The sequence below is a fragment of the Acomys russatus genome, chromosome 29 (assembly GCF_903995435.1).
Source record: "Acomys russatus chromosome 29, mAcoRus1.1, whole genome shotgun sequence".
Classification (NCBI taxonomy): Eukaryota; Metazoa; Chordata; class Mammalia; order Rodentia; family Muridae; genus Acomys; species Acomys russatus.
The window spans coordinates 14,933,902-15,216,196 of NC_067165.1; the positions used below are offsets into that span (position 1 = coordinate 14,933,902).

At 47.7% G+C, this 282,295-nt stretch overlaps 11 protein-coding genes and 1 non-coding gene across 17 annotated transcripts; 4 read left to right on the top strand and 8 right to left on the bottom strand.

The window, feature by feature from the left end:
- Window positions 1–3,676: 3,676 nt before the first annotated feature.
- On the bottom strand, window positions 3,677–15,497 carry Tmem269 (transmembrane protein 269). The gene is made up of 6 exons (XM_051171901.1): window positions 15,430–15,497; window positions 12,787–12,916; window positions 9,557–9,654; window positions 8,680–8,823; window positions 7,923–8,126; window positions 3,677–4,176 (listed from the first exon to the last, which is right to left on the bottom strand). The coding sequence occupies exons 2-6, from the start codon at window positions 12,903–12,905 to the stop codon at window positions 4,040–4,042; spliced, it is 702 nt and encodes a 233-aa protein (XP_051027858.1). The 5' UTR covers window positions 12,906–12,916; window positions 15,430–15,497; the 3' UTR covers window positions 3,677–4,039.
- An 8,950-nt stretch (window positions 15,498–24,447) lies between these two features.
- Window positions 24,448–29,543, bottom strand: C29H1orf50 (chromosome 29 C1orf50 homolog). The gene is made up of 5 exons (XM_051171752.1): window positions 29,427–29,543; window positions 29,193–29,308; window positions 26,745–26,831; window positions 25,572–25,703; window positions 24,448–25,065 (listed from the first exon to the last, which is right to left on the bottom strand). Exons 1-5 carry the CDS (start codon window positions 29,503–29,505, stop codon window positions 24,877–24,879), a joined length of 603 nt encoding a protein of 200 aa, XP_051027709.1. The 5' UTR covers window positions 29,506–29,543; the 3' UTR covers window positions 24,448–24,876.
- Window positions 29,544–29,781: 238 nt separating this feature from the next.
- On the top strand, window positions 29,782–46,489 carry P3h1 (prolyl 3-hydroxylase 1). Its single transcript, XM_051171594.1, has 15 exons — window positions 29,782–30,274; window positions 32,306–32,458; window positions 34,240–34,429; window positions 34,921–35,052; window positions 36,094–36,233; window positions 38,818–38,907; window positions 39,188–39,240; window positions 39,407–39,528; window positions 41,939–42,066; window positions 42,243–42,338; window positions 43,161–43,311; window positions 44,719–44,836; window positions 45,208–45,283; window positions 45,530–45,670; window positions 46,025–46,489. The coding sequence occupies exons 1-15, from the start codon at window positions 29,801–29,803 to the stop codon at window positions 46,178–46,180; spliced, it is 2,220 nt and encodes a 739-aa protein (XP_051027551.1). The 5' UTR covers window positions 29,782–29,800; the 3' UTR covers window positions 46,181–46,489.
- Window positions 46,490–54,385: 7,896 nt separating this feature from the next.
- Cldn19 (claudin 19) lies at window positions 54,386–60,207 on the top strand. Its single transcript, XM_051171767.1, has 5 exons — window positions 54,386–54,844; window positions 56,144–56,308; window positions 56,417–56,501; window positions 58,175–58,327; window positions 59,090–60,207. Exons 1-5 carry the CDS (start codon window positions 54,622–54,624, stop codon window positions 59,136–59,138), a joined length of 675 nt encoding a protein of 224 aa, XP_051027724.1. The 5' UTR covers window positions 54,386–54,621; the 3' UTR covers window positions 59,139–60,207.
- Window positions 60,208–71,434: 11,227 nt separating this feature from the next.
- Window positions 71,435–91,542, bottom strand: Ybx1 (Y-box binding protein 1). Of its 2 annotated transcripts, XM_051171034.1 has the most exons (8): window positions 91,228–91,540; window positions 90,758–90,821; window positions 79,502–79,535; window positions 77,325–77,414; window positions 76,657–76,959; window positions 75,787–75,869; window positions 72,445–72,710; window positions 71,435–71,829 (listed from the first exon to the last, which is right to left on the bottom strand). In XM_051171034.1, the coding sequence occupies exons 1-7, from the start codon at window positions 91,385–91,387 to the stop codon at window positions 72,476–72,478; spliced, it is 969 nt and encodes a 322-aa protein (XP_051026991.1). In that variant the 5' UTR covers window positions 91,388–91,540; the 3' UTR covers window positions 71,435–71,829; window positions 72,445–72,475. The 2 variants fall into 2 exon arrangements, with proteins under 2 accessions (XP_051026991.1, XP_051026992.1); XM_051171035.1 differs by lacking the exons at window positions 71,435–71,829; window positions 72,445–72,710 and adding an exon at window positions 74,769–74,837 and having other exon boundaries at window positions 91,228–91,542.
- Window positions 91,543–96,549: 5,007 nt separating this feature from the next.
- Window positions 96,550–117,376, bottom strand: Ppih (peptidylprolyl isomerase H). Its single transcript, XM_051171424.1, has 10 exons — window positions 117,283–117,376; window positions 117,038–117,102; window positions 116,697–116,720; window positions 116,402–116,446; window positions 115,132–115,174; window positions 112,749–112,841; window positions 107,830–107,917; window positions 106,846–106,886; window positions 106,133–106,222; window positions 96,550–96,699 (listed from the first exon to the last, which is right to left on the bottom strand). Exons 1-9 carry the CDS (start codon window positions 117,346–117,348, stop codon window positions 106,154–106,156), a joined length of 534 nt encoding a protein of 177 aa, XP_051027381.1. The 5' UTR covers window positions 117,349–117,376; the 3' UTR covers window positions 96,550–96,699; window positions 106,133–106,153.
- A 1,533-nt stretch (window positions 117,377–118,909) lies between these two features.
- On the bottom strand, window positions 118,910–196,472 carry Ccdc30 (coiled-coil domain containing 30). Its single transcript, XM_051171857.1, has 15 exons — window positions 196,314–196,472; window positions 188,776–188,966; window positions 187,042–187,195; window positions 178,463–178,534; window positions 174,913–175,028; window positions 146,314–146,493; window positions 144,162–144,371; window positions 141,195–141,349; window positions 138,113–138,257; window positions 132,517–132,629; window positions 127,459–127,600; window positions 125,747–125,883; window positions 125,200–125,314; window positions 119,597–119,664; window positions 118,910–119,254 (listed from the first exon to the last, which is right to left on the bottom strand). Exons 2-15 carry the CDS (start codon window positions 188,938–188,940, stop codon window positions 119,065–119,067), a joined length of 1,962 nt encoding a protein of 653 aa, XP_051027814.1. The 5' UTR covers window positions 188,941–188,966; window positions 196,314–196,472; the 3' UTR covers window positions 118,910–119,064.
- LOC127211903 (coiled-coil domain-containing protein 30-like) lies at window positions 146,533–165,287 on the bottom strand. The gene is made up of 6 exons (XM_051172010.1): window positions 165,181–165,287; window positions 163,403–163,528; window positions 161,863–161,997; window positions 158,820–158,983; window positions 153,264–153,526; window positions 146,533–146,657 (listed from the first exon to the last, which is right to left on the bottom strand). Exons 1-6 carry the CDS (start codon window positions 165,220–165,222, stop codon window positions 146,533–146,535), a joined length of 855 nt encoding a protein of 284 aa, XP_051027967.1. The 5' UTR covers window positions 165,223–165,287.
- On the top strand, window positions 166,492–166,598 carry LOC127212125 (U6 spliceosomal RNA). The gene has a single exon (XR_007833508.1). It is a non-coding gene; the product is annotated as a U6 spliceosomal RNA (small nuclear RNA).
- A 3,209-nt stretch (window positions 196,473–199,681) lies between the features above and the next one.
- Window positions 199,682–203,597, bottom strand: Ppcs (phosphopantothenoylcysteine synthetase). Of its 4 annotated transcripts, none has more exons than XM_051171851.1 (3): window positions 202,969–203,597; window positions 202,693–202,796; window positions 199,682–200,104 (listed from the first exon to the last, which is right to left on the bottom strand). In XM_051171851.1, exons 1-3 carry the CDS (start codon window positions 203,474–203,476, stop codon window positions 199,745–199,747), a joined length of 972 nt encoding a protein of 323 aa, XP_051027808.1. In that variant the 5' UTR covers window positions 203,477–203,597; the 3' UTR covers window positions 199,682–199,744. The 4 variants fall into 4 exon arrangements, with proteins under 4 accessions (XP_051027808.1, XP_051027809.1, XP_051027810.1 ...); XM_051171852.1 differs by having other exon boundaries at window positions 203,434–203,592; XM_051171853.1 differs by having other exon boundaries at window positions 202,934–203,082.
- Window positions 203,598–203,789: 192 nt separating this feature from the next.
- On the top strand, window positions 203,790–238,535 carry Zmynd12 (zinc finger MYND-type containing 12). The gene is made up of 8 exons (XM_051171859.1): window positions 203,790–204,086; window positions 218,779–218,920; window positions 223,328–223,499; window positions 229,544–229,713; window positions 231,926–232,048; window positions 233,726–233,837; window positions 235,746–235,891; window positions 238,247–238,535. The coding sequence occupies exons 1-8, from the start codon at window positions 203,977–203,979 to the stop codon at window positions 238,370–238,372; spliced, it is 1,101 nt and encodes a 366-aa protein (XP_051027816.1). The 5' UTR covers window positions 203,790–203,976; the 3' UTR covers window positions 238,373–238,535.
- Window positions 238,536–250,470: 11,935 nt separating this feature from the next.
- Window positions 250,471–274,457, bottom strand: Rimkla (ribosomal modification protein rimK like family member A). Of its 2 annotated transcripts, XM_051171850.1 has the most exons (6): window positions 274,243–274,382; window positions 263,710–263,770; window positions 260,310–260,540; window positions 257,061–257,147; window positions 252,603–252,806; window positions 250,471–250,957 (listed from the first exon to the last, which is right to left on the bottom strand). In XM_051171850.1, the coding sequence occupies exons 2-6, from the start codon at window positions 263,756–263,758 to the stop codon at window positions 250,500–250,502; spliced, it is 1,029 nt and encodes a 342-aa protein (XP_051027807.1). In that variant the 5' UTR covers window positions 263,759–263,770; window positions 274,243–274,382; the 3' UTR covers window positions 250,471–250,499. The 2 variants fall into 2 exon arrangements, with proteins under 2 accessions (XP_051027807.1, XP_051027806.1); XM_051171849.1 differs by lacking the exon at window positions 263,710–263,770 and having other exon boundaries at window positions 274,243–274,457.
- Between the last annotated feature and the right edge of the window lie 7,838 nt (window positions 274,458–282,295).

Below are 282,295 nucleotides of genomic sequence, written 5' to 3' on the forward strand. Positions count from 1 at the left end.
GAATGCAGGGGTTGGTGCGTTTGGTAAGTGTGGGGTTCTTTGGGGAGCAGGAAAGGGCGATGAGAGTGAAAGCGCAGGCGATGGAGGCTTGAGGGGAATGGGTCTGAAATAGTCTAGTTCCCAGAGGATGGAAACTGACGTGGCCAGGGGCATGCTGGGCGACAGCTGGGTGGCAGTGAGGCTTCACTGGGGACAGACACCCGACAGCAAGCGGCGCTGACCACATGTTTGCCAGCCCTGGGTGACTTCTGGGCGAGGCCCAGAAGATGGAGAGTTGCAGTTAAATGGGCCAGGGCTTTGCTCAGCAGCTAAAGTGGAGGCAAAGGAGTGTGGGGGGTTCTAGGTCCTAGGGCACAGGTTATAGTGACTGGCCTGGCTTTAAGCTGTGTGAAAAGGTAATCCCAGCACTTGGGAGGCTGAGGCCAACCTGGGCCTCAGACTGATCCTGACTCAGAGTAAATGAGAACTGGCAGAGGGTAAGCGACTTTGAAAGGCATCTAAGGCAACTGGGTTAGCGTTTCTGTGGTTGAATGTGAGCTTCCGGAAGTATAAGGGAAGCAATGATTAGAGAGTAGAAGGCCGGGGACAGACCAGAGAGAGGCTGCTCTTACAGGTGATGACAGCCCGGGGAATTACTATGGAAGGCCGAAGTAGGACGGACGGCCAGAGATCTCTGGAGTCAATTGCTGAAGAACTGGCAAGCCAGAATACTGGGACAGTCATCTTCAAGAACCATCCAATAATCAGCACTCGGGAGGCAGAAGCAGGCAGATCTGTGTAAGTTCGAGGCCAGCCTTGCCTACAAAGTGGGTCCAGGACAGCCAAAGTCACACAGAGAAACCCTGTCTTGAAAAAACAAAACCAAACAAACAAACAGAAAAAAACCAGCCATGTCAGGATTTGTCAGGTGACCCTGGGCAAGTCACTTGGCTTCTAGTACCACAGTCTTCATGTCTTGAGGATATTACTGTTTCTGCTTCTCCTGACTCAGACGCTAAGAACTGCATCGCATGTGCTGGGCAAACTGCACAGCTATGCGGTAACTCGGACCCGAAACCCTATACACATTAAAAGGCGCCCTTACTCTTTAGTCAATGAAACATTAGAAGCTGTGGCAGCAACAAGGTAATCTATGCACTGGGAGCCGCCCTCTGTTAGTGCTGTTCTGTGTGACAATGGACAGGGAGCACTGTAGACCTTTCCACCTCTCTTCCACCACCCCCCCTTTCTTTTCTTCCCTTCCCTCCCTTTCAAAAAAGCAGGAAGCATATCCCCTCCTACGTGAGCAGATAGTAGGGAAAAAATAAAAGGACATGCAGCCTCCAGTGTTGTAGGACCTGCTGACCACAAGTGTCCAGTTACACACGGGTAAGTGTGACCCTTTGCTCCCATTTAAACTACTAGCTAGGGCTGAGGGATGACTGCAGGGGGCCAACAGCAGCCCTGGGAGGGCAGCCCGGATACTTTCTGGTTTCCATCTTGGGGCCTAGAGTCAGGTTTGTGAAGGGAATGTTCAGACTGGGCCTTTAGGCACCAAACACCCATCTCCCAGCGGCCTCCTTTAGGGGTAGAGGCATAGAGTTCTCTGCCTCAGGTGTGCTTCCGGAGTGTAAGCATGCCAACACGAGGGCAGCAGGGTTATTGCAATGCTGAGCAAGTGCTGGGAGTAAGGGTGTGTGCTACCATGCGTGGCTAAAATGAAGTCTTTTTTTTTTTTTTTTTAAGTATTTTAAAGTTTGAAGTTGTTAAATTATTCCTTTTATCCATCCTTCATAATATGGATCCAATTAAATGATGAATTCAAGAATCCAAGAGGGAAAAATTGGTCAAAAAAATCAGCTTGGGGCTGCAGAGATGGCTCAGCAGTTAAAAGCACTGACTGTTTGTTCTTCCAAAGGTCCCCAGTTCAGTTCCCAGTATGCACATAACAGTTCACAACATTAACTCCAATATCTGATGGCCCGGCACAGTCTACAGGTAGGCAAAACATTAATCACATGAAATAGAACTAAATAAGTCAACAAAAGGATCACACACACATATCCACAAACTATCTTTACTTATGAAGCCGGACAACCCGGAGGATAATAAGTGGTGTTTGTGATAATAAAGTTGAACATGGCTCCCTAAAAACAAAACAAAAACCTAGAGAAAATTACATAGCACTTTATCCCACTGGAATATGCCTCAGCATTAGCAAAGAATTAAGCTCACAGTTGTAGACCTGAGTTTTCCAAAATTGTGGTTTTCATATGAAATCCCACATTTAAAAAAATGCATGTATGCTGGGCGTGGTGGTGCACGCCTTTAATCCCAGCACTCGGGAGGCAGAGGCAGGCGGATCTCTATGAGTTCAAGGCTATCCTGGCTGGCCTACAAAGCTAGTCTAGGACAGCCAAGGCTACACAGAGAAACCCTGTCTCAAAAAGCCAAAAAAAAAAAAAAAAAGCATGTATGAGCCCAGAGAGGTCAAAAAGGGTACAAGATCCCCAAAGCTGGGGTGCACCGACATGTTGATGCCAGAAACAATCTAGGTCCTCTGCAAAAGGAGCCCAGGCTCTTAACTGCTGAGCTGTCTTTCCAGCCCCTGAGAAGTACATTCCTCTATCCCTGCCCCAGGACCAGGATGTTTCCTCTAAGAGACAGGCACATTCCAGTTCTTACGTCAGGAGAACCCAGTGGAGCCACCGTAGCTTGTGTGCTGCCCTTCCGTGCTACAAATGAGATGGCTTTGTAAGGACTAAACCCTGCCCTTGGGGCCACACCTTGAAAAGCAGGATTCCTCATGGGACCCCACTCAGGCGTGGAGCAGTGCTTTGGGAACAGAAGCGCCACCTTCTGGGTTTAGACAGAAAACTGTCGAGACTCCCTGCCTTGATTCCTGTGCTGAAAGTGCTTTCACGTCATCCTTGCCTCTGTGCTTACGTGAAAGCCCAGGAAGAGTCTCATACACTGCTTTCCAGGAAATAAGGATGCTGAATGGTGAGCTGGCAACCGAGCCCTGAGCTGTGCCACAAACACCTCTCTTAAAACTTAAAATGCAGAGCCGGGCAGTGGTGGCACACACCTTTAATCCCAGCACTCAGGAGGCAGAGGCTGGTGGATCGCTATGAGTTCGAGGCCAGCCTGGTCTACAAAGCAAGTCCAGGACAGTCAAGGCTACACAGAGAAACCCTGTCTCAAAGAAAACAAAAACAAAAAAAACCTTCAAAGGCTGACATGTTGCAGAGGAGCTCAGGTGCCATCATGGGGGAGGTGGCAGAATTATCCAACAGTCCTTTGGATGTCCCACCTAAAGACAGACTCCAGAGTGATACTGGGGCTCCCTGGTTCTTCTCCATAAGTCACAACTTTATATGATATAACAGTGTGCAGTATTTCTGTCTTGTTTGTGTTTTAAAAGGCAAGATTGGAGTTTACTGTTTGAGAACTTAGAAAATATACATAATGAGATCCTAGAAGCCATATTCTTGGACTTTCTGTTGGTAGACAGCAATTGTTGGACTAGCTGGACCACAGCCTGTAAGCCACTCTGATAAATCACATATACATATACACATATATGAGATTTATTAGAGTGGATTGCAGGCCTACAGATACACATTTATTATATAAATACTATATTAATATAGAGGTATATAGATGATAGAAATTACAGAGAGAGAGAGACAGATAGATGATTGATAGAGATTCGTCCTATCCCCTCTGCTCCTGACTAATACACCAGTTGATACAATCAATCAATATTTTTGAGATAGAGTCTCATGTGTCCAAGGCTGGGTTTGAGTTTCAGCCCAAAACTTACCTTGGAAACAAAAGTCTATCCTACATTACTGATTCAAGTATTACCCAAAAGGTAGTCTGAACCCTTAATAAGGAGAAAGAAGCAAAGGCTTATGGGCCCACTGTGGGTCGATATGATACAAGGCAAGAGAGGACGTGCACCAAGCATATGATAATACAGGCACCAGAAGAGCTTTAGTTAGGGTAAGCAGGTCTTGGTCCAGCTTGCTAAGCGTAGCGCCCTCAGAGGGTGAAGCTATGGTTTCCCCGTGCAAGAGCTTAATACACATTCCTTCCCCCACAGGGCATCTGGGAAGAAGATGTAGGAAAGTGACCAAGTCAGGCAGTAAAAGGCGGTGAGCGAGAACGGGGAGAAAACCAGCATGATGATACCTGTCAAGAGAAAAGCAGATACTCAGCTTCACGTGGGGCCGCACATGCTCCTCCTACCCAACGCTGTCCCTCACAGGCCACTCACCGAGCTGAGGAAACAGCCACAAGAGAGGCAGGAGCCTCGTGTTTAAGTTCAGTTTAGTAAGTGTATGTAAGTCCCCAGTTGGAAGCTAATGCAATCTCAGGTCCATTCTGGTATCTCTGACTAGAAGCCAAGTCCTGGCCAAGACTGAATTCAGAGACCAGAGCCTTTTCAATGGAAAACAACAAAACTACAAAAAACCCCAAAAAAACAAAAACAAAAACCTCCCTAATTGTGAGTTTATCATGTCTAAGACTGCTTACAGAGTGGCCTTAGCTCCCCCACCAATGACTGAGTGGTCACAGTGCCTCACTGTGCCCAGACTGTGCAAGTCCACAGTCTGTGATGACACCTCTCTCTAGTTTGGTATTTGGTCCCTGCTGGGCAGAGGGTGCCCATGTGAGTCTCTGATGACCGTCCCTGGAAGACAGTGCTTCTTGTGAGTGACCACAGCTCAGGGCCTGAGGACGTAAGTGTGACTCTCTCACGCACCTGGAGAGGACTCTGGGGAGCTAGCATTTCCCTCTGTTGATTTCGAACTACATCCTTGGTTGGTTGGTTTGCTTTTTGTTTGGGGTTTGGTTGGTTTGGGTTTTTTGTTTTGTTTTGTTAGTTTTTCAAGAAAGTTTCTCTATAGCCCTGGCTGTGCTGGAACTAGCTGTGTAGACCAGGCTAGACTAGAACTCAAAGATCTGCCCGCCTCTGCCTCCTGAGTGCTGGGATTAAAGGCGTGTGCCACCACACTCAGTCATATGCTTGTGTTCTAACCAGTCTTAGCTATGAATACAACAACGCGCTGAGACCTGAGGCCCCTCCTAGCAAATCACTGACCTCGATGTAGTCTCAGGTACTCCCAAGGTAGCCTGAATTTCAGATGAACACTGTCAGGCACAGGGACTCCAAAGTCAGTGGCACATCTACTCAGTACTAGGTACTCTACTGGGTGCCATCTACTCAGTACTGGGTACTCTGCTAGGTACCACAAGTTGTTTCACAACACACCCATGACTTAGATTACATCTATTTTCTCATAGAAGACAGAGGGGAAGTAGCCTGCACAAAGGCCTGATTCAAGTCCAAGTCGGCCTGACCTTTAAAAACAAGACATTCTGCCTCAGTTAACAAGAATATAGGGCATCAATAGTCTCATGCCAGGATCTCATGTAGCCCAGGCTGGCCTCAAACTTACTATGTAGCTGAGGATGACTTTGAACTTCTGATCCTTCTGCCACCACCCCCCCTCTGCCCCCGAGTGCTGAGGTCGCAGGTGTGCACCACCACAGTGTGTGCAGTACTAAAGATCAGCCCCCAGGGATCTACCAACTGTGGAACATCCCCAGCCTGACCACTATGTGTTCTGTGAGAGCCTGTTAGATCACGACAGGTGGCCTAACAAAAGGTCACTTCTGGGGAAAAGAATGAGTTAAGGAGATGTGTTAGAGTTTTGGAATACTGCAACTGAAGACTAGTCAGTGATCTGCTGAGGCGAGGAGGTGATGCTTAAAGCCAGAAGTATCCTAAAAAATAGAGGGCCATGGGCCAGCTTCTCAAAGCCTGGAGCTCTGCAGGGAAGAGGTTGTGGTCTAAGGTGACCCGCTGCTCCCCAGGCAAGCAGGCCACCAACACTATCACCTTTGAAGTGTGCACAATCCTGGCATTATCTGGGGTCAGTCGATGAGGTGCAGTTTCCTCCTTGACTCATACAGCAAAGAAACCCTGGGGTCTCATGCTAAGTGTGTGGTTTATTTTGAGCAAAGGGATCAACTGTAGGAGCAATGACTTCTGAGAGAAACACTTGCTATGGGTTAGGAGAGGGGAGGTGGAAAAGATGGAGCCAGGGATTGCCACTTACAGGCCAGAAGCCTACCAAAGAATCACCTCATGTCTTCATTCAATCCTAATGAACCAGCCAGGCGTGGTGGCTCACACCTTTAATCCCAGCACTCGGGAGGCAGAGGCAGGTGGATCATTGTGAGTTTGAGGCCAGCCTGGTGAGTCCAGGACATCCAAGGCTACGCAGAGAAATCCTGCCTCAAAAAACAAACAAACAAAAATCCTAGTGAACCTGCAAGCAAGGAACTTGGGGCTATAATTATACATGATGAAAACTGAGCTCAAAATGGTGAACTATTAGCCCAAGTTTATATAGCAGTCGTGTGCAGAAGTCAGAGCTTCACTGAGGTACACTTAGCTGCAGACCCAGACTCTCCTCCCACTCTGCCTCTGCCATTTGGGCACAGGAGAGCCAGCTCCCAGAACTTGGGCATGGATGTTGTACTAATGCCACCTAAGATATAAATCTGAAACAGACTGTGACAACCCACAGTGGATTCACAGCAAAGTTATAATGGAGGAACCTCCAGTCCCCAGGGATGCTTGTCTTGTTCATGTGCACACATTATAAAAGAAAACCTAATCCTCCTGGAAGGAAGCCCTACCTCAGGGCGAACTCTGGGACCTCTCCCAAGGCTGGAACCTCCACTCAGTTGTTCACGCTTGAACTCCTCCCTGCCTCCCCCCACCTGTATCAAGTCCAGCGCCAACACCTCTCAAACCCAGTTGCTTCTCTTCATCCATCACACCGCCATCTCCCATCTGAACCCTCCTGGTACTCTGTTGTCTGTTCTCCACACTGCAGACCAAGCGATGCCTGGAAGCTGCTGCCCTGACCATACCACTCCTGCCTGGGTTCCACCCAAGGCATCTCATCTGCCTTTAGGATCAGATCTGAAATCCTGCCCAGTCTGCCCATCAGATCTGAAATCCTGCCCAGTCTGCCCATCAGATCTGAAATCCTGCCCAGTCTGCCCATCAGATCTCAAATCCTGCCCAGTCTGCCCATCAGATCTCAAATCCTGCCCAGTCTGCCCACTCTGCCCACTTCATTTGCCTAAGCTTTTGCCACTGGCTTTCCACACAAGTTCAGCCACATTGCTCCACTAATACTCCCAACACCTTCTCGGCCTCCAGTCACCACAAAGCTGTATCCTCGGCCTGAACCACCCTTCCTGCTCATCTCTCAGAGCTCACGTAAACATCCCTCCTTTAGGAGTATTTGCTCCTCTCACATCATCACAGTCTAAGTGAGTCATGGTCGGAGAGTACCCTGTGCCTTCCAGGGCGTCAGAGCCATTTGTAGTTCTTATTTATTTTTGTCACAGAGCTTCACTCTATGGCTCAGGCTTGCCTGGAACTCACTGTATTTTGAACTTGCAATGATCCTCCAGCCTCAGCATTCTAAGAAGCAGGATTATATACATAAGCCATATACCCAGCTTTGTTTGCAATTATTTCTGCCATTTTTATTTATTAGTTTGTTTTGGTTTTGAGTAACCAAAAGTAGACAAGGGCTATCTCTATTTTACCAGACTGACTCCCAGTACCTGGCACACGTGCTCCCTAACATCTACTGAACTCATTAACAGTAGGTAGATATCTACTGAGCACAGCCTAATTCTATGCACTGGAAACCAGAGCATGAAGAAAACAATCCTCTGTGCAGGTGAGCACATTTAGTGTCTTTGGACATTGAAAACACAGCAACTATGTACTGTTGGATAACAACAAATTCGATGGTGAAAAGTACCTGACAGCAAAGCCCATGGGCAACGCTACGGTGAGACGCAGTGTGGCCATACACATGGTGGCAGGTACTTCAACTCACCTCCCAGGTAAACTCCTTTTTTCCAGTTCTCCGACTGCAGGATTTCGTCATGTGGGTAGCAGCTCTGGTCGATCATGAACAGAATCATGAGGGAAGCCATGCAACAGAGAACGAAAGTGTTGCCCTTGGTCAGAAGGCAGGTGGAGGCCAAAACACAGGAGGCGTAGGGGCAGGGCAGGCCCTTGTATGCAGAGGGAGCTCCTCCTAAGGAAAGACCATGGCACCAGCTGCTTCCTGGCCCTAAGGAAACCTGTCACTTTGGGTCTCCTCTCTCCCTGAGCTGTCACATTCCCTTTGCCCAGGGGTGTGGAGGTATCTGGTTGTCCACAGCGGATGTTGTGTAGGTTTGAGTTCGTGTTGGTTTCTGGGGCACAGTGGGTACCCAGAGTAGACCAGGAGTGCCCATGCCCTAAAGGGTCCTTGGAAGGCCAGTCTGAGCTCAGTGGTGGGACTGTACCCCCTTTCTGTGTGGTCTTAGGAAGGCATCTGCTTTCACTCTAGCACAGTTTCTCTTGTTTGGGGGAACTGGCATGAAGCAATGCTCCATGCAAAGATATTACAAGAGAGACATAGCTGCTGCCGAAGGAAGGCCGTCTCCCAGCCCAGGCCTCTGCCAGTACAGCCCTCAACCTCCAACAGCGCAGGGATCCTGAGGAAGAAGAGGAGTCCCTGGGTGAGCCCTGGCTTCTGACTCCCAGCGGCTTCTCCTGCCCCTTGATCCCTGCCACAGTCCTAAGATGAACTGAGTTCCACTCACCAGTTTGACAAAAACACAGGCGGAAAGAAGTGGTTAGCACATAGATGATGGCCAGGAACCCATTCAGAGGCCCGTCCACGCCGAGGAGCAGAGCCGAGGCCAGGCCAAAGGTGGTGAAGACAGCCAAGTCGTTCAGCTCCAGTCCTGCTTCAGAGGCCAAGGGTAATCCGTAAGCACGTGTCCTGCACCCGAGCCCAGCCTGGAGCAGTGACTGTTGGGGTGCTAGGGTCTAGGAGAGCAGCAGCTGCTCCCCAAAGGTGGCCTGTGGAGCAAACCCCAGCTCTGCTTCTGCTGGTCCTCGTCACTCAACATGCAAGACTCAGCACGCACGTTCACAGGCCTCGGGACCTTTTTCAGGCAAAAGCTTCTATGGAAACATTTCAAAGTATCCCGAACCAGCTGCTTTGCCTGGGGTTGTTTCTCATCTCCTCACGGACCCTCCCCATCCTCTCCACTTCACTATTGAAGCTATAGAGAACACTCTTCACTTAGAATGAAGGCGATCCCAATGAACACGTGGTAAGCAAGACATCGCCTGAGGGAGTGAAAGTGAGCCAGAGCTCCTGACACTCGAGATGATCACAGTAGTGCACGACAGAGTAGAAGCACAAGAACAAAATCTTTAGCAAAATGGCATAAATCAAAAGGAGAGCAAAGGGAATTAAAACGGAGAGGCGAGGAAGACGGGAACTAAACACTGGGACGAGGACCAGATGCGGTAGAGAACCAGCCCTGGCTGCAGACAGCCTGACTCCCGCAGGGGCAAGGCTGCTTCTGCTATCCCCTTGGGCGTGCGAGCAGTGGGGAGTAACTGAGGTAGCCTGAGATGGATGCTCCGCACGCTAGGGATTAGAGGGGGCCTGAGGTCTAGACTCACCCACTTTGTGGCAGATGTGGAGGTATCTGGTCATTGTCCCTATTGCCATGTCTAACAGGAAGCTGATCAGAAGCATCCAGGAAGCACAGTGGGATTTCCTAGAGCGCAGGCCAGCAGGGGAACTTCTTGTAGTATCCGCTGGACAGGTCCCCCACTCGATACCCACTCTTCACAAATTCCTACACCCACACACACAAGCACACCCAAGTGCACTCTCTGCAGTCACATCCCTTCTGGTATAAACTGCTTTAATTGTTTTAGACACACCCTCATATGTGACTTTATTCCTCCCAAACTCCCAACACATGCCAACGTCCCTTCTAGCTCTTAAGGCCCAGATATATTTGGTAGAACAGGTTCCTTCCTAGTTCCGGGTGCAGCCTCTACCACCATCTCACTGTGACTTTTCAGATAAATTGCTTCTTGTTCCTCTAGGTCTTTTTCTCCTACTTGTGAAGTGAAGAATTTATTCTAAGTGATTTGCTCTTATTTCTTCTCTTCCCCCTCCCTCTCTCCTTTCCTTTCTTTTATTCAGTGGGGTTTGAATAAGAATGTCCCCCAGCTGGCGATGATGGCACACGCCTTTAGTCCCAGCACTCAGGAGGGAGAGGCAGGCAGGGATCTTCGTGAGTTCGAAGCCAGCCTGGTCTACAAAGTGAATCCAGGACAGCCAAAGCTACACAGAGAAACCCTGTCTCGAAAACAAACAAACAAAAAGAATGGCCCCCATAAGCTCCTGTGTCCAAATACTTGGTCCCCAGTTGGTGAAAATGTTTGGGAAGGATTAGGAGGTGTGGCCTTGCTGGACAAGGTTGTCACAAGGACAAACTCTGAGGTTTCAAAAGACTTCTGCCATTGCCAGTGTTCCCCCCTCCCTCTCCAGCTTTCAGATCAAGATGTAAGTTCTCAGCTATTTCTCCTGCATGCCTTTGCTCTGCAGTCATGAACTCTGTGCCTATAAAACTGTAAGCCCAACTAAACGCTTTCTTTTATGTTTTCTTTGTCGTGGAGTTTTAGCACAGCAATATTAAAAGTAATTAAGACACCTGCTCCCCAGGATCTGTCCACCCAATTTTTTGAGACAGGGACTCTCCCTGGACCTGGGGCTCACTGGATTGGCAAGGCTGGATGGTCAGTGAGCCCCATAGATACTCCTCCTCTGCCTCCCTGAGTGCACAATACCTCAGCTTTCTTATGAGAACTGAACTCAAACCTTCACAATTGTGCCACAAACCCTTTACCAACTGAGCTATCTCCCCAGGCCCTGGCCTTGGGCTCGGAGCCTCCTGCCTCCACCTCCTAATGTCTGGGATTGCCTGCTTATGCCACCATACCTGGCTAAATTCTAACCTCCCTACTTTAGCCATGACTTCTAATCCTATGAAACCTTAATCCCAACTAAATGTGTTCTTTTTCCACCCCCAGTACTAGAGACTGAAGCTTGGGTCTCCTACAATGTAGGCAAGCACTCAGTTCAGAGTTTGTACATTCTTTCTGTTTCTGAGCTTAGTTTAATTCCATTTGACCTGAGATTGCCTTCTTTATGACTTCTAGTCTTTTATATGCCCAGAATGCAGTTTGTTTTAGTGACATCTCCAAGACAGCCTGAGAATAACATGCCTTCTGCTGTTCTTGGGCGAAGCATCCACAGGTGTCAATGACATCCTGACACTGGATGGTGCTGCCCAGCGTAACACGCTTGCTGACTTTCTGCGGATTAGCGCTAGGTGTTGGCAGCTCCAACTGTGGTATGGATCCACCAGTGTCTCCCCAAGTTCTCTGGAGTTTGATGTGTGGTAAGAATCTGTCAGTGCCTCCCACAGTTTCTCGAATTTGATACTGGCTCTACTCTAAGTGATTTCCCAGAGTTCCTCTGGCCCCACATTCTCCATTGCACCTTGTCCATCATGTGCTCCCAGGGTCCTCTGTGAGCAGACACACAGTCCAAAGCAAACCTGGCCACAGAGGCCACTGCCAGCTCTGCACTGGATTACAATGCTTAGATGGCCCAGCAGAAACAGAGAGCCTGATGTCCCCAAATGGCTCCAGCACTTGTGCAGACCACACCAGAGGACCAAAAGGGGCCTGAGGCTACATGAAAATAACAGACCCTATAATTGTAGCATAAAACTACCCTCCCAAAGCATTTGTTTAACTGAGTTTTTCCTGCCATAGATGTGCATTCTCCCACTTCGTTAGACTCTAAAACTCCATATTTATGGATAAGAAACAGATACAGAAAGAAGCCTTATGTTGGTCATGGAGAAGCAAGCACACCAGGAGGTGTCACAAAGGGTTTTCTTTAAAAAGCTGACTTGGGGGCTGGAGAGATGGCTCAGAGGTTAAGAGCACTACCTGCTCTTCCAAAGGTCCTGAGTTTCAATTCCCAGCAACCACACGGTGGCTCACAACCATCTATAATGTGATCTGATGCTCTTTTCTAACCTGCAGGTGTGCAGACAGAGCACTGTATACATACATACATACACACATACATACATTAAAATAAAAAGTAGATTTGCCAAAGGCCTTGAAATAGAACCCAACTTATAGTTACATAACTTGTTTCAGCTTTCTTGGTGGCACATGTACGTGTGACAGGATTTCCAAAACAGTGCTCATGTCTGAGAGTCAGACAAATCGTATGTCCTGATTCAAGAACCAGAAAATATAAGCAAAGCCAAGTGGGATGGCTCACACCTACAGTCCCAGCACTTGGAGGCTGCAGCGGAAGGCTCATAAGTTCAAGGACAGTCTAAGCTACATAATGAATTCAAGACCTGGGCTACAGGGTGGGAAAGAGAAGGTGAGAGGGAGGGAAGGGGAGGGGAAGGGAAGAAGAGGAGAAGAGAGGGAAGGAGGGAGAGGGAGAAAGAGACAGAGAGATAGACAGATACAGAGACAGAGAGGCTATGGGTAGTACTGTGCATCTTTTTTTCCCTCCTACAAGCCATTCTGACTTGCCATAGCTAAAGGAATAAGAAAAATTATAGCACAAATTCCTCCTGCTACACAGAGACTAAGGCTCAAATATAAGCTAGCTGAAGTCACATATCAGATTGTAGCAACATGGAGGTCAGTGTCCTGGTCCCTGACTTTGAGGCCACTATACTCTCCCCATCCCTGAATTGGTCCTTTGCCACAATGGCTAGGTCTCTGGAGCCTGGCCCTGCTTCCTCATGCCATAGGCTCCGGCTTTAGGCTAAGAGCAGGCTGTGCCCCCCACCTACCTGCTGAAGCTGCAGAAGATGGAGAAGAGCCCCAGGACCATGTGGGCCAGGGACAGGGCATTAATAAAATCTTTCCAGGAAAATTCAGCCGTCTGAGAAATGGTCTGCTCAGGGTCCATGATGATTTGACCTGTGGCCCAGGAGAGAGATGCACATGGCTCCCAAGCTCAAGGGGTCTCCAAAGAGGCTCCCAGAGACCCCATCCCAGATCTGCACCTTCCCCACGCTCTGTCTCACCCACTAGATTGAGAAGACAAGTCAGCAAGGAGACACTAGAGTTAAAGACAAGGTTCGGGAAAGTTTAGCAGTGGGGCAGATGACCTCGCATGGCCACCCCGTTCGCCTTCCCCTGGCCACACAGCACAGACACCCTCTCAAGAGCCTTGATGCCTCAAAGGCCTCTATCTGAGAGACGGAGCCTTGTCATAGACTAATGGCTCACTCCCTCAGGGACCTCAGGGAATACCACAACACTGTCCCATCTCCAACAGAGAAGGAAATCAACCTCACAGAATGGGTGTGACAACACCCAGTGGTTCCCCCAGCACCTTCTGCTGTGTTCCCACCCGTGGGCTGGGCCAGCTCAGAGAGTGTACTCTTTCCTCCCCCGTTTTATGAATGAGGAAACCCAAGTTTGGCAGATTGGAGACATCTGTTCAAAGTCGCCCACTAAGTGAACAGAACCAAATGCCAGCTGCTTGGTCCTCAATCTGCTGCTGTTCCTGCCGCGAGTTGAGACCCGGCAAGAGGAGGCAGGGGCTAGGACTAAGGAGTTCACTGAGCTGGCCTTACCAGACAGCCTCTGCATGCTGGGACAGCCATGTCCAGGCCTTTGACCATCCATGACATCTCTCACAACAGGAGGGAACCAGCTGGTCTACCCACCTTCACAAGCAGTCTTGACTCTGTTTTCATACCATGTCCAAACAAATGTGCTCCTTACACATAACTGTCTGCATCCTCTCTGAGACAGACAATCCCCACGAATAGGGGTAAAGACACCACATCAGCCACACATGTAACCCTGCCCTTGAGTGATGTGAGTAAATTCTCATTCTCATGCCCACTTTCTCTTTAAACCCTTCATTCATGTTGAGGCTCAGGCTTGGCCTCCAGACAGCCCCGACATGGCAGTGCACATCTTTAATCCCAGCACCTGGGAGGCAGAAGCAGGTGGAACTCTGTGAGTTCAAGGCCAGCCTGGTCTACATAGTGAACATCCAGGACAGCCAGAGCTATATAGTAAAACCCTGTCTCAAAAACAAAAATAACCAACAAAAAATTTTTTGGAAAGGATTGAGTCAAAGTATGTTCTTTTCAAGAAACCCTGCCGCCAACATGTCCAAGGCTGGAAGACTGTACTTGGGTTGGGCACTGGAGTACCCCAAGGCATCACTGCAGGGCTTGCTGTTCCCATAGGCAGTTCGCCTAAAGAATCAGTAGCAGTGTGACCAAAGCCATCAGGATTAACACCTAAGATAGGAGATAATGAAAGCCTAGGAAAGCTGGGATGGAAGAGGAGAAGAGCTGGCTTCACCATCCCATTCCATGAACCCACACGCCATCTCACCTGTGTCAAGGTGGCCAGTGGGACGGGATACCTCAGCTCCTGACCAGGTACCTGCTCACCTGCCAACCCATCTACCATCTCCTAGAAGAACAGCATCCCTGAGTCTCTGCCTCTCAGCACAGATCAGCAGGTGCCCAGTCTCCCAATAATCAGATGCTACCTCATCAAAGATGGTTTAGTCTTAATGATTAATCACCCACTACACTGTCTACCTGTTCACAAAGCACGTGGACACTGGGCTTCCCAGGGGCCCTGTGAGCTCAGTCGGGCAAGGGTTATCATCCCTGCTTGTGCATCCCAAGCAAGGCAAGCAACCAAGAGGGGAGCCTCGGAAGAGGTCACTCTGAAGTTACAGAATGAGACTCGACTCTGCCTTGAGTATTTCTTTCCTCTGTACTCTGCCATCTACCAACAAACAGGCCAGGATGTTGCCCCGGGCTCTATGCTTAGTTTGAGAGAATCCTCGTTGCCTTCAAAGAATGTCCAGCCAGTCTACCTCGGTAGAACAGTGGTTCTCAACCTGTGGGTTTCAAGCCCTTTGGGACTGAATGATCTTCACAGGGGTCGCACATCAGTGATCCTGTATACAGCTCATTACAGCAGCAACATTACAGTTAATGGAGTAGCAAGGAAAATTATTTTATGGCTGGGGGTCCTCACTCCTGCAGATGCTTGTTTAGGGGTCAGTTTGATGCTTGGTACTGTCGACACAGAGATTACCGAAGTGATTGATCTCTCAAGGAGCAGTCCCGCAGAGGATGCAACCCAGCACGGAAGAAAGAGGCGTGGCCATGTGAGCACGAGAGCGGCTGGGTTGGCTTGCCTCGGGAGGCTTTCCAGAGGAGGCGTAGAGCTGAAGCTGGCTCGTGCTCTGCCCTGAAGAAGCCATATGCCGGCTTCTCGAATCCAGGCCCACAGCAGCCCTACCTAGCTCTCCAGCTCGCACGCCCTCAGGGCCCTCCTTGGGTCTCGGATTGGCTCTTCCTGAGGAGCAGAGTTTGTAAGTGCCTGTCTTGGAAGGCTTCTTTGTGCTCCCCGAGTAACACCTGGCATTCTCTACGGGCTTCACCTACCTTGTCTTCCTTTTTTCCTAGAAGGGACACAACTTGACTGCAGACTGGGGTCCCCTGTGCCAAGTATGAGGCCTGACAATAAAAGTACCCAATGTTAGTTGTACAGTTGACCAGTCAGGTCCTCTCGAGCGCTGCCTCTAATATACCCAGAATGCAGCCCTCTTCACTGAAGCCTCTGAAAAGTCTTTTTTTTTTTTTTTTTTTTTTTTGGTGAAACCCGCTTCAGCACAGCAGGCCACAGCCCAATCCTTATCTTTCATTCACTCCGTCTTTCCAGATACCTCCCTGTATGGTAAATAGAAAAAGATTCATGTGCTACCCTCGGAAGATACAGTCTCAATGAAATACTCAGGAGCTTAAGATACATGTGACCTAGGGCATGTCCCAGTGGCCCTGGGCATACCAGGAAGCAAAATCTAAGCCTAGGGCAAAGGAGAATTTCACCCACGTGGTGACATTCAACAGGGTCTCTAAGGATGGGAGTGTGGTGGGGAAGGTTGCTAAAGAGAATTAAAAATACAGTAAGGTCCTGGCTTCCAAGACACGGGTGATTGGAGGTGAAGTTGGTAAGGTCGGAGCTGGGGCTCTCCCCGAGGTGACTGGGGGGAGGGGAGCCGTCGAGGGGGAGGGTCAGACCGACCTGTGCTATTTGGGAGCGAAATGGACTCGGGGAGAAACTGAGGAACGGAAAGTGATGGCGAGTGTGAGAACACCCCGCCCTCCGGAAGCGCAGAGCTACATGACTGGATTTCTAGAAAGAGGACTGAGTGATGATGAGGGCTCCCTCACCAGGCAGCACGAGTGGCCGGTGAGGATGGAGGTTCACTTTGCAACCGTGGTGTCTCTTGTCGGTCCTCATCGCGCACACTGCTGCCCCTTCCCCGGAGGCCAGAGGCCATCTCCTGCCTCTTGAGAACAGGACGCACCACTGGTCTCTCGCCAGCCTCCCAGGGGTTGTCCAGGTAACCCGGTTAAACCCAAGTCTGTCAGATGACGAGGGGAGGGGCTGGCTGGCAGAAATGAACCTGTCTCTCTTTCCTGCCGCGCCTGCTCCGTGTCAGTAGGGAATGCTTACCTGGGGACCAGACATTCCTGGATGGGGTTGGGCCCACCCCGCACCCCTCACCCCCCCTTTCCCGCTGCTGTTGAGGCCGAGGGTCCAGCCCAAGCCAGGGTGTATTTATGGGGGTCCAGCCTCCTAACCTGGCTCTTAGCTCACAATTCAGAGGACAGGGGAGGGGCTGCAGAGCAATTGAACAGAGGCACCACGGTTTCAATTTACAATTCTTGAGTGGGCGGCGAGGGGCGGGGCCTAGAGGATTCTCCCTTTTCCCTCCCCTTGAACCTGGGCTCAGTACAGAGGCCCCGTTGTTGGGTCCCTGGGGCTACAGATGGGTTAGGAGTGAGTTGAAGACTGTAAAAGCAGGCTAGGGTCCACATCGTGAAGAGTCTCATGGATATCAGCTCCAAGCAGGTATGACCTTGGCGGTGTAAACATATAGTAATATTTCTCAGGGGGATGAGGACTTGAGGACTTGGGACCCAAAAATAAAGAAAATATTTTTAGGTCAGATTCTTTCCGAAAGGTGGTTCTGAAGGCAGTCACTAGGAAGTAGTAAGACGGAAGCTATGTCAGGAAATAGAGAGGCAGTCAGTGTGAGAGGAATTTCCAAGAGTGTGAGGGAGGTCGTGAGCAAGGAAGAAAGCTTTCCAGACAGGTTCTGGATGCAGCAGTTGGATGGATAGTGTGCTGTGGAAAGAAACTTTTTGGGGTGTTCGAAACAGATTTTTCTTTGTATCCCTGGCTGTCCTGAAACTTGCTCTGTAGACCAGGCCTACCTCAAACTCGAGATCCATCTGTCTCTGACACCCCAAGTGCTGCAATTAAAGATGTAGGTAGGCCACCACATGGGACAGTAAAAATAAAAAAAAATTTTTTCCTTTTCCATTTTTGTTTTTAAGACACTGTCTCATGCCGGGCAGTGGTGGTGCATGCCTTTAATCCCAGCCCTTGGGAGGCAGAGGCAGGTGGATCACTGTGAGTTCCTGGCCAGCCTGGTCTACAAAGTGAGTCCAGGACAATCAAGGCTACATAGAGAAACCCTGTCTCAAAAAACCAAAACCAAACAAAAACTGTCTCACACTGTAGACTAGGCTGGCTCAAACTGTGTAGCTGAGGGTAGCCTTGAATCACGGGATCCTCCTGCCTCAGTCTCCCAACTACTGAGATTACAGGTGTGAGGCACCCACAGCCTTGGACTGAAGCAGTGCTGAGTAGTTCTCTAAGGTAGGGTCCACCTCTGCCTGTCCCACATCCACACCTCACTAAGCCTAAATTGCAGCAACAAGCATAACCAGGGCCTAGAGAATATGCAATAGGGTGGGGCTGAGAGGCCATGTGACACCACAATCAGCAAGGGAGGGCAGCTAGCAGGAGCCGAGGCCATATGGCAGACACTGGGCCGGAGGCTGTACGCAAGTGTCTCCCTGGACTTTGTCCTGGCCCTGCCACTGTATCCAATCTTGTTCTTCTCAAGGAAATGGTGGGTCAAATAGCTCATTTACTGTCAACTCCACCATTAGCCATCAGTGGACCTGGGTTGGGGATATGGCTTTATTGTAAACACCTGCTCAGGATGTTCAAAGGCCCTAGATTTATTTCCCAGTGCCTGGCATTAAAATAAGAATTTATGCCAGGTGGTGGTGGTGCCACACACCTTTAATCCCAGTACTCAGGAGGCAGAGGCAGGTGGATCTCTATGAGTTCGAGGCCAGCTTGGTTTACAGAACAAGTTCCAGAAAGCCAAGGCTACACAGGAAAACAGGGTGGGGGGATGGGGTGGGCAACTTACAGAGCTGAGCCCTGAGAAGAATCTGACACTAAAGTCAGACCTGGGTGTCTGAAAACCAAAAGAACTGGCTGGGGCCAAGAGTGCTACAAGTGCAGCCAATGCCACGCCCCTGCTACTGTCTTTGTGGAGAGTCACAGTCATGGGATGCTCTGAAACAGGCGTTAGGATGAAACCGGTGTTAAAGCATGGTGCTGGCTGACTCCGTAGGGACCCACTAGGAAGCCACTGCCTTAGGCTAAAGACATGGGTGGCTTGGACCAAGAGGCAAGGGTGGAAGTGATGAGAGGGGTCAGATATGGGACTAATTTTGAAGGCAGAGCTGACTGGCACGGGAGAATATGGAATGCAGGAGAAATGAAATCAAGGATGGCTTAATTTTTTTTGGCTTTTTGTTTTTTGTTTTTGTTTTTAAACTAAATAACAGCCAGGGGTGGTGGCTCATGCCTTTAATCCCAGCACTCAGGAGGCAGAGGCAGGTGGATCGATGTGAGTTCAAGACCAGCCTGATCTACAAAGTGAGTCCAGGACAGCCAAGGCTACAGAGAAACCTTGTCTCAAAAAAACCAAATAAATAAATAAATAAAAGCGAGATAGGTGATCATGGGCATGCAGAGGAGGTGAAAGGTTTTGGGGGTACATTCTGTTACTTTAGACACATGAGTTTGTAATGATTGAGTCAAGTAGAGCTGTCAAGCACAGAAGCAGGCCAACCGTGCATGAACCTGAATACAGAGCAGAGCTAGGAATACGTGAGAGTTGGTAGTTCAGGGCACTAAAGCCCTGGGGATGGGTTAGAGCATGCAGGAGGGAGAGGCCCCAGAGGAGGGGTAGGTTCAGGAAAGGTGAAGGAGATGAGGCTAGGACACTGTCACAACCAAGATGAGGACAAGCGCTTTCGAGTAGCGAGTGACCCACTGAATCATCTGCTTACGACCAACCGTACCAGGCTCCTGGTGGCCCCTTCCTCCCGGCCAGCTGTGGAAACAAGCCTTACCTTGGGCACACAAGTTTGCACACGGGCTTCAACGGCGGAGACACGGGTTCTCTTGCTTAAGGCAGACACGGGTTCTCTTGCTTAAGGCAGTGTAATGTCAGGGCAGCTAACTTCCCTGCCTTGGCCAACCTCCTCTATATGCCAGTCGCTGCACACTAAGTGCGCAGCCCCCACAGTAGCTCACATCCTCACCTTGTTTCATGGATTTGACTTTTGGAGGCTGAGTGTGTGCACACATTCTCAGAAAGGCTGTTCACCTTGTTTTTTTTTTTTTTAAACAGGGTCTCTGGGGCCTGGGGCTCACCAACTAGTCTAGGCTAGCCGGTGAACTCCACCCTGACAACACTGAGATTACAAACATGTGCAACCATGCCCAGATTTTTTAATATGGATGCTGAGGATCAAAATCAGGTCCTGTTTATGCAACAAGTATTTTCTGCCTATCTCCCCAGCCGCTTAACTCTCTTTTCAATTTTTTTGAGACACAGTCTCCCTTACTATCACCCAAGCTGGTCTGAACTAGCATCCAGACACCTGCCAAGCTCTCCAGGTGCTGGAGTCCAGGTGTGCACTAGAGACTCGCACCCACACTGACCACATTCACTCTGTAGGTCCCCTCTGTAGAACTACCTGCTAAGACGAGACTGAGGGAACATGAGTGGTTAACATGACTGAAGTAGTTATGGCTGGACTCACAGCAAACCCAGCCTTGTTTAAAACTGGTCACTGCTATCTAGATAGCCACAAGCCACTTTCTAAACTGGAAATCCTCCCTCTCAGACCTCATGGGTGGCGGGCCACATGAACATTAAAATCATATAAAGGGAACAGTGATAGAATAAAAGTTCCCTAGTCAGTATCAGCTCTTCACCTATGGCCCTAACACCATCCATGTTTGGGGACCAACTAGTAACTTGGGAAGGTAAGAACACAAGAAAGGCCTCCTTCCAGACCCCGTGAGCCTGGGCAGAACCAGCAAGGTAGCTTCCTGAAGCAAATATAGATCACTAATTATGTTAGAAAAGAGCAGAATGTCTGTAACCAGGCCCAGACCTTAGTAGGCCTGAGACCTTAGCACAGCTGACTCCGCGGGGGAGGTACCATTCAGGCTATAAACCTCAGCCCGCAGACAGCACCACCTGCCACAACTAAAACAAAGGCCTAATCCTTCAAAGTCCATAGTTCTGGGGAAAATCTCTAAATGTACTAACCTTGCTTTTTGGCTTTTGTAGATCTGCTTCTGGCTAACTGTTCTTATTAACTCAAGTATGTCAGCCCAGGACATCCTTTTGTACTTAAAAGCTCACCCTGAGAAAGGCTCAGTGCTACACTGCGGTCCCAAACACCAAATCACCAGCCAGCTAATAAAGATTTTCTATTGGTTTAAATCCATGTCTGAGCAGTCTAATCTGGTGAAAACCAGCAACAATGTCTTTCTCTTCCATATTTTGTTGAGTGTATCAACACGCTTGAGGCAGAAATTCAAGAACTGCTTCAGATTTCCTCCTCTCACTCATCTCCTCACATTTTATTAGCTGACAAGCAGGGTGACAGGTCTATATCAAACTTGCAAATGCTACCCACCATCAACTCAGATGGTACCCACTGTAAGCCACAGCACTGCTACACAGCTGTTACTGTTACACAAAGGGAAAAAGGGAACAACAGAACCAGCAGGGCACTAGAGAGAGGACTCAGCCATGCAGATGCCTTGCTGCCCTGGCAGAGAATAATCTGTCACCTCTGGCCTCTATAGCCACCTGCACATGTGCACATACTAACCTCCCAAGAAATCAAAGTGACCAGCCAATGACTTTTAGGAACACTCAGATTCCAGAGCTACCAACACAGAGGAAGTCCACTGTGCAATGACACAATCTGGCACCTCACCCTCCAGTGCTGCTAGCTCAGTCAAGACCCTCCTGGCCTGCTGCTGGATGAGGGATGGAAACTGCTCACATCCAGCCCTGCTTTTTGAAGGCAACTAGTACAGCCTTTCCTTGCGCTCCCATTGCCCCTGCCAGGGCTCACTTCAGCTGTGGACTTCCACGTGGGTCAGGTTGCTCCCAACACCCCTCATGTTATTTTTTTCAGTTGCATTTCTTCTCCTCTGTCATCGATCTCTTTAGCTATTAGAATTTTCTAGTCCGAACAGTCTTACCACACTCTTTGTGGAGACCAGGATTCCTTTGCTTGATGAGGTTAAAAGCATATCCAATTAATTCCACCCAAAAAGAACTCTCCTTGATCCTCCCCAAAACAAGCTTTCTGTACATGGAGCCTTCAACATCTTCCTGTATTCTAGAATGTCCTTCCCATACCTGCACTAAGTCCTTAAACCACACGGTAACATTAACCTGATTCTTCCCCAGCAGACTGTGTACTTCTTTGAAACAGGGCCCAGCAGCCAATCAGTGGTGGCTCACATTTTTAATCCCAGCACTCAGGAGGCAGGAGGCAAGCAGATCTCTGCGAGTTCACGGCAAGCCTAGTCTATAGAGCAAGTTCCAGGACAGCCAGGGATACAAAGGGAAACCCTGTCTCCAAAAAACCAGATAGACAGATGGATGGACGGACAGGCAGACAGATAGATTTTAAAATGCACACACCCATACACACCAAAGAAGGAAAAGAAACAGGGCCCTGTCCTACCTTGAGATTATCCTCTAGAACCTGGAAAAGAGAAAGCACTTACTGCCCAGGAAATTGCCAGGGCAGAGGGATGGGTGGTCAATGAACAGCATTTGCTACATATACTCAAAGGGTCCTGATGCCCAGTTCTGAGTTGTGTTTCCAGAACCACCAGGCATTATCAATCAATAGCCATTCCTCAGCCAGGAAATCAGATTAACCAGGGAAGAGCACTGGCACTACCTGGTGGCCAGTGCAGGAAGTACATCTTCTTAGGAAGTTTCTGCCCAGGCAAAAGCTCACTGTTGGAAACAGTGGGGCCAATCTACATTTCCAGTGGCTCAGCCTGATGACTGCGTGCCAAAGGAAGTGAGAAAGACAGAGGGGGCGGGACTGCAGCCAATGGTGAATGTCAAGCCCAGGTCTGTGGTATCAACACCATCCAATCACAACAATCACCTTTGGATACTTCTACCCCAAACTGGTTACTTTTTGTCTCAAATGAACACTGCAACAGGGTGTGGTGATGCACACCGCCTTTAATCCCAGCACTCAGGGAGGCAGAGGCAGGCCTAGTCTACAAAGAGAGTCCAGGACAGCGAAGGCCACACAAAGAAACCCTGTCTCAGGGGTGTGGATGGGGGAGCACTGCAGCAGACAGACTGATCTAAGATATCTGCTTAGGAACACTGTCATCTCTGCCTTTTGGTCTTGTGTAATTCCTTCCCATACATGTGGATTGGCCTAGAGACTGGCTTCTAAGCAGAATCCAGCAAAGGTGATGTCATTTCTGCCATGGGACTTCCATTCTGCTAGTGAGCTCCCATCGTTTCTCTGTGATGGAGACTGTTTCTGTTGCTGGGCATCTGTGATAAGAAGCTGTGGGGACCTCTACTGTATTAGCAGCTGTCAGCCCAGCAATCTCCAAGAAAGCAAAATTCTGGCAGAATCAAGTGAGCTTGGAAGCAGATAGTAAGGCCCAAGAACTTAACCCTAGGCAACCCTGGCTGCACGCTTGTGGCTGAAGACCTAGTGAAACTGCTGCCACCCAACCATGAACAGATGAGTGTCACTTTAAGCCACTAACCCTGTGGCAATGTGTTTACCTCCCAACAAAGCACGCTCAGAATCCATCAGTACCACACAGGTCAGAGCCTCCTGAAGACCGGGGCTGTGTGCTGCTGCAGTCAGCATCTTCTGGAGTCCCAGTCTGTCTTCCAGCCAGGCAGCTTCCCAGCGAGGGGCTTCTTGCAGCTCACACAAGACATGCCTGTGTGAACTGAACGACCGAGTACCGGCATGTTCCTTGTTAGATCTCCGCTTCTTGTGCTAGGCATGGACTTTTCTAGTTCACAAGGTTCGTAAGGAAAGCCATGAACACTGGGACACGGTGCATACCCAAACTTGGGCTTGTGGGCTCACACACACATTCCTCGTGTGCTTTACAGCACACTATGCAGCACTAAGGAGCAGTTGTTCCAAATGTGCTGTAAATTGAACTCAGCTAAACAGACAGAAATTGAGGTCAAGTCCAAATAAAAGCCCAGTCAGCAGTGTTAGCCAAAAAAGGCCCCATTCGGTACTCTCTGCTTACCTGCAGTACTGAAGATGGAACCAGAGCCTCCTGCATGCTGTGTAAACACTCCCTTTCACTTCATGATTTATTCAGTAAGCAATAAAAACGAGTTCCAACTGGAGCTAGCTTGTTAGGTGTGATGCTCGTGCCTGTAAACCCACCACTAGGGAGGCTGAGGCAGGGGTTATCACATTAAGGCTAGCCTGTGCTCATCAGTTTCAGGGTAACCTGGGCTATAGAGACCCTTTAAGTAATCTCAGTCAACTCATAACCTGAGGACAGGTCAGTCATTTTTTTTCTTTTTTTCTTTCTTTCTTTCCTTCCCCTTGATTTTTCGAGACAGGGTTTCTCTGTTACACAGAGTCCTGGATGTCCTGGACTCCCTTTGTAGACCAGGCTGGCCTCGAACTCACAGAGATCCACCTGCCTCTGCCTCCCAAGTGCTGGGATTAAAGGTGTACGCCACTGCACCTGGTTCTCGCCACCTCTTCTTGAGAAGGTTTACATATTTTTAAATGTATGCTTATGTGTGTGGCTCATGGAATCAGAGAGCATGAGATCTGGAGCTGCCTGACATGGTGCTAGAAACGGAACTCAGGCCTTCCAGCAGAGCAGCAGCAACCTGGGCTGCTGACCCTCTCTCCAGCCCTTCTACACTGTTTTTTTGTTTTGTTTTGGTTTTGTTTTGTTTGTTTGTTTGTTTGTTTTTTTAATGCCATTTGATGGGTCTGTCCTGCCGTGATGCTGAGCTTAGGCTGTCCTTTCAGAGGCTTCAGAATGGACTCGCAGCTACCACTGCCGCCTTCACCGCTTCCAGTTCTCAACTTCTGCAAGGTCTGGATGACTCCCAAAGCCTCGCCTCCTGGCTGCTGCTCCTGCAGTCTCCAGGCACTAGGCTGGAGGGGCAACCCAGGACACTATCTGGGCTGAAACCAGAGTCAACACTCTCACCCAGCCGTGCCAGGTTTTTGTTTGTTGGCTTTTCAATCCTCCTTGGGCAGCACTGGGGTTCCCAGGTCAACTTCAAATTGGCACAGCACCACCTCTGAAGACAGCTTCAATACCAGCCTGACAGAAAAGTGGTTCTTCCTGGAAAAGCACCCACCAACTTGACAGCAAGATGACTCCTCTTTCTCCAGTGTTTTGACTTAAGGGAGGAGCAGCCAATCCTCTGGAACCACTCAACTGGGCATCAGTGGACCCAAGGATATCCCACAGGTGTGATTCCTTACCATCCCAACCAGCAGCAGCAGCTACTCTCACCAAGGTCATCTTCAAGTACCATCATTCACCAGACCACCCACAGGCCTTACCCTCCCTCCCAGGAAGAAGATGCGGACAAGGAGGGGGCAGCAGTAGGCCTTTGTCTTGGTGGCTGCTGGTCAGAGCCATACTCAGTGACTCAGTCCCTGGAAGGCGGGTTCAGTGCTTGGGGGCAAGGCCATGGCGGGCTGGCTCAGCAGCTTGTCCATCACACTGATTTTAGCATCTTGCTTCTCAATGTCTTCATACGGAGTCCAGGACATGTCATGTTGCAGCTTGTAGGCACCAAGGAAGTCATGGGGACAGCCTGTTCCCCATTCCTAGAGGACAAAGGAGCAAGTCTGCATCAGGGTGAGAGGTGAACAAGGTTCTTTTCCTACTCAGGCCACGACTTCTTTTTGTGCTTTTACCTCAGACTATTCAAACCATTATTTGCGGTTAAAGTACCCATCAGAACTAATGACTATCACTCAAGCACACACAACTCTTCATCATTATTGGGCTCTCAAGACCTCATTTTCTAGGAAACCACTGGCCAGTCTGCATGCTTAATATTTCCGTATAAACATACCCAGAATTTCTCAAAGGCTGAAGTTTTCTTGGGGTTAAGAACTAGTGTCCTGGGGGCTGGAGAGATGGGTCAGAGGTTAAGAGCACTGGCTGCTCTTCCAGAGATCCTGAGTTCAATTCCTAGCATCCACATGGTGGCTCACAACCATCTATAAGATCTGGTGCCTTTTTCTGGCCTGCTGGCTCACATGCAGGCAGAATATTGTATAAATACCAAATTTTTTTAAAAAATGAAAAAAAGAACAAGAGTTCTTACCTCTGGAGAAATAATGGAAAAGTACTGCTGGCCACTTTCTCGCTGGTAAAGATAGTAAATGTTGCCAGGTTTTTTCACCATATTACAAGCCACGTGGTGCAAGTCAGCATCTCTGCGAGCGTCTTCCAGCACCTGCCGGTCACACAGGTGTGACAAATGATGAGTCAGAGGGTGTCAGGCCTCACCCACATCACTCTAACCAAAGCCTGCAGAAGGCTTGCGATCTGGCTCCCCAGCAGCAATTAGTCATTGCTGGGGGTCTGCATGGCTCTGAAGATGTGAAGATTACACAGGCTGCTAAACTGGGAAAAGTCATTAGAGGGATAAGAGTTTTAAATGACTGTGGCTGGCTTGGGGGATTCCAAAGTTGCTCTTTTCCTGGGTCAAGTGCACTTCTTTTATAAAAGAAACCCTTTCTGCCTTAAAAACCTGTATCTTACTAACCTTTCTCCTGGCTAGGAAACAAACAAAACCCACTTCGGCTTAACCTCTGTCATGGTTCAGATGTCATGTGTCTCCTAAAGGATTCTAGGAGCTTGGCCACCAGTGACATAAGAGCGTTTTTGGTGGAGGCCGAGTCGGCCAGGCTCTGCCTAGGAGGGAGATTTGGAGAAAGCAACATGGAGACTTGAGCCCAGGGTGCAATGTGAAAGCCTGAGCGAACACCTGGGCTTCCTCCTCCCACACATGATCTGCTCTGACTATGCAAGCCAGAGCCAGGCAGTTCTCCCCAGAGCTTGAACCTCTAAACCTGTGGGCAAAATAAACTTTACAGCTGCCCCAGGTAGTTCATCATAGCAACAAAACAAAATAAACTAAGAAAACCTCTTGGGCATACTGCTTGCATTTTATCCAAAATATCTACATGCTCAGAATGTATTTAAAAACAAAGGCAAGCCAGGTGTGGTGTAATCCCAGCACTTTGGAGGCCAAAGCAGGTGGATCTCTGTGAGGTCAAGGTCAGCCTGGTCTATAAAAAAAGTCCAGGACAGCAAGGCTACACAGAAAAACCCTGTCTCAAAAAACCAAAAATAAACAAATATAAATACATACATACATACATACAAAGGCAGCCCCATGATTACAAGCAACTTCAGCCAATCCTCCCTAGCAAAGGAAAGGAAAGGAAAGCTGGCCTAACCCGCACTGGCCTTGACTGTGCATCTTTCTCACCTTCCTAGCTTGTTCTTGCAAATGCTGGATTTGCTCGGCGATGACTGTCAGCTTGTTGGTAGCATTTGCTCGGATGAATTCATCAGCCTAAGGGAGAGAAAAAGCAAGGAGACACTCCGTGGTCTCACGGACCCACAATTTGAGGAATTATGCCAACAGCTCTGCTTCCACTTCAAGTGTTGTCCCTACTCCATTGCCATGTAAACGCCTATCCACCCCAAGGCCCGGAGACACCCAGGCTTTAATGACCCCACACCCAGTAAATCCTTCATCTCCACTCCTGTTCACTCTCAACGCAATCACATAGGCCTCGGTGCTTGCACACCCTCGTCTCCTGCCACCAAACATATGCCTCCCTCCACCTACTGCATCGCTCCCTTTGCTCTCTGCATGACTAAATTCTCCCATTTCTCGGGCCCCTCGATTTGTGTGTTTTCCCATTGTGGGCCCGGGCTTGCCTCAAGCTTGCACTTTTCCCGCCTCCTCTTCCCACGTATGAAGATCACTGGTATGCACCACCACATCTAACCCATTTGTTTTTTAGTTTGTTTGTTTGTTTTTCTTCCCCAGACAGGGTTTCTCTGTGTAGCCTTGGCTGTCCTGGACTCGCTTTGTAGACCAGGCTGGCCTCGAAATCACAGCGATCCGCCTGCTTCTGCCTCCCGAGTGCTGGGAGCAAAGGCGTGCGCCACCACCGCCCAGCTCAGTATGTTTTTAAAGTGTGTTTTCTTCAGCGTCTCAAAGATGGATTTTGGAGGCAACGGAATAATATATGCTTTATATTTCAAGAGGCTGTGGTATAAAAGACACAAGGCTGAGTTCCTTCTTTCTTCGGCTGAGTGAGTCCATGACAGTTACCCAGTAACTCAAAGTGTTGTCTGCTCAAGATTTTGTGCCTGCTTGCTTCTCTCCAATAGCAAGCTGATTACACACACCATATTCTCCTCTATTTTGCTCTTATTGCTCAAAAAAAAAAAAATAAAATAAAATAAAAATAAATTTTAAATTAAGGTTTTAATTAAAAGGACTTTCCTAAATATTTGCATGTTTCTTAAATAAAACAGCAGGCAACTTTTATGTGAGGAATTTGGACACGTTAATCATTAATTTTCTTGATCGAAACAAGCTTTTGAGCACGGTCATTACCCAATAAGCTGGTTGATACAAGAGGGAGGAGACACTACAAGCTTTTAAAGCAGCCAGACTCAGATACTGAAGAGGATTCTACAGGGGAAGTCTTGCTAAGAGGTGGGAAGGAGCCTGGAGTCTCCCTTAGGCCTAACGGCTCGCCCACCTCAGGCCTCTCATTTACACACCCTGAGCTCAAGAGAGAAGCAATTTGTCCAAAGCTAATGTGCCCAAACTTCTACTGCTTTTTTCCTTATTCTGAATATCTTGATGAAACTGTCCCCGGTTTTGTTTTGATTTTTTTTGTTTCTGAGACAGGGTTTCTCTGTGTAGCCTTAGCTGTCCTGGACTGACTTTGTAGACTGGGCTGGCCTCGAACTCACAGAGGTCTATCTGCTTCTGCCTCCAGTGTTGGGATTACAGGCCTGTGCCACCATGCCCAGCAGTTTTTTGTTTTCAAGACAGGGTTTCTATGTGTAGCCTTGGCTGCCCTGGACTCACTTTGTAGACCAGGCTGGCCTCGAACTCACAGCGATCTGCCTGCTTCTGACACCCAAGTGCTGGGATTAAAGGCTTGCATAACCATGGCCTGCTTGTTTTGATTTTTAAAAAATATTTATTTATTTAATTTGTACAGTATTCTGCCTGCATGTGTGCCTGCGCCCCTCCCCCAGAAGAGGGGACCAGCTCTCATTATAGATGGTTGTGAGCTACCATGTGGCTGCTGGGAATTGAACTCAGGACCTTTGGAAGAACAGACAGTGCTCTTAACTTCTGAGCCATCTCTCCAGCCCTTGTTTTGATTTTTTTTTTTTAATAGGAATTTTATCCTGTGCCTTTTCCATGTTTCAGTGTTACTGGAAATCAAATTCAGGGCTTGGAAAATGGTGTAACACTAAACTACACCCCTAGTACCATTTTTGTTTTGTTTTTTAAAAGAATATATATCTAAATTCCACAAGCTCTTAGGTAACAGAAAAAGACCTGATGGGAAGCAGCATAAAATAAGCGACTACAGAAGAATTTGGGTTAGAAGCCTAGCATGGTGGCTCACACCATTAATCCCAGCACTCGGAGGTGGGGAAGGCAGATGGAACTGAGAGTTCGAGGCCAGCCTAGTCTGTATGGTGAGTTCCATGATAGCCAAGACTAATGTAGGAAGAAATCTGTCTCAACAACAACAAAAAGGAATTGGGGACAGAGCGATCTTCTTCGTGTGCGAAATGGAATGGTGACTTGCCAGGCTGTCCTAGGGTGCAGATGAAATGTGAGGTCCGAGGCCAAAGACACAGGGTAAAGTACGGAGATGGTATTCCTCACCTTCTGCACCTGCTCGGCGAGCGCCACGAGGTCTAAGGGGTCCCCGACCCGGTGGGTGTGGTAGGGGCTCACCAGAGCCAGGCCGCCGGGGGTCGGGGTGAGCTCCACCAGGGCTCCTGCGACACACACACCCCGGAAGACAGGCGTAAGTTGTAGCCCTCAGCCTCCCGCGAGGCAGCAAGAACGAGCCGCCCGGATGCGACCTCTTTTCCCGGCCAACTCAGTCCCACCTACCTCCAGGACCCGAGGCTCCCTGGGCCCCCAGATTCTCCGCGCCTCTTTCAAACCGGCTGGGGTCCGCAGGCTCCGCCATAACAGCACCTTAACCCCACCGCCCGCGGAGGAGCTCGGTTAGAAGCGCAAGCGCAGAACAGCCTATGGGCGGAGCTTTCTCATTCACAGGCTAATGAACGGTAAGTCTGAGTTCAGAGGCGGGGCCTTATGAAGAGCGGTGTTCGGATTGGTTGAAGGCAAGAGGCGGTACAAACTTCCGGGCCATGAGCTCCTGGGCTTGGGGCGTGGCTCGCCTCTGGGCGTGGCTTTTGCGGAGGCGGGACTCTGGCCTTGCCCCCAGGCGAGCAGTCCCGTTAAGTGGAGGAGCAAGGCCAATGGCGGTGAACGTGAGGGGGCTGCTGGCCGTGATGCTAGCGATCGCCGCAGCCGCAGCCTCGCGGGCCACGGCGGAGTCTGAGCTGGGATGGGACGTGGCAGCCCCTGACTTGCTTTACGCAGAGGGGACAGCGGCCTACGCGCGCGGGGACTGGCCCGGAGTGGTTCTGAACATGGAGCTGGCGCTGCGCTCGCGGGCCGCCCTGCGCGCCCTCCGCCTGCGCTGCCGCACACGATGCTCCACCGAGCTGCCGTGGACGCTGGACCTGGATCTCGGCCAGTCCCCCAGCCTGAGCCAGGACCCGGGCGCCGCCGCCCTGCAGGACCTGCGCTTCTTTGGATCCCTCCTGCGCCGTGCCGCCTGCTTGCGCCGCTGCCTCGGGCCGCCCTCTGCCCACTTGTTGAGCGAGGAGCTGGATCTAGAGTTCAACAAGCGGAGTCCCTACAACTACCTGCAGGTCGCCTACTTCAAGGTGCGGCCGGGAGCGACCTGGGGAACTCGGGGAGCCGAGCAGGGACGAGTCGGCAGGGAGGAAAGGGGCCTCTTGGCCAGGGAGCTCTAGGAAAACTCAGGGAGCTTCACCCGGTTCTTATATGTAGATGCTAATTCTAAAGGTCCAGCCAGTCGTGACAGCCCGAATCAAGAGGCCCCTGAACTTTTCTTTAGGGAAGGCCTCTTAGAAAGAACCGTGCGGTCGCTTCGGTATCCCAGCCCTACTTCATTGCAAGTATCCAAGTGAGAAGCTAGGCGCTCCTACAGCATCTTCCTTCCGGCTCGTTCTCCAATCATGCTTTTCCTGATGCCTAACCCAACAGCAGCGCTTTTTCAGGACGTGGGATTGCCACGTCGCCAGCAGGGGTTGCCTGGCTCCTCCTCGTGGAGGACCCTCTGGCTAGTATGTCTCTCTTTTATTTTATTTTTTTGAAGAAAATGACTGCCTTTTAGGATGCCACAGCACTTTAAGGCCAAGCCAAAAATAAAAGGGGCTTGGAACAACAGGCTTGGCTTATCTGCGGGTGATGGCTGGCAGCTGTATTTCAGGGACTCTGTTAAAGTTTATTACCTCATTTGCCCCACACAGTATCCTTTGAGCAGATGATATTAGTACCATTTTGGGGGGATGGGCTGCACATAAAGACTGAGTACCTACAACAACAGTTTGGCAGACCTTCAGGTGTACCTAAAGAGAGACTTAGAGGCTCTTGGGGACCTCAGATTTGTGCTCGTTTCCTCCATGCCTTCTGTTTATTGGGAAGAGTGCTTAGCCTTACAAGCCCAGAATGAGTTAGGTCATGTCACTGAAAGCACTACTTACAATTCATTGACGTTGCGTGGTGGCGCATGCGGGAGGCAGACGTAGGCGGATCTCTGTAAGTCGGAGGCCAGCCTGGTCTACAAAGAGTCCAGACCAACCATGGCTACACAGAGAAACCCTGTCTCAGAAAAAAAAAAAATGCATTGGCATTTATTAAACCCCCTACTCCATTCCAATTCTTCCACAAGTGTTCAAAGTGTTACCTTGTGTTACTGCTGGGAGTCACTGTGAAGGTTGCATAGATAGGCTTGTGGGAGCACAAAGGAGGGAAACTCTAGCTTTGCAGCAGTTAAATTAGGCCTGAGGAAGAAGTGACATTGAAGACTGGTTATTCCCCCAGAGAGGGAAAGTAGAGCTAGAGTGTGATATAATTTGGGCCATGGAGTTGTCCACTGCATGACTCCCGTGTGGAGATGTGAGGGCAGAACAGCAGCAGTGACTACAGAGTTTAGTGAGGCTGGATTCAGAAGAAACTTCCCGCACATGGCAGGCAACCATCATCGGAAGCCAGAAGGATAGGTAGAAGGAGAAACTGGTGGGTAAAAATTGGGAGCCCCATGCCTTAGTCCACCGGAGGAAGCTAGGTGCAGGTGCCAAGGGGTAAAAAGGCCAGGGGGCAGGTGCATAACATGGAAGGCAGAAGCAATGCTGGAAGAGTGGGGAGAACAGGCTGGGCGTGGTGGTACAGCCATCCAACCCCAGCCTTGGGTTCTCACCGCAGTGTAATTTTTTAAAATATATTTTACTAATTTGTTCATATTACATCTCAATTGTTATCCCATCCCTTGTATCCTCCCATTCCTCCCTCCCTCCTATTTTCCCCTTACTCCCCTCCCCTATGGCAGTGACTGAGGGGGACCTCCTCCCCTGTATATGCTCATAGGGTCGCTGTGTGATTGTTAACTGCTCTTGCTGCCCTATTCCCAAGTCTTCCGAAGCTTTACCTCTTTAGCTCAGTGCCTATATTTCAATTAGTTTTTTTCTTTGTTCTCTTGTTTGTTTTCTTCTGTTTTGAGACAACGTCTCACCTGTAATCCCCAGCACTTGGGATCTGAGGCAGGAGGATTGAAGGTTTGAGATTGACCTATATGGTGAAACCCCGTGTCAGGACACACACGGACACAAACCAACCAAGCAAGCAATGAACACCCCACAGAGTCTGGACTCGTTCTTTTGCGTCCTCCATAGATCAACAAGCTGGAGAAAGCTGTGGCCGCAGCGCACACCTTCTTTGTGGGCAACCCTGAGCATGTGGAGATGCAGCAGAACCTCAACTACTACCAAACCATGTCAGGCGTCAGGGAGGAAGACTTCAAGGACCTCGAGGCCAAGCCCCACATGGTGAAAAGACATCCTCCATACGTTGTATACGTGTGTGTGTGTGTGTGTGTGTGTGTGTCTGTGTGTCTGTGTCCGTGTGTGTCTGTGTGTGTGTGCGCGTCTGTGTGTGTGTCTGTGTCCGTGTGTGTGCGCCTCTGTGTGTGTGTCTGTGTGTATATGTGTGTGTCTGTGTGTCTGTGTGTGTGTGTCTGTGTCCGTGTGTCCATGTGTGTGCATCTGTGTGTGTGTCTGTGTCCGTGTGTCCATGTGTGTGCATCTGTGTGTGTGTCTGTGTGTATATGTGTGTATGTGTGTGTGCGTCTGTGTATATGTGTGTGTATGTGTGTGTGTCTGTGTCTGTGTGTGTGTGTCTGTGTGTGTGTGTGTGTGTGTGTATAAGTGAGCTGCTATGTAGTCCAGGTGCTATGTAGTCCAGCCTGGCCCCAAATCTTCCATATTTTTTATTTACTTATTTACTTACTTAGTTACTTATTTTTTGTTTGTTTGCTTTTTGTTTTTTGAAACGGGATTTCTCTGTGTAGCCCTGGCTGTTTTGGACTCACTTTATAGACCAGGCTGGCCTCAAACTTACAGAGACTCGCCTGCCTCTGCCTCCTGAGTGCTAGGATTACAGGTGAATAGACCACTGCGCCTAGCTCCCACATTTAATTCCTTTTTTTTTTTTTTTTAAGATTTATTTATTATTTATACAGTATTCTGCCCGCATGTGCACCTGCCCACCACCAGAAGGCACCGGATCTCATTATAGATGGTCATGAGCCACCATGTGGTTGCTGGGAATTGAACTCGGGACCTTTGGTTTTGTGTTTTGTTTTTTTCAAGACAAGGTTTCTCTGTGTGGCCTTGGCTGTCCTGGACTCACTTTGTAGACCAGGCTGGCCTTGAACTCACAGAGATCTACCTGCCTCTGCCTCTCGAGTACTGGGATTAAAGGCGTGCACCCCACGCCAAACTTGGGACCTTTGGAAGAGCAGGCAGTGCTTTTAACCTCTGAGCCATCTCTCCAGCCCGCATATTTAATTCTTTAACCTAATTTAGTACCATATTCTACATGTATTTTTAGCACCTTTTTGACTTAACATTTGAATAGCATTTTCATAAAGAAGTTATGTTCTTGACCATTTTAATAGTTTATAAATCAGAACATTGGAGAGCCTGGTTAAGAGCACTGGCTGCTTCCAATTCCCAGCACCACATGGTGGCTCACAACCATCTGTAATAGGACCTGATATCCTCTTCTGTCTGATGCCCTTTTCTGTCATGAAGATATACATGCGAATAGAGCACTATATACAAATTTTTTTTAAAAAAATTTTTTTTAAGTTAAGCAGCCAGGCATGATGGCACATGCCTTTAATCCCAGTAGGGGAGGCGGATTGCTGTGAGTTCGAGGCCAGCCTGGTCTACAGAGTGAGTCCAGGACAGCCACTGTAGCCAGGCGGTGGCGATGCACAACACCTCTGATCCCAGCACTGAGGCAGCAGAAACAGGCTGATCTCTGTGATTCGAGGCCAGCCTGGTCTACAGAGAGAGAGAGTTCCAGGACAGCCAGGACTAAAATAGAGAAGCCCTATCTTGGAAAACCAAAACTAAAAAGAGCTAAGCATTGTGAATTCAACGGGTATTGGGAAGCCCGTTTGCTCACGGCCTTCATTCTGTAGCGGTACTTCCTCCTTGCTATCCATAGCTTACGAGTAGGAATTAGGACCTCTGTGACAGTGGCTGAGACAAGGTGAGGAGTTCCTCTGGAGCCTGTTTTGAGTACATCTTCCTTCCAGTAGCATGAGTTTCGGCTAGGCGTGCGGCTCTACTCCGAGGAAAAGCCGCAGGAAGCTGTGCCCCACCTGGAGGCTGCGGTGCAAGACTACTTTGTGGCAGACGAGGAGTGCCGTGCCCTCTGCGAAGGGCCCTATGACTACGATGGCTACAACTACCTAGACTACAGTGCTGACCTCTTCCAGGCCATCACAGGTATGTGCCCTTCAGAGCCTGACTTGACCGAGCCTCGTAGGCCTTTAAGGTCAAAGTCCTGATGATGCACACAAACACCACCATCTGCAGCCCCATCCTCAAATACGTTAAGTCTGGAACTCCGACTAAAAATTGCCTTTCGGGAGCTGGGGAGGTGGCTCAGCGCATAAGGTGCCACATGAAAGCCAAGTGTAGCGGCGTGCACCGGTAATCCCGGTGCTAGTGCTTAATGGCCAGACAGTCCCAGCATATGGATGAGCTCTAGGGTAAGAGGCCCTGTCTCAAAAAAGAAAGAAAGTGAAGAGCAGTGGAGGAAGACACCTGACATCACCTGAGATTTCTGCACGCATGCATTCACACACCCTGCACCTGCACGCATATATGCACATACGCACCACACAGAGAGTCCTTTCTGCTTCAATTTGCCCGCCTCAGCCAGCATTTGAATCCTAAAGACTGACCTAATTATTCCTCGTCTTTATTCTTTTCAGATCACTACGTCCAGGTCCTCGGCTGTAAGCAGAGCTGTGTCACCGAGCTGGCTTCCCACCCAAGCCGAGAGAAGCCTTTTGAAGACTTCCTCCCTTCACACTATAATTACCTACAGTTTACCTACTATAACAGTAAGGCCTGCTGTCCTGCTCTTCTCTGATGCGTCACCAAAGAAGCGTAGCCAGGGCAGGCAGGGCTTGCAGCCGCTCTCCTTCTTCAGTGTGCCTGGCTTCTGTGACTATGGGAGGCGACATGCTCCGTGGTTCCTGGGTATTTTGTCACAAGCCACTGGTCCAGGTAGCTGGTTTTAGCTGCCCAAAAGCTCAATACAGAGAGCTCCAAGGCTTTTCACTTTTGTCCCTTTTTGTACATTTGTAATCTTTTTTTTTTTTTTTAATTTTAACTTTTTCATTTATTTATTGTTTGGTTTTTCTTTTCTTTTTCCTTGTTTTTTTGAGACAGGGTTTCTCTGTGTAGCCTTGCCTGTCCTGGGCTCACTTTGTAGACCAGTCTGGCCTCGAACTCCCAGAGATCCACCTGCCTCTGCCTCCCGAGTGCTGGGATTAAAGGCATGCACCACCACTGCCTGGCTATTTTTTTGGTTTTTCAAGACAGGGTTTCTCTATGTAGCCCTGACTGTCCTGGAACTCACTCTGTAGACCAGGCTGGCCTTGAACTCACAGATATCCACCTGCCTCTGCCTCCTGAGTGCTGGGATTAAAGGCATGTGCCACCATCGCCCGGCTTGTTATCTAATTTTGCATTTGAATTAAAATCGGTAGCCGAAGTAAGGATGCACTGATGTTGAAGCCAGCTCACAGGACATGGTCAGCCCTCCCTCCCAGGGCAGACGACTGAAAATATTTAGAAAACAAACCCCAGCCCATCAGATGAGCAGCTGCTGACCGGGTACCTGCTGCCTACCAACCATTATAGCACGTCCCAGAGTTCATGATGTTCGTACGTGTATGGCTGAGTTGAAGAGACCCATCTGCCAGAGGCCATGCGCTATCGTAATTGTCCTCTTCTAAAAAAGTCGCGTTGTATAGCAAAGTACAACTTTGCCCTGTCGTCAGTGGCCTCAAGGCTTCTCTGAAACCCAGTGCTAAGTGTCAGCCGGTACCCAGGCTTACACCCTTTCCTCATAGCCATTTTCTTTTCTTCCCTTGCAGTTGGGAACTATACACAGGCTATTGAATGCGCCAAGACCTACCTCCTCTTCTTCCCCAACGATGAGGTGATGAGCCAGAATCTGGCTTATTATACAGCCATGCTTGGAGAAGAGGAGGCCAGCTCCATCAGCCCCCGGCAGGTGAGAGGCTTGCTTCAGTTAGGCAGCGTCCAGCAGAGTGCAATCAGAAGGCAGAAGAGTGCTGCTGGTGCCAAGTGGGACGGGGCAGGGCAGGGTGGGGCGGGGCGGGGTGGGGCGGGCGGGCCTTGGAGCCTCACAGCATCCTCTGCATTTGGACATGCATCCTTCGCACTGGCACACAGAGATTTCCTTGCTCCGACTGATACCCAACCTGGATGCTGGATGCCATGGGCTCATAGTCAGTGCTGTTTCCCTCATAATGGATTTGGTTTGCCCACGCTTGCTTTCTGTTTCTGTACCTTCCTCCATGTCATTGTCACTCAGCATCTGGGGGCAAAGGGGGTTTTGAGACAGGGTTTCTCTGTGTAACCTTGGCTGGCCTGGGCTCACTTTGTAGACCAGACTGGCTTTGAACTCAGTGATTCACCTGCCTCTGCCTCCTAGAGTGCTGGGATTACAGGTCTGTGCCACCACGCCCAGCTTAGTAGTTTTTCTTTTCACTTCACATCTCTAAAATAAGGAGAAAACCTAGGTAGCACAGACTTGCCCTCTATGGGGGAAGCCACTGTTCCTCCCAGGTAGCTCTAGAATTGAGACTCCAGAGAAATTAATGCTATTGTCAGCCCTTCCCGGTTAAGACTGGTTCTCTTGGAGTTCCCCTTCTTGGCCACTAGGTGGTGTCCATCTAGCTTGAAGAAGGCCCTTCCAGTCTTTGTCTTGCTTGGTGAATGTGATTTTCCTTCCTTGTGATTCTATTAATGAGCCTGGGGGAGGGAAGGAAAATACTCCTTGTAGGCATGTTTAGCTAGAACTCTGCTCCCGGGAAGGGAGTAACTACTACTGAGCCCCAGCCCCGGCACGCTGCCGTGCTGGCCAGTCAGCCTTCCTCTTCTGTAATCTGCAGAGCTATCCTTTGAGGTAGGCGCTCTACCTGCTGTCCACGAGAGCACGCACATAGAATAACTTGTGCAGGGGATGCCACCACTGGTTGTTGGTGGTGACTACTCTGCTGTCTGCTTTGTCCCTGTGTCGCTCCCAGCACATGGCTGGCACCCGGTAAGCTCAGTGAGTCATTGTAGGCTAAACAAGTGACGACAGCAGCAGGGTCTGGTCCCTGCATGCTGGTTGACTTGTTGCTCAGAGTTAAATGAGATAGAACACATGGCTTAGCATCTGGCGTTCAGAGGAGGAAGCTCATAATTTCAACTCCTTCAGATAAAATGGCTACTTCCTCTTGGGTGGTTAGAGGAGCCAACAGGGCAGACTGCGTTAACATGGGCCTCACCTTTCTTACTGTCTCCTTTTCTCTTCCTTCTGCTGCTTGGATCCTAGTAGGGGACGTGGGGAAAGATGTGATCCCGAAAGGGAGTCAGTTCCTAGCCCTGGGTAAGCCCTACCCCCCTCCCCCCCACAAGCACACATGGCATGGCAGAGTGCCAAGCTTAGCTATTCTGCATCTCCTGCTTCCGGGAGGGATAGGGTCTGATTGTTCTGAGGGGTAGCAGCTGGCCAAGGAGAAAGCACATGGGGCCTGAGGACCCAAAAACCTGAGTGTGAGTGTAGCATCACTCTCAGCCCCACTGCTCCTAAAAGCCTTCACCTTTAAGATGAAGACAGCAGTCTCAGCCCATGAGCTCCTAGTCAGGAAGCAAGGCAGAAGGATCACAGGCTCAAGGCTAGCCTAGGCTACATAGTGAGACCTGGTCTCAGAACAAAAATGGCAGGCAAGATGGCTCAGCGGGTAAAACACGTTTGCTGCTGAGCCTCGCGGCCTACACTTGATCTCTAGACCCACATGGTGCAAGGAGAGAACTGACAAGTTGTCCTCTGACCTCCACACCTATGCCACAACACGCACTTGCATGCACACATAGTAAATAAATAGAATTTTTTAAAATCTAAGTAAGAAAAGGGTATTTGCCACACAAGCTTGTGACCTGAGGTTCAATCTACAGAACCCACAAAAAGATGGATAGAAACAAGAGTCGACACAAAGTAAATAAATAAAATGTAGCAAGAGGAAAAGTGAAAAGGGGGCTGAGGATACAGCTCAGTCCGTAGAGAGCTTGCCTAGCCTGCTTGATGCTCTGGGTTTAATGCCCAGAACTGCAAAAGCAAAACCACAAAACCACAGACCCCCTCGTGCTGAGAAGCCTATGTGCCATTCTGAGGATCATCGGAGCTTCCGGAGGCCCACTGGGGTCGTCGTCATCTTCTTCTCCTCCTCCTCCTCCTCCTCCTCCTTCTTCTTCTTTTTTCTTTTTTGGTTTTTCAAGACAGGGTTTTCCAGTGTAGCCTTGGCTGTCCTAGACTCACTCTGTAGACCAGGCTGGCCTCAAACTCACAGAAATCCACCTGCTTCTGCCTCCCAAGTGCTGGGATTAAAGGCCTGTGCCACCACGCCCGGCTCCACTGGGGTCTTCTTGAGCACAGAAGAGAGACCTTTGGCCCAAACCAGCCAGCACATAACCTGTGGTGTGGGGAGGGCAGCTCCGTCCCATAGGGAAATGTAAGATGCCGGGGGGGGGGGGGGGGGGGGGCTAAAGGGTGGGCCTGAGTCCTGGGAGAGTCTTTGTTCCCTTAGAACGCACAGGAGTACCGACAGCGGAGCCTGCTGGAGAAAGAACTGCTTTTCTTCGCCTATGACATTTTCGGAATTCCCTTTGTGGATCCGGTGAGCCAGAGCAGGAGCTGGAAGGGAGGAGGGGAGGGAGGCGCTGAGGGGAGGGAGTACGGGCTGCACAGCCCTGTGGGGAGAGACTGTGCAGGGCTGAGCCAAGCATGGGTGTGTGGATGGTGGGGGGTGGGGGTGGTCCTGAGCCACCAAAGGTAACTTAGGTTCCAAGAACCCCACCTCATCGCAGGCAGTGCGACAGTGCACTCCCGGAAGTCCTATGCCACACGCTGAGAGCTGGAAGATTAAGTCACCTCCTTGTTCTCCTGACCTACCTTAGGACTCATGGACGCCAGAAGAGGTGGTTCCCAAGAGGCTGCAAGAGAAACAGAAGTGAGAGCTTCCATGCTTGGATCCCGCTGACAAAGCGCTTGAGGCTTCCTGAGCCCAGGCAGATGGGGAACTCCTGGCTGGGAGTGGGCAGGTCCAGTCTGGGAAGTTGGGGTGGGAACCAGGGCTGGCCCCACCACCACAGTCTCCAGCGCCACCATGCTTATAGGTCAGAACGCGAAACTGCAGTGCGCATCTCCCAGGAGATAGGCAACCTTATGAAGGAGATCGAGACCCTGGTCGAGGAGAAGACCAAGGAGTCGCTGGATGTAAGCAGACTGACACGGGAAGGTGAGCCAGCAGCAGTTGGCATGCCTGTGGCGTAGTGGGCAGCCAGGTGGGTCTCCCCAGGTTCACCAGGCAGCGGCACCCATGGGAGGCTTTGTTCGGCCCATCATATACCAGTTTCTGCTTGTGCAGCAGGTGCTAGGACTTCCTCCACACCCAACACACCAAGATTGTCACCCAGACAGCCCTGCGAATGGGCCTTTGGCTAAAAAGTAAGATTGCTGTGTTGGGGCTGGAGAGATGGCTCAGAGGTTAAGAGCACTGGCTGTTCTTCCAAAGGTCCTGAGTTCAATTCCCAGCAACTACATGGTGGCTCACAACCATCTTTAATGAGATCTGGTGCCCTCTTCTGGCATGCAGGCACACATGGGGGCAGCGTACTATATAAGTAATAAATAATATAAAATCTTAAAAAAAAAAAAAAAGATTGCTGTGTCACAGTTAGACTAGCGTAGTCACAGTAAGTATAGGTAGCAGGAACCTTCCAGTCTGTTCCATTTGCTGTGCTCCCAGCCCACAGTGATGGCTGCTCTCTCTGTGCTCCTTCTCCTCTCCTGCCTTCCCCTTTTCTGTTGCCCAAACACCTCCTGTCTATTCTCCTCCTTTCCCACACACAGACACCAGGCCTACCCTCCACACACCCGGACCATGCGTGCATCGTCAGTATTTAAACATCCTCTGTATGTGGAGATGCCGCATGCCTCTATATCAAAGAGATGGGCCATTTCTGGTCCCCTGAGCCTGCATTGGCCCACAGGCCGTTGCTCATGCTTGTCCCCATCATCATCTCTTAGGCCCTTAGAGCCACCGCCCCAGGGCCACCCTTACAAATCCTCCTGTAACCTCCCTCCTCCTGTGACTCTGTAAGGACGCTGTGGAATGTCTAGCATTTGGCTGTTGTCTCACCGTGGGGAATTGGCACCATCTTTGGGTGTTAGGCTCCCCCTGTTACATCACTCACAAGATCTCAGCAGGCAGATGGGTTGAGCCAGTCCCTAGTGCGGCCCGAACAGACACCTTACAACTACAAGTGAAACGTTGGCCTTTGCCGTCGCTAGACTGACCAGGGGCGTCTAACAGGTTAGCGTGTGACAAGTCTGTCGAGCACTGCTTTGTTTTCAGAAGCTGCATACTGTTTTTCTTGCTTCTCTTCATGCCTGAGAGATAGGTTAGGCAGATTGCAAGATTGCTCGTGCACATGGTCTGATGATGAAGGTACCAGGGGCAACATTTTTGCGCATGTACTATAAGCTATGTACTGTACTAAGAGTTGAACTTGCCTTATTTGTTGTTCTTATTTTTCTGTTGTCAGACTTAATTGGTAGATGCTGTTACCAGTAACATTAAAAATCAAGGTTGAATGTGATAGTTCACCCCTTTAATCCCAGCAGAGGCCAGTAGAGCTCTTGAGTTTGGAGCTAACCTGGTCTACATAGTCTCAAAAGAAAGAAACAATGGATCTGAAGAGATGGCTCAACAGTAAGAATACTGGCTGCTCTTCTAGAAGACCTGGGTTCGACTTCCGGTACCCACAAGATGGCTCATACTATCTGTAACTTAGTCCCAGGCTATCTGATTTCTTCTTCAGACCTCCTTGGGCACCAGGCACACACATGGTACACAGATATACATGCAGGCAAAACACCCATACACAGGTTGGAGTGATGGCTCAACGGTTTAGAGCACTGTCTGCTATTCCAGAGGCCCGGAGTTCAATTCCCAGCAACTGTATGGTGGCTCACAACATCTATAATGTGATCTGATGCCCTCTTCTGGCCTGCAGGTGTGCACACAGATAGAGCACTCATGTTAAATAAAGAAAGAAATATTTTTTTAAAACCCATACACATAAAATAAAATTTTTTATTGTCATTATTAGTTAGTTAGTTAGCTAGTTAAGTTTTTGGCTTGGTTTGGTTTTTGTTTATTTGTTTGGCTGGGTTTTTTGTTAGTTTTTGGTTTGTTTTTTGATTTTTTTGAGACAGGGTTTCTTTGTGTAGCTCTGGCCGTCCTGGAACTAACTCTGTAGACCAGGCTGGCCTCAAACTCACAGAGATCAGCCTGCCTCTGCCTCTCGAGTGCTGGGATTAAAGGTGTGTGCCACCACCAACTAAAATAAAATAGTCTTTAAAACATTAACCTTAGAGTGGTTCAGTCATTTGCTAAGGTCACACAGTAAGCAGGGGATTCAGGATCAAGCCAGTTCTTTGATTCTGAGTTCATGTTTTAAGAACCCATGTGGCTGTTCACTCAGGAGGCCCAAGAGCCCACAGCTGTTTGGTGGCAGAGTGAGGCCTAGGATTTGGACTCCAGGTTCTGACTGAGGAGGCCTTTCTCTGGGATGCCTGACTGTTACAAGGAGGCCTTGGGCTGAGCTGCTGCAGGCTCAATCGCTCGTGTCCTTGACTTGCAGGTGGCCCCTTGCTGTATGAAGGCGTCAGTCTCACCATGAACTCCAAGGCCTTGAACGGGTCCCAGCGGGTGGTGATGGATGGTGTGATCTCTGACGCTGAGTGCCAGGAGCTGCAGAGACTGACCAACGTAAGGGAGCTTCATCTGTGCACCTGCTCCCCGCCCTGTGTGCCAACTGCCTCTTAGGTGCAACGGTCCCTGTTGCTCTCGGTTGACATCTCTCAACACGCACACACATGCACACACACACTCACACAGCTGCCCTGACAGATTTCTAACTTCGCCTTGCCTTTTGGGCCCGTTAGGCAGCAGCGACTTCAGGAGATGGCTACCGAGGTCAGACCTCCCCACACACCCCAAATGAGAAGTTCTATGGTGTCACTGTCCTCAAAGCTCTCAAGGTAAAATCCATCCTGGCTCTCTAGAGCACAGAGCACGGGAGGAGTTGGGGGTGAGGCTAGACAGGGGGAGGCGTCTCGCTGCTGACACTGCAGCCACCAGTGAGCGAGGATAAGCTGTGCTGAGGCCGTTTCCTTGTAAATCTTGGCTCTCAGACCAGGTGCAATAAAAAAAATCTCCAGACGTGTGGGCTGGCTGTGACTCGGGGCTGATCCCAGAGGGCTGTGTTCCTGAGCAGGGTACATGAAAACTGTGAAGGAGAAAGGAGAGGCGACTGTCGGGCGTGGGGAACAGAGAGATTGCTCCTTCAGTGGTGGGATGGGAAATGCTCTCAGTTTGCAGCCTTGTACCTCAGTGTCCTGGCAGGCCTATAGAGGAAAGCCAGGGCAGCTGACCACCAGTGCTCTTTTTGGTTTTGGTTTTTTGTTTGGTGGGTTGGTTGGGTTTTTTGTTTTTGTTTTGTTTGTTTGTTTGTTTGTTTGTTGGGGGGGTTGTTTTGTTTTTTTGTTTTGGTTTTTGAGACAGAGTCTCTCTGTGTTAGCCTTAGCTGTCCTGAACTCACTTTGTAGACCAGGCTGGCCTCAAACTCACAGCGATCCTCCTGCCTCTGCCTCCCGAGTGCTGGGATTAAAGGTGTGCACCACCACGGCCGGCTTGGTTGGTTTTTTTGAGACAGGGTTTCTCTGTGTAGCCTTGGCTGTCCTGGACTAGCTTTGTAGACCAGGCTAGCCTTGAACTCACAGAGGTCCACCTGCCTCTGCCTCCCCATGCTGACATTAAAGGTGTGTGCCACCATGCCGGCTCACCACCAGTGTTCTTTGCAGCTCGGGCAGGAAGGGAAAGTTCCTCTGCAGAGTGCCCACATGTACTACAACGTGACAGAGAAGGTTCGGAGGGTCATAGAGTCCTACTTCCGCCTGGACACGCCCCTCTACTTCTCCTACTCCCACCTGGTGTGCCGCACTGCAATAGAAGGTGGGCTTCGTCACCCCTGCAGCTTCTCAGGACTAGGCTATGCCCTGGCACTGTCCTAGACACCGAGGACACAGAGAAGACCAGGGCATGGTCCCCTCGGGCTGGCTGGGAAACCGGTGCGAGTACGTTGGCTGCAGCCCAGCTTGCTGAATCTGACAGTGGCGTAGGAGACAACCCAGTCAGCTTCCCAGCGATCAGGAAGCCTTGTAGGAGAGGTGATGGGAACTTTGCGGGGTGAATGTGTCGTCTGTGGAGTGTGGGGTAGCAGGAATCCTTGCAGGCTAGAGAGACCAGTTCTAAAGGAATACAAGCGCGGAGAGAACTAAGAGCATCACCAGTGTACAGAGAGGCAGGTTCTAGAATTTGCATTGTACCCTTTCCCTTGATCCTGCACTGTGCTTGCTGCAAGCCCTCTCTCAGTAACTGTTAGATACTGGTCCTGTGTAGACGCGAAGTCAGAGAGCTACAAGGCCTTGTTCCTTCTTCCTCATATCCCCTTTGCTTTCAAACTCCTAAGCCAGAGCGAGGCACAGCCAGGCTGCAGGGGTGACATTTTTGTGGCCTGGAGCCATCTCTGTCCTGCTGTAGCATTCAGAAGACTCTGGCTCTGACACTCCTTGGAAGGTGGCAGGTACTGGAAGGCTTCTCTCTCCCTCGGGGTGTTAAAAGCTCTAAGAAAGTCTGGACACACCAAAGGAATGTGTCAGGCACTTGACTGTGTGCCACAGAGCCTGGAGGTGGAGACGCGCTGGCAGGGAGGAGGAGTGTGCAGCCGGGGAAGGGCTTGGCAGGACCTTCATTTTTAAGAGATGTACTTTGCGGCTGATGCGGTAACAAGGAGGCAGAGAAGAGATGCTGTGGGAAAAGTATAAAGGAAGACAGGCTGGGGAGGTGGCATCTGCTCTCCCCACACAGAGTGCGCCAAGGTTTACACTGGAGGAAGGTGCGATCTGCTGGCATTTTACAGTAACCCTGCCTCTTCTCTTCTCGTGTCCTCTGCCTGTGTGGTTTTCCACCCATCCCCACTCACAGAGCCCTGCTTCACCGGCTGGCCCTCATGCAGGCTTGCTGGGAGATGGGGTCAAGGGAGCCTGCACCCACCACCCTCCTCTACTTACCCCAGTGGTCCTTCCTACTTAGGACAGTCTCTAGCTCTTCCAGGGGGATGGCACTCAGCCAGGACCGGCCTTGTTGGCACCTGCGGTCCTGTGGGCTGCGTCCTGTTCACCCTGGAAATGTGTGCTGATCTCTATAAGCTGCGGCTTAACCAAAGACTCCTCACAGCCCAATACATGGCAGTCCTCTAGACTCATATTTTGGGATACCCCTCCATCCCATGCCCCACGTGTCAACAAGAGAGCACGTGTCCCATGTACCTTACTCTAACATGAGTTGTCTTGGCCTCAGAGTCCCAGGCTGAGAGGAAAGACAGTAGCCACCCAGTCCACGTGGATAACTGCATCCTGAATGCCGAATCCCTTGTGTGCATCAAGGAACCCCCTGCCTACACGTTCCGGGACTACAGGTGAATGCAGCAGCCATGGTGCCCAGGCACTTTGCTCACCCCTGGAAGCTCCTCTGTGCCCTCCACTCTGCCTCCTCATTCTTGGTGCACATGTGCACACACAGGCAAAGCAGGCTATCTGCAGAGGCTGGTCCCTTAGCTGAGTCCCCACATAGAAAGACAGACAGGGTGTGTGAGTAGGAGGGCATGAGTGGGTTTGGCACAAAGGCACACTAGCTAGGGTGTGATGGAGTCTCTAAAGTGGGGCAGGGACCTTGCGAGCTGTTTGTGGCTTCAGAAAAGCTTCTGGCCTCCAGCTGCTCATTGAGGGTAGATGAAGGAGGGTTCTGAGGAGCAGGGGATAAGCCACGTCTATATTCCTGCCTTTCCAGCGCCATCCTTTACCTCAATGGGGACTTTGATGGAGGAAACTTTTACTTCACTGAACTAGATGCCAAGACTGTGACAGTAAGTGCTCCCCTGTCCTCTCACCCCTAGGGACAGAAATTCTGTTCTCTGGAGCTGATGTCCCCAGAGGATAGTGCATTGACTGCTAGGCTTCCCACTCGTCCACCACCTCCCCACCTTATACCCTGTCCCCAGGCCAGGGCTTTGGGATATGGCTGCTCTCCTCTGACTGTCCCCTGGGCCCTGGTGCTAATGATTCATTCCTCTTCTGAGCTTTTTCCCACTTCCCCTCTCCCCTGCCCACAGGCAGAGGTGCAGCCCCAGTGTGGAAGGGCCGTGGGATTCTCTTCCGGTACTGAGAACCCACACGGAGTGAAGGCTGTCACCAGGGGGCAGCGCTGTGCCATTGCCCTGTGGTTCACCCTGGATCCGCGACACAGTGAGCGAGTAAGAGCTGTTGGGAGGGCCACTTGTCCTCTCCCCGAGTCCTACACTAGTGATCCCGTCATAAAGGGGCTCTGGGCTTGGGACTCCCCGCCCCAGTGCACTTAGTGCAGTCATGGCTGCCTCCCCTCCCAGGACCTTCCTTGTCACATGCGAGTTGGGGACCATGGTGGGGCTCGATGTGGAGTCCTTCAGTCACTCCGTGGACCATGCTCCAGCTACCAGAGTGTAGGCCTGCTGGGAAAGAGGTGGCCCTAGAGCCCCTGTGCCAGCACTGCCATTGTTCCCTTGGGAGCAGCAGGTATGAAGTTGAGGACCTGCCTGGGGGTACCCTCTGAGAAGAGTTTGCTGTTACAGGACAGGGTGCAGGCAGATGACCTCGTGAAGATGCTGTTCAACCCAGAAGAAGTGGACCTCCCCCAGGAACAGCCCCTGCCTGGCCAACAGGACTCTCCAAAACCTGGGGGAAAGTCTCTGTCAGACAGAGAGTCACAACAGAAGGATGAGCTATGACAGCAGCAAGGTCGTACATGGGTGCCCTTGGCCCCATGGGAGGAACTCTCTGCCCCGCAGCCTGGACTTCCCAGCCCCTCGGGGCTGCAGAGTGAGGGGCACTTCTCTCTATTGCCCAGCCAGAGGATCCTGCCCACAGCCCTCTGCATGGTGCTACTGTTCTTGGCATGGACGTGGCAGGATGCCACTCTTCTCTGGGCTTGGCTGAAGGCTTGGGATGCAGGCCCAGAACCACCCTGGGGCCCAAATAGGAAGCTGCCTCACGGCAGCATGATATTTAAATGTCTATACAGACAACCGAGGAATAAACGATTCGTGTTTTTTCATTTAGTGGTTTGTCCCAAGAGAAAACATGTTTCCATTCTTTCCCAGAGGCGGTGCCTGGTAGCTGCTACTCCAGGCAGTGTGTAGTGTGGCCCATGCCATACAGGAGTTCCTGTGTAGCTTCAGGCCAAATAACCCAGGTACTTCGGCTTGTTACCGTAGAAGGGGCATCTTGGTCTTCACTGTGCCCACCCCCTGGGGAGAGCTGGGTGGCCCAGATACAGCACCCAATATGGCAGGCAGCATTTCATAAGCTTTGAAGTTGTGGACAAAGCCTCCAGATTGTTGCTAACCCTCTTCGGGCAGAGGGCAGCAGTCAGCAGTGCTCTGGCGCATTACTGGGCAGTCACATGTTTCCTGCTCTGCTGGCTGTCCTCAGAGCCTGTACCGGAGAGCCCTCGTGTGCAGGGCGATAATCCTGAGAGACCAAAGACATAGAAGTGGAGACTTCATAGAAGGGGCTTCTCTGGCCACATAGCTGGCACCGGGCCCACCACCTTCACCATGCTTGAGATGCTGTAGCACAGTGTCGGGACATGCACCTGAGCGACCATTAGTCAAACCATGTTTAGGTAGTGAGCATCAGCATGGTGCTAGGGATATGAGAGGGAGCAAAGCAAGCCTGGTCTTCACAGAGCTTGTATTTTATAGGGGTTACATTTATAAAGGTGTAAAAATAGGTATGTGTGTGGTTTGTGTATCTCTAAGCCTTTGATGTAGGAAATCGAGTCAGGGTCCCAAGGCAGAAGAAATGACTTAGCAGATAAGAGCCCTTATTACCCTCTGTGTCCTGGAACCCAGATCAGGTGACTTACAGCCCTACCTGTACCTCCAGCTCCAGGGGATCTGATGCCCCTTTTTTTGGCACCAGCACAAACATGGAGTACATGTATACAAGTGAAAATGCAGAGGCTGGTGTAGGGCAGAATGGGCCAGTAAATGTTCAGATCCTGCAGGCCCCAGCAGGGTTTTGACCTTGGGTCAGGTAGTGGTGACTCACACCTTTCATCCCAGATTTCGGGATCTGTGAGTTCGAGGCCAGCCTGGTCTACAGAACGAGTACCAGGACAGCCTTAGCTGTCAAAATAAAGCAGAACAAAAGCATCCTTGGGCACCACGTGGAGAATAAACTGTGGAAACAGGAACAGAGGAGTTGTTGACTGAGGAGAGGGGGAGGAAGGGGCCTGGGCCAGGGCCCAGCAGTGGAAGTAATGAGGATTAGGCTCAAGTCAGTTTCACAGTAGGGCCAACAGGAGGTGCTGACGGGTGGTCAGGAGGTGTGAGCAGGAGTGTTTGGAAGTTTAGCCTCTAGGTGAGGACACCCCCCCCCCCCGCCACACACACACCCTGGGCAAGATGTGGGGGACAGTAAGTTGCTGGAAGGAAGTACTCTGTGGCCAGCAGGAACCTGGGTGGGGTACGCTAAGGGCGAGTTTGAGGGACATTACAGCTGGTGTCTGAAGCCAGGAGGGGGACACAGAGAAGTCAGAAGATAGCTCACCTCACCTGCTTGGAGAACAGCAAGAGAGGTGCATGCATCCTGGCCCCATGATGGCATTTCTAGAAGAAGGCGAGCCTAGACTCCATGAGACCTTGTCTCAAAATGAGAATGAGGGTCTACTTCTGTATTTGACATCAGGAAGGTCAGAGAGACTTCCCCCAGAGATGTTTTGGTGAGGTGGTGTACACAAAGGGTGGATGGGAGATGCTCAGAGGAACAACAGCCTGGCAACTCTGCAGGAGTTAGCTCGGTGCAGAGGCAGAAGGGGAGACTGGGGGGCTAGGTAGGCTGCCTCTTCAGCTGAGATAATGTGTCTGTGTGCCGGTGGAATGGTCACGGCTTCTGTTACCATTATTGGTCCCTCTGTCTGGCCTGGGTGAAGCACTTGCTGCACAGAGGAACTAAAAGATCCATTAAAGAAAGGGGATCCAGGGGCTGGAGAGATGATGGCTCAGGGGTTAAGAGCACTGTCTGCTCTTCCAGAGGTCCTGAGTTCAATTCCCAGCAACCACATGATGGCTCACAACCATCTATCAGGAGATCTGGATCCCTCTTCTGCTGTGCAGGTGTACATGCGTCAGAACACTGTATATGTAATAAATAAATAAATCTTTTTTAAAAAGGAAAAAAAAAAAAAGAAAGAAAGAAAGGGGCTCAGAGCTGGCCAGAGCACTGTGCAGAATAACACTCGTTAACATGAATGTACGTGACCAAGTTGTCTCCTCACCAAGTCAGAGAGGTAGCCATATGCTGAGCCCAAGATACCAAAGAATGCTTGTAAAAGAATTCTCACACAAGCCAAGCTCGGTGGCGAATGTATGTAATCCCAGAACTCGGGAGGCAGAGGCAGGCAGATCTCTGTGAATTCATGGCCAACCTGGTCTACAAAGAGAGTCCAGGACAGCCAGGGCTTGTTACACAGATAAACTCTGTCTTGAAAAACAAAACAAGTACCACCACCACCACCCCAAAAAAAGGGCTGGAGAGATGGCTCAGAGGTTAAGACCACTGGCTCCTCTCCCAAAGATCCTGAGTTCAATTCCCAGCAACCATATGGTGGCTCACAACCATTTATAATGAGATCCTGTGCCTTCTTCTGGCCTGCAGGTGTACATGCAGCCAGAGATAAATAAATCTTAGAAAGAAAGGAAGGAAGGAAGGAAGAAAGAATTCTCATATAGCACCCGACAAGACAGAAGCAATTCCACATTACAGAACTCTGCATAGGCCTTATCCTGATTTTCCAGAAGTTTCTATATTGGGGCTGATGACTTTTATAGTTTCTTTGGTTGATCAGTAGGTCAGTCGGTCGGTCGGTCAGTTGGTTTTTTGAGACATAGTTTCTCTACATGGCCCCAGCTGTCCTAGAACTCAACTCTGTAGACCAGGCTGGCCTCAGACTCAGAGATCTTCCTGCCTCTGTCTCTTGAGTGCTGCTGGGATTAGAAGCATGTGCCACCACCCCTCAGCTGGCTTTCACAATTTCAATACATGCTAACCACGTAAGGACAGTAGACTGTCTCTATTTAGCTTACAAAAGCTAAGGCATTTTAGTGGTGATAGGACTGAGGTAAACATATGTAATTAGGCTAGAAGAAGCAGGTGATGGCAGGTACATCTGAGACCCAACTGTGTGTGCTTGCTCTGTGTTCAGGAACAGTAAACAATATGAGGAAGCTTTCTTAGGATGGGGACAGCCTGTGGGAGTGTCACCGGGCATAAGGAGCAGCTCAGGGCAAACCCAGGGCAGATGTGAGCATGATACTCATCAGTCTCTGGTGCCCAGGGAAGCTGCAGACTTGGCGGGGGGGGGGGGGGGGGGGCGACACCAGAGATCTGTGCACAGTACTGTTCCCAAGGCAGGCGTGAAGACACCATTGGACTGGTCCCTGTGCTGCAAGGTGTCCTTGCCCTGGTCAGACAGTGGAACAACTGAGAGGCCAGTGCAGCCTCAAGCTGTTTACGGGACCTCAGGAAAGAGGAAAGCGATGTGCCAATTGCAGTGGATGGGAACATGCACAGGATTATGGGATTCCAGTTTGGCTGCTCCACTGTGCCTGGGCAGGAAGAGCAGCTGGGAGTAGCGCATGGCTGGTCTTCCTACTTCCTTGCTGTGTGGCCCAAAGTGAGTCATTTCTGTCCTAAACCTGTGGTTGTGCAGGGAACTTAACCCAGATGGGAGTGGTAAGGCTGGCACCTCTCCTGAGCCTCCGAGTTTCCATGGCAGCTGCAGGGAAAGTAATAGATTGCAACTGACTGATTCAGACCCTCTTAGTCAGCCAGGGGGAGTGGGGGGGGGGAGGGGGGGCCGAGGGTGGACCAGCCCCTGGTATTTCATTAGGAGAAAGGCAAAACCAATGATTCTTTATACCAACCCATCAATGATCAACACATACCTACCAAGGCCGCCCTCAGCCGGGCACGGTGGTAAAAGTGATGGCAGCTGGTTCCCAGCCCTAAGCAGTCTGCCATGCCAGCACGAAGTGGTGGTACCAGGGAAGGGTAGTCCTCGGGCCAATATCTTGGGAATAGCTTTGATCAGCCACAGTTCTGACAATCTATAATCTATGATCCTAATAACCTCATGTACCCGGACGTGGTGGCGTACACTTTTAATTCCAGCACTTGGGAGGCAGAGGCCGGCGGATCGCTATGAGTTTGAGGCCAGCCTGGTCTACAAAGGGAGTCCAGGACAGCCAGGGCTGTTACACAGAGAAACCATGTCTTGGAAACATCAAAAACCAAACAAACAAACCTCATGAACCAGACAGGCAAGTGCTCTCTCCTGTTTTTCAGCTGAGGAGTCAGACCTAGCATCCTGGACTCACTTTGTAGACCAGGCTGGCCTCGAACTCACAGCGATCCACCTGCCTCTGCCTCCTGAGTGCTGGAATTAAAGGCGTGGCCACCACACCCGCCCAGCCCATGTCATACATCTTTTAGTAGCCAAGGAAAAGCCAGCACCCTCCGGAAGTGAAAACATTTTTTTTTTAACTCTGACTTGTGTCTGCCCTAGGCATTTCCTGTCAGTTCTGATGGAGGCAGGGAACCCTGAGCCATCGGCTCTCTGTTCTCTCTGCATGCCTGAGAGTCACTGGGCTGCACGGCCACCAACAATGGTAGGTCCCCCAGGTGGAGAAGCTACACTGGGCTAGGGCACTTCACTTCAGGAGCAGGTTTTAGAACATTGGTAGAGAAAGGCTGTTGGAGAAGCACAGGATATTTAGGTAAAACAGACCCAAGTCCTCACATGTCAAAGGGAAGAACAATTAGGAGAGCTTCAGGGGACAACATAAGAATCATCAAGGCACCAGATGTGGTGGTACATGCTTTTAATCCCAGCTCTTGGGAGGCAGAGGCAGGTGGATCGCTGTGAGTTCAAGGCCAGTCTGGTCTACAAATTGAGACCAGGACAGCCAAGGCTACACAGAGAAACTCAGTCTGGGGGCTGGGGTGGGGGCGGGGCAGAAACTGGGTGTGGTAGCGCATACCTTTAATCCCAGCACTCTGGAAGCAGGCATAGGCAGATCTCTGAGTTTGAGGCCAGCCTGGTCTACAGAGCAAGTTCCAGGACAGCCAAGACCAGACAAAGAAACCCTGTCTCAAAAAAAGTAAAAATAATATTTTAAAAAAGCAAAAACAAATAAAACCTAAAAAACAAAACAATAGAGCCGGGCGTGGTGGCGCACGCCTTTAATCCCAGCATTTGGGAGGCAGAGGCAGGCGGATCGCTGTGAGTTCGAGGCCAGCCTGGTCTACAAAGTGAGTCCAGGATGGCCAAGGCTACACAGAAAAACCCTGTCTCGAAAAACCAAAAACAACAACAACAACAACAAAAACAATAAACTGGGCATGGTGGTGCACGCCTTTAATCCCAGTACTCCATAGGCAAAGGCAGGCAGAGTTCGCTGTGAGTTTGAGGCCAGCCTGGTCTACAAAGTGAGTCCAGGACAGCCAAGGCTACAGAGAAACCCTGTCTCAAAAAACCAAAAAAAAGGAAGTTCTGGACCCCTAGGACGGGCCTTGGAAGAAGCCCAGAATGGAGACACAGACATACAGGCACCCTGCTGCCTCTCAGGCTTTGTGTCTGGGAAGCATTAGCTCTGGGACAGGGACAATCTTCCCCTTTACCTCAGCTCTCAGATGTCTGCAGACAGGGGTCACAGCTAGTGTTCTATGTGGCCCTGAGGCTCCGGAACTCCGGCATCTGACCAGCGCTCCCTAGGTCAGAACGAGGCCTGGCTCTTTCTCACAGAGAAATCTCCACAGAAGGCCAGGACCCAGCTTTGGGAGGGGAGGGCCTTGTCTGGCCTTCTCAACAGCCTGTATAGAGTCCGCTGGGCATCATCACAGCTCAGCAAAACAGGGTCCCTTTTAGTGATGAGACACCAAGTCTCCATAGTCCTCTCAATCGTAGAGAGGTAGGGAGTGTCTTATGCGACTTCCCCCATCCTTGTCCCTCATTCCCTCCAAAAGGCAGAACGGCAAAGACATGGGAGAAGCCACACACATCTGTTTACGTGCCTACCTGAAAGGGCTGCCTTGACATTAGCTCTGGGTCTCATTGTCCTCCTCCGTGCCCCCTCCGCCGCCACCGCCACCCAGGGGTCTTAGCTTGTATCTCCTGCCTCACTCTGGGCTCTGGTAAACCTCCCCTGCTTCTTTCCATCCTATTGTCTTTCAATCATTCACGGCAGGAGAATCTGAAGTCAGAACCATGTTCTCTGTCACCGTTCTGGACCCCACTGTATTTTGGGGGGAGTGGCAGGCTATCCTAAGAAGCAGGTCCTGTGTCCACAGGAAGCCACAGGGGTCCACTGTGTGGCACGGTCTACCAAACAGCACCCCATCCCTTGTCCAGATTCCCCCCGGGTGGGTCCCCCTAGCTCAGAGATGGAGCTGCAGGCCATACCAGGGTGCCCACGCCCTGAGCAGCCATACAGGCCCGCCATTGTCTGACAGTGCCAGGCACCCACGTGAAGAATGTAAGGCAGCAGGCTGAGTGCCTGTCCCGGCGGTGGGGGCTGAGGCCGTGGGGGAGGAAGCTGGCCGTGCTGCAGCTCAGAAAAGGCAGTGGGATGCAGAGGATGCAGGGAGGCGGCTGGGAGGCTGGCTGCAGTGGGAGCAGGAGTGGGACATTCCTCCTGCACCCATGCCAAGCCTGTGGGCCTGAAATGAACGTGAGACGATTTGCTAATGAGACCGATGGGAGTTAAACATTCCCTACTCCCGAGGGCTGAGTGAGAAGGGGCAGGCAGGGGTCTAGGAGGGGGTAGCTTGAACCTCAGGCATGTGCAGAGGCCGCTGACCCTGCCAGACCCTTCTGGAGCTAGGGGAAGGGCGCCCCGCCCCCACCCACCCCCTCTCCCGCTGTCCCAGGTCCCAGCAGGAGCTGCTGAATCCGCCGGCAAAAGGATTAACTGGCTGAGCGGTTCTCCTTCCAAGTCCACGCCAGATGCTGGCACAGATCTTCGCGGCTCCGGACCGCATCTGATGCTAGCTAGGCTGCAGTTGCCGCTGGACCAGGAAGTATGGGGGAATCCCTCTTCTGACTGCTCAGATCCCAAACAGACCCTCCAGCTCCTGTTCCCTGCTTTGGCCTTCTCCATTTTGATAGACATGGCTTCCAGACACCTAGGACCCTTCTCCCCAACACTTCATAGCAAGCCTAATCTCTGCACATCTGGCCTCAGAGCCCTTACCCCAAACTAACTCTCATGGTATAATGCTTGCCTCACATGTACAAGGTCTGGCTTCCATACCCAAGGCGCCCCACCCCCACCCCCGACGCACGTGTGTGTGTGTGTGTGTGTATGTGTGTCACACATCTAACTCTAATTTTTCTTTCTGTAACTTAAAATCTCTTTCCTTTTCTGTCCTCAAGTCAGTGGGCAAGAAACCCCAGGTTCGGATCCTGCAGGCCAGCTGGGTGGTGGTGGCGCACGCCTTTAATCCCAGCACTCAGGAGGCAGAGGCAGGCGGATCGCTGTGAGTTCGAGGCCAGCCTGATCTACAAAAGCGAGTCCAGGCTAGCCAAGGCTACACGGAGAAACCCTGTCCCGAAAAACCAACCAACCAACCACCCAACCAAACAAACCAAAAACAGATCCAGCAGGCACACGAAAGGGTAGGGCAGCAAAGCCATCCACTGAACCGTGTTTACGGGATTAGGCACCTCCTAGGGCAGTGGAATCACGCTCTTCACGGAGGGGGCGGGGGTTCCCTGGTTGGAAAAGCCTTGAGAGGGGAAGAGTCACTCCTCTTAGCCCCTCCCTTCTTTAGCTGTGAGACAGGGAGCACAGGGGTACCCTAGCTTGGGTGCTGGGTTCCGCCCTCCACCCCCAAGGAGTTGGACAAGAACTCTCCTGGGGACTGACTGGCTGTGGGCGGGTTTTGGCCTTTTCCAGCCCCTGGGCCGCCCCCTGCATTCTGGAATCCAGCGGTCTTTGCTGGGCTGATTCTGAGGCTGGCCAGCCAGCCGTCCCCTCTCCTCCCCGCCACCTCCCGTGCCACTTAGCTCCCCTGTTCCAGTTTATTCCTTTTACCATGACCACTACGCTGTTCCGGACCCCGGCCGGTCTCTGAGCCCTGGAACCCTCAGACTCCTGCCTGGGCTATGGCCAACTCAGGTCTCCAGCTCCTGGGCTACTTTCTAGCCCTGGGCGGCTGGGTGGGCATCATCGCCAGCACTGCCCTGCCGCAGTGGAAGCAGTCCTCCTATGCAGGCGACGCCATCATCACTGCCGTGGGCCTCTACGAAGGGCTGTGGATGTCTTGCGCCTCTCAGAGCACCGGGCAGGTGCAGTGCAAACTCTATGATTCGCTTCTGGCCCTGGACGGTAGGCCTCAGGCGGGAGTCCGGCCGGGGTGGGGATGGGGGCACTGACTGGGCTGGGGAGGTTTAGGGCAAGCTTTCTCATAGCCTGCTCACAGTGCTGGGGTGCACACTCCAACCCCTACGCGAGTCCCTAACTGCTGTCCTGTATACACTGGAGAGTCCAGGCCAGCCAGGGCTCTGGGCTCTGGGCAGGCAGAAGCACAAGAGGTTGACAGCCCTGGCTCCCTGTCATGACACCATAGCCCTACCACTCACCTAACCTTTTGCTCTCTGATGTTCTCCTGTGTAGCCAGGACACTAATACATAGGACATAGGAGGGTAGACTGAGGTGAGGGTCTGGCTCCATAAACCTGTTAACGTCCTGTACTCCTAGCTGGGAGAGGTGGCGCAGGCCTGTAATCCCAGCATTCCAGAGACAGAGGCAGGTGGATCTCTGTGAGTTCGAGGCCAGCCGGGTCTACAAAGCGAGTCCAGGACAGCCAAGACTACACAGAGAAACCCTGTCTCCCAAAAACCCAAAACCCAAAAACAAAACAACAAAAATCCTCCACCACTCCTCTTCTCTCATATTCCATATTCACAGACACATGTATATACATACATGCCTAGGTGTGTACACCACACACACACACACACACACACAGTCAGACACCATTACAGCTCTGACCTTGGGGGTCATCCCACCTGCACTCCCACAGGGCCCTGAACAGAACTGCCACCGGTTAGTCCCACTAGACACAGGTCCGGGCCAATCATTGGCCTCCCTCAGGGATTCAAGTCGCCTGAGCTGCCTGGGGCCTAGAACTCACCAACACACTCATAGAGAAACAGGCATATGGCCCCATAAATGATTGCCAGGGCTGCTGTTGGGAGCCAAGCTGGCCTTAGCTGGTCCCCACGTACCCTCAGCTCTTGCCCTGGCGATCGTGAGCGGCACCCTGCCCTATCTCCTGCTGCTTGAGGGTGCACCAGGCTTGAGAGGCAGCATCAGACGAGCAAACTCAAACTATCTGTTCACTCGGCATGATACAGAGGTGTAGGTAAGGGCTAGTGGGAAACGGGGTCAGTGGCGATGGCCTTACCCACACCCCTCGCCCCCCCCACCACCACCCCCCTCACCCCGTCCTTATACACTCGCTGTCTCATCTCACATGCAGGCAAGTGCTCGGCCATCTGTAGGCGTCTATGGAAGCCCTTTTATACCGGCTTCCTCTAGTTTCAGGTCCGTCCAACCCTCCATTTTGGGCCCCCCTCTCAAAGTTCCCCACACTTGCTCAGTACCTTCTCACACCGCCTCAGGTCACATCCAGTCAGCGAGAGCCCTGATGGTAGTGGCGGTGCTCCTGGGCTTTGTGGGCATGGTGCTCAGCGTTGTGGGCATGAAGTGTACTCGCGTTGGAGACAGCAACCCCATCGCCAAGGGCCGTGTGGCCGTCTCCGGGGGTGCCCTCTTCCTCTTGGCAGGTGAGTGAGTGCCCTGCCTCTTCTCCCTTCTTGGCCGTGCAGCTAGCTGGGTCACCTCTGGTGGCTGGCTGGGCCAGGCAGAGCTGAGCACACCTACTTGGTCTTTAGGTCTCTGTACTTTGACTGCTGTTTCATGGTATGCTACCCTGGTGACCCAGGAATTTTTCAACCCCAGCACACCTGTCAACGCCAGGTAAGTGCTGAAGCTCGGCTTCCTTCCTATGTGTCCTCCCCTGGCCCCAGTTGCCACTTAAAAGAGAAAAATGGGGAACCAGTCCCAGCTAGTTTTCTAAGAACGAAGGAGAGCCACATGGGGTGTGGTCAGGCCCCTGGCAGGGACAGGGGACCTGCTGAGGACATCCTGGTGGCAGTCAGACCCCAGAGGACTCCAGTGCCCTAGCTCTGGGGGCTGTGAAGTCTAGCTCCGTATTCTTTCTGGGTGACCTGGGACTTGTGGCTTAATCTTTTCATTCCAGAACCAGCTCTCCTGTGGTTGTGAGGGTCCAAGAGGTGCTGAGGAAAAAGATTTCTCCCAGAGCTCAGTACCCCTGGGCGTGCTATTCTTCCATTGGTGGCAGCAGGCCAAGATGGCTTCCTGCAGAAGGCAGTGGAACTGAGGGGTGGAGGTGGGGCCTGGGAAGCTGGGACTGGAGAAAATGGTTAGCTAAGGACAGACCCAGCAGCTGTGAGGAGAAGGTGCTCCTCATCCTGGGTGAGGCTATAACTGTTCTCTGCTGTATGCGGAAGAGCAGGGAGGAGGCCAGCCCTGCAGGGCGACTGTTGCCTTGCCTCTCCTCCAGCAGAAGCTCTGGGTGAGGGAGGTAGTGGGCAGGAAGCAGGCCATATCATAGGTGCTACTTTGGTCAGAATTTGTAAAGGTGGGTGGGTGGGAGGGCAGACAGGGGCTTTCAGTAGGGCCTGGGTGTGTCTGGTTTCTTTCCTTCCTCTCAGCCCCCGGCCAAGAGCAAAGAGTGATAGGCCCCAATCCAGATGTCCTGACTCTGAGGTGGAGCAGGACGAGGAAGAACGCTTGGGCTGTCTCCAAGGGAAGGCTCCGTGTTGAGAGACAGAGAAGGAGAATTCAGACATGAGTTGTGCCCCGGGTGGGCAGCGACAGCACAAAGACCTGCCGTGCAAGGTCTAAACCCAAGGAGCCAAGCTGGGACTAGGATCATCCTTTCAGGGCTCTCAGGGCTGCCTGGGCTGGGTCCTGAAAACACAGTTAAGCCTCTGTCTGCCCTACAGGTGCAGATCAGAGAATCCTCCTGGTGGGGGGGGGGTGGTGGTGGTGGAGGTGGGGGTGGTGAGGGCTGAGGTGAGCCTGAAGGGAGATAAAGGGAACAGCAAGGCAAGTCCCTCGGTCAGGAGGATCCATCTGAACTGGCCTCGAATGTAAAGAAAGGGCTGGAAAGGTGTTCTAGAAGGAAAAGTCACAGGGGTGGCAAAACCCTGGGCGAGCCAGGCTGGCTGGCAGGGCTGGGTGTGGACAGTCCAGAGGGCCAGGCGGAAAAGCAAGCGTCTCCAGAGGGCAGTAAGGAGCAGGCCTGGCTGGCTGGCTGTTCCATAAACCAGACCTTGACAGGGAAAGAAGACAGCAGACTGTCTGTCTCACTGCCTCCATCTGAATCTCCGTATCCACCAGAGGAGAAACGTTGAGCTGTGTGGTGTGTCCCTGCTGGTGGGGAGGGACGCGGGGTGAGCGCTCACCCTAGGTTATTTGGATAGTAAGAGGAGGCCCTGTGAGCTTGTGTACTGACCTCTCTGTCTACCAGGTGCTGGTTGGGGTGGGGGTGGGCAGGACCCCTGAGAGGGTTGGGGCTAGGCAGGACTGGGTTTTGCAGCCTGATATGGGTCCTGCTCTTACAGGTATGAATTTGGCCCAGCTCTGTTCGTCGGCTGGGCCTCTGCTGGCCTGGCTATGCTGGGAGGTTCCTTTCTCTGCTGCACATGCCCAGAGCCCGAAAGAGCCAACAGCATCCCACAGCCCTACCGCTCTGGACCCTCAACTGCTGCCCGAGAGTACGTCTGAGTCTGCCTGCCCTGCCCAGGCCCTTCCTTCACCCAGCAATCCCCATTTGCCCAGAACTCCAGTCAGACTACATAATGCCCTGGGGCAGGGCAGATTGGGGGTACAGATCCCCTTGAACTCAGTCTGGAGCTCCAAGCACCTGGTCCTCCGCACAGGCGCTGAGCTAGACTCAGACAGACACTCAAAGAGATCAGAGGCAAGGCCCAGCCCCCACATGTCACCCAGTAAGAACCAGGCCTGGTCTGTGTCCACCAGAGTGAGCACACCAGCTTAGCTGCTGGCTCCTTCACCTGCCCACACTGCAGAGGCCATCTGTCTAGGATATGCCAGGCCCTAAGAACCAACCAAGAAGGATCTCCCAGCCCAGCACTTTGTGCCAGACGGCTCTTCGTACGCCATTCACTCCTCACATGACCACACGGAGGAAATGCTCCCGGCTAAGGACTGTCCCCCACATCACACACAAGGACACTGAGTTTCAGAGAGACCCGGAGGCGCCTGTCTTCTCTTGTCTGTGAGAGCAAGCCTCAGGCTCTGGCAGTTACTTGCCCAACATTGTGTGGATGCCCATCCAGCCTGTCCAGGTCACGAGGTCAGACTGTGTCCTTCCCACCCCCTACACCCCAGGAACGGGCCCCAGGCAGGACTGCCATGAGAATCGTGTGCCTGGGCCTGAACCCCACAGCCCCCCCCCCCCATCTCCTATATCCTCCTTCATTCCACTAACCAGCTTTCTCTCTTTTGACTTGCAGACCCGTTGTTAAATTGCCCGCCTCCGTCAAGGGCCCCCTGGGTGTGTAAAGTCCAGGTTCCCAGCCAGGCCCTAACCCCTACCACATCTAGACTCTGTGTTTGTTTTTGTTTTTGTTTTTTTTTGAAAGAGAAGTGATCATTCGGCCCCCAAGTGTGATGTCACTCTATCTGTTCCCATGCACACAGGGTGGGATCTGGGACTAGAGAGGTCAGAGCCAACTCCTGGGGCTACTGAGGTGGGTGTCAGGGCCCAGGCAGAGCTAGCTGGAAGCAGTTAGGGTTCTTGCTCTGTATCTCTGCCTGCCCCGCCTTGGAGTTTGGCTCCAGGACTTCCATGACCTGAGATCAGAGCTACCCTCGGAGGACACCTAAAGCTTGGCCTAGTAAGGGAGCAGAGCCTCAGGGCACATGGAGGCCATTCCATAGGTAGATTGTTGTAGGCCCTCCCTGGGAGCCTTCCTGAGGAAAAGGATAGTCTCTGTGAGGCTGAACTGGTGGCTGGGCCACAGCAGAGTGAGGGGACACTGTAGGAGCTCCCTGGGTGAAGAGTGGAGAGGGGCATGGAAGCAGGACTGCCCTGAGCCAACTCCAAAGCCTTCATCAGCTGTCACCTTACTTCTGCAGTGACTGTCAGCGCCTCCTCACCCTGAAGTGCAGCCAGGCCACAGGGCTCTGGGTTTCCAAGCCCAGCTATGACCTTTCAGAAAAAGGTCAAGTCCTCTGAGGAACTGAGGAAAAGCAGCCCAGGCCAGCAAAGGACCAACACAGTCCTTCATCCTCAGTGCCCGCATCCAGAGTGTGCTGGCCCCACCCATCACTCTCAGGCTTCTGCCACCCAGCCCTCTCCCTGGACTCCGGGTCTGTCCCTTTCCTGGGAAGAGGTGCCCACCACTGCCCTTTCCTTGTTTCTCATATGCCCTCTTGGCTAGCCAGCTAGCTCCAGCCTTTTCCACTTCTGGTCTGTGACCACAGCTCCCACCATGTTACTGAATCCCCAGATGCCGGCTCAGCTTCTTGCTCAAGATTGACCATGCAGCCTTGAGGTGCAAAGACCAGAACACTACAGCTGACAGTGGGGTGGGAGGAGGGGAGCAGATGACCCAGAATGGTCAGATAATCACACACCTGCTAAATTGCTAACTGACTAATCTTCTGATTGATGGCGACCATCAGGCCCCCACAGAAGCCTCTGATGCTGGTTTTCCCCAAGTGAGGCCCCTTGAGCTGTGAGAACCACAGAAGAGGCCTCTCTGGGTGCCTGAAGCCATCAGGTGATTCTTGGCCTCAGGTGGACATTGGAATCATCTAGAAGTGTGTGCCTAGCCTCCACCCAGACACGAGTTAGTTGGCATCAGAATTCACACAGCTTCTTAGCAGTGTGTGGTTCATACTAGGGGTAGCTCCTCGAATCCTGCACTCAGACCATTCTGAGGGATCAGATCGGCAGAGGGCAGAAGGAACCTACCAGAAGAGGGTGGGGGAGAGGCTAGACTAGAAAGGAAGTCCTCATCCACCTCCTGCCTTTCCGGAGTCCAAACCACTGGAGGAGACGCCCACATCCTTCCCATCAGTGTCCCTTGGTGCTTAATGATTTTGGCTTAGGATCCTGTCACGTGCAGACCGACTAACACAGAGTTTGAAACCTGTGAATCAAGTGTGACACAGATATCCCCACCCCAGGTCTGGTACTTAGCAGCCCTTTGGCATTTGGCTGTGATGCTGGCAGGGAGCTTCATGTCTCCTCTTCAGAGACTGAGGGTTAGGAAACTCAAAACTTGGTAGTGGGGTGGGAGTGGGGAGATTGTGGAGGCAGTCTGTATTGGCCATATCTCGTGGGCAGGCTATGAGAGTGGAGAGCTCCGTGCAATGACAGAACCTGGCAACAGGGTGACATTGTAGCTCAGTCTATCCATACCGGAGACGGGAAGGGCAGAGGGTCATGCACACCTTGATGAATTACGCAACCAATTCATACACTGATTTAAAAACCTGAGGTAGGAGGGGTGGGCAGGAAGAGTGCAGAAGAGCCTGAAGGCGGTTACAGCTAGAAGTTGGGGGAACGCGATGGCCCTGGCGTCTCCTGAAACGACCCCATTCAAATGTCCAGGCTGTTGTTTGCCGTTCTCACCACAGGCTAAGGGATCCGGTGGCAATGAACCGGGCAAGAAGACGAGTCTCAGAGGCAGAAGGGATGGTTCTAAAGCTATTGCCATTGCTTTTTTTTTTTTTTTTTTTTTTTTTTTTTGTAAACAGAGTCCCAGAAGTAAAATTGGGAAGTTATATTCTTTGATTCTAGAAGGAACATAGCTTTTTGTTCAGTGCCTCAAGTCCCAGGCCCTGGAGAAACGGACTAGGGAGTCACAGCCTAGGAAGATGCTTGAAAAACAAGAGTATGGCATATGGCTTTGCGACAATTTCAAGAAGTTATTATTTCTGTGCTACATACTACTATTACTTTGTGTGATAATGACCCTGAGTGTAGGTTTGTTTGTTTGTTTTTTTTTTTTTTCTTGATCCTTATCTGGTAGAGGTGTGGCTGAAATGACACTCTTTCATCACCTCTCTTAGAGCAAGTTCATGGGCAAGGAAAGCTATACTGGGAAGCGCCATCCGCTGGTGGGGTCCACTCTGCCCCTCTAGTTGTATGTTTGCTATTGAAAGAAAAAGAAGAAATAAAAAGTTTGAAAAAAAACCTCCAGTGTTTTCTAGCCGCATCCATCATCACCCCGACCCTGACTAAGGAATAAAGACACTGAAGCTGGGGGTGGTGGCGCACACCTTTAGTACCAGCACTCGGGAGGCAGAGGCTGGTGGATTGCTGTGAGTTCAAGACCAGCCTGGTCTACAAAGTGAGTCCAGAACAGCCAAGTCTACAAAGAGAGACCCTGTCTCAAAAAACCACACATACACAAAGACACTGGATTTTCATGTCTCACAGCACCTCAGATTCTTTCATATGTTACCTGTTGGCCACTCACCATCACGGTCCCCACTCAGGTCTCCTATGAAGCATGGCATTTTGACAAGACCTCCATGTAGGTGACAGCATGTTTAAGTTTGACAGACACTAATGCATGCTGGACAGAGCCTTGCAGTTCTTTCTGCCTTCTTCTTCTTCTTCTTTTTTTTTTTTTTAAGGTTTATTTATTACCTTGCATACAGTGCTCTCCCTGCATGTACCCCTGTAGGCCAGAAGAGGGCATCAGATCACTTTATAGATGGTTGTGAGCCACCATGTGGTTGCTGGGAATTGAATTTAGGACCTGTGGAAAGAGCAGTCACTGCCCTTAACCTCTGAGCCATCTCTCCAGCTCCAGTTCTTCCTTCTTAACATGGAAATTTCCTGCATCCTTTGCTTGTTAGGTATAATGAAGGTGGTTCCCTGTTTGATTTTGTTTGAAATTTTTGTTTGGTTTTTTTGTTTTTTTGAGACTGGGTTTCTCTGTGTTAGCCTTGGCTGTCCTGGACTAATTTTGTAGCCCAGGCTGGCCTCGAACTTACAGCGATCCTCCTGCCTCTGCCTCCCAAGTGCTGGAATAAAAGGTGTGCACCACCACCGCCCAGCATTTTGGGGTTTCTTTTAGAGACAGGGTCTCACTATGTGGCCCTGGCTAGCCTGGAACTTACACTATAGACCAAGTTAACCTCAAACTCACAGATTCACCTTCTTTGCCTCCTGAGTGCCCAACAAGTTAAAAAAAAATTTTTTTTTAATTTTTATTTATGTGTATGTGCTCGTTTGAACGCATGCCATGTGAGTACAGGTACCAACGGAGGCTGGAAGACGGCAGGACAGTAAAATCCCTGGAGCTGGAGGTAGAGGTGGTTGTGAGCCAGGTGAAGTGGATGCTGGGAATTGAACTCGGGTCCTCTGGAAGAAGCAGCCAGTGCTCTTAACCAATGACCCTTGTTCTATTTTCTTTGTTTTTTGAGACAGGGTTTCTCTGTGTAGCCTTGGCTGGCCTAGACTCTCTTTGTAGACCAGGCTGGCCTCGAACTCACAGTGATCCGCCTGCCTCTGCCTCCCGAGTGCTGGGACTAAAGGCGTGCGCCACCACGCCCGGCAGCATTTTCATACTTTTATGCTTCTGATCTAGGCGCACAGGGAAACCTTGTCTTTGTCTTCTCTCTTGTGTTTGAAAGCTTTGATTGTACAGGTTCTGCGATTTCAGTTTCGTGTCTTCCATAGTTCTCTTTTTTAAAAGATTTACTTATTTTTATGTGTACAGTGTTCTGCCTGTAGGTACACCTGCACATCAGAAGAGATCACATTATAGATGGTTGTGAGCCACCGTGTGGTTGCTGGGAATTGAACCCAGGTCCTCTGGAAGAGCAGACAGTGCTCTTAACTTCTGAGCTATCTCTCCAGCGCCATCCTTTTCCTTATGCTTTGGTTAGTGGAACTGCTTTCTGGATTTCATTCTCCACATGCTTTTATGTATTTCTTTGTATACAGGAAAGCTACTGCTCATTATTAGTTGATTTTATATCCTGATATTTGGTTGGACTATTTATCAGTTCTAAGAGTTTTCTGGGCGGAGTCGTTAGTGTCTTTTGTTTCAGCACAAATGCTACTTCTGAGGAAACAACCTCCCTCCCTCAAGATGAAATGTAAGCTGAGACTTGCCTTCTGCAGTTGCTCAGTGGGCTGATTTTGTCTTTAGCCGTCTTTAGTCAGCCTTTAAACTTGCTCACTGATTTTTCTTTGGATATTGTATTTTCCTGATCATTTCTCTACAAGTACCGTCATGTTCTGAATTATTACTGAGGGTTAAGACCCAATGTGTCAGCTGGTCACGGTGGCTCATGCCTTTAATCCAAGGACTTGGAAGGGAGGCAGAGGCAGGTGGATTGCCGTGAGTTCGAGGCCAGCCTGGCCTACAAAGCGAGTCCAGGACAGCCAAGGCTACACAGAGAAACCCTGTCTCGGGGGGAAAAAAGAAAAAAGAAAGAAAAGAACAGGCAGTGCTCTTAACCTCTGAGCCATCTCTCCAGCCCTAGTCTTTCTTTCTTTTTTTTTTTTTTTTTTTTTAAGACAGGGTTTCTCTGTGTGTAGCCTTGGCTGTTCTGGACTCACTTTGTAGACCAGGCAGGCCTTGAACTTACGGTGATCCACCTGCCTCTGCCTCTAGAGTGCTGGGATTAAAGGTGTGCGCCACCACTGCCCGGCCCCATGGCTCCTTTTCTAATGTTTTTCCTACTGGGTCTAGTTCGTGTCTTTTCTTTTAGGTAATGTCATGACCTATGTATGTTTAAGCTGGCACTATATTTGGCATTTGAGAAAACATTAGGAGAGACAATGTAAACCTGGCACAATGGTATTTTCCTTCCGTAACTTGCTTTTGATAGGTGCCTGAAGGCATGAGCAATTCAGGACTGTCTTTATAAAGAACAGTTCCTTAGCTCCCCAGGCCCTTGGATGACACTTCCGTGAGTGCCAGTTTAAATGAGTAGCATGGAATGTTCACGAAAGGTTCTTAACTTAAAGCATAGGGTAGTTTACAAGACTTGCTATTTGGTGAGCCTGTGTCTGAGTTTTTCCCTCCTCCAGCTCAATAGTAGGAGCTCTCAGTGGCCTCTGAGAGATTAACAGCATGTCTAGGGCGAGAGCAACCCTGAGCATCGGTGTCACTGCCCTCTGTCACCATGTTCTTTTGAAAACTATTTTAGTATCTGCATTCAGAAAGATCTGTCTCTGTCTCTGTCTCTGTCTGCCTGCCTGCCTGCCTGCCTGTCTCTCTCTCTCTCTCTCTCTCTCTCTCTCTCTCTCTCTCTCTCTCTCTCACACACACACACACACACACACATCTCAGTGGGTAAACTACTTGCTGTTAGCCTGATGACCTAACTTTAATTCTCCAGGACCCTCATACTTGGAGAAAGAAGTGGCTCTTACGAATTGTCTTCTGATTGCCACATGCACTTGGGAACAGGTATCTTCTTTCAATTACTCACTCACTCACTCACTGTAGTAAAAATGGTATTTAGAATGGGTCTTTGTGAGTTTGAGCCCAGGTTGGCCTACAGAGTAAGTTACAGAACAGTCAGGGCTAAACAGAAAAATTCTGTCTTAAAAAACAAAAACAAAACCAAACAAACAAACAAACAAAAAACAAACCAACAAATAAATAAAATTTAGAAATTGTATTTATAAAATATTTTGTCTGATTTTCTTATTTATGTCAACAGAATTGTCTCGGTACTGCTTGAAGTCAGGCATAGTTCTTTCATCTGGGAATGAGAATCTCAGCCCTTAGGAAGCTGAAATTTGGGCCACACATAGCAAGTCCCAGGACAGCGAGGCTACAGAGCGAGACTCTGCCATGCAGAAATAAATGAACAGCTGCGCATGGTGGCACATGCCTTTAATCCCAGCACTTGGGAGGCAGAGGCAGGTGGATCGCTGTAAGTTCGAGGCCAGCCTGGTCTACAAAATGAGTCCAGGACAGCCAAGGTTACACAGAGAGACCTTGTCTCGAAAAACAAAACAAAACAAAAACCACTACAAAAGGAGGAGGAAGAGAAAAATGGCTGGAGAGATGGTTCAGTGGTTTGAGCACCTCTTGCCTTTCTGAGGATCCAGTTTGAGTCTCAGCCCCCACATGATGGCTTACAACCACCTGTAACTACAGTTGCAGGGATCTGGTAACTTTTTCTGACCTCTGACAAGAACCAGGCACATACATGATGCACATACATACACAGGTACAAACACAGGTACACAGAAAATAAAAATAAGTTAATTTTTAAAAGTTAGTTAGAAAAGAAAGTCTCTTTCAAAATCCTACAGACAGGAGCTGGTGGGTTGGCTCAGTGGTAAAGGTTCTTGCAACCAAGCCTGCTGACCTGAGTTCAACCCCTAGGACCAACAGATGGAAAAACAAAACCAGCTCCAGCCAGGCATGGTGGCATATGCCTTTAATCCCAGCACTTGGGATGCAGAGGCAGGTAGATTGCTGTGAGTTTGAGGCCAGCCTGGTCTACAAAGCGAGTCCAGGACAGCTAAGGCTACACAGAGAGACCCTGTCTCAAAAAACAAACAAATAAACAACCCCAAATAAACAAAAAACAAAGTTAAGTACTGTCAGGAGGCAGAGGCAGGTGGATCGCTGTGAGTTCGAGGCCAGCCTGGTCTACAAAGCAGAGTCCAGGACAGCCAAGGCCACATAGAGAAACCCTATCTCAAAAAAAAAAAAAAAATTGTCCTCTGACTCCACACACAACACAATAAAATGTTTAAAAAAACAACAGGCAACTTTAGAATACATCTTAGAATTATTATTCAATTTCATTTTCTCCTTTTATGTAACAATTGTATAGTACAATCCAAACTTATGGAAGAACTATTAAATCTTTTTAAAAAATATTTATTTCTAATTATATATACAGTGCTCTTCCTGCATGCACACCTGCAGGCCAGAAGAGGACATTAAAGCACATTATAGAGGGTTGAACTCAGGACCTTTTGGAGGAGTAGTCAGTGCTCTTAACCTCTGAGCCATCTCTCCAGGTCCGAACTATTAGATCTTAAGATACCACACAATCAGGCTAAAATATCACCTCTATCCTTATTTATTTAGACAGGGTCTCTCTATGTAGACCAGGGTGGCTTTGAATTCAGAGATCCACCAGCCTTTATCTTGTGGCTGTACCCAGTGTCACTCATTTTCTTGGTAGCTGTTCTAAGAAGGGTGAAATGGAATCTTGAAGCAGATTAGCATTTCCCTGATACCTAAGGATGCCCAAGCATTTGTTAGCTGCTGTATTTCTTCTTTCAAGAATAGTTTATTCAGTTTGTGGCTAATATTGTCAACAAAATCTGCAATCTATAGTAGGTAAATCAAGGAAGGAAGTTTTTGTTTTGTTTTGTTTTGTTCTGCTTTGAGGCAGGGTTTCTCTGTGTTAGCCTTGGCTGTCCTGGACTCGCTTTGTAGACCAGGCTGGCCTCGAACTCACAGCGATCCGCCTGCCTCCCGAGTGCTGGGATTAAAGGCGAGTGCCACCATGCCCCGCAAGAAGACCCATCTTAACTGTGAGCAGCAACATTTACCTGGCTGGGGTCCTGGACTGAAAAAAAAGGAGAAAGCAAGCTAAACACGAACATTCACTTATGTTTTTGTTTCTTGAGTGTGGGCACTGTGAAAAGGCAGCCAGCGGGCAGCGTGCTGTCAGGTTCCTGCCCTGACTTCCTCCCTTCACGATGGCCTGTAAGTTCTGAGGTGAGATAAACCCTTCACTCCTCACACTGGTTTTGGTGAGTGTTTTACCTCAGTAGAGGAAAGCAAACTAAGACTGTCAGGCCCAAAACCTCTGTACGTTGCTTGGGTCAGATGTTTTGATGCGGCAAGGAGGAAAGCAACTGATGTTTTTTAGGCCGTTTGATTGGCTTCTTCTTCAGTGTTTAGTTTGTGCAGATCTGTTATTTCTGTCATAGCTAATCTGTGGGATTAGCCGGTGATGATGTCTCCCCATCCTTTCACTCTCATCTTCATGAAATGAAATCTAATGAGTCTATTGTACACAGCATTTAACTGGGTTGCTGTTTTTATTCATCATTATGATTGGAAACTTTAAACCTACTTCTTGGCACCCGAAGTACTTGCTGGTGAGGGCACTTACTCTTTTGCTATTTTCCTATGTATTTGAAGCTCACTCCCTGACCTGTCTTCTTTTACATCTAGCTGTTTTGACAGCACATTAAAACCCACATTTCCAAGCCAGGCGTGCTGGCACATGCCTTTTATCCCAGAACTCGGGAGGCAGAGGCAGGCGGATTGCTGTGAGTTCGAGGCCAGCCTGGTCTACTACAAAGCGAGTCCAGGACAGCCAAGGCTACACAGCGAGACCCTGTCTCAAAAAACAAAACCAAAAACACAAAACAACCCACCTATTTTTCTGGTGGTTCCTACGGGTTCCATGTGATTTACAGCATCTTAATTTCAGTAACAGAAGTCAATTCTCAGTGGTATGCCGTTCTGGGTGCTCAGATTCTGTCTGCTCCTGCTCATCTTCCTAGAAGCCTCTCTCTTACTTTTTCTGCTCTTTTTTTTTTCAAGACAGGGTTTCTCTGTGTAGACCTGGATGTCCTAGACCTACTTTGGAGATGAGTCTGGCCTGAAGGTCATGTTGAAGCCCTAACTGCACACATGAATGTGCTTGGAGATGCTGGGGTGCAAGTGAGCTCTCAGTAATGAAATCCTGAAACCTGCACTGGTGGAGTGCTTTGCTTAGTGGGACGCAAGACTAAGACCCTGGGGGTTTAATGCCCAGCACTGTTCAGAAGCCTACATGCCACCTTCAGCCATTTCAGGGTTATGACCATTTGCCCTTCTTCCTCTTACTTCTGGGCCTGGGGTGAGGCAGCCTGTCCTATTTATTAGAGGCACATGATAGAGCAAAGCTGTTTTACCTCATAGTCTTAAGACACAAGAGAGGGTCGCAGTCCTTTTGAAGGCTTGTCCCCTGGTAAGTGACCTTCCACTAGACATCTTTCCCTCCCTCCCTCCGAACAGTGCTATTGGCAAGAGAGCTGTCTGTCAATATATGAGCCTTTTGGCCCATAGCAGGAAGCCATTTGGTTTGGATGAGGTCATAAGGGTGGGGCCCTCATTGTGGGAGAGGTGTCTGTGTTCCTTGTTAACATAGCAGGAAGGTAGTAACTTTTCTTGCGACCGACGTGACTGCAAGCCATACCACAAGACTAAAATTGACCTTGGACTTGCCAACCTTTAGGGGTGGAGTTTAAGGCCCCCCAGTCTATGGTACTATGTAATAGCAGCCCAAACAGAGCCATCTTACTCATCTTCCCTTTCAGCTACAGCACCCCCCCCCCCACCTCAGTGCCAAACCTATTCAACAGTTAATCACTTACTTCCAACACATTCAATATTTCGTCCTGAACTCAGGAGGCAAAGCATAAACCCTCCTGCACTTAAGGAGCTTACCTTCTGCAGGGACAGACGGGAGAATAAAGCTGTAGACGGCGATGACTGTGTTAGCAGGAGCTGACGCAGAGCAGGGATCCAGGAGCCCATGAGGCTGTGCTTGGGCAGAGGCTGCCACTCTTCCAACACATTAGAGATGGCCTTCCTAAGCCACAGGTTTTAAAGACTCGATTATCAGCAGGAAGTGTTACAGCCAAGAGGAAATGTAGGAAAGCCTCGTGGTGGGGATGGTGCTTAGCATGTTCCAGGAAAAGGAAACTGGAACAAACAGGGCACAGAAATGGAGCACATTAAGTCTCCTGTAGGACACTGCTCTGCGAAGAGCTGAGATTTAAGTGTGAAAGGTTCTATGTAGTCCTGGCTGGTCTAGAGCTATAGATAAGCTCTGGCCTCCGGGGAATGCCACAGGCTCTGCTAGGTCTCTTGTGCTCACGCTCTCAAGTGGAAACATTTGTCAGAGTTTACACAGATGACACAAGTGTCAGTGGAGGCCTGGGCACAAGTGTGGTGCGACTTATTTGCCATTTCAAAGTCCATGTAACTCACACTCACTGGATATAGTGTGTGATAAAGAATGCCTAGGGCCTCTGAAGGACAGTTGGCTGTTTGGTTGATTAGGTGTGACTTTGCTGGAGAGACTGTCACTGCGGGAGTGGGCTTTGATAGCTCAACTTGTTGCCACTGAGTTTCTGATCTGCCTTGTGGATTGATGTGAGCTCATGTTTATAGTCCTAGTATAAAGGCAGAGGCAGGCGGACCTCTTATCAGTCCAAGGCCAGCCTGGTGTACGTCATGAGACTTAACCGTAGTCTATTCTAACCTGTTGGTACTTTGTAAGCACAATTAAACACTTATTATGTATAGTGTTCTGCCGACATGTACACTTGCAGGCCAGAAGAGGGTATTAGATCATATTACAGATGGTCGTGAGCCATCATGTGGTTGCTGGGAATTGAACTCAGGACCTCTGACAGAGCAGTCAGTGCTCTTAACCTCTGAGCCACTACTCTAGCCCATCTTTTGTTTCTTACTAAGGTGTCTGGCCATGGTGTTTTGTCACAAGCAATAATATACAACAGATGAGAGGCTGCAGGAAGTTAGTTGCCTGTCCACTCAATGCACCAACCCCAATCTCTCAGCCAACTGCAGTCTGCATGAATAGCCAGGCCTGCCCTCCTCACTAGCAGCCTCCGTAATATGCACAGTGGCTCCCTCACCACCCCCTCCCCCTTCTGAGACAGCCTTGGCTGGGATTAAAGGTGCATACCACCACGGCCAGCCCACAGCAACACTCTTAATCTTATCACTTTTAGATGACTTTTCCCGGTCATCACAGTTATATCCTGGCCATGATTATGAACTTTAGTCATATGTCTGCCACAAATCAGACTTCCATCAGTATACCTCAACTCCAGCTGGTCCCGGATATCCATCAAACACCACTCCTAAAGCTGGGTTGGCACCCCGCCCCATGGTGTATATTCATTCTTTCAGCCCCTCGGTCACTTCCACTGCTGAGAACTGGCTTCCGAGCCTTTCTCATGCCCCCTTGCAGATTCTTTCCCAGGCGCCGGAAGTAGGCCTTGTAAGCTTCCACTGAAGACATACGATCTTCCAGGTTCTTGGCAGGTAAAGTTGCTGAGGCACATAGCTTCAAGATAGAGCAATTACCAGACTGATGATTCTAGGCCTCTCAGCTGTTACTACTTTAATATAAAAATGTTCTGATAAATCTTTTAATACATGTATATTCATCTCATGGTTGTTTCTCTAGAAAACTGATTTAACACAAACACCCACACACATTCAATATTTAACTAATATTGTCTAAGGTTGATACTCTCACATTTGTAACTAACTTCCCAGTAATTTTTCACTACACTCTTGGCAATAACTATTTTCAGAAATCACTATGGCTGCTATGAGCCAACATTAACACATCTCTCAAAGTTTTTATATTAACAAGATGACTGCTGAAGTCATCCATCATTTCTCATTAGTTTGTACTACAAATGGCTCTAACAACTTGAAAGAAAAACAGCAGCCATTACTCCCTTGCTCCCTTGTCAGCAGTTCTTAGGCACAGTGCCAGTGTACTCTACGGCACTTTTCTAGAGGGAAACACCACTCGGACTTGCACAGCTCAACAAAACTCTCCTACCCTTTACTTTGCAGCAAAAGGAAAGGTCCCAACTCAAGCCTACTCTACAGCACTCCTCACAGATAAATCGGCTGTGCCTTAAGATGGCCAACTATCAGATTAGGTATCCTAAAGACTTGGACCATGAGGAAGCGTTCCTATTCCCTGGGTATTACTAGTGTTACCTATTTGCAAACTGCTTCACTTAGATCCTGAACGCGGGGGAAAATTACTGAATTATGACAAAAGCAGACAGATACTATTATTTAAGACCTTTATTAACAGGTGCTTGCAGTTTGTTGACTTTTTTTTTTTTTTTTTGAAAAAATCAAGTTGTAAACTTTTATTACAAATTAAAAATGAAGTTCTTAAAAATCTCAACTTGACCAGATATGAAACAATTTAAAAACCAGTAGAGGTGTATTGAGAAAAACCAGGCCTTTTTTTTTTTCCTTAAAAAACACGTTTGTCATTACCAAAAAGAGACATCTTTAGGTAAAAATAATAAAAACCCCATGCTGCATAGATAATGCAGATAGTTCTAGTGTATCTGGTCAACGGGCAAAAAGCAAGCACTTCAGGTCTTCAGCTCCAATCTTTGTTCATTTCTTATTGCTGGAATTTCATATTCATTTCTTCTTGTTGGATGACCAAACTGCAAAGAAAAGATTCTTATTTACCATCCTCCCAAATCTTCAGATAGTGGACCACACTTGTAGGGGCTCATCAGTCATCTCTAACCGTTTCATTTGCTTTAGCCCAAGGATGACTTATTTACAGCAGACGTGGACTCTGGATGCGTGTGGTTCATCTTTTGCTACCCAGTGTATACAGAAGGGGAGAAAACGTCAAACCCAGGGCCAGAGCTAAGTCTTCACCAAAAGGAAACATAAACGTGAGCTAGGCAGGGCAGATCTGTCATTTCTAGCCTGGTTTCAAATTCTGAGATCTGGTAGCTTCTGCCTCAGTGCTGAGGTTAAAGGTGGGCAATACTACACTGGGCAAGGCTACTTTACAAACGTTGAAAATTTACAACACTGTCTTCAGAGCACAAGGAGCAAGACTTTGCTTTCTGTTAAATCTCAAAGTTGATTCAGAAATGCAGGCAGCTCGCAGTCAAAAGGTACAAGGTAAAGACTGACCTAAGCAGGGACATTTGTCTAGCTTGCATCAGAGTGGACACCATCATAATAAAATGGCTTGTCTGTCTTTATGACTGAGTTTCTTTTGCACTGAGCACAGTAGTGGAGGCCAGAGGGTGCCTACTTACCCGGATGATGGTAGAGATGGTAAGCCGGCATTTACTCGGCCCCGCCCTGCTCAGCCTCGGGAGCGGACGAATTCTCAGCTGGTGGATCGGCTGCTTTTGTCTCTTTGCCATCTTGTGGTTTAGGGTTCTCTGGGCGTCTACGCCGGTAATTGAAGTTGCGGCGATACCGACGTTGAGGTGGCTGCTGACCTTGGGTCTCATCTCCTTGGTTTTCCTTGTCCTCTTCAGTGCCGTCCTCTCTAGGCTGTCTTTGGCGAGGAGGGCCCCTGAAATGAACACTATATAAACTCAGGAACAGGAACAGCTTTTCTCCTTGGCATTTGGCTGCACTGACCATTTTCTTTAAGTGGTTTTTCAGATAGCTTAGCAAAAATGTAAGTTACTCTCAAAAGCCAAGTGCATGAGAAGTTTGTTCTGTTTCATTCATATAAACCAAGGCCAGTTAAGCCAAGTCTGTTGCTCAAAGCATGTTGGTACAAGCACTCAAAGGTATCTTTTGGCTCTATATATTTTCTTGCCAACAATAATTCTATTGTATTTTTTGGGGGGTGGGTGGGAGGTTTTCTCTCTGTAATAGAGTCCTGGCTGTCCTGGACTCTTGTTGTAGAAGAGAAACCCTATCTTGACCCCTCCTCCTGCCCCCAAAATATGAGAAATGGGTTTTAAAAAGCACAAAAGAGCAGGGCATAGTGGCACAAGCCTGTAGTCCCAGCGCTTGGGGGAGGCAGGCGGATCATTGTGAGTTCAAGACCAGTCTGGTCTACAAAGTGAGTCCAGGACAGCCAAGGCTACACAGAGAAACCCTGTCTTGAAAAACAAAAAAGCAAACAATATCCTGTTGTTGACACCTATAGACTAATGTAGAGACTGGTATGAGAGTATGCTTCATATTTACGCTGTGGTAATGGGTGTAATAATAAAACACCAACAAATGGACAGGAAGAATTCAGTATCATACAACCAGGGGTGGTTGACATAGTCTAGTGGTTAAGTTTTCACAGTCCCCACAACTACCTGTTCTTAACCAGTTCCAGGAGACCTGGCCTCTGACAACCAAGCATGTGTGGGGCACACATGCAAGCAAAACATTCAAATAAAATAAATCTAAAACACAGTACAAGGCTGGGCATGGTGGTATATGCCTTTAATTCCAGGCTCAGGAGGCAGAGGCAGATGCCTCTGTGAGTTCGAGCCCTGTCTGGTGTATAAAGCAAGTTCTGGACAGCCAGAGTTACATAGAGGAAGCCCTGTCTAAAAGAAAACATACCCCCCCCCAATAATAAATAAATAAAATCAAACCATCACAGGGTAATTAATAAGCTCACAGACACTGACCATGTTAGCTGCTATGATATATGCCTTTTATCCTAGTTACTGAGAAGGCCAGGGAAAGGTAGTAGAGACTGGCAGCCCAGGCAACTCAGCTATTAAAAACAAGGAATTCCCCAAGTTTATGGACAGGTGGATTGAACTAGAAATGATCATAATGAGTGAGTTAACCCAGAAGCAGAAAGAGTCAGATGGTTTATACTTGTATCTGGACACTAACCCAAAGGGCATGTCCCATGAAAGTCTTTGTTTACCAGGAAAGTGGGACAGAGGGGAAGACTTCCTATTGGGACTCTAGGTGAGAAAAGCAAGGGAGAATAGAAGGATCTAGAGAAGGTCATAGAAACCTACAAGTAAAACATTATGATGGGTAGATCTGGGCCCAGGGGTCCTACTCAAAACTATGGTACCAGCCAAGGGCAATATGTGCAGTAAACTTCAAACCCCTACCCAGATCTAGCCAATGGACAGGACATTCTCCACCTGCACTCAGAGGAAGGATAGCAGGGTACCAAGAAGAGACTTGATACCCTATGCACATATAGAGGGGGAGGAGGTCCCCCTCAGTCACAGTCCTAGGGAAGGGGAGTAAGGGGAAAATGGAAGGGAGGCAGGAATGGGAGGATGCAAGGGATGGGTTAAAAATTTAGATGTAATATGAATAAATTAACAAAACATTAAAAAAAAAGAAAAACAAAAACAAACAAACAAACAAAAAACCAAACGAACAAAAAAGCCAGGGGAAGGAGCTGCAACAGCTCAGATGGTTAAGTGCTCACCACCAAATGTGTTTAGATCACCAGTGTGACATAATAAAGAAACTTGGATGGTGCTGCCTACACACCAGCACCAGGGACAGAAACCAAGGGCTCCCTGGCCAGCCAGTCTAGCTCAACCAACGAGCTCCAGATCCAGTTCAAAAACTGGATGACAAAGACAGCCAGTGTTGACATACACACAATACGCCATACTCACAAGTTGGGAAGGAAAAAAAAAGTCACGATACTCACTGGTGAGTGCTTGTCAGACAAGTGGTGATAGGATTCAATTCCAAACTCCAGATTCTAGGGTGGGATGAGAAACTGGCTACTAAGGCAGAGTCTCCAAATGTATGGAGGACGTGCTGGATTTTTAAACCTTCAACCACAAATGAAACTATCTCATTGCAATATGCTATCACCAACACTGCCTGAAGGTCCAGTAGAGATGGTGTTCATGAAGCGTTTCCTCAATTACTCCAGTAGTCACTTCACCTAAAACACCCAGGTCACAGGCTCTCTATACTATGTAGACAGGTTCTTCGTGGGCTCGGGTTGACTCGTGTACGCTGTGACAGGCAGTGGACACCTCCCAGCGCTTGCAAGATCACCTTTCCCTTTCTTCTAAGTGTTATGCTTTAGATACTGCCATTTGGACAGACTTTTTTCTTTCTAGATAAGGTTCCTCTGTGTAGCCTTCCTTGGCTGTCCTGGACTGCTTTGTAGACCAGGCTCACAGTGATCCACCTGCCTCTGTCTCCATGAGTGCTGGGATTACAGGCATGTACCACCACGCCCGGCTCAGTTGAATTACACTTACTTTTTCAAGGATGGGAACTTTTCTTTTAAAATAATGAAAAAACAAAACCAAAACATACCCCCGCCCCCAAAACAGATCTCAACTACACAATTTTAAACAAGTTGTTTTAGAAAGCAGTGTCAAGCCGGGCGTGGTGGTGCATGCCTTTCATCTCAGCACTTGGATTGCTGTGAGTTCAAGGACAGCCAAGGCGACACAGAGAGACCCTGTCTCGAGGGGAAAAAAAAAAAAAGCAGACACACACACACACACACACAAACAAAACCCAAAGCAGTGCCAAAGACTGCAAAGAATACTTTGGCAAAGATTACTCACTTTAGGGTCACACTCAGTGAAAGAGAATGTTAAGCCTTAACCCACAAAAGACCAAGCAGCACACCACTGGAAAGCCTAACATCTGGCTGAAGGACACAAACAGTTTATGATGGACCATACCTGCGGAATCGTGGTCTGTAACCCCGATACATATTCTGTCTCACTGGTCTACCTTGCTCTCCTGCACCCTGGTTGTCAGCACCCTGAAAAAGACAGCAGAAATTAAAGTCTATTTCATTAATAACAAAATCCCAATCTGGCAAATTCAAACTTTTTTTTTGGTTTGTTTTTTGAGACAGCTTCTCTTATAGTCCTGGCTGTCCTCCAACTCACAGAAACCCACCTGCTGGGATTAAAGGCATGTGCCACCATGACCGGCTGCAAATTCAAACTTTTGTTTGAGACAGGAACTCCCTCCCTACATCAAATTCAAGACTGCTACTTGCCCCTGCCTCCAGAGTGCAGGGGTTAAAGGCACGTACCACCACTGCCCCAAGTCAAACTCTTTGAGTGCAAGAAATGTTGTAGTTAGGGTCACATCATAAATAAGCCCAGTGTTACTTCACAGTTGAAAGTGCACTCTGTTGGTAACAGGCTGATTTAGGAGAAAATTTCCAGGAGATATTGAGATACAATCTTTCAGGACTAGAAAGATGACTCAGAGGTTAAGAGTATTGGCTGTTTGTCCACGTCCTGAGTTCAATTCCCAGCAACCACATGGTAGCTCACAACCATCTATAATGTGATCTGATGCCCTCTTCTGGCCTGCAGGCATACATGCAGATAGAGTGCTTATTTATATACACAATTAAGTAAATCTAAAAAACAAACAAACAAACAAACAAAAAAAAAACCCCCAAAAGCTAAATAATCTTTTGCAAAAGCTGTTATAGGAATGGAGGGCAGCCTCTCACTCACCATCTACCTAGGATACTCAGGGCCCTAGGTTTGACTTCCAAGACAACACAAAAATGCTGTTTTGGCACTTACCTCCATCACTTCTCCTTGCACAGGCGGGTTGGAATACTGTGGTCGACGCCCATAGGGTCTCCGCATGTAGTAAGGTGGGAACCTTCGCCTACGATAGGGCCGGCGCTGTTGGGCCTGGCCTTCAGGAGCGCTTTCCGATCCCTCATTCTTTTCCCCACTCTCACTATTCTGGTAGTTTTGCTGGTAATTGCGTGGAGGACCCCTACGACGTGGATAGCGTCTATAATGGTTACGGTCTGCTGCGTATTTACTGCCTTGAACTGGAACTCCACCAGGGCCTGTAACATTTGCTGCCTCCGCACCCTACAAAAGTCATTATTTATTGACAATAACAAAGGAAATCCAGATATTCAATAAATTTCACACAAGCTGGGGCGGGGAAAACAAAAAGAAACAAACAAAACACACACAACAACAACCCAAGAAAAAACAAAACGGAGGGGTCGTCTGCACGGGCAATGGGTGCATAAGAATGACTAAATCATCAGCTCATCACTGTTCTCAAGAGATGCTCTCTAACTGCAGCCAGGGCATTAGGCTTGATGCACCTGTGTTCGTGTGGTCACCAGAACACATCATCCATCCAGTTAGAGCCGCCAACCTAAGGGATGAGCTCTCCATATGATTTCCATACCGAAGTCAAAGCTTTACACAAAAAGCATCCTCACCTTTTCTCCTTCAACAACATCAAACTCCACAGTCTCTCCATCTCCTACACTGCGCAGGTACTTCCTGGGGTTATTCTTCTTTATGGCAGTCTAGTAACATCATTCCAAAAATAGATTAACAGAGGAGAAGAATGTGCTTTTTCATTTAAAACGTACCAGCGTCACCCATCATTTAGCTTGGATATACACTTAATATTTGCTTTACGTAAGACCAAACTGTCAATAATTTAAGAAAGCAGGGACAATTGTTACCCCCAATCTCAACAGAAAGACTCCAATCTTACAAAGCCCAGCACTTTACCACTATTTACAAAACTAAAATAATTTAATACTCAAGACAGACACCACAATGTGTAAGATGCTTTTTGGAAAAGCATCACATATAAACTTGGAACAAAATAAGGCCTCTATCTATCCCCCAAAGACTGCACGTAGCAGAAGCTAGCACAGTCAGCTGAGAGGACAGGCGAGCTTAGTTTTACACGCTTCAACACTGACCAGGACCAACTATTGTCCCTTTACCGTATCAAACTCAATTACAAATGTCAACCAAATCCCTTCCAGCCTGCCCGTACACTTCCATGGAAATGCATTTCAGGTGTGTCTACACCACTCTTTGTATTTCTAGAATATATATATATATATATACACATGGGACTGTTGGTTATTAACTAATTACCTTCCTAGGAACCAGTTAAGTCTTAATTATATATAGGGCTTAAACACCAAGTGTCCAAGGTCACAACGTCATTAAGTGGCAGGGGGACTTTTCTAAACCTAGGTCTTGGGACTCCAAATCCCACGCTCAACCACATCACAGCAGGGTGCATTGCAGGATCACTCATGCATTTCTATTCCAGAGGAGGCAGGACGACCAACAAAATGTGAGGCCAATTCAAGCTCCAGTACTTGATACACCACAACCTGAGCAGCCCAGCCAAGTCCCAAGAACAACTCCATGTTGAAGCCACGTGTAAAATAAATACAAAAGCATATGGTGACACTTTGTGTGAGAATTAAAACTGGGTGAGTAATTGATGTCGTCTGTCATCTGAACTCCTGTATAGTTTCATAGCTTTTGTATGTAGGTAACTCTCAAATTATTTGCAGTCATAGGAGATAGCAGAAGCATGCATTAAAATCCCCAAACACATTAATATTTATCTTTAGCCCCTTCCAATCTTTCATGGTTGCCAGTGGCAGTAAGAGTAGTAAGCCTCATTTACCTGTTTTCAACATGTAACAGAAACAGGTTAACCGGGTTAACAACCTCTCCTAAGGAGAATGCTGCCACCCAATTTCTTAGCTATCTGAATAGTGGTGAGCACAGAAACAGATCCTAGGCCTTCTGATCTCTGATGAGTTAAAAAAAAAAAAAAAAAAAAAAAAGTGGTTGAAAATTCTTAAAATAATAAGTGGACACAACAGTCCCAGTTAAAAGCTGATCAGTGTCCAGTTATTCTTCTAGTCAGTTTGTACTTTCTGTTTTCTCCTCCAAAAACAATTTCCTGACCAATCACAACTGTGTTGTGATGTTTAATTACTAGTGAGGATTTCAGTTTCCAGCCAACTCTAAAAGGTGAAAACAGAACACACCACTATTCTAAAAATGCTTTAGGATGAAAGACCTGCCCTACCCTGCACAATGCTAGCTTCCTATTTTCTTGAGGCAACTATTTTGTGGCTCTGTTCCATAAAGATTTGTCCTTACCAAAGGCAGACCTGAGAATGTCTTGCCAGTGTTTCTGTGTATTTATAGTAACATTATTCAAGTTTAGACTTGTAGTGGTTATCTGTCTGAAACTAGGTATGAAAACTGAGTGCCATCTATTGAACAGATTCAATATTTTAAAGTCTTAATTAATGAAATCCTAATCAAAACACCTTTTAAAATTAAGTGCATTCTCCAGAGCAATGCTTCATGAGTGCCATCTATTGAACAGATTCAATATTTTAAAGTCTTAATTAATGAAATCCTAATCAAAACACCTTTTAAAATTAAGTGCATTCTCCAGAGCAATGCTTCACCCTACACTCTAGTCACGGTATCACCTCTTCAGCTGCAGGAACTAAGTTCCTTGGACTTAACCTCTAGCAAAGAACCACAGCTGAGAGCACATCACCCATTTCTTATCACAGGCTTAGCCAATAGTGCGGAGCTCTACAAGAGCACTCACCTGGTGTACAAATACGTCTTCCTTGGTGTCATTCCTGCAAGACACAAACAAGATTAGCAAGTGAAAAACATGAAAGCACATTTCACTGCCCAAGATAAATGGATGCCCCAATTTCCCCAGAGATGCCCTAGCTGCCTAGGATTAAGCAGAATATCACCTGTCTTTTAACGTTTGAGTGTGGGCAGGGCAACAACATTAGGAACCTTAGAGAAATGAATTTTCACATTTTCAGTGATATTAGCTCTACCCTCTTCACTATCAGCAGGGGTGGGGGTGGCGGGGGAAGGGGAGAGACAGTGAAAGCACAAGCTACATGAACTGTTTTAAAGACTGAAGGGCTAGAAACAGTGATAAACCCACTCAGTACCTGTAAGAAGGTAACAAACATGTCTAAGGCAGTGTTAACAAAATGAGCCATAATTCAAAGTATAGAAGTGACAAGCAGCATGCACCACTCCCACTCCTTACCCTATTAAACATTAACAACAGCCTGGCACATGCCTTTATCTATAGACCAGTATTACTAACAGTAGTCATTCTCACTTCCTCCTCACCATTTCTAACCTCCAAACTCCAAGGTAACACACACACACACCCCTCCAGAAAACACAGATTAGCAAACTGTGCACACCTCACTTGTGCCTAACTGTTTCTAATAGCACACATCCCTCCTTCCATGTCCCTTCAGACATCAACAATCCTTAACAGCAAGTGAAATCGCCAACATATAGGTATGGAGCAAAGCTTTATTTTTTGATAGTCTCAAGCCCAGCCTGATCTTGAGTTTCTGAGTTGTGCCTCAGCTTCCAGTGTTGAGTGGATTAGCTACAGGGATTTACCAGGAAACTAGACAAAGTCCTTCATTAGAAGAATATAGTGTGATAAAATTGCTGCATAAAATGCAGTGGTTGATTGTAAGGACATCTAAATAAGCAGAGCCCAGCAAGTTAGTTCAAAGTTCAACAGAGAGGAAGTGGCCAAGTCTTAAGACTAAAGGACCGCCTAATGAGGTTATTTAGGCTATCTTTCTTGGGACAACAAAGGAGGAAACTGGGACAATTGGAACTGAAAGTGAGAATTCATTAGGAACCTAAAGAACCACTTGGAGAAATTTTTTTCACCTTTAGTGATCCATTCCCCTCTCTTCACTATTAGTAAGCCAGAGAATGGCTCAGTATTAGTTCAAAATACGGACATTTTAGCATTTAATAACCGAAGATGCCGTTGGTATACTGTTAAGAAGCAAAGTAAGCACCAAAGAATTCATTCAAAAGGACTTCAATTTTGAACAGAAAAATAACAGCTCCATTATCACAACATAACTGATTTGCTGGAACAGAACAATTTGCAAATCTCATTGTTGGTTTCATTTAAAAATAAATAATAAAAAATTTTTTTGAGACAGGGTTTCTCTGTGCAGCCTTAACTGTCCTGGAATTTGCGCTATAGACCAAGCTGGCCTCAATCTGTGACTTCCAAAACAGCCAGGACTTAACACTATCTCAAACATGCGCCCCCTCACCCCGTATCATAGTAGTTTTACACTAAGCAAACTCAGTATGTGAACCTTAAACTTATTTTTGCTTATTTAATTAAGTTTGCTGTCTAAGGCCTTTAATTCCAGCACTCAGGAGGCAATTGTTTATATATGTTTAGATATAGTCTCAATATGTAGACCAGAGCCAGGCTCAGGCACACACCTGTAACCCCAGCACTCTGGGAGTTGGAGGCAGGCGAACTGCTATGAGTTCAGTTCAAGGCCAGCCTGGTCTACAAAGCAAGTTCATGACAGTCAAGGCAACCCTATCTTTAAAAAGTGTCCAGCATTGTGATATATGTCTTTAATTCCAGCACCTGGGAGGCAGAGGTAGGTGATCGCTGTGAGTTTGAGGCCAACCCGTCTACAAAGCAGTTCATAACAGGCAAGGCTACACGAAGAAACCCTATCACAGAAAATCAAAAAACAAAACCAAAGAGCTGGGTGTGGTGGCCCACTCCTTTAATCCCAGCACTTGGGAGGCAGAGGCAGGTGGATCTCTGAGTTCAAGGTCAGCCTGGTCTACAAAACAAACTCATGACAATCAAGGCTACAGAGAGAAAACCCTGTCTTAAAAACTCATGTGAAGTGGATCCCTCCCACACAAGGATAACTTCTCCAAGTTGTCCCCTGACCTCCAAATGTTTTCACCCCCCCCAATAAATAAATGAAATATAATAACGAATGAGCTTGGTATGATGGTATAAACCTTTAACCCCATCACTTGGGAGGCAGATCTCTGAATCTGAGGTCAGCTAAGACTACAGAGTGAGTTTGAGGACAGCCAGAGCTACACAGAGGGGGCCTGTCTTAAAAACAAAAACTAAAAAAAAACCCCAAAACAAAAACCAAAAAACAACAACAACCACAAAAACAAACAAACAAAAAAAAAAAAACACAAACAAAAAATAAACAAAAACAACAACAACCACAACAACAAAACAAAACCAAGAGTATCCATTAAATTCAGCGTTCACAGAGGGTATTTTCTATTCACAATAAAGTTATGTACAACTTACTACTGGGTTATATAAACTGTTATGTATCTAGTTAGGACAGCTTTTAAAAATAGGATAATGCTGGCAGTCAGACAGCATTTCCTAAGAACATTATTATTTTGTGGATGCACAGAGATATGGAAACCCAACCACAAACACAGCAGCTAGTAGCAGTGACTAGATCAGCCTATTAGTAGAAGGATATCCAAGTATATGCAGATATCAGGGAAGAAGACTGACAGTTCCTAAAATACATTTTCATCCAAGCTAAATAGCATCCGTTTGAACACACTAAATCAGTGTAGTAACAACTTAATAAAATGACTGAGGGGCCAGGCATGGTGGCACATGCTTTCAATCTCAGCACTCCTGAGGCAGACGTAGGTGGACTGCTTTGAGTTTGAGGCCAGCCTGGTCTACAAAGTGAGTCTAGGACAGCCAAGGCTATACAGAGAAATCCTGTCTCGAAAAATCAATAAATAAGTAATAAAAGACCCCGGGAAAGAAAACACTATAGGAGCTGCAGAGATGGCTCAGTAGCTAAGAACACTTGCTCTTACCAGAACCAGATTTGGATCCCAACACCTGCCACTCCAGCTCCAGGAGATTCAACGTCCTTATGGGCTGTGGGGACCAGGCAAACATGTGGTGCAAATATACACAGCAGCCTATATTACTGAAGACTAACTTGTAAACATTATACTAGGTGTTTCAAATATGCCATTTAACCCTCACAATTCTGTCAAAGGAGTATCATGGTCCCTACCACCCTTTCAAAGCAGGGAACTGAAATATAACATGGTCATTTGTTCACAAGATTGACTTCTGACTTCATGGGGGCTCTGGTCTTTACTGCATTGTATTTTCAAAAATATCCTTACATTTTACCTTAAAATAATTTTCAAAAACCTTTTAATTAACGTTGTTTGTTTGTCTGCTAGCCATGCAAATGCCAGGTGTGTACAGGTACCTAGCTGAGGAGGCCAAGAGTTACAAGGTGCTAGGAAGTGCTCTTATGTACAGCCCACATCTTACCTTCAGAGGCAGATTAAAACATGTCTCTTCCAATTGCAGGATGACTAGTAGTAACAAGAACCCCACATGCTTTCCAGATGTAGGTCAAGGAGGACAAACACAGCTTCCCCATTTCATTCCTACACAGCAATATACTAAGTGTTTATTAAACCTCTAAATCATATATTGGATACCTATCATTCAAATGCTAGCTCTCTAAAATTACTATTTTTATTCAATCTACGCAGACCAACTTCTTAAAGTTAAAAGCAACCTTAACAGGAACAAAAGAAATCATCCATCATGGTGCTGGGGATTGACAAAATATTTATGAAGTACTTTCTTACTAACACACATTAGTGCCTTAAGTAAGATATACCATAAGTTTATTCACAACGAAACGTTCTACATTCTGTTAAAACTACTAACATCAATTTCCAAGCCCTGAAGCTTGCCCTAAAATCACAAATCCCACTCAACTTATTTGTTCTCTAGGCACACATATTTCTCAGGCATGACTACAGATGCTCCCAAGGGTTTAGCCCTTACCTCCAACTACAGTCTCAGTGTCAGGAAACAAGAGGGTTAATATACTCCCTGCTTCTTCTGGGGCATTTTAGGAACAAATGATTTTACTTGGCAGAAAGGGAAAGAACCACAACAGGATGAGGATTCTGTTCTAACTTAGTGACTGCGGGACTAGCTTACTTCCACCTTCTCTCTCTCTCTCTCTTTGGTTTTTTCAAGACAGGGCTTGTCCAACGTTGGCTGTCCTGGACTCCCTTTGTAGACCAGGCTGTCCTCAAACTTTGCCTGCCTTTGCCTCCCAGAGTGCTGGGATTACAAGTGTGATACCAAGCCTGGCTGACTTCCATCATCTTAAAATGGGTGGTGCAAGCCTCGGGAGGCAGAGGCAGGCAGACTGATGTGAGTTCAAGGCCACCCTGGTCTACAAATGGTCCTGATCCAGGACAGCCAAGGCTAACAAAAAACAAAAAGATGGGTGGTCAGTAACAGTAGCTCACAGCTGGGTAGTGGTGGTGTATGTCTTTAGTCCTACCACTCAGGGAGAGAGGCTGGTGGGTCTTTTGAGTTTGGTCTCAAGGGTCCCAGCATTCAACCTCTGGCATGTCCCTTCCTTAAAACACTCACTGTCAAGGAGTCCTCAGGCCTTCTTGTGCAAACCAATTTTAATATACACATTAAGACATTTCTGAGATGGAAACAACTAGGGTGACTTTCAAAGCCCAACAGAGGGGCAGGAGAGTTGGCTTAGCGGTTAAAAGCACTGACTGCTCTTCCAGGTCATGAATTCAATTCCCAGCAACCATATGGTGGCTCACAACCATCTATAATGTGATCCTGTAGGGGTAAAAGCAGGCAGAGCACTGTATATTTAATAAATAAATATATATCTATTAAAAAAAAAAAAAAAAAGCCCAAGAGATTTGTCCAAACCTTTCCAGTCTACAAAAAGGTTCATTTTTTAACCAGGAACACTGTATTAAAGTACTTCAAGTTGCCAGGCGGCAGTAGCGCATACCTTTAATCCCAGCACTTGGGAAGCAGAGGCAGGCAGAGCTTTGTGAGTTCGAGGCCAGCCTAGTCTACAAAGTGAGTCCAGGACAGGCAAGGCTATACACAGAGAAACCCTGCCTGGAAAACCAAAAGTACTTCAGGCATGGCAGTATTACAATATAGACTCAGCAAGCCAGGTGTGGTGGCTCATGCTTTTAATCCCAGCTCTCCGGATCTCTGAGTTAGAGGCTAGCCTGGTCTACAAAGCAAGTGTTCCACGATAGCCAGGGCTATACAGAGAAGCCACTGTGGCAATCCCATTCTCACCCCTCCCCCAACACTCAAAAATTCCTCAGCTATTTTTTCTTGGAATATAAAAATGTAGGCTTTTGGTCTTTCCTTCTTGCCCTCCCACAAGGCCAAGAGAGACTCTAGGAATACCACCATTGCATGATTCTTTTGACTAAACCCAGCAACCAGAGCTTCATTTTTCACTCAGTGAGGCTCAAGCAACAATCACTGGGCAAAACCCTGCGATTTTCTTGCTGATCCCTGTCTTTTTTTTGGTAATGCTTTGGTGTTTTGCAGGGTGTCATATCCTCTGGAACTGGAGTCACAGACAGCTGTGAACTGCCATGTGGGTGCTGGGAATTGAACTTGGGTCCTCTCGAAGAGCAGTCAGTGCTCTTAACCACTGAGCCATCTCTCTAGCTCCTTTCTTGCTGTTCTTGATGAGCTAGACCCCAACCTCTACTTTCCCCCTTTGCATCTGAAGCACCTTCAAAGGGGTTGGTCTTCATGGCTATGCCCAAGTAGGCTTTCTTGTATCACTGAATGAGCCACATCTGGTCCTGTTGGGGACTATAGAGTATGGAGATCAAGACACCTGCCCATCCTGCCAGATCAAAACCTCACCTAAGTCGTAAAAAGCACACCCCAAACCTCCCCCACCTACCAAGCCAGGTGTGGTGGCACACACCTTTGATCCCAGAGGCAGCAGGCAGATCCCTGAGTTACAGGACAGCGAGGACTAGACAGAGAAACCCTGTCTCTTGAAAAGCCTGACCAATCAACCAAGATGATACCAGGTGGAGTCACCTCAGTAACTCTCCTTAAAAGACCCGTTTTCTAGCCAGGCCCTGGCATACATGCCTGTAATCCCAGCAGATCAGTTCAAGGCCAGCTTGGTCTACAAAGAATCCAGGACAGCCAGGACTATTAAGAGAAACCCTGTCTTGAAAATACAAACAAGGGCTGCAGAGATGGCTCCGTGTTTAAGAGCACTAGCTGCTCTTCCAGAGGTCCTGAGTTCAATTCCCAGCAACCACATGGTGGCTCACAACCATCTATAATGAGATCTGATGCCCTCTTCTGGTGAGCACGTGTACATGCAAGCAGAGCACTGTGTATGTAATAAATAAACAAATCTTTAAAAACAAACAAACCCACCACAAACATCCATTTTCTTTTTTTGTTTGTTTTTGAAACAGGTTTCTCTGTGTAGCCTTGGCTGTCCTGAACTCCCTTTGTAGACCATGCTGGCCTTGAACTCACAGCGATCTGCCTGCTGGGATTAAAGGCGCACACCATCGCTGCCTGGTTCAGACCCATTTTCTTATTAACCCAATAACCAACAAAAAGACCTAGGAGGTCCAGCATTTTTTTCTTTAATCCTCAACTGCACCTCAATCTCAGTATAGGGTAGTAAGCAAATTCTTTAGTTTGCAAAGCCAAGCCAACTTACATACTAAACTAGAATCTGTGGCTGCTCTGGACTTTAGGAAATACTGTAAAAGGTAACCAACCGGTCATCCTGAGGAATAGAGTCAAAAACAAAAACTAGTGTAGATCACATGAAGTCTTTAAATAGCTAATAGTCACCCTATAAGAAATAATCTGTAACTATGTGGACAACCTCCAAACAGAAAGGGGCTAGGGTCCATTTTTCAGGGATTTCATATAACACAGCAACTGTTGAACAAATAGTCCAGAATAGTTAAGTTCAAATCCTGCCTCTAATACTTCCTGTTTTTATGGGACAAATCACTCAGACCTATGTGTTTCTGAGGAATAGCACCAAAGTCTCAAAGACTCTTATGTTAAGTCAATTAGATAGATCACTGGGAGTACGGGGGAGGGTTGAGACAGGGTTTCTCTGTGTAGCCTTGGTTGGCCTGTACTTGCTTTGTAGACCAGGCTGGCCCCAAACTCACAGCTATCTGTCTCTCGATTGCTGGGATTAAAGGCATGAGCCACCTGGGGCTGGAGAGATGGCTCAGTGGTTAAGAGCACTGACTGCTCTTGCAGAGGTCCTGAGTTCAATTCCCAGCACCACATGGTGGCTCACAACCATCTATAATGTGATCGGATGCATACTGTATACATAATAAATAAACTTAAAAAAAAAAAAAAAAAAAAAGGCATGAGCCACCACTCCCAGCTTAGATAGATCATCTTAACCACCTAACCACAGACCCTAATAAATGCCAGTCACATCATTGTTACTGCAGCCACTAGTTATAGACACAGACCCAGGGGAAGGACCTCCAAAGGAAGACTAACCCTGGCAGCAGCAAACTCTAAATAAGGTCATAAAGCTAAGCTCTTCAGAGCAGGAGTTAAAAAGAAAGGCCTAGGGGCTGGAGAGATGGCTCAGAGGTTAAGAGCCCTGTCTGTTCTTCCAAAGAGAAACCCTGTCTTGAAAATACAAACAAGGGCTGGAGAGATGGCTCCATGGTTTAAAAGCACTGGCTGCTCTTCCAGAGGTCCTGAGTTCAATTCCCGTCAACCACATGCTAGCTCACAACCATCTATAATGAGATCTGATGCCCTCTTCTGGGGTGTACATGCAGGCAGAACACTGTATAAATAATACATAAATTTAAAACAAAACAAAAAGCACAAAACAGCAACAAAAGGGCCTATGTACGTGGGCCAGGCAGATGGCTTGGCTGGAGAAAAAGCACTTGCTGTAAAACCCAACAACAGAGTCTGGCCAGGCAGTGGTGTCGCACGCCTTTAATCACAGCACTGGGGAGGCGGAGGCAGGGGGATCTCTTGTGAGGCCAACTTCATCCACAAAGCAAGTGCAGGATAGCCAAGGCTACGGAGAAGCCGGGTCTCACACAGTCTGACTCCCTAGAACCCATGTGAAGTTCAGATGCAGCCCGTCTTCTGTCCTGCATACAAGTGCTTGTGGCGCAGGCAAGCCCTCACACAAACATGCATGTAAACTTAAGTAACAGACTGTGATTGAAAGAAAAGAAACAGATAAAAAAAGAATGATGTCCCATGTAAAGGGAACACCTCTGTAATTTTAAATTCTAACACTGAGCCACAACCCCACCCCCTAACTATTGCCACACATTCCACTGAGGAAATGTTCTTGATGCATGCTTATCTCCTAACAAGCAGTTTCAGGAGTATGGGCCACTTTCTACATCTAATAAACTGGAATAGTAATGTGGGGGAAGGATGCAAACAACTAAGTTACATGCTTTTCAAAGGGATAAAACAAATAATTTTCTCTGAATCCCTAGATTATAATGTCTCTAACAAACTAAAAGCTCTATGGGGCTGGGCAGTGGAGAGGCATGCCCTTAATCCCAGCATTTGGCAGGCAGAAGCAGGTAGATCTCTGAGTTTGAGGCCTACAGAGGTTTGAGTTTACAGAGTGAGTTCCAGGACAGCCAGAGCTGTTACACACACACAAAAAAAAAAAAAAAAAAAAAAAAAAAAAACTCTATCAAACAACAACAACAAGCTCTATGGTTTCTATTTTACTTGTGTTTTTGAGACAGGGTCTCTGGAGCCTTAACCACTTCACTCTTCTGTCTGATTGCTGGGATTAGAGGTGTGTACCTCCACCCAGGCATTATTTATTTAATTTCTTCCAGAGGGGGAGGCCTGATATGTAATCCAGGCTGTTCTTAAACTCACACAAATAGTAGAGCAGAGCATGACTGCTGATCTCCTGCCTCCTGGGATTACATGCACTTATCACTATGCTCTTTTATGCAGTGCTACAGGTCAACCCTAGGGCTTTAGGCACACTAGACAAACACTCTGTACCAGTGGAGTTACATGCCCAAGCCCTTTATTTGAAAATTCTACAATAAAAACAGCATTTAAAAAACAAAAAGCCTTAGGACAAAGAATTCTGACCAAGATGTAGTAATTTAGGCTGCAACAAGCACCTCCTTAAAGGCAGAAAAAGAAAATGTCTCAAGAATCTAGAATCCAGAATTCACAGTGCACTCCAAATAGCTATCTTCCATTTGACAGGGCTGACCACCTCTGCAGTGAAGTGTGTCCAGCATTTGGTTTTCTATCCTTTTCTTAACTAGGACACACGTTTGTTCATTCACGGGAACCAGACTTTACAGTGTATCTCATTAAAAAAGAACAGCACTAATATAATAGTGGGCTGAGAAACAAAGCACACGTAGCCAGTTAAATCAGTAATTGAGGTTAAGATAGTCTAACAAGGAATCATCAAAAGCCAATTACATTTAACTTGCCCAGAAGGATGACCAACTAAGCTGATACTAAGGACACAGGACGCTGCCAAATGACTGTAATATACACACACAGTGCACAACATAACACAACTGCAGTACACTCATCTCGGATAAAAACTGCTTCAAAAAACGCTGTAAGCCTAGGCAAATGCTAAAATTTATTAAATGCATACAAAATGACAATTTACCCAACTGGAAAAGCTGCCAAGGAGGGAGAGCTAGCTACAATGAGCCTAGGCTTAAAACTGTCCATTGGAAGGTAGGGCACACTGTTCCAGCATCACCTGGGACTGTTAGGATGGAAATCTCAACCAAAGCACGAACAATGATCAGTTTAAAAGTCACAGGAAACCAACCACACACAAGCAGCAAAGCATTGCATTTTCTTTGCTCACTAGTAACCCACTGAACAAAACAGAAAATGTAGCACTGGTCAGGAAAGCAAACAGCCTATGACAGTAGAAATCCTAGTCTGGAAAAACAAAATGTTTCCCTCTAATTGCAACTGTAGAGCACAGATCATTAAGTGATTGTAATCGCTTTTGCTTAAGTGTTTCCACAACAGTGTGTGGTTCATCAATGAACGTTTTGTTTTTTGTTTTTAATCATTCGGTTACACTTAAAAGCCTAACTGCCCATTTGGTAGTAGTGTCCACTTCAGAAGCACTCTGTGTCACTCTTAAGCGTTCTTTTTCACCATCTACTTATTTAACGCCTTCTAAGCAAGTATGTAAGAGAGAAAATGCTGAAATGGCGCCAAGTCTCACAGCTGTACGGCCAGGATTGCTGCTGGCACTCGCGGTGCTCTACACCCATGCAACTGCACTAGCCTTGGCAGCCATCTTGAACAAGATGCCGGGCTCACAAGGGAGCCCACAGTGCACTGCCTGCGCGCTTACCACCTCGGGCTACAAACCATTCTATGGATCTATGAAGATGTAGTTTCCAACTCTAAGCCAAATACAATCAAGGTTAAGTTCTCAAGGACTTAAGGCCACTCCAATAAGCTACAGCTAAAGCTTAACAAAAATTGATTTGATCAGCATGATTCCCTAACAAGGAAGTAGGAGAAATAAAAATTGAGGAAGAACCATTTCCTTTCAAAGATTTTACTTGCAGTTTGGACAAATAAGAGTCTTCTTTGGCTATAGGAGATCTATAGAAAATGTGCTAAGGGGCTAAATGGACCGCATATTTGAGTGGTCTAAACAAAGGCAACAAAACCTTACAGTACAGATAACATCTCAGGCACTTGACATGTCAAATCACGCCCCCCCCCCAGAGGTTAATAAGGTGAAAAAAAAAATCACCTGTATGTTAATTAGTGGGTCATATTCCCACATAGCAATTTCAACCAAGCAGAAAAGGATGTCAAGGTTAAAAACGTGCTTAGCCTGGAGTTGCCTCAGTTTGATGCAAGGTAACTGTTCAGGCATGGCTCGCGCGCAGCGCCTGCCTTGACCTGCTTGCTTTGTGCCAGAGCTTTAAGGCTAGTCCAAGATTGGTATTTAACGGCAAAACAAAGCAAGTAGCAGGGCCCACGGATCCGGTCAGCCAAGGAAGAAACAGCAAGGTTCTAACCTCCCTCCCGCCTTCCCTCCTTGTCAGGCCCGTGGAGGCACTGGCCCCAGAGATTGCCCATGCAGGAGGCGGACCCGGCATCTCTCACCTGTTGATGAAACCGTATCCGTTCCTTACATTGAACCATTTTACTGTTCCCAAAACCTTCGTTGCTGGAAAACAAAGCACAACAACGTCCAATCACCAGCTGGCCCTGGAAGTCGGTCCAGGATCCGGCCGCAGGCCCCGGCCGCCGCCCTCGCCGCACACGTGGGTGCGCCCGGGTTGCGCGGGTCCGAGGTGGGTGTGCGCCCGGGCGGCGAGCACGTGAGGGCCGGGAAAGCAGCCCGCGCCGCTCCGGCTGCGTAGGCGGCGGGGCGGGGACCCCCCCGAGCACGAGGGCCCCGGTGGGCGGGTGGGCGCGGGGGAGGGGCGGCAGCGGCGGGAGCCCGGCGTGCGCGCGCCGCGGGCCTCGGGGCAGGCGGGGGGGGAGGGGCGGCCGCGCAGTCGGTGGCTCGGGCCGCGTCGCCTAACGGTCCGGCCCCGCGGCCCCACCCCCGGTCCCCTTCTGGCGCTCACCGATGACCTTCTTGTCCCCGCCGGCGGGCGCCGCCGATGTGAGGCCGCCCGGGCCGCCACTACCCGCGCCGCTGCCCGTGGAGCCGGGCTTGGTGTCGGCGGCGCTGAGGGCGGCGGCGGGGGCGGCGGGCGGCTGCTGGGTCTCGGCCTCGCTGCTCATGGTTGCGGTGGTGGTGACTGGGGCCGGCGGCGACGGCTGCGGCTCCTCCCGGGTGTGATGGTGACTAGGCCGGCGGCGGCGGTGGGGCTCTCAGGGCTCTCTGGGGTCCGCTCTCCGCTCCCGCTACCGATCGAACTAGCGAGAATGGCGGGACGGGCGGGATAAGCCCCGCGATGGACCCGCCCTCGTCCTCTCTCATTAGCCGGTGTCGCGGTCAATCTCACCACCTGACCCGCCGCCCAGCGCCTATTGGCTCACGCTCCGCGGCTCCTGCACTCTCATTGGTCCCTATGGCGACTAATTCGGCCGACCCACAGCCGCTCCTGCCTCCGCCGCCATAGAGACCGGAACTAGAATGAGCTCCTCTGCCGTGAACACCATAGAGTACCGGGACGACGCGCAGAGGGAACGTTCCCGCACGGGGCAGCGCTCGTCGCGCACGTGGGCCACGGCGGCCGGGCCTACCTACCCCGGCCTTTTAGAAGGGGCTCCCTCCGTCGGCTGGGTGAGCGCCTTCGGCCTCCTTAATGGCTCGGTCTTTTGGCGGTCCAGTCACCTTGGAGGGACCACGCAGGCGCCCGGGCTGCCACGATTCAATGTGTTCAGGGCGGGGGTGATAGTTTTGGCCCGGGCGGACGAGGAATGTGTTTCATATTGGCCACAAATCAGATTTAATTTCGTCTCACATTTATCGTATAAGTTAGACTTTTCTTTCCCCGCTAAACAGCACTGTAGACAAGGATTGTTATCCATGCTTTTATACACTCTAAAATACAGGCTGCCTTCTGTGCCTTCATTCATTCTTTATAGTAGGCACCAGCTATTGACTGGGGATTGAAATGGTTTGCCAGTCAGTTTCTGCTTTCTGACAGAGGCAGCAATTTAAAACACCCAACACTTCATACTTGGGTGAGCACAGCGTTTGGGGAATGGAAGTAGGAATAGTTGAGTGCTGACATTTCAGGCAAAGGTGGGCTTGTGCAGAGGCCTGGAAAAGGTAGGGCCTCGAGGAATATGCAAATAAAAGAACTGAGTTAGTAGTAGAAGGAACCAGAGGCTTTAGAGGTGGACAGGGTCTACTGGCATTTAATGTGAGAGATTCATCCTGAGGTCCCCAGTGAGAGGGGAGCTTCAGAGCTGTAAGGAGCGAGTAGCATCTTAGAAAGAAGGAAAAGGCTGCTGCTTGGGGAATGGGCTGCAGAGAGAAGGGACTGAAGTAGAGGAAAGAATTACCAGGACCCGAGATGGCTCAGTGTGTAAACCAAACCCGAAGACCCGAGTTCTTTCCCTGAGCTCCACATGGTGGAAAGAGAAAGCTGCTTCCTGCAGATTGTAGTTTAACGCTCAGTGGCATACTTCACCCACCTCCCAGTAAATAAATAAATGTAATAGAAATTACAAAAAGCTAGTGCAGTAACTCTTAACACCACCCCCCACCCACCTACCCACCCAACCCCCACCCCCAAACCCCACCAGCTCCATCTAGGCCTGCCACTCCCTCAGTCAGTTCTGATAATGCTGACCCTGAAGCCAGTTGGGCTTTTCTACCATTGCTCGTGGTGGTTTCTGTTGCCACAGCAGGACCAGCAAGAATATTTACAAGTGCCAAATATGTAAAGCCCGGTGGCTGTTGGGGTTTTCTGGACCAACTGAAAACAGGGGGTACATGTGTTGGAGAGTTTTTGGTTTTTTGAGACAGGGTTTCTTTGTGTAGCCCTGGCTGTCCTGGACTCACTTTGTACACCAGGCTGGCCTCGAACTCACAGAGATCCGCCTGCCTCTGCCTCCGGAGTGCTGAGATTAAAGGTGGCACTATGGAGCTGGGCATGGTGGCACACGCCTTTAATCTCAGCACTCAAGCCTATGCAGAGAAACTGCTGTGAGTTTGAGGCCAGCCTGATCTACAAATGGAGTCCAGGACAGCCAGGGCTAACACAGATCTTGTCCTGAAAAACAAAACAAACAAAAGAAGACTGGAGTTTGGATACCCAGAATAAATGCTGAGTGGGCATGACAGCCCTCTCTTGAAATTTCAGCCTTGGAAAGCAGAGATTGGATCCTCAGATCAAGCTAGCTAGCAATGCTAACCATATCATCCAGAGAGATTCTGCCTCCATTAATAAGGTGGGATAGCAAAGGAAAATGATTCTGGACGTCAACCTTGGGCCTCCACATGTATACACACACACACACAGAAGCAAAAACATGCATATGCACACCATATACATTATAAGAAATGTGGAAAGAAATGTTAATTGTTTTGGAGAGATGGTGTCTCCAGTTGAAAAGCCAGTTCTGTCACACCTGTCTTTGTTGCTTAAGGGTGTCCTTCCTTCCTCATCTGGGGACTCATCCGTCTGCCTTCACGCTTTGGTGTAACAAGATGAGGTATTAAGATGCACTGATTGGCACATCTTTAATCCTTGCACTCAGGAGGCAGGGGCAGGCGGATCTACAGCCTGGCTTCATTCCATGATAGACAAGCCTATGCAGAGAAACTGTCTCAGAAACTCCCTCCCCACAAAAAAAAAAAAAAAAAAAAAAAAAAAAAAAAAAAAAGCACACCAGGATTGACAGTTGAAATTAATTATTCAAATTAATTTCCTGACCCAAAATAGGGACTCCCCACTCCTTTCTGCTACTCACTCCCATCACCTTGGGGGTTTACACTAGCCAGTCTGTCCAAGAATCACCTCACACACAATTCTGCTTTCTGCTTTGTTTGTTTGTTTCTGAGAAAGGGTTTCTCTGTGTAGTCCTAGCTGTCCTGGACTCGGTTTGTAGACCAGGCTGGCCTCAAACTCACAGCGATCCGCCTGCCTCTGCCTCCCAAGTGCTGGAATTAAAGGCGTGCGCCACCACACCCTGTTTCTGCTTTTAAGGAATGCAAGGGCACACATACCAGGAATCTCCTTTGCAAAACAGCTTTCACCTTGTTCCTCACCCCCACAGGCTCTGGTTTAGGAACACTCCCTGCCCACCCTAGCCTCCTCCTTATTCCCCATCAGTAAGTCACACTTATATCACATGTCAACTCTTCCAGGCCTTTAAAAGTTTATTTTTTGAGCCGGGCGTGGTGGCGCACGCCTTTAATCCCAGCACTCGGGAGGCAGAGGCAGGCGGATCGCTGTGAGTTCGAAGCCAGCCTGGTCTACAAAGTGAGTCCAGGACAGCCAAGGGTACACAGAGAAACCCTGTCTCAAAAAACCAAAAAAAAAAAAAAAAAAAAAAAGACAAAAAAACCAACAACAACAACAACAAAAGTTTATTTTTTGAGATGGAGTTTCACTAGGTAGCCCTACCTGGCCTGTAACTATGTAGACCAGGCAGTCCTTGAACTCATAAGAGATCCACTTGTCTCTGCTTCCCAAGTGCCTGGTGCCTTCAAAACTTGAGTCTTTCTGTGTATATGACATACATGTGTTTATTGTGTGTGTGTCTGGGGCACTGTGGCTCAGATGTCCTCACTTTACAGATTTGAGGCAGCTTCCTTCATTCCTGGAGTGCTGAGCACTTAGGTTAGCCGGTTGGCAAGCTTCCATGAAATTCTCCGGTCTCAACTTCCCATCTTGCTGTTCATGCACTGGGATTATAAAGTCTGGCTCTTAGATGGCTTCTGGGGCGGGGGTCTGTACTCACAGCATCATACTTGTGCAGGAAGGCTTTTATTGCATGAGCCATCTCCCCAGCCTCCAAAAAGCCTCTCTGTAAAAGGAACTTTTATTCTCCTGGCTCAGTTGCCTGGGAGGCTTACTGCCTCTGTCTGCCAACCTAGGCCTAGTCCTGGAGGCTTCTAGCCATAGAATCTAACCTAGGCCTAGAATGTTTTCAGCTTCTGAGATTTACTACTTAGTAAGCTCACCCTTTCTTCTTATTGAGCTCTGGGCTGCTGGTTCAGTCCAGCTGTTCTGGCTCAAACTCCTCTCCCGATGACTTATTCAATCTGGCTTTTCTCTTGGCCTCTGAATTGCTCTGCTTGGCCCCAAGCTAACTCTAACAATCTGCTCTAATCTCCTGGCTCATTCTGTCTTCACTTGAGTTCTCTCTCTGCAACCTATTACTTTCCCAGTAACACTGCTTCCTCTCACTCTCTGCACTGCCCCCGTAGGTAGCTTCCCTTTCCTCTCTCTTGTGAGAGTTGGGCACATCCTATTCTGTCACATCCTTCTCTGATTTGTCACTTTTTCTGCCACTCAAGCATGGCTTTCAAACACTGGTGCTTCCTTCTAAAAGCTTCATTGTTTGGGATTAAAGGCATGTACCACCATGCCTGGACCTAAGCTTTTTACCTGGAAAAGCTTGAGTCGGGCGTGGTGGCACTCGCCTTTAATCCCAGCACCCAGGAGGCAGAGGCAGGTGAATCTTTCTGAGTTCAAGGACAGCTTGGTCTACAAAGTGAGTCCAGGACAGCCAGGACTACAAGAGAAACCCTGTCTCGAAAAATAAAAACAAAACAAAAAGTGACCTGGTAAAGATCCCCTACCCCACAATTCCTACTTGATCATTATCAAAACACATTCTCGCAGATGGCCTCTTCCCCATACACTCCAAGATGGTGACTCCTTGACCAGAGCTAATGGAACTGAACCTGCACGGACCTGAGAGGACCCCACAGCTGTTGTAAGTTGGAGGCTTCAATATGCACAGCTCTTGGCTCTTCTCTATGATGGCTTCTGAGGAGAGCCAGTCCTACTGAAGAACAGAGACAAGATGACAGTCCTTAGACACTTAGAACCCACCACACCACCAACTCCCACTTGGTTTGGCTGGGTTGTGCACCCGCCCTAGTCCTGACTCAGGCACACCTTCCCCTCTTTTTCTTTTATTGGATGCATGCCCAGACTTACATCTGCTTTTGCCTTTTCTGGTACTTTGGGTTTCCTTACTTTTTCTGTACAGCCCCCCACTTCCAACCATCCATTCTCCTTGCGAAATGATTCTGTAGTGGCTTCCTGTTCTGTTCTTTGCCTGGCCTCAGACTCACAAGCTTGTCTCTGCCTCCAGGTGCTGGGATTAAAGGTCTGTGTCACCATAGCCAGCTCTGGGGGCTTTTCATTTAAACCTAACTAAACTGCCCTATTGAATAAACTTTGGCTTTGCTTGACTTTAAAAATGAGCAACACAAACAGCAACAACTGAAGCCATACATTAAAAAAAAACTTTATTTACATTTTAAAATTTAAACAGGATCTTAGTTGTGATCTGTGACACTTCCAGGTCCTGGATGACACGTGTGGAGGCAGGGAAGCAAACACAGAGGCAGTCCAGCTTGTCGGACTCAAGGGAGAATGTCACCCACAACAGCAGCAGACCTAAATGGAAGAGGCAGCTCAGTGAGGAGACAGGGATAAATTACTCAAAGCAACAGGAAGGGGACATTCCATGGGACAAGTGCTATCTTCACCCTCAGAGCAAACCTTTGGATCCCCTCCACCACGTGAAGTGACTGTACTGCAGTACTCACCTCTCCCTACTGTGCGTTTCCTTAGTCTGTGTGTGGCCATGCAGATCAGAGGACAATGTGTGTGAGTTGGTTATCTCAACCACGTGGGTCCCAGGGACCCAACGCAGGTGTCAGGCTTGGCAGTCAGTGGCCTGCATATTACTATTTCCATGTAGAAGGACCAACAAGAGTTCCAGGAGGCTTAGTGACCTGACTAAGGCCACAGAGTTAACGGTGTTCTGGCTTTCTGCTTGGTTCATGGCCTGTGTCCTTATCTGGCCCATGGCCTTCCAGGTTAGCTGACACAAAGAAGGCACTAGCACTGCTTTTCTCTTACCACTTCCCTTATGTGGACACGCCATCTTCTAGGGGACAGTAAATTCTGGTATCACAATGTAGGTTCATAAAAATTACCCTGGGCCCTCAAAGTGTGTACACTGTAAACTGCCCAGTGCAGCAGGGGCGAAGGTCTGTGCCAGCAGGCATTATGTTCTCAGTATGGCCCTTGCCTCAAGGTGTTCTTAGTCAAGACAAAACCAGAGGAATGTATTTGTAATACACTGTGTTAAGTGCTGTAATTGAACCTGGCGGAAACCACCGACTGGGCTGAACTCAGAGCTGGAGGGACATAAGCAGGATTCCTAAACTGATGTTAGCCATAGGCATGCTTCAGGGAGGCGATGGAAAGACTTGGGATATATGCACATTTACACACACTGTGTGTCTCAGTGTAGGAAATTCAAGCAGGAAGAGGGCATGAACTGAAAAGAAAGTGAAAGTATCTGCTATTAGCAGTGTGCTATTTAGCTCCACTCAGAGTTCTGAAATATTCAACCGAGTACCATGTTTGGACAGCATACTGGATCTCATCAGTCATTTCATTTACTTTAGAAATCTTGCCAGTACACACAGGTCCCCTCCTTTCTTTTTCACAAGGCTGAACGGCATTGCATGGTAGAGTCATGCTGTGAATATTTGGACTGGAGTGAGCCAGACAATCTACCTCTCTCGTGGCAGAGCTTCCTGCTCTTAAGAGCAAGGAACGGTGCCACACGCCCAGCAGGCAGGTAAACACATGTGGGCACACCTTGGAGATATCTAGGGTGCTTGTTCTCTCTTGGCGCCTATATTATAGTCATTATATGTGTAGTGCCAGGCAGTATCATACAGTTCAGCAACATGATAAAGAGACTGTGAACACAGTCATTCTTGCTGGAGCACCAGGGTGTCTTTTCCTCCTGGAGTGGCTTTCTCCATGAGAGGACAGACCCTAACAGCCCCCATGTTGAGCCTTGCCAATCGCTATTACCTGTGAAAATTCATCAGAACCAGTTCTCTAACAAATTCTTCTGGGAATTCGAAGTACATTCAAGTGTGAGAAACAATGCTTGGCATGGTGACTCAGGCCTGTAATTTGGACCCTCAGGAGGCTCTGTCACAAGACTCCTCTTCCCCCAATAATCCAACCCAACAACAAACAACTGCTCAGTAGGTCTTAAAATCATCTATATGGCTGTCAACCATTATTGTACTCAAACCAAACCTGAGGTATAGTGAAAACACCTCTGGGGGACTGGAGAGATGGCTCAGTGGTTAAGAACACTCATTGGCTATTCCTCTAGAGGACATGGTAACTTACAACTGTCTATAACTCCAGTTCTGGGGCTCTCATGTCTTCTTCCAACCTCATTGGGCACCAGGCATACACGTGGTGCACAGATACACACTCAGGCAAAACATGCATATAAGATATTAAAAACAAAACATTTTTGGGAGGCTGGATGGTGGTGGCTCATGGCTTTCATCCCAGCACTTGGAGGTGGATCTCTTGAGTTCAAGGCCAGCCTGGTCTACAAAGTGAGTCCAGGACAGCCAAAGCTACACAGAGAAACCCTGTCTCAAAAAACAAACAAAACATTTTTGGGAGGTTAGAGAAGCTTGTAAGTTTTCACCTGAAAAGAAGTGATAGCCTGCTAGTTCATTCCTTATTTTTATTACTATGTACTAGTCTCAGTATGAAGAAATCCAAACTGGACAAGCATCTGCCAACCCTCTTTACAGCAGACTGTTCTCTAGTCTCCCTAATGCCTTTAAAACCTGCGATAGGGGTTAAAAACAAGAACAACTCACACATATGAATGCTTTGCCTGAATGTATGCATATCCATCACATATGTGCCTGGTGCCCAAGGAGGTCAGAAAAGGGTGGCAGGTCTCCTAGATTTGGAGTTATGGATGATTTTTAACTTCATGTGGGTGCTGGAAACTGAGCCCAGATCCTTTGCAAGTGCAATGGATGCTCTTAGCCACTGACCCATATCTCCAGCTTCCACACCCAGATCTTACGTGGGTGCTAGGGATTGGAAGTCAGGTTCTCATACTTACCCAGCCTTCAAAACAAAATGGAGTCATGCTATTCTGCTTTGCTTTAGCCAGTTTAACCTTGAATCTCTGGGCTCAAGTGGTCCTCAGCCTCTACAGTGGCTGGAACTACCCAAGATAGCTGATGTGACTGCCAGGTCCCTAAGTATTAGCCCCAGCACAAGCCGGAGCAAGTAGGGGTTGGAGGACTGAATTTGAGCCCAAGTCTAGAGCTCACTGTATAATATGGCAGCCACCACAGCTATATGTGACTCTTCAGATTTAAGTAAAGCTAACAATCCAGGAGAGGCTGGAATGTAGTTCAGTTGGTAACATACTTGCCTATTACACAGAAAACCCTGGGTTCAGTCTCCAGCACCATGTAGACCAGATGTGATGATACACACCTGCAATCCCAGTTCTCAGAGGATGGAGGCAGGGGGATCAGAAAGTCAGTCATTCTCAGCTCCATGTGACCCAGCCTGGATTACATGAGACTTTGTCTCAAAAACAAAACATAGCTGAGTACAGTGATGCATGTTTATACTTTCTGCACTTTAAGGGCAGAGACAAGAGGATTGCTAGTTTGAGTCTAGACTGGTTACAAAGTGAGTTCTTGGCCTGCCAGGGCTAAAAATTAAGACCCTGTTTCAAACTCCTCTCTTCCCTTCAAGTTTAAAAAAAAAAAAAAATCCCCCCAACCATATTTCAATGTTTAAACCTCAGTGGCTGGCACCTCGCTCTACCTTCCAAGGGCAGACACAGGCATTCCCATCACTGCAGACAGGCTGTCCAGTGGACGGTCCCGGTCTAGAGGGCTTCCGGAATGTGAATGACCACTGAGGAATTTGTTCCACTTGGGCTACAAGAGGGACTTTGACAGAGAAAGATCTAAGTGACTTCTGCTAATAGCAGGGAGATGGGCTAATGATTTTTAGAGCCCCCAACAAAAAACTGTACAGAAAGGAGACTCCAATGTAAAGTTTTTTTTTTTCCTTCTTCTTTTTACGGTATTGGACATTGAATCTAAAGTCTTGTGTGTACATCAGGCAAGCACTCTATCACTAAGCTACAACCCCAATCCCTAATATACAACCCTAATATAAAGAGTTCCTGAGCAAGGTGTTCCCCAACCACACCCCCAAACAGGGTTTCTTTATGTAGCCCTGGCTGTCCTGAATCTCACTCTGTAGACTGTCCTCAAACTCAGCTTCTGCCTCCCAGTGCTGGAATTAAAGGCTTGTGCCACCACACCTGGCCGTCTTTTATTTATACTTGCAGAAGATATTTAAAAACTTGTTCAGGGCCTGGAGAGATGGCTCATCGGTTAAGGGCATTGACTCCTCCAGAGGTCCTGAGTTCAATTTCCAGCAACCATATGGTGGCTCACAACCATCTATAATGTGATCTGATTCCCTCTTCTGGCTTGCAGGTGTACATGCTAACAGGGCACTGTATGGATAATAATAAATAAATAAATCTTAAAAAAAATAAAAATAAAAACTTGGGGCTGGAGAGGAGGCTCAGAGGTTAAGAGCACTGGCTCTATCCAAAGGTCCTGAGTTCAATTCCCAGCAACCACATGGGGGTTCACAACCATCTATAATGAAATCTGGTGCCCTCTTCTGGTGGGCAGGTGTACATGAGGCAGAACATTGTATGCACAATAAATAAATAAAGCTTTAAAAATCAGACCAACAAAAACAACAAAAAAATATGTTCAGAGCTGGGCATGGTGGTGCCCATCTGTAATCCCAGCACTGAGTGGGGGTTGGCAGAGGCAGGCAGGTCTCTGTGAGTTCGAGGCCAGCCTAATCTACAAAGTGAGTCCAGGACAGCCAAGGCTACAGAGAAATGCTGTCTTGAAAAACCAGAAAACAAACAAACACACACACACACACACACACACACACACACACACACACACACAGCGAAAGAGAGCCCTAAACTCTTAGGTATTTCTTAATGTGCTTTAAGTCTTGTAATCTTCTATCATCTAGTGATGATCAGAGATCAGTTTATGAACTCATCATTGGTGACATGGAAAACAAGAGTGAAACCACGAGAACAGCCAGTAGTGCCCGAGGTGAAGAGCAGGCTGAGTCCAGGGGAGGCCCCACGTTGGCAGAAAGGCTCATGGCGTTCACTCAGCCTGAGAAGGGAACATTTGCTTAGGCAAGAAAGGTCCACTGTAGCTCACAGCCTGCACTTGTGCATTCAAGCCTCAGCAGTGCCCTTCCTAAAGTGTCTGGCATTCTCTCTCCACCACAGCATGTAATCAGTTTTACTGAATGCCTGTATATTCCAGATGCTCTGAGCTCAAGCATGTCAGAGATGATGATGATACAGACTCTGAGCTTGTGAAGAGACTGTCAGCCATGCTGGTGCATACCTTTCATCTCAGTACGCAAGGGCATCTTTGTGAGCTGGAGACAGGTCTGCCGAGGTGATACAGTGAGACCCTAGCTCCAAAGTAAAACAAGACTCAGGGCAATAAGATGGCCCAATGGGTCAAGACTCCTGCTGCTAAGCCTGAGTTTGATCCCAGGGACTCACACAGAGAAGAGAACAGACTTATAAAAGTTGTCCTTTCACACCCATTGTACTCACAATAAATAATTTTTAAAAAACTATAATTTCCTAAGCATGCAGATAAAGTATAGCAATACCCAAGGGTACAGACTCTACACTATAGAGGATATTATGATTAGAGGTGGTGAAGGTTAGGTAAGGCAAGGCAGAAAAGCCATTAATGGACAACAATCTTTTTTGTTTTGTTTTGTTTTTTTGAGACAGGGTTTCTCTGTATAGCTTTGGCATTCCCGAACACACTTTGTAGCCCAGGCTGGCCTCACAGCAGTCTGCCTGCCTCTGGCTCCCTGAGTGCTGGGATTAAAGGTATGCACCACCACAGCTACCTTGAAGCAATAATCTTGATGCATCAACACTTAAAACCTTTTTTTCTTTCCTCTGTCTGCAGTAGAGACAGACCTAGGTTCTGTGTATGCTTTGCATTCCTGAGCCAACACTCGAGTCTTCTTTTCCACAGGCAGGCAAGACGCCGCTGCCCTGGCTTGCCTTCAACTTTAGCCTCCAAATGCTGAGATTCTAAGTACAAGCATCCACACCCAGCCCTCCTCAAAAGATAACATGTTTATTTTGCGCATGTGCAAATGTAGCTCAAAGGCACAGCACATGTCAGAGGGCAGTTGGCAAGAGTCAGTTCTCTCCTTCCTCCAAGTGGTCCTGGGGATCAAACTCAGGACTATAAGCTTGGCAGCCAGCACCTCTACCTGACCCTGAGAAGATGTCATCTGTCCCCCATTTATATCAGTTGCCAGGCTATCCTTGAATTCATTCTGAAGTCCTGGAGGCCCTCAGTCTTGTTATACTTGCCATCTGCCTGCCTCTGCCTTCCAAGTGCTGGGATTAAAGGTGTGCACCACCATGCCCAGCTTGTTACACTCTTCCTGGCCAGGATTACAGAATTACAGGTGTGCACTGCCATTCAGCTAAAATAAATTAAAATTTTTTTTCCTTCTATGTGTAGCCCTGGCTGTTCTTGAAACTCAGAGATCCTCCTGCCATTGCCTCCCAAGAGCTGGGATTAAAGAGCTGGGTGCACCACCACGTCTAGGTAACATTTTATCTCAGCAACCAGGAGGCCTGAGGCAGTGAACTAGGTACCGTGGCCTATCCTTATAACCTCACACCTGGGAGGCAGAAAGAGAATTATGGGCTCGAGACTAGTCTCAGCCAGAGACTTAAACAAACATTTATTTATTTATTGCTTTTGTTTTTCAAGACAGGGCTTTTCTGTGTTACCTTGGCTGTCCTGGCTGCCTTGGCTGAACTCACTATGTAGACCAGGCTGGCCTCCTGCCTCTGACTCCTAAATGCTGGGATCAAAGGCATGCAATGCACCACCACAGCCCAGGCAGAGACCTTTATTGAAAGAAAGACAGGAGAGATGGCTCAGAGGTTAAGATCACTGGCTGTTCTTCCAGAGGTCCTGAGTTCAATTCTCAGCAACCACATGGTGGCCCACAACCATCTATAATGATATTTGGTGCCCTCTTATGGTGTACATGTAGGCAAAACACTATACATAAATAAATAAAATCTTTTTAAAAAAAGAAAGGAAGGAACAAACAGCTGGGCATGGTGATCCACATCTGTAAACCCAGCATTTGGGAGATAGAGGCAAGAGGATCAGCAATTTAAGATCTTTGGCATCATATCCAATTTGAGGCCAGCCTTTGCTACAAACTCTGGATCAAAAACCAAAAGAGCAAACCAACTAAACAAGTATTAACTCTTTAAGTCCAGCACTTGAGAGTCAGAGGCAGGCAGATCTGAGTTCTAGGCCAGCTAGAACTGCAAGGTAAGACCATGTATCTGAATAAACAAGCAAGCCCTTCTGTCTAACCAAGGGGGAAGAGGGCATCATCAAACTTGAGAACACAATGCTAATGTTTCTAACATATCTGGAGAATTCAGTCACCAGTTACTGCCTAAAGCCCAGACAGCTCACATGCGTCCTTGCTAAAGGGAAAGTAAACATGGTAGAAATGTCTTCTAGGATATAATTTCACAGGTCTCTCTCTTTTTTTAAACGGTTTAAATAAATATACATATTTTTTAAAGGGGGGCATGGCGGCTCACGCCTTTAATCCCAGCACTTGGGAGGCAGGGGCAGGTGGATCTCTGTGAGTTCAAGGTCAGCCTGGTCTACAAAGTGAGTAGAGGACAGCCAGGGCTATACAGAGAAACCCTGTCTCAAAAAGCAAAACATTTTCTTTTCTATCATCATGCATGTGAATGCATATGCCATGGTGCCCAGGTGGAAATCAGACCAACTTGTGTAAGCTGGTTCTCTTCTACAGTGCAATCTGGAAATCAAACTCAGGCCTACATGGCAAGTACTTTTATCCAAGGAGCCATCTCACACATCCAGTTTTTGTTTTGTTTAACATGTTAGTTTTACATCAACTAAAAAGGAAAAGTTTTCAAGACATGATATTAAATAAGAAGAGACAAAAACAAACAAAAATCTCAAGGGGCCAGAAAAGATGGCTCAGTGGTTAAGGGCACTTCACCACTCTTGCAGAGGACCCAGCACTCACACTCCGCAGCTGAGAACTCCTATAACAAGCTCCAAGGAGCTACATGAATTCAGATGTACATAGTCCTGCACAGACACACACACAACAACAAAAGCGGGGTTCAAGAGCAATACTATAACATGATGTTATTTAAGAAAAAAAAACCCTGGGGCTAGAGAAATGGCTCAGCAATTAAGAACAGTGTCTGCTCTTCCAGAGGTCCTGAGTTCAAGTCCTAGCAACCACATGGTGTCTCATAACCATCTATCCTGGGATCTGATGCCCTCTTCTGGCTTGCAGATGTACATACAGTGAAGCACTCATTTACATAACAGAAAGAAAAAATGATTGTCTCAAAAATAAATTGACAGCAGGGGGGAGGGGGAGAGGGTAGGGGGAGAGGTGATGGCGCACTTGGGAGGCAGAAGCAGGTGGATTGATGTGAGTTTGAGGTCAACTTGGTCTACAAAGCGAGTCTAGGACAGCCAAAGCTACACAGGGAAAACCTGTCTGGGTGGTAGTGGGGGGCTGCGGGGGCTGCGGCGGGGGGGGGGGAATGATCGACAAAGAAAAGGTGAACCACCTCATCCTGACAAGGGAATGCTTCTGGGAGGGAAGAAAGGCTTCTACATTATTACTTTGGTGTTAAAGTTTTCACGAGAAAATTGTATTACTTGTGCAATTAAAATAGCCAGGAGCTGGAGAGCTGGCTCAGTGGTTAAGAGCATTTGCTGTTCTTGTAGAGTACCCAGGATCAACTCCCAGCACCCATATGGTGGCTCATAACCACTTATAACTCCAGTTCAGGGGATCTGATGTCTTCTGGCCTCTGTGGACACCAGGCATACAAGTGTTCTACAAATGTACATGCAGAGAAAATACTCAACACATAAAAATAAATAAATAAATAAAAACAAGGAAATATAAGAACTTCAGTTAAGGGTTTGTGTTGCATTACTCAGGCTGTCCTCTAAAATTTCTCAGGTCACCTTCCTGCCTCAGCCTTTCAAGTAGCTGGGACGAGAGGAGTACCCCAACATGTCTGGCCAGGATCTCTGTGTGTGTGTGTCCATGTCCCTGTCTGTCCATCCATAAAAGTGGGACTGCGGGTGCAGTTCAGTAGTAGTGTACTTGCTTCAAATGTTCAAAGCCTGGTTCAATCAAGCACTACAAATAAAATTTGTACATGATTTAAAAGTTACTTTGGAGACAACCGGCAAGTTTGACTATGAACCATGTATTACAAATATCAATTACTGGTGACCCTATTTTCGAGGTTGTGGGTGATTTTCCCAACTTTTTTATAGGTTTGGAAAACAGTTTGGAAGGCAAACGAAAGACCATGACTTCAGAGGTGGACTGGCCCACTTTTCCCTGGTGCATTACTGGCATTCACCTTCCAGAACGTGTCTTCTCTCCTGGGAGCGCCTCTCAGTTCCTTTTCAGAAGGCCTCAGTGCAGAGCAGCCAGTGGCAGGTATTAGGAGGAAGGGCGCCTGTGAAAGCTACATGTGAGACCCACACCTCCAAGGCTGCACACCAGTGTCAGTTCTGAGGACATGGTACATGTCTCCTGGCTTTCCAGGTTGGTCCCAGTGCAGTCACCTGCGAGTCAGGTCCTTTTCAGGTGACACTGTATGAAGCAGTAGAAAAGGGAGTTTCCAGGGTCCATCCTTTTTGCTCCTCACAGTGACCCTGAGGTTGACACCGTCTCCTGACAGACAGCTGAGAAACATGCTCCAAAGGTGAGCACGGTTAGACTCAAGGCACACCTTTGAGTAGACTGTCTCCCTCAAGCCACGATTCCATCTCCTAATCAGGAAGAAGCGAACACTCACCTGGCTCAGTCTTGGTCTAGATTACATTTCCCCACACTGTGAGATTACCACCGGCAGTTTGGGCTTATTGTTGGGGCCTGTGGGAACATTCTAGAAAACAAAGCATGAGAACACGAGATGCACTCAGGTGCTTGCTCAGCGCCTCAGGGAACCTTTTTATCCCCTATGGAAGGGCCAGAGATCAGGCTGATGTGAGGAGCGTGTCCTGACAGACAGTAAAATATAACAGATCACAGAGAAAAGGACACTGTGAGGCCATAGGCCCACAAGAATGAACAAGGCAGCAAGTCAGAAGAGCTCTGACCAGGGACCCAGCTTATGGAGGAGAAGTCACAGAGGAGGGGGTATGTGGGCCAGGAAGGGTAAGTAAGGTCCCAAAGACTCTTCAGGTAGAGAGCAGGAGGCATACACTGTACAACTTCCTTACAGAAAAGCCCAGACCTTGATGCTACTGGACCAGAGGAGGCAGGCAGGGTACAGGTCAGGAAGGATTCTGAATGCAATGCCAAGAAGTGGAATTTTATTAAATGGGCACCAGGGTGAGAGGCAAACCCCAGTAGGTCCTGGGCAGGTTATAGAATGGGGCCTGTAACTGTAGACAGTGTCAAGAGGATCTAGCAGCCTGGAGCCCGTTTACCTTTCTCTAAGTCCTCATTAGCAGGCATTAAGGCACCTGGCCAGAGAGGGTAAGCGGATACCCAAGCGGGACCTACCTCGATCTTCCTCATCACTAGAAGTCCATCAATGATTTTTCCTGCAGGAAGAACACTAAGTCAAAGCTTCCTTCACGGTGCAAGCAGTGTGCCCATTTGCAGTCAGCAACCCCTCAGATCCTCTTACAGCACAGGGAAACTGAGGTTCAGTGGGGGTGAGCCAGGAAACATAGGGTATAGGCTTGGGTCTGAGTGACCCCATAACCCCACACTTCCATGCTACCTCGGGTTATTTATTTTATGTGTGCTTACTGGAATACTCTCTGAGTCCTAGCTGACCCCTATGTCCACCTGCCCTAGCCACCCCATGTCCACGTGCCCTAGTCACCCCCATCATGTCTACCTGCCCTAGCCACCCCCACCATGTCCACGTGCCCTAGCCACCCCCACCATGTCTACCTGCCCTAGCCACCCCCACCATGTCCACGTGCCCTAGCCACCCCCACCATGTCCACGTGCCCTAGTCACCCCCACCATGTCCACCTGCCCTAGCCACCCCCACCATGTCCACGTGCCCTAGCCACCCCCACCATGTCCACGTGCCCTAGCCACCCCCACCATGTCCACGTGCCCTAGCCACCCCCACCATGTCCACGTGCCCTAGCCACCCCCACCATGTCCACGTGCCCTAGTCACCCCCACCATGTCCACGTGCCCTAGTCACCCCCATCATGTCTACCTGCCCTAGCCACCCCCACCATGTCTACCTGCCCTAGCCACCCCCACCATGTCCACGTGCCCTAGCCACCCCCACCATGTCCACCTGCCCTAGCCACCCCCACCATGTCCACCTGCCCTAGCCACCCCCACCATGTCCACGTGCCCTAGCCACCCCCACCATGTCCACCTGCCCTAGCCACCCCCACCATGTCCACCTGCCCTAGCCACCCCCACCATGTCCACCTGCCACCTGCCCTGGCCTGGAGCAGCTAAGGCAGCTGAGGATTAGTGAGTGTGGGGCAACGGGATGGGAGGGACACTTACCAAACACTACATGCTTCCCATCCAGCCAGTCACACTTAGAACACGTGATAAAGAACTGGCAGCCGTTTGTACTGGGACCGCTGTTGGCCTGGTAGAAACCAAACACACCTGCAGTAAGTTTCTCTGGCCATACCAGGTGAAAGGCAAGATTTCCCACAGACTGCAGCTCTAACTGCAACCTAACTGAGCACCTATTATGAGCCCAAGCCTAGGCAAGGACACAGGCATGACAAGACAGAGTCCCCACCCCTGAGAATCTAAGGTGTTCAGTCAGTGCACAGTCTTCTTAGTGTCAGGCTTTGTAGGAGTTAGGGCTCTCCTCCCATCACATGTGTCCTGGGGATTGCACTCAGGCCATCCGAGTGGGGTCAGTAAGCACCTTTACCCACGGAGCCCCAGTGTGAGGGTTTGTATTTTGTTTTATTTTTCAAGATAGGATCTCTCTGTGTTAGCTTGGCTGTCCTGGAACTCACAGCGATCTGCCTGCCTCAGCCTCCTGAGTGCTGGGAATAAAGGTGTGCGCCACCACGCCCAGCTCTAGTGTGAGGTTTGTAATAGGGATGATTGTTCAAGCAGACGCAAGATTTAATTAAGATTTTAGCTTGGTATACAAAGTCATGGCTTTAATTATGGCACATAAAACATACATATATATGTGTATGTATATTATATATGTAATATTCTTATCCTCCTTCCCTAGACCCTCTCATCTCTCTAGCTGGCTCCCTTACTTTTCTCAAATGTTTCCCCCACCCCCTGCCTCCTACCCCCTTCTGCTTTTTTCTTTTGTTTTTTTGGTTGGTTGGTTTCTTTGTTTTCTGGGACAGGGTTCTCTGAATAGCCTTGGCTGTCCTGGAACCTGCTCTGTAGGCCAGGCTGGGCTTGAACTCAATTATCCATCTGCTTCTGCCTCCCAAGTGCTGAGATTAAAGGTGTGTGTGTGTACACACCCACGTGCACAAGCACATGATACGAGGCCAGAGAATAGCTTTGTGGTTTAGTTCACTACTTCCATCTTGACACGGGGCTAGGATTCAACCCAGGTTCTCAGGCGTGCGGAGCAGGTGTCTTACTCCGTCTTGACTTGCTGAGCTATCTTACAACAGCTCCTTTCCCTCCTTACAGGGCTTGACTTAGTGTATTTAGTTGCAAATTAGTTACAACTGGACTATCTTTACACATTTGTTACCAGCTAAGATAAGATACATTGCCTATGAAATTAGCTGTTTGAAGCTCTTTTTCCCTATGTATTAAAATATATTTACTTGAGTATGTGTGTGCCTGTGGTAATTTTATGTGTACCACAGTCATGCAGGATCCTCAGGAGCAGTTGTTAGCTGCCTGGCATGTGTTCTGGGAACCAAACTCCAGTCCCCTGCAAGAAAAGAAGTGATTGTACCCACTGAGCCAATTTCCAACCCCTGCACTGTCCCAAAATATTCATTGCTGAATTTTACCTTTTCTTTTCTTTTTTTTTGAGGGAGAAGGGAGTTGAGACAGGGTCTCATGTAACCAAACTGCTCTGGAACTCATTATGTATTTGAGGCTGGGTTGACACTCTGATCCTCCTGCCTCAGCCTCCCAAGTGCTGGGATTACAGAGGTGCACCGCCAGCGGGCTGGAGACCATGTGGGTCTCCTGCACATTGCTGGCCACTCTTCCATCTGAGCCCCACCCCGTAGCCCTGCTGAGAATCTGAAACTTTGTAGCCACACCTTTTCCCCTTTCCTCCCTAGAAGTTACCTGCTCACAGGCAGTCTCATTCTGTTTTGTCCCCTCCTCATCCCCCAAATAGGGTCCCATTTCTGTGGCCCAGGCTGGCATCAAACTTGTGGAGATCAGCCCCCTAAGTTTTAGAATTACAAGAGTGTACTACCACATCAGTCTTCTTTCCTTTTTTGTGATACTTAAGGCCTGATGTGCCAGCCTGGGTGTAAGTGTGGGGTGGATGGGGGAGGGGTTACAGACCACTACCGCCAGGCAAGAGCACAACTCACAGTGAGTGGCCCTCAGCTTTAATCACATGTGGAATGGCCAGTTCTGTGTTCAAGCACGAGGCACTGGCAAGTATTTAGGCCAAGGCCTGGGGTTGCCTCCAATCTGGGATGTTATACTACATTTTGGAAAACCCTTTGCTCTTTTGTTTTGTTTTTGTTTTTGGAGACAAGGCTTCTCTATGTAGCCTTGGCTGTCTAGGACTCGGTTTGTAGAGCAGGCTGGTTTCGAACTCACGGCGATTGCCTGCCTCTGCCTCCTGAGTGGCTCTTTCTTTTCTTTAACCACAATGGGAATTAAATTTAGGTCCTTACACATGCTAGCAATCTAACCATTCAGGGGACTAAAGCAGGAGGATGGAGGCAAACTGAAGCTAGCGTGACCTATGCAGCTTCCAAGTCAGTCAGGACTACACAGGAGAGCATGTCTCAAAAGAAAAGCTGTGATGTCTGCACATGTATTCCTGAAAAATCTCATGTAAGGACTCCCTCTGGCTCCCCACAGGACAGCTAGAGTAGACTTCTGCTCTGGGACGGGGCGCCACCTCTCTCTTCTCTGCCCTTCTACAGAATCGTTAGCTAGCAAACAGACACAGCCAGTCATGTAGCACGATTTGTGCTCATACAGCTCAAGGGTGCTCTGTCACGGCCGACACTTCTTTATTCTTTCTTCCTGGTGGTGTAGCTGATGCTCAGGGAACACCCTGCAGTGGATGACACAGCCTGAGCCCCAGGACTCCACCAGTGGCTGTGTGATCTTAGTTCACTGACTACCTGTCTGTGCCTCGGCCTGCTCGCTATCTCAAAGGGAGGTTCCATATCCACATGAGTTAAGGCAGGCAAGGTGCTGTAAGTGCCAGTAACGTATGCCTGGCCTGCTGATTACTGCTCTCACACTCTGCACCGTTTTGAGGCAGGCAGGAGGGCCTTGAGGTCAAGCGATCTGTCCCTGTCTTTCAAGAGCTCACTAGGAGACGGAAGCAAAGACAACTGTGCTCCAGATGGCTCTGGTGGTGCAGGCCTGTCAGCCCAACTACGTTGGAGGCCAAGGCAGCAGGACTGCAGGTCAGGACCGCTCTGGGATGCAGAATGACTTCAAGGCCATCTTAAGCAAAGGAGTGGGACCCTGCTTCAAAGTATAAAGTAAAAAGAGGGCTGAGGGGCTGGCCAGAGGGCTCAGAGGGTAATGGCAACTGCTCTACAAGCCTGGCAACCTGAGTTTAGCCTCTAAATCCCTGTAAAGGAGGGAAGAGAGAACTGACTTCCTAAAGTTGTCCTCTGACCCCACATACCCACACACTGGGAATATACATCCACAACAGCACACACACATGCACTCACAATAACAAGGGTAAGTAAGCTGGGTGTGGTAGTACTTGAGACATAGAGGCCAGAAGATCTATTTGATTTTGAAGCCAGCCTCATCTACATGGCAAGTTTCAGGCCAGTCAGAGTTACATGGTCAGATCCTGTCTCCAAACAAAACATAACAAACAAAACCAAAAGAATAAATAAAGACTTGCAAAGGGCTAGGATAAAGCCTAGCATGCAGAAGACCCTGGATTCAGTCTCCAACATGACAAAACCAGAAGGGAATCAAGCAAAGCAAGCACGACCTGTCCCGTCTGACTATGCCACCGTGCTTCTGGGCGGTCTTGGGATTTTTGCAGAGCCGTCCACTAGATCTAAAATGCTTTCTTCTTCTGGCACCGGGCACAGAATTCTTATAAAGACTCAGATGTTCCTCCTCCAGGAAGGTCACTCTCATTTCTAGCAGCAACCACCTTAATGCCTCTAGGCCGCTGGGGTCCTTTTATGTACACCAAGGTGTCCTTACTCACTGTGCAAACTACACTGTACTGGGCTGGCTCCCTGCACGTGTGTGTGTTGTTAGACATTACAGGTCACAATGGTAGGATCATGTCTGTCCTTATGCTTTGCCCTGAGGCCTGATCGAGCAGCTGTGGATAAATCTTCCATTTCATAAATGCCTGAGAAGAGGAGTGCAGAGTAGGCGAGCAGGAGAGAGGATAAATACTGTATAAAGTGTATATACTACATAAAGTGTAAATACTGTATAAAGTGTAAGTGCTGGCACCAAGGAGGTGAGGACTGGGGCAATGATGGAGGAATTGGTAGGAGGGGTGAGAAGTGAGGGACAAAAGGCAGGGGGAAGGGATGAGGGTAAGCAAGGTAAAGTGGGAAAGCAACGAGCAGAGGAGGGTTAGAAAAAGGTATGTGGGGGCTGGAGAGACGGCTCAGAGGTTAAGAGCACTGGCTGCTCTTCCAGAGGCCATGAGTTCAATTCCCAGCAACCACATGGTGGCTCACAACCATCTGTAATGAGATCTGATGTACACTTTAAACATAATAAATAAACAAATCTAAAAAGAAAAAGGAAAAAGGTCTGAGGAGGTCTGAGCAGAGATCAGAAATGGGGAGAGAGATGAAGACGTGGGAATAGAAACGGGAAGCACGGAGGGGGACAGCAGGTGAGTGGCCAGCACGCAGCTACTGCAGTGACTGAGTCACAGCACACAGGGCGAGGCAGGGCAACACCAGCCCTGGAAGCACTGAACACTGTGGCTACACGCAAATACAGGCAACAACACAAGTCCCAGCTCAGTTTTGGTTCTATAGCTGTGAAACTCCACCCAACAAAATCAAACCAGACCAAGGAAGGAGGAGGGACTGGGTACAAGTGAGGCCTGATTCCAACAGACAGAGCTGGCCCTTAACAAGGCACCAGAAACCAGCCAGGGCTTCTCAGTGGAATAGCCCTGGCTGTCCTGGAACTCTCTTTATAGACCAGGCTGGCCTCAAACTCACAGAGATCAGCTTGCCTCTGCCTCCCAAGTGCTGGGATTAAAGTTGTGCACCACCACCCCTGGCTCTACCCCCAAATCTTAACTGAACCTCACTTACCATGGAAAGCAGGCCTGGAGCTGAGTGTCTCAGTTTAAAATTTTCATCTGCAAATGGACCTCGGTAAATACTGGCGACTCCAGTACCATCACCCTGAGTGGAGAACAGACATGTTAGTGGCCTAGAGCACTAGGCACCTTGGAAATCAGATGACAGACAGGGCTGGGAAGAATGGCTCAGTGGGTAAGACTGCTTGCTATCCAAGCACAAGGACACACATTAAAAAAGAGAAACAAAGAATAGAAAGAGGAAAAGCCAGGCACGGCTGTACTTGCCTATAGCCCCAGCATTAAGATGGAGATAGGCAGATACCGGGAGCTGGCCGGCCAGCTGACCTAGCTCAGCCAAGTAGCTTTTCATCTAGTGAGCACTTGTCTCAAGGCAGTAAGGTAGTGACTGACAGAGAACACTGATGTCTTCCTCTGGTCTCCACATTCATTGGCTTGTATGCCTGTATGCTCACATGCTTGCACCTGTGCATGCACAGACTCACACGAACACACACACACACACACACACACACACACACACACACACACACACACACGCATATACATACTAGATAGGTGGAGTAGGAAACACTATTGTACTTAAAGCCTAGCTTTTTTTCCTTTTAAAAATGTATTTATTATTATTTTTAAAAAGTATTTTTCACTTTTTGAGATTATATCACACCATTTTCCCTTTCCTTTCCTCCCTCCTAACCTTCCTATGTACACCTTATTCTTTTTCAGATTTATGGAGCTGGGTGGCTATGTGCTGCCATGTAGGTGCTGGGAATCAAACGTGGGTCTTCTGGAAGAGTCAACAGTGTTCTTAACTGCTGAGCCATCTCTCCAGTCCCTCAAATTTCCCAGCAGTACCAACACAGTTGATTTTTTTTTGCTTTGTTTTGTTTGTTTTTCGAGACAGGGTTTCTCTGTGTAGCCTTGGTTGGTCTCAACTCTTTTTGTAGATCAGGCTGGCCTCAAACTAATAGATATACACCTACCTCTGCCTTCCGAGTGCTGAGATTAAAGGCACATGCCGCCGTGCTGGCTGTACCACATAGTTGAAATACAGCATAAATGAAAGCAGGATTCGGACCATAGTGTGGTGGCGCACGCCTTTAATCCCAGCACTCCAGAAGGGAGGCAGAGGCTGGCGGATCTCTGAGAGTTCGAGGCCAGCCTGGTCTACAAAGTGAATTCAGGACAGCCAAGGCTACACAGAGAAACCCTGTCTCAGGCGGGGGGTGGGGAGTGGTGGTGGGGTAAGGGGGTTGGGGGGAGGGCTGGGGCGGGGGGGGGGCGGGAAAGAAAGCAGGATTTGGTCTAAAATCAGCCATTGCAACCCTACATAGGAGTAAGATGTTTAAAAAGCCACAAGATGGGGCTGGAGAGATGGCTCAGAGGTTAAGAGCACTGACTGCTCTTCCAGAGGTCCTCAGTTCAATTCCCAGCAACCACATGGTGGCTCACAACCATCTATAATGTGATCTGATGCCCTCTGCAGGTGTACATGAAGGCAGAGCACTGTAAACATAATAAATAAATAAATCTTAAAAAAAAAAAAAAAAGCCACAAGAGTCTAATGTAGAGGAGAAGTAAGGAATTAGAAACATACCCAACTAAGCAATGTTAGCAGGAAAGAAACAGCATGGGAGCCGGGCATGGCGGCGCAGGCCTTTAATCCCAGCAGTCGGGAGGAGAGGAAGGCAGATCACTGTGAGTTTGAGGCCAGCCTGGTCTACAAACCAAGTCCAGCACAACCAAGGCTAACATAGAGAGACCCTGTCTCAAAAAGCCAAAAGGGGAGGGGGGAGAAGGAAGGAGGGAAAATTCACTTATTGGGCATACTCCAAGGCCCAATGGGGAAAACAAATAGCATGGTCACAGAAAAAGTCACAGTCAGCAGTGAAGGAGGGATCCAGTGGGCTACCTCAGCAAGCAGAGCAAACGGCTTCCGAACCGCCTGCCTCTCCTGATCCTTTGCCCACTAACCAGTTTGGCTTTAAAACCTCAGCTTTCAAAAGGAAGAAAGATGTGCAGAAGCAATCAAAGAAAGCTGGAGTTTTAGACAGTGACACCAGAGGTGGAAGGAAACACAGGGACATCAGCAGTCAGCTCACTCCCTTTGGGGGGAAACTGCAGCCAATTTCAAAGTTTTCTGTGAACAATAAATGTTGGTCGTCTCAGATGATCTATAGGTACACTAGTGAAGTCCAGTTTCCAGTTACAAAAGCTAAAGTTTGGACAATGGAAGGCAGGGATTCAAGCTGAGCATTGATATGTGTCCTAAGGGAACAGTCAGTGGTGGCCGGCAATTCTACAGTGCACCCCCATGTCCACGCTCAATCCACTTAGCTATTATTCTTAAATCTTAAGACTGGGGCAATACTTACATTAACAAAATCTCCACCCTGAATCATGAAATCCTTTATGACCCTGAAACAGGAAAAATAAAATCCTGAGGAAGATTCAGTGGTTTAGTCTAAAATGGTAGACTGGCATTTATTCTGAAGTACAGTGTTTATCACTGAGCCTTAGAGGATGAGTCTTCATCCCTGGAGTGAGTGAGCTGAGGGATTAGTAACCATATAAACAGTTTTTTAGAGTCGGGCAGTGATGGCGCATGCATGTCTTTAATCCCAGCATTCAAGAGACAGAGGCAGCCGGATCTCTGAGTCCAAGGCTAGCCTGGTCCACAAAGTGAGTCCAGGACGGCCAGGGATACACAGAGAAACCCTGTCTCCAAAAACCAAAATCAAAACCAACTAACCAACCAACCGAAAACAGTTTTTAAGTCAGGGGCCCCTTGGTGTTGATCTTGGGTGTACGAGTTAGCACCCGGACAACAGAAAGAAACTGAAACCTGGTAGAAGAGTTACCAACATATTCACTGAAGCAAGAACCAAGCTGGGGGCTCAATGAAAATTTGGGGTGGGGGAGCACAATAGGAAATACACGGGAAATGGAGCACTACACAGAGGCTCCATGATGTTAGACTCAGGTGTGGGTGTTAGCTTTTCTTAGCCTCAGGTTCCTTCCTTGAAGAATGTAGAAAACACAATTGTCTCACAAGAATGCTGGGGAGGATTACAGACTGTAGCTCTAAAGCCCTTGATATGGGGGATACGGAAATTTCCAGGCTTAAAGTGGAGCAACTTCTGTCAAACTGTAATAAAGATAGGTAAATACAGAAAGCTGGGAGGTCACAAAGGCCAGGTTCCTACAGATAACTCTTATCTGTGGGTCACAGTTAACAGGTACCAAAGCTTCTGCTCAAATCAAAACCTGGAGTTAGGGAGACAGCTCAGTGGGTAAAGTGCTTGCTATGTAGCCTAAGGACCTGTCTTCAAGCCCCCAGCACCCACATAAAAGCTGGGGACAGGAGCAGGCGGGCACACACATGTATTGACCACATAATAGAGTGCCGTCCTTGTCACTGTTTCTACAATATGGTATTACAAAAAGCTAGGGATGATTTAAGGTGCTGTGCACAGATTGCATGGTGCTGAGTATTGAACCCACGGCCTCATGCATGCTGGACAAATTTTCTCTACCCCCAAGCTACAGCCTCAGCCCTGAACATGCCATCTTAAACAACAGACTTAATCCTCTACAGGTTTTGTGCTCAGGTGTACCGTATTTCCGGTTTGTCAAAAACCTTACCTGTGAAAGGTGCTTCCTTTGTACCCTATGGGAACACCATCTTTTCTGTAACCAAAACGGAAGAGACTTGGAATAGTGACAAATAACCATGGATCTTTCCCATTTTGGACACACTGGAGACTAAAAGGACTCTCGTGAAAATCTGGCTGGGAGAAGAAGCCATCCAAGCACACACACTCGGGATAACATCTTCCATCACTCATGACCTGGCCTATGGTTCTCCAATATACCATCACCAAACTCCCAGAGCACCCTTCAGGAATAGGTAGAGAGGTCAAACACATCTGCGACTGACCTGAACTCTCCCGTGCAGAACTGCCTAAAAGGAAAGAAAGAGTGAACGAGTGAGTTACCATGCCGTCACTGCTTGGAGCGCCTCTAATGTCTGGAGAGGAGGGTAGAAACACTGGAGTCAGCATGTCCACTAACTGATCGGTCGGATGTCAGGGCATGCAGGCATGTACGGACCAGTAATATAAAAGGACACGGGATCGGTCAAACTCGGTAGCTATTCGGCCAGTGCGATACCCAGAGCTCCAAGGTAGTGAATGGATGGACAGAAGCAGGCACTACAATGACTGACCCGAGGCCGGTTTCGGACTCCACTACTCTGGATCAGTAGGAGCATATCCTTACCTAAAGTTCTCTGCCGTCTTAGGCACCACGTCTGCAAACAGCTCGATCTTCATGCGACCAACTTCCTGCATGTGAGGGGAAAACGCGTGGCTTAGTCCACCATCGCTGTCCACGCAGCTCGGAAGCGCCCACCTCCGCCGCCCTGGCCCAGCCTGTTTCGGGAGGGCTAGAAGGGCCTCCCTGGCTGCCTCCCATACACGAATCCTGCCGGCCTGCGCAGGCCCACTCGGCTACCCACGCCTCACCTGGCCGCCAATGCTGACATCAAAAAAGACCACCGGGTTGACTGGACTTGAATTTGCCACCGCCATGGCTTTGGCCCGGAAGTAGAAGATCGGTTTCCGGAGGCAGGGCCTGCGGGATTCATCCACGCGCAGGCGCACTGGAAACCTACCGCGGTGGTGCGGCGTCCCGGAAGTGAGGCGGGGGCTGAGGGAATTCAGAAAATCACGTACTAGAAGCTCAGGGAAGGCTCAGGGAAGGAAGTGCAGGCGTCTTTGCTAAAGGCGACGGGCTCCCTACTCGCACGACCTGTACTACTGCAATAAAAGGAGGCTCCTGCAACATTTCTTGAGCAGTTACACTTGTTGTCCCGGAGAGGACCCCCCTCTGGGTCACCTTCCATATTATACAATTTTATGTTACTTAGGCTGGCTCAGTCGGGATCCTGGAAATGTAATTTCATTTCTGTTGCAAGCTTCCAGCTCGTTTCTCACAGAGACGTGCAGGTTTTAAAACAACCTTTGTGCTTGTAAGTCGTGTGGAGCTTTGCGTTTTCAACCGAAGTCCAGCTGCGTCAGCCGAAGTCCAGCTGCGTCAGCCGAAGTCCAGCTGCGTCAGCCGGAGTCCAGCTGCGGCAACCGAAGTCCAGCTGCGTATTTGAAGCCCTAAAAGCCACCTATTTGCTCATCTCATACCATTCACTTTTTTGTTTGTTTTTTTGAGACAGGGTCTCTCTGTGTAGCCTTGGCTGTCCTGGACTCACTTTGTAGACCAGGCTGGCCTCGAACTCACAGCGATCCGCCTGCCTCTGCCTGCTGGGATTAAAGGCGTGCGCCACCATGCCCAGCTATACCATTCACTGTTATCAAGTACCCTTCTGTGTCTGTTCTGGAGGTCATTGGATTGCTATGCACCTTTAAGGCCTAGATACAAATTATGTCCACTTTTTTTGTTTGTCTGTTTTTAAAGACTTGCGCCATGCGTGGTGGCGCACGCCTTTAATCCCAGCACTCGGGAGGCAGAGGCAGGCGGATCGCTGTGAGGTCAAGGCCAGCCTGGTCTACAAAGTGAGTCCAGGACAGCCAAGGCTACACAGAGAAACCCTGTCTTGAAAAAACAAACAAGAAACACACAAGATTAACTCCAAAGTGAAATAAGCTGTGCTAAGAGTGTGTGAATCGGCAGCACATGTACAGCACGGCACAGCTCTCTCCACAGCCCCTCGTGGTATTAAGTGAACTTTGCTACTGCATGGTCTAAAAGGTATGTTCATCCACTCTCTGCCAGTCCCTTCCCCACCACGACCAATGCTGAGAACGTTTTTCTCTGCTTACTAGACATAAATCTTGTCTGGTGGAGTATTATTAAAGGTTATATATATGTGTGCGTGTATACATATATATATCTTCTTAGGGTTGGAGAGATGGTTCAGCAGAGGACTAGGGTTCGAGCTCCAGCACCCACATGACACAGCTCAAGCTGTCTGAAACTCCAGACCCAGGGATCCAATGGCCTCTTTTGGCATCGCATGCACAGAGTACACAGGCACACATGCAGACAAAACATCAACACACATACGATAGACAAAGAAAAAATTGGAAAAAAAAACCCATTATCAATAAGTATAGCCAACAAACAATAACCCCATTTTAAGAAAGTTTTTAATGACTGTTTGATCAGCAATTTTGAAGACTCTTTGTTGATGCCCAGGGTATTCTGTGAGACTTCTCCGGGTCAATTAGCACCTTCATGTCCATGCTCTGAGTTAGTAGGTTCCATTAGTATTGTTTTAGACCACGGTGACGTCATGGGTCTAGCTTCTGGTCCCCTTGTACGTTCTCTTTTAGAGAAGCCATATTTATATATCCGCTTTCCGAAGTCTGTGAACATGACAGAGGCTCAGGGGACTTGGGGATTGCTGTGGCTCCTTCCGATTTATGTAGCCCAGTCTCCTGGAGATTCTCAACTGACAAAACCAAACCTGTGCCTGAAAAACTGAGAAAGGCCATTTGTGAGGACAGCCACACACACGGGACTTCGTGGTGGAAGGTTAGGGCTATGAGTTTATGGCACTGATAGGATTTTTAGCACCTTACAGATGTCAAACCAAAGAAAACAACAAATTGAAAGCTACAGGAAGCCTGCGCTCCTGGACTACCCTCTGCCTGAAACTGGTATCCATCCCGTAGGACTGGGAAGCGGGTGAGGGGAGCAGATTCAAAGGCTAAATGTAGGAAAGAAAACCCAAAGTGGTGACTTTGCAAGCCAGCCACTTGGAACCAGTAAGGAGCCCCCTCAGATGTGCAGATAAGGAGCATCTAGATGTATATGACTCACCTGGAGTTTTGCAAAGGTAGCATCTTTCTGAGTACTTCAAATGCAGCATGGTCATTGATCATTGTTTCCTAAAAGAAAAATTTATATCTTTAAAAAGATTTATTTATTTATTTATTGGTTTTTCGAGACCAGGCTGGCTTCGAACTCACAGTGATGCACCTGCCTCTACCTCCCAAGTGCTGGGATTAAAGGCGTGCCCTTCCAAGATTTACTGTTTTTGTTTTGTGCAAGTGAGTGTGTCTGTCTGTCTGTCGTCTGTCTGTATATATTTTAGATCCCCTAGAACTGGAGTAAGAAAGTAAACCCAGGTACTCTGCCAGAACAATTGCACGTAACCACTGAGAGCCTCGCTGTGGTGGCACACGCATTTAGTCCCAGCACTCTTTTTTTTCTCATTTAATTTATTAAAAATAATAAACAAAAAACTATGAGTTCAGGAATAAACAATACTTGTGTGTGTGTGTGTGAAAATGGTTTCTTTCAACATAAAGTACATTTTTTCTTCTTTTAATTTTTTATATTATTTAATTTTTGTACATATACATTTATATTATTACACATATATACAATAGAAGTCCCAGCACTCGTAAGCACCTAGCACTTGCTCCAGCCGTATTCAAGCCTTATAATGATAAACCATCGGCAATATGATCCTACAATCTATTTATTTACTTATTATGTATACGGTATACTGCCTGCATGTACACCATCATACCAGAAGAAGGCACCAGATCTCATTATAGATGGTTATGAGCAACCATGTGGTTGCTAGGAATTGGACTCAGGACCTTTGGAAGAGCAGCCAGTGCTCTTAACCGCTGAGCCTTCTCTCCAGGCCCTTATGTATTGATTTTAAGAAGAGATAAAACATTCCATCTTAGAGCGATGCTCCTTAAGATCCAGGATGTTCTAAAGAGAGGAGAAACATGCCATCTCATAAGGAAGTGCTTTAAATTTAGGACTTAAACAACTCGAGCTTCAGGAAGTCCCTAAAACTGACCAGATTCACTAGTCTCCTTAATCTCCAAGCTGATATACTAGTTAAAAACTGCCAAGAGACACAATCAAACTAACTAAGCTGCCTGGGAGAGACTCTCCAACCTGTTGAGTTGCCTGCAGGTTGAATAGTGTGCTTCAGGTTTCCAGTTTTCATGAGCTGTCACCCATGGTGGGGTGAGCTTTTGGTAATGGAGTAGAGACACAATCAAACTAACTAAGCTGCCTGGGAGAGACTCTCCAACCTGTTGAGTTGCCTGCAGGTTGAATAGTGTGCTTCAGGTTTCCAGTTTTCATGAGCTGTCACCCATGGTGGGGTGAGCTTTTGGTAATGGAGTTGCCTTTGAGTCATATCTGCTCCTGTAAGTAACCCCTCACCCATACGCCTGTAAATAAGCTCAACAAACTCATTAGTTCACCAAGATGGGCTTTAGGGAATATCTGTTCTGTGGTCTCTTGTTGATTCCCTTCTGGGGTTGTAACGGGGTCCCAGACCTCAGCACAACTGACACCATGATGGAAGCACCAGTCAGGCCAGAACACTCAGCACGTAGACAGCACCACCTGTCTAAACAGAAATAAAGGCCTCATCCTTCAATGTCCATAGTTCTGGGAAAGTCTCTAGATGGACTAACCTTGGTTGGTTTTTTTTTTTTTAACCTTCTGTAGTTCTGCTTCTGGTTAACTGTTCTTGTTAAGGGAAGTATGTCAACCCGCAACATGGGTTTTGTGCCTAAAATCTCACTCTGATAAAGCCTCAGTGCTAGGGATCTTAAACACCCAATGTAGGTGTTGACTGGCTAATAGAGACTCTTTTTTTTTTGAGGCAAGGTTTGGAGGCAGGATTTCTCTATGTAGCCCTGGCTATCCTAGAACTCACTCTGTAGTCCCGGCTGGCCTCGAACTCAAAGATCCACCTTCCCCTGCCTCTTGAGTGCTGGGATTAAGCGTGCGCCACCATTGCCTGGCTTTGTATGTTTGTTTTTGTTTTATAAGACAGGGTTAGCCCTGACTGTCCTGGAACTCACACTGTAGGCCAGGCTCACCTCAAACTTGGAGATCAGCCTGCCTCTGCCTCCCAAACATTTGTACACATCTCCCCAGGAATAGTGTCACACAAGCATATGTGAAAGAAAAAAAAAAAAAAAAACCAAATCATTTAGAGACAGTGATAAGGAAATTTTGTTGAGCTGAGAGCTGGGAGTCCGAGGCTAGCTCCCGCCTCTCAGTTACACTGTGACAAGGGTTCCCTTCATTGGGTTCCTGTCTATCAAATGTTAGGATAATAGTGTCTAATTTTTCAGAGTTGATGTGAAGTTAACATACACCCGACACACTTAGCTTAGCAATAGGCATACAGCACTCAACACATGTTGAGCTCTTGTGTTTGGAGCCATCGAGGCATTGAGTCTAAAGAAGGAAGGTATCAGAGATATGTCCAGCTTCAGAGCCCTCCGTCTGGACTGTTGGCGGTGCGGTGAGACTCACCACTCAGCATTGGGCTGGAAGGTGTGCACACACTTGTAAGAGAGGCCTCAGACACCACGTGTCCTCTCTGAGTTTTATTTCCCTCCTGGATAAAATACAGGAATAGGATCAGGGTTTTCTTAAGATCATATGTTTAAGAGGGACTTTGGAGTCGGGTGTGGTGGCGCACGCCTTTAATCCCAGCACTGGGAGGCAGAGGCAGTGGATTCGCTGTGAGTTCGAGGCCAGCCTGGCCTACAAAGCCAGTCCAGGACAACCAAGGCTACACAGAGAGACCGTGTCTTGAAAAACCAAAAAAAAAAAAAAAAAAAAAAAAAAACTTGAAAAAAAGAAAGCGGGGTGGGGCTGGAGAGATGGCTCAGCAGTTAAGAGCACTGACTGCTCTTCCAGAGGACCCAGGTTCAACTCCCAGCAGCCACATGGCAGCTCACAACTGTCTGTAACTCCAAGATTTGACACTCTCACACAGACATACATGCAGGCAAAACACCAATGCACATAAAATAAAAATGAATAAGTCATAAAAAAAAAAAAAGAAAGAGGGACTCTGGAGTTGTCTTATGCCAATAATTTCAAGCTATTGGTGCTTCCGGCTGTGGATCTTGGTATAGTACAATTCTGATCGTATGACGTGCATTATCTTGATTTGAAGATAAGATTGTGGATATGAGGTGTGAGTTCTAGCACCTACTCCATTAAGTATATTTTGATTGAATTATTTTAAGCAGACTCTCACAATATAGCCCTGGCCAGCAAGCCCTGGGGAGCCTGCTAGTTCTGCTCGCCAGCTCTAGCATCACAGGCACAATGCAGGCACCATGCCACATCTAGCCTTTCCATGCTAGGGTGCTGGTGACAGGGCTCGTGTCCTTACAGTCACACAGCAAACACTTTACCAACGGAGCTGGCTCCCAGCTGTTTTTGTTTATTTTTTATTTGTTTTTTTTTTTTTTTTGCTTTATTTATTTATTTTTTTTGTTTGTTTGATAGGGTCTCACTGTGTGGCCCTGGCTGTCCTAGATTTTTTGTTTTGTTTTCAAGACAAGATTTCTCTGTGTAGCATTGGCTGTTCTGGAACTCGCTTTGTAGACCAGGCTGGCCTTAAACTCACAGAGATCCTCCTGCCTCTGCCTTCCAAGTGCTGGGATTAAAGGCATGCGCCACCACCTCCGGTCTGCTGTCCTAGATCTTCCCAGGCTGTGTAGACCAGGCTGGCCTCAAGCTCACACAGAACCACCTGCTCCTGCCTCCAGAGAGCTGGGATTAAAGAGGTGAGCCACCGTGTCTGACTTTTTGTTTGTTTGCTTGTTTTGTTTTAAGATAGGGCTTTGTGTATGTTAGACTGTCACTCTACCATTTGAGCTGTGTTCACAGCCCTGGTTTTAAGTTTTTTAAAAAAGTTATTTATTACATATATGCCGTTCTGCTTGCACATACACATGCTCACCAGAAGAGGGCATCAGATCTCATTATAGATGGTTGTGAGCCACCATGTGGTTGCTGGGAATTGAACTCAGGACCTCTGGAAGAGCCATCTCTCTAGCACTGTTTTTAAGTTTTTTTTGTTACATTGTGTGTGAGTGTGTGTGTGTGTGTGTGTGTGTGTGTATTATTTTACATGTTGTCAGCCAGCCTGGTTTTTAAATTTTTATTATATTAATTAATTAACTAGTATGTATGTGGGGGTCAGAGCACTTGGTTCTCTTCCTCTGACATATGGGTTCCAGGGACTGAAGTCAGGTCTTTAGGCTAAGGCCACCCTACCAGGCTAGCCCTCTTAGTTGTTTCTACTGTTCTGTTGAGACAGTCTTATGTACCCCAGGCTGGCCTTGAAATCCTTAAGTAGCAGGAGCCAGTCTTGAACACCTAGCCCTCCTGCCTTACCCTCCTCTGTGCTGGGATTACAGGTGTAAGCCACCATGTCCAGCCTCCATGTGGTCTTCTAACTTTGACTTGTAACCCTATCCTATTCATTCATGTGTGTGACTGTCTTCCTGCACTGGGGTGAGGAGATATGAAAACAAAGACTCTCCTTGTAGTCTAGGACCCAGCCCAGTTCCTGGAATTAATGGCTGATGAATGAGTGAATATGTAGGAAAAACCCACTCAAGCAAACCGAGAAACTACTGTCAATCAGGTCCCGGAGGTTGGCAGGTCTGCTTTTGGTGACTGGACAACACCTTGTGTAGCTTAGAAATAATAGCCTTTGTGAGAATAAAAAGGATGCAGGTCTATAGCCATAGAGACCCATAACCAGATCAGTGGAGAAGCATCTTCCAAAGGGATGCCTTGCAGGTGATGCCCACCGGGGAGGGGAGGACGCAGCCTCTACCAGGTCTATCATCTGATTCTACTTACTCAAGTTCACCCTCCCCGGCCCCTGCACCCCCATCTTCACCAGCCAGACTCTGGACCTTGATGGAAGCCTATACTTTTCTCCACAGTTCTTCTTGGCTATTTGTCTGTTTGAATTTGGAACATACTTATTTTCCTCTGACTCACGTACTCTCCTTAGTCTCAACTCATTAGCAGCCCAAACTAGCTTCGTGCTGCCTTTCAGAGCCTCGGATTTGCTATTCTTTCTTTCCAAACAGGGCTAGAACGATATGCTGCAAACAGCGTTGCTCAGAGGGAGGCGTATCTGGGAAAACAGTCAGCATCCATTCATTCTCAAAGCATCCTGGAGCGTTTGCCTGCAGATAGGGTCAGAGCATGAGCTAGTCCTGTCCACAGATACAGTCATGAGGGAGCTACGCCTGTGCTCAGATGTAGTCACACATGAGCCACCGTTCTTGCCCTCTGGGACCTCCCTGCTGACTTTCTGATCTAGAGAAGAAGAAAAGGCAACGATGATGCACCCCATGCTCAGAGGCACGCTCAGATAGCCTGAAATCACACAGGATAAAAATGTTATGAAAGCTGACCCAATGATAAGCAGGACTCACCAAGCACAGTCGCGGGCTTGCTGCCCTACACGGCCCCAGAGGAGCCTCTCTGCCACAGTGCAACGTGTGACGAGGAGCGGGCTGTGGTGCTGAGATGTTGGGGCCAAGAGAGGGCAGTGCGAACCAGTGAGCCAACCCTTGGAGTCAGGACCCAGTACAAAGGGCGCATCTTACCTCTGCCTTTCGAATCTGGATGCTCCTTATAATGCGCTCCAAGAGGCCGATTTGCTGCATGAGGCGGAGGCAGTTCTCCTGCAACTGCTGGTTTTCTTTATCCAGTAGGAATGCTCTAAACATGGCATAAATCAGAGGCACAATTAGAAAATGTTTCCCTCCCTTCCTTTCTGTGCAGGGATCGAACACAGGGCCTCATGTATGCTATGCCCGTGCTTTACCGCTGTTATCCAAGCCCCTCACTATAACCTCCCCCAGGCACCCTCTTTAATGCCACGGTGGCTGCACTTTACTGAAAACAGAAGGTAGCGGAACAAGACTCATGGGCTCATGGGATGTGCTGGGTGTGGTGGCACACGTCTTTATTTTGGATTTATTTATTTATTTAGTTTTTTTTTTTTTTGAGACAGGGTCTCAAAAAACAAAACAAAACAAGAAAAGACTCACAGGAGCCCCCCGCCCCAAACAGTCTCCAGAGCCACCCGTGCCCCAGTTGGAGGGAACCCTCCCCTGGAGCTCAGGGGTCCCCAGGCACCACTGTACCCACTTGCTCTGAATTGCAGAGAGTGTGGACTTGCTGCTGCAAATGAGTTCTTCTTGATTTGTGACTTGTTCTAGAAGCTTCCTCTTTTCCAGGAGGAGGATATCATTTTGGGTCATGATCTGGTCCTGGAACACCTTCTCCTAGGGGTTAGCACAGAGAGAACTACAGAACTTCAGCGCATCTCTAGGTCTCAACAGGAACTCTTTTTCCTCCCATTGGTTTTTCAAGACAGGGTCTCTCTGTGTGGCTTTGGCTGCCCTGGAACTCTCTTTGTAGACCAGGCTGGCCTTGAACTCACCAAGATCCGCCTGCCTCTGCCTCCCCAATGCTGGATTAATAGTAACTCTCACTTTCTTTCTGGTGCCTGTTTGCTGGCCCTGTTATACTAGATGCCCTCCTGCTGGCGGTGTTTACTTTAGGGAATGCACATACAATTAAAAAGACCTTAGCACTCAATTTCCAGGAAGAAGCAGTGTCTTCCCTGTATCTTAATGCCAGCAAGTGTTAAACCACCAGCAAGTGCAACAGATCTCTATGCTCTGCACTGAAGTCGTCCCCTTGGATACATTTCCATCTGCTTTGTAGATAGTTTTGCTGTTTTGAGCAGAGACTTGTAGATATCCTAAGGTGATACTCTTGCCTTAGTCTCTTGAGTGGTGGCATTACAGTCGTGTGTCACCATACTCTACTCGCTGCATTCTCTCTTAATTATTTTAAACACTTTATTTATTCATGTGTGGGTGTGATCTCCCTGACTACTGTATGGGTCCTGGGGATTGAACCCCAGCTGACAGGGTTGGCAGCAAGTGCCTTTGCCCATTGAGCCATAATGGCTGACCCATAGCTGTGGTCATTTTTGGGCAAAAGAGGGGAAAGGTAAGAATGTAGCCTCTCCCCCCTACCCCATGCCTTAGACAAATCAAATTACTGCATACCTAGTGGCCTCACAACAGAATTTCTTTTTTAAAAATATATTTTTAGCTGGGCCTGGTGGCGCATGGCTTTAATCCCAGCACTCAGGAGGTAGAGGCAGGCGGATTGCTATGAGTTTAAGGTCAGCCTGTTCTACAAAGTGAGTCCAGGACAGCCAAGGCTACACAGAGAAACCCTGTCTCGAAAAACAACAACAACAACAACAACACATTTTTGTTTCGTTTTGTTTTTTGGTTTTTTAAGACAGAGTCTCTCTGTGTAACCTTGGCTGTCCTGGACTCACTTTGTAGACCAGGCTGGCCTTGAACTCACAGGGATCCACCTGTCTCTGCCTCCCGAGTGCTGGGATTAAAGGCATGCGCCACCATGCCCAGCTCACATTTTTGGTTTTTTGAGACAGGGTTTCCCTGTGTAGCCTTGACTGTCTTGGACTCACTTTGTAGACTAGGCTGGCCTTGAACTCACAGCGATCTACCTGCCTCTGCCTCCGGAGTGCTAGGATTAAAGGTGTGCGCCACCTAGCGGGAAATGATCTTTGAAGTCATCTCCTGACCTCCATATGTGCAGGAGCACGCAGGCCCTGCCCCCCACATGAATGTGCATGCATGATACACATGCATTAAAAAGAAAAAGAATTTCTCATGTGGAAGATGGAAGGTGGTAGCAAAAATGGAAGCTGTGGCTGAGAGAGGCACTGGTCATGAGGAGATGAGCTGCCATTCTTAGCCTGCCAACCGCCCGGGGCGGCCCCGCCCTTTGTTTTTTATTTTTTGTTTTCTCACCATTTCAATTTTCTGTTGCAGTTTCCCAGTTTCATCTTCGAGTTCTTTAATTCTCTTATTTCGTATTTCTAACTCGTGAGTCAGACGGTCCTTGACCTTTTGAAGCTTGGCTTTGTGGCAGTGGTGTTTGTCTTTGTAGTTTCTATAAAAGCAAAATTCAGGGTTGGCATGCCAGAATACAAGCAGGGTCTGCGTGGCCTCCTTGGGATATGGACCCATGGACCTCTATGGTGGGTGCTTTCTTGCCTCACATATCATCTTCACCTCACGTGAAGGATGAATCTAGAATAACCCCTCTCTTTATCCAGACCCACAAACTCAAGCCTCTAGCTTACCTTGGTTTGAACTAATGACAGATTTAGTATCTGAGTTTAATTTAGGAAACTCCTGAACTTCGGAAATCTGATGTAGGAATTCTGAATCCTGCCCCACATTTTTCTAGTTTTTGGCCATACTGCTTTGTTTTGAGACAGGGTCTCACTATATAGCCCTGGCCACCCTACAGCTTTCTATGTAGACCAGGCCTTCCTCCCAAGTGTTGAACCTAAAGGCGTATGCCACCAGACCCGGCCTATAATCTTTTCATTAAAAAATGTACTATTATTGTTTTCCCACAACATGTATGTGGAGGTCAGAGAACAGCTTGGAGGAGTCGGTTCTCTCCTTCTACCATGCGGTCTCCAGGGACTGAACTCCGGTCATAAGGCTTTGTGGCAAGCGCCTTTACCAGCAGCCTTTGCTAATTTTCCTTTTATCATTATAGAATCGATGGGTTTTGGCTGAGCAAAGGTTGTCTTGTAAAATAACTAAGTTGGTTTTTCTTTTAACTAGATTTTCCTAGCTTTCTTTGTGGACATATAAATCCATGTACATTTTCGCAAACAGGACGTAAGGAGGAAGCAGTGCGTCCTGAGCGAGGCTGGCGTGCACTTGCTTGCTTCTCTTCACGCTTTTTGACTGTCATGTGGATATTTAGTGAACTGTCCTCGTGATGTGGGGAGGTTCCACATGTTAAAGCCACAACATGCAAAGCCAGGTGGTGGTGGTGGCACAACCACATGCAGGCAGATCTCTGAGTTCAAGGACAGCCTGGACTGCAGAGCCCCAGGATGGCCAGGGCTACTCAGAGAAACTCTGTCTCCAACAACAACAACATAAAACCAAACCCACACAAAACAAAAACAACCACTAACAAACAAACAAAAAACCCCAACCCAACTCAACCAAACCAAAAAACAAAACAAAAAACAAAACAAAAAAAAACCAACCAACTAACCAACTAAACAAAAACCCAAGAGCAACAAAACAAAACAAGATTACAAGATGCTGGAGCAACACCAAAACAGTAGAAGTCCAGGCTTCTGATGCTGTGAACCTCTGTGTCAATCAGTTATGGACTGCTTATGTTTGCACTACCAGATAAGAAAACACCCCCACATACTGCATGCCCCTTTCCAGTTCTTTGAGGCAGAGTCCCAGTATATAGCTTAGATTGGCCTGCAACTAAGCGTTTGTATCTTCTGCTTTGTGTGTGTGCAAGTGCATATGCCTGTGCGTGTTTTCATGTGTAAGTGCAGGTGTGCATAACTGTGTGGATGAGTATGGAGACTAAAGGCCAGTGTCTGAGTGTTGCTCTCTGCCTTATATTTGACACTGAACTTGGGGCTCACCCATTTGACTAGGCTGAGTGGCCAGTGAGCTCCAGGGATCTGCCTGTCTTCCCCCCTCTCCCTCGGCAGTGGGGTTACAGGCTTGCTGCATGGATCCTGGGGACCTAAACTCAGGTCCTCATGTAACTTTACCGACTGAGCTGGCTCCTGGCCTCGGAAGCCATTTGTATTCAGGTTCCTCTACAGTACCCTAACTAACAGTGCTCACTATAGAAAGCTATACTCATAAACTTGCCCTGGACCCATTTCAGCCTGTGGCCCTTGCACGGCACCTACTATGTCGTGTGAGACGTAGACTCCTGTAAGTTGTTTTCAGTTCCTGAGAAGATGGTTTCCTCCCATCACACTCTCTTTTCCTTTCGCACCGGGGCATGCGCAGTGGAAGCTATTCCTTTCCCTTTGCACTGGGGCATGCGCAGTGGAAGCTATTCCTGAGGGCCCGCATGCTGAGGAGTATCTGAAACCGAGCCTCTCCCAGAGCATACAACCCTCCTAGCCTCCTCTCGCTCGCCCCCCCAGCTGTTCACAGTGGTGCTAATAGATTTTTGGTTTGGTGACAGTGCCTCACAGTGGGGCCCAGGATGACTTTGAACTTCTGGTCCTTCTGCCTCCACTTCCCAAGTGCTGAGATTATAGGTGTGTGCCACCACATCTAGTAAAATCATGGTAGTCTTTTTCCCCTAAAATACTGTGTCTTACGTAGCCCCGGGGAGCCTTGAACTGGGCTACATATCTGATGCTGTCCTTGAGCTCCTGCTCCTCATCCCTGTATCAACCAATAGCTAATGCTACAGGTCTGTGACGCCACACCCAGTGATGTTTTGACATCATCTGACCCACCACACACACTCTTAGAAAGTCTTCTACTTATCCTGGTTATTAAAACCCAGCCGTGGGCTGGAGAGTTGGCTGAGAAGTTGAGGACACTTGCTGCTCTCGCAGAGGACCCAGGTTCGATTCCCAGCACCCACATGACAGCTCACAACCATCTAAAATTCCAATCCCAAGGGTCCTCTGAGGACACCAGGTATGTATGTGGTGTACTTACATGTATGCAAATAAAACACTCATACACATAAAATAACAAAATAAAAAATAAATCACAACCCCCAATCTGTCTTGCCAGTTAGATTAATTTTTTTTTTTTTTACTTTTGAAAGGGACAAATTATAGAGAAGTTGGGAAAATAGCTGATTCCCAATATGTTTGTGAAGTTTTGTGCATGTGTGTATCTGTGTGTGGGTTTGTATACACACGATGCCGGACAGCCAGGGAGAACCCAGAGGCTTCCCTGGCCACTGCTGTCTGCCTTAAATACTGGTTTGGTCAGAGGTTCTACTAGATCAGCTTGCCCAACGCACGCGCGGCTTTTCTGTCCTTCCGACTTTGTTACCCACCAGCTTCACAAAGCAGCACAACACTTCGCGGGAAACATAAGTAAAACCAGATCGCCTATTACTTGGGCTTCAAGAAGGTGGGGGGATGTGTTCCCCTGGAAAAGCAGTTGGGAAAACATGTAAATACAAGATTTGTCTGTAAAGATCAGGACTGAAATCAGGGAGACAAAGCTCAAAATAATCCTTCTGCTTTGACATTTCCTGCCATTGTCCTTCACAGATCTGTGCTCTTCAGCTCTGGATCCTGTTAGAGCCATATGGTGATGCTTTGGGGAAACACTAATTTTCTTTCTTTCTTTCTTTAAGATTTATTATATATACAGTGTTCTGTCTGCAAGTACTCCTGTGTGCCAGAAGAGGGCACCAGATCACATTATAGATGGTTGTGAGCCACCATCTGGTTACTGGGAATTGAACTCAGGACCTTTGGACCAGCAGCCAGCACTCTTAACCTCTGAGCCACCTCTTCAGCCCTTTCTTCTTTCATAGATTTTGATTAAAGTCATGTATGTAAGGACCCAGGCACACGCAGCCAGGGTTGGAGTCCTTTTTCTAAAGGTCATGCATAAAGAACATGGAAAATTATTTAGTCTCATAGTCATAACCTCGCCTCCCCATTCCCATTACAATGGAAAGTCCTGGCTGTAAGTGCACATGTTAATAATGGACTATGTTGAGCGACAGAAGTCAGGCACGAAAAGAACAAGATGCAGGGTCTACTTAGAAATGATAGAAAACGCAGACGTCACAGCAGTGGTTGCCTGAGGAACAGAGGAGCAGAGGGGTTAGGGCTGCAGACTGATATGTGCAGGCAGGAGAGACTCAGGCAGTGGGCACATGCTCTGCGTGGGAGTTACATATATGTGTGTGTCTGTTAAAATGCATTGAATTGTTTATTAGGTTTTTTTGTTTTTGTTTTTTTTGGGGGGGGGCACGTATTTGATATACATCAAAGGCAAGAATGTTGGAGGACATTTTCACCAAGGTCCCCTCCCCCTTCAAAGGGGCTGGGAAGACACAGCAATTCCTCTGCCTCAGTGACGGGATGCTTCTGAACGTTTGCCAGGGCATTAACAATGCGCAGTGCTAGTCAATCGTCGGACCCTCCCACCCCAGCAGCCCTCCCCTCTCAGTCATTGCAAAGGGAATCAGGCCTGTGGTCGGATGACTGACTGGCTGCAGCAGTTCTAGAGCCAGCCTATGCTTTCCTGACTGCACTTTTGCTCTTTGAGCTATTTGGCGCCAACTGCTGGTCAAGGCATGAAATACACCGAGTAAAACTGATTTCATAACCACCAACAGGTACACGGAGTTCTGCAGCAGCGTGATACCAGCACTTAGGCACTGTTTGTCCCTAGCAGTGAGAATGAGACGTGTGCCTGGCCCCGAGGATGTCCCAGGAAGACTCTGCTAGGGAGGCAGGTGATGCTGCAATGATCAGTTGAGATGTCTGCGTTTGTTCCTTGGTTCTCGGGTGTACAGTAAACAGACTGTCCTGGCTAAGGAGGAAAGGAAGTGAGAGAGACTGGAAAGACAGCTCAGTGGTTAACTGCACTTGGTGCTCTTTCAGAGGGTACTAGCTCAGGACGCAGCACCCACATAGCGGCTCACAACCAGCTGTAGCTCCTGTTCCAGGGGGGTGTGATGCCCTCTTCTGGCCTCCAAGGGCTCCTGCATGCACATGCTGCACATAAATGCACATACATGCTCACACACATACACACACATTGAAAATAAACATGTAAATATTATAGAACATAGTGGAAATCCTTGAAGACAGGGAGAGGGTAGCTTTTGGGAAAGCAAGATACATACAGAAAGCTCCAAAAGGGAGCATACTTCCTTCTTCTTGGGAAAGAAGTGGGCCCCACATCTTCCTGAGGCTGGGAAATCACGCTGAGGGCCCCACCAGTGTGATTGCTCTGGGGGCCGCTGGCAGAATGGCCCCTGCATCTCATTTGTCCACAGGGAATCTGCTTTGTTTACCTCACCTCACGTGCTCACCGAGTTGCTCCAGAAACCGCTCGTGTTCTTGCCATAGGGCTCCCTTCTCTTGTTGTAACTTAGACAGCTTCTCTGACAGTTCCTGGTTGCTCTTGACATACTGAAAAACATGGGTGGGGGAAGGGACTGGTCTGTGGTCTTTGCAGTCAAGTCCTCATATACACTCCAAAGGCAGGATTTGATGACCCTTGGAGCAGCTGAATTCAGGGGCTTTCAGGGAGCTGAACAAGTCCTCTTCACGTGCTAGGAGCTGGCTCACTCCTGCCGCAGGGAGACAGGTGCTCCTGGCTCAGGACCCTTCCCAGCCTCATCTATGTATCCCTTTATTTAGGTGCCGAGTTCTACCTTGTCATCTTCTGGGGTTGCCCAGAAAACAAGTGGGAAGAGTGATGTGTGACAGGACCTCAAATTCAAGCTCCCCGTGGCAGGGTAAGGAGCCCCGGTTTGCTGTCCACAGTGTGTGAAATTCTTGCTTTGGGGGGATCTGTATGGATGGTATCATAGGTAGCCAGGCGGGCGCCTTGGAAGAAGATGCCTGTTGTTAGAGATGCAGTTCTGCTGATGGAGGGCTTGGCTAGCACGCATGGAGCCCTGGGTCTGATCGCGGGCATGGCACAGACCAGGCATGGTGTCCCACAGCAGTCACGCTAAGCACTAAGGGGGCAGAGACAGGCAGGACAGAAGTTCAAGACCATCCTGGCTACACAGTGAATTCAAGGTCAGCTTGTAGGCCAGGGCCACACAGAAAAACCTTGTCTTTTTTTTTTTTTTTTTTTTTAATGTATCCTTAAAGCCTTCTGCATATCACCACCCCATGTTTTCTTATTGCCTCTCCAATAATAACACAGAGTCAGATCCTAGCACGCTTCCGGGAGAAGAGGCTGGATGGAGGCCTTGACTTATAAAGAACAGCAGGAATACGGGCAGGATTTGGTGTCTTACAATGCCAGGAGCTTGAGGCATACGTGAAGAACGGCTTTCTAAGAGCCTAAACTAGGAAGGAAGGACTACAAAACTGCACAGGCCAAAGTTATTGATAGGACATGCCCCTCCCCCACCGTGTGTGTGTGTGTGTGTGTGTGTGTGTGTGTGTGTGTGTGTGTGTGTGCGCGCGCGCACCCACCCACAGAGGCCAGAAGAGAATGCTGCATCTACTGGAGCTGGGGCTACACATGCGTGTGAGCTGCCTGGTGTGGTTACTGGGAGCTGAACTCTGGTCCTCTGGAAAAGCAACAGTGCTTTTAACCACTGAGCCATCTCTGGGATTTGAAATGTTAATCTGAACCCCCAAGGGTGACTCTAGATAGTTAGGTCCCTTGCCCGAAGCTTGCCTAGTTTAGTGGCATGAGGACGTCTTCCTTAGATACAAGGGAGAGGAAGGAAACCTAAGCCTGATCTAGATAGGACGTTTGGAGTAGTTCACCATGGGTGACCAGCTCATCCATCCTGGAGGTCCCAAAGAGGGTGTCTCCAAACACATGGCTCCCTGATTTTAGTGGCGTTCGTAAGTATTACAGAGCGCCAGAGGACAAGTGGCGGTATTTCAATTCTAGATGTGGGCGTGTGTGAGCACTGTTCATAGGCAACGGAGACAATCAAGCAGTTTGACAGAGCAAACAATCCAGTTGTGGCTTTGGTCACAGTGATTGATAAACAGTTGATTTGAAAATGTTTTCATAGTAGTATACTTTAAAACAGGCTATTTTATTTGTAGCCCAGGATGGCCCGCTTTCATCTCTTCCCCTTTGAATGAAAGCAGAGAGGGCTGAAATCACTTGTTTCCTTTGACTTGGGTCAGTTACGTTCTGACAAAGGTCCGGCGTGTTAAGTTGGAGTTAAGGAGTTTCCTTTAGTAAGAAACTCTGAGTGCCCGGTGGGCCCCATGCCCCGTCCCAGGGGCCCAGGGAGACAGTTCTCAAATATTCACAGACAGAACGTGGCGGGTGAAACTCACAAAAATGTGCGGCCTGAGAACTAGAGAGTCCACAGGAATTCTTAGCTCTCAGAATTTTCGGTCCACACGGAGCCTTCAACAGTTCCTCATTTTCAGCACAGGCTTTCCTGCATATGGCTCTCACCGGAGCCTCTCCCTGGCCCTGTGCTGGTCTCTCCAGCCTCAGGGGCAGCAGTGATGCTGAGGCCTCACTTTGCTGATAGGTCAATAAGTATTGTTCAACACTTCAGCTTGCTCTGTTTTGCTTTGTTTTGAATTTGTCGTTAGGATGAAGTAGGGATCACTTCCAAGTCCTTTTTGTACAAATCCCTGAGCCAGAAACTTCCATAAAATCCCATGAGGTTAGGGATTGGAAAGCTTCTGGGTTGGCAAACATGTGGAGGTGCAGGCTGGACCCTTGAACTCTGGGTCCCGTCCCACATACCTGGGCATCCCTCCTTCTGCATATTCTGGGTTGTGACCTTTTCTAATAAGCTGGTAACCAAGCAAACGTTTCCTGCGGCATTCTACTTTTATGTATGTGTATGTGCACATCTCTGTGCTATGTGCACTACAGAGGCCGGAAGAGGATGTCACATCTCCTGAAGCCAGAGTTGCAGGCAGTTGTGAGCCACCTGATACTGGTGTTGGGACTCCGAACTCTGGCCCTCTGGGAGAACAGCAAATGCTCTTATTCGGTTAAGCCATCTCTCCAGCCCCTCCTGAGCCATTCTAACACATGACCAAACATGATGGTGCATCACTGCAGCCAGTCTTCAGAAAGGAGGGAGAACATCTGGACTGATAGTTGGCCTGAGAAATGGGCTGGTCCTGCTGAGCAAGCCCTTCCTTTGTGAGGTCTGATGCTGTCTCCAGGCAGATAGTGTCCATAGACTTTCAGGTTTGTACACCCTGCTCGTTCCCACACAGGACTGCTTTGTATGGAGAAAGCAAACAAACAAAACCGAACAAACAAGGACAGCAATAAAAGCCCTACTCCCCTGGCTTCAGGAGTGAAGTAATGTTGGACGGGCGGCGGTGGCGTACGCCTTTAATCCCAGCACTTGGGAGGCAGAGGCAGGCGGATCGCTGTGAGTTCGAGGCCAGCCTGGTCTACAAAGTGAGTCCAGGACAGCCAAAGCTACACAGAGAAACGCTGTCTCTAAAAACCAAAACCAAAACCAAACCAAAACAAAACAAAAAAAAAAACCCAAACCAAACCAGCAAACAAAAAACCCAAACCAGAAGTAAAGTACTGAAAGTAATGTGGGCTCACAAAGAGAAAACAGATTTGCATTTCCCTCTTAGTGTTTTCTGGAACACTGTCAGAGGCACGGGCAGACAGCAGGCGAGACATCTTTGGCACAGGAGGAGGTAGCGTCCTTATGATCTCTGGCTCCTCTGGATTTGCTGGCAAACCACAGCAGGCCCTTCTTTTTGTTTGTTTGTTTGTTTGAGACAGGCTTTCTCTGTGTAACAGCCCTGGCTGCACTGGACTCATTTTGTAGACCACGCTGGCCTCGAACTCACAGTGATCCACCTGCCTCTGCCTCCTGAATCCTGGGATTAAAGGTGTGTGCCATGTGTTGGCTATTTTTATGTCAACTTGACACAAGCTAGAGTCATTTTCTTTCTTTGTTTTCTCTTTCTTTTTTGGTCTTTCTTTCCTTCTTTCTTTTCGTTTCTTCTTCTTTTTTCTCCCTTTTGGCTTTCCAAGACAGCTTTTCTCTCTGTAGCCTTGGCTGTCTTGGCACTTAGTTTGTAGACCAGGCTGGCCTCGAACTCAGAGATCTGTCTGCCTCTGCCTCCCGAGTGCTGGGATTAAAGATGTGCAACACTATTGCTGACTGTAGGGCATTTTCTTGGTTAGAGCTGACAGGGGAGAGCCCAGCCCCTTGTGGGTGGTGCCTTCCCTGGGCTGGTGGTCCTGGGTTCTATAAGAAAGCAGGTTGAGCAAGCTAGTAAGCAGCACTCTTCCACGGCCTCTGCATCAGCACCTGCCTCCAGGTTCCAGGCCTGCTTGAGTTCCTGACCTGACTTCCTTCAGTGATGGAATAAGATATGGAAGTGCAAGCCAAATAAAGTCTTTCCTCCCCAACTCCCCACTGCCTCCCCTTCCCCTGCCAAGACAGGATTTCTCTGTGTAGCCTTGGCAGTCCTAGAACTAACTCTGTAGACCAGGCTGGACTTGAACTCACAGAGATGGGCCTGCTTCTGTCTCCCCACTGCTGGGACTAAAGGTGTGCATCACCACCACCACCTGGCCCCAGCTTGCTTTTGGTCATGGCACTCCACCATAGCAATAGTAACCCTACCTAGATCACTTCCTGTGGCTTTCCTCCGTGTGCTTTTCAAGGTTGTTATGCTGAGAAACTACAGACACGAAAGCAGTTTGAGAGGGCTACCTTTTGTAAAAGAAATTTACATCTATACAGGAAATGCCATCTATACAGGAAATGCAGTCAGCAAAAGTTTCTGTGTCAGGAAGAGGGATTTATTTGTGTTGTGTGCACACACGCAAGTGCACATTCATGTGTGTGAATATGGGCATGAATGTGCCACAGCCTTCTTGTAGACGTGAGAGGATAACCCCATGATGGTCCTGGCCCTTTTCTCTTCTTTCAGACAGGGTCTCCTTTGTTTTTCAATGCTGTGCTCACCAGGATCCCTGGCCCTTGAACTTCCAGGAATTCCCTACTCTCTGCCTCCTGTTTTCCCATAGGAACACTGGGATCACAGACATTGTGTGTTACAGACACCGGGTGTTTGGCTTTTACAGGGGCCTGGGGATTCAAATCAGGTCTTCGCACTTGCAAGCAAGTGCTTTACTCACTGAGCCATGACCTCGGCCCACACCGCTTTTATTCTTGGAGAGACTTTAGCTGTATCTGAGAAACCCGTTCCTCACCCTACAACTCCTCCCCACACCCTCTCAAACTTGTCTTTACTGTGCCCCAGAGGTCCCAAGGCCCTTTCTAGATAGCTCAGGGTGCTGTACAAACTTTGGACATCTGACCTGTTTTAAGACTCATGTTTTATGAGACACCCATGCACGTACATGGCATTAAAATGGGCTTACTCCTATTTATTTGCCCTATGTTAGTTTTTAAAAATGCTCTTTTTCATTTTTTAGTTTATGTATGAGGATATTTTTCCCACCTGCATGTCTGTGCTCCAAATTGTGTCTGGTGCCCGAGGAGTTCCAAAGAGGATATAGGCTCCCTTGGAGCTGGAGTTACAGAGAGTTATGAGCTGCCATTTAGGTGCTTGGAATCAAACCTACATCCTCCAGAAGAGTAGCCAGTGCTCCTAATCATTGAGCCATATTTCTAGCTCTTATCGATTTAACCCATGGCCTAGCAAAACAGCCCAGAACAAAACAGGGAAGTTATTTCCCTCCCCTCCACTTGGATGAACACACGCGCACGCGCACACACACACACACACACACACACACACACACACACACACACACACATCTCTCATATTAATATATGTACATATATTTGCATTTATGTATGGTAGATTTGCTTTTCCAGCTAGATTCAGTAGGTAAAGTATGCTCAAAGAAAATTAACTAAACAGCAATAGTAATGAGGGACCCTCAGTCCAGCCAGGAAGCCTGGGAAGCATGTCTGCTGCTTTCTTACCTCTTCGCACTTTCTTCTCTCGTTTTCCAGCTGTTTGTGCAGAGCCTCTTGTTGCTGGGAGCTGGTTGCTGCCTGTTGGCTCTCTTTGTCCTGCAAGGCCCTCAGTTGCCTCTGGAGTTCATTTACGTCCTGGTCTAGGAGGACCCTGAGGACGATCAAGGCACAGCAGATCACTCTGTGTACTGCCATACTCTGCAAGCCGTTCCCAGACCTAAAACTTCTGGCTCAGCAAGGGGCGAGTTCTTCCGGCACAGTGAGGCGCAGCTGTGCTTCTGCCCAATCATCAGCTCCCAGCTCCCTACTCCCTGACCCCACCACCCACCAACTGCTTTACTTTCCGCTTAAATAGCTGTTTCCTAGAAGGCTTTCTTGAACTCTCAGCTCCACAGATGCTAGGTTCCTTCCAGGCGCTTCCGCAGCCTTTCGAGCCTTTTGCTTGATGCCCGCCACATATCACTACAGTGCAAGTGTCTAGGGCAAGGGGATTCACTGCAGCAGTATTCAAACTCTACAGCCAGCGACTCAGGAGGTGAGGCGGGGGTTCACTTGAACTCAGGAGTTCAAGGTGAAGCAAACTTCTGTTTCAGACAACCCATCACTTAATCAACATAAAAGTCTGTTTCTATGTATCTAGTCCAATGTTTTCAGACAACTGGAGCCAATCGCATATAGAGGGTGGGGGGGCGTGTCCCATGAATCCACAGGTCCAGAAGCTGAAGAACCTCACAACAGCCGCCTGGTTCAGGGCTGCTTGGAGACTCAGAATACAAGGGAGCCAGCAGGTCAGGCCGATGGTCTGAAAGCACCACGCAGAGCTCCTGGTGCAGAGCCACACTCAAAGGCTGAGAAAGCCAGAGGCTGATGCCTTTAGTGACAACACCGTTAGTGACAACAGCAGAAAACGCTGTTGTTTACTAAGGGCCCAGCCCTTGGGAGAGCGAGCTTTTCTTTCTTTCTCTCACTTTCCCATTCCATCTGGGCCCCTGCCTTTTGGAAGTCGCTGCTCGCTCAGAGTGGGTCTCTCCCATTCAGTACACTAGCCCACCAGGCAACCTTGCCCAGAAACCCTCACAGACACCCCCATGTGTGCTCTGCCAGTGTTGCAGGCATCTCTAATATGTCAGGTTGAGAAATTTTTGAATTAAATAAAAATAGAATTTCCAGACTTTGTGGAATGCAGCAGAAACAGAGAAACTGGTACCAGGAAATGTGTATGTTACAACGAAAAGAGAATCTAAAATCAGTACTCAAAGCTCCCACCAGAGGAAGCCAGAGGAAGACAAGCATTATAAACCAAGGACAAACAGAAAAGAAGAAGAATAAAAAAAAAAAAAATGAGAACCCTGGCCAGGTGTGGTGGTGTGTGTCTGCAATTCCAGCACTCTGTCTGGAAGCTGAGGCAGGAGAATTGCTGTTAAGTTTGAGGCAAGCTTGGGCTATCTAGTGAGTTCCAAGATACCCTGGACTACAAAGTGAGACTCTATTGTGCAAAACCAGAACTTGGAAGGTGGCAGCATAAGGATCAGGAGTTCAAGGCCAGCCTTAGCTATATAGAGGCTAGCCTGGGGTAAATGAGATCCTGTCAAGAGGAGTGGGGTAGAGAGAATTAAGGGAAAAAAAATAGAGAGAATGAAATAAACCCAAAAGGTAGGTCTTTGAAAAGCCCAACACAATTGATAAATCTCTATTTAGGCAGGCAAACCAAGATATACAGGATACAGGCATTAGCAATATCAGAAACGAAACAGGGGCCATCTCCACATGATCCCACAGATAGTAAAAGGACATAAGAGAGATTAGGTCATTGTAGCACCATAGACAACTCTATCCCTATAGATATGATAAGCTTGATGAGGAATGGACTGGATTCTTGAAAGATGTAAAGGATGGGGCTCATCATATAAGGAAAGAGAGATGACGTGGACACTGCTATGTCCACTGTAGAACCTGAAGTCTGCAGAGAGCAGTGCACTCCCACACAGCCCACACACTGGGAGCCTGCCGCCGGAACACCTCCGGACCCTACAAATCTAAGACCAGCCTGGGCAATTCAGCAACACTTTCACCTCTGAAAAGAAGAGCGATGCCTGGGAATATGGCTACGTTGGTAAAGTGCTGGGAATCAAATCCTCGTCCCCTGCAAGGGCGGCAAGTGCTCTCAACCACTAAGCGGCCCCTCCGCCTCATTTCCAGTCCCCCTGTATCATCCTTTCAGTGGGGGTTTTCTCAGTTCAGCTAGCTGGCCTTGCGGCAAGCTTGCCAGCACATCCTCAATGCGCGGCTGGTGTTGCTATCTGCCCCCTGACCTGCAGGCGTGTATCATTCCTCAGTGTGGTGTCAGTGCAGGGGCCCACTTGTCTTTGGGGTGTCTTATTTCTTCCCTGTGAGTAGCAATCGCTTCCAGCTAGGCTCTGACTGCATTATGACAGGCTAGCCCACCATCTTAGGCTAGCCCGCCATCTCCTGAGACATGCTAGTGAGGCAAGTGTTTCCTCACGGCATCTCAGGGAGTGTGTTCAGTCTTCATGCATACAAATATCCAGCCAGTCACTCAGACACTGATTCAGCTAATGAACCAATATTTACTCAGTAGTATCTTGTGACAGGTCCTACCTAGCACAGGACGTCTAACTATCACTGGAAGTGAGATTCTGAGCTACAGAGTGCATGTGAACACCTTCATGTGTTTTGAGCGGATAATATATTTTGGGAAAAAATATACATGACTCATTCTGAACATTATACAAATGAGAGAGACGCATTGGTCCTCGAGGTCGAGGGCACCCAGAAGAGTGTTTTAAGCCAGAGTCATAACTCTTATTTTAAGAAGAAGAAATCGACAGTTCCTATCTGCTGGCAGTTTGTCGGTGTCAAAGACGCCTGCAAATGATCCAGGTCTATCTGAAGAACGTTAGCCGACGAGGAAAAGACGCAACTTCATTGAAGCCCGAATCCGCGTGGATCGCATCAGAGAGCTAGGCAAGCAGTGTGCCGGACCTCAGCGGGGAAACCCGGTCAAGGCCATTAGCCATGCTTCTGGTAAATCTGTGCGCTGGGAGCCCCGCACCCCGGCGGTCCTCACCTCCTCTGCTGCTCCTCCTGACACTGCTGCTGCAGCCTGGCCTCGCTGCTCTTTGCTTCCTTGATCTCGTCCTCTAGCTGCCTCTTGTGCAGAACACAAGCGTCTGAGAGGCACACTTGCCGCGCATGCTCTAGTTTCTGCTGCAGGTCCAAAATCTTGGATGAGAAAGCAAAAACGTTATGGAGGGTGTGACCTTTTCTCAGTAACAAACTCTATACTACATTGAACTATAGCAAGGACCATGGTAGGAGACGGGGTGGGCTGTTAGGGGCACTTTCATACGCTGTGTTATAAAGGCACCCCCGTGCCTCACACTGTAAAAAGGAATCTGTACGTGCATACGTGTACATACATGTCATTGGCAGTTTAGCGTGCACATGCTGTTAATAGCTTGTGTGTTCTCAGTTAACCATCCCCGCCATCAGTCCAGGTGACCTGGATGGGGACAAGACTGACACCAGCAGAGACTAGCCTGACTCAGTGGTTCAAGTGCCTGAGGAAAACCACGCGGAGAGTGAGGGATGAAGCAAGGATGATAGGGACGCAGACGTCCTAAGTCCCGGAAGCGTGGCTGAGCACGGAAGCAGAGGGGCCAGCCTCTTGCCCTCGCTCTGCCTCACCTTCTCCCTGTGTAACCTGCTGGCCTGAGGTGAGATAGAAGATGAATTTTTCAGGTGTTAATCCACTGTCTTCTCAGATTGTCAGCAGTCTGAATATAGTTTTGTCTTTTTGTTTTTGTTTTGGTCTCCTGTGTAACCTTGGCTGGCCCAGAACTCACTATGTAGACCAGGCTGCCTTGAAATTCACAGAGATTCCCCCTGCCTCTGCCTTTCAAGCCCTGGGATTGAAGACCCGTGCCACCACACCTGGCATAAAGTGTCATTTGAAGAGTTGGTTTCTCTCTCTTGTTCCCTGGCTTCCGCAGGTGACAGCAATGAACTCCCGGTGCCCTGGTTACACCTGTTGCTCACTGCCGCAGCTCCAGGCTGGCATGTGCACATACTGCCCCTCATCCACTGCAGTGTGTGGCAGTGTGCTGCTCAGTGGCTCAGAGTGCTTAGCTATTCTCTCAAACAACCTGGGTTCAGTTCCCAGAACCCTCATGGCAGCTCCCAGTCATCTGTGACTCCAGTTCTGGGGATCTGATGCCCTCTACTGACCTTCTCAGGCACCAGGCATGCATGTGGTGACCATACATACATACATACATAAATGCAGGCAAAACACTCATACAAACACAATAAAAATAAATAACTCTAATTTAAAATTTTTTAAATTTAATTAAAAAAAAATTTTTTTTTTTTTTTGGTTTTTCGAGACAAGGTTTCCTCTGTGTAGCCTTGGCTGTCCTGGACTCACTTTGTAGACCAGGCTGGCCTCACTTTGTAGACCAGACTGGCCTCGAACTCACAGCAATCCGCCTGCCTCTGCCTCCCGAGTGCTGGAATTAAAGGCATGCGCCACCACACCCAGCCCAATAACTCTAATTTTTTTATAGTTTACAAAATAAAAGTCATATAAACAGTCAACTCAAATGAGAGAAAAATAAATTCTTTAAAATTAAAAAGTATAAATGTCCTAGCTTCAGTCAGTTTTAAGTTCACGTTATAGCTTTTTTTTTCCTTCAGTTTTTTGAGACAGAGTTTCTCCGTGTAGTCTTGGCTGTCCTAGACTCACTTTGTAGACTAGGCTGGCCTCCAACTCACAGCTATCTGGCTGCCTCTACCTTCCTGAGTGCTGGGATTAAAGGCATGCACCACTACACCTGGCTCATGTTATAGCTTTAATTAAATATACACTTATGTCTATATAGATATATTTGTGTACATGTTTATATATGCATGTGCACATGTGTGTACAGGTGTGTGGAAACCAAGAGTTAATAAAGGGTCTTCTCCTCTGTGGGGCTGGGGTGCTGTGGGACTGGGAGGAGCCAGTCCAGAGCAGGGGTGGGATAGAGTAATGTCCAACCCTGGAAATCTTGACACAAGGGTGGTAGGAGTGAGGACCACTCTCTCCCTGCCCCAGGGCCTGCATGTCCCAGTGCACCTAGTCCTGCACCTATGCCCCTTATCTTTGCCCCCACCAGAGGAGGTCACATGGTCACAGCCAGCTTAAACATCTCTTTCTCCTTATAAGGCCATGTTCAGAAGCATCTGGAATTCCTCTTCATGCAAAGAAGGCAGTCCCAGCACCTAAGCCCTGGCCAAGCACTCACCTCCAAAGCCTCTACCCACTCTCCAAAGGTTTAAGTAGCCTTTGCTCTCAGCAAGCAAACTGCTCAGGGCTCTCTATTTTACCCTGGCCCCTCATGCTCTCTCTCAGGCCACCGGTCATGATCATGCCGTTAGGGAGCAGGGACGGAGTGGCGACAGTACTCCTCTGTCTCTCTCCACCTTATTTTTAAAGACAGGGTCTCTTGCTGGTCACTCACTTATTTTGGCCAGGCTGGATGACCAGGCAGCTCCGGGAACCCTCATGTTTCTGTTTCTCCAAAACTGGGATTGCAGCCATACGCTGTGGGTGCTGGGGATCTGAACTCATGTGGCATGCTTGTGTGAGGCACCTTACTGACTGAGCCATCTTCCCGGTCCCAGAAAGTTACATTTTTTAAAAAAACTTCATCCAGTCTTCAAAAATACACAAGCATTATTATAATGATAAGGGCAGAAGAAATATTATTATTAAAAATAGGAAAAACAGCCAGGCGTGGCACTTCGGAGGCAGAGGCATGCAGACCGCTGTGAGTTCAAGGTCAGCCTGGGCTACAAAGTGAGTCAAGGACAGCCAAGACTACATAGAGAGACTTTGTCTCGAAAAACCAAAACCAAAACCAAAACCAAAACCAAAAAAAAAAACCAAAAAGAAAAACAGGTTTGCACATGCCTGTTTCTTAAGGTCAGAAGGGAGCAGGGCGTCAGCTGTACACTCTGCTTCTTGCGCGAGAGCAGAAAGATAATTAATTACCTTTTCCTGTGCATCGGTTGCTTTCACTTTCTCCCGAGCAAGCGTCTCCTGTAGGCTCTGCTGGGTCTTAATGCTCTGCGCCTGCCTAAGTCCTTCCAGCTCCAGCTCCCTGACTTTCTGCTGACAGTGCTTCCACTCAGCCATGAGTGACGACTGCTCCCTGGCGTGGTCCAGCAATTTCTCTTGGGCCTGCTTGAGTTCAATTTTGATCTAGAGATGAGACGGGCATAAATAAAAATCGTAAACAAACAAACAAACAAGGCTGGTGCTGCAATTAAATGGTAGAAAGTGTGCCCAGCATTCCTGAGGCCCTGGGCCTGAGACCCAGAGCACGCGCGAACGCACACGCAAAGATAAAAATAAACATGGAAATTGGCAAGATGGTTCGGCCAGTAAAGATGCCTGCCACCAAGCTTGGCGACATGAATGCTACATGGTGGAAGGAGAGAAACAACTCCCCAGAGTTGTCCTCTGACCTCTGTGTACATGCCAAGCTATGTGTGCCCCACACTCATGCACCTACAATGACATTATTATGGACAACAATAGTAATTAAGTTCAAGGAGTTATCACTATATGTATATACTAGATTAGCAGGTAAGTTGTGAAGTGTGACAGTTCCAAGAACTGGCAAGGATGAAAACGATGCTACGTTTTACACAGTGTCGATCAAAACAGACCAGATGAGTGTGTGAGTGACCCACATGCTGCCTCTATAGTTGAATGAACTGACTCTGCTCTCCTCCCAGAGAGCTGCATAAGTGGACATTAGCATGCACACACATGGGTGTGCGTGTCCGTGTTCTTTAAAAAGTAGCAAGACAGGGGGCTGGAGAGGTGGCTCAGAGGTTAAGAGCACTGTCTGTTCTTCCGGAGGTCCTGAGTTCAATTCCCAGCAGCCACATGGTGGCTCATAACCATCTGTAATGAAATCTATTTCCCTTTTCTGGGGGGGCAGGCACACATGCAGGCAGAATGTTGTGTATGTAATAAATAAATAAGTCTTTAAAAAAAAAAAGTAGCAAGACAAACCAGCAACCCTTACTGCTTATACTATTCAGGAAAGAGTGCTTTATCTGTGAGTTGGACGTATCTGAAATACCGAGCTTTTATTAATTCCTGAAGGCCAGAGGAATGTTGTCTCCAAAGATGTTAGTTAACAGACGTATAAGAGTCAAGCTGCAGGGCGCTGGAGAGATGGCTCAGAGGTTAAGAGCACTGACTGCTCTTCCAGAGGTCCTGAGTTCAATTCCCAGCAACCACATGGTGGCTCACAACCATCTATAACATGATCTGATTCCCTCTTCTGGCCTGCAGGTGTACATGCAGGCAGAGCACTGTATACATAAATAATTTTTAAAAAATGAGTCGAGCTGTGTGGTGGTGCACTCCTTTAATGCCAGCACTCTGGAGGCAGAGGCAGGCGGATCGCTGTGAGTTTGAGGTCTACAAAGTGAGTCCAGGACAGCCAAGGTTAACACAGAGAAACCCTGTCTCAAAAAACAAAAAGAAAGAAAGAAAGAAAGAGTCAAGCCACACGGAGAAAAAAATACATGAAGAAATTACAACCTAAGAGCCAAATGCCTCCTAATTACTGATGGGTCAAAAGTCGATGGAAAAAAAATTACCATTAGCCTCGTCTCTATGATAACACCAAGAAGAAATCCTAGTTGAGCGTTATAAAAACTTCCCCTTTTCCAGTGAACATTCATTTTTCTCTCCCATTATACCAGTGCAACTCCTTATGATACTGACCCAGGGACCGTACCCTTGGAGAGCTGGTGGCGCTTTTGAAATATTATTGACAAGAACAAAATCTGTTCACGGCTCGTTTCTTCTCAGAAGGAACTATGGCCTATCAGAAAGCCTGGAGTTTTCCTTTTCCAAGTACAACCCTTGCTGCAAAGGAAACCCAGCAAGCTGAGCAGGTGCGTGGGGGGCACTGGATTGGTTCAGGGTCATGAAACCCAAGCCTCGCATTGCTAACGAAGAGGGTCCCATCCTTTCCCGGCTCTCTGCCCATTGGCTCCCTAGAGGGTCCCATCCCTTCCCAGCTCTCTGCCCATTGGCTCCCTAGAGTGATGAAGGCCGCAGCCATGGTTTAGAGATGCTGCCGAGGGCCTTCGGGAAAGGCTGTGTCTGAGAATGTTACCTTCATGTTTTCCTCCTGGAGCAGACTGTTATGCTGTTTGAAGTCCAAGCTCCTGCCCCTCTCGTACCGCAGCTCGTTCTCAGCCGAGTTGCACAGGAGCTGGAGGCGGTGCAGTTTCTGGAACAGCTGCTGGACTTCCCCTTGGTGCTGGTGGCCTGCTCTCTCTCCCGATGTTAGGTGCTGAGGCAAACATTTAAAGAGAGAGATGCACCCAAGCTCTCAACACACGTGTGGGGGGTCTGAGTGCTCACGGACAAAGGCTTTGGGAGTTAGTTCGCTCACGTACAACACAGAGGTTTCTAGGCCTAAGGCTGCTGGGTGGTGCTCCCGTAATTCAAAAGCTTCTACACCGGAGTGAGAAGGCCAGCGAATTATGGGAACAAAAAGCAGCTGTGTGCGGACAATTAACCTTGAAATTTTTCTCATATCAGTGAAAGGCAAACAGAATAGAGGATTTTAGAGTAAAGCACCCCTCTTTGGAGCCTCAGAACTACAAAATCCTTTAATAATCAAAACAACCAGGAACACACAGTATTTTGTAGCTAAAAAAACAAAACAAAACAAAACAAACCACAGTTTAAAATTGTTCTACTCTGTGTTTATGGGTATTTGCCTGCATGGATGCCTGTGCGCTGCTTGCACATTTGGTGCCTGTGGAGCCCAGGAGCATGTCAGAACCCCCGGAACAGGAGTTACCATGTGGGTGCTGGGAATCGAACCTGGGTCCTCTGGAAGAGCAGCCAGTGCTCTCAACTGCTGAGCCGCCTCTCCAGCTCCACATTTAATTTTAATTATTACATTTGATTAGCCTGTGTGTGCACGTGCACATGTGTACACTTGTGTGCCACATGCGTGTGACAACCAGAGGGTAACTCTCAGGAGCTACTAAGCCATTTCACTGGCCCAACTGAAGAAAATGAATAAAAATTAAACATGAATCATGGAGGGCTCTGGGGAGCCAGCTTGCTATTTTTCCTTGGGACAATCAGAGGAAGAAACTTCCTGTGAGCTGTTAGCAATCAGCGTAGCAGCAGAATGGCGGCTCTCCACCTTCCTGATGCTGTGACCCTTTAATGCAGTTCCTCGTGTCGGGGTGACCCCCCAACCATAACACTATTTTTGTCGCTACTTCATAGCTATGAATTTACTATTGTTATGAATTATAATGTAAACATCTGTGTTTTCTTTTTCTTTTTCTTTTTTTTTTTAAATCTCTTTTTGGTTTATTTATTATGTATACAGTGCACATCAGATCATATTATAGATGGTTGTGAGCCACCATGCGGTTGCTGGGAATTGAACTCAGGACCTCTGGAAGAGCAGTCGGTGCTCTTAACTGCTGAGCCATCTCTCCAGCCCACATCTGTGTTTTCTGATGGTCTTAGGTGACCCCTGTGAAAGGGTTGCCCAACTCCCAAAGGGTTTGCGACCCACGGACTGAGAACCGCTGCCCTAGAGGACGTAGACCAGGGTTTCCCTGCTTCCTCAGTGTGGGCACATACTGCCCACCTTATTCTGAACTAAAGTCTTTGTTTCTCTACCTGTAAGAGGCACTGGTTATGTTCCTGTCCAATCGTATTGCTTAATGAACATGGGTGGTGTCCTGTGGTACCCACAGCACAGCAAAATATCCAAAATGCTAGAAAAATGTTAAGTTTTAAGCCAACAATATTAAGTTAATAGTGCTTCCAACTTGGTTGAAGAATAGTTAAGAAAGAAACTTCACCTGGGCGGGTGTTAACCAGACCATCAGCAACTGCAGCTGACGTCACAAGATAGTTTTGGCCCTGATAACTCAGAGGCTTGCTCATGAGAGAGGCTCCCACAATTCTTTTCCTGTTTATAAGCATTCTGAAAAGTTTGGCATCTGGCCCATCTGTTGCTAGAATTGTACATTTAAGAAGATTAAGCTGATAGGGCACAGCAGACCAACACACACACACACACACACACACACACACACACACACACACACACGAGAGAGAGAGAGAGAGAGAGAGAGAGAGAGAGAGAGAGAGAGAGAGAGAGAGAGAGAGAGGGAGAACAGAAGAGTCATCACTGCATAGAACATGACAGAAAAAGCCCCTGCCCAAACCGCACTCGTTTCCTTGCCATTGTAAAGAGATGAAATCGGGGGCTGGAGAGATGCTCAGTGGTTAAGAGGACCCAGGTTCAATTCCCAGCCCCATCTTGTTGGTTCACAGCTGTTTGTAACTCCAGTCCCAGGGGATCTGACACCTTCTTCTGGCCTCTTCAGGTACTATGTGTGATTAGTGCACACACACACATGCAGGCAAACACACGTGCACATTGAAAAAAAAATGAAATTGTGTGCAACATCTGATTTGGGAAGTAGAAAGTTCAAACACACATCTATCTTTCTTTTACAACAGAGAAAGAATGGTTTCCTTTCAATAAATCTTACATGTACAACTGGACAGTCATGTACAAAACAAAGGCAGACCCTTCCTTCTAACACTTATAGACGGTATTTGAAAATGGATCCAAGATTTTATTATAGAGCTAGAAGTATAAAAATAGTCTCAGCCAGTCATGATGCCACATGCATTTAATCCCGGCACTCAGGGAGACAGAGGCAGGTGGATCGCTGGGAGTTTGAGGACACCGTGGTCTACAAATTGAGTCCAGGACAGCCAAGGCTACACGGAGAAACCTTGCTTCAAACAAACAAAACAAACAAACAAACAAAAATTAAATAAATAAAAATAGTCTCAGAAGAAACATGAGAACAAAGCCTTCTCATGCTTATTTGGATAAGACCATGAGACAAGCATTAAAAAGTTATAAAGAGGGCTAGGTGTGGTACCGTAGATCTTTACTGCCATCACTCGGGGTTAGTGCGGTATGGGGGAGTCGGGGAGGGGAGACAGAAGGAGGTAGACCTTTGAGTTTGAGGTCAGTCTGGTTTAGAGTGAGTTCCAGAACAGAGACAGGGCTTCACAGAGAAACCCTGTTTCAAAAGAAACAATTGCAACTTAACCCAAGGATTATGAGGTAAAGCCATACATATATGTAATACACACACACACACACACACACACACACACACACACGCACGCACGTGTGTGTGTGTGCGCGCGCATGCATGTGTGTGTCATGTATCTCTCTGGGAGAGACATGAGAGAACCTCCTTGGAAAACAAGAAGGGAGATCTTGGGCCAAAAGTGAGTTTTCGTCCTTGCCCAGCTAGCAGCAGGGATAGCAGCACAGCCCACTGATTCAATGTTGCCAACTCCCTGGACCAAGGTGGGGCGGGTGAGCTGTCCTCCGTTTCACAGCTGCAGGAAAGCAGGCTTCAGGGCCCCAATCTTGATTATAGAGGTGGCACAGCTCTCTAGATCATAACCAAACACGAGCTTCTCTAACACACACACACACGTGTGACACACAGAACGCTATGACGATGAATATGTGCAGGCGGTGGTGACAGCTTCCAGTGGGCCCTATAGTTTGCTTGGGCAATCTAAGTGGGTTCCGCACCCACACACCTTGATACAGAACTTTTCAACTTGGGGTAAACTTCAATGCCATCATCCCCACAATGCTCGACTTTTACCTTGAGTTTTGAGAAAACTTTAGCATCAACAGCTGGCAGGGCCAGGTCTGCTGGGCCATGGACCACCTGCATCAGACCCAGATGTGGATGCCAGCCCATCAACAGCTGGCAGGGCCAGGTCTGCTGGGCCATGGACCACCTGCATCAGACCCAGATGTGGATGCCAGCCCATCAACAGCTGGCAGGGCCAGGTCTGCTGGGCCATGGACCACCTGCATCAGACCCAGATGTGGATGCCAGCCCATCAACAGCTGGCAGGGCCAGGTCTGCTGGGCCATGGACCACCTGCATCAGACCCAGATGTGGGTGTTCGCCCCACTGGCCTTATTTATTACATCCCAGGTAACTCATTCTGGTTGAATAAGTAAGAACTTCAGCTTTTCCCAACAACTCACGGTCATTAAAGGAAACTTACGGAATATACTAGAATTTGCTGAAGCCCAAGAGGCTGTGTGGTATGTAGAACTAATCTGCCCTTCCATAAAGTGGATATACGTGAAATTTCCTTAGAATGTTTACATATTTCATAGTTTCAAATCTGCTTTTTATCGTTATTGAGGGGCTGTTCTTGTTTGAGAATTTCATATGTTGACGTAATGTGTTTTGATCAGTGTACCCCCATTCCCTGCCTTTCTATTCTTCCCCATTCCCCTCCACTTTTCCCTCCCAGTTTAGTACTTTGGTACTAGGTGCCAACTACGAGCACTTCAAATGGAGGGGAAAGATAAATTAAACTAACAAATTATCCAGGTATTACTTTTCAGACATAAGGTTACATGTAGGCAAAGCTGTATACTCTTAGCTGAGCATGGTGACACATTCCCGTCGTCCCATCACTCAGGAGTAAGGCAAGAAGACTGAGTTTGAGGCCAGCCTCGGCTACATACTGAATTTCAAGCCAGCCTGGCTACAAAGCAACACCCTGACGCCAAAAGCCAAAGAAACCACCACTACCAAAACCCACAACAACAACAACAACAACAAGGCTCGGCAATCCTGTTTTCCATTTCACATCTTCTCAAGTCTGCTGCTCTGGCCCAGTGTGCCAGAGGGGGAGGGGTGGCGCCTAAGTGTGACTTCTTGTTCAACGTTTGATGTCAAGCTATTCTTTGGGCTTTCTCTTTGTCTCTGTCTGTCTCTGTCTCTGTCTCCGTCTCTCTCTCTCTCTCTCTCTCTCTCTCTCTCTCTCTCTCTCTCTCTCTCTCTCTCTCTCTCTGTGTGTGTGTGTGTGTGTGTGTGATCTCTCTCTGACAAGGTCTCACCCTGCCTTTGAACTCCTGTGTGGTCTTCCCCCTTCAGTCTCCTATGAGTCAAAAACAGCGGTTCTCAACCCGTGGGCTGCGACCATCAGCAAACATACGTTTCCAATAGTCTTAGGAACTGAGACACCGCTCAGTAGCAAAATTACAGTTATGAAGTGGCAACGAAAATAGATTTATGGATGGGGGGGGTTTCCTAAGACCATCAAAAATATCTGCTTTCTGATGGTTGCCACCCACAGTTTGAGAACAGCTGGTCTACAGTCATGAGCCATCAACCCTGGCTGCAGTCTCTTTAATTACTATTGCTTCTTCAAATTTTAGATCTTATTTCCAAATATATGTTTGCTCGCCTCCTTTTCCTCCTCCCTCCCCATGTTGGATTCAATCCAGGGCATGCTTACATCTTCAGCCCTTGACTTATATTTAAAAGAAGAAGAAGGAGGAGGAGGAAGAAGAGGAGGAGGAGAAGAAGAAGATGACGACGGCATTTTTGGCTGGTCATGGCGCGCCGTGCCTCTAATGCTAGCACTCTGGAGAGGCACACAGATCTCTGTGATCAGCCTGGCCTCTATAGAGTTTCAGACCAGCCAGGGTTACACAGTGAGATACTATCTCAAAATAACTAAATGAAACCAGGTGTGGTGGCGCATCCCTTTAGTCCCAGCACTTGGGAGGCAGAGGCAGGTGGATCTCTGTCAGTTCAAGGCCAGCCTACACTAAAAAGTGAGCCCAGGACAGTCAGGGCTGTTACACAGAGAAATCCTGTCTCAAAAAACCAAAAATAAATAAATAAATAATAAAATTAAAGGTTGAACTCTATTCCTCTGTGTGTATCTGAGCATGTGACTTTGGGTACTCTCAGAGGTCCGAGATGTTAACTCCCCTTTGAGCTTGAGTTACAATGTGAGTCACCCAGTGTGGGTTCAAGTCCTCTGCAAGAGCAGAAGTCACCCCCCAACCTTCCTTTATGTAAAGTATACCCTTGGCTTACTTCTCAAGTACACAGTATCAACTTTTTTTTTTTTTTTTTTTGAGACAGAGTCACTTATAGGCCAGGCTAGCCTCAAAGTGACCTTGAACCTTGACCCTCCTGCCTCTACCTCTCAAATTCTGGAATAGCCAGCTAGCACCTGGCATTTTATCAGCCCTTTGAGGGTGGTTTACTGAGGATCTCAAAAATAACTTCTGGAAAGGTGTCTACAGAAAATGTTTACTCTGAATAACGGAGTCCTGTTGGATTAAGACCAAATGTGGGGCTGGTGGCCACTCCCTTTGACTCTTTTCTAGGCAGACCTGCAGTAAACAGCAAGGGCCATATTCAAAACAATGGCTCTGAGGCCATTTTCTCTACTAAAATGAACGCTAGGTTTACTTAGCTCCCTAGAACAGGAAGGGTGGCATGTACCCTGCCATCCTTTTACCCCTGCCCATCTGAGGCAGATATACTCCTTCTGAGCCTGAGCCTGCCTTGAGCATGTGGCTCAGCGGGGAGGGACATCCATGCCTGAGAGCCACAGGAAGGCAGCAGGAGAGAACAAACTTCACAGAGCTGTGTGGCACTAGCCCTGTAATTCAGAAAGCAGCCCTTCTACAACAAAGTGAATCAGCCGGTTCTGACTTCGGTAGTAATTTTATTACCACTCAAGCCAAGGTTACAAGGCTGTAACCTTGTATAAGAAACATACATTAAGAATGAAGATGGGGGTGGGGGCTGGAGAGGTGGCTCAGAGGTTAAGAGCACTGACTGTTCTTCCAAAGGTCCTGAGTTCAATTCCCAGCAACCACATGGTGGCTCATAACCATCTATAATGAGATCCTCTGCCCTCTTCTGCCTCACATGCTGACAGAATACTGCATAAATAATAAATAAATGAATCTTTGGGGTTTTTTTTTGTTTTTGTTTTGTTTCATTTTGTTTTTTGAGACAGGGTTTCTCTGTGTAGCCTTGGCTGTCCAGGACTCGCTTTGTAGACCGGGCTGACCTCGAACTCACAGTGATCCACCTGTCTCTGCCTCCTGAGTGCTGGGATTAAAAGCATGCCACCACACCCAGCAAATAAATAAATCTTAAAAAAAAAAAAAAAAAGAATGAAGATGGGTAAAAATGATGCTTATTTCCAAAGGACGGGACCCAGGGTGTGTATCTGCAGCACCTACCTGGGTGCTACTGTCATCTGAACTATCCCCGTAGCTCTGAGACTGGGGGGTCTGCTCCTCTCCAAGCCTCCCAGCTTCCTTGGGCTCCACGGCCAACAGCTGTTCCTGGCCTCTCCAGTCTTGCTTCTGCTGTGACTCCTGCCTCTCTCCTGGAAAAGTGGCCACCTTCACTGATTCTTCTGTCATTTCTTCCTGTTTACTTTCTCCTAATTCAGAACTTGGTACAAATATAACAACAACAAAAAAGCTATCAAACAAATATTCCTGTGGCAGAACGGGGAAGAAGAAAACCCTACACATCGGGAATTTTTTTCCCCCAAAATTGAGTTGTACAGTAATGGAGTAGTTCTTGAGCATTTGATAGCAGTGACTCTTTTTCCCTTATAGTCGGGGAGATGACCTCTCATATTATTTTCATTTACTGTCCTACAGCCAGTTTAAATGATTTCTCTCCTCCCCAGACTTTTAGTATTGCACTGGGCAAATTTGGGTCATAAAGGTTTTCAAACGCCACTCAAAAGCCACAGGGACGTCAACAGGCACTGGGGCTGCAGCGGGCTGTAAGAGGGTTAGAATTGAGAAATAAGGATAGAGAGATAATTAGACTGAAAAGTAACGTACAGCTTGGTTAATTGTTGGCAGGAGCTAAAAGACAAGAGTGAAAGAATAGCGTGTTTGCGCACACACATATATGGTTGCTGGTAGATTTTGGTAAAGATAAGAACGTGAATCTGGGCACGGTGGTGCATGCCTACAATCCCAGCACTCCGGGAAGCAGAGGCAGCCGGATCTCTGTGAGTTCGAGGCCAGCCTGGTCTACAAAGCAACAAAGTGAGAACAGGATAGCCAGGGCTACACAGAGAAACTCTATCTTGATAAAACCAAAACCAAAATGAAAGAACATGGGAAACCAAAGTACCTAAGGAAGGTTTAATAAGTAAGATCTGTAGGGGCCAGCAAGATGGCTCAGTGGATAAAGGTGCTTGCTGCAAAGCCTGATGTTCCAAGTTCAATCCCTGGGTGGAATCTTCACATGGATTAAGACCTTTACTTTATCCTCTGACCTCTACAAGGATGCTGTGGCATGTGTGCACCTTCCACTCACTACTAAGCAAATGTTTTCTTTGTTTTTTGTTTTTGGTTTTTCAAGATGCTTTCTCTGTGTAGCCTTGTCTGTCCTGGACTCGATTTGTAGACCAGGTTGGCCTCGAACTCACAGAGACCCGCCTGCCTCTGCCTCCGCCTCACTGAGTGCTAGGATTAAAGGCTGGTTTGCCCCACCACACAAGCTTGGTTTTGTTTTGCTTTGTTTTGTTTTAATAAAAAAATAAAAAACCATGCCAGGGAAACTGGATGAGAGCTGCTGTCTCCGTCCACATAATAAATATCAGGGCGGGAACCAGGATTGGGTCTGGAGAGACTTTCAGGATCCTGACACAGGAGGGCCAGGCCAGAAACTTTGGTTTGGAACACTAGGACACAAGGAAGAGTTAGTCAGGGATAGAGGGTTCATTTTAGACAGAAGACAAAAGCTTAAAGAGCAAATCATAGGAGGCTGGGAAGCCAGAGAAGAGGGCAGGGCACTCCTTGAGAATCTAAGCCACAGCAACAGGAGGAGGCTCGCACCTTCAGCCATCAGCAAGTAATATATAGATGAGTACACACAGATATGCCCGGTGGTTTTGCTGCATTTTGTTCTGGCTGTTTTTCTTTTTTCTTTTGGCGGCGCTAGATTTGAACCCAGGGCTTTCTGCAAGCTAGGTAAGCATTCTGCCACTAAGCTACAGCCACTTGTATGTTTATCCCCTCAATCGGAAGTTCGCTTGGGGGACCTTGGAGCCCGGCACTGCATGCTCCACACTCAGAGTTGTTACTCACATTTAAGGAGGCAGCTGGCAACAGAAATCGAGAGCCATAAAGGTGTTTAGCTTCTGAGCCTGGAGTGCTTAAGAGCACTGGTTGCTTTCCCAGAGGACCTGGGTTCAATACCTAGCTGGCAGCTCATAACCATCCGTGATTCTAGTTGCAGGCATCTGATGCCCTCATCTGGCTTCCACAGGTACCAGGCACACATGAGATACCCAGACACACATGCAGGCAAATCACCCAAATCACCCAAATCACGCCCGGCTGTAAATAAAACTCTTAAAAAATTCAGCCTTGCTGGGTGGTGGTGGCACACACCTTTAATCCCAGCACTTGGGAGGCAGAGGCAGGCGGATCTCTGAGAGTTCAAGGCCAGCCTGGTCTACAAAGTGAGTCCAGGACAGCCAAGGCTACACAGAGAGACCCTGTCTCAAAAAAAATTCAGCCTCAAGTACTTTTTCATAGCAATAGACCTGCTCCCCAAATCAGCAAATGAAACAATGAAACTGGAATTCAAAATAATTCATTTATTTAAAATTGTATTACATTTAAGTGTGTGTGTGTGTGTGTGTGTGTGTGTGTGTGTGTGTGTGTGTGATAGGACAACCTGTTCAAATCAGTTCTATCCATCTGTCATATAGGTCTTAGTAATCAAACTCAGGCTTGGTGACAAGACCCCTTGAGCCATCTCCTGGTTCTCCCCTTAGTTTTTGAGATGAGGGGTCTCTCATTGAACCTAGAGCTCACCACTGTAGCTAGATGGGCTGGCCTGTGAGTCACAGGGACCTTTCTGTGCCAAACCATCAGAGGGACAGGTGAACATCACTGTACCTGGCTTTTACATGGGTGCTGGAGATCTGAACTTAGGCCCTTGTGTTTACCTGGCAAGCTCCCCACTGCCTGAGTCATCTTCCCAGCCACCTCTCCCCACATTCAAGCTACTGCTTACTCTGTTATCTTCATCCTGACTCTAACCACTAATCCCTAAATCCTGTTGATTTTTTTTTTGTTGTTGTTGTTTTGTTTTTTTGTTTTTCGAGACAGGGTCTCTCTGTGTAGCCTTGGTTGTCCTGGCCTCGCATTGCAGACCAGGTTGGCCTCGAACTCACTGGGATCCACCTGCCTCTGCCTCCCAAGTGCTGGGATTAAAGGCGTGCACCACTATGCCTGGCCCTATTGATTTTTTAAAAAATATGTTTTACACATAGTAGGCAGAATGAATGACTTTTCTTTCTTTCTTTTTTTTTTTTTTTGGTTTTTCAAGACAGGGTTTCTTGTGTAGTCCTGGCTGTTCTGGACTCCCTTTGTAGACCAGGCTGGCCTTGAACTCAGAGTGATCCACTGCCTCTGCCTCCTGAGTGCTGGGATTAAAGGCGCGCGCCACCACCGTCCAGCTCAGAGTGACTTTTCTAAAGCATGAACCTATTGTTTTGCCTAGGCTGCTAAACTCTATAGTTAAAAAAAAATTATTTTTATATTTATTTTATTTTATGTATATTGGTGTCTGTACGAGAGTGCTGGATCCCTTGGAACAGGAGTTACAGAAAGTTGTGAGTCGACACGTAAGTGCTGGAACTTGAACTCTAATCCTCTGAAAGAGCAGCCAGTGTTCTTAACCATTGGGCCATCTCTTGAGCTTTGGAGGTTTTTTTATTGTTTAAACTCCTAACTAGGGTTGTGGACATAGTTCAGTATTGGACACTTTAGCACAGTGAAGCCCCATAACTAACCCCAATATGGCAAAACCAGCGAGCAAACAAATACCCCCCTGATCTAAGCCTCCCATGTACTGACACAAGCCCCCCACATTCGGGATCCTGCCTGCATCTTCTTTTCATCGTTTCGCTTCCCTAGAGTTCTTCTAAACAACCTGACACAAACCCCCTTGAACATCATGTTCTGCCTCTCCCTCCCCCTCTCTGTCGCTGTCTCCCGGCACCACCCCCGTTTGCCCCTTGATAGATTATTAAGCCAGTCTTCCCTTGTTGAACTATCTTCTCCCATCAGGCCCCAAAGACTGTAAGGTCAAACCTACCTCTGCCCGGAACACCCGCACAGCGGGCGAATGGTTAGGGGTTGAATGTGGCTGTGTTCCAAATCTGACTGAGGTGGAGCCGTTGGAGGTGGGGAGAGAGGGACACGTGTGGCAGGTACATAGAGTTCTCAGAGTCCCAACAGTGGGAAGTAGTTTGGACCAAGCCACAGGAACGAGGGTGGGACGGAGCTCTAGAGAGAAGGCCAGAGTCTGTCTCCCGGCAGCGTTCCCCTGTAGACGACTGAAGGCCCCAGCCTTGCTACTGTGGCAAGTCTCCCCATCAGGGACCCATACCAGTCCGGCGGGGCTCAGCAGCTGTGAGCCAGTTCTTCCTGTGAAGAGTTTTCAGACCGCTACGTCCCGACAGTTTCTTGCTTTAGGCCAGTTATTCTTCATCTGTGGCTCATGGTGGATTAATGAATGACCTGCCTGTCACCTTCCATCGCCATCCGCGGAGAAGCCAGTGAACAACTTCCCTTGAAACCTGTCCCACGGTTCCTAGCGCGCTCTGCGCTCTACGACTGGGCTTCCTTGAGCCCTCCAACAAACCTAAACGTGGCGATCCAGCTTCTCGTGCCTGGCTTCTCGGCTCTCTCTCAGAGATGTCCCCATCTCTCCAAGCCGCCCATGCCACCCCACACCTATCACCCCCACCATCCCTCCAAGATGCCCCTTCCCACCGTAATAGCGGTTTCCTGGTTGTGAATCTTGGACTCAGGGCTTATTCTAAAGTTTAAAGAACATTTTAAAAGAACATAAACTTCAGGGGCTCTAAAACTGGCAAAACAAACAAACAAACAAAAACAAAACCCAGTATCCACCTTAGAACATTTATGCAGAAGTGCATTTGGTGACATCAGGTGACATTAGGTGACACCTATCTCCCCAGCTGAGGACAAGGGTGTCCTTGAGGTTGGTGTCTGAGGAGCGTGGGCAACTACTGCTTCCTTCTCAATGGCCTTTAGGATTTTGCTCACATCAAGTAATTTGTTGTTATTAGTTTTTGTACTAGATTAGAGCAGACAGTTTGCCCAAAGCCCCCAAAACTTCTGTGGATGATAATTTTGGTTAAAATGTGTAAACATAGAGCTAGGGAGCAAATAAGTAAAAGGGAAGGGTTCTGAAAACCCAATCACCAAATGAACGTTAAATCTGATCAGGAAAACAGAAATAGTAGACTACAGCCTTGACTATGCTAAAAAAAAAAATTGCCTGCATAGGTATGTGCACAGGAGACAGGGGCATGGCTCTCCCTGAGGAGAATTATGGGTTATTGCAATCTGTTTTTACTTTTATGCGCTTCCTACATTTCAACACAAAGCACATGATAACTTAAAACCAAGAGGGAAAGTTTCAAAATGCGGTGTTAGTGCTGTGTCAGCCCACTGCCCTGTGCTGCAGGTGGTGCTGCCCAGTCTGTCTGTTTGTCATCTTCCCATGCACTCAACATACAGCTGTTCTTATAAAAAAGACAAATTCTAGGAAATGCTTAAAACTAGTTTTTTTTTTTTCTTCTGATTACATCTCTAGAAAATAAATGTCAGGGCCTTGGGATAACCAAGCCAAAGAAACCCCCTTCAATTACTGTGTTCAGGATTTTCTCAATTACCAGAGTGCCTGTCTTTCTTCGCTTGGGCTCAGAACCTCTGCTTCCAAAGGTGGCGCTTTAGACACCAGATCTTCACAGAGGCTTTCACTGGTCATTAAGTTAGCAGTTTTGTCCCCTACGGAGCAGTATTTTAAGTGTTCCAATTCTTGTGAAAGCTTCAAGACCTATAAAGTTAAGTGAGAAAGCAAATTTCTATTTTGCAGACTCTCATGTACAACTGCGGAAAAACGTATATTGGACCCACCAAATGCTTAGTTCCCGCCTTATGCTATCTAAACCGGTGCCCTACAGAAAGTTTTATTGCATTTTAGTTAAATGCCTAATCCACATTTACAGTAGTCATCGGGGTATGAAACCCCATGACTTAACCACCAATCAAACAAACAGGTGGTTTGGTCTTTGACGTTGGCATCTCAGATTGCTGTTTATGATTCGGTTGTACCTTTAAGCAGGAACAAAGAAACAAACAGCAACAAAACTCCAGTGATCTCTAGGATTTAACACGGTTGCCACACGCTCTTGTCCCCAAGGTTTGACTGAACTTCATTGGTTCATAAGAGCGGTCAGGATTGCCTCGAGAAAATATAAGAAGGCTATGAGTACATTACAGAAGGGAACTCGCTTGCAGTCTGACCCTATCTGAAAACACTTGAACTTGTAAAGGGTTCCTGGTGTGGCTCCCATAGGCCATAGGGAGTGACACTATTAGGAGGTGTGGCCTTGTCGGAGAGAGAGAGTGTGTAGGCTCTGAGGTCCCAGAAGCCCAAGCCAGGCCTAGCGGCTCACTGTTTCTTCCTGCTGCCTGCGGATCCAGATGTAGAGCTCTCAGCTCCTTCTCCGGTGCCATGTCTGCCTGCACACCGCTGTGCTTCCTGCCATGACAATAACGGACTAAACCTCTGAACTGTAAACCAGCCCCGATTAAACGTTTTCCTTCATAAGAGTTGGTGTGGTCATGGTGTCTCTTCACAGCAACAAAACCCTAACCAAGACACTCGTGACTGCAGTGGGCCCCGGATGTCAGCCTAGCACCCAGTTGATTGTGAGGCCCCTGTTCAGCGTTCAGGCGGAAATGGGAATCCATGTATGTGGCCCAGGAAGGCGGTGCATGCAGGTGCTTTGCGAGACACAGTGATCTGGCAAAAGACACATTTTTGTTTGCTTGCTTTTAGAAGATTCTGTAGACTTCCCACCCTCAAAGGTACTTGTTTTTATGTTTTATGGAACCAAAGCAACATCCTTTCAGGAGTAGCAGAACTGAAGTGGGCTCTTCTGCAGTAGCAATAGATGTTCTAGCCCTCCGAGCCATGTCCCAGCCCTAAAGCTTTGCTATTTATCATGAAGAAAACTATGCCCATCGGCCCTTCTGGATACAGAGAGTATGGGAAAGGCCAAGCTTCTATTCGGTCTTAGAGACAACAGTTCAGGCCTATCATCAGCCACGTTTAAATACCGAGCTGTGTGTTCCACCCTGTGAGACCTTAGGGTAGGTCAGGAAGAGCCCAGGCTGCGAAGGGCCTGTCACTTGGCAGTAGTTCAACAGCCCAGGCCCCCCTCCACCCCCCTGGGCTCTTTGTGTCAATCGAATAGGCTGGCTTACAAGATCACATCTGTTTCCACTACAAATTTCTGTGACCCAGACCCTCCCCCCAAAAAAATCTGCGATTGGCAAATTCATAAGGCAGAGCCCGCCTTCTAGAGCAGGTGTGCCATTAAGTCTAGACCACCGAGTGTTCTGAAGAGAGGCTTGGGGGTTGGTCAAGATGCAAATGCTCAAAAGAAAAACACGTCATGAACAGGAGTTTGATGGGCAGGAATGCAGAGTCCCAGAGAAGCCATCCAGGAGATGGTTGTCACTGCAAAGGGCAACACGTTAACTTTGCAGACGAGAGACAAAGTGGAGAGCACCTCAACCAAACCAAGGCTGACACAACGGCGGCAACATAGCTCAAGTCTCCCAATAAGATGTGTCAGGAAGGAGGCATCATGTGCATAGGAACTCCAGGTCCAGAACAAACAACCTGCCTTGTGTAGTGGGGACACACCAGACAAACTGAAACCGACAGACATCCCTCCAAGGGATCAGGCCGTAATTCTTTCAAGATCCCTAAACTGAAAATGAAGGCCTAACCCTCAATAAGGTAGTCTGAGGAGGGACCTCAGGAAGGAGCTAGGTCACAAGTGTCTCGGGATGACACGGGTGCCCTTTTTAAAGAACCGAATGGGCTGGGGAGATGGCTCAGCATCTCAATCCAATTCGTAGGATTTTGATCTCCAGAACCCACGTAAAGCAGATGTGATGGGGTGGGTAGGTGGGTGGGGGTGTGGAGGGCTGGGGGTTGGGGAGGGGGGAGGTGTGTGGAATTCCAGCACTTCCACAATGAGGTGAAAGGCAGATACAGAAAGATAGGAAAGGCTTGCAGACCAGCTAGCCTAGCACAGGCAGTAGCAGAAAAATAGTAAACCCTAACTCAAACCAACCGGAAAGCCACGTGAGGTTGCCCTCCACACACACTGTGGCACGAGTATGTCCACACTCACATGCACGAACTCTCGTGTGCACTCACACAAAAGTTACAGAGGAGGAGGGGAGGGAGGAGGGGGAGGAAAGAACCTTGAGAAGATGGCCTTCTGCAAACCAGAGATCAGCCTGTCTTCACCAAACACGGGGTCTATTGGCACCTTGACCTTGGGACCTCCCAACCTACTGCGAGCAATAGAGCTACGAGCAATAAATGCTTGTCATTTAAACTGCCTAGTCCCTGCTATTCTGCTAAAGCTGCCAAACTGGGCCTTCTTCAAAAACCCCCCGGATAGATTGATAACTGCTTTGGAAAGATTCGAGGGCTTAAAAAGCATTATGTGGTCTTGTATTGCACCCTAAGACTAGAAATGTGTTGAGTTGTTGTTATTTTCCTCCTCTTCCTCTCCTCCTCCATCGTAAACTCCTTTCTGGATGCTACTTAAAGTCTCCTTTTATTCTAGCTATACACAAGACATGTTAGATATTGAACACCCAAGTAATCAAATAGTTCAATCTCACCTTGGCTTCTAATTCAGAGTTCTCTCTTTGTAGCAGCTTATATGCTATTAAGAACTGGTCTCTGCCCTCGGCCCTCGGAAGACTTTGAATTTCCTCATAAAGGCCCAAGAGTTCTGACTTTGATTTTTGGAATTCCTGTTTAAGAAATGAAGATATTTTTATGATCAAAATATATTTAAATTTAAAATTGGTTTAAGTAATTTTTTAATGTAAAAAAATAAAAATAAGATTTTTTTTTTTTAAAGCCAGGCAGTGGTGGCACATGCCTTAAATCCCAGCACTTGGGAGGCAGAGGCAGGCGGATCTCTGGGAGTTCAAGGCCAGCCTGGTCTACAAAGTGAGTCCAGGACAGCCAGGGCTGCTACACAGAGAAACTCTGTCTCGAACCACCCCTGCCTCCCCTAAAAAAGTTTCTTACAAAGGACTAACACCTCTAAAAAGGATTTTTAAAATGGTCCTAACACATTATCGGTTTTATTTTTTGTTTTTACATTTTGGTGTGTGCTCACTGACTCATGAACCAGCATTTATCCTCAAACCCTCAGATTATTTGCTTCTACTCCATGCATATATAGTTACACATTTTTTCTCACACTTTCACACAGATCACACAGATATGCAGTGTTTGATGGGTGGATGCTGAGGGCGTGACAGCTTGCGGCACCAAGTAGCCAATAGGTCACATGACATACACTTTAGGAGAGGGGCTCCCGGATGCCTTCTGAAAGGCTTGAAGTCAAATGGAAGGTGAGGCTGGGCTGTAAAAAGGCCTCAAAGGGTAGTGGGTCCCTAAATCCAACCTAAATAAAAGCATAAGGTTGAGACCCTTGTAAGAAGAGAAGAGGCACAGGCCTCACACTTTGTCAAGAGGACACAGAAGGTGGCCAAGGGTGTAGGGAAGTAGAGCTTCCATTATTTAAGGCACCTGGCCAATGGTACTGAATTACAGTGCCCCAGGCTAAGTTATGTTTTTTGTTTGTTTGTTTGTTTGTTTTGTTTTGTTTGGTTGGTTTTTGCAGGCCAGAAGAGGGCATCAGATCACATTACAGATGGTTGTGAGCCACCATGTGGGTGCTGGGAATTGAACTCAGGACCTTTGGAAGAGCAGACAGTGCTCTTAACCTCTGAGCCATCTCTCTAGGCCCCTAAGTTATGTTTTTTATTGTGTTGTGTGGTCCGTGCATGAGAGTGTAGCACGGCTGTGTGGAGCAGGACATTGGATGCTTCCCGCTCTGTTCCTTTGAGACAGGGTCTCTCACTGAATGGCAAGTTTGCTGTTTCTGTAAGGCTGGCCAGTCAGTGAGCTCCCTGGATCCACCTGCCTCCATCCCGCAGTGCTGAGGTTTCAGGTACACACAGGCACACCTGACTCTGCCTGATGCTGGGGGTTCGAACACAGCTCCTCATACCTGCACGGCAAGGGCTCTTACCCGCTGAACTGTCTCCCCAAGGCTATAGTTTGTTTGAAAATAGAAACAAGTAATCACATGGAATCCCTAAATTAGATGAAGAGGAAGAAAACACCACCTGAATGTGGTACCTCACTATCCACTTTCAAGGCCTCCTGAATAGTAACAAAGGCAGACATCAGCTGCTGTCTCTTCTCTCTGTCTTCTGAAAAGTCACTCTCCAGTACTTTAATGTTTTCTTGGCTCATTTTCGATATCTGTAAAATCCATTTTGCATAGTTCACTTTGCGAATTATTATACAACAGTGCCGTCACATGCAAAATCGAAAGACAATAACCTTCGGCTTGATGGTAGAGTCACGTGTGGGATAGGAAAACCGGCTCATCGGACACAGCTGTCTCTCCAAGATGGTGGATATGACTGCTACACGTACTGCGCCTTGTCCTGCCCTACAGCATAGCCACCATGGCAGGCATGATGTGTGGTTTTGAAGACATCTTATGAATGCTAATAATGCACTGAATATATCTAAATTTTATTACTTACGTGGGAGGAGAGAGGGAGAACACACACATCACAATGTGTGTGTGTAGGAGACAGTGTGTAGGACTCAGGTTGTCAGGCTTGGCAGCAAGCCCCTTCACCCTCAAAGACAGTGGTTATCAACCTGTGGGGTGACCCCTTTGTGGGGCCGAACAACTCTTTCACAGGGGTCACCTAAGACCATCCCGCGTATCAGATATCTACATTCCAATTAGTAACGGTAGCAAAAATAACAGTTATGAAGTAGCAATGAAAGTATTTTTTATTTTTATTTTGTTTGGATTTTTTCAAGACAGGGTCTCTCTGTGTTAGCCTTGGCTGTCCTGGACTCGCTTTATAGACCAGGCTGGCCTTGAACTCACAGTGATCCGCCTGCCTCTGCCTCCCAAGTGCTAAAAATATTTTTATAGTTTGGGGGAGGGTCACCACAACGCGAGGAACTGTATTAAAGGGTCACTGCATTAGGAGGGTTTGAGAACCACAGCTCTCAGCCATTTCCCCAGGCCCGAAATGTAAGACATTGACAGAATCTTCCCAAATGAAATGCTGATGGCGACTGGGCTAATGACAGTAATGGCTGCCATTCATTGTGGGTCTATCATGCACCAGACATCACAGTGGAAGGTCATACATGAATCTATGTAACTATCATATCACACACACACACACACACACACACACACACACCAGGAGACAAGCGAGCATCAGGTGTGATGCCGTTTCCCACGGTCATGCAGTTACTGCTGACTTTCAAGTCCACATCTTACAAGAGCTTACTTTAAGTCGATTCTATACCCCCACATCCACGGACGCTTTTTGTTGTGTGTAAAACCGACTAGGGAGTCTGCCTAAAATCAAAGTGTGCCTTAGTGAGAACATAGCAAGAACACCCTTAAACCACTCCGTGGAAAGAACTGGCTGCCGAGGGCAAATGCAGCTAGCAGGGCAGGGCCATGCTGCCAACGTTTTATCGCCAGTGGTGAAGAGCTGTCATTTCTTTATTCTTAACCTCAGTTTCCTCAGTGGTACCTGGAGATATATAAATATATATATAATCTCAGCACTCGGGAGGCAGAGGCAGGCGGATCACTGCAAGTTCGAGGCCAGCCTGGTCTACAAAGCTACTCCAGGACAGTCAAGGCTACACAGAGAAACCCTGTCTAAAAAAAAAAAAGATTTATTTATTATGTATACAATGTTCTGCCTGCATATATGCCTACATGCCAGAAGAGGGCACCAGATCTCATTCTAGATGGTTGTGAGCCACAGTGTGGTTGCTGGGAATTGAACTCAGGACCTCTGGAAGAGCAGCCAGTGTTCTTAACCTCTGAGCCATCTCTCCAGCCCCCAATGTTCATTTCTTACCTCATTAAAATCTTGCACTTTAATCGGCTCTTGGTCTTTCATACTGGTGTCTCTTCAGTCTTCCTATGTTATTGATAACTCAGGCTCTAAGATGGAAATCTCAACCCAAATAAATCGTCAGTTAAAACACATATAAGTGTTACTAAAATGTCTCAGAAATAAGCTACACTTGTTTAATTTTAAAAGTTATTATGAGATATATGTCTACACACTTGTGCTACGGTGCACATGTGGAGGTCAGAGGACAACTTTGTGGCGTCTGTTTTCTTCTTCTACTTTTATGTGGCTCTAGAGATTGAATTCAGGTCTCTCAGCTGGTACGGCAAGCACCTTTAATTACTGATCCACCTTGCCAGCCCCCCAAAGAGGCTACGTTTTATCGTTTTATGTGTATCAGTGTTGCCTCACGCATGTCTATGCATCACATGAATGCAATGCCCTTGGCGGCCAGAAGAGGGCACAAGATCACCCGGAACCCGAATTACAGAAGGTTGTGAGCAGCTGTGTAAGTGCTGGGAATCGAACCTGGGTCATCTATAAGAGGAGTAAACACTGCTGAGCTGTCTCTCCAGCCCCAAGCGATGCATCTAAGGTTATCTTTTTCTGAGACAAACCCCAAGAAATGCCTCCCAGCAAGTTTTGCCTTCTTTCTTGGGTTAGACCAACTGTTCTTTGTTGCAGTTCATTTTAACTATGGGCTGACTTATTATGGGTTGGGGCTTTTGCTGTTTGGCTTAAGGGAACAAACATGAGAGAAAAGCTAGAGCGTCCTGTTGCACTAACCACGTTACTGCTTACAGTCCTTATGTTCAGGCCCAGAAAAAACAAGAATAGCAATCTCAAACTGGCAAGTTAGAAAGGAGGGCTGCTATTTTTAAGATGGATGCCAAGACTCAGGATTGTGGGCTAGAATTCCTCCTTACAGCTTGGCCTGAGGATTTGAGGAAGGATTTGTTTATTTATTTTCCCCAAAGCATCTTCTCCCTCATCATTATCACATCTGCCAAGTGAATAATTTTTCCATGTGCACACGAGACTCTGATACATCCAACACTCAGGGCAGGGTTCCTCAGTCTCACTTGCACTTTAATTTAAAGCAGGAGAGACACCTTAACCCTTAAAACTGAGGACACTATATATTTTCCTTGTTATTTTCTTACTAAAAGAATGTTGTGAGTTCTAGGCCAGCCTGGTCTACAAAGTGAGTCCAGGACAGCCAAGGCTACACAGAGAAACCCTGTCTCGAAAAAACAACAACAACAACAACAACAACAAAAAAACCAAAACAACAAACAAAAAAACCCAATGTCAGTGCTCACTTTGGCAGCACATACACTAAAATTGGAACAATACAGAAAAGGTTAGAATGGCCCCTGTGCAGGGATGACACACAAATTCATGAAGTGTTCCATATTTTTTTCAGAACAAAAGAGCCAGACACTGACACTGGATCAGACCTGACAGGATGCATTCCTCTCAGCATGCTAGACACTGACATCCTGTATCCTTCGTGTTCCAGCACCAAGTGCTTCAGCTGCTGTGCCTCATCAGAACAAGACAGCTCCCAGGACGCTTTCAAAGAAAGCCTCCAATCCCAATTGGCCCAGCATTGCGGGACTCTAATTAAGCCTGGAATTTCTCAACATTTAGAAACTGGATCAAGAATGCTATTCCTATCTTGTTTAATTGTTTCCCACAATTTTATTTGGACCTCTACAAAGGTATTATTTGCCCCAAGTCAGCCAGAAGAACCTCAACAGAACAACACCCCATTTCCCTTAATGGGGTTGTATAGGTTTTTGGTTGCTTTCTTGGGTGATAGATGTTTACTTTCATTGGGAGTTGGTTATAAGTTATTATTGGTCTTATTTAGAGAGAAAACAAGGTTGGACTCAGGGATGTCTCTCCTTTCCTTTATCTTTCATTCTTAGGTTTGGAGGTTGGGGTTGAAAGAAAGAAGGGGGAGCTGGGCGAGGTGGCACAGGCCTTTAATCCCAGCACTCGGGAGGCAGAGGCAGGTGGATCTTTGAGTTTGAGGCCAGCCTGGTCTACTAAGTGAGTCCAGGACAGCCAGGGCTGTTACACAGAGAAACCTCGTCTTGAAAAACAAAAACAAAAACAAAAACACAAAAAAACAAAAAAACAAAAAACAAAAAAAAAGAAAGAAAAGAAAAAGAAAGAAAGAAGGGGCACTGTAGAAATATATAGGGAAGATAGGACAAAAAAGTAGATTAGTGAATCTACTCCTCAATTTAACACCTTAATTGTTACTCACAAGGTTATTTTTAATTTACTGGTATAAATTTGTGAATAGAAAGGCAAAATAAGTTTGATTTTAGATACATTGGTATAGAATTCAAATTTAAGATTATTTTTCACACATTATATATATATATATTTCTACTCTAATATGCAGTATTGTACCCATACAACTCAATTATAATACAAGGTTTACTTCCAATATTTTGAAAGTGCTATTGCAGGCTGCTTGGGATAAGTAAGTTATACAAGTTGGTTGTTAGCTGATCAAATAATGGTCATGTCAATTACTAGTCTATTTTTATCACAAGAATATACATCCTAGGTTTAACAGATAAATATGATTCTATAGCTATATAAGGTAAAATAGATAAGGTCTTCAAAAACCTCAGAGTCCTACAGAATATGGCATTTAAAGATGTTTTTTTAATTAAAAAATATTTTTTGGTTTTTCAAGGCAGGGGTTCTCTGTGTAGCCTTGGCTGTCCTGGACTCACTTTGTAGACCAGGCTGGCCTCAAACTCACAGCGATCCACCTGCCTCTGCCTCCCGAGTGCTGGGATTAAAGGCGTGTGCCACCATGCCTGGCTTAAAGATGTTTTTATTATTTTAAAGATCCATTTACAATGAGACAGGTCAACTCCTGGCAACACCCAGCCTACCTCAAAGAAGATGATGAGCATCAAAGAACCTCCTTATGAAGATGGCTTCAAGTGTGGAAAGCAAGCCACTGAGCAAAATGTCCTCGTTTCTACCACAAACAGAATTCTGCCTAAAAATGGGCAATATTGGATGCAGGCAGAGTCGATAGCCGAACTCTGCCAAGACAGGGTAAGCAAGTCCTCAATAGTTCTTGCCTCACAAATATGTCTGTCAGCTATATTGGGCCAGAAGGCTGAAGATGATGCTCCGATGTTATAGAGAATTTTGGGTGATTGTTTAAGCAGCAAACTGTCTCTGTCATCTTCTCATTTTAGAAGCAGCTAACCTCTGGGAGTTGTGGCTCATGCCTTTAATCCCAGCACTTGGGAGGAAGAGCAGGAGGATCGCTGTGAATTCCAGCTAAACCGCACTCTCTGTATACTCAGGTAATTAATTTTTATTCCTTCTCAAGTCTCTGATGGGGTTGAAGACCAGATAGTTTAATTTTACAATTAAGCTTAGTTGTTTAGGAGTTAAGATGTTTTTAGGTCTAGATAGATGTTTGATACTGACAAGATATGATAGATATTGATTTACATTTAGAATTTTAGGCATACCCAGATGGGAAAGATGTTTTCTTCAAGACTGCCAAATACAAATAGCCAAAACACTCTATGAATGTAACATTGATATAATTCCTGATTGTGAGCCGGGCATGGTGGCGCACGTCTTTAATCCCAGCACTCGGGAGGCAGAGGCAGGTGGATCTCTGTGAGTTTTGAGGCCAGCCTGGTCTACAAAGTGAGTCCAGGACAGCCAAGGCTACACAGAGAAACCCTGTCTCGAAAAACCAAAAAAAAAAAAAAAAAATTCCTGATTGTTTTGTGGTTCTTCTTACTGTAGGTGTTTATTGTATATGTGTAATAATATAAATGGATATGTAAAAAATTTATTTAATAAAAAAACAACGAATGTCATCCTGAGCTGAGCATGGGTGGTGCAGGCCTTTAATCCCAGCACTCAGGAGGCAGAGGCAGGTGGATCTCTATGAGTTGGAGGCCAGCCTAGTCTACAGAGTGAGCTCCACATCAGCCAGGACTACACAGAGAAGCTCTGTCTCAAAAAAGAAAAAAACAAAACAAACAACGACAAACCCAACCCAAACAAACAAAAAATTATAAGAAAAAAAAAAAAGAGCATGTTGGCACACGCCTTTAATCCCAGCGGCAGAGGCAGGCCGATCTCTGTGAGTTCAAGGCCAGCCTGGTCTACAAAGCCAGCCAAGGCTGCACAGAGACACCCGGTCTTGAAAAAAAAAGTCATGGGGGGGGATGAGATCTCCCCATCCAGACCAAACTGGCTTTGAAATCAGAGCCATCTGCTTGCCTTTGATTCTCAAATGCCAGAATTAAACACGTGTGCCATGATAAGTGGCTATTTTTAAGATAGATTTTAAAAATGTTTAAGACAGTGTTTTCAAATAATATATTTAAAAACTGAAAAAGTATGTTGGACATGGTGGCGCACGCCTTTATTCCCAGCACTCAGGAGGCAGAGGCAGGTGGGTCTCTATGAGTTCGAGGCCAGCCTGGTCTACAAAGCAGGTTCATAAGAGAAACCCTGTCTCGAAAAACAAAAACAAAGAACTGAAAAAATAATTTATAATTTATTACTTAAGTCTGTAACCAACTGATTCACATAGCTTGCTTTAGGTTTGAATAAATAATATATTTGAAGGCATTTGGATACATTTTATGAGTGTGTGTGTAAATGTTGCCATAACTTACAGCGCATTGGATACAGTTATGCATCTAGGCAATTTACATAACTTCATGACCTAAGTTTGACGCTGGAAACGGATGCGGAGAAGATCAGGGGTTCAGAGCTCTCTGGTGGCTACAGGACCTCACCTCACCTGCCAGTCTGCATCAAATTAAGAGGGAAGCCAGTGGTGTTGCAGGTTGCCTCCTTCACAAGGACCAGCTGCCAAGGACTTTGAGAAACAGTTTAACGGCTCAGAACGTGGCCTTGTCAACATTCTGTCTGGGAGGTGGAGACTACCCAACGCTCTGGTTTTCACTGTGCCTCCTGGACACAGAGTGATGAGTCAATCTCACTGTCGTCGCCTCTCTCAGTCACAGTCACAGTTGCCTAAGGCTTACAGAGGATGACACACTGCCCACTCACCTCTATGCGGAGCAGTTTCTGAACATACCATGGTGACCTCTGCGGGCCTCTCCCTAAATTCCCTATATAAAGTTGGTGCTGTGTGGAAGGTGAACTCTAAGGCCAGATAAGCCTGTATCAACTCCTGGTTGACTCTTGCTTTGGTCAAACCCCCCAAAGCTCTGAAAACTCTGCAGTGGGAATACTGGTGTCTGCTTTGAGGAAGTCTGCCCCACGGACAAGTGAGCTGCTGTCTGTGAGACTCTGGCATACATCATGGTACTGGATTAAACTCTTAAAATACTGGGGCTGCTGTTATCCCTGACAAATAGCTCACAGGATATTTGGTCACACTGTGAACCCCAAGATTTTATACCAGAAAGCCCTGTTTCTAGTTGTGGTGTGGCTCAGCCCTAGCACACACTTTTAATCCAAGATCTTTTTGTAAACAGGATTAAATAAACTCAGCCATAGGTCAAGAGGTGGAGCCAGCAATCAGTTGACACTGAGTGAACACAGGCAAAAACCATAGAGTGAGAGGAAGTGAGGATGGATAGGGAGGCAAACAGGAAGTAGAAACGAGGGACATTCAATTTGAAAGGCTTTTGAAACAGTGTGGAGAAGGAGAAGGGGCTTTTTCCTTCCAGGATGTCTGAGGAGCAGGAAAGTCAGCTGGGCGCTTTCTCTGCCTCTCTGAGCTAGCAGGCTTTCATCCCAGCATCTGGCTCCTGAGCCTTTACTGGTAAAATCAGATGTTTGGGATTTTGTTTAAAAACAATGCTTTTCCTTTTTCAAGAAAAAAATTTACATGTTTCTCTTTTGTGTCTGGGCATATAGTTTGTGCATGCCACTACCAGTGGAGACCAGAGGGAGACCTTGTGGAAATCGGTTCTCTCCTTCGACAAATGGGGTCCTGAGGATCGAAGGCAGGTCTTTAGGGGTGGCAGGTGCCTTTACCTAGTGAGCCATCTTTCTGGCTCTCCCTCGCTCTGCCTCATTTCTTTGAGAGCAACAGCAACCTGCTATGAACCTGGTGGCATCTGGACGCACTGTCACATGTGTAGGGTGTCTGATAAAAGGAAGAGCCTTTCTGGATTCTTTTTCCTTTGAAAATCAAAGAATGATTGCACACTGTTATTTTCAAGGGAGTTCAGCCGGGAAGAGCTGCTACAGAGCGCACAGTAGGGAAAGCTTCTGTGGCTGGTGTCGAGTGGAAGTAGGAGCTTTGCCTTCGTGTAGAACTAAGGACCACAGCAACAGGCTTTGAGAGGTTCAGGGGCAAAAGGGTGGGTTCTGTGGTCAGTGGAGGGAGCTGTGACACCACGGTTTTACAGTTATGAATTTGTGGCCTTGGTTTTCTAAGCCAGGTGAACAATTCCTGCCTTTTAGGATTACTGTTAGCGTCTTGTGAATTATGTCGGCCGAGTATTGTAGCGTATGGTTATAACCCCAGTTTTCTGGAGACTGGGGCAAGAGGGTAGCAAATTTGGGGCCAGTTTTGGATGGAGAGAGAGAAAGAGAGAGAGTGAGAGAGAGAGAGAGAGAGAGAGAGAGAGAGAGAGAGAGAGAGAGAGAGAGAGAGACACCTTGCCACAAACAAACAAACAAACAGCAATTTAACAGGACAAAATAAGAAAACTTCCATGACTCTGGCAAATCTCCAATAGTCACTACAACACTATAGATTTCTCAACTATTAGGTTTCGTCTGTTTGAGAGGGCTCTACGGAGAAATATGACCAGCAAGCTGGGTGGTGGCGGCGCACGCCTTTGATCCCAGCACTTGGGAGGCAGCGACAGGCGGATCTCTGTGAGTTCGAGGCCAGCCTGGTCTACATAGCGAGTACCAGGACAGCAAGGGCTGTTACACAGAGAAACCCTGTCTAAAAAATGAAAACAAAAACAAAAAGACCGAGAAATATGATCAACAGACTTTACATGCACACACACAGGCACATGTATGCTTGAGCACACACATACACCCAGAGAGAGAGAAGGGAGGGCAGACACAGAGAGAGATTGATATTCTCTCTCTCTCTCTCTCTCTCTCTCTCTCTCTCTCTCTCTCTCTCTCTCTCTCTCTCTTTAGATGAGGCTTAGGGTGCTTCCCTCAGTCTGCAAAGGTTCACAGACACAACCAGGAATATCCGAAGCCCACTCAGGTGCACAGAAAATGAGCCTGGTGATACGCTCTTACTTCCTTTGTCAGAAATCATAGCAGTGGTCAGGAGAGCATGGCTGCCCACCTGCAGGCTGAGCATCTGTGACCAGGATGGAGGGCACCAGGCCAAGGCCGAGAAACAAGCTCATGGGAGACGGCTGCGCTGACCTGCTGGCCACAGCACCTGGCCCATTCCGTTCCTCAGCCGAGAGCGATTCTGGCTTAATAGTTACTGATAGCTCATCACCTGGCTGCCAACCTCAGTTAAGGCAGTCCAGCATTTTCTCTGTGAAAGAATTTCGAAGGCAAAAAATAAATAAACTACCTTTAAAAGTCTGTTAACTCATGTTGGTCACTGTTTACTGATAATGTGTCCTAGTTTTAATGGGTCTCATTATGTGATGTGATGAACACTTATAAACCCACCACTCAGGGTGCAGAAGGCTGAGTTTGAAGCTAACCTTAGTCTATCTAGTAGGCTCCAGGCCAACCTGGGCTAGAGAGGTCTCGCCCCAATTGATGTGAGTTCAAGGCCAGCTTTGTCTACAAAGCGAGTCCAGAATAGCCAAGGCTAACACAGAGAGACCCTGTCTTGAAAAAACAAAAACAACAAAAAAAAAAAAAACAAAAACAAAAAAGAAAGAAAAAGAAAAAGAGAGACCCCCGCCTCCCTTCTCTCTATACAAAATATATTCTTCTTTATATAGTTAGTAATTTCTATGTAATTATAGGCTATACATGCTATTTGCTCTAGGAAGAATATTTGCAATGGTCTTTATACGTGTTTTCAGCTTGTGGATGAAGTGTATCTTGTAATTTTATTTTATTGATTTTTGATTTGGTTTTTGGAGACAGGGTTTCTCTGTGTAGCCTTGGCTGTCCTGGACTCGCTTTGTAGACCAGCCTGGCCTCGAACTCACAGAGATCCATCTGCCTCTGCCTCCCTAAGTGCTGGGATTAAAGGCGTGCGCCACCACCGCACCCGGCTTGTATCTTGTAATTTTATAAGTACATGTTTATTTCAAGTTTTGATGATAGGGAAAGAAAATCCTGATTACACTACAGCCTGGAAGATGATGAACACATCTACGCAAACCAAACTCCTGAGGCGCAATGCTGAGTACAGGGGTGGACCACTGAGAGCCGTACTTAGGGGCCTTCCTGCCCCTGTGGTTCCCCCACAAGTTATGGCCGTGGCAGCGCTCTTGGCTTGCTGATACTTTGTCAGTTATCACAGAGGCTGAGGCTCCCCCTGTCCTGTCTTCTCCTTCTCAAGTGCAAAATACACATTGGTATTGGCTGGATCACTGGGAGTAGCAGGCACTGCTGTTGTTCTCAGTTACAGAAAAGGAAACTGAGGCACAGAAAGCTGTGCACTCAGAGTCACATGTAAGGGATAGAGCTAGGATTTGAACTCAAGCCACCCGAGGATGCTCTTGGCATTTGGTTGGTGTGGTTTCTGTATTACAGCAGTCCTGTGGTCCTGTCCTAGCACAATAGCATGGTGGGTGAGCACAGGCCAGCAAGCGGACGTACTGAAAAGGGTGAGCTCTGTGGTGGATCTGGGCCCCAAGGTGGACATGGTCAGGGCATGCGGCTTGCTAGGAACCCAGCCTTATACCTGCAAGAGGTTTTACTGAACACATGTGTTAGCTAGGTGTGCTGGTGCACACTCGTAATCTCAGCATTCAGGAGACAAGCAGGAGGGAGTGGAGGGAGAGAGTGGGTGTGGATTCGAGCCACATACACTAGCGGCGTGTGTGACATTCTCAAGCAATAAAAGCAAGAACAAGAAAGTACGTAAGAGGAACAGACTTAGCAAAGGCAAGTGCGTTTTCTTAAACACAGTGAGTTTAAGTGGAGGAAATAATAATAATAATAATAATAATAATAATAATAATAATAATAATATTATTATTATTATTATTATTATTATTATTATTATTATTATTATTATTATTATTTGAGACAAGGTTTTCTGTGTAGCCTTGGCTGTCCTGGACTCGATTTGTAGACCAGGCTGGTCTCAAACTCACAGTGATTCACCTGCCTCTGCCTCCTCAGTGCTGGGATTAAAGGCGTGCACCACCACGCCTGGCTTCAGGGACTTTTTTAAAAAATGGAATTGTTAGAAAAGAAAAAGTCTGTCTGAAATGAATAATGCATTGGATGAAATTGGAAATACTATCAACAATATAGAAAAATAATCTTGAAGCAAACAATAGAAATGATCACTTTGGAACAAACAAACTCAGAGAGGCAGAGGCAGGTGGATCGCTGTGAGTTCGAGGCCAGCCTGGTCTACGAAGTGAGTCCAGGACAGCCAAGGCTATACAGAGAAATCTTGTCTCAGAAAAAGCCAAAACAAACAAACAAACAAACCAAAAACCAAAACCAAACAATTCTCCCCAAGGACCACCTTGGACCATAGGTAGCCACTCGGCTCACACCTCTGGTTGCTATTGGATACACACAAAGAAACTCTAGGACCGAAAGCACACTGACCATTTCTCCAAGTGCCTTTTTCTCAGAGTCAAGCGCACGAACTCGGTTCCTTAAGGCCAGAATTTCCTCGTCCAGCCTCTGGTTATGTTCCTTTGCTTTCTGTAAGTCGGTTGCACCTAAACAGAGAGGCAGTCAGTCATTCCTCTGGGTCAGTTTTACTTTGGGAGGGGCTGGCTCCAAGCATTTGTGAGTGCTGTTCTACTGTGTTCTGCACCTGTGGTCGGCTGCACAGGAGAGCCACCAAACCAGTGTTCTACCTACCAACCTGCTGTAACAGAACAGGGGGTTGTATTTCTCACACAAGCCTAATGAACTTTTTAGTGTAAAGTTTCCAGTGATACAAGTTCTTCTGGAAACACGAAGCATTTCTTTATTTTGTGTGTGTGCATATATGAGTATGTGTGTGTGTGTGTGTGTGTGTGCTCACGTGTGCATGCACACGTGCATAATAGAGGACAACTTACTGGCATAAGTTCTTCCCTTCGCCTGTATGTGACCTGGGCACTAAACTTAGGGTATCAGTTTTTGGTGGCCTTAACCCCCTGAGCCATCTTGATGGCCCAGGAGCTGAAGTTAGAAAACAGATGTGCCTAACTTATTTTTAATGTTTTTTTCAAGACAGGGTTTTTCTGTGTAGCCTTGGCTATCCTGGACTCACTTTGTAGATCAGGCTAGCCTGGAACACACAGAAATCTGCCTGCCTCTGCCTCCCTGAGTGCTAGGGTTACAGGTGTGTGCCACCTTGCCTGGATTTGTGCCTAACTTTTAAAAATTAAATGACAAAAAATTTTCTTTAACACTGTCTCTTAGGTACCTTAGACATTTCTAGACTCTTCCACCTTGCAGTCTTACTAACAGCTTCGAGGGATCCACTAAGCAATCACCACTTAACCAGTCCACTTTTGGTGAGTGCATTCAATTTGACCACCCAACAAGCTATTTTGTATTTCCATATTCATTGGGGATGGTTGATAATATCTGATTTTGGTGTACAGTAATGCCCTTAAAATTTGGGAATTATTCTCTCTTCTTTGACTTTTTGGAAGAGTTTACATAAAACACATATTATTTATTCCTAACATGTTTGTTAGAATTCACTTGTGAACTGCCTGACTTCTCTTTTGTTTTTGTTTTTGAGATAGGGTTTCTCTGTGCAGTGTTGGCTGTCCTGGACTCACTTTATAAACCAGGCTGGCCTCGAACTCATAGCCATCTCCTGCCTGTCTCCCGACTGCTGGGATTAACAAAGAATTCTACATACAGATTCAACTTAATATATTTAGGATCCCTCCTCTTCCTCCTTCTGCTCTTCCCATTTTTCTGTCCCCCTACCCCCTAGACCCTCAACCCCTCACCGCCCTACCTCCCCACCCCAACCCTCCACCTCTGTTCTTCTGGCATGGTCTTACTAGGGAGCCCTGGCTGAATTTGCATCAATTCTCCTGCCTCTTCCTCCTGAGTTTTTGGTTTTGTTTGTTTGTTTGTTTTTTGAGACAGGGTTTCCTGGACTAACTTTGTTGACCAGGCTGGCCTCAAACTCACAGTGATCTGCTTGCCTCTGCTTCCTGAGTGCTGGGATTAAAGGCGTGCGCCACCAGCGCCCAGCTTTCTCCTGAGTTTTTGTTTGTATATCCCGTGTGTGTGCATGTGTTTATAAGCACGTGTGTGTATAGGTCAGTGCAGGAATACATGTGCCACAACATGAACACAAGGGAGGGGGGACAGCTCTTTAGGAGTCAGTCGTGCCCTCCCACCTTGTTCTGAGGCAGGGTCTCTCTTCTTGTCTCTGAGTATACTGTCCTGTCCTATACTATACTATGTCTCTGCCTCCAGTCTCCATGCAGAAGTGCTGACATCACAGATGTGCACCACTGCACTTGCTTTCTAATTTTTACTTGGATTTTTGTGATAAGCATTTTACTGGCTGAGCCATCTCCCTGATCTTTTTTTTTTTTTTTTTAATTGAGATAAGGTCTTATTACGTAGCTCTGGCTGGGCCAGGCTGGCCTGGAGCTCACAAAGACCTACTTAACTCTGCCTCCTGAGTGCTGGAATCAAAGATGTGCACCACCCTTAACTGGCCCTTAACTCTTATTTTCATAGTTTCTTCTTTCTGCTTGGTTCAGATTTCATTTGTTTCTCTTACTTTGAATTTTTAGATTGTCTTCCACCTTGCTTGATTCCTAGTGTAAACATCAAGTACCACCAGGCTCCATCGAGCCCCAGATTCAGCAGTATTCCAAAAATATTGACAATGCCATGTTTCCATTGTCATCAAACTATATCCTGTTATCTCTTGGGACTTTTTTCTCTGATGTCAGAGGCTCTTTGGAAGCATCTTCTTGACTTTTCCAACACATTCCTGTCCCTGATTGCTAGTTTAATCCCGTGTGTTGGGAGACATGACTTGTCTGATCCCAGTTAACGCCTTTGTGTGTTTGGCGTCCTCAGAGGATCTCTCTTGGCTGCATGAAAAGAATGTGTATCTCATTGTTTCCATGAGTACCAACCAGGCCTTCTGTTGCCTCACTGATTTTTCTAGTTACCGGATGTGTGAGCCACTGTAAGCAGTTTCGAGCTTATAATCATATCCCTATATTTTGAAAGAAAAGAATAACTAATTTTGGAATGATCCAAAACTGATAAGAAACATTCTGTGAATTTTACAAGAGCCAGTAGCTTTATTAAATAGCCACGGCAGTGGAAGGCCAACACATCCAACACCATGCCAAGGCTGTCGGCTTCCCAGTGAGCTAACAGGAGGAGCTGCTGAATGGCCGCAGGGCCTGCCATTTCAGGGGCCTCGGTGCCCTCCAAGTTCCTTGTCCTGGGGACAGTTTTTGGAATCTGGACATATAAGGATTCACACATCAGCTGAGATATTTGCTGTAGTTAATGGGTAACTTGGTTATTAAGCTGCCAGGACTCGGCGTCCTTATCTATGAAATGGGCACGATTACAGTGACCTCCTGACTTGTTGGGTGGGTTAAAGACAGTCATGAAAAGTCCCTGGCAGAACAGCTGCTGCTCTTTAAGTAGTAAGTGACAGCAAGAGTAGCAATCGGGGCTGGATTTGGTGGTGCATGCCTTTAATCCCAGCACTCGGGAGGCAGAGGCAGGTGAGTTCGAGGCCAGCCTGGTCTACAAAGTGAATTCCAGGATAGCCTAGGCTACACAGAGAAGCCCTGTCTCAAAAAACAAAACGACAACAACAAAAAGAGTGGCAATGGCAGTAGGAGTGGTACTTGAGATTTTCATAATTGAAAGTATTTTAAAGATTCTACTATAATATTCATTCGTGAGTGTCTGTGTATCTGGTCATATGTATGCAAGAGTTCACAGAGGCCAGAAGAGGGCGTCAGATCCCCTGGAGCTGGAGTTACAGGTGGTTGTGAGTTGCCCAACGTGGGTGCTACAACCAAACAGGGGTCCTCTGCAGGAGCCTTCAGTGGTGACCGTGGAGCCCACGTTCAGCTCCTAAATAGTCTTTTAAACTATACATATTATGCTGTTGCGTGATCGGTTATTATTCCGTATGCTAATGACTCACCGCTTTCTTTCAATTTTATCAGATTATCTTTCAATCTTTCCATTTCCAGTAGGGCGTTCTCAAGTGCGTCACCTAAAAGAAAAAAATTAAGAAAACATATGTACAAAAAGTAAATGAAGGGTTGGAGAAATGGCTCAGCAGCTAAGGACACTGGCTGCTTATTCCAGAGAATTCAGGTTCAATTCCCACAGCCCCCAGGGCAGCGAACCGTAAGTCCAGGCTCAAGGGATCCGTCTCCCTCTTCTGGCCTCCTCTGGTGCCGCATGCTTGGGGTGCACAGACACACACCAGGCAAACATTCATACACATAAAAAGAAACACCCCCAAAGCAAGTGAGCTGGGCGCTGTGGTCTGTTTCTTTAGTCCCAGCGTCAGGCAGATCTCTATCAGTTGGAGGCCAGCCTACACAGAAGGATCCTGTCTCAGAACAACAACAACAACAAGAAAGGAAGGAAGGAAGGAAGCATGGAAGGAAGGGAAGGGAGTGACTCCTATAATAATCACATTTCAAACCTTTCCCGTCTCTGCTGCACACCCGAATTTGAGTCTCTACAGAAATGTAACCTGTCAGAGGCTTTCCTGAATTCCCTTCTAGGGTTCCTCCCATCTCCCATGTGTACTCCGTGGACCTCACTCAGGCTCGACGTTTCCTACCCATTTCCTGCTAAGAGCACAAGCTGAGGAGCTCTGGCCGCTGAAGTTACAAGGACAGCTGAGTGTTTAAAGCATGCACAAAGTAGTCACACCCCACTTAGTGATGGTAAGGGGGTACGTTTTGAGAAATTGTTGCCAGGTAATTTTGTCAATGTATAAACATCATAGGGAACACTTCCGTGGCAAGATGGGCGCGGCGTTCCTAGGTGATTTCATTGTGTGGGACCACTGTTGTACACAGAAGATTTCCTGCCAACTAAAATGCAGGGCATTGAGAATTATGCCAAAATGTCTGCTAGCAATGAAAATAACAAAATCTCAGGAAACGCTTGTTGCTGTTGTAATTTTGTTTTGTTAATTTCTTTCTTTTTTCTTTTTCTTTCTTTTGATTTTTTTGAGACAGGTTTTCTCTGTATAGCCCTGGCTGTCCTAGAGCTTGCTCTGTAGATCAGGCCCTAGACTCAAAAACCCACTTGCCTCTGCCTCCAAAGTGCTGGGATTAAAGGTGTGAGTCACCACACTCTAGTTAAGGAAATAGTTCTGGTGCTATGTTGGTCATTGTCTTCATTGCTAGGACAAAATGCCTGACGTCTTAAAGAGGAAAGGTTGCTCGTGGCTCAGTTCTAGGGTGCAGACTGTCATGTTAGCAGCAGCAACAGTCACATCCCATGCAAAGCAGGAAGCAGACAGATGAAAACTTGACTCAACTACTTTCCCCCTTTTCTTCTGTCCAGGGTCTGGACCACAGAATGGTGCTGTTCACAGTTTCAGCATCTCTTCCTCCCTCTACCGACCCAGTCTAGAAACTAGATCCCAGACACACTCAAAGGTGTGTCTCCTGGGTGGTTCTAGATCCCAGGCACGCTCAGAGGGGTGTCTCCTAGGAGATTCTAGATTCTAGGCATGCTCAGAGGTGTGTCTCCTACGAGATTCTAGATCCAAGGCATGCCCAGAAGTGTGTTTCTAGGTGGTTCTAGATCCCAGGCACGCTCAAAGGGGTGTCTCGTAGGTGGTTCTAGATTCTGCCAGGTTGACAGTCTTAGCCATCAGGGTACAAAGGGTTACATGAGAATGGCAGACATGGGGCATTGGAGTTGACGAGGGTTGGACTTCCTGGTTCAGATTCTCCCCCTTTGCTTCTGTGGGCTCCTCACTGTGACTGGCTAGCAGGTTTCCTAAGCTGTTAGGATGAAAGCTCTGCTACCGACAAGAGGCAAACACCAAGCTTTAGAAGACACCGTGAGTGCATCACACAACGGTGCACATTCCATGCTGTGCGGGCAACATTCAGAGCTTCAGGGCAAATCCCAACATAACCTACCACATTCATAGGAACTATATTCTAATGATAGCAATACTATTTCTGCTGCTGCCTCCAGGAGCAACAGCTCCTGTTGTCAGGTATGTTATTTTGATAACTCTACAATGGGGGCACCCACATCCCAATTCATGGGTGAGATAAGCAAGTCAGCTGACGGAAACAACCTGCTCAGAGCTGCGGGGAAACAAATAGCATGGTGGTGATGTGAACCCAGGGACGTTTTCTCTGTGTGCCCAGAGATGTGAGATGGCTTCTGTGTCTCACCGTAATGAGTTTTCTGGCCAGGGCAGTGATGGTGCACGCCATTGTGAGTTCTAGGACATCCAGGGCTACACAGACAGACCCAAGGGGAAGCAGAAGGACCACAGGTGGAAGAGTATCCAAGGAAGGGAGTGGGATGAGCAACGGAGAGACGACGATAGGAAGAACAAAGAGAAGGCAGGAGGGACCTTCTGGGAAGGACAGGGATCCAGAGCTACTTGAGACTGCAGAGCAAAGTCAGGGGTAAGCGTGGAGACAGATAGGCAGGCAGCAAGCCAGAAAAGTCTTGTTTGCTCTGCCAACTTTAAGCGAACCAGGGCTTCCAAATGTTAAAAGTTTCCAAGGATGTATTCCAGATGTTCAGAAAACAGTTGGTTTTCATCTTAAAAACGGGGCTGTGGCTATAGCAGTGTCACACATCTTTAATCCCAGCACCCAGGAGGGAGAGGCAGGAGGATTCTGAGTTTGAAACTAGCCTGGCCCACATACTGAGCCGGAGGCTAGCCAAGGCTATAGAGTTAGACCTTGTCTCAAAAATAAAATCTGCTTTTAGCATGACACAGCCAAATATATTGTTTTTTCAACTTAAAAATGACCAGAGACAGCCAGGTGTGGTGGCGCACGCCTTTAATCCCAGCACTTGGGAGGCAGAGGCAGGCGGATTGCTGTGAGTTCGAGGCCAGCCTGGTCTACAAAGTGAGTACAGGATAGCCAAGGCTACACAGAGAAACCCTGTCTCAAAAAAAAAAAAAAAAAAATTACCAGAGACAACCAAAATCTTTAAACTTGACTGGCCAGATTCTCCTGCAATGCTTGTGAAGCGTTAAAAAAAATCCTGGCTTTTCATTAGCCTTCTTAAATGAGTCACAATCCTTGGATTGGTCGGACCTTTTCTCTTTTGAGGGAAGGCTTTGCTGTGTAGCCCAGAATGGAATTCACCCTGTTAACACTGACCTCGAATTTACAATCCCCCTGCCTCAGCTTCTCAAATGCTGGATTACAAGCATGCACCATCATGCCAGACTTGCTTACAGTTTTTTTTATGTGCATTGGTGTTTTGCCTGCAGGAGGGTCTGTGTGAAGGTGCCAGATCCCCTGGAACTAGAGTTACAGAGAGCTGTGAGCTGCCATGTGAGTGCTATTTCCTGAACTCTGGAGTACTCAGGAAGATCACCCAGTGCTTGGTTTTGTTTTGTTTTGTTTATTGAGACAGGGTTTCTCTGTGTAGCCTTAGCTGTCCTGGACTAGCTTTGTAGACCAGGCTGGCCTCGAACTCACAGATATCTGCCTGCCTCTGCCTCCCTAGTGCTGGGATCAAAGGTGTGTGCCACCACTGCCTGGCCAGCCAGTGCTCTTAACTACTGAGCTATCTCTTCAGCCCTGCTTGGTTAAACCTTTTAAAGACCTTTCTACTGGATTCACATTTGTACTTTCTTTCCTTCCTTCCTTCCTTTCTTTCTTTCTTTTTTTTTTCCAAGACAGAGTTTCTCTGTAGCCTTGACTGTCCTGGACTCACTTTGTAGACCAGGCTGGCCTTGAACTCACAGTGATCCACCAGCCTCTTCCTCCCTAGTGCTGGGATTAAAGGCGTGTGCCACCATGCCCGGCTCACAGTTGTGCTTTCTAAGTCCACTTCTTAGTTTATAACTTTATATATGTTTGTTTAGGTTTTTTTTTTTTTTTTGCACAGGGTCCCTGTGGCTGTCCTGGAACTTGCAATATATACCAGGCTGACCTCAAACTCACAGAGATCCACCTGCTTGTTGGGATTAAAGGTATGTATCACCATGCCCAGCTCTAGATATTTTTGGGGGGTGTTTGACTTTTTTTAATAGATTTACCTATTTATTATTATTATGTATACAGTGTTCTGCATGCATGTACACCTGCAGGCCAGAAAAGAGCATCAGAGCCACCACGTGGGACTAGAATTCAGGACCTCTTGAAAAACAGTGCTCTTAGCCTCTGAGCCATCTCTCCAGCCTAATTTGTTTGATCTCATACCAAGATTAGTAGCAATAAAAGAATAAAAAAGTAAACTGAGTTGCATAAAGTGAAAACCTTTTGTGCACCAAAGGACACTATCAACAGAGTGAAGCTCTGTGAGAAATGCTGGGGAATGAGCATTCCTAGTGTCACGCAAAGAGGCAGACATGTGAGCAATGCACAAGTAACTCCAAAAGGAAATATCTACTTTGGCAAAAGGCCGCATAGCGATCCAAAGGGGTGAGCAAGCACATCTGGGTAGGAGGCCCTCTAAATGCTCATCCTGAGGCAGGGCAGTGGGTGTGCCTCACCCTGCCACCTCACTGTCAGATGCTAGTCCTGGTGGCTCGGGGCATGACAATCAAATCTCAGGAATGCCTGGCCGTTCAGGGCTTGGGCCAACAGGCTCTGGTTTCACAGGATAAGGGAGGTTAATGGAATTAGCTTTTGGCAGGCTAGCCACCTTTGCTAGGAAAGACTGCTCACATTTCGGAGAAGGAAGTATTTGCAAACCACCTGTCTCAGAGGAGATTAAAATCCAGAGTGTTTATATTATAAATTCTACAGTTTAAAAAGCAGCAATGGCTGGTTGAGTGGTAGCACAAAATCTTTCATCCTAGAACTCAAGAGGCAGAGGCAGGCAGATGCCTAAATTCAAGGCCAACTTGTTTTACACAGCAAATTCTAGGCCAGTCATAGTTACTTGGTAAGGCATGGTCTAAAAAAAATAGAAGAAAGAAAGAAAGACAGGGGCTGGAGAGATGGAGGGAGAGTTAAGAGCACTGTTGCTCTTCAGAGGACTCAGGTTTGATTAAAAACAACACATGGTGGCTTATAACTGTCTGTTAACTCCAGTTCCGCGGGATTTGATGCCTTCTTCTGCCCTCCGTGGGCACATGTTATACAAACATATGTGCAGACAAAACACTGATACACATAAAATAATAACATTTGTTTTGTTTGTTTGTTTTTTCGAGACATTTAGGTTGGCTTTTGGTTTTGCCAAACAGGAATGCTATTTATTAAATCCAGTTTAGGCAAGCAGTTACCTACTTTCTGTCTCTCATGTTTTCTTTTCTGAACATTTCATATAAATGGAATCATATGTGAGTTTGTGCATCTGCTTTCTCTCACTTAACATGCTTTTGAGACTCAACCATGTGAGCCAGGTGTGACAGTGCACACCTTTAATCCCAGCACTCGGGAGGCAGAGGCAGGTGGATCGCTGTGAGTTCAAGGCCAGCCTGGTCTACAAAGCGAGTCCAGTACAGCCAAGGCTAACACAGAGAGACCTTGTCTCAAAAAAAAAAAAAGAAAGAAAAAAAGAAATTCAGCTATGAAATAGATATGACTGCTTCATTTTGTTTCACTGCAAGATAAGTTAACTCTTGCTATTTTTCAGGGTTGTTTTTTTTTCCATAATGCCAATCATAATGAGCATAGAGTGTTGCTGAATTATGATTTTATGGTTTTGGTTTCTACTTCCCTATGGCTAGTGATATTAACTATATTATATGTCTATTCAATACTTTTTTTGTGACTAGCTTTTGTTGCTTTTTTTCAAATGTTATTATTGCCGGGCGGTGGTGGTGCACGCCTTTAACCCCAGCACTCGGGAGGCAGAGGAAGGCGGATTGCTGTGGGTTCGAGCCTGATCTACAAAGCGAGTCCAGGACAGCCAAGGCGACAGAGAGAAACCCTGTCTCAAAAAATAACAAAAAATACAACAACAACAACAACACAAACAAACCAATAAAGCAAAGATGTAATGAAATAGAAATATGTGTGAAAGGCTTGAGCAGGATAGCACCAAACTGCACACGGGAGCAACCACTGCAGCAGACGCAGAGTGTAATGCCTAAGTGTGAGGCCCCTGAAGACCACCAGGAACCAGCTGGATGCAAATCACAAAGGGGCTCATTTATTGATCAAGCTCAGAGCCTGGACCGTTGGCCCCCTTGTGAGTAGGGAAGATGGTGGCTCCTAGTGCTAGGGGAACAGGGTTTTTAAAGGAAAAAACTGCTGGCGGCGGGGGCGGGGGTGTGGGGGTGGGTGATGGCTGGGGGCAGTTTCTAAGCTGTTCCCAAGCCTTGCTGTTACACGACAAGTCAGAGGGGTACAGGGATGTTGCTCTTTAAGCTGATTGACTGGGGGATCAGGGCCAGGTTGGGGGACCAGGGCCAGATGGCAGAGGGGATTTTTTTGTTTGTTCTGGTTACTGTGACCTATAGCTCTAATTGGTTGGCCTCGGGTGCAAGCTCATAGGAACAGTTGCTAGCTGCAAGTTTGAAACTCATGAGGGACTCCAGGTTACGGTATGTATGGGGGTGGGGGTGGTGTCGGGGAGGTGTGTGTGTGGGGTGTGTGTATGTGTGTGTGGGGGTGTCAGGTACTCAGGCCCTGAACACAAAATGGCGTTGGTTTGCTCTCTACAAGAGCTCAGACTCTCACGGTGAAGCCTGTTAATGCCACCACATGCTCACCATGACAGGCAACGTGATCAGGCTGATTAGCAAGCATGCCGGTGAGTGTGGAACAACTAGAATCCCTTAAACTACTGAGGAGCGCGGAACTATGCCCATGGGCCACAAAATAAAGTCGACCCACTGTCCACCTCCCATACATTGTTAAGCCTATAGCATATCACCTAGTCATGGTAGCTATCTCAGTTCTTTTTTTTTTTTTTTTTAAATACATTTATTTATTATGTATATAGTATTCCTCCTGCATGTACACATGCAGGCCAGAAGAGGGCACCAGCTCTCGTTCTAGATGGTTGTGAGGCACCATGCTGTTGTTGGGAATAGAACTCAGGTCCTCTGGAAGAGCAGCCAGTGCTCTTAACCTCTGAGCCGTCTCTCCAGCCCACCATCTCAGTTCTTGTAAGCACACTCTGTGACATTCATACAAGAAGGAAACTGATTAAAGGCCCGTTTTCCAGAGCGAATCCCCATAGTTAAGTGGCCAGTGATTGTATTTTGGAAGACCAAATGTGCCCCGAGTCTCTGATCCAGAGACCGCATTCTCAGCAGGACTGGCAATATGTTAATACCCACAGATAAGTACAAGAATTTTAACAGCAGCAGAACTCATGCTAGCCCCAAGCGGAAACAGCACAAATGCCCGTCAACAGTAGAACGGACAGATCACTGTCGCACCCTCGGAATATTACACACGGAGCAATAGAGAAGAAAGCCCTATACAAAATAATGGAAGTGGGTCTCACAAAGGTGAGACTGAGCAAGAGAACAAACTGAAAGAAAGAATGGAGATCTTGGGGCTGGAGAGATGGCTCAGTGGTTAAGAGCACCGCCTGCTCTTCCAAAGGACCCGGGTTCAATTCCCAGCACCCACATGGCAGCTCACAACTGTCTGTAACTCCAAGATCTGACACTAGCACACACACACACACAAAATATATATATATATAAAAGAATGGAGATCTTAGGCAAGATGGCTCAGGATGGAGGGCCCCGTCTCCAAGCCTGACAGTTCCATGGTGCTGGTAATCCACATGGTAGAGGAAAGACTCAATTCCTCCAAGTTGTCCTTTGACTTTCATATGTGTGCCTTAGCATGTCGCTCACCTTCTCAAGCACACAGAAAATAAAAATGTCCTGGAACTTGCTGTATAGGCCAGGTTGGCCTTGAACTCAAAGATTCTTCTGCCTCCAGACTCACAGAGATGCCACTGGCCTCTGTTCTGAGATTAAAGGTGTGTATCATCACGCCCAGCCATTTTAAAGTTTGTTGGTTTGTTTTAAACGGGGGGGGGGGGGGGGGGCGGGGGTTGGGAGGGGTTGGGGGTTGGAAAGATAGCTCAGTGGGTTAAGAGCCCTGGCTGATCTTCCAGAGGAACCAAGTTCACTTTCTAGCACCCACATGGCAGCTCACTACTGTCTATATGTAACTCAGGTTTCAAGAAATCAGATATGCCCTTCTGGCCTTCACTGGCACCAGGCATGCACAAACATACATGTAAGCAAACCAGCCATACACATACAATAAAAATTTTTTAAAAATGTAAATGAATGATATTGCACGTGGTCAAAACAGAAATAGAATTCAAAGTAGCGTGGTGGTTATTTTTGGTGAGGAAGGAGGCTGTAGAAGCTAGGAGGAAGGAGCAGATGCGTCATCTGGGTGCAGGGACTCCTGGTGGCGAGTGGCACACAGTCCTGGGTCGTGGTGCATTTGGGGCTGGTCGGGCAAGCCTGTGTTTCCTGAAGACTTTGAGGACACAGTAGCAACAGGCCTTTTACACGTTCATTCTTGAGTGCTTTCTCCTTCTGCATATCCTCTCAGATCAATCCCAGTAAAACCACAGCCAAAATGGTAGCCTGAAGCCACAGCTCACCTAACTTTCTCCGTTTTGTCTCCTCCTCTTGGGGCTCCGTGGCTCCCCTGTGCATCTCCTCCAGGCATGCCCCCAGCCTCTGTGCTGTGCACTCCACTTCCCCCATGAGGCAGTTTCGAGGTCCCGCGTCTTCAGCCAGGTCTTCTCTCTGATGCTGACATGAAACTACAGTTAGTAAGCCAGGCGCTCGGGGGATGGGGGAGGGGGTTGGGGGTTGAGGGTGGGGGAAGGAGGTGGGGGATGGGGGGGCAGAGGCAGGTAGATCTCTGAGTTCAAGGTCAGCCTGGTCTACAAAGTTAGTCCAGGGCAGCCAAAGCAACATAGAGGAAACCCTGTCTTGAAAAAAAAGAAAGAAAGAAAGAGGGGGTTGGAGAGATGGCTCAGAGGTTAAGAGCACCGTGTGCTCTTCCAAAGGTTCTGAGTTCAAATCCCAGCAACCACACGGTGGCTCACAACCACCTATAATGAGATTTGGTGTCCTCTTCTGGCCTGCAGCATCATGTAGGCAGAATACTGTATAAATAATAAATAAATAAATGTTAAAAAAAATGAAAGAAAGAAAGAAAGAAAAACTAGAGCCTGGCGTGGTGGCACACACCTTTAATCTCAGCACTCAGGAGGCAGAGGCAGGTGGATCGCTGTGAGTTCGAGGCCAGCATGGTCTACAAAGCAAGTCCAGGACAGCCAAGGCTAACACAGAGAGACCCTGTCTCAAAACACACACACACACACACACACACACACACACACACACACACACACGATGCCTTTTTTTTTCTTTTAAATCCAAGACAGGGTTTCTCTGTGTAGCCTTGGCTGGACTAACTCTGTAAACCAGCCTGGCCTCGAGCTCACAGGGATCTGCCTGCCTCTGCATCCCTGAGTTACTGGGATTACAGGCATGTACCACCACATCCAGCTTGATGCCTAGTCTTAAAAATAGTTGTACAATAGTGGGGTGCAAGAGTTTCAGTTGCTTCTGCTTCTCACTAGCACAGATCTACATTCCATTATGGTTTAAATGTAAAACGTACCCCACCCCACCCCTCAGCCCCCCACCATCCCCCATTAGGCTCACATGTCCGAACACCCAGTGCCCAGCTGTGGTGCTGTCATGGAAGGCTATAGAACCTTTGAGGGCATGGCCCATAGTGGAAAGTCTAGGAGGACACAGTAACCAGGCCCGGCAGTGGGGGGCACCGGCAGATCCCGACAGCACCCCGGCAGTCAGTAACTGAATCAGTGAGCTCCAGGTTCAGCTCCAACTCAGGTCTAGTTCTTTGCTTCCTGATCCACTAAGATGTGGAAGCTGCCGCCCCCTCCCACCTCCCCCGCTGCAGATGGCACCACCCTGGCCGAGCCTTCCTGGGTGATGCCCACTGAAGCCACGAGTCAAGATAAACCTCTTGTCCTCTAAGTATTTTCTGTCTGGTATGTGGTTGCGGGCGACGCGAAAAGTGACGAATGCACGCGCTCTAACGCATTTCATCCTCCTGGCCTTGGGGTGCAGTTGCTGAGTTCACATCAGATTTACAGGGGAGGTAACTCGTGAAAGTCAGCATGCCGTGTCCAAACGCTAACGGCTGGCAGAGGCTGCCATCCAGATACGGAGCCTTATTCTGACGTGCATAAATGGGCTTCCCGGCGTTTTGGTGAATGGCTGACTAGCGGAGAGGTGAGGGCTCAGGGGCCCTGTTTCTCACTCACTCGGTTATCTGGTTAGTTCTGGAATACCTGGGGAAATTCTTTCCGAAGGCTACTGCATAGATGTCTTCGAGACTCCAGCACGCGGTCCACAAGCCCTGGGGCCTCCACTAGTGTCTTCTGGTCTCCCAGTGAGCATTCGCTCTGTTTGCTGGGGCTGCTCAGAGCCAGTCTGGACAAGCCTTCTTGACACATGCCTTTGGCTTCCCTTATGTGAGTTTCTGTTGGGAAGAAATAACGGAAAACTTGTAGGCAAATAACTATTGTTTTATAAAACACCAAGAAAATTCTTAATTAGTCTAATAATAAATATAAGACTGACACTGTCCCCCCTTCCCTGTCTCTCCAGGGTGTTTGAAAACTTTCAGAAACAACAATGTAAGAGGGGTTGACATGAGGCTGGAGAGAAGGCTCAGAGGTTAAAGAGCATTGGCTGCTCTTTCAAAGTCCCCAAGTTCAATTCCCAGCAACCACACAGTAGTTCGTAACCATCTATAATGAGATCTGTTGCCCTCTTCTGGCCTGCTGGCTCACATGCAGGCAGAATAGTGTATAAATAATGAATAAATAAATATTTAAAAAAAAAAAAAAAAGAGTAGCTGACATAGTGGCAGACACCGAATCCCAGCATTTAGGAGGCGGAGGCAGGAGAATTATGAATTTGGGCTGGGCTACATAGTGAGATGTTGATTTAAAACAGAAATGAAAGGAAGGGGCTGGAGAGATGACAGCTGGCTGGCTGAGAGGGCATACCTCTCGTCTAGAAGACCTGAGCTCTGTTCCCAGCACCCACACAGGGCTGCACATGTCTACCTGTGTGCTGCCATGCTCTCCTCCTTGATGACAGACTAACCCTCTGAAACTGTAAGCAGGCCCTCAATTAATCTCTATCTTTCACAAGAGCTGCTGTGGTCAGGGTGTCTTGAATAGCAATAGGCTAGGACACTAACACAAACCCTATCTATAACTCTAGTTCCAAGGTGCACAGCGCCCTCTTGTGGTCTCTGGGGTACTATGCATGCCAAATCCTACACAGTATACGTGTGTGTGTGTGTGTGTGTGTGTGAAAACACTCATACACAAGATAAAATAAAATTTAAACATCTGATTTGTGAACTGAAATGTGAATCACTAAATAGGACTAATCACTAAATCACACCACTGTAAGTTAGTCTGACTCAATCTCATAAATGCTATGGTACTATGTAATAGTTTTGCTTTCTAAACAAACAAAAAACCCCACAGCTTTATTCGTTTTGCCCTTTATTTTCACATTTTATACAGCAGTAGCTTTGAGGCTGTCTTCAGGACTGCATCATCTGGTACTCACAGTGAAGGAGAAAGGTCTGGATGCCTGGCCCACCACGCTTCCTCCCCACAACGCGTAACTAAGCCTCCTGTGCCCCTCAGGCCCTGTCATCTGTCGTCACATTCTCCTCCCACAGAGTCTCTGAGCATCACACAGTTACCCGTAGTTTTATTTCTGGGTATCAGGGAACCCAAGGTACTGTGTTTTGTTTTGGTTTTGATAGTTGTGAGCCACCATGTGGTTGCTGGGACTTGAACTCAGGACCTCTGGAAGAGCAGTCAGTGCTCTTAACCTCTGAGCCATCTCTCCAGCCCCCTGGCAGACTATTTGGAAACATGTTATAATGATGAGACAAAAGGCAGAATGCCGGGGTGGGTGAGACAGCTTGGTGGACAAATGCACTCGCTGTGCAAGCCTGGAGGAAGGAGTGAATCTGCTCCCCAAAATAATCCCCAAACCTCCAAATATTCCATAGTGTGAAAGTGCCAACATACTCACAGCGCGCACGCATGCACACACACAGATTTTTTTAAAAGTTAAAGTAGAGTGCAGAAGTACAACTATGACACACAAAGCCAGGAATCTTTCATCTCCACAGCCACCTCACACCCTTGTCATAACCTGAACTCTTGAGACAGTCCTGCCTCGAGGCCAGACTGCCATGGTCCATTTCTGATCACCATCTTCTATCTCCCCTGCCTCATCTTATAAAATTGTGGTAAAATATATGTTCCCTAAAACTTACCGTTGTAGCCATTTTCATGTATATGAAGAGATGGGTATTACAATACGTTATCCGCCCATGTACTGGTTGTTCCATGTTCATTTTCAGAACATTAACGTGCTCCCAAACAGAAAATCTGTACCCACAGCACAATAGTTGGCTCCTTCCCCGGCCCATGGGACCTGCTGTTTTTGTCGTTTAGTTTTTGAGGACTCAAAGTGCCCACTATAAGTGGGAGCACAGGCAACTTCCCTCGTATTGGCCCATTTCACTCTGCTTCTAATCATCCTCCCCTCAGCATATGCCAGGTTTCCCCTCTCTGTCATACTTAGTCTATCCATCCATCTGCCGATGGATACTGAGTGCGCTATCCTGAAGGATGCTAAGGACGTTGGTGTGCGGGTATCACTTTAAGTCCCTGCTTTCTGCTCTTTTGGATTTATTACCTAGTAATAGAATGACTAGATATGTGATTATTTATCAATAGTCTTCTATAATGGCATAATTTTATTTCCCCACCTGCAAGGCAGAGAGGCCCCGATTTCTCCACAGCTTTGCCAGCACTTATGCCAGCACGTACGTTACATTAGCCCAACCTGTTCATTATTTTTATTAAACCTTACTGACCTTATCAATTATCTTGTCCCCTTTCCCACCTTTCTGAAAATACCAATCCTGGGAAAGTTTCACTATTCTTTATCTACTTTATTTTTTATTTTATTTTCCGATTTTTCAAGACAGGGTTTCTCTGTGTAGCCTCGGCTGTCCTGGAGCTCTCTTTGTAGACCTGGCTGGCCCCCATCTCACAGAGATCCGCCTGCCTCTGCCTTCTGAGTGCTGGGGTTAAAGGTGTGGGCCACCACGCCCGGCTCTTCTTTATCTACTTTAGGTTGCTGAGTGCTGCTAGAGAAAAGTCAGACAAGCACAAAGAGTGGAGCTGCTGCTACAATGTCATCATCTCAGTCTTCTAGGTCCCTCTGTGTGTGGCCGGCTTCTCCTGACCGATGAGGTGATCTCGTTCTCCACACTAGAACAACTCAGCCCATCAGAACCTGTCATCTTCTCTCCTTTTCACCCCAACATACGAGCCTTCATCTTTAAACATCCTATCTCTCCTTTCTCAGTGGGAAAGATGTTCGCTGTCCTGGCTTCCTTTCTGTTGTTGTGATAAAACACTCAGACCAAAAGCAACTTAGGGGAGGGAAGGCTTGCCTGGCTACACTTCCATGTCACAGTCCATCACCAAGGGAAGTCAGGGCAAGAATTTAAACAGGACATAGGAACACTGCTTGCTGGCTTTTTTGGAGGGTGAGGTGGGGGTGGGGGAGGTTTGAGATAGGGTTTCTCTGCATATCCTTGACTATCCTGGACTCATTCACTTTGTAGACCAGGCTGGCCTCGAACTCACAGAGATCCACCTGCCTCTGCTTCCCGAGTGCTGGGATTAAAGGTGTGTGTCACCACACCTGGCTTGCTGCCTTATTTCATAGGTTCCTGCTTAGCTACCTTTTTTATGCAGCTCGCCTGCCTGTGAAGTGATCAGAGGACAATGCTGGGGGGCGGTTCTCTCCTTCCACAGTGCTGACGCAGTGTCTCTTATTTTCCTGGCTCTGTATACTTTAGGCTAGTTGGCCTGTGAGCTTCTGGGCCATTCTCCTGTCTCTACCTCCCATCTTGCCATGGAACTGCTGGATTAGAGATGCAAACCATGGCACCCAGTTTTTGTGGGTTCTCCAGATGACACCTGCTGAGCCATCTAACAGCCCACCTTCTCCTTCAGATCAATTGTCTTCCCCCTGAGAATCCATACCCGGGAATTCTATTATGGAGCTATAATTTCCGCCTACCCAAGCCATTATTGTTTGAGCTTCCTGTCACTCCCAGTCAGTTAATCCCACTCTACCTCGAGATTGTTACGGAAAGGGCAAGATGTAAGGACAGCAGGTGTGGTGGTACATGCCTGCAATCCCAGCACTTAGAAGGCAGACGGAGAATCATGAACTCCAGCTCAACTAGCCCTGCGTTCCTGGTCCTTCTGCTTTTAAGTGCTCAGGGATATGATGCTCTTAATTTTTTTCTTTTTATTTATTTATCTATTTTGTTTATTTTAATTAAAAAATATTTATTTATTATTTATATAGTATTCTGCCCAAATGTGTGCGTGCCCACCAGAAGAGGGCATTAGATCACATTCTAGATGGTTGCGAGCCACCGTGTGGTTGCTGGGAATTGAACTCAGGATCTTTCGAAGAACAGACAATGCTCTTAACCTCTGAGCCATCTCTCCAGCCACCCACCCCCCCTATTTTTTTAATTTTTAAAGAATATGCTTTGCTGCTGCTGTTGTTGTTACAGGGTCTCTCACTGGCACAGAACTCCCTGTGTAGACCAGGCTGGCCTTGAACTCAACAGAACTCTGCCTGCCTCTGGCTTCCTGATGCACTTTTGTCTGGGTTTCTCTGTGAATATGCTCCTCCTCCCAGCACGACAGTCTGTCTGCTGCTCATCAGCAAGGCTGAGAACAGCTCTTCAAGCCCTAAGCCTACACATTATTTCAGAATAGGCTAATGCGTTGTTTCTCTTGGTTCTAACTTTTGAGACCTTCGGTTAACTGCTCAATGATCTGGGCCCGCCTCCATGCGTATAGTTCTCACGCGGTGAGTTGTAGGCGGAAATGGGCTGGAAGCAGGAGTGTAGATCTGATCCCTAAGGCCTAGCCTACAGCAGCGAACAGGTGGGAAGAGGATGCAAGCTCTGGAAAACAGGACACAGGGTGGAAGGGAAATACAAAGTGAGTGGACTCGGATCAGTGCGGGTCCACTCGTCAGCCGAACAGGTCAGCTTGAATACTCCATAGTGGCCCCTCGGCCTTCTGCGTTCCATAGTTATAATCACCAGTAAATAATACAGCGATGTCCTCCATCTCTTCTGTGACTCTTCCTATTCATCTTACCATGGCAGTCACCAGATCTGTAGCTGCTGGCTCTTTCCTCACTTCCTGCTTCATCTCCATGCTTGCTGGCTTAGTGTAGGCACTCATGATGCGCTCAGGAGAGCACAGGAGCATCTGCCACAGGAGTTGCTGATGCCAGCCGGTGCCTAGCCAGCCTGGGCTCTGTAAAGCCCCCAGAAGCCTCATTCTGAATATAGATCACTTGCTTCTTAATGTCTTCATGGCTTTCAGGCAGAGGTCAAGCCCCTTTGCTTGGCACCTGCAAGTCTCCACAGCCTGGTCCCTGCCTGTGTCTCCCAGTCCGTCTTCTGTTCGTCCTTTGCATTAAGGTTTCCGGCCATGTGAGCACGGCTTCCCCCACACTCTAAACAGCTAGTTTCTTGAGTCCGCACATCCAGGTCCCTCTGCCTGGGATGGTGTTAGGACATGCCAGGACATTTTTTTCCCCTCAGTGGACTCAGAATGGAGGTTGAGAAATCCTAAAATCTTAATACAACAGACCTCAAGGTGATAAAAAATAAGCCGTTTGAATGATAAATTCTCTGATATTTAACCTGTACCTAAAACTGACCCCATTTAACAAAGTATAGAAGTAAAGTCATCTCGGCCAGGCATGGTGGTGCACGCTGGTAACTCCAGCACTTGGGAGGCAGAGGCAGGCAGATCTTTGTGAATTTGAGGCCAGCCTGGTCTACAAAGTGAGTATAGGACAGCCAAGTCTACACAGAGAAAATCTGTATCGAACCGCACCCCTGAAAATAAAAGTTATACAGAGAAACCCTGTCTCAAAAAAACAAAAACGAAGAAGAAGAAGAAGTCGTTAAGCACGTTAAACAAGTGTGTCCTGTGATGGTTTTAGGCCTCTAAAGCTTCTCACATGCATGTAAAGATGGCGTGGGAATGACGTGTCAAAGCAAGCAGACAGTAATAACGCATTTTAAATAGGAAGAGGGCAAACAGCATCGGTCAGTCACGCCTATTTGCTCCTTTATTCTGTCCTAGCAGGTGCCCTCTAACCACAACAGAGGGACCAGACCTCAGCCTCTGGCTCTGAGTAAGGGACTGGGTTTGGATCGTGTGGTCGATAACTGACTGCTAAGGAGCACACAAATAACATGGCCACGAAACCGGAACAGCCAATCATATGACTTCTCCCCCTGCTGTTCTTCCTTCTATAGAAATATGTGTAATTCAAACACACATAATCTTGAACACAAGAATGTTATTCATAAGTTGTTTCAATTCCTAAAATGAAATACACTTTTTAAAAAGTCGAGCCGGGTGTGATGGCGCACGCCTTTAATCCCAGCACTTGGGAGGCAGAGGCAGGTGGATCACTATGAGTTCGAGGCCAGCCTGGTCTACAAAGCGAGTCCAGGACAGCCAAGGCTAACACAGAGAAACCCTGTCTCGAAAAACAAAAAACAAACAAACAAACAAAACCCAGAAAATGTAAACTTATTGTTTCTCTAACATAGGTTTACACTTAAACCCAAATACTGAAAAAGTAATAGTAAGAGCCAATGGGAAATGCATATTATGAGACAAAAGTATGAGTTAATTAATATTTTCCAGGCCAAAATAAAATTTCACTGGATCTAAATTATCACATTTTATAATGAAAAACTTCTGTATTAGTCCTTTTTTCTTTTCTTTTCTTTCTTTTTTTTTTTTTAAAGAGCCACTGTGCCTGCTTCTTTGCCAAAAATACCTGTCTTAAGTTGCTCTTGATTAGTTTACTTCACCAAGAGCGTTTTTCTAATTTAGAAAAAAGAGACACAAGAAGTTTCAAGCATCCCTACTCTAGCAAATCCCACCATCCCCAGATGTTGGATATATGTTGGCCTAAAAGTCAAAGTCTTGCTATGTGATCATTTTTGAATGACATTTTTACGAGTACGAACATATTGCTTAAATTTATGACTAACATAGTCCTTAACAAGAAACAGAACCTAACTTTCACACACGGGCTGTCAATAAGTCCAAAACTGACATTGAAATGCTTTTCTATTTTCAAAGTGCAATAGGTCTGCGCCAGCCTAACGTATGTATTTGCAACGTTTACTTCTTTCATCTCAAGTTCACCCAAGACAGAGAGTTTGCAACAGTGCAGAGAAATAGGAGTGTGGGGGGTGGGGGGAGTCTTCACAGTGACGGCATAGCTAGAGAAAGAGTAATGTGCAGTCATACAAAACCTTGCTGAGGGCAAGCAGGAGGAGGTGGCCTATAGGTGACAGAGTGGTGGAGACGCAGGGCCACTCAACAACGCGCACAGCGTGGACAGGGAAGGGTGGAGATGGTTGTGGGATAAACAGGACAAAGGAGGTGGTGCTCAGATGGTGAGAGAAGTGGATGGAGTTGAAGGCTGAAAGGCGGAAAGCAACTGACTTGATGACCTCGGATGCTGGCGTCACCAAAGGTCTGGAGAGCTTCGTGCTGACGCAAGGCTGCGCTTGACGAAGCTAGCCCTACGGTCCTTTCCCTCGGCCCACGAGTAGGGCACAGCGGTGTCTCCGGGGCCTTTGGGGACAGTCACAAGCACGCCTCTTCTGGGCCAGGCCAGCCCCCTTGAAGGAGCTCACCGGAGATCCGGAGAGATCTGGAACGTGTACCCCAGAAAGAACAGGTCCCACCACCAGCTGAGGTGGGGTTTTCCTGAGAGCAAGCAGAAGCAGCCCGGGTCTCTCAGCTCCTGCCGCCCAGCCGCTGTCATGGAAACCGACCTCAGCGAGGGAACGCGCAGGCGCGCACCGAGCGGGAGCCATGGAGATCCGCACGCTTTCGGCGCTGCGGCTGCTTTTTCTGCTGTTCCCATGCATACTATTGGTCTGCGGAGCTACAAACTACGCCATTGGCTCTGGAGGCAGCAGTAACCCTAGCAACAGTGTACCGCGTCTATATAATTCACGGGCTGTGGGTAAGCCAAGCTCAACCTATTCTCCTTATATTTATTTTTCTGTAAGTGACTTCAAAAATCGGATGTGAGGGTTCACGCCTGCAGTTGCAGCACGGGAGGGCGAGGCAGACTTGAGTTTAGAGCCAGTTTGTGTCATTTACAGTTTAGTCCGTGAAGCCGGGGCTACAGAATGAAACCTTGCCTTTAAAAAGGGAAGGCAGCAGTTCTGAGCGTAGAGCCAGATTCGTCTTAACTAGAGTATCTAAGGTAAATTTCGACACTTTTGGACCCAGCTAATTATTGTGAAAATGCAGAAAGTGGGCTTGACCATCCTTAAGAAAACCTAAGCACTGACAATTCTGCTCAGCTTCTTACTGATAGAACGCAATAAATGGTTTTTTTTTTAAATTACTTATGTGCATGTATGATGATGAATTATGTGCCCGGATGAGTTAATGTGCATCACATGCATGCCAGAGCCTAAGGAGGCCAAAAGAAGACACCAGATCTCCTGGAACTAGAGTTATAGTCATTGGGAGCCTTGTGGGTGCCGGGAACGAACTTGGTTCCTCTCCAAGAGTAGCAAATGCTAGTAACCAGGGAGCCATCTTCCAACCCCAAAGTATTTTTTGTTATATGTATGTATATACGTATATACATATATGCATATTTTGTTCTTGTTCGAGACAGAGTTTCTTTGTGTGGCAGCCCTGGCTGTCCTGGACTCACTGTGTAGACCAGGCTGGCCTCAAACTCGCAGAGGCTCCACCTGCCTCTGCCTTTTTTGCTGGGATTAAAAGCTCCCACCCTCACCACCTGGCTCTTGATGATACATTTTAGCACAGGCTCAACTTAAATCTCCAGATGTTCTTTTTTGCAAACTTCCAGGCGCTTGTCAAAACTGGCTTTTGCTTTGCTGGTATCCAAAACACCACTTAGATTTGTTGGTCTGCCTCTAGCTGCCAAGCTCTCCTTCTGGATTATCTGGGATCATCACCTGAATAGCACCCCCTATTTTCTGTTACAATTCTTCTTTGGCCTTGAAAAGTACCCCACCTTCACCACCACCACCCCATCTAAAATGTTTCCCTCTACTGTGACCCACAGCCCACTTCCACTGATCAGTTTTACCTCCTTTGAAAAGGTTCATTGATCCACTAATCTAGATCAAATGTCTTGTTTTACTTTTGTTGACTCATGGCTGTTTGCGAGCATTTCCACTTCCTACACACACACACACACACACACACACACACACACACACACACACACACACACACACACACACCTGCAACTTCTACCTGGGTAAAGACTGTTTTTAAGCAGGCAGAACAGACATTAAACTGAAGGGAGAGATGTCAGTGAGTCCATCCAACAGGCTCGTGCCTGTCCCGGAAGCTGCAGAGGCTCCCTCGTGAATATCCCGGAAGCTGCAGAGGCTCCCTCGTGAATATCCCGGAAGCTGCAGAGGCTCCCTCGTGAATATCCCGGAAGCTGCAGAGGCTCCCTCGTGAATAATACCTTCAAGATCACCTCGTTCTAGCAGCGCAGATCCCTCTGTACAACGATGAGTCAGCACCCCGAGGCTCTGATTGTAGAGAGGAAAATCAGTCTTTCACAACACTGTACCAGTGTTGAAATCTGCTCTTGTCTTGGAAGTTTTGCCAACTAGGCCTAAAGTTCATCTCAATTGCCCGCTCCAGGAGACTGCTTTCAGCCCTGGCTGCAGCAGTCGGACGGCAGGCTACCCTTTCCAACTCCATGACATGAGTTGTACTGTAAACTTACAACTTCTACACTTCTCTGGATCACACCCAAGGCCTGCACATACTAGCCAAGCGCTCAACCAATTTTACCACCAGCCCCTAATCAAAAGTTATGTAGAACACTAGTTCTACATAGGTAATAATAGCATCCCCGCCCTACACACACACACACACACACACACACACACACACACACACACACACGCCGGCCTCCAGCTGTGTTCAGGATTATCCTGTATATCATTTACTTAAGATTTTAACCCTGCAATAGGTATACACTTTTTGCGGGGGGTGGGGGTGAGGGGGTGTTGAAACAAAGTTTCTCTGTGTAACCTTGGCTGTCCTAGACTTGCTTTGTAGACCAGGCTGGCCTCGAACTCACAGCGATCCGCCTGCCTCTGCCTCCCAAGGCTGGGATTAAAGGGGTGGTCACCACCACCCTGCTCAAACCCTACACTCTTAGCCACATTGTAACACCTCCCCTGGGGCAGAGGCTATCACTGACTCCTGCTAGGGCCCAAGTGAGAGGCCGGTTATTTACCTCAAGAATAGTTCTAAAATATTTGAAAAGTGTTTGTTACTTAAATATGGAATACATCTAGGACAAGAGGCAAAAAGCAAATGTAAGAAGGTCTGTGATCTAGTCTGTCTTTAGGGAGGTGTCTGTCTCACTCTTGTTTTAGTAAACTCGTATGTCTTTATAAAAGATCCAAGTTTGATTCCCAGCACCCACGTGGAGGCTCAGAGGATCTGACTCCCTCTCTTAGCCTCCAAAGGTACCTCATACCCATGGTGCACAAGCATACACACAGGCAGAAACAAACACATAAAAGAAAAATAACTATATTAAAAACAAACAAACAAAATGAAAATAACCCACCCTTTCCATGTGTCAGTTTGTGGGCACGTACTTTATTGCACTTAAAATTTTATATATCCAGTTCCCGAATAAGATGTGTTTATTCATCTTTTAAAACCCTCACAGCTCCCGCAGGCCCTGGCATGAGCTAGGCACTTGGTAAGTACTTGATCTTCAGAGCATGACCAGTCACGCATCCACGATCCTTCCCTCGTCCAGTAGGCTCCAGTCCTGGCTGCTCTGCAGAAGACGCAATCCCACAGTCGGCTTTGCCAAAGTGGAAAACAAAAAAACCAAAACAAAAAAAAAAAAACCCCAAAAAACGGTTCTTATCCAATTCCGAAATCAAAACCAGTGTGTGAAATAGTTCGGGCACAGCAATAAAATACCAACAGTTATCTGCCTGCACGCCGATTTTTTTTTTTTTTTTTTTTTACCATTTCCTCATTGTCTTTATCCTTAGCAAAGGATTAATTGTAGTTTCTGTCAGCTCTAAGAACCCTGGCTTTTCCACCCTAGAGCAGCACTTCCTTCGGTGTCACATATAAAAGCTGTGTGTCGGGACCGAAGGTCTTCTATGATCTTTTCCTCGATCACCATGCCTTTTGCTACCTCATCCTGTGACAGCAGTAACCTGGTTTCGGAGTCTCTGGTTACAATGATCACAAAGGACTGTATTGACTCGAGGATGTTGGCCACCACCACTTGATGCTGATAAACCTCCAAAGCATTCCGAGCTCGGTTAATTATGACGTCCGGGTCAGTCTCCAGCTTAAAGGAAACTATAAACGCTTTGGGAGCCCAATCTTTAACCAGAGGAGAAAGCATTTTTGGCACCATCTTCATTGTTATCTGTATTGGAAAGAGCAGTAAGTAAACATGGGCTGCCCCTACCAGGAATCTAGGTAATCAAGGGCTGACTTTTGCCTGACCTTTGCCTAAGTTTAAATGGGATTTCTCATTGGGAAGCTTCTTGGAATGCACTAAATGCCTAAAGACTAGGTTCTGTCAGGATTCATAACGAAGCCTGAATCCAAAGTCTCGCATCTACCTTGATGCAAACTATGTTTTCTGAACCTGTACTGTTCTGTCATCCTCACTGCAATTCCTCCAACATTCCCTTTTATTTTACTATTGTTATTACTTTCAAAGACAGGGTCTCATTATAGAGCCCTAGTTGACCTAGAACTTGGCATATGGACCAGGCTGGCTTCAAACTCAGATCTGTCTGCTTGTTTCCAGAGTGCTGGGATTAGAGGGGTGAGCTGCCACCACACCCAGCACAACTCATTTAAATATTTTCATTTAAAAATAGTTTTAGATTAAACCAAAAAAAAAATTTTTTTTTTTTTTTTTGGTTTATCGAGACAGGGTTTTCTCTGTGTAGCCTTGGATGTCCTGGACTCGCTTTGTAGAACAAGCTGGCCTCGAACTCACAGAGATCTTCCTGGTTACAGCTGTGCATCACCTTTTAAGTCTTTAAGAGTTTTAGCTGGGCCGGGCGGTGGTGGCGCACGCCTTTAATGCCAGCACTTGGGAGGCAGAGGCAGGCGGATCTCTGTGAGTTCCAGGCCAGCTTGGTCTACAAAGCCTGTCCAGGACAGCCAGGGTAACACAGAGAAACCCTGTCTGGAAAAATCAAAAGAATTTTAGCTGGATGGTGGTGACACATGCCTTTAACCCCAGCACTTGGGATGCAGAGGCAGGTGGATTGCTGAGTCCCAGGCCAGCCTGGTCTACAGAGTGAGTTCCAGGACAGCCAAGGCTATTCAAAGAAACTCTGTCTTGAAAACAAAAAAATTATACATTGTATCTTGATCATATTTAACTCCCTCTCCCTTTAAAAGAGCAAACCTGAATATAAACAATATAATCCGTTCATGCAGATGTTACCTGGGCAGAAGTCCAATAATACTGGGTTTTAAACCTTTGTGTGTAAAATATGTTATACACTGGCGGAGTGGCTACTGGTTTCCATTTACAATATTTTTCATTTGTTAATTAAAAGTATAAATACAGCAATCACAACAGAGCACTGAAGACATGACTGACTTGGTCTTCACTTCATTAAAGTTTCTGCCCTGTTTTATGCATAGCAGCTTTCCCAGATGAGTGTGCTTGACTCCAACTGGAAAAAGAAGCCCTGTCTCACTTGCTGTTTTAATTTATACACCTGATATCAAGTTGAAGAAAACTTTATTAATGGGAGCTCTCCCCATTTCTCATTAAAAAAAAAAAAAAGTTCCTGCCCTGTTTCTTAAAATATATACAAAAGGGAATACTGTGTATTTTCAAGAAAAATAAAAAATATGGGATAAGCTGGAGATGCCAGGGTTTTTTAAAGACTATAAGGCTTGTTTTCAAGTGTGACAGGAATCACACTCAAGCTCCCACTTTCTCTCTCCTGTGTGCAGTAGGGACTCCCCTGCAGAAGGAAAGCGTGGCCGGCAACTGCTAGTGTATTTCCCTTTACCTCAGGTACCACGGTAGTATGTGGTACACACTATGTGTGTGTAAGTAAACTATCCCAAAGGTGGCCCTCAGACAGAGTCATCTATAAATTCTACTTACATCAGCCAATCAACATGTAAATTCCCTCAGGTTCCAAGACACGAGATCCCCTCCGGCTCTCAGCCCTGACCTACCTTTCTCACGCCTTCTTCTGAAACTACAATCACCCCTAGTTATGCACGCTACTTCTACCACGTCTTTCAAAATGCTAGACTACTCTTTACAAACAAAATCTTTTATTTATGTTGAGATAGGCACCCACTGTGCAGCCACGGCTAGCCTGTAACTCAAGGTAGACCAGGCTGGCCTTGAAAACACAGATCATCTGTCCCTGGAGATGGGATGGGGATGGAGGGCGAGGGGCTGCAGCTAAAAAAAAAAAAAAAAAAGGAATACGTCGCTATGACCAAACAAAAACTGTTCTCTTTTTCTTCTACCTTTGTGCCTCTGGCCCCCACAGGATAAAGTCCAAGTGTCTTAAGGAATACAAAGTTTTTGGATACAAGGAGGCAAGCTGCCTCTCCAGTCTTACCAGAGAAAGCGCTTCCGTTCACAGACCATCACCAGACTGCAAACTCCAACCTGTAACTCCACTTGGAACGACCTTCCCCACCTGACTATACCCTCTGCTCATCTTCTGATGAGTCATCTCTGGGGAAACCTCGACTCCCCCATCTCACTACCCCGAGATCTGACTGCACTTTGTACATACCTCCACTACAGCATTTATCACTCTGACTTGTGAGTATGGCTGGTGTCCAGGCCCTCGCTAGATTGTGAGGTCCTCGAGGGAGGGCAGTGTCTTATTCATCTCTGTATTCCCAGTGCCTAGCTCACACAGAATGCAGAAAGGCCATCCAGGTCAAAAGGAAAGTAACTCAAGGTTGGTTTATAGGGGGTCAGATCTCTGGAAGAGAAGGGCCCATCACCTGCAGTGGGCCACCAGATGAGCGGATCTTGTGTTCAGGCATTTCGGAGACAGGAATATAGAAATCTGACACTGCCGCGGCCAGGTAAAACATCGCGGAGGAGCCTGTTTAAAAAAAAAAAAAAGAGAAAGAAAAGAAAGTAAGAATATAAAAAGTTCAGGGAAAGGAATGAGATCTATTTATTTTCAAGTCGGGTAAGTAGCAAGCACGAGGGGAAAAAAGCTGGGGAGAATGGCTCTACCTCCAAGAAACCTTTGGATTCTCTAGAGCACTCACCTAGTGGGTTGAGAGCCAGGGCGGCAGCCTGCAGCAGATGTAGGTAGTCCGCCAAAGTGGTGAACTCAACGGCTAGGAAGGTGCCGGCAGCAGCCGCCTCTTGGTAGCTCTGCAATGCTGCAGCAAAGCCGGGGAGTGCATTCTCTTCGGCCTCCAGACTCAGCTTGCCAGCCTGGGCTGGGCCAGAAGGCCGCAGGGCTGACAGCCAGGCCTGGGGCGGGAAGCGGTGGGCATAGGGGAAGGCGGAGCGCGCCCGGTACAAGAACAGGACCCCGTAGCCCGCAGCCAGGAAGACCTCCGCCGACGCTGCCCCGCGCCGCCCGCTGCTGAAGTTGTCCAGAAAGCGCACGGCTCGAGCTTCCAGGGGGACCTTGGTGCCTCCTGACGTGACAAGCACCACCCTCCGGCCCTGCGCGCCTAGCCTGGCTGCAAAGCGAGCCATAACCTCGGCCCAGCGCTCTGCACCTGCGGGACGCGGCAACTCAGCGACCAGATCCATTTCCGCCATCTGCACGCTGGAACCTCGGCGCCGGGGCCACGCCCCCTTCCGGGTACCTGGCCTCCGCGCAGCTGCGAGAGGTGACGGCGGTCGCTCCTTGGCCTCTGTCTGCCGCTAGGGCCTGACCTCGCCAAGACTTGAAATGCTTGGCTGTTTAGAGCCCGTCGAAGTGCGTCGAGAAGAAGTTATCTTTCTCGAAAATCCAGAAAATTTGTGTATTTTTTTGTGGATTTCGTACTCTGGGAAGCAAAGTGGACATTTCTGATCTTTGCGGGCCACCGTACACTCCCCTCCGTGCTTGGGTTCCTTGGCAATGAAATTCTGGCCATTTAACCTTTGAGATTTAGAGTTTGCGCTCTCCCCGCCCCAATTGCCGCTGTTAGTCCCGCCCCGCCCCCTTGCCCTTGAAATCCCGACTTCCCGACTGGCCCGTGGCTATCACGTGACGGCCATGTCTTGCGAGTGCTAGCCAGGCAACCGTCCTGGAGACTGACACCGCTGGCCACACCATGAACGTGATCTACCCCCTGGCGGTGCCCAAGGGGCGCCGGCTCTGCTGTGAGGTGTGCGAAGCCCCAGCCGAGCGGGTTTGCACGGCCTGTACAGTCACTTATTACTGGTAGGCCCTGGAGCGTGCTGCCTGGAGCCTCTGCTCCCTCCCTGTCTCCCAACCAGTGGGTCTGTCTGGCCGTGTCTGTCTGTTGTATGTGGACTTTACTGCCAATGGCCCCTCAAGCCTGGAGCAGGCTTGAAGATGCGTCTCTTAGACTGTCTGCCCTCTCTCCCGCTCTACTGTTTTGTTTTGGTTTTTTTGCCTGATGTTTTCCCGGGCTCCTAATGTTACCGTGTTGCACGCCACACGCTGAACTTAGTGGGCCAGTTCTGCAGATCCGTTCCCTGGAAACTCAAACATTATATAACTCGGAAGACATGGAAGTAAAACAAACGATCATTTCAGGGAGAAATGTCAGAAGTCAAAGGATATGGGAGGAGAAATTGCGCCGACAGCTTCTCTGAGAGTAGACCATTGGTCTGAAGGTAATGAGCTAAGAAGCCAGAATTCTTGCCCTGGAGCGGGCACAGATAGGTTTCATAAGTAGGAAAGGAGTTTGCATGTAAGGGAGGCAGTAATTCTAGAGATCTGTTTATAAGTATTCACATTAACACACACATCTTTTTTATTTTAGTTTATTTTTTAAATAAGACATGTAATCAAGCTAACCTCAAATTCACTACGTAAGAGCCGGGCGTGGTGGCGCACGCCTTTAATCCCAGCACTCGGGAGGCAGAGGCAGTGGATCACTGTGAGTTCGAGGCCAGCCTGGTCTACAAATGAATCCAGAACAGCCAAGGTTACACAGAGAGACCCTGTCTTGAAAAACCAAAACAAACAAACAAACAAACCTGAGGACCTGCGTCTGAACGGCCAGCATCCATGTAAAAAAAAAAAAAAAATTAACTATGTAAGCTAAGGACTGAACTTTTGATCCTCCTACCCACACCTCTTAAGGGCTGGTGTCCCAGATGTGTGTCGCCACGCCTGGTTGGTATGGTACTAGAGCTAAAACGCAAGGCTCCGTGCATACTAGACAAACCACGAACTAAATCACACCCCAGCCCTAGACTCTGTTTTGGGCCTCACAAAACAAAGATGTTGACATTCCCAACCTAACGCAGCCAACTGACTTGTTTCTTAAAAAGCCGTTATTGTTCATTGTACACGATAAATCCTGTTGCTCAGGTGTACTAAGCTGTGAGATGTCTGCAGATGGAAACGTGGTGACCGGGGAAATATCTAAACAGGTTTCTCTGAGGAGATAGCATCTGAGTTGAGAGGCCAGTAGGGGCTTGCTATGTGAAGAGACAGAGAGGAGGGTAGGTCTTCCCAGCCGTCCAGGACTGGTTTGGACAAAAGGTGAAAACTGAGTGGGAAAGAAAGCCATGGAAGGGCAGTCGGTGATTTCTATACTGCAGACTGGGATGCCAGGGGTCATGAGGAAGTCACAGCGTAGATAATGTATATTCATAAGGCGGATTTCTTCCTATGAGTTGAGTCAGAAACAGTTCATAGCCTGTGGTCCGTTAGGAGGATAAAGGTCTGGGCCAGGCAGTGACTTGGAACGTATTCCTTAGCAAGCCATCTGGGTGGTTGTGAGCTGATGGGATGCTGACTGTGTTCATAAAGTGACAGGCAGCACTACTGTGGCACATTGGAGGGAAGACCCCACCTAGCCAGCTCAGAGGTCCAAGTGCAGAGTGACCCTTCCTTTCTCAGACCAGGTGCCTCCTTTCTTCTGTGTTGTACTCTGTAGGGCAACAATCTTGGCAAAACCACCCGATGCTCTGGTAAAATTCCTTCTACTTGCTTCTGGATGCATTTATGTTATATGCTTTGAATTGTGACTATGTTCTCGGGTGATAGAATGTTAAAAAAAAACAGGACTTCTATTTAGTGTGTGTGTGTGTGTGTGTGTGTGTGTGTGTGTGTGTGTGTGTGTGTGTAGGTCAAAACACAACATTCTGGACTTAGTTCTCTGTTTCAACATGTTGGTTCAAGACCAGGTACTAAAGCTTGGGAAGCAACCATGCTGGCCTGGAATAGAACTTTTTTGTTTTGTTTTGTTTTGTTGGTTTTTAAAGACAGGATTTCTCTGTGTAGCCTTGGCTGTCCTGGACTCACTTTGTCCACCAGGCTGGTCTCAAACTCACAGAGATCTGCCTGCCTCTGCTTTTCCAAGTGCAGGGATTACAGGTGTACGCCACCACCATGCCCTGTGGAATAGAAGATTTTAAAGAAGGATAATTTTTATAAAAGTACACATGTTAGTACACATTAGTAGTAGATTGCAGAGCCCTCAGTTCATAGCATAGCAGATCACAGTGAATAGATAACAGAAAATTGCAATAGTTCCCCTTCAATTGAATGTATGTGTTATAACTTTAAATGCCTTCACTGGCCATCAGGGAAAACATGCCAAGTGGTATTTAATAATAAGAAGCAACAGGAAGCTGGGTGTGGTGGTTCATACCTGTAATTCCAGCATTTGAGAGTCAGCTGTGGCAAAGAAGATCACGGGAAACTCAGGGATGACCTGCCATAATAGTGAGTTCAAAACAAGCCTGCTCAAACAGTGTGGTCCTGTCTGAAAAAGAAAGGGGGGGAGGGAAGGAAAGTAAGAGGAGCCAGGCATGGTGGCGCACACCTTTGATCCCAGCACTCAGGGAAGCAGAGGCAGGCGGACCTCTGTGAGTTCGAGGCCAGCCTGGTCTACAGAGTGAATCCAGGACAGCCAGGGCTACACTAGGAAACCCTGTCTGGAAAAAAAGAAAGAAAAGAAAAGGAGGTCCAGTGGATGGTAGAATGAATGCCTTGCCTAAAGACACCCAGATACAGGTTAATAAACCATGATATGCTTGGGTAAAATATGTCTGCCTCATAAACTGCATAGTTGTGATCCCAGCTCCTCTTTTGCATCCCAGCCTGTGGTGAGTGTTGGGTGAGACAGCTGCATGATGGGGGCACCCAGAGATGAATGATGAACAAAGTTCAGTGTGTTTAGAAAGGCAGGCTATGCCAGTTACTGTCAGTGGGGCAGAAGATCGGAAAGTTGGCTGTTTTTTTTTTCCATTGTTCAGTGACACAGCCTGTCCCTCTGCTGTGGAATATAGCTGTTTCTGAATCCAGTGACATGTTTTTATTCATTTGTTTTTAGTAATTCGCTCCCCCTCCCAAAAAAAAAAAACCCTTTAAATGCTTTCTATAATTTCTATGGTAGTAGTACAGCTTTTAAGGAAAGTACTTGGTGGTATTTCTGTTACTTGAAGAGGAAGGAGGAAGAGAGTGCTTGGATGCAGCCATGTAGTGTCCATGGCTGCTTTTGTGCCACATCCAGGGGCTCGAGTTGTTACAGCTGAGACCTAGTGCTCCCAAAACACACCATAGTTGTTGTCTGGAAGAAAAACAGAAACACGTTGGGAACCTTTCCCCTAGATTATAGTTACCTGTTTCGAAATGTGTATGATATATTTTTTTTAAAGTCCATAAATGCCTCCTACTTAAGTGAAATTGTGTCATCAGCAGTACTAATGCAAGAATCCGTGACTATATATGTTTACCAGCAGAGCCTCAAAATGCACAGAGCCGAGGCTGACAGAATCGAAGGGAGAAATAGGCGATTCAGGAACAGGAGTTGGAATCTTTAGCATCCCCCTTTCAGGAGTGAATAGAACGACTAGACACCAAGGTCCCTGAGGCTTAAGTATCACTGCAAACCACCTAGACCCAACCAAGTCTGTAGAAAACCCTAATAGCAGAGTGTGCGTCCTCCCTGGTGCAGAGAGCACCTCAGTACATATGAAAGGAATAAATCCACAGCAACAGGTTCAGTTACAGTGCAGTGAAATCAATAACATATGACAGATGGAAACTTGGTAAGTTTACAGTCAGGTCAAAAGTAGCGCACTCTTTAAAATCCAAAAAATACACTCTTTAGAAGCTAAAAATGTCAAAGGGACACTTAAAAACACTTTGAGATAAATTAAAAAGTAACTCCAACATTCTAACAATTGTGGGATACAGGCAAAACCATATTTATTGGGAACTGTTGAATTAGTGGTCCCTGTGAATTTACAGTTGTTAATGTACACATTAGAAAAGACTCCAGATCAGTAGCTTAGTTTTCTATCTTAACCTATAAAGAACAAACAAAAATATATCTATCAGCCTGTTTGAGCGTGGCCCTTGTCAGATGTAGACGTGCTGGGAGAGGGGGTACTATAAAGCAGAGAGGTGACTGAGAAGGAGAACAGGACGACTGTAGAAGCATAAACATCACTTCTCTGAACACACAGCAAAGCTGGTGAACCTTTAGCTAAGAGTGGCCAGGAAAAGAAGATCCGAATTCCTAAAATCAGAAATGAACTTGATTCCATTACTACCGACCTTGCAGAAATGAAGGAAATTTAAGAGAAATTCCTGAGTACCTACATGTCAAGAAACTAGGTGACTCGGATGAAACAGACACATTCCTAAAAAACAAAGACAAACAAAAATCCCAACCTGACAGAAGAAGAAACAATGTCTGAGTAGGTCTATGACAAGTGGTAAAAAGCCAAAACCAAATGACTTCAGACTGGGGTATTCTTTCAAATATTTAAAGGAAAATTAACTCAGTTTATTTATTTTGTAAAAGAGGAATAAGCCAGGCGGTGGTGGCTATGCCTTTAATCTCAGCACTTGGGAGGCAGAGTCAGGTGGATCGCTGTGAGTTCAAGGCCAGCCTGGTGTACAAAGTGAGTCCAGGACAGTCAAAGCTACACAGAGAAACCCTGTCTTGAAAAACCAACCAACCTACCAAGAAGAGACTTGATACCCTATGAGCATATACAGGAACAGTCCCCTCAGGAACAGTCATAGGGGAGGGGAATAATGGGAAAATGGGAGGGAGGGAAGAATGGGAGGATACAAGGGATGGGATAACCATTGAGATGTAACAAGAATAAATTAAAAAAAAAAAGAACTCAAAAAAAAAAAAAAAACCCAGACCTGGATGAAAAAATAAATAAATAAATAAATAAATAAGTCTTCCTAGAAAAAAAAAAAAAAAGAAAGAAAGAAAAACCAACCAAACAACCAAACAAGCAAGAAAGGAATAAATAATTCCTAACTCATTCTATAAGACCAATATGATGCCTGTAATAAAACCAAATAAAAATATCACAAGAAAATTACAGACCAACATCCCTAATGAATATAGACGCAAAAGTTCTCAAAACTTCAGCCAACCAAACCCACAGCAGTTGTGAAGGTCAGACATCATGGGCAGCTGGGATTTATGCTGGGAATTCAGGAGAGGCTGAACATACAAATGTCAGCCAATGTAAAACGCCATAGTAACCAGATAAAACACATACATAGATGCAGAAAAACCAATGGGCAAAATCCAGCATCATGACAAAAACAGTTAAACTAGCGGAATAAAAGAGGAACTCTTGTTACTTGCTAAAAGGAATTGACTGATATATATATATATATTTGTTGTTGTTGCTTTTTGTTTCGAGACAAGGTCTCTCTCTGTGTTAGCCTTGGCCATCCCAGACTCACTTTGTATACCAGGCTGGCCTTGAACTCACAATGATCCACCTGCCTCTGCCTCCCGAGTGCTGGGATTAAAGGCGTGTGCCACTACAGTCAGATATGTATTTAACATCATACTTGTGACAGCTTGTTCATCAGTGACACAGATGAGACAATGATGCTGCCTTCATTGTTCTATTCAATATTGCACAAGAGTTCTAGTCAGAACATGATTAGACAAGACAGTGACGTAGAAGGCATCCAAGCTTAGAAAGAGTAAAATAACTTCATTTACAGAAGACATGACCCTTTGTCATGGCCAACTTCATGTGTCAGCCTGACTGCAGTAAGCGATGTTACATAGTCGGTAATGCCTCGTTCTTGGTGTGTTTGTGTGAGAGAGCAGCGTTTGGCCTGGCAGACTCAGTCAAGATCACGGTCACCAAGGAGAATGGGTACTGTCCATTCCACTGATGGCAAAGGGGTGATTTGCTCTCTCGAGTGCTGGGACATCCATCTTGTCCTGCCCTTGCCTACAAGATTGCTGGTTCTGGGGCCTCTGGACCCTGGATTTGCAGCAAGAAGACCCGCTCCTTCCTCCTGACCTCCAGTCTCAGCCTTTGAACTCAGTTGAATTACAGTCTGACTTTTCTGGTTTTTCAACTCAGATAGCGTTATGAGACTTAAAGAGGTATTTTCTTTGTGTGTGTGTGTGTGTGTGTGTGTGTGTGTAGAGCTACGTGTCCATGAGTGCAGGCATCCACAGAGGGCAGAGGATCAGATTCCTCTGCAGCTGGAGTTTCAGGGGATCGGGAGCCACCCGATGTGGGTAATAGGGAATAAGACTCGTGTCTTCTGGAAGAGCAGTAAGTGCTCTTCACTGTGGAGTCGTCTTTTTAGCCCGTTGCATGACTTCCCCTCCCCCCAGACAGGGTTTCTCTGTGAAGCCCTGGCTGTCCTAGACTCGCTTTGTAGACCAGGCTGGCCTCGAACTCACGGCGAGCCGCCTGCACCTGCCTCCCTGAGTGCTGGGATTAAAGGGGTGCGCCACCACGCCCGGCTTCATTGTGGGACTCTTTATGCTCAATATCACAGGAGCCAATTCCTGTAATAAGTATTGGTTTGCCCAGGAGAATCCCAACAAGCTTGTAATATAGAAACTATTTACAAAATTATATTACAGCTAAACAATGAGCACGGCAAGACTGATATGCAGAAGTAGTTGCATTCCTACACACTAGCAACAATCTGAAAGTGAAATTGATAATGTCACCTTATTCAAAACAGCATGAAATAGTAGAGAAAGACTTAGTCAAGGAAGTTCATAAATGACTTACACACCTAAATACCACAAAAGATGATGAAACAGTGATGAGTCCAAAAAAAAAAAAAAGCTGATATAATTTATTTTAATAAGGATAATTATAATGAGAGGGCTCTGAGTAGAGCAGAAAGCATTAAAGAGAAATAATATGTTATATAAAAATATAAATGTGATGGAGCCTTAAAACAGCCTTCCTTTCTTAACCAAATCCTTGAGCAGTCTTCCCAAAATGTCTTTGACCAATAACCCACATGAAGGAAAGGTCTGACTTTTTATAACCTCCTAGGGCTGGCAGGAAGTTCACATCCATCACGTGATTGTTTGGCGAGGAACGTGGAGGAGGCATGTGCCATAACTTAAGAGTTGCAGCACAGAGTTCACCCCAGAAGGAGCTAGAGGGAGGTGTGGCCCGATTCAGGCTTTAGGGTCAGCCCCACATGCTCACAAAACATTGTTGAAAGAAAAGAAATCGAAAGACTTATTTTTAAGATAGCCACAGTCCCTGAATAATTCTAAAGAGTCAATGCAGTCCATGTGTAATTCCAGCTTAGACATGGCTGGCCGATAAAAATTTCCATTTTAAACCATACTACAGTGCTACAATATTTTTGAATAAGTATTTTTTGAAATAAGTATTTTTAAAAAAGATGTGTGTGTGTGTGTGTGTGTTTCAAGACAGGGTTTCTCTGTGTAGTATTGATTGTCCTGGAACTCGCTCTGTAGACCAGGCTGGCCTCAAACTAACAGAGATCCACCTGCCTCTGCCTCCTGAGTGCCAGAATTAAAGGCATGTGCTACATACATACAGTATTTTTTAAAGATTTATTTTTTTTACATGTATGGGTATTTTGCTTCCACGTGCATGCATACACACACACACACACACACACACACACACACACATACATACATGCACGCACGTCTGGTGCCATGGATCCCCCAGAACTGGAGTTACCCGCAGTTTTAATCGGCCTTGTGGGTGCTTAGAATTGAACCTGGGTCCTGTAGAAGAGTACTTAGTACTCCTAACCACAGAGCCATTTCTCTAGCCCCTACACTGCTACAGTATTAAAGACAATACAGAACAGAGAGGCTATGAATAAGCCCGTACGTCTATAGTCAGTTGATTTTCAAAAATTTTTTGAGAACACATGGCCTTTTAGTAAATGGCGCTGAGTCGAGTAGCTAGCCACATGTAACAGGAGGGACTTGAATCCGCACCTTCCACTTTATTTTAAAAAATTATTATATACAAAAGACTTAAGTGTTAGCTATAAAACTACAGAAAGCTTAGAGGGAAACTTAATTGCAATTCCATGTAGCTTTATATATGACATCAAAAGGAACCAAAGTGAGACTAGATTAGTTAGACATTATCAAATTTTAATTTCTTTCTTGTTTTCTGGGACAAGATCTGTATAGCCCTGGCTGTCCTGGAACTCAGTATATAGACCAGACTGTCTTCAAACTCAGAGATCCTCCTACCTCTGGGATTAAAGGCATGCACTGCCACATCCAGCAAAACTTGTAAAAATGAACTACAGAGAACACTGTGGACAAAGTGAAGGTGACTAAGGCTGCTCACAGCCTGGCCACGTGAATGCAGTGTTGGGAGCTGTCTGGTGGCTTCCAGGGCAGAGGCCGGTGAGAAGGACTCATCCCAAGTCTGCGGCCAAGCACCTCGTGGAGAACTGTGTGAGGGAGCTGCAGAAACTGCCCTGATCACCACTGTTTTGGGGTTCAGAAACCCAGTTACCAGGGAGCTCCACAACACGATGAAGAACGGAGGAGACAATGCGCTGGCCACGTTTTCCTGGCCACTGACCACATTTTCCTGGCCGCTGGCCACGGTTTCCTGGCCCGCATCTGGAAGCTGGGAAAGGGGAGTGGTGTGAGGAGCAGCACAGTGTTTCTGTAGAAAAGCCACTATCTGCTGAGTCCTACTCCATTTTCCACCAGGCACTGAAAACTGTGAGCCTGTGGTGGGGCTCATAGTCATCTTCAAGACTGGCCATTCTTCACAGGTCACTGACTGATTGAAATTGCCTTCTCTCAACTTCTCTCTGAATTGCTCTGCTTGGAAAAACAACGCCCCTGCCACTCCATGAGCTGAACTGCCTGCACTGAACTCAGCTGAACTGCCCCAAACTGTACCGTATTAAATGCATGAACTCTACTGTAATCCTGTTCTGTAGTCTCTCTTTACTCCATATGTGCTGCTCTTTTGTTTGTTTGTTTGTTTTGTCTTGTTTTTTCGAGACAGGGTCTGTAGCCTTGGCTGTCCTGGACTCAATCTGTAGACCAGGCTGTCCTGGAACTCACAGTGATCTGCCTGCCTCTGCCTCCCGAGTGCTGGGATTAAAGGTGTGCACCACCACACACGGCTATCTGTGCTGCTCTTTTGTTTATTTTGTTTTGTTTTTTTTGAGACAGGGTCTCTCTGTGTAGCCTTGGCTGTCCTGGACTCACTTTGTAGCCCAGGCAGGCCTCGAACTCACAGCGATCCACCTGCCTCTGCCTCCTGAGTGCTGGGATTAAAGGTGTGCACCACCACACACGGCTATCTGTGCTGCTCTTTTGTTTATTTTGTTTTGTTTTTTTTGAGACAGGGTCTCTCTGTGTAGCCTTGGCTGTCCTGGACTCACTTTGTAGCCCAGGCAGGCCTCGAACTCACAGCGATCCACCTGCCTCTGCCTCCCGAGTGCTGGGATTAAAGGTGTGCACCACCATGCCCGGCTATCTGTGCTGCTCTTAAGTAGCTTCTGTTTTCTGTTAGCACACATGAGAGTTTGGCATATCCTGTCTCTGACTCATTTTGTCAAATCTTTCTCTCATTCAACACTTTGTCCCTCAATTAGATGTCATTGTTTGGGGTTAAAAGTGTACTAAAGATGTGTCTGTATTCCAGCTGGCAGGATTAAAGGTTTATATATTCCATCAGATCACACAGACCTAGGCTTTCGGATGTGATCCCTTGCCAGAGTAGCCTTGCTGCTGGATTAAAATTCCCCTACACTTGGCCGTCCTGGAACTCACTCTGTACACCAGGTCTGCTGGCCTCAAACTCACAGAGATCTAGATGCCTGCCTCTGCCTCTTGAGTGCTGGAGCTAAAGGTGTGCGCCACCACTGTCTGGCCTGGGCTATATTGTTTGATGTTTTAAAATGAAGCAGTTTTAGTATCAGAAAAGATTTATCAGGGCCTGGAGAGATGGCTCAGAGATTAAGAGCACTGACTGCTCTTCCAAAGGTCCTGAGTTCAATTCCCAGCAATCACAAGGTGGCTCATGACCATCTATAATGTAATCTGATGCCCTCTTCTGGCATGTAGCTGTACATGCAGGCAGAACACTGTATACATAATAATAAATGAAATAAATCTTAAAAAGAAGAAAAAAGAAAAAAGAAAAGATTTATTAGAAAGATCTCCCTCTGACCTGGTTCTGTGCTATAGAATTTCTATTTGTTAAAATTGACGCCTTTAATCCCAACACTCAGAAGCCGGAGGCAGGAAGATCTCTATGAGTTCAAAGCCAGCTGGCCAACATAGTGATTTCTAGGCCAGCCAAGGGTTATATAGTGAGACTCTGTCTCAAGAAATAATAAACAAACAAACAAACAAATAAATATTGTCTGGAAGAAGCAAAAAAGAAGAAACCCATCGGATGGAAGAAAAACCATACATCTGACAAATATCTTGTATCAAGAATATATTCGGATTTCCTAAAACCAGTAAAAGGTCCATTTCTTTTTGAAAGAAACAAAGGATTTAAATCAACCTTCCTCCCAGAGAAGATAGAAAAGTGTATAATTAGCACAGGAAAAGATGCTTGTTAGTCATGGGGAAATACAAATCAAAACCACTGTAAAAAAAAAAAACCCTGTCAAGTCCACTAGGACAGCTGCAAATACAGACGGATGTAAAGGAGTGTCAGCTGAGCAGTGTGTGGGGTGTTAGACCCTTATATTCTGGAGCCGAGGCAGGAGGATTGCCATGAGTTGAAGGCCAACTCGAACTACATAGTGACTTCCAGGCCTGTCTGGGCTACAGAGTGAGACCTTGTCAAATACAGGACAAAAATGCATGTTTAAAGAAGTCTGTAACAGCACTTGGGAGGCAGAGGCAGGCAGATCACAGCGAGTTCAAGGCCAGCCTGGTCTACAAAGCGAGTCCAGGACAGCCAAGGCTACACAGAGAAACCCTGTCTTGAAAAAAAAAAGTCTGTAAACCAAATTGTTACTATCATTTCAGAGCACTAAAGACACCGGCTTTGGGCCTTAAAATACCTTCCTACTCTCTCCTCCCTTCTTAACTTTAACATGATCTCAAACAGATTTTGTTTTATTTCCAAAGAGTCAAGTAGTTACATTCAAGACCATCTCTCACATTACTGCGCTTAGAGGGCGTTCCCAGCGCAGTCTGTAAATGCACCCCACCTCCTGCAAGTCTGAAGACAATGCTAGTGGTACTCTTGGTGACACTGACTATAGAAAAACATGTTTATTTTCATTATTTTTAAAAAAGATGTATTTATTATGTATACAGTATTCTGTATTCTGCCTGCATGTCTACCTACATGCCAGAAGAGGGCACCAGATCACATCATAGATGGTTGTGAGCCGCCACGTGGTTGCTGGGAATTGAACTCAGGACCTCTGGAAGAGCAGACCTTGCTCTTAACCACCGAGCCATCTCTCCAGCGCAGAGAAACATGTTTATGACATCTTTCTTAGACCCATATCATAGATAAATTCCTTTCCCTTCTCCAAGAAAAAGATTCTCAAACCTACCAACTTCAGTGCTCAGATGTCACAAAAGGACCCTAGAACAACGTGACGTTGTCCTTGTTGCTCCTAACAGAAGAGGCACAGCAGACACCTGTGGCCTTGCAGTGTGAGCAGGTGTCTGTGGAAAAGATCCCTTCACGGCCCCTCCCAAACCGACAGGTTTCGTTTGTTTGTCTTTTTTTTATTTTTTTGGTTAGCATACAAAGGAAAGGGTTTTATTGTGACATCACACACACACACACACACACACACACACACACACACACACTTTACTTCATCCCTTTTCACATCACCCACTGCCCTCTTCCGTCCTCCCTCCCCTCCCTGCTGGTCCCCTCCCTACCCCAAATAGTTCCCCCTGCTTCCTGACATGTATTTCCATCATCCCCCCCTTTAGACCTCTTCCTCTCCTCTCATACTCCCTGCTCCACTTTTATGTACCGTGTGTGTCTCTGTGCGTATGAAGTTAAATCTGCGTCACACATACGGCACGCAGTATTTGTCCTCCTAAGTTTGTTGTTTTTTTTTTCCACTTAACATAATGGTCCCCAGTTCCATCCATTTTTCTTAGAATGCCATAATTTCATTTTTCTTGACAGCTACATACAGCCACTATGTAGACGTGCTGCATTTTCCTTATTTATTTGCCTGTTAGTGAACATCTAGGCTGGATCCATTTCTGGGCTGTTGTAAATCATGCAGCAATAAACAGGATAGCACAAGGATTTTTGTGGTACATTGACTTACAGTCCTTCAGGTGTGCGTCAGGGGTGGTATAGCTGGGCCACGTGGTAGTGCTATTTTATTTTATTTTATTTTTTATTTTTGGTAGAAATTTTAAAATATGTATTGTTTCATTGCATTTGTAAGAATGTTTCGCCTGCATGTATGTCTATGCACCACATGTGTGCCTGGTACCCTGGGAGGTCTAGAGAGGGGGTTGGGAATGGCTGAGTCACCATATGGTGTTGGGAATCAAACCCAGGTTCTCTTGGCCACAGAACCATCTTTCCAGTTCCCTATTTTTAAGTTTTGCCTGCACTAGTCTGCATTTCCACCGCCAGTTTATAAAGGCTCATCTTTCCCTACATATTCCCAGCATTTGTTGTCTTTTTTCTTTCTGGTTTTGCCTTTGGTTTTTCAAGACAGGGTTTCACTGTGTAGCCCTGGCTGTCCTAGAACTCACTCTGTAGACCAGGCTGTCCTCGAGCTCACAGAGATCTGTTGTTCATCATCTGACAGTGGCCTGGCTTCTAGGCACTGCTTCCTCCTGGAACAGAACAGACCTCAAGGTCAGAGGTCTAGCTTCTCCCTCAGGGCGCCGCCGCCCATGTGCTAGGCGAGGTTCCCAGCCTCACTGGGGGAGGTGGACTTGAGTTTTCCACTAGGTGCTTTACAGTTTGAATAGAATTGCTGCTATCGGACAGCATTGGAAACAAGGGCATTCCAAAGGCCTGTGATAATACCAAAAGTGTTACAGGCCTCTGTTAAGCTCCTGTGCTAAGCATGGCAGAAGATGCAGGGGGGGGGGGGCGGGGGATGCCCAAAACCAGTGGGAAGGCAGGTCCAGCGAGACAAAGGTCTATCAGGGGTCTGGTAGGTGCTTTGCTGAAGGTCAGCACTGATTTGGAACTTGGCAGACTGACCAGCAGTCAAGCCCCAGGCCGTCCAGAGGCTCAAGGCAACAGACAGGTAGCTGCTTTATTGGTAGCTGAGTTCAGGCATCTCACAGTGATTCTCCTGCGAGGAGGGGAGCCCTCCCTTCCTCAGAGTAAATGGACTTTCAGATGGCCGTGGTGAAGGACTGGTGTGAGCAGGAAAGAGAGAGTTTATTTCCTGAATTAGAGACATTTATAGACCTTGGGCGGTGGGGAGGAGTTTTGAGGGTGAACATATTTGATTTGCTGGGGCTAGGGGTGCCAGGATACTTATTTTACATGCAATGGATGGCACAGTACCCTATTTACATGCAGTAGCTGGGGGGGAGGACGTCCTATCACAAGATGGAGAGCACAGTACTTAACTATTCTATGGGTGGGGAAGACCGTGCAGGTATGATTAAAGGTCATGTGCTGAAAGCTGAGATCTCCTTAGCATAGGGTAGGGTATTTCCAGGAATCCCCAGGTGCTTGCTAAACAGGTTTCTTATCAGGGAAGGGCTGGCATTGTAGTCTCCCTCTGTGATAAATGACTCTCCTGAGACCCTGCTGAGACAGGGAGCCTATATAGCTCCACACTTCAACCTTTTCAGCAGAGCCCCGCAAAGATCCACCGGGCTCTGCCTCCCTGCTGGGATTAAAGGCATGCACCACTGTTGATGTCACTTTTTGTTATTCTTTCTTCTTCTTCTCTCTTTTAAAAAAAGATGTGTTTATGTATATGAGTGCTTTATCTGGATGTGTACCTGTGCGCCAGAAGAGGGCACCAGATCCCAGGATAGATGGTTGTGAGCCTCCATGTGCTTGCTGGGAATTGAACTCAGGACCTCTGGAAGACCAGACAGTGCTCTTAACCACTGAGCTGGCTACCTCTCCAGCCTTTCTCTCTCTTTTTTTAAAGACAGGGTGACAGAGTCTCACTGTGCAGCTGTGGTTTACCTGGAATTCTCTATGTAGACCAGGCTGGCTTCGAACTCAGAGAGATCTGCCTACTTCTGTCTCCTGAGTGCTGGGATTAAAGGAGTGTGCCATCACACCCAGAACATTTGTTTTCTTGATAACCATTCTGCCTGAAGTCTCAAGGTAGTTTTAATCTGCATTTTCTTGTGGCCAGGGATCCTAGTGCAGTTGTTGTTATTATTATTGTTTTGTTTTTTGAGACAAACTATCACTATGTAGCTCTGGTTGTCCTGGAACTCACTTTGTAGACCAGGCTACCCTTGAATTCACAGAGATCTGCCTGCCTCTACCTCCCCGAGTGCTGGGATTAAAGGTGTGTGTCACCTCTGCTTGGCCCCGGTGGGTTTTTATCCAAGTAAAGACAAGAGAGAAAATAGACAAACTCCATCTCAGAAATGGCTTCAGGCTCCTGGCAGGTTTGGGTTGGTCTGGCTTTTCTGGAATTTAGAGCTGGGCTGGGAGGAGACAAAGATCAAGATAACGCAGCCTGTATTTTTTGTTGTCAGCGGCCTTGTGCATCAGAAGGCGGATTGGGGCAGCATCCATGAGAAGATATGCCAGCTGCTAATCCCCCTGCGAACCACCATGCCCTTCTACAACTCAGAGGAGGAACGGCAGCATGGCCTGCAGCAGCTGCGGAAGAGACAGGCAAGTCCTGCAGCTGGTGATGGTGAGGGCTGGGCTTTCCCCAGGCAAATTCCCAGGTTTCCACCGAACACCCACTGTATACAACAATGGCAAACACTGCTGGAGGTTGAAAGTCCAAGTCAAAGTTTGTAGAGGTTTGTACCCCTCCCTTGCTCCCTCCCTCCTGTCTCCTCTCTCCTCCCTCCCTTCTCGCACAAACCCTGCACATCTTTGGGTGCACATGTGTGCTTGGGTTGCCCACCAGAGGACAACCTCAGGCGCTCTTCTTCAGGAGCTGCTTACCTTGGTTTTGGTTTTGGGTTTTTGAGGCAGGGTCTCTCACCAGGCTGGGTTTCATCCAGTGGGTTTGCGTAGCTGGCCAGTGAGCCCCAGGGCTCTGCCCAAGGCTGCCTTCTCAGTGCTGGGAGAACAAAGTGTGCCCCACCAGGCCCAGCCTTTTTCCATGGTTTCTGGGCGTTGAGCTCAGGTCCCCACGCTCCCGAGCCCCAGATTTGGTGTCTTCCAAGATCTCTTTCTGGCTGAATGATGACTTCCTTCCAGCTGAGATTTCATGGCGTCCTCCGTGTGCTCACATCACTGGTGTTGCTTTGCCTGTCCAGTTTTCTTCTTCTTCTTCTTCTTCTTCTTCTTCTTCTTCTTCTTCTTCTTCTTCTTCTTCTTCTTCTTCTTCTTCTTCTTCTTCTTCTTCTTTTTCAGTTTTCTTCCTTTAAAGATGTCAGGGCTGGTAAGATGGCTCAGTGGGAAAGGGCACTTGGCTGCCGAGCCTGACAGACAGAGTTTGATCCCCAGAACCCACTTAGTCAAAGGAGAGAACTGACTCCCATTTGTCCTCTGATCTCTCACATGCATTATGGCACACATGAACACACACAAAATGTAATTAAGATGCCAAGACAGATTTAATTAGAGTATGTGGGTGGGCCCATTTTAACTTAACTACCTCTTTGGATGGCGTTTTACCCAAATACCACCATACCCTGAGGGGCTAGGGTTGAGAGCCTGAGCACATGGCTCTGTGGGAGACACGGTTCAGTCCTTAGAATCCATGTGCCAAATATTGCGATAAGACTATGGGTCACGGCCCCTTTGGCGAACCTCTATCTCCAAAAATATTTACAGTATGATTCATAGAAGCAACAAAATTATAGTTATGAAGTAACAATGAAAAAATTTTATGGTTGGAAGTCATTATAACATGAGGCTTATAGCATTAGGAAGGTTGAGAACCATTGACACAGTAGGATATTAAAAATGAAATGAATATAATAGAGTATAAAGAAATTAGGAATACTAACTTCTACCATGACATTAACAAACTATAAATAATAATAATAATATTATTTAGTTTTTTTGAGACAAGGTTTCTCTATGTAGCCCTGGCTATCCTCTGTATACTAGGTTAGCCTCGAACTCACAGAGATCCACCTGCCTTTGCTTCTCAAGGGCTTGGATTAAAGGCATATGCCACTACTATCCAGCTATGAATATTAATTATTGTTTTGAAATTTAATCCCGTTTGTATGTGTGTGCACACATATGTATGCAGGTAAGCTTGCATTTTTTTTGTTTGTTTTTGTTTCAAGACAGGGTTTCTCTGTGTAGACTTGGCTATCCTAGACTCACTTTGTAGACTAGGTTGGTCTTGAATTCACAGCTATTCGCCTGCTTCTGCTTCCCAAGTGCGGGGATTAAAGGCGTGCACCACCACGCCCGCCCGGCAGTACCTTGCATGTGAGGAGGACAGAGGTTGAGTTGAGGTGCCTTTTTCTACTGTTCCCCTACTTTATTTTTTGAGATATGGTCTTGAACTGAGCCTGAGGTTCACCCTTTTGCCTCAGGGGCTATTGAGATCCTGAGATGCCCCTGCCAGGCCTGTGGTCATAGATGAATACTGCTATCATGTTTTTATGTACATGCTGGGGAATCTAAACCCAGCTCCTCATATTTGCACATCAGGCATTTTACCCACTGAGCCATCTTCCCAGGCCCCTAGAATTATTCCCTTGAAAGTCACAAATCTATAAATACCAGACACGTCAATTTTGGTCTAATAAAACTGTGATCACCAACAACAATGAAGAGTCAAACATTTTTATATTAGCTAGGCAGGGTAAGAAATAAGAAGTGTTTTACTTGACATTAACTTAAATATGAAGATAGAAAGTTTTGAGTTTTTTACATTTTAATTTCTTGAGAATTTCATACCTGACTACACAGTACACTCTATACCATTTCTATCCCCCATCCCTCTCAAACTCATGGCCTTTCCTGTAATTACTGTTATGTGTGTGTGTGAGACCGTGCAACCTATAGTCCTGCTTGTATGCACATGTGTTTAAGGCTGACCCCTTATGACTTCGAAGCCTTCCAGTGGCTGGCTCATCCCTGAAGAAAACTTATTCTCCACCTTTAATCCCAGCACTTGGGAGGCAGGCAGAGGCAGAGGCAGGTGGATTGCTGTGAGTTTGAGGCCAACCTGATTTACAAAGAGAGTCTAGGACAGCCAAGGCTACACAGAGAAACCCTGTCTCAAACAAACAAACAAACAACAACAAAAAACAAAATGCAAACTTATTCTCCCTCAAAAGTCACTAACTACTCGAGGTTCTTGTTAAGTTTCCTTCATGCATGGCTGGTCTGATTTTTTGTTTGTTTGTTAAGATTTATTTATTTATTACTGTTTTGCCTGCATGTATGCCTGCTTACCAGAAGAGAGCATCAGATCACATTATAAATGGTTGTGAGTCACCATGTGGTCGCTGGGAATTGAACTCAGGGCCTTTGGAAGAGCAACTAGTGTTCTTAACCTCTGAGCCACCTCTCCAGGCCTGGTCTTGTCTTTGAACAAACATTTTGTTGAGAGTTCATGGGTGCAGTGTAGACAGGACACTATTTTGAAGCAGAGGTCCCAGTCCTCTGGTTCTTACCGTCTTTCTGTAGGCAGAAAGTTGTACGTTGTCCTGTGCCGTCTATAGCTTTGCTAAAGTAAAGTTTTATTAAACTTAGGCTGGGGATATACATCAGCTGGTATGGACTTAGCTAGCAGACACCAAGCCCTAGGTTTGAGCTTTGGTATCACACAAAACTGGGTGTGTTGAGGCCTGCTCTTTGATGCAGCTGCAGCCATTTTCATAGACAGCTTCCATTTTGTTTGTAAGGTGAAATTAAGTTCAAAAACTTTACATTTTTTGCCGGGTGTGGTGGCGCTCGCCTTTAATCCCAGCACTCGGGAGGCAGAGGCAGGCAGATTGCTGTGAGTTCGAGGCCAGCCTGGTCTACAAAGCGAGCCTAGGACAGCCAAGGGTACACAGGGAAACCCTGTCTGGAAAACAAAAACAAAAACAAAAATTTTAAACTTTTCAACTCTGCTTCTTAGAAGCAGTTACTTATGGCTGACGCTAACATTCCCTGCCAGAGGGTCAAGTTGACCTTATACTAAGCTACACCTGGTTATCTGTGGTTCAGTGGTGTCATAATTCATACTTTGCAAGCTATACACTTGGCTATACTTTGGATGTACCCTAAATACTGCCTCACTTATTTCACTTAGGACCAATCAAACCAAAGGTTAGCTAGAACTGCTTGCTAGCAAAATAACTTGAGTCAGAGCTGACCACCCTCTTTCACTATCCACCCCCGAACCATGAGCTAATTTCAGTTTTTGCCTTTATAAGCTGACCCTGGAAAACAGGTCAATGTTACGGTTAGGCTCCCGAGTCCTTTCTGTGGCCCTGATTGCAACCAGCCTTGTTTTGGGGGGGGGTGGGGGGGTTGGAGGTGGGGAGGGGGTGCTCCCTCAATAAACCATCCATATCTGACTGAGACTGGAGTGCTCTGTGCAGCTATTTTTGTACTACAACAGGTGGTGGCACATGCTCACCCACACAGTGAGTTTGAGGTTGCCCTGGACTACATTAGACTCTGTCTTAAAGAATATACAGCACTGAAAAAGGATGCTAAGAACTAAGCCAGGTGGTGGTGGCCCATGCCTTTAATCCCAGCACTTGGGAGGCAGAGGCAGGCAGATCACTGTGAGTTCGAGGCCAGCCTGGTCTACATAGTGAGTCCAGGATAGTCAAGGCTACACAGAGAAACCCTGTCTCGGAAAAAACAAAAAACAAACAAACAAACAAAAAAACAAGAACTACAGGAATAGTGGTAGTCACTGTTCATTGGAAAACCCATGTCCAAAACTCCTGTCTGCCAAGTTCTGACCCAAAACAAAAGACATCTGTTTCTGGACCTTGGACTCAGGGTCCCAAGTTTACATTTTTATCCAGCCCACCCCCAAATTTCATGTCTACCTAGGACAGGCAGGCTCACTCAGTACTTCCAGCTAGATGGCCAGCTGTCGGCCTTCCCTGTTGACTTTTCCCTTGTCTCAGAGTCTATTCCTGCTTCCCGCAGAAGCACTTGATTGAATTGTGCTACACCGTCGCCCAGAAATATCTCTTTGAAGGAAAACACGAGGACGCTGTCCCTGCGGCTCTGCACTCCCTTCGCTTCCGAATGAGTGTGTACGGCCTGAGCTCAGTGGAGCTTGTGCCTGCTTACCTGCTCCTGGCTGAGGCCAGCCTTGGTGAGTGAAACTGCCGTTAGACCCCTGGGATGAAGTCTGGCATAGTGTGTGTGTGTGTGTGTGTGTGTGTGTGTGTGTGTGTGTGTGTGAAGACTATGGCCACAGCTGACAGAAATCACTCAAGACAGGCCTGTTAAAGTAACTGGTGAATACCAGAATCAACTATCGTTGTTGTCAGAGGCTTACTGCCTCCATCTGCTAACCTAGGCCTAGCCCTAGTAGCTTCTAGCTGCCATATCTAATTAGGCCTAGGCTGTTTCCAGCTCAAGACTTACTGCTGAATAAGCTCACCCTTTCTAGAGCTCTTTCTGAACTCTGCTGGCTCATTCAACTCAGCTGTTCTGGCTCAAACTCCTCTCCAAACTGATTGATTCAATCTGGCTTCTCTCAGCTTCTGACTTTTTGCTCTGCTTGACCTCAAATTACCTCTAGCCATCTGTCTAATCTTCTGGATCCTTCTTTTTCTCTGGCTCATTCTGTCTTCACCTGTGTCTAGCTTGTTTCTCTCTCTCTCTCTCTCTCTCTCTCTCTCTCTCTCTCTCTCTCTCTCTCTCTCTCTCTCTCAACCTGTCTCTGTAAAACCATCTTGGTAAAGTTGCTTCCTCAATTTCTGTCTGTGCTGCTCTCTTTTAAATCACCTCTCCTTCTCTGTTCTCATGAGAGTTGGGCATATGGTATTCTGTCAAATCTTTCTCTGGTTTGTCTGCCTCTCAATTAGGCATCACTTTCAAATATGGCTGCTTCCTTCAAACATCTAACTTTACCTTCATTGTTTGGGATTAAAGGTGTGTGCTAAGGGCTTATCTATATTCCAGCCAGAGAGGTTAAAGGTGTGTGCTAAGGGCTTGTCTGTATTCCAGCCACAGTAGCTATGTTGCTGGATTAAAGTCTCTGTATATTCACCTTTCATCCCAGCACTGGGGAGGCAGAGGCAGGAGGCCACCCCTGTCTACATAGCAAGTCCCAGGACAGCTAGGACTACATAGAGAGACTCTGTCACAAACATACAAACAAACAAAGCAAGAAAAAGAAATCCACCCCAGCTGGCTTGAGCAAAAGGGAGAAATCAATTAGGCTGTTGGACTGTCCTAAGAGGGTTAAAGGGTTGGCCTCTATAGGAAATTGGCAGGGCTCTCGTCCTTACCCCAGTGTCCCTTCTGTTCTCTCTTTCTATAGAGCTCCTCACAAAACTCAGGCTGACCTCAAACTTGCCAGGTAGCTTAAGGGGTGACTTTGAACTTCTGATCCTCCTGTCTCCATCCCCCTTTCAAGCGCTGAGATTTCAGGCCAAAACTATATTCCCAGCATATGTGCTGTGTGGGGGGGATCAAGCCCAGGGCTTCATGCAAGCTAGGCCAATACTCTACAGCTCAGCTACACCCTGGCCTCCTCCTCCTGAGTCTCTGCTCCTCCATGTGGCTCGACTTCAGGCCGCCTGTGTGCTGTCTAAATTCCCACATCCTGTCCTCACTTCAGGTGAGTGAAAGCTGCTTGTTCTCTAGATTCAAGTTAAGAAGCAGAAATGGCTTAGCATCTGATTTCCATTACAAACTCCTAAAGGACATGCAGCTCTCACTTGTGACTTTTCCTGTCATTTTGGAGATGGCTGACTGGAATCTTAGTAGATTCCATCCAGTGCTTGTGAGGAGGGCATTGTATGGGAAGAGTAACAGGCCCACCCACCCTTCTGCATTAGACAATAGGCCATGGGTGGGGCTCTTCAACAACAATAGCTTGCATCACCTTTTAGTTTCAAAGCTGGGACTTGAACCCAGGACCCTATGCATGCTAGGTATGTGCTTTACTGAGGAGCTATGGTCCTAACCTGAAGAATGTTATTGAAAATGATGGCTACTAAGGTGCACTAAAACGATGGCCTAAAATGCTGTAGATGCTCAAGAATGCAATCCCCCCCCCACCCCCAAAATGTAATTCCCCTCAGAGTGCTAACCCCGTGTAGCAGCCAGTGGCTGCTAAGCACTTGCTCTCACTCTTGGGTGGTGGATTCCTCCCCGCTCCCCCCACTCCCCCCCCCCAGCCCCCAGAGATGCGCTCCCCTGCCTGTGTGAGCTCTGCCTTCCTCACTCTGGCGGGGGGGGGGGGGGGGGATGGGGAATGGGGGGACGGGGCTGACTCTCCAGCATGGCCTTGTACCGACAGGGGTGCCTGCCTTCCTCACTCTGCTCAGGTCTCCATTGTAGACTGTAGAAAGAGCACCAGACCAGGAAATGCAGCCCAGAGTCCGTGGGCTCTGACACTGACTATGGGGCTTTGAAACAGTCACTTAGGCTCTTACCTGGCTTCTCTAACTCTTCCTTGGCTCTCTTCAGTCTCTCCTCCAGCAAACGGGGCAGTCCCACTGCATATCCGAAGGGACAAATTCTGACAGCACTCTGAGGTCCCAGGGACGGTCTCCCTCCTGCGCTTTTCTCTCTTCTAATTACAAAGACCTCCTCTCAAGTTCTTGGGGGCACTCTGTGTTCTAGAACTAACTATTTCCTCCACTTCTCCTTCCCTTCCTTCTGGCTATGACGTCCTTGTCTTTCAATTCTCAGGTCAAGGTTTCTCTTCTTTAGTCTGAAAGCCTTCCCCTATCTCCAAGACTAAGTTGAGTGTTTTTTTTTTTAACCTTAATTAGTGTGTGTGTGTGTGTGTGTGTGTGTGTGTGTGTGTGTGTTCACAGGCATATGTGCCATGGCCCTCATGTGGAGGTCAGAGAACAGCTTTTAGGAGTGATAGAACTCAGGCCATCTGGGTTTTGACATTTGTCCCGTTTCCTGCTGCGCTATCTTGCTTGCCCTGCGTCTCTTTTTAAATCCACTCACTTAGAACCTTTTTCCTGCTTTCCTGAGCACTCACTCATCTCTAGTCATAGATTCTCTGGTGACAGTACCTAATCTCTCTCTCCTCCCCAGATGCAAGAGAACCAGATCCACCCTCCCTTGTGGTGTTCACACCAGCACTGGCCAGGGCAGAGAGGGCAGGCTCAGTGTTGACCTGGTACTTCGCGGCCCCTAGGAAGCCTCTGGTGGCTCTTCCTAGGATGGCTGCAGGAATTCAGGAAGGGTTTTGAAGACAAAAGTGCTGTTAAATGGAAGGTTTGAGCACAGGGCCAAATCCTCGTGGTACAATCTTGCCAGGCTTTTTTGAAAATCTAAGTAAATCACAGTCTTCTCTCACACACTCCTTTTTCTCTAGAGACCACCCCCCCATCCCCCATTCCCCATTCCCCACACCCCTATGCCCCCATCCCCCACACCCCTATGCCCCCATCCCCATCCCCCACACCCCTATGCCCCCCATCCCCCACACCCCAGAAACCACTTGGACAGTCATCCTTCTTTTTGTTTTTGTTCTTCAGTTTCCCTCTTTCTCTTTTTCTATTTTTTCTTTTAGTTTTAAACTTGGAAGTTTAAATTAACTAGGAATGGAATTAGAAATAATAGTTCAAAGAGAAGGGCGGCATCCACTGCCCCTCTCACCCTCTGTCGCTGCCCTGAGCAGTGTGACGCTCACACTTGGCATAGACAGTCAGGGAGGAAGGACCAGTTAGGGCTCTTGGCTTCACAGGGTTCAGCCCTTTGTGGTGGGGAGGTACGCAGGGTCAGAGCAGCCCTCATGGTAGACCAAACGCCGAGAGGGAGGGACTGGCTGGGACAACTTTGAAGAACACCTGTCCACTGGGCAATTTTCTGCCCTAAGTTACCTCCCAAAGAAACTGCTAAAATAGCATCACCAGGTGGGGACCAGGTGGTAAAATACGCACCTGCGGGGGACGCTTCACGGTCCATGCAAGCTGTAGCATAGAAGAGGGGTTCAGTTGCGTCCTTGTTTCCTCTCCTGGCTGGGTAGGTTTCTGACCTCAAGGCTGGAGACTTCTGTTCTCTGCCACACTGCTGGTTTTTACACAGTTCTCCCTCAGGTGTCTGCTTCAACAGCCTTCTTACAGAGAGGCATGCCCTAATCACCCAGTGTAGGCTCCTTCCGCAGCGCTGCGTCTTGGTGAGCGTGAGTTGGCTCCCTCCACAGCCTTTCGTGGTTGGTTTGCTGTGGGCCTTACCTTGCTTGACCACAGGGGCCTTGCCGTCATGGGCGATGCCATTCAGCGTGCACTGAGCAAGTGCACAGTGATGAACACTCAGGAAGTTAGGGGAAAATACCAAACTTGAAAAAAGTTTCCTCCTCCGACAACTGTTTCCTGGAATTGCTGGCACACTTCTCACAGGTGCAAATGGGCTGGCTGGTGCTGGGCCTGAGTACCTACCTTCCTTGTGACTGTTACATTCTGTCTTCCTTTGCTTTCCTCACCAAAGCCTACAAAATCTTCCCACCACCCCCCATAGAGTAACGTGTCTCAGGTTTGCCACTTAGCAGTGTAAGAGTGAGCCTTTGCCTGTCTCCAGACAAATGCTACTGCTCTCCGCTTCAGGCAAGTCTTGCTTCCTTCACACCTCCACCACCTCCCCAACATCCTTACATCCTGCAGGGAGGCACGGCCTGTGAGAGGGAGGTATGCCTGGACTGACCATTCCTGGGGCAGTGTGAGCTCTGACTGAGGACCCACGAAACTGAAGCCCCACGTCAGCTCCGCTGCTTGCCAGCTCTCTGAACCCGCAGCCTCCAGGTGCATTCTCTCTAGTATGCTTTTCCCTTCAGGGTTGATGTTTAAATGCAGTTGCAATGTGGCCTTGGGACCTTCTGCTTTAGCATCGCCCCCTTGAGGGAAATGAAAGATGTATGTATGGATTTGTATATCGCCGTTGCAGAGGACTTGAGTTTCCAGCAGCCTTGTCAGATGTTGCATAACTGCCTGTAGTTCCAGAAAATCTCACACTAGGTTTCTGCCCTCCTCAAGAACCAGTATGCACATGTGCATACTCCACCCCTCACATACACATAATCAAAATAAAGTAAATATTTTAAAAATCCTGGTGTATGGGGGCTGGAGAGACGGCTCTGTGGTTAAGAGCACTGTCTGCTCTTCCAGAAGTCTTGAGTTCAATTCCCAGCAACCACATGGTGGCTCATAACCATTTATGATGTGATCTGGTGCCCTCTTCTGGCATGCGGGTGTACAAGCAGGCAGAAGACTGTATAAATAATAAATAAATCTTTTTTTAAAAGCCTGGTGAAAACCTGGCATGGCAGCACACACCTTTATTTCACAGCACTCAGGAGGCAGAGGCAGGAGCATCTGTGAGTTCAAGGCCATTCTGGACTACATAGAGTTCAAGGCTGTCTAAAACAAAACAAAAAACTACCTAAGGAAAAAGTAAAATCCTAGTATATTTCTCTCCCTCCCTCCCTCCCTCCCTCCCTCCCTCCCCCCTCTCTCTGTGTAGAAAGAGAATCCACAATCTATAAATTCACCCTTTTAAGGTACAATCTAGTATATTCAGAAGGCTATATATTCAAAAGGTCATATAACTTGATACTATTTAATTCCAGAACATTTCATCGCCTCTAAAAAAAAAAATCCATGTAATTGTTAGTAGTTACACCTGGTTAAACATCTCCACTTGTTCCTTTCCCTGATGCACAGGCAGCCACAACCTCCTTTCTCTCTGGACATTTCACATGAATGGAGTCTGACAATACATGGCTTTCGGTATCTGGCTTCTTTCACTTAACATGCTGTTTTTAAGCCGTCTGCTCTGTAGCATGCATCCAGCCATGCTCTTTTTATGACTAATCACAGTTCACTCATGGGTAAGGATGTGCTTGTCAGCTGAGGAGCATTTGTTCTGAGTAGATTGCTATGAACATTCATGAGAAACTTTGGGGTACCAATAAATATTTGTATTAATGAATAAACCAATGTATGATAACTCATATTTCATTCCTTAGTTAAAATTTGAATTATAACCTATTAGTTTTGAGATAGGGTATCTCTACAGAGTCTTAGCCGGCCTGGAACTCACTTGTAGACCAGGTTGGCCTTGAACTCATGGAGAGCCTCCTCCCTCTGCCTCCCAAGTGCTGGAATTAAAGACATCCATCACCACTCCAGGTTTATAATGTCTTTTACAACTGACTCTTGGCAGGTCTGGGCCGGATAGTGCAGGCTGAAGAATACCTAGCCCAAGCCCAGTGGACAGTGCTCAAGTCAACCGACTGCAGTAGTGCCACTCACTCTTTACTGCACCGGAACCTGGGCCTCCTCTACATAGCCAAGAAGAACCATGAGGAAGCTCGCTACCACCTGGCTAACGATGTGAGCGAGCGCACGCAAAACACCTGGGTATCCCCAGAACAGCTCTGCTTACTGGCTTCTTTGTTTTGTTTTGTTTCTAGACAGGGTTTCTCTGTGTAGCCCTGGCTGTTCTGGACTCGCTTTGTAGACCAGGCTGGTCTCGAACTCACAGCGATCCTCCTGCCTCTGCTGCCCCAAGTGCTGGGATTAAAGGCTTGCGCCACCACGCCAGGCTTTTAGTGTTTCTTTTAACTGAGCATGTCTCTAACACTCACTGCTTCTACTGACCATTTCCGGAGCAGCTGCAGGAACTCCGTTCTAATGACCCCAGTTCCTGACTATGAAAATGTGGCCAGGCCAGACCTCTTTCCAAGGTCTCAGTTGTCTGAGGTTCATCTGGCAAACAGAGCCACACACTGGCCAAGAGAAGGGCCATGCGTCTGTTCTCAGCTCTGCTCTGCTGGTTCTGTGACATACTATTTAACCCTTTCATCACATGTAAGACACAAATCGTAGAAAGGTCCCAACCACATACTGCAATGCAGACATTAATAATAGAAGATTGTACACACTGGACTTTATGGCTATTTGTTAAGACAGTAGTAACGTTTCTTCTCGAGAGTGTGCTTATTAAATTTAAATGAGCTGATCCATAAGAAAGCACTTAGTCTCTAAAACTGTACAGATGTTAGCTAGGAGGAATGATAAGCTGCTTGTCTCGAGTCAGGGAGTTCCTTCTAGAGTGTGTTTGGGTTGGGAGACACGTTCAGAGTTCCTGCTCTTGATCCAGATTAGGTTGGATCATACCACACTCCCCTGTGGTCTTTCTGTAGTCTGTCTACTCGCCTCTTCCCCAGGCCTCGAACTCACAGCGATCCACCTGCCTCTGCCTCCCAAGTGCTGGGATTAAATGTGTGCGCCCCACGCCTGGCTGTAAATGTATTTTTAAAAATCTATTTTTAATTTGGTTTCTTATATACCTTTCTCCCTTCTCCATCCTAATCCCTTCCAACACCCCATCACTAGGTTGGAGAAAAAGAAGGTTAGCGGGGAGAAGGGCCGTGGTTTTTCTTAGCTACTTCCTGATGTTTACAGTCGTCAGGTTCCCTGGGGCAAATCCAATCTCTGTTTCCTACTTCTTCTCCTCAAACTCCATCAACAGCAACCAGGAGCATTTATCCTAACTGGCAAAGCCCACGCCCCTGCACGAGGCAGTTCACAGCTGGCAAGCATCACGTGCCCTCTCCCAAGGCAATTATCAGCTGTGGACAAACAGAAGCAGCCCCCATATCCCACACCTGGGATTAAAACAAAACCATGTTTACATATCATAAACCAAAGCTTCCACAATAGGTCTCTGTCGCCCCTGCTGCCTTCTCTTGTTTTTTGAGGTCTAGGGATGGTAATATTTTCCTTGCTGTTGATGTTCCTGGTGACTCATTAGCCCTCTTACTTTCGTAACCTTTCCACATCTCCAGGAACTCTTCCATTAAACTAACTATGGGCAGCTCTTGAAGGTGGCAGCTGCTTCTACCCAAACTTCTAACCAATACCTTTTTTTTTTTTTTTTTTTTTTTTTCGAGACAGGGTTTCTCTGTGTAGCCTTGGCCATCCTGGACTCACTTTGTAGACCAGGCTGGCCTCAAACTCACAGCGATCCGCCTGCTTCTGCCTCCCGAGTGCTGGGATTAAAGGCGTGCGCCACCACGCCCAGCTGTAACTTATTAACTAATGATTAATCTCTAGTCATGTCTCTTTTAATAAGTGGAAGTGAAGCAGAACTACTTTGGCCACAGACAGCCCCTGGCTGCAGTCCTGTGTTAGCAACATTCCGTAGCAACGTGCATACCTGACAAAGGTCCTGAACTGGGAGTGAAGCTTAAGAAATAAAGTTGTAAGAAATAGGATATAGAGGGAAATCGCTCCCAGTAATAAGAGTTTTAAATCTGCAGTTTTTCTGCTGGCAGGAACATGGACCCCAGTCCAGGAGACTCTCCCCTCTTTGGGGGCTCTTAGCCTAAAAGGGGGGGTCTTAGTCTCGGGCCTGTGTTATTTTTGTCACGGAGACTCTCCTGGAGAGGGGTGACAACCATCCGTGTGTCTTTTAGAGAAATGTCTGTTCGGGTCCCACACCAGGCTGTGACGTGAATGTTTTCTTCTGTGAGTTCTGAACAGAAGCCTTGTCTTCATCACTCGGATGGTTGTCAGGCACCTTCTCTTCCTCTCGCCATAGATTTATTTTGCCAGTTGTGCGTTTGGGTCAGAAGACATCAGGACCTCAGGCGGCTACTTCCACCTGGCCAACATCTTCCATGGCCTTCAGAAAATGGAGGTGGCTGACACACTGTACACAAAGGTGAGCTGGAGGATGTGGGAGCTTAGCACCGGAACTCAGGCCCAGCATCTCATAACCAGGGTCAGGCCTCGCTGACGTCATCAGCTGACACAGCCCAGCCCTCAGGTACTCACATTTCCTTTCTCCAGTGCTAAATGGCTAATCCTTCCCATGTGTAGAGAGAGTCAGAGAGGTCTTACTGCAGGCTCTGTCACACCCACACAGCCAGCGAGGCAGTACAATGGAGAAGGAAGAGAAGTTTTATTTTGTTTTTCATGGCAGGGTTTCTCCATGTAGCCCTGGCTGTCCTGGAACTCACTTTGTAGACCAGGCTGGCTTTGAACTCACAGAAATCCACCTGCCTCTGCCTCTCTAAAGGCACGTGCCACCACCAACTGGTGGAGGGAGGGCTGCAGTGCCCTCTCAGAGGACCAGAGAACAAGAAAATGTTTTAAAATTCTTCGTGAGGGCCAGTGTATTAGCTCAGCAGGTCAATGATGGTGCCAAAGCCTGATCCTGAGTTTGATCCAGGACTACATGGTGGAAGGCGATTACGGGCTCCTGAAAGTTGTCCTCTGACCTCCACATGCATGCTGCAGCACATGCAACCCGCACCTACCCACCGCCACGTACATAAGTATAAATTTAAGTTTTTAAGATTAAAAAAATTATGTTTATTATTATTATTAATGTTTAGTGTCACATTTATCAGCTCTCTCCTTCCCCCACGTGGGGGTTGGAGATGGGATTCAAATTATCGTACTTGGTGGCAAGTCATCTTTACTTGGTGAGCCATCTTTTTAGCCTCCACATTTATTTATTTATTTTACTCCCCTCTTTGGAAATGGGCAGGCCTCTCATGGATCTCAGGCAGCCATGGCCTGAGCTGCAGTAACACTAGGCATATCCTTTCATATTAAAGCTAGATTAGGCAGCCCCAGCAGGAGGAAAGGGTCTCCAAGGCAGGCAGTATAGTCAGAGTTAGCCCATGAACCCACTAGTAGGAGCCCCACAGGAAGCCCCAGCTACACAAACTGTAACATGCGCAGACAGCCTACATCAGACCCATGCAAACTCCCTGGTGGGCAGTTCAGTCTCTGTGGGCCCCTATGGACCCAGGTTAGTTGAGTCTGTGGGTTTTTTTGTGTTGTTGTTGTTGTTGGTTTTTTGGTTTTTGTTTTTGAGACAAGGTCTCTCTAATTAGTCCTGGCTGACGTAGAACTCACTATGTAGACCAGGCTGTCCTTGAACTCACAGAGGTCCTTCTGACTACGTCTTGAGTGCTGGAATTAAAGGCTTGTACCACCATACCCAGCTTAAAATTCTTTGTGTGTGTGTGTGTGTACATGTATGTGCATGTTTGTGTGTGTGTGCATGTGTGTGCATGTTTGTCTGTGTGTGTATACATGTGCTTATAATTGTGTGTGCATATGTGTGAGCTTACATGTGGAGGTCATAGTTCAACCATGCCTGCTGTTTCTTAGGCACCATCCTCGGGGGTTCCCTATGCTGAGGAGCTTGCCAAATAGCTACACTGGCTGGCCAGCAAGCCCCAGGCCTGTCTGGACCCCTAGGGCTTCCTCTGCTTCCTCACACAATGAGAGTGAGGACTTCCAGACCTGCCCTTGGCACAACACCTTCCACCAGGCTGGCCAGTGACCCTGACCTGCTAGTCTGATCACCCTGCTTTCCTAACAGGTCTCGGAGATCTGGTATACATATCTGAACAATCACTGTCAAGCCCTCTTACAGGCTCGTTCCCAAAAGGCAGATTTACTGGGCAAACAATTTGTGAATGACACCGGCTTGGGTAAGTGGCAGGTCTCTAAGAAAGTGTGGAACAATGGCTTTCCCTCCCTAACTCTCTGGCCTTGCCTCTCTGTGGCCTCACGGAGCCCATCCGTGCTACTTTCCCCATTTTGTAGATGGGGAGAAATGGAGACACAGGGCGCAAAGAGCTTGTACCAGGGTCAGGAGGAGTTCGAACCCCAGCCATCACACATAATCCTCAGCAGGCTGACACAGGCAAACGTAGAGAAGACGAGGACCCCATTAGACCCTGGCAGTTTCTACCTAGCATCTGTTCCTCGTTTGTTCGCCCTCCAGGGCACATAGGCCCAGCGAAGCTCTGTGCAGTTGCCACCCTGTTGATTGCTCCTGGCACTGCCCTCCTCCTCTTCAGGATGTGAGGAAGTCCTCAGTGGCAGGGCCAGCCTTGACCCAGCTCCATCCCCAGGCCCAGCGAAGGGCTACATATAGGGCTGCACTGTGTGGGGCCATGTTCCCTGAGATGATAAAGAGGTGGGAGATCAAGTTTCAGTCAAAATTCACACCCCCACATTCCCCCCCCCTTTCCCCCCCCCTTCCCGGCCCCAGTGCAGGCAATGACACAGCAACAAAAGAACATTCCGCAGGAATTCTAACAGGAGGCCTGGAATGAAGACGTGAGGATAGATAGATGGCATTGAAAAGGTGACTTTGAAGGCTAAGGTTTAGAAGTGTAGTAGCTTCACTCAGTTTTCTCATCAGGACAGTGGTTCACACTGTAGTAGAAACACAGCCATGCGCAGGCTGTCATGCTTAGCATCATGGGTTTGTGCTTTTTTTTTTTTTTTTTTTTTAAGCTTGTCACTTAAATATGTGCTCTTACATGGCCAGCCCATAATGACTGTACAGTAAATGGTGACCAACACAGAAGCAAAAACCTCTGGGAAGAAGTCATTTATAATCCCAGCACTTAAGAGGTAGAGACAGAGGGATCAGAAGTTCAAGGCTAGCCTGGGCTAACTACATAGCAAGTCTAATACCAGTCTGGGTATTCCATGAGACCGTGTTTCAATAAAACAAAACAAACAGGAAAGGAAAAAAATCTCTGGGGGGAAGTAAATGGACTCTCGTGGGGGGAAAGGCAGGCTGCTGTTACAGGTCAGCTGTCTTTGACCTTGCAGAAGCATGGGGAGGGGTGGGGAGGGGAGATGGGGGCTGACAAATTCTCTGTATTAGGAGCTCAGGAGAGTTCAGCCTCTGAAGTAGGAACCTTAGCGGCTCTAGGCACTTATGGTTGCTCCAATAATGACCTGTTAGACAGAGCTGGAGAGCTGTAGAAGCCATCCTTTTTCCACTGCTGGGGAAGGAGGGGGGGTTGTGGCAGGCCCCAGCTGAGTGTCTAGAGCTAAGGCAGGTGTGTGTGTGTGTGTGTGTGTGTGCCCGCCTGTGTGCCTGTGGGGGTTGTGGGGGTGGGGTATGGGTGTGTGGGTGTTGGGGTATGTCTGTAGATGCAGCATGTCCCATGCAGTCAGCTCCAGCAAGCCTATGTGTGTCTGTGTGTGTGTGTGTCTGTGTGTGTGCACGTGTGCATGCGTGCCTGCCTGTGTGTCTGTGTGCACGTGTGCGTGCATACCTGCGTGCCTGCCAGTCTGTGTGTCTGGGGGTTGTGGGTGTGTGGGTAGGGTGTAGGGGTGTGAGTGGGGTGTGTGCGGAGGGGTGTGTGCAGGGTGTGAGTGTGTGGGTGTATGGGTGGGGTGTGTGTGGGTATGTCTGTAGATGCAGCATGTCCCATGCAGTCAGCTCCAGCAAGCCTCCTGTTTCTATTCCGCCCAGCTCTGGGGTTCTAAGCTGAACAGACATACCTGGTTTTCTGAACTCAGGTCCTTGTGCCCACCGAGCCCCCACCCCACCAGCCTCCTCGTCCTGTTTCTTTTCTCCTCTTCCAACGCAGATGAAGCCCAGGAAGCAGAAGCCATTCGGATCCTAACTTCCATCCTGAGCATTCGAGAGTCTACTTCCGGCAAAGCGCCCCAGAAAACCATCCTCATTCTGAAGACCCTGAGCATGCTTTACTATCTGATGATGGAGAATTCAACAGTAAGCTTCCTCAGAAAAGCCCATCTACGTGGAGACCGCAAACCCTCTGATGGCTCAGTTCATCCATGTTTTGCCGCCCCCACCCAGGGCGAGCTTTCACTCCAGCATTTCCAGTCAGGTTGTGTAACGGGCTCTGATTTCTGCCCTCAGGGGGACATTTCCTAGAGCTGCGTGGAGGCACTGAATGGGGGCCAGTGCAGGGGAATCACGTGTGCAGGGGAAGCCTGCGTGTGGGAACGTTCTGTAGACGCTTGTGGAGCCTGAAGTGTGCACTGTGTCCCAGCTCCGTGCGGGGATTTAGGCACACAGGAACTGCCATGCGCCTGTTAAGAAGGGCGCCAGCCACTGGCTAAAGCCCTGTACATGGCTGTCATGTTTCTTTCTCACCCCTTCTTTCTAGACAAGGAAATCGAGGCATGGAAAGGTGTGGTTATTTTCCCAGTGTTTTGTAGACAGTAAGTGGTCTATCTCAGGCTATTGATTGATTCATCCCCTCAAATAGGTCCTGAGCATCTACTACTTAAAAGGCTTTCTGCCCAGAATAGAGCAGACCGTAGCAAACAACCAGACATGTTACTTCTCTGTAGAACTTAGGACTTGTGGGGGCGGGGAAGCTACCACAGTCAGATAGATGCACAAATGTGTAACATCATCTCAGACCGTGAGAAGTGCTATAAAGAACTAGCGCTGAGGTGGGGGGAGGCATGGGGGAGGCCTGTGTGGGCGACACAGGGAACCCCACACTGCTCCTCACAGCTTCATTTCCGCATTCCTTTTCTTCATCAGACTTTGTTAAGAATTGGGGACCTGGTGCTTTGTAAAGGGTCACAGGGGAGTGTGACAGCACAGGGCACCATGGGAGCACAGCAGACGGGTGCTAATCCTGGAATTCAGGCAGAAACTTTCAGGGAATAGGAAATTTTTTTCCCAGTGAATTTTCAACTTATTATCAACTGAAAACCCTTTCCCACAGATCGGGGTCCACCTTAGGGGGCGGTCACTCCTCCAAAGCATCCTAAGGATGTCAGGAGCTTAGGCCAAAAGGCCCATCTGTGTATTGAGGTTTAACATCTCGCTTCCCTCTTGCTTCGCTTCCTTCCCTGTCTAACCCTGCAAAGCCCTACCTTCCCATGTGATTCCTGTTGTTGTATCAAAACACGATGACCAAAAGCAACTTGGGGAAGGAGAGGGTTTACTTCAGCTTACACTGCCAGTCAGAGTACATTGAGGGAAGTCAGGGCAGGAACCAACGCCAAAACCATGTAAGGGCCAGTCTCTTGTTGCTTTTGTTTGTTTTGGTTTTGGAGACAAAAATCTATAGTCCTGGCTGTCCTTGACTCCTTTGTAGACCAGGCTGGCCTCGAACTCACAGCAATCCGCCTGCCTCTTTCTCCCAAGTGCTGGGATTAAAGGCATGTGCCATCACACCTAGCACTTATACAACCCAGGCCCACCTGCTTAGGGATGGTGCCGCCACAGTGGGCGGGGCCTCACATCAATCACCAATCAGTCTCTCCTGGACTGGGCTGCAGGTCAGTGTGAGCAAGGCAGTTCTTTACCTGAGCCTCCCCCCTTTCAGGTTACTGTAGGTTGTGTCAGGTCTATAATAAAACTAAGCAGGGCGGTCAGGGCCTGCTTCCTTCCCCGCTTTCCTTTGGTTATTTATTATGTACACAATGTTCTGCCTGCATGTGAGCCAGCAGGCCAGAAGAGGGCACCAGATCTCATTATAGATGGTTATGAGCCACCATGTGGTTGCTGGGAATTGAACTCAGGACCTCTGGAAGATCAGTCAGTGCTCCTAACCTCTGAGCCATCTCTCCAGCCCTTTTTGGCATATATTAACTCAGGGATTCTATCGTAATCAACCGAGTGTGGTGATGCACACCTGTAATCTCAGCACTCAGGAGGTACAGACAGTAGGATGTTCCAGGTCATCTTCAGCTACACAGTTTGAGGCTAGCCTGAGCTATGAGAGAACCTGTCTCAAAAGAATAAAAAACAGTATCTTCATGTTTTACTTAGTCACTGTACTTAAGTTTCACAAAGGCACAGATTCCAGTGTACAGTCAGTCCCTGGGAGATAGCAGCCACGCGATGAACAGGAAGGGCAGAGAGGGTAGGAACCAGAGACTACCCTGAGAGAGCTATCCATGGAGCTTCTGTCCAGTGACCCCTCTGCCCCCTGGCCCTCTTCCTCCCCAGCTCTCACTCTACTAAGAAGGTATGCCTGGCCGTATCCACTCAAGTCAGGTGAGCTTTCCCTCCTCAGTTTCTGAGCTAAACAGAAAATCAGTTTCTTGTTGTTATTATTTGCTCTGGCTGCTTCCTCTGACCACTGCAGTTCTATTTCAGGCAAAGGAGTATGCGCGGAGAGCCCTCAGCCTAGCCGAGGAACATCTTACTGAGGAGGAGCAAATGATCGTCCAAGAGTTACTGGCTATCGTCTCAGCAGAGGTAGAAAAACAGCCCAACGCCTAGAGAGAGCGGGCTGCTGCTGGGGCTGCAGCCTGACCGATGCGCGGCTGCTGGGGTCCTGTGGCCTGCTTCCACCCCTCCCCAGGGACTGCCTGAGGGACTGCCATCCTATTAACTTGTGATGTACAGAGCTTTGGGCACAGTAGTCAATAAAACTGTTGTTGATTGTGACCTGGCTCTTGGCTTATGACTTTGTGTGGCTCTGGGTAATGTATAGTTACATCACTAAGATGGTGTTTGTAAGTAACAAGCAGTTCATCATGTTCCCTGCAAGACCCCCCCCAAAAGGCCCGCCCTCCCTGTCATCATGTTCCCTGCAAGACCCCCCCCCAAAAGGCCCGCCCTCCCTGTCATCATGTTCCCTGCAAGACCCCCCCCAAAAGGCCCTCCCCCTGTCATCATGTTTCCTGCAAGACTCCCCCCCCAAAAGGCCTGTGCCCCTGTCATCACGTTCTCTGCAAGACTCCCCACCCAAGGCCCTCCCCCTGTCATCATGTTCCCTGTAAGACTCCCGCCCCATCCAAGCCCCCCCCCCCAATGTGTGCTTCCTAGTCCTTCACCAAGTGAGGGGATGAGGGATAGGTTATAGATTGTATTGGAGCAGTTTCTCCAACCCTGGGATTAAGTTAACATTAATCAAGGCAAACTGTGGGAGAAAAAATATAAGCCATTATAATCTATGGGGAAATCATTGAGAAAGTAATTTAAAATAGTTAAGAATTAACAAACAGGATAAAACAATATACTAAAAAATATCTCCTTAGAGTAAAGGATTGCAGTGGAAGTGGGACAGAGGGACACAAAGGACATGAAACAGAAAGCGAAGGACAAAGCACAGGTGTGAGGGAGTCCCCCACCTCCGCTACCCCCTGCCCGTAAGCTCTGGCTGAGACACTATTTGAGGCAGGCATGAGCAGAGTACTGTCTAGAAGAGACACCCCCACCCCTCTCCCAAAAAGACATGTAATGCAAAGGACAGACTGGGGCCTTACACTCAGACATGCCCAATTTAAAGCTCAGTTCTTTAGTAAGAGCTTTCTGGCACGCGCGCACAGACACATGCACGCACTCACGCACCTTGAGGACTTTGAACACACAGCCAGCCCAATCTGGTTCACTTCCTCAGTTGTTAGAGTCTCTAATTGCCTGGCATAGTGATGCTCACCTTTCATCCCAACACTTAGGAGCCAGAGGCAGGTGGATCTCTGTGAGTACAAGGCCAGCCTGGTCTGAAGAGAGAGCTCTAGGACAGCCAGGGCTATAGAGAGCCCTGCTTAAAAACAAATGAACAAAAAAGAATCTACTGGATTTAAATTTATGATCTTATTTTATGGTTCTTTTTGTCTGACCAATTCTGGTTTTCTCTTTTTTTTTTTGATTGATTATTTTCCCCCTCACTGCATGAAAATGCTTCATTGCATTTTATTCCTCTGTTAGTTTACTGTGTTTCTGTGTTTTTAGTGATTGCCCTGGAAATCTTAAACATTCATCCCCAAGTCCTGTGGAGCTCTAACCTCAGTGTGGGGGAGGGCGCAAACTTGGTAGCATGCTTACCTGGCTGGTCCACCCTGGGGTTTGTCCCCAGCACCACATAAACTGGGCATGCTGGTACACACCTGTAATGCTGGCACTCAGGAGGATCAGAAGTTCAATGTCATTCTCAGCTACACAGTAAGTTTGAAGCCAAGCTGAGCTCCAGGATGTTCTGTCTCAAGAAAGAAAAAAAGTAAAAAAATTAAAATCTGGTCTGGAGAGATGGGTCTGTAGTTAAGGGTGCTTGATGCTCTTTCAGAGGAGTTGGGTTCAGTTCCCAGACTCACATAGAGCTTCTCATAGTTGCCTATAGCCCCAGCCACAGGGCATCCAATACTTCTAGATTCTGCAGGCAGGGGGTCTTAGTTAGGGTCTTATTGCAGGGAAGAGACACCATAAACACAGCAACTTTTTTTTTTCTTTTTCTTTTTTCTTTTTTTCCGAGACAGAGTCTCTCTGTGCAGCCTTAGTTGTCCTGGACTCACTTTGTAGACCCGGCTGGCCTCGAACTCACAGCGATCCACCTGCTTCTGCCTCCCTGAGTGCTGGGATCAAAGGTGTGCGCCACCACGCCCTGCTTTTTTATTTCTAATTTACACGCATGAGTGTTTGTCTGGGCACCACGTACAGTGGCTGTGGAGGCCAGGAGAGGGTGTAGGATCCGCTGGGACTGGAGTTATAGATGACTAAGAACTACCACGTGGGTGCTGGGAATTGAACCCAGGCTCCTGGGAAGAACGGTGGATACTCTTAAGAAATGAGTCATTTCTCCAGCACCCCCGGCCATTTAGAAGAGGGGCTCTTGGTAACTGGAGCTTTGAAACATTGAGGAGAAAGTGGGAGTGGGGGAGGGGAGCAGTGGAACATGCCAGAGACAGAGTGAGTGAAAATATCTTGTTCTGAACCCTACGGGGACAGACAGCGTGAGGACCATGGCTTAAGTGCACAGCAAACCTCTCCAGCAGTCTGTCTTCTGAGACCATAGGCCCACCTTGTAAACTGTGACCTGAGAAAGTCACATTCGTTGGTCTTTGTCACCTGGAGTCCACTTTACTATTACTCTCTAGCCTGTGCTGGTGATCCACACACAACAAGAGCCTCAAAGAAAGTCCTTTGTCCAAACAAAGAGAACTTCCAGATGAGATGTCAGATTAGAAACATAATTGGTGAGACTTGGTGAAAGAAAGCCACGGACAGTAGACACAACCTCCGTCCCTGCAAGAGACAACGGCTGTAGTGTAAAGGAACTTAGCAAACCAGGGAAGCAGGAGAAGGTACTGGAATCTGATCTGGTTCAGCCTTAACCAGTGTCTTCAGGGAGGTCCCAGATCCCCATCCCACTCCTGCTGCAGGAACAGCTGATACGGCTGATACGCTTGGCGTTGACTCTCCAGAGCCGCCGACTTGGAAGCAGAGTGGGGAAGATATGCCTGAAGTCAGGAGAAACCTCCAGACTACAGCTGGTACTTTCTCAAGGCCCTGGCTAGTCCAGCGGCCTCCACATCTCCACAGGCAGAGAGCAAGGCGGGGGTGGGGTGGGGTGGGGGTCCTGAAGAGTGACACTGGGAGGTTGGGGCAGGCTTAGTGGAGACTTATAGCAAGGGCTCCCTCCACCTTTTCTCAAGTGGTGTTGCCAAAACAGAGATAGCATCAAGGAGGGAACAGATCCACACTGCTCAGCTCAGTACAGTATAGCAAAAAAAACCACATCCCAAAACAAATTGTCATCACAACTAATTTGTAACTCCAGGGGACTCTGATACCCTCTTCTGGTGTCTGTGGGTACTGCACCCACATGGCATTCATTAATTCACTAGATCAGATACATACATACACATAAAAGAATAATAATCATTTCTTTTTCTTAAAAAAATACTTTTAAAAAGGAGAGAAAGGTCATATCCACAGGAGCTGGGGAGAAGGATGACAGGAATATCTTTGGCTGTAGTGCCTGATGCTGACCCTGTCTCTCCCCCTGGGCTTGAGCTCCTCATCTGTCTGCTGCTGGTTAGTTCAGGGACCTGGGGTGGGGGTGGGGCTGTCACCCTCAACATTCTTATCACAGCTCCTTACCCAAGAAATTTCTTAAAAGGTTAGGTAAGAGCAGCCATAATGGCCTCACTGACCTGTGAGGGTTCTTTGGGTGTGCTCAGAGACCCTAAGTTTTTGAGGACCCTGTCTGCGCCGCCACCACCCTGCCATTTTAAACAGCTTTTAAGTCTCTTACGTGGTTTGAATTGTAATTCAGGCGTCAGTGCAGGAGAGCGTGGCGAGCAGCCCAGACAAGCTCATACCATCTGCAACAGTGTTTCCCTCCCCATCAACTTGACAGCAGGGAGCTGTTACGATTCAGACAACACTCTGCCTTTGAAAGGAAAATTACGGTTTTTCAGAATGCAGCTGGAGGGCTAGTGAATAGAGTGAAATCTCTCTGAAGCGTCCCCCTCATTTTATGATATGAAAATAATAAAATGGAGCTCCAAACTGCAACTCTTACTTAAAAGGAAGCCCAAAAGCCGCAGAGCACAAAGGCGAATGAAGCATTCTGGAATGCAATAATAATCTTGATAAGGAAGCGGAGACAAGCAAATCATTTCAAACTGATTTCTCCTCTATTGGGAGAGTTAACTTTGTTGTTGCTATAAAACCCGCTTGCAAATGAGCTCTTTAGTTTCCCAGTTAACATCTGTTCCTTCTTGACAGCACACTTCCAGTTTCAAGGGAAACCCACAGTGGACTCTCCCCAAGGGAACTTAGCCCGAGTGTTTCCCATAGGGGAGACTGGGGCTCACAAATCACTCCGAAACTTCACAGGCAATGGAAACAGATTTTGCCCTCCCCCCCCCCCCCACACACACATGTGAAAAACAGAGAAGCAAAACAGAATTAGCACAAAGCAGTGTTTGCAAGGAGTCTGCCTAACTTCACATCAGCCTTGCAGGGTTCTCTGCTTGTATGGATTTTCTTTCCTCGGTCACCCAGTGGCACTAGTGTGCCAGTGCTCAGAGGAAACACACTTGATCTGTAGTGTTCGCATCTGTAGTGTCCACAGTGGGTTCCAAGCTTCCATTGGGATGTATCTAAACAGCGAGGCTGGGAAGAGATTCCAAGCGTCCAAGCGTTGGACCGCTGTGTCAGATTCCATCACAAATACAAATTATCACCAATAATACAAATAACAGTGAGACAACTGGGAGGTTTGAGTTTTTGTTTTGTTTTCTCATTTGGTTTGTTTTTGAGACAGGGTCTCACTGTGTATTCCTGCCTGGTCTGGAACTTGCTAAGGAGACCAGGCTAGCCGTAGACTCACTGAGATCTGCCAGCCTTTGCCTCTGAGTCCTGGGGTTACATTTTTTTTGAGCTTGGAGTATTTATTTATTTATTTATTTATTTTTGAGGCAGGGTTTTCCTATAGCCTGGCACTGAATGTAGCCCAGGAAGATCTAGAACTTCTGATCCTACTGTCACCACCTCCTGAGAGCCAGGATTACAGGTGTGGGCTGTCTGGTTTTATGCTGTTCTGGGGATTGAACTTGGGGCTTCATCTGTGCTATGTGAGCACTTTAATGACTAGCTGGATCACAAATTCGGCCTCTGTTTGAAACATATTTTAATCATAGCCTTACACAATTTGACCATAACTGGTGACTGTGCTTAATAACCATCTCACAAGACTCTCTTGATTAACAAGCAATCCATTCTGTGGGCCAGGACTGGCCAGCTCTGGCACATCACTGCTCTCTGGGGCACTCCAGGTAAGACCAAACACACTAGGCACCTGTCTAGTCTTGCCTTCATCAAAACCTTATCAGTTCTCCAGGCACCCAGGGTCCCTCACCTTCCCTTTATGATAAACCATCACTCTGACTCCATAGGAGATTCTGGGAGTCCACTGAGGCCCAGCCTAAGCCAGCAGCATTTTTTGCTTGCTCTACTGATTGGTTCCATCTGACCTCAGGCCTGCTGTCCCGGCCAAGTCCAGATGGTGCCATTGTACTACCAGCACTCTCTGCACAGCTCCCCTCCCCCGCTTCCGCACCCTCCTCAGCCTCCGTTTGACGGGTTTACTGCAACTCCCTGGCACCTCCTCTGTCCATGTGATGCAAAGCCAGCAATTCTAAGACAGAAGAGCCAAGAAAACCAGGTGCTAAATCCTGCAAGGCCAGGCTTCCTGGCAGCTTCCAGGCTCCTTGGTGTCCCAGGCAGCTTTTCCTCCAGGATTTTTCTAAGCCATATACAACCCCTGATGGCTTACACTGCTGTACCATAGACTCTCAAGGGTGCATGAAACCTTCCAGACATTAAGCTTGAGCAACAGTCTGCTCTAGCAGCCGTTGCCCCTCCTGCCACCGCCCCCATCCCCTCTCTTTCTCTCAGCGTAAAGCTGCTCTGCGCCAGCCTTTACCCCTCTAGTCATTCAGGCACGATCCAGGGAAGGCATTGCTTCTGCAAGCCAGGCCTGTGGTAAAGCAGCTCCCATTCAGGACAGTGTTCATTGCTCTCCCTTATAGTTGGCAAAGGATTTGGTAAGATGTGGTGGCTGTGCCTGGTGTCACACAAGGTTAGCTGGTTTGAAACAGATCTGACTCAAATCGGTGCCATTCACCGTAGTCCATGCCACCCTTTCACCCTTCCACAGGTGCACCCAGGTGCTAAAAGAGTGCAAATGGTTGCTGTGTAGTTAGTGAGAGTGAAGAGTGCACCACCTTCAGAGATGGCATCTGAGGGTTCCCCAGCGGGAGGGTGCTGACTATGTTGAGGAGCACCCCATTGGAAGCAGCCACAGTTTAAGGTGAAACGTTGACAGGAATCAAAGTGAAGGAAAAAATGACTGCGAACAGGGGCACAGACAGATGGGACTCGCTCCCCGGGGAGTGGAGACAAATGCCACAAGGAAGGAGGGGGAAAAGGAGATTCCCGCTGTGGTCTGTGAGAATGTTCTGTGTTGCTAAGCCTGCATTGCTGCAGCCCCCGGTGTCCCTTCCTACACCGCTTACACACGCGCGTGGACACATGGACTCCTTTAAGAGTTTCCATGTGTAGTAATAATGAGGGAGGGACTGCAGATTTATGTCTTCATGGGCACAGTGTGGGGACAAGACAACATCATTGCTTAAAATGAGGTAGCAGAAGTTTGGGGCCAGCAGGTGCTGCCAAAACACAAGCCCTTCCGAAAGCACAGAAATCCTGGGGGCGCAGGCGGGGAGGGGGGGCTCAGAATAGAAAGAAGCTCAGTTACCAGACCCACTTTGTTCTCAAGAGGCCGTCTCATTGTAAAAGGTGACACAAGCAGAAGATGGGGGAAACTTTTGGTGTCACTGCTGACTGCAATTGGAACCCGTGTCACAGGACTGTCCCTCAGCTGAGCCTGATAGAAAGTCACACACTCCAAACCATTTAACCTCCAGGGCTTTCCGCAGTGAGAGACATCAGCTACGTTGGGACACGGGAGCTTGGCCTGAACCTTCTCTGAACTGACTTAGGCTCTGCAAAGCTGATTCACACCCACCTACGTGCACAGGAGTGCCGAGGCATCCACAGCTGACTCCTCAGCCTGGTGCATGAGAACATCAGCTCCTCAGCATGGAAAGGCCAGAGGGTTGGGCCCGAGATGGCAATCAGTTCTAGCTGAGTGGAGGAGGAGTCCTTAACCTCTGGCAGGGTGCTAGGTCCCCTGCTTGCTGATGACCCAGCTGGGTGTCCCTGGTTTCTGGAACTGATTTCCTTTTGCAGGATGGGGAACACTCTCCTTTCCAACCTGGCTCTCTTGGGTGACCTTTCTAGTGTTACCTTGGGATCTCAGAGGTGGTGGAGGCTACCAAATGGGACTAGGAAGCTAGTTTGGGGGCAGTAGTCCTACATGCTGGTGGCATAGGAACTGCAGCTTTAGGGGAGGGACTGAGAAAGTTTGAAGGGAGCTCAGACTGAGTCCTGTGAAGCCTTGGGGAGGAGTCAGGATTCATGGGTTTGGAATAGTAACCAGTCTGTTAGAGGAACTGATTAGAAGAGTTTGCCTTCAAGGATGGTCCTTCAGGGGGACAACTTTTTTGTGATGGTTTGAACGAGATGTCCCTACCCTAAGTCTTCAGCATTAGAAAATGTGATCCCAGGGTTGTGGCTGTTTAGGGAGGCTTATGAGGTGTTGCTGGAGGAAGTATGTCACTTAAGTTTTCATTTTAGTCTGCAGTTCAGGATGTGGCTTCTCACCCGTTTCTGCCACTGTGCTGGCGCTTGCTGCCCTGCTGCAATGATCCCTCTGGAGCCATAAGCCAAATAAACTCTCCTTCTAGAAGTTGCTTTGGTCATGATGTTGTATCTAAGCAACATAAAAGTGGCTAAGGCATTTCTTAAAGCGATTATCTATACTGACCATGAATTCCTAAGCCAATGGCAACGTCAGGGTTTTTGTTTTCTTTTTTCTTTTTTTTCAATACTTCTTCTTTTGTGTATTTTAATCTTTTATGTGTGTGGGCGCTTTGCCTGTGTGTATATATGTGTACCATGTACTTGTGGAAGCCAGAGGAGGGTTCTGGATTTCCTGGACTGGAGTTATAGATGGTTGTAAGGTACCACGTGCATGCTGGGAATAGAACCTGGGTCCTCCTGAAGAACAGCCACTGCTCTTAACTGCCAAGCCATCTCTCCAGCCACACCACCAGGTTTACTATCAGGATCTAAGAACATGTACTTTGAGGGCAGTGACAAATAGCTGTTGCTGGTGTCCTTCTTCTCCTCCTCCTCCTCTTCTTCTTCTTCTGTTTTTTGAGACAGGGTTTCTCTGTGTAGCCTTGACTATCCTGGATTTGCTTTGTAGACCAGGCTAGACTCACAATGATCCACCTGCTTCTGTCTTCCAAGTGCCGGGATCAAAGGCGTGCGCCACCACCACCCGGCCTGCTAGTTTCCTTCTTAAAACATCTGCCCAGAGTCGGGTATGGTGGTGCACACCTGTAATCCCAGCACTCAGGGAGGCAGAGGCAGGCGAATCTCTGTGAGTTTGAGGCCATCCTAATCTACAAAGAGAGTTCCAGGACAGCCAACGCTACACAGAGAAACCCTGTCTCAAAAAACCAAAAACCAACCAACCAACCAACCAAACCCCATCTTCCCACAGTACCACCAAGTAGACTCTGTATCTGTGAGGACACGGAGTGGCCAGGCTCCAACTGTGTCTGATGATGGAACTACTCCCCACTTTACGCTTTGCAGATGGTATTCTGTGACTTAGCTGGTACTAGAACCTCCTTTGCCCCCCAGATTAGCTGCTTCTGTCTTTCCTATATTTGCAAAGTGTCCTTATGCCATTTTTCTCTCCAATTCTCTAGAGTCCCAAGTGACCCTGCTTTCATCTCTGCCACAGAACCATCCCCACCCTGGCCTGTTTGACTGAGGCTGCTCAGGTAGGAATGCTGTGTGATGTCACACTTATGCGCTTATATCTCCAAGACCCAGAGTCTCCAATCCGCCTCCCATCTGCCCGCATGTACGTATCAATCAAACAAGACACCTGCAGACATTTTTCCCAAGTGCAGAATCATGTATATTCTGAGTGACTGAGCTATTGACATTCAAGTTTTGACCAGTTTCAAGATGTTGTTACCAGACAGTAGGAAGACCACACACACACACACACACACACACACACACACACACACACACACACACACACCCTGAATCTCTATTACCGAGGAAGACTTGGTATTGGCATACACGAGTTAAGGGTTTCAGGTTATGCAGGATACATCCAGAAGGTTCTTTGGCTGCCTCAAGAGCTTTACTCCTTTCAGGTTGTGAAGTGTCTCTGGCTAGAAGGAAGGCCTCTAAGAAGCTGCATTCTTTTTTTTTTTTTTTTTTTTTTTTTTAAATTTTTTTATTTTTAGTGCATTGGTGTTTTGCCTCCATGTATGTCTGTGTAAGGATGTCATATCTTGGAGTTACAGACAGTTGTGACCTGCCACGTGGGTGCTGGGAATTGAACCCGGGTCCTCTGGAAGAGCAGTCTGTGCTCTTAACCACTGAGCCATCTCTCCAGCTCCAAGAAGCTTCGTTCTTTACTTCTGAGGCCCTACTATTGTTGAGCTTGCTAATGCCAAGAATTCATAGCCTCTCCCTTTCTTAATGCTCTCATAGGAGTGCTGAGAAACACAAAACTACCCGTGGGAGGTGGCTGCGAGCACCTCCCTCAGACAGACAGCTGTACTTAGCAACTCACATCAACCTCAGAGTATACCAAGAGGTAAATGAAATAAGCCATTTTCCCTGCCTACAGAATGAAACCATGGAGACACAGAGCTCAGGTGATCAGTTGCATTGGGAGAGCCAGAAGCAGACTCCTGCTCTGTGTCATCATGCTTTCCAGTGTAGGCAGCTGTGGCACGTGTGGCTGGGCCATGGAGCTGAGACTCAAGTACGTGCCTATGGCCAGCTGTGGTATGGAAATCCCAGAGCGGGGCTAGGAACCAGATGAAAGTGAGCTTGCTCTGCCTCTAGGCAGGGTCAGTAGTGGGCAATACCACCAACGACAGACATCTCTGCCGGATGGGAAACAGGCCTCCTTTGGCAAAGGAGTCTGGAAACACTCAGAACCGCTCTGCTCAGATGGGGCCCTTAGTGGACACAGATGGATGAGAAGAGGCTTGCACAAAACAGCGGACGTGTGTGAGAGTAGCTTGCATCTGACCACTCCTACCAGGAGCAGAATATAGCCAACCTTCATTTAAAACCACCCTGAGTGCTACGGAGAAGATACATGTCTTCGTCTATAAGGGTGAGCAGTTGTCATTTTTCAGCTGTACACACACACATACACACACACACACACACACACACACACACACACACACACACACACACACACGGCTTATGGTTCAGTGGCATGCACCCACGGGTGAGACTGCATAGAAACTCCAGCTGTGAGGTGTGACATCTCTGTGACATGGCACCAATGTTTTTCAGTTGTACAACTGTTGGTTGGTGAAATCTGGTTTTAGCTACAACATTTTAAAGGCCAAACTTCTATTAAAATGTATGTTGTGGGAAAATGTTACAGTTTTGGCTTTATACACACTTCACACTTGTAGTGGAGTGAGTGCAGGAATGATGTGCCCATTGGGTGGTGTTGCCTTCAAAGTAGACAGAGACCTTAAGGAGAATGTACGTGTTACTCCAGTGTAGCTGACTCAGCTCACAGTTCTAGAACTTTCTTTGGAAACTGTGAATTTACGTGTTTCTTCAGAATGAGCAAATATTTGTTCTTTATGATAGGTCTACAGCTTTTAACAGCCAAAGAGCGTTATGTCTGGCAAATACAATAGGTGTTGGAGCTTGGCACTGCCTTGGCAGGTAGCAGGAGTTGGGTGGGGACGGGTAAAATAAACCAAAGGAGGCCTGTTGATAAAGTTGTAAGGCCTCTTTTCCTTTGATGGCTTGCTGAGGTAATCCCAAAGAGGGATCCTCAATGTTCTCGGCACCTGCCATAAAATAGCTGAAGAGGATGGATGGTCTCCCACGTGACCGCAGTGAGGTAACTCTGGGTGTATTTGGTCATTGCTTGTTTTCGGTTAGGCTTTCTCTAAGCAGAAACACAAAACTCCATCTCTACCATTTCTCCCAGGGGAAAGATCTCATCTACTGCTTGAAGAGTTAAGATGGAAAGCACTTGGTATCACGTCCTCAATAGCCCCACTCACCCCTCCACAAATACCCTCATCTCCCCAAAGGAGGGGTTCCTGGGGTCTGGACAACAGTAGCATGTCCAGGAGGTGGGGGGCGGCGGGGGGGGGGGGTGGGGGTGGGGAGGCAGTTACTGTCCAGTGACTTCTGGTGGTAAAATCCCACTGGTTTCCAGATGACAAGTGAGCAGAGTCCATTGAAAAGAAAAGTCCATGGTGTTAAGTTCTAGCGCACAAGAAACAAGGTGCGTGGCCGAAGCTCACCCAGAGGTGTCATTCGTTTCCAGTTGAAGCTGAAGGCGGCAAAGGTGTGTGAAACTGCTGGAGCTGCCATTAGGTGAAGCGGGGCGGGGGGGGGGGGGGGGGGGGGGGGGGGGGTATGAGTTCCGAGTGACAAAGCAATCTTGTAGAAATCCCATTCCACACAGGGCACGCGCCAACCGGTGAGGTTGAAGAAAGTCCCACCTCGCTTTCTACAAGGTGCTTCTTCAGTGAGATGGTCCAGGTGACGGAAGAATGTGGTAAGATGGTGACCCCGCCTGACTGCACTTGGCCTGTGAAAACAGTGTTTCCAGGAGCCAAGTTCTTGCTCGCTGCTGCTAACAGCCAGGGACAGCAACACAGACTCAGTGCCTTAAAGCCCTACCATTTCATTAAAGTGCTCAAAGTAGATGTCGGTCTCAAATCGATCATTTGGGACGCTGCTCTTGGTGTTTTGTTTTCTATGAGTCTTTGTTCAAACTGCTGTTAGAAAGAATGCTGAGTGCCCGGGTGGGATTTTCTATTTCCTGTGCAAATGAAATCACGATCTAACTCACTGGACACTGCTCAGGGAAGCAGTAGGATTTGGCTTAAATGCTGCCAAAAGGAAAAAAAAAAAAAAAAAAAAAAAAGCAGGAATTCACTGGAATTGTGAAACAATCCTGTTAATGCTGCAACCAGGCTCGTGCAACATGGGGAGGCGGGCCCCCCATTGTTTTTGCTGAGGAATCCCTGACCTCTCCCAGTTCAGGCTCGCTTTCACTAGAGGTAGAGCCATTGGCGATGGAATAGACGCTCTCTGCAACTCCCTGAGCTGATGCACAGCCATTGGGCTCACTCTTCTCCCTGGGGCTGGACAGTCCTGGGAGGATGGCCATCTTCCCAGTCTGCCTGTTCGGCAGCAAGGACATGGCATAGTCTGCAATGATTGCTCCTACGTCTAGGCTGCACGCCTGGTCGAAGGCCAGGAAGCCGACATTGGCATTTGCCTCACACACCGTGAAGGAGCCGTCATCCATAATGAGAAGGTCAATGCCACAGAAATCCATGCCCAGGATGTTGGACACCTGGATAGCCAGCTGCTTGCCTTGTTCTGTCAACGGGCACTTGACGCCCACACCACCTGGGAAGAAAACGCAGTGATTCGGGGGTGATGGGTGCCACTCACTGAGGAGGCTAGTGGTCTTCAGGAGAGAGGGGACAGGTGACAAAGGGAGAGCGAGACACGCACTATCATTTACAGCATTGCTTGGCATTTTACAAAGTTGGGGCTAGAGAGATGGTTCTGTAGTTAAGAGCGCTGACTGAGCTCCCAGGGGACCCTACTTTAGCTCCCAGCACAGATTTCATAAAACTCACAACTGCCTGTAACTCCAAGGGATCCAATGTTCTTTTTTGGTTCCCATGGGGACCTACGGACCTATGGCATACAGACATACATACGTATAAAACTGAAAAATAAAAATGACTATTGGAAAAAAATCACATTGCCTGATGCCCAGTATATATTCAATAAATGGTTGTTAGGGAAATAAATGAAAAATTACAATCTACTTATCATATAGTAGGTGGGGGCAACATATATTATAATCAATAATAACGCTGGGCTGAGCATCAGGGTCAGGACACCTTTCCAGCATGTGTAAGGCTCTGGGTTCAGTCCCCAGTCCCAGAAGATGAAGGATGACGATGACGATGATGCTGATGATGTACTGTCAACTTCAGGCCTCCATGCACCATGCATACCCCCAAATACAAGGTCCCACACTGTGGCTCTGCCCATGGTTGTTGTGCAAAGAAAGATAATCGCTAAAGTGCTCAGCACACCGTCAGACTTAACCCGGAATTGGCCTAGGTAGCCAGAGTATTTGACAACTGTCTGCCTGCACAACTTCTGGACCATGTGCCAGCCCAGGGCAAGAACTGCCTCACAAATCAGCAGTTCTCAACCTGTGGGGCGCAACCTCTTTGGGGGTCCAATGACACCTTTCACAGGGATCACACATCAGATATCCTCCTGCATGTCATATATTTATATTACGATTGATAGCAGCAGCAAAATTACAGTTATGAAGCAGTAGCAACGAAAGTAAAATTATGGCTGGGGCTCGCCACAACATGAGGAACTGGGTTAAAGGGCATCGTCAGTGTTTGGACGTCTGAGGACCACTGATCTAATTTTTGTCCTAAGCAAATGAGCTTCTTTATGGTCAATGAACTTAGAGCATGCGTCTGCTGAGTCAGGAAACAACTGGAGGGCTTTTCCAACCCAAATTCATTCGCCAAAGTTGACCATAGTTTTATGTTACGGAGACAAGGGTCTGTTTCTCCTACAACGACTCAGTTCCCCATGACAGAAACAGGCTTTCTGAGTGGACTAAAGGAATGGGCTTCTGCAGTCAGCCGAAATATAAACTGCAAATCTCTCCAGTTTCACCCATAAAAGGAAAAGGAAATCTTCAATTAAAATGTGAGAGCAGCTGGGCGTGGTGGCGTACGCCTTTAATCCCAGTACTCACGAGGGAGAGGCAGGCAGTCGATGTGAGTTTGAGGCCAGCATGATCTACAAAGTGAGTTCAGGACAGTCAAGGCTACACAGAGAAACCCTGTCTTGGAAAAGAAACCGCCCCCCCCAAAAAAAAACCAGAGAGAGGGGGGTGGGGGTGGGGGCGAATAGCCTAGTGAGGTCTTCTGGCGCCTCCACACCCTCCTTCCCGTCCCCTCCCTGCCCCCGCACACCCCCTTGCGCAAAGCTTTCCACAGCTTACCTAGAAAACAGTTGCTCTGCATGCGGCCATCTGTGGAGCAGCGCAGCATGGAGCCGATCACCTGGCCACCCACCACCACCACCCGGATGTCCTTCCCGTGGGACTCCTTCACATATTTCTGGAACAGGTAGGGCACGTCATGGCGGACCAGGTGGCAGACGTCAGAGAGGTGATGCTTGTCTCTAGCCAGAAAAACAGCTTTTCCTTCAAGAAGAAAGATGAGAGGAGACCAAAGGTGAAGGCTGGAGAGGCTATGCGCCTGTCTTTACCACGTCCACAGTCTGCCGCCCTGCCCCAACAGGCGCCAGCTTTCCAGAACTTTCCATGTATTGGCTCCTCCCATTTCTTTGATGAGACCAAATCTTATTTTCTCCAGATTTTAATCCCACTATCTCTTTCCCTGCACCCAATTTTTTTGTTTGTTTGTTTTTGTTTTTTTCTAGACAAGTTTTCTCTGGGTAGCCTTGACTGTCCTGGAACTCACTCTGTAGACCAGGCTGGCCTCAACTCACAGAGCTCTGCTTGCCTCTGCCTCCCAAGTGCTGGGATTAAAGGCGTGGGCCACTATGCACGGCCCAGCACCCAATTTTTGTTTTGCTTCCTGCACCCAATTTTTGTTTGTATGCTTGTTTTTTGAGATAAGAGTCTCACTCTGTATGTAACCCACACTGCCCTAAAATTAATCTCCCAATCCTAGCTTCCCATAGAATACAGGGTATGTCCCATGCCTGCTCTTTTTTCCAAAACGAAATGGTAACGTGTTCTAGAAACTCAGATAAGGGGCCAAAACAAGATCCCCAGCAGTCAGTCAGTGCTTCCCACCACCTCGAGGTGCTGCAGGGCTCAGTCTGCCTGCCTGTCTGTCTGTCTGCCTGCCTGTCTGTCTGTCTGTGTCTCCAAGTGCTCTAAACAACACACTCGTCTTAGAATACAAAGCAGACAACTCATTTTTGTTTACAGAATAATTGAACATGGTGTAGAGGGGTCTCAAGTATGGATGGAGAGAGAGTTGCAGAGGACAAGCACAGCACAGTAAGAGGCCCAGGAAGCCCACACTACTACCACAAGATAGGTCTGTGGGCTCACAGGGGGAGCCTCTGACAGACACCCTTCTTTTGCTTTTGTGTGTAGTGTGTGCATGCATTCCCATATATGTGTATGTGGGGGACATGGAAGCCAAAGATTAGCGTTAGGTGCCTTGTCCTATTACTTCCCACCTTCCTGCGTGTGTGCGAGAGCATGTGCTTGTGTGTAGGGGGGCATGTGTATGCATAGTGCAGACATGTGAGCACGATGGTGCGTGCACCCATGCCCACACGTGTGGAGGCCAGAAGAAGTGGGCTGTCTTCCCCTGTCAGTCTCTACCTCACTGCCCTAAGACAGGGTCTTTAACTGAACCAGAAGCTGTTTTGGATGGATGGCCAATTTAGCCAGCTCCCAGGACCCACCTGTCTCTACCCACTCCACGCCCAATGCCAGGGTTAGGTGCACGTAAGCTGCGCCCAGCTCTTGACATGGGTGCTGAGGGCTGGAACTCAGGTCCTCCTGTTTGTACAGGAAATGCTGAATCCACTGAGCCTGTCTCCACCATCTCCTCAGCTCCTCCACATTATTTTCTGACACAAGGTCTCTCACTGGGACCTGGAGCCCACCAATTAGGCGGGATTAATGACCCTCCTATCCCCGCCCCTCCAGAGCAAGCATTCAGGGCACAGCACTCCACCACACTTAGCGTTTTCCGTGGGTGGTGGGGTGGGGGTGGGGGTGAGGGAGCCAAGCGAACATCCACAGGCTTATTCAGCAGGCACTTTACCAACAAAGCCATCTTCCCAGTTCCCTGCTGCTTCCTTTTAAGTGGATGAAATTTATTACTTGGCCATCCTCACTTGCTTCTGTAGAGAATGGCTCTCACTCTGTGGTCCCCTGGGAGAGTATTCCTCTGTGGGTCTGAAGCTCCCCCTTGCTACCAAAATCTCCCTTTCTCCTGCAACACCCCAGCACCTGCTGTCTCTCTGCATCTCAGTGAACAGGTCTGAGCAGCATTCCCCACAGGTTTGTCCTGAAAATCTGGCATGAGCATGCATGACTGGGCACTCTCTTAGGCAAAAATGGAAAAGAAATGTTTTCCCCAGGTTTCCTGTCACCACCACAAGGGAAGTGGAACCGCTTTGGAATCTTTGGAGGAAAAAAAAAAAAAAAAGAAAGAAAGAAAGAGAGGGGGGAGGGTAGAAGATGACAGCCTGGTGAGTACAGAGCGCTTGCTGTAGACGCTCGAGACCCTGAGTCTGAATCCCAGCACCCACATAACAAGCAGGCATCGTGCGCACACCTATAACTCAGCTCTGGAGCAGTGGAGACAGGGGGATCCCTGGGTTTGCTGGCTGCCAGGCAAATGGAAAACCTGAGCTCTCTGCTTAGGGAGAGACCTAGCTTCAAAGAGTAAGGTGGAGCGTGATAGGGGAGAATACGGGCACCTTCCCATAGGCTCTGTGCATGCCACGTGAACACACGCATACCACGTATATATACAAATATGCACACCACCCATACAAACACACACACACACAAACACACCACATATACAAACACACTACACATACACATACATACACACACAAACATATACAAATACACCACACATACACGCACACATGCACACAAAAACACACACACACATACATATACACATACCATATATACATATAACCATATATACCCACAAACATACACAACACACACACACACACACACACACACACACACACACACACACACACACACACGGCATATAAAACTGAAAAGCAGCTCCAAAACTATGGGTAACATTCAGGACTGGGAATGTAACATAGAGGTAGAGAGCTTACCAAGAACACTTCTGTCTTCAGTACCACCAAAATAAAACAAACCATAATATTCAACCATTTCTGAGACGATGGAACCCCAGACACCCAGTGAGATTTGAGAAGAGGAAGCAAGTTATTTGAAGATGTCCAAGTGGCAGGTGACAGGAGATTGTGCGGTTAATGTCCGCTAGAGAGTGACGAAATGTGCACGTGGGCACGTGTGAATGGAATAGAATAACTCAGATTTAAGAACAGAAATGAAGGACGGAGAGATGGTTCAGTGGCCATAGCACTAGATGCTCTTTCAGAGGACACAGGTTCGATTCCCAGCAGCCACATGGTGGCTCAGAATTTCTGTAACTCTAGTTCTGAGGGGTACAATGTCCTCTTTGGCCTCTACAGGTACTGTGCAATGTGGTACAGTGTGTATAAAGCAGGCAAAACACCCACACACATATAAATCAACTACCTAACTTCTTTAAAAGTTCAAAACCAGAAATGAAACAGGTTGAAGGAGCGTCCCACTTTCTAGGCTCAAAGACGCCTGTGGACATGCCGGTTTACAAACCCCGCACTATAATGACAGTCCGCACTGTCTAATCTGTGAGCTTGAAAGCAGAACCGGACTGTCCCCTGGGTGTCTACATCAGTCCCTACTCCACAGCAAGGGGCATCTCGTTTCAGTTCATGCTCCTGCGTCTCACTGCAGAAGCCCCATCCCAAGGGTACTATGCCATCTGAGTTACATACGACTGGCGCAGGGCGACTGCTCTCTCCTGCCGAGATCTCCGCCACACCCCTGCTCTGCATTGAGTATTCTAGCAGGCCTTAGAGCAGCGCTTCTCAACCTGTGGGCTGAATGACCCTTTTACAGGGGTTGCCTAAGACCACCGGAAAACACAGATACCTACATTACAATTCATAACAGTAGCAAAAGTACAGTTATAGATCAGAGAGTTAATCATTTTTATGGTTGAGGTCCACCACAACATGAGGAACTATATTAAAGGGTCACAGCATTAGCAAGGTTGAGAACCACTGCCTTACACAGACAGGTCTCAGGACCCCCAACCCGAGCAGCATTTAAAGCTAGAACAGTCAAGCAGTGCAGCACTGTACTAGAAGTAAGAGAAAATACTACAGAAACAAAAGGGAAAGATGACTGATTTTGTCTGAAAAGGGGCGTGTGTTGATAGAAGAGATGACAAGATGACAAGATGGTACTCTAGTGAGGTCAAGAGAGTAGGTGGTTATGGGGCAGTCTGGAATGGAGGAGCTGTCTGCACAGGCCTTGGCACCATGAGGAAGAAGACGGATTCCATCTAACAGGTAACATGGGGACTTGGGAGGAGTTCAGCAAGGGGGAAACGGATCTGTTTCTGAGAATCTGTTTTGCCTGGGGACTTGAGAATCTAAATCTGCCCAGGGGAGCCTCTGTTGCAATAGGTCAAGGCAAGATGGGGGGCAGGGGTGCGTCTGACAAAAGGACAGAGGAGACTGAGCAGAGTGGACAGGACACATTGTGAATGGGCACAGTGCTCCCGTGCCGCAGAGCTGCGGGTACACCAACTGGCCACCCAGTGAGCCACCCAGTGAGCCCAGCAGTACCACTGACCCCGGTGTCCCCGTGTGCTCTTCACCACCACTGGGTAGCCCAGGGGCTCTGCTTCATCAATCATTTTAGAAAAGTCTTCATGCCCACCTGCCAAGAAAAAGCAAGAATCAATCAAGTGTTGGTGATGAGGCAGAGGCTGGACCAGCACTTGCCCCTTTAGAATGCTCTGAGGAAGTCAGTCCAAATCCACCCAAACCTGGCACACGGGAACCACACACACATGTAATGTGCAAGGCAGGCACAGAGGAAGGTGATTACCAGCATCATGCCCCTGTCTACACGGAAACCTTACACCAGCTATTGTAATCCTCACCGCATTCTTATGGTTGGATCTCTCCCAATGGCTGTGGGAGCAGAATTCCAGCATGGCCTGCCGGACACTTACCCCTCTAGGTGAACAGTCCCTTTCTCAAGTGGGCAAGATGCCAGTGAATATGGGAGCACAGACTGTCACTCCTAGGATTATGTTAATTTTCTGTTAACCTTGAGTCCATCAAAGGCGGGGAGGAAAGTGGTTCTTGGTGGACTTGCTCTATTCAGGTGAACCCTTTAAAAGGAAGTAAGACTTCAGAGCATTTTCTGTTGGCCGTGAAGGAGCAAAGTGCCATGCTGTGGAGAGGGCCATGTAACAGGGAACAGCAGACAGCATCTGGGACCTGTTATTGGTCCCCTGTTGATGGACAACCAGAAAGCAGGGAGGGACCTGCTTGTTACCTCCTCACAGGCCTTACGCCATCAAAGCATTCCTTTTCTGGTCTACTTTGCAATTTTCCTGTCCTAGCTTCCTCAGGTGCTCGGTTCTCTCCCATCCTAAACAAACGGAGTTCCTGGTGCTGGTCCCACACCATCCCTTAACTCCAACTCTGTAACCCACTGGCGAGCTGTGTGGAAGTTCCAGGTTTCAGTCACTTCACTTGTCCCTCAGTCCTGCACACTTCCCACGATGGCTCCTCTCTCTACCACGGAGTGGAAGCAGTCTTCTTGTCCTCAGGAGCCACGTGGGCCTTTGACGACCCCATCCTTCCCACTGGCCTCTGTGACCTTGTACCTTCTCCTTTTGCTTCTCCAATGGCATCTTATTCAATAGGGCCTTACTCATCTGTTCCCTAACAGATTCCCTCTTCGCCTCCCAATTTTATCTTACGCTTTAGTCTTTTGTTTTCTCTCTCTGTCTTTTTTTTTTTTTTTATATTTATTTATTTATTATGTATACAATGTTCTGCCTGCATGTACACCCGTAGGCCAGAAGAGGGCACCAGATCTCATCACAGATGGTTGTGAGGCACCATGTAGGGGCTGGGAATTGAACTCAGGACCTTTGGAAGAGCAGGCAGGGCTCTTAACCTCTGAGCCATCTCTCCAGCCCCATAGTCTTTTGTTTTCTTTGGGACGATCTTGCTTTGTAGCCCAGAATGACCTCAAACCTAGGATCCTCCTGCCTCAGCCTCCAAAGTGTCAAGATCATTGGCATGCTTCACCAACACAGCCCAATTTGATCCTTTCACTGTAGTAAACATAAGCATTCCATGTCAAACCCTTTAAGCGGACCCTTTAGCCCTCTGTTCTTTCATCCTTTGTGTTCACACTGCTCAACCTCCTGTGCCTCAGCGTAACAGAGGCCTCTGAATCCTCGTCCCCAGCCTTTCAGAAGCCTCGGGTTCACTGCTCACTGCCTCCCAAACATCTCCCCCTTGCAGACTGCAAACGATGAAAACATGCCAAGTCTCCACTGAAATTATGTCCCTGCTGCCAGCCACTCACCCTGACAACCAGTGTACTTCTTCCTCCTGTGCTTCCAGTTCAGTCCATGATCGTATCGACACCGGGTGACCCAAGCCAGAGCCTAGTCACCTTGATTCCTCCCCACACACTCTCTACACGATCAGCCATTCTGCTCTATGACTGTCCGTTGCCCTCACAATTCCTGAATCTGTTAATGTGTCTACTAGCGTGTGCACCATTCCTTCCTCACTGAAGAAGACTACCGCTACCTCCCCTGTCTCCATGCAGTGGCCAATGGGATCTGCATTAGGGCCGCTTCCTGGTCAGAGCCTTCCTGTTGGCGGCACGCCACACACAGCATTCTCTCATCTTTCCGATCTTATGCCCCGGCTCTCTTGTGCATCCTTAACCACCTGCTAATTATGCCCTCTTTACCCCTGGCTCTTTTTCTGCTACTTCTGACCCTTCTGTTCGTGGGCTATCTTTAGCTTTGATAATGCTGCCTCTTTAAGAAAGTGGTCCTCGGGCTGGAGAGACGGCTCAGAGGTTAAGAGCACTGGCTTCTCTTCCAGAGGTCCTGAGTTCAATTCCCAGCAATCACATGGTGGCTTATGACCATCTATAACGCAACCTGATGCCCTCTGCTGGCCTGAAGATGTACATGTAGACCAGTGTATAAATAATAAATAAATAATCTGAAAGAAAGAAAGAAAGAAAGCAAGAAAGAAAGAAGAAAGAAAGTGGTCCTCGATGCCTGATCTCTGTGGTAGGAGCTCTCCGATGAACTCTCCTACCACCCAATGGCAGCGACTCTCTCACCTGAGCACATGGAAATTGCCTGTATATTTGCAGCCTTTTGTTTCTGACGTCATGGGAATGCCTTGCCATGGGGAATGTTGTGGGGGCGGGACCTTTCTAGCTCAGAGCTTCTGCAGTGGCTTGAATAAGAATGTCCCCCATAGGTTCATATATCTGAATGCTTAGTCATCGGAGTGGGAGAAACTCTTTGATAACATTGGAAGGAGTAAGAGGTATGGACTTGTTGGAGGAAGTGTGTCGCTGGGGGTGGGCTTGAAGGTTTCGAAGACACATGCCAGGCCCGGTCTCTTTCCTTGCCTGTGGGTCAGGATGTAGCTGTCATCCACTTCTCCGGCACCATGTCTGCCTGCCTGTTGCCATGGCCTTTACCATGAGGATAACGGACTGAACCTCTGACAGTGTAAGCAAGCCAATTACATGCTTTCCTTTGTAAGAGTAGCCTTGGTCATGGTGTCTCTTCACAGCAACAGAACACTGGCTAAGACGTCCTCTTATGGTGGCTGGTCCATGTTTATCGAATGACTATAAACAGAAAGTGGCCAAGGCAGTTCATACAGAAGAACCGGACAGCATTCGATATGTTAATTCCTCAAAGGGAAACAGACTCAGAGGGAACAGCAGCCAGAGACACGGGAGGTTTCCGGGGGAAGAGAAGAGAGACACCAGTATTTTGGGAAGGAGTTACAAATATATTTTTGGAACACTCACCATAGGAGAAGGTGTCTGGCATGGGGACCCCGTGTCCAGCCAGCTCCTGGAATGTCCAAAACTTGTTGATGCAGTTTAAGATGCTTTGAGGACGGTTGACCAAGCGGCAGCCCAGCTTCTCCAGGTGCCTCAGGATGGTGATTTCACTGTCGGACTGGACAGAGGGCGTGGATAATCGTACAACCACCACGTCGGGGAAGGTGGTCAGGGGTTTCTGGCTCAGCTGCAGGCCTGCAAGCAAGGGCTAGAGTGAGCTCAGCGATTGCCAGTGCTTTGTCACCTGGGAGAAATGCTTCTAGAGTTCACCTGGCCGAAAGAGAGCCTCAGAACCACCGCATGGGCGTCGCTGGTGTACGCCACAAGAGGGCTGTAGACAGCGCCCTCCTCCAGCAAGTGGGCAGAAGGGGATTATGAGACAAGGAATGGGCAGAGAGAAAGAGTGACATAAGTTAGAAGAGTCCAAGCACTGCCGTAGACAGGCCCAGCTTGCAGTGGGGCTAGGACTGCTCTGGGGCCAGAGCTCAGAGGCTGCTGGCTTCAAGCCCGTCAGTCCTCCATTCTTCAGTGACGGAACCACGGGAAGCCCTTCTGGCTGCAACATTATGCAATCACTTTCATATTATTGGTTCATTTTGCTTTGTTTGATCTTATGATCTTATGATGTAGCCCAGACTAGCTCAAACTCAAGATCCTTCTGCCTCAGGGGTTGAGCCTCTTAGACTCATGCTATGCCACGCCCAGCTAAATAATCTTTATGAACATAGTTGTTTTTTCGTATATGCAAACGTCAACGTTAGATGAAGAAACAGGACTCTAGAAACGTTATGTAAAGTATGCAAGTATGTGCAAGGCCTGGCTTCAACTCCCAGCTCAGTGTGAAATAATTGACAGGGGTGGGGGTGGGGGGAGAAGGAACTCCCAACACTGCCCATCACATCCCCCCGCTAATAAACCCACTTCAGGATTCAAAATAACTAATTCATTGTGGTCTCAACTATGTAAATACATGCTGGCTTAAAAGAGAGAGAGAGAAAGAGGGAAAGAGGGAGAGAGAAAAGAAATATACATTTTAACAGTGAGAATGAATAGGGTTAAATAGGGTTAAAAAGAAACCTCTCTCTCTCCCTCCCTCCCTCTCTCTGTCCCTCCCACTCTCTATGTAGCGCATGTGGCTTTGCCTCATAGCAATACTCCTGCCTCAGCACCCCAAGTGACAGGACACAAGCTCCTATGACTATCCTTTTTCCCCCCTCTTTATCTTGATTTTCCAGAATGTTTTTTTTCCAGGTGTATACTAGCTTCATAACAAAACCAAAGTTAAAAATAACTCTGAAAAAAAATCAATTTAATTCTTGACAAATATTGAACTCAACGTTCACTAAATGGTACTTACTGAAAGCTACTGTAGCATACAGAGGTGACAGGATCTGAGGCTGGCTGTCTGACTGTGGGCTAACCAGGGGCTCGGCTTCACATAAAGACCCATGAGGGCCCTGAGCAGCCTACAAGTTACTGAAGGACGTCTGTGCGGAAGAACTCTGAGGCTGGCTTGCCTTGCATGACACCAAGAGCTAGAGCTGGCCATGAAACCAGTTTCATCCGCGTGTTTTGTGCTGACTCCAGTGCCTGGCACACTGCCTGGTGCTTGGTAGGCACTTGGAATTTGTTGAGTTGAATAGATGTGGCAGGAAGACGGATTTGGGCTTCACCAAGTTTGGTGTCTCTTCCACTCCTTTAGAATGGAGCAGGCACTCAAAGATGGCACGGAGGGAACGCAAGGGGTAGAGGTGCCCATATAAACTGCTTGGTGTCTCTCCGCCCTGACACCCTAGGGTTTGTCTACTCCAGGTGCCAACCATCTACAGGGCACCCAGCACCTGGGATGGAGAGAGGGATGTGGGGGCACAGAATGTGTGAGGCAATGAGAATTGAGTTCCAGAACTTCCTGGACCGGTCTCCATTCTAACCAATCTGAAAGAATTTCCCAATCCTCTAAAAACAAAAACAAACAAACAAACAAACCTTTAAAGTACAGTCTACAGACCCACCTTACAAGCTTTCATTTCTAGCACCTTTACTATGTAATGCACCAAAAAAAAACCAAAAAATAAAGTGCAAAAGAAGTAACAATTTCTCCCTCAGTGATAGCCCTTGTATGAGGGTTATCCTAATCCCATGCAATGCCACATGAGGGGTGGTACTGTCTCCTAAGCTAGGTATGGTGGCAATACCTGCGATCTCAGCCTTCAGGATACTGAGGCAGGAGGACAGAGTTCAAGGACTGCTTGGGTTACATGGCAATGGCATAGTGACTATATCAACATCGAAGTTCTAAGCTGAGAAAGAAGAAGAAAAAAAAAAAATCTCTAAAATAAAAATCAACCAAACAGAAAGCAAGCCATCCACAAAAAGGACTGTGTGGCTTTAACTTACAAGTCAGCTATCAATTTTATTTATTTATTTGGGTTTTTGTTGTTGTTGTTTTTGTTTTAAGACAGGGTTTCTCTGTGTAGCTTTGGCTATCCTAGACTTGCTTTGTAAACTAGGCTGGCCTTGAACAGCGATCTGCCTGTCTCTGCTTCCTGAATGCTGGGATTAAAGGCATGTGTCACTACATCCGGTATTTATTTGGTTTTTTGAGATAGGGTTCCTCTGTGTAACAAGAGCCCTGGCTGCCCTGGACTCACTTTGTAGACCAGGCTGGCCTTGAACTCACAGAGATCTGCCTGCTTCTGCCTCTCCACTTCTGGGATTATTTTTAAAGGTGGATATAGAGAGACAGTTATTAAGTCACATTTTTTTCTTGGCAGTCCTGTGATGCCGTGAGCCCAGCAGGTACAACTGTGTCAGAGCTAGTCTCTAAGAAGCGGCCAGGTTAGCTTCATTGGGCCACCAGAAACAAGAGTGAAGCTGCTTTTCCTGTACTTAAAAAAAACGCCCTCTCCCTTTAGCCCTTGGGATAAGTAGTGGGAAAGTGGGGGAAAGGCAAAATTGAAAGAAACAGAAAGGTAATCACATTGATCAAAATGGTGAGTAAATACGGGATGCCCAGCACACCTTACACACTGAGATAGAGAGGCCAAAGATGCTTTGAGATCCAACAAAATACTGCACACATAAGGCGCCGACACCGTCATGGCACAGACAGTCCAAAAGCATGGAAGGACAATTGCTTTTAAACTACTCGATGAGAACACAGCTTAGCAACAGAAACGCAACTTAGAGAAGCAAGAAGCAAGAGCAGCACCCAGCCTTCAAGTTCCAGCACAAGCCCACGGACAGACAGACTTCCACACAGGAAGAAAAGAACTCAGTCCATATTTGGAAATACCGACCACAGGGCACAGAGGGAACTCAGCCTCCACAAGCAGCGGGACAGACACCTGGGAAGAAGTCTTACCAGAGCGTTCTCTCTCTCCTCCAACTGTAAATCTTTGGGCCTGGCTCATTCCCACTGAAGCCTTTAATAGATGAAGAATGCAATGGGTTAAAGTGGAACCCCAAAAGCTCTGCCAGGCACAAGGACAGGCGGGGTGCCTGCCTCTGCTGCCCTCTGGCCCTGTGCAAGAGGGACATGTTGGGTTTGGGGTTGCACCAGCTCCGGGTATCCGCAGGTTTCATATCAATGGATCCAGCCAACTGCAAATAGAAAGTACTGGAAAAACTTAATTTATGTCCATATTGAAAATGTTCAGACTTTTTTTCCCCCTCGACATTATTCCTTAAGCAATACAAATACAGTACAACAAGTATTTCCAGGAATGAAGGTACAATTCCGTGGTAGAGCACTCACCAAGTACACAAAGGGCCCTGGGTTTAAATCCCACCCACCTTAAACGAAAAAAACCTACAAAGACTCCACAACTATTTACATAATATATATACTTCATTGAGTATTCTAATTGACCTGGAAGTGTGCTGAAGCACAGAAGAACATGTGTAGGTGACATGTTAGGGCCTGGAAGAGCCACAGATTTTGAAATGGGAAGGAAGGGTCTAGAACAATCACTGGCAAACACTAAGAGATAAGCGCACAGCTTTGTGAGGACGAAGCTTCCACACTTCCGACACTCCTGCTCTGGGCCATCCCACCAGCCCTTGCTTAGCCTCTTCACGTTGGCCATTATCACATCGCTGCAATGTGACCTCAGGCAGAGAAATTTGCATTTAGGCTTGGCTCCTTGGCAACCCTGCTGGCCGTGGGGGAGTAAGTCTGAGACCTTTAACCACATAGGAATTCCCACCACTAGCACTGACAGCTTCCTGAACATATCACCTTTCCCATGATCCTTAATATTCTCACTGTGATCCACTGGCCTCAAGCCAAGGGGATGGAGGATGGGGCTCCGTTTGGCTGTGGTGAATGGAAGGAAAGCTACCCTCACTCTCAGATAACCAGGGACCCAGTATCACCTTCAAAGGGAGGTAGGAAGGACAAGAGCAATGTCCGGGGCCCCTCCATCCCTCAGACACCCAGCTGGGCTGAGGTTTAGCCTCAAACCATTTTTAAAAAATAAACCGGGAAATGATCATTCTGTCCTCAAAGAAAAAGTCTATCATAGGGCAAAAAGATTAGGTGTCAAACTGGTTTGTGCAATGACCCAGGTAGGATAAATCAACTTTGTGGAACGGAAACACTATTTTCTCCATCTTCTACTTTCATGGGTCACTATATCACAACTTCCTCTTGAATTCTGTTTCATTTGGAACTATTTTAATGCATTAAAATAAGACAGAGAGCCGGGCGTGGTGGCGCACGCCTTTAATCCCAGCACTTGGGAGGCAGAGGCAGGCGGATCACTGTGAGTTCGAGGCCAGCCTGGTCTACAAAGTGAGTCCAGGATGGCCAAGGCTACACAGAGAAACCCTGTCTCGAAAAACCAAAAAAAAAAAAAAAAAAAAAAAAAAAAAAAGACAGAGACGCTGCATACCTGGTGTATTAGCTTGCGGTTTTGTTGCTGTGATAAACATCATGGCCAAAAGCAACTTGGAGAGGAAAGGGTTTATTTCATCTTGCCCTTCCAGGTCACAGTCCATCACTGAAGGAAGTCAGGACAAGAATTCAAGGCAGGGACCTAGGGGCAGGAACTGGTGCAGAGGCCATGGAGGGGTGCTGCTTACTGGCTTGCTCAGCCTGCTTTCTTTTAGAACTCAGGACCACCAGGACCACCTGCTCGGGGGTGGCACCACCCACAGTAGGCTAGGTGCCTCCATGCCAATCATTGGTCAAGACAATATCCCACACACTTGCCTACAGACAATATGATAGAGGCCTTTACTCAACTGAAGTCTCCTCTTCCCTAACTCTATCTTGTTATAACTGATAAGAAAGAAAGAAGTCTAACTAGCATATTTGTAATCCCAGCATTGCAGAGGCTAAAGAGGAGGACCATAGCTTTGGGGCCAGCCTGGGCTACATGGTGAGCCCGTGTCATAAAACAAAAACAACAACAAAAAACCCAAACTAACAAGACCCAATAAAATTAACCCAGGACAGAAGAGTAGAAGAACTTCTTCAAAGACTCAAATCTAGCACGCCTTTAATCCCAGCACTCGGGAGGCAGAGGCAGGGGGATCGCTATGAGTTTGAGGTCAGCCTGGTCTACAAAGTGAGCCCAGGACAGCCAAGGCTACACAGAGAAACCCTGACTTGTAGGGGGGGGGGGTGGGGGAGGGGGAGGAAGCTACAAAGAATCAAATCTGGTCATATAACTTGTATCAGGATGAATTACATTCAACAAAAGTAAACTTTTGCATTTGTGTGTTCAGAAGCAGATAAATGTATGGCACAATGGAGATACGGTGTTACTGAGCAATAAACAAATCATGATTCAAAGGTAGAGCTTTAAAACTTAAAAAACAAACAAACAAACAAAAAACAAAAAACCGAAACCATTCTCTGGCCCACACAGAGGAAAGCAAGCACACTGTCCATCAGATCTGACTCCAGCTGCTGTTTTAACTGAGCATGTATCTGCTCTGTGCTGGGTATTCTCCTAAGAGCGTTCATATTTATTATCTCATTTAGAGGCATCCTATAATACAGACCCTGGAAAGAGATTTGACTGGAAAGGCCTGGCATTTACACAAGAGGACGCACCGGGGGTTACAGCTCTCCCAGCCTCCTGTGCATGCAAGTCATTCACTGTGTACTCGAGAAGACACACACACACACACACACACACACACACACACACACACACACACACACACACACCACAACCTTCAACACTAACCTGGCTCTCAGTACACTGGGAAACAAAAGTACAAAGCAAGCAGCAGCAGAAACAGCAGACACTGAGGTGAAAGAAAGGGAGGCCCTCACTTGGGGCACCTTTTAAGACTATGGTATCTTAGCAGGACTCAGAGACTGTGGCCTGCGTTGAAACTCTGAAAGGTGCCAGTGAAGAATCAATATCTCCGTGGTCATTCCTGTCACCCTCTGGATGTTTGCTGTGTTAGGAGGAAGCCGTGTCATCGGAAACACAACAGGCTCTGTCACTGCAGCTTTTCTCCCTTTTTCTCTGCTTGACCCCCACGCCCTCTCATGAGGGAGCCATCTGGATGCTGGGGTGGATCCTGTCAGCACCATGCTTATCCTTTTGAGGTTCTGTCGGGGAAGATGCCCACAGAAATCAAGGCACCACCTCGCTGAAACCCACAGTGGCCTCTTTTCCTTTCCCACTCCCTGCCTTTCTGAGGTCACTTAATTCAGTGCAGCCTGTATAGAACTGTTGGCTTGAGGCAGATGCACCTTCTAAGCAGGACGCAAAGGCAAGCCAGGCAGCTGCTGCCCTCCGGAAGCTCGCAGCCCCCTCGTGGAGGAAGCTGAAGGCTGACTCAGTGCACAGACTAGTTTGCATTTATTCAGCAGATGGTTATTTGGCAGCTATTTTGAGCCAATCTCAATTTCGGTTCACCCAGGACACCCTGAGACCACAATTTAGGCTCTTGTAGCCAAAAAGGCCTTGATTTCAAGAAATGCTGAGAGAGGAGCCTGGGAAGGGAGTGTGGTCAGTGAGTTGGCACCCTCTGGAGGGGAGTCCCCCAGCACTGCGTACAAATACACCCACCTGAGGTACTGTGCCAGCGAATATTTTATCAACTAGAGTCATCTGGGAAAGAGAGAACCTCAGCTGAAAAAATGCCTCCATCCGACTGGCCTGTAGGCAAGTCTGTGAGGCATTTTCTTAATTGATGATTGATGTGGGAGATCCCAGTCCATTGGGGCCAGTGCTAGCCCAGGCAAGTACTCCTCAGCTGATGGAGCTGGAGAGATGACTCAGCGGTTAAAAAACAAATACTGCTCTTCCAGAAGACCTGACATTCATCTCCAGCAACCGCTCTCCCTCCCGAGAGATTGTCTGGCCTCTGCGGGCACACACTTTACACGTATACATCGATGTGCATGTGCGTGCTCACAAAAACACAGCTGAAAACAAATCTTTAAAAGATATTAAAACAGCAACAACAAAGCACTAAGTTGAATAAGCCACAGAGCGCAACTCAAAGAGTAGCTCTCTTCTGCTGGCTCCTGTCCTGTGGTTCTCATCCTGGCTTCCAGCCCCCCTCAACCTCCATCCCCATCCCCCGCACCCCCATTCTCCCCCCACTGCCACCCCCATGGCCTGGGAAGCCAAATAAACCCTTTCCTTCCCAAGTTGCTTTGGTTGTGGTCTTCATCACAATAAAAGAAAGCAAAGCAAGCTATTGCCTTTCTGATTCCCATTCTCTTCCCAGTGACTCTGTTTCCCCATTTGCCCTCCCATGTCAGACTGTCTTCTCACCCTCTTCCCTCAGATCAGCTGGCCTGGGTTGAGGTGTTCTCTGCCTCTTTTTCCCCCTGGTGGATGTAGGGAAACCGTTCTCCCTCTCCACTGGACCATGGGCACTAGCGTATGAAGGAGCCAGTTTCCTCCTGTATAGGACCTTAGCTTCCCCCTTGACTTAGTCCTAATTTTCACCTTCCCTTTACAAAAGAGTCTTCCAGACTGCAGATCCTCAGTATGCTCCCTGCTCTGCTCAAAACTTTACAGTGGATTTCCCTAGGAACTGCCATGCGTTGCTCCCCGTCCTTTGTCTGTCACCCCCTCCAGATGGAAACCAATGTCCAGAGCGAAACCAATATCCGTCCCTGGCCCACAAGGCCCTGTGTAGCTGCTCATCCCCACCCCTACCCCACCTCTCCGCCTGTTTTCCTCAAGTCTGCCCCTCACTCCCTCTGTTCTTTCACATGGGCCTTGGGCGGGCCTCGGTGCTTCTTCTACCCAGGACAACTCTCTTCTCTACAGCTAAACAGTGCACGTCCTGGGGTGTGAGGAAGCGGGGAGGAAAAGAGAGAGGAAGAAGGAAAGCAGAAAGCTAATGTTTAGAAAAGCCATAGGGAAACACTGTTTTATAAGCTTAGGTTAAAAATGCATATATAATAGACTCAGTTCAATGGAGTTATGCCACATGGGGTGATAATGCCCCTCCCCCAAGAGCCATAGCCTATTTAGCAAAAACGCCAATGCCAGACAGGGGAAACCTCCCTTCAAACTGTTGGCCAGGGGACTGAAACAATATTAGTTGCCTTCCATCCCATGGACTTCAGACAGGTTTCGGAAGAATCAAGCTGGAACTGGCTGCGTTGCAAGCATCCTCCCTCAGGACTGGCTCTCATATTATCAGAAGACGCTTCCCCGTGGGAGCTGCCAAGGGAGAGAAGCAGCCAATGGCCCTACCCAGCTACAAAGCCTACAGCCCACAACAATGGCCAACCCAGCAAGATAGCCAGCCTCCAGGGTGCAACCACGCCACTTTCATCTTGGAGGTAAGCAATAGGCATCTAATTAGGCTTCAGGCCTGCTCAAAAGGAGGAAATTTATGGCTGGTTAGAGAGGTCACAGATCCTTGACAGAGAACCTATACTGCCATTTTCCTAAACAAACGTCAATGCCCAACTGCGTTCTAAATACTTATCCGTACACTCACAGACACGTGCAGCTCTCACCCCACCATCAAAGAAGCGCCTTTAAACAAACTGTGTACTTCCTGAACCTCCTTCAGCTCTTGACTAGAACACACCTGTGGACCACTCCAGTCACCCTCACACTGAGGCCACTCCCTACCTCCTGCTCTCTTCCCGTCTTAAGAGTTTCTATTGCCGTGAAGAGACACCATGACCATGTCAATGCCTGTAAAGGAAAACATTTCACTAGGGTTGCCTTGCAGTTTGGAATAGGTCCACTGTTGTCATGGTGGAGGGCATGGCACGAGGCAGACGTGGTGCCGGCAAAGGAGCTGAGAGGTCTTTATCTAGATCTGCTGGCAGCAGGGAGAGGACTGTGAGCCACTGGGCCTGGTTCTGACCTCAAAGCTCACCCTGCCCTCCCAGTGACACACCCACTCCAGCAAGGCCACACACCCTAATAGTGCCTACGGGCCAAGCGTTCAAATGCTTTAGTCTATGGGGGCTGGTCCTATTCAAACCAGCAGACTGGCGCTTTTTTTTTTTTTTTTTTTTTGGTTTTTCAAGACAGGGTTTCTCTGTGTAGCCTTGGCTGTCCTGGACCCACTTTGTAGACCAGGCTGGCCTCGAACTCACAGCGATCCACCTGCCTCTGCCTCCCGAGTGCTGGGATTAAAGGTGTGCGCCACCACACCCGGCTCTCAGACTGGCGCTTTTTTGGCTCCTTCAGAATTACTCTGTATAGTTTACTTACCTTGTTATATTCTACCTCAGTACAGAATGCATAGGCAGTAACTTCCAGCACTTTTATTCAGGTACCTAGAACAATACCTTACACACAGTCGTCAAGATACTTAGTGACAGAGTAAACAAACATATGAATTAGTTGGGAGGAACATGTCTGTTCCTATGTGCCCTTCTGTATCTCCAGCACACTGCCTGGCACACTGCTCAGTGAATACCTGCTGAATGAAATGGGTAGGATGGAGAAATCGGATTGTTGTGAAGAATAAAGCATGTACTAAAATTTAATAATAGAGGTGCAAGAATAAAGACTTGTCATTCCTATTCAATTGTCAGTACAGAGTAATTGAATTATCAAGAGTAATTGAATTATCACTTGGTGGTGGTGAAGTCTTGAGTTACTTTTTTTTTTTTTTTTGAAAGGGATCTCAGTTTGTAGCCCTGGCTGGTCTGAGACTATTTTGGAGACCAGCCTGGCCTCAAACTTACATTGACCCATCTGCCTCTGCCTCCCAAGCACTGGGATTAAAGGCGTGGGTCACCATGACAGCTCCACCCTGACCCATGCACTTTCTTTTTGAGACAGGGTCTCATCTAGTCCACATTAGAAAGAGCTTGAATTCAAGGCCAGCCTCCATCGGAAACAAAGCAAGACTCTGTCTGAAAATAAAAAATAAAAAAAATAAAAGACTAGGCATTGTAGCTCAGTGGCCTGACATATGAACAAAGCCTTGAGTTCAATTTTTAGTACCACAGACAAAAGAGAGCCTGACCTAGAAAGTACTTCAAGCACTGAAGATGTCCAGTGGGAGATCACTTGCCTGGCGTGTACAAGACCCTAGCTCCAGTCCCCAGGGCTGTGTAAACATAAATAAATAAGTAGCTATGGCCACCAAAGCTTGAGCTCGGAAAGCAGCAGGAACGCTGAATCATCCTGCTCCTAAGAGACAAATGCTAACACGGCCCTTTCTGGGTCAAACTCACTTTCTCTGTCTTGGATTATGAGTTTATAACTATCCTTGTTTTCCTGAGTCGGTTAATGATTCTGACCTGAGGGTGGTCAGGGAAAGTGACTGTCATTAGTAAGCCTGGCTTCACCTAACAGCACAGCACAGAACCCTGCACATCTAATCACCGTCTCCTATACCAGGCACTAGCTGCATAGAAGCCTTGCACACTTTCCAGTACAAGCCCCATACTTCGAAACAACCAACAGACGTTACCTGAAGGCCTACCATGTCCTGGTTATGGAACAAATAGAATCCTAGATTCGAGGTGATACAAGCCTTGTACACAGGTAGATAGCAGTAAAGTAAAATCCAGAGGGTGCTACTCTGGTGCTGTTTGGTAGCAGGTGGGAGATATCGCCATGGGCAAGGAGCTCGGGAGAGACTCCCAGGAGATACAAGTGGCTTGAGCCAGAGTTGAGGGGTGGATGGAATTCTACCATCTGGGAGGAACCAGATGGGACCTCAGACTGACATTTTAGCAGAAGCCCAGAGTCACAGACGACAGTGAAGCCAGCGTCGACTAAGGCATGAGAAGACAGAAGGAGCCACTGAGTACAGCTGTGATTCCCAGCTGCCGCTGTGTGCTTAATGACCTCACCGATGCTTATGAGAACTCATTAGGAAAAAGAACCCAGTGCAACCCACGTGCACACGTAAGTCCCTACTACTGTGGCTGTGTTTTTACTGTTGTTGTTGTTAGTTATATGCATTTGGGTCTTGTTCACCATTTGTGTTTAGGAAAATACACACTTATTTGAATGATTAAAGAACCGGCAGATTCTCAAAGGAGGGAAAACCCAACAAGGCATTTATGGTGTTCATGTTAAGCAAGCAGAGGGCAAAGGGCGGGGTGCTTTCCACAGGACTGCTTCAGGCACCTAAAGAGCATCGCTTTTTCCTTAAGAGCCCCCACCCCATCCAAATCTTGGTAGATCATTGAAGTAAAAATAACCATCACATAGCCAAGTGTGGTGGCACATGACTTTAATCCCAGCACTTGGCAGGCAGAGACAAAGTAGATCTCTGGGAGTTGAGGTCAGCCTGGGTCTACATAGCAAGTTCCAGGCCAGCCAAGGCTACCTAGTGAGACACTGTCTCAAAATAAACAAACAAGCAAGCAAATAACCAACAAAAACCTATCTTCAAAATTTCCAGCCAGCCAGCAAGCATCTCTATAGATTTTCTTGTAGCTAAAAGGAAATAACTAGTTTGTGAATACAAATACTTTCAGACATGAATTCCACTTAATTGTGTAAGTGCTTTCTGAATCACTATGATTTAACTTTCACTTTTCTTACAATTGACTCTTTATTTTTTTTAAGATTTATTTATTATTTATACAATATTCTGTCCGCATGTGCACCTTCCTGCCACAAGAAGGCACTAGATCTCATTACAGATGGTTGTGAGCCACGATGTGGTTGCTGGGAATTGAACTCTATACCTCTGGAAGAGCAGATGGTGCTCTTAACCTCTGAGCCATCTCTCCAGCCCACAGTTGACTCTTTAAAATGGAGTTTTAGATACAGAATCAGAGAGAGCATTTTCAGAATTGCCGATGCACATGTAAAAGGCTGAGAATGACAGGAAAATCTGACGACCACATTACAAAAACGACATCTTCACACGCTGTAAAATAAACAAGCAAACTCATTTTGGGACTGTAAAGATGTATAAACCAATGACTTAATTCAGATCACCAAAATACAACTGATCATTGCACTTATATATGGAACCGAAAGCACGGACTTTCCAAGCCTGGAGAACCTCAACTCTCTAAGGCACACAATTCAGAGATGGGGGCTAGAGAGATAGCCCAGTGACCGAGAGCCTTGGGTGCTGCTGTAGAGGGCTCAGGTTGGATTTCCAGAACCCACACAGTGGCTCACAACGGTTGTAGCTTCAGTTCCCAGATGATATGACGCCCTCTTCTGGCCTCTGTGGGCACTGCATGTACATAGACATATGGAGACAAAAGACCCAAACACATAACATTAAACGTGAAAAGCAAAACCTAAAATTAAAATCAAAGTGATCTGCACAAAGCGAAGCCAAGACGCTTGGGAACAGGAAAGCTGGAAGAAGAATCCAGTTCTTCAGAGTCTCTATTCAGGAACGTAGTTCACTATTAACCCATCGAGAGGGTTTTAGCACTCGCGACTTGAGAAATGGCGCTCTTCACACTTAACCACACCGCTTTGAAATGTGAGGTGTCTAATGCTTGTGTACACCTCACCAAAAGTATATGTAATCTGATCCTACATATGGAAGGTTTAAATACACTTTATGGATGAACAGTGCATAACTAGGCCATTTCACTTAGAGACACGTACTCAAAACCTCACTTGTAAGGGATCTGTCTGTTCAGAATCTGGAATCCCTTCCTTTGCTAAAGGGTCTCCTACTCATTCAGATAAAGATGACACATGAATAGCATTCTAAGAAGCATCCATGAGGACCAAACCCTCTTCCGCCTTGGATGCCCCCTAAAATAGCTGGATACCTCCAAGGGCTTGCTGAGAACACAGACTGTAAGCCAGTGAATGTGAGTTTGAAAAGTCATGGATAAGCCTACACAAAGCGGGCGTGGATGAGGATGATAAAAAAAAAAAAAAATATATATATATATATATATATATATATATATATATATATTATATATATATATCGGAAAACAGAACGCTTTGAGATAGGAGTCGGGGATGATAACCATTTATCACCCAAAATTCCCCTGGACCCGGCACTGGAGGGAGATGAGTAAGGTTTGAAGGGTGTGTACTTGATTATTTGGGAATCAGAATTTAACATGCTTTGGAATGAATGAATGAGCACCGTCAATTGTCTCCTCTCGCCCCTTAAACTCCAGAGACAACCCCAATCTTTCTCAGCTGTCTTCCATAATTAGGTGCCCAGTTTGAGAACAGTGTTCTGCCTGGGGCGTTCATCGGTGGTGCATATATATCTCTGGAAAAGTTTCCCAAACATCTGCCCTAAGAGCTATTTTGTGAATTCTGGGTTGGTTCAGAGTCCTGTCTAGCAGGGCACCTATGCACAGGGTATGTACAATTTGCCTTTGGCTTCAGGTGAGTGTGAATGCCCCGCTAGCCGGTCTCCTAAGTGAATTAAACACCATCTCTACTCTTGGCCTCAAAGAGGTAGGGCTCAATGCAGAGAGCCGCTGGCTCACGGGACCCCGGCGCCCCTCCCGCCCTACTGAGACTGAGCTCACCTAGGTGGCCGCCGACGACGGTGACGGCGATCTGGTCCAGGAACACCGCCCGGAAGCGCACGTCCTGCTCGGAGCAGCGCTGGCGGAGCGCGCGCAGGATCTGCACCTGCGGGTAGTCCTCGCGGATGAGCCGGTCGGTCAGCAGCCAGACCTGCGCGCACATGGCGACCAAAGCGGCGGCCGCCCGCCGGCGCGACCCCCTGGCGCGTCCCAGGCGAGCACCCCGGCTCCACTCGCGCCGTGAGGCAGCGCCTCTGCAGCCCCCGCCGGCGAATGCGCCGGATCTCCCCGCGCCACCGCCGCCGCCACCACTACCGCCGCCCAGCCAATCAGCACGTCGCGCCGCCCGGGAAGGACGCGGCCTGGAGCTTGCGGAGATGCGCAGCCTGCGGCGGCCGGGCGGGATGGAGCGCCCCCCGGAGCCTGTGGGTCCACAGGCCGGGTGGGCGCGGCGCTGCTCCCCTAGAGAGGCGCGAGTCTGAGATGTTCCGTTAGCCTCTTCTAAAGAGGACTCTCAGCTTGGCAAGGTCACGGGGCGGTCCTCCGCAGCTAGACTTGACCCTTAGAAGAGCGATCCTGACTGCCCCAATCCTGGCCTGCAGCCTGGGCTGAGAAGTGGAGGCAGTTGGGTCTTGGCAGTCTCTTGTTCAGATAATTAGAAAATGCTTCTGCTTTTTTTCTCAGCGTCTCGTTTTCTTACACTAGGCATCGTCTCCCGGTTTGCGCCAGCTTTTGGCCATCATAGCCTCAGTGTCATAAAAACAGGTTTAAGATCCTATGGAGTTCCCTCTCAGTCCACATCTCGCTTCCCCTCCTCCCTACAACTCAGTCTTTTGTACGTTTCGTCCTTGGTTCTAGCCGTTTGCAAATTCGGCCTGCAAACAATAGCGTGAAACCTGGTATTCAATTCTTGGAAATAAATAATGTTTTTATTTATTTATTGTGCACAAGGCGAGCCGGTGGTGAACTACCACGGCTTGCACACGGAGATCAGAGGACAACGTGTTCTCTTCCACCATGTGGGTTCGGGGACTAAAGTCAGGCCATTAGGCTTGGCAGCAGGTAGGTACCCTCTGAGCCACCTCACCAGATGATAGCTAGTCACTTTTAAATAACTATGGGATTGACTTATCCATTTGCATTTCCAGCTCATTAAAACATCTTTACAATTTTATTATTGTTATTGTTATTTTGGTTTTTCGAGCTAGAGTTTCTCTGTGTAGCCCTAGCTGTCCTAGAACTTTCTCTATAGACCAGGATAGCCTGTCTCTACCTGCCAAGTGATAGGATAAAAGGCATGCACCTCCACTCCCTGGCTTAAATTATTTTTTTGGTGGTTTTGCTTTTTGTTTTGTTTTTTTTGATTGTTTGTTTGCAACTGTGATGTGTGTTTGAAGTGCAGGGACAACGAAATGCCACAAAGGGCTTGGGGGCTCATAAAACAGCTTTTGGGCATGGTTTTCTCCAGGGTGGACTTCTGAGATGGTTGCTAGGTTTGCCCTGCAATACTTTTATCTGCTCAGCCATCTTGCTGTCCTTAAAACATTCCTTCCTTCCCTCCCTCCTTCCTCCTTTCCTTATTTATTTATGCAAAAGAATTTTTCCAGCCCAGTGGTGGTGGCTCAGGCCTTTAATCCCAGCACTAGGGAGGCAGAGGCAGGTGAGGCCAGCCTGGTCTACAAAGCGAGTCTAGGACAGCCAAGGCTACACAAAGAAACCCTGTCTTGAAAAACCAAAAAAAAAAAAACCCAAAAAAAAAAAAGGATTTTTCCAGTTTCAAGCTCAACTCAGCAATGACATCTATAAACTGGCAAGACTACTCGGGTAAGGTGCAGGTACCACTGTGTATATCATGCCCACTAAGGTATGCCTCTGGGAAAATTCTGTATAAACAAACTTGCAAAAAGAAAATTTTTTTTTTACAGCACTAAGTTTGCAAAAACATCTTCTCCCTGGTCTCTGAATGCATTTTCTTGTTGTTGTTGTTGTTTTTGTTTGTTTGTTTATCTTTGGTTTTTTATTTTTTGTTTTTCAAGACAAGGTTTTCTATGTTATCTTAGCCGTCCCGGACTTGCTTTGTAGACCAGGCTGGCCTTGAATTCACAGCGATTGGCCTGCCTCTGCCACCTGAGTGTTGAGATTAAAGGCATGCAAGGCGTGCGCCACCAAGCCCGGCTTGAATGCATTTTCTTTAAGTGAGAAAACTGTATCCCTGTGCTTTCGTAAGTAGTGCTTTCAAAGAGGGCGCTCTAACCACAGTTCCACTGGGAAGCCAGGGGCTCTGTCCTGCCTTCTGTTTCTTCTTTGAGGTCACACGGTTTTCAGGGATGGGGAGGGAGGTCCAAAGGGTCTCATTATGTAGCCCTGGCTGGGACTCGCTGTGTAGACCCTGCCAGCCTTAAACTCACAGAGATCTACCTGCTTCTGCCTTCCACGTGCTGGAATTAAAGGCGCCGTGTCACTGTGTTGGCCAATCAGCCTTCCATGGCATTTTTGAAATTGTTTTTTGCAGATATAGGGTCTCATGTAACCAGGACTGGCCTAGAGCTTGCTATATAGCCAGGGGTGACATTAAACTTCTATTCTTCCGATCCCCTCCAGCCTCTGGGAAGTGGGATTGTAGGCATGGGTTGCCATGCCTGGTTTTATGCCAGCTCACGGTATGTATTTTGTGTAGCTTTGTCCCTACAGGACTGCTACAGAAACACCCATCAGGTACTACTAGGGCTCAGAAAACCTCGAACTGGAAGAAAAGGAGAGGCAGACTCTTTTCCAGACCCTCCTGATCTCGTTACCCTTACTGCCTTTTTCTCAAGTCGGGGTATAGATAGTTCTTTTCCCAATGCAGTCCATAAAATCCGGAACCCCTCTTCCAGGAAGCCAACTGTAAAACCTAAAAATGCACTGGTAACTGCCCTCATCCTCCATGTAAGTATGGGCTAAAGACCTGGCCTTCCTTGTCTAATAAGTCAGTCATATGATCCTTAGTCCAAGAAGGATCCTAATGCAACCCAGGAGGAAGAATTGCTGCACTGAGGGTCCATGAAGACTCTGAGAAGACCTGACTGAGTGTTCTCACCTATTCTAGTAGCATTAGGTAAGAGCTGTTGACATCAAAGGAGAACCCTGCTTTTACTCAAAAAAATAAAAAGACTTATTTATCATGTATGTATGTATGTATGTATGTGTGTATGTATACAGTGCTCTGCCTGTGCGTACACCTGCAAGCCAGAAGAGGGCATCAGATCACAATTTAGATGGTTTGTGAGCCACCATGTGGTTGCTGGGAATTGAACTCAGGACCTCTGGAAGAGCAGACAGTGCTCTTAACCTCTGAGCCCCGCTTTTTGGTTTGCTTTTGAAATGTGGCCCTTCTTGTGTTGCCAGCCTAGTCTCAGACTCCTGGATTCGAGGGGATCCTCCCACCTTGACCCCAGGCACACTAGTGTCCTGCCATGCCCTACCTGAGCAGCACGCTTTACTGAGCTAGGCTTGCACTATCTGGAGACCTATTTTATGTGGTACAGAGAATGATGTAATGATAGCCATATTTTCAGCTTTGAAGCGAGGTGTTTTTGTTTTGTTTTGTTGGTTTTAGTGTATAGGAAGCCAAAGTAGAAGACTAAGTAACATGTAGCCGACAGACAGACAGACGACAGCAAAACATCATAAAATGGGTCACTCAAAGCATCCCACAGAAACCAATGGAGGGAGCTCCATTGAGGGAGCCAGCCAGAGCTCCCAGCACAGAGTCTTGGGCAGAGCAGAGCATCTTTTTGTCCCCTAGGGTGAGGCTTTTCAAGTAAAGGAGAAAAAAACAGCAACAGAGAGAGAAGTTCACCGAATTGAGTGCTCACAGCAGCACGCTGCAGAAGCTCGGGAAGTTGAGGAAGTCGGCCTGAGTGCCCGATTGGGCTTGTGATGCTGCAGCATTGTCCACAGCAGAATTTCTCTTTCTACCACAGGCACTTACATACCACAGAACAAACACTAGTATCCTGTATTTGAGACAGTTTTCCTTCTAGCTGTTCTCAAGGGCTCACCACTTTCACCCTGGATGTCTTCTTCCCTCTGTCGCAGGGTTCAAAGGGCCGGCCCACCCTAGACAAGGCGCCTTGGAAGACGTTTCACATACGCATGCTTGGGTCTGAAAGTGGGAGGGGGCAAGCCTGCTTCTAGAGCCAGTTTCTTAGTGAGCTAGAATAGCACACAGCAATTTACAGTACAGTGAGCATTACAGGATTGGACTGGGATTACACAGCAGGAAATGGGCAGTGACACCAACTCCTGGTGAACTGTGGACTAGGTTAAGTCCCACACGATGGTAAGATATTTTAGAGGCTGGCAAGAGGACTCAGCAGGCAAAGGCACTTGCCCCAAGCCTGACAGTGCAAGTTCAATTCCCAGGACCCACAAGGTGGAAAGAGAGAATCTGCTCCCGCAAACTGTCTCCACATGCTCACATACAAGCTACACACCACATCAAAGCATAAACATAATAGTAATAAAAAAGACAAACTCCTGACAAGTGTGGTGCTGCCCTCCTTTAATCCCAGCACTTGGGAGGTAGAGGCAGGCGGACCTCTGTGAGTTTGAGGCCAGCCTGGTCCAGGACAGCCAAGGCTACCCAGAGAAACTCTATCTCAAAAAACCAAAGGAAAAAACAAACAAACTCCTGTTGTACTCTTTGTTGTAGATTCCAAATATACTTCCAAATACCCTCTTGATTTTTTAAGTGGTAGGAACATCTTTGGCCACATTTGACTTATTTGTTTGATTTTTGTTTGTTTGTTTGTTTATTTGTTCCCAGACTCTGGAATCAACTTCAGGAGTGAGAGACATGAGAAGAACCTGAGTTACTGTCCATAACAACCACATTTAAATTTATGTTAATGGGGTGACTTTTGGGATGCCCAATGGAGGGCTGGTTCCCGGAGCAACAACTACATGGGTAGAAGGTGGGAACACCCCACCCCACCCATATCCATCACTAGGAGGAAGAAAGAGCTACAGGTTGAGTGACCAATGGCTGATGACATCACCGACCCTGCCTACTTAATGAAGCAACCATAAGACTCCATTTGCATTCCCAGAGTTCTGAGTTGGTGAGAACAAATGCTCTGGGAGAAGGCACCAGGCTCGTCTCCCCCTCAGAGTGTATGCCTCTCCCTCCTCTGGTTGCTCCTGAATTGGATCCTTTATAAGAAACTGGGAGCTGGGAACAAAATGTTTCTATGAGTTCAGTGTGTCATTCATGCAGTTACTAGACCTGATGATCGAGTGATTGGGAATCCACAGTTGATAGCCAGAGAGTCAGGAGTACAGGGAGTGACTGGCACCTGAAGACATTGCAGTCCTGGGGACTGAACCCTTAATCTGTGAGATCTAACCCTAAGGTAAGGCAGAGAGCGTTAGGCTTGAGTTGAATTGTGAGATACCCGTAGAATGACCACAGAGAATTAGATAATGGCTTGTTGTAGAAGAGATACGCACTTGTAGTATTAGACCTGTTAGGCGAAGCCATATGTGTAGTGTGTGCATGTCTTTGTGGTACTAAGAAGGCCGAGACAGGAGGACTGAGTGCAAGGGCAGTCTAGGCTACTTAGGCAGATCCTATCTCCAAAATTAAAAACAAACAACAAAAAAGTTTTGTGAGTGAAGGAAAAGGCCAACTCCTGGGCTCTGGCCAGATTAATAACTTCCTCTCAGCCAGATTGGTGCATACCTGCAATCTTAACACTTTCTAGGTAGAGGCATGAGGATAAGGAGATCAAGGTCATCCTCAGCTACGTATAGGAATTTGAAACTAGACCCTGTGGTGCTGAAGAAATGGCTCAGAGGAGCACAGTTTAATTCCCAGAATCTATACTAAATGGCTCATAGCCACTTGTAACTCCAGCTCTAGGGGACCCAATACCCTCTTATAACCTCCATGAGCATGTGCGTGCGCACACGTGCGCGCACACACACACGCATGCACACACGTGCACACAGAGAGAGAGACACAGACACACACAATTTTTTTGGTGTTTTTATGTATATGAGTGTTTTGCCTGCATGTATCCATGTATACCATGTATATGCCTGTGGTCTGTGGAGTTCAGAAGAGGGTACTACATCCTATGGGACTAGATTTATAGACTTTTCAGCCCCAAAGTAAATATTTTTATTATTATTATTATTGTTGTTGTTGTTGTTGTTGTTGTTATTTATTAAGTACACAGTGTTTTGGGTGCATGTACATTGGTATGCCAGAAGAGGGCACCAGATCTCATTATAGATTAGCCTGGTTGCTGGGAATTGAACTCAGACCTTTGGAAGAGCAGGCAGTGCTCTTAACCTCTGAGCCATCTCTCCAGCCCCAAAATAAATCTTAAAAATACCAAATTAAATAAAATGAACTTTCTGTCTGGGATGGAGGTGGAGCTCGGTGGCAGAGAACTTACCTGACATGTATGTGACATGGATTTTGATCTCTAGCTACAAATACACACACACACACACACAGACGGGAAGGTGCCAACACTCTCCCCCCACCCTGTCCCTCGTCCTGGAGTCTGGAATAGTCAGTAAGAATGGAGGGCACAGGAGGAGAGAATTCCAGCCTGAACACATCCAGACACACATTCCTTAAATTGCAAGTTCTTAAATTGTCTTTCATGGGAAAGTCTCCACTCACGTGCAGGTTGAAACCAGCTCTTCAAGAAGCAAGCAACCAGTCAATGGCCGTCTGACAGCACAGAGAAAGCTCAAAACCTTCTAGGCAGAGTGAATAACTCCCCTCAAAAAGGAAACGGAGACCTGTGACGCACCCAGTGATTCCCCAGCTAAGGAACCCAAATCCCTCCTTACTATACAACCAGCAAGCAGCTTCTCCCCTCCTATCCTACAAAGTTCCTCAAAGCCAACTGACAGGAGAAGCTGAAATTTTATTTTATTGTGTTGCTTTCACAGCTCTTGGCCTCTTTATAGCTTGATGGTGAAATAAACCAACCTTCCTTCCTTGTAGGCTTTGCTTTTTCAAAACATACTTTATTTAGGGTTTGCTTCTACCTTCCCTCTAACCCACTGACCAGAGGTGGGGGAGAAAGAATATTGAAAAGGGGGTTGTGGACCTGCTTAGAAGTAGTTCCTTGGGGGCGATTCCACTCTTTGTTGTCAAGATACCAGCAGTCCAGTCCAATAGCAAACACCAAACAGCAACACGAATCAGTAGCAGAGGCACAGTCCAGCAGGAAGAGTCATGCTCCGCCAAATCAGCATGAGCCAGCGGAAGCAGCTAGAATCAGCCAGAATACCACGGGACATTTTCTAGCATGTTTCTTTCTACAAAGTGAAGCCCAGTGAAGTGTTGCCTGGCGTAGCGATGCAAAGGCGTTGTCTCACTGTCCGTGGGCTTCTACTTATATTCTTTCTAAACCTCACGCTCCCTCTCATGTGTCTGCTTTCAGCAAAACATCACACGCCCTCTCACAAGACAGCTTTCAGAAAAACATCACATGCCCTCTTATTGGTCTGTTCTCTGCCAACAAAGGTCACAAGATTATCTTCAGGAGTGGTAAAACATTCCCACGTCCCATACTTGGGACCAAAACAAAAAACACATAGAAGAAACCAAAGCTTCCACTACACTTCCTTCCTTCCTTTTTTCCTTCCTTCCTTTCTTCCTCCCTCCCTCCCTCCCTCCCTCCCTCCCTTCCTTCCTTCCTTCCTTTACAAGTACCCAGCACCATGATTGGCTTGTATGCACATTGGACAATGGTGCCTTTGCTATGTTCCCATAAATGTGTGTGCTTTGACCATGTGCCCACCTAGACAAAACCCCTCAAGAACCATGTATTATGCATACTGTTTCTACATGTAGTGGGCACTCAGACATGTGCTGGTAACAATGAGGATGCCATTTAAGATGACACCATCGCAATTTAAGTTGAGAAAACCATGAGTCAATACAGATACACAGCCACTCCTACTACCTCTGGGGGCCTAGTTCCACGACCCCTCCAATTTCCATAGATGCTCAAGCCCCACTTGTATAAAGTGACGTGGTAAT

What these genes read in the sequence shown, in the direction of transcription:
- Tmem269 (XM_051171901.1), bottom strand. Translation starts at nt 12,905, where the DNA reads ATGGACCCTGAGCAGACCATTTCTCAGACGGCTGAATTTTCCTGGAAA. An exon ending in CCACATCTGCCACAAAGTGG is followed by an intron (nt 8,824 to 9,556) that starts GTGAGTCTAGAC and finishes CCTCTGAAGCAG; the next exon opens with GACTGGAGCTGAACGACTTG. An exon ending in CCTGTGTTTTTGTCAAACTG is followed by an intron (nt 8,127 to 8,679) that starts GTGAGTGGAACT and finishes GTCTTTCCTTAG; the next exon opens with GAGGAGCTCCCTCTGCATAC.
- C29H1orf50 (XM_051171752.1), bottom strand. Translation starts at nt 29,505, where the DNA reads ATGGCGGAGCCTGCGGACCCCAGCCGGTTTGAAAGAGGCGCGGAGAAT. An exon ending in GGGAGCCTCGGGTCCTGGAG is followed by an intron (nt 29,309 to 29,426) that starts GTAGGTGGGACT and finishes TGTGTGTCGCAG; the next exon opens with GAGCCCTGGTGGAGCTCACC. An exon ending in TCGCCGAGCAGGTGCAGAAG is followed by an intron (nt 26,832 to 29,192) that starts GTGAGGAATACC and finishes TCTCTCCCTTAG; the next exon opens with GCTGATGAATTCATCCGAGC.
- P3h1 (XM_051171594.1), top strand. Translation starts at nt 29,801, where the DNA reads ATGGCGGTGAACGTGAGGGGGCTGCTGGCCGTGATGCTAGCGATCGCC. An exon ending in AGCTGCAGAGACTGACCAAC is followed by an intron (nt 42,067 to 42,242) that starts GTAAGGGAGCTT and finishes TGGGCCCGTTAG; the next exon opens with GCAGCAGCGACTTCAGGAGA. An exon ending in TAGATGCCAAGACTGTGACA is followed by an intron (nt 45,284 to 45,529) that starts GTAAGTGCTCCC and finishes CCCTGCCCACAG; the next exon opens with GCAGAGGTGCAGCCCCAGTG.
- Cldn19 (XM_051171767.1), top strand. Translation starts at nt 54,622, where the DNA reads ATGGCCAACTCAGGTCTCCAGCTCCTGGGCTACTTTCTAGCCCTGGGC. An exon ending in AGCACACCTGTCAACGCCAG is followed by an intron (nt 56,502 to 58,174) that starts GTAAGTGCTGAA and finishes CTGCTCTTACAG; the next exon opens with GTATGAATTTGGCCCAGCTC. An exon ending in CCCTCAACTGCTGCCCGAGA is followed by an intron (nt 58,328 to 59,089) that starts GTACGTCTGAGT and finishes TTTGACTTGCAG; the next exon opens with ACCCGTTGTTAAATTGCCCG.
- Ybx1 (XM_051171034.1), bottom strand. Translation starts at nt 91,387, where the DNA reads ATGAGCAGCGAGGCCGAGACCCAGCAGCCGCCCGCCGCCCCCGCCGCC. An exon ending in AAGACGTATTTGTACACCAG is followed by an intron (nt 77,415 to 79,501) that starts GTGAGTGCTCTT and finishes TGATGTTACTAG; the next exon opens with ACTGCCATAAAGAAGAATAA. An exon ending in ATGTTGTTGAAGGAGAAAAG is followed by an intron (nt 76,960 to 77,324) that starts GTGAGGATGCTT and finishes TGACTTTTGTAG; the next exon opens with GGTGCGGAGGCAGCAAATGT.
- Ppih (XM_051171424.1), bottom strand. Translation starts at nt 117,348, where the DNA reads ATGGCGGTGGCAAATTCAAGTCCAGTCAACCCGGTGGTCTTTTTTGAT. An exon ending in ATGTCAGCATTGGCGGCCAG is followed by an intron (nt 117,103 to 117,282) that starts GTGAGGCGTGGG and finishes CCTCACATGCAG; the next exon opens with GAAGTTGGTCGCATGAAGAT. An exon ending in TAGTGATGAGGAAGATCGAG is followed by an intron (nt 106,223 to 106,845) that starts GTAGGTCCCGCT and finishes TTTGTTTTCTAG; the next exon opens with AATGTTCCCACAGGCCCCAA.
- LOC127211903 (XM_051172010.1), bottom strand. Translation starts at nt 165,222, where the DNA reads ATGAAAGACCAAGAGCCGATTAAAGTGCAAGATTTTAATGAG. An exon ending in CCTTGAAAGTGGATAGTGAG is followed by an intron (nt 161,998 to 163,402) that starts GTACCACATTCA and finishes TTTCTTAAACAG; the next exon opens with GAATTCCAAAAATCAAAGTC. An exon ending in ACTCTGAATTAGAAGCCAAG is followed by an intron (nt 158,984 to 161,862) that starts GTGAGATTGAAC and finishes TTAACTTTATAG; the next exon opens with GTCTTGAAGCTTTCACAAGA.
- Ccdc30 (XM_051171857.1), bottom strand. Translation starts at nt 188,940, where the DNA reads ATGTGTCAAGAAGGCTTGTCCAGACTGGCTCTGAGCAGCCCCAGCAAA. An exon ending in GATAAAATTGAAAGAAAGCG is followed by an intron (nt 175,029 to 178,462) that starts GTGAGTCATTAG and finishes CTCTCTGTTTAG; the next exon opens with GTGCAACCGACTTACAGAAA. An exon ending in CAACTCGGTGAGCACGTGAG is followed by an intron (nt 127,601 to 132,516) that starts GTGAGGTAAACA and finishes TTGCTTTTATAG; the next exon opens with AAACTACAAAGACAAACACC.
- Ppcs (XM_051171851.1), bottom strand. Translation starts at nt 203,476, where the DNA reads ATGGCGGAAATGGATCTGGTCGCTGAGTTGCCGCGTCCCGCAGGTGCA. An exon ending in CCTGGCTCTCAACCCACTAG is followed by an intron (nt 202,797 to 202,968) that starts GTGAGTGCTCTA and finishes TTTTTTAAACAG; the next exon opens with GCTCCTCCGCGATGTTTTAC. An exon ending in CATCTGGTGGCCCACTGCAG is followed by an intron (nt 200,105 to 202,692) that starts GTGATGGGCCCT and finishes TTTCCAATACAG; the next exon opens with ATAACAATGAAGATGGTGCC.
- Zmynd12 (XM_051171859.1), top strand. Translation starts at nt 203,977, where the DNA reads ATGAACGTGATCTACCCCCTGGCGGTGCCCAAGGGGCGCCGGCTCTGC. An exon ending in TGTACAGTCACTTATTACTG is followed by an intron (nt 204,087 to 218,778) that starts GTAGGCCCTGGA and finishes TTTTGTTGTCAG; the next exon opens with CGGCCTTGTGCATCAGAAGG. An exon ending in AGCAGCTGCGGAAGAGACAG is followed by an intron (nt 218,921 to 223,327) that starts GCAAGTCCTGCA and finishes TGCTTCCCGCAG; the next exon opens with AAGCACTTGATTGAATTGTG.
- Rimkla (XM_051171849.1), bottom strand. Translation starts at nt 274,405, where the DNA reads ATGTGCGCGCAGGTCTGGCTGCTGACCGACCGGCTCATCCGCGAGGAC. An exon ending in GCCAGACACCTTCTCCTATG is followed by an intron (nt 257,148 to 260,309) that starts GTGAGTGTTCCA and finishes TTTTCTTGGCAG; the next exon opens with GTGGGCATGAAGACTTTTCT. An exon ending in GCAGAGCAACTGTTTTCTAG is followed by an intron (nt 250,958 to 252,602) that starts GTAAGCTGTGGA and finishes TTTTCTTCCCAG; the next exon opens with GTGGTGTGGGCGTCAAGTGC.